The 288,358-nt window shown below is 37.9% G+C and overlaps 7 protein-coding genes and 2 long non-coding RNA genes across 19 annotated transcripts in view; 8 read left to right on the top strand and 1 right to left on the bottom strand.

Annotated features, from left to right (window-relative positions):
- btbd11a (BTB (POZ) domain containing 11a) overlaps window positions 1-105,690 on the top strand; it is a 123,816-nt gene extending 18,126 nt beyond the window's left edge. The window contains exons 2-17 of one of the 2 annotated variants that reach the window (XM_084406749.1): window positions 61,011-61,160; window positions 78,982-79,189; window positions 83,331-83,483; window positions 84,109-84,274; window positions 88,095-88,184; window positions 89,895-89,996; window positions 90,691-90,784; window positions 93,083-93,218; window positions 95,511-95,734; window positions 96,699-96,877; window positions 100,103-100,208; window positions 100,925-101,027; window positions 101,626-101,707; window positions 101,900-101,968; window positions 102,361-102,474; window positions 102,943-105,690. In XM_084406749.1, coding sequence (XP_084262875.1) covers window positions 61,011-61,160; window positions 78,982-79,189; window positions 83,331-83,483; window positions 84,109-84,274; window positions 88,095-88,184; window positions 89,895-89,996; window positions 90,691-90,784; window positions 93,083-93,218; window positions 95,511-95,734; window positions 96,699-96,877; window positions 100,103-100,208; window positions 100,925-101,027; window positions 101,626-101,707; window positions 101,900-101,968; window positions 102,361-102,474; window positions 102,943-103,164 — 2,198 coding nt within the window. In that variant the 3' untranslated portion in view covers window positions 103,165-105,690. The remainder of the gene's footprint in view (window positions 1-61,010; window positions 61,161-78,981; window positions 79,190-83,330; window positions 83,484-84,108; window positions 84,275-88,094; window positions 88,185-89,894; window positions 89,997-90,690; window positions 90,785-93,082; window positions 93,219-95,510; window positions 95,735-96,698; window positions 96,878-100,102; window positions 100,209-100,924; window positions 101,028-101,625; window positions 101,708-101,899; window positions 101,969-102,360; window positions 102,475-102,942) is intronic. The other variant, XM_084406750.1, reaches the window with a different exon arrangement.
- Window positions 105,691-106,601: 911 nt separating this feature from the next.
- cyb5r3 (cytochrome b5 reductase 3) lies at window positions 106,602-109,848 on the top strand. The gene is made up of 9 exons (XM_084407890.1): window positions 106,602-106,987; window positions 107,268-107,390; window positions 107,493-107,565; window positions 107,650-107,756; window positions 107,832-107,961; window positions 108,055-108,138; window positions 108,232-108,317; window positions 108,610-108,709; window positions 108,824-109,848. Exons 1-9 carry the CDS (start codon window positions 106,970-106,972, stop codon window positions 108,994-108,996), a joined length of 894 nt encoding a protein of 297 aa, XP_084264016.1. The 5' UTR covers window positions 106,602-106,969; the 3' UTR covers window positions 108,997-109,848.
- A 765-nt stretch (window positions 109,849-110,613) lies between these two features.
- On the top strand, window positions 110,614-112,969 carry LOC311289676. The gene is made up of 3 exons (XR_014627190.1): window positions 110,614-110,803; window positions 111,717-111,816; window positions 111,989-112,969. It is a non-coding gene; the product is annotated as an uncharacterized lncRNA (long non-coding RNA).
- Window positions 112,970-114,016: 1,047 nt separating this feature from the next.
- On the top strand, window positions 114,017-116,757 carry LOC311290106. The gene is made up of 3 exons (XR_014627318.1): window positions 114,017-114,194; window positions 115,499-115,598; window positions 115,770-116,757. It is a non-coding gene; the product is annotated as an uncharacterized lncRNA (long non-coding RNA).
- A 1,056-nt stretch (window positions 116,758-117,813) lies between these two features.
- LOC311290105 (uncharacterized protein) lies at window positions 117,814-131,267 on the top strand. 6 transcript variants are annotated; one of them, XR_014627314.1, is made up of 7 exons: window positions 117,815-117,983; window positions 119,522-119,619; window positions 121,211-121,274; window positions 121,835-121,912; window positions 123,475-123,552; window positions 125,320-125,417; window positions 129,114-130,890. XR_014627314.1 is itself a non-coding variant. In XM_084408407.1 (4 exons), the coding sequence occupies exons 1-4, from the start codon at window positions 124,322-124,324 to the stop codon at window positions 129,148-129,150; spliced, it is 309 nt and encodes a 102-aa protein (XP_084264533.1). In that variant the 5' UTR covers window positions 124,142-124,321; the 3' UTR covers window positions 129,151-130,890. The 6 variants fall into 6 exon arrangements, 1 of the variants encoding a protein (XP_084264533.1); XR_014627315.1 differs by lacking the exon at window positions 129,114-130,890 and adding an exon at window positions 126,679-126,927; XR_014627313.1 differs by lacking the exon at window positions 123,475-123,552 and having other exon boundaries at window positions 117,814-117,983; window positions 129,114-131,267.
- Window positions 131,268-135,847: 4,580 nt separating this feature from the next.
- podxl (podocalyxin-like) lies at window positions 135,848-148,755 on the top strand. 2 transcript variants are annotated; one of them, XM_084408406.1, is made up of 8 exons: window positions 135,848-136,886; window positions 143,078-143,806; window positions 146,019-146,140; window positions 146,243-146,275; window positions 146,534-146,654; window positions 146,798-146,841; window positions 146,920-147,054; window positions 147,234-148,755. In XM_084408406.1, the coding sequence occupies exons 1-8, from the start codon at window positions 136,856-136,858 to the stop codon at window positions 147,426-147,428; spliced, it is 1,410 nt and encodes a 469-aa protein (XP_084264532.1). In that variant the 5' UTR covers window positions 135,848-136,855; the 3' UTR covers window positions 147,429-148,755. The 2 variants fall into 2 exon arrangements, with proteins under 2 accessions (XP_084264532.1, XP_084264531.1); XM_084408405.1 differs by having other exon boundaries at window positions 146,016-146,140.
- Window positions 148,756-149,244: 489 nt separating this feature from the next.
- On the bottom strand, window positions 149,245-169,671 carry mkln1 (muskelin 1, intracellular mediator containing kelch motifs). Its single transcript, XM_084408404.1, has 18 exons — window positions 169,483-169,671; window positions 167,026-167,095; window positions 164,606-164,748; window positions 164,275-164,363; window positions 163,856-163,965; window positions 161,589-161,781; window positions 159,947-160,024; window positions 159,670-159,735; window positions 159,123-159,235; window positions 158,071-158,283; window positions 157,711-157,932; window positions 157,353-157,482; window positions 154,607-154,754; window positions 153,766-153,880; window positions 152,835-152,974; window positions 152,143-152,245; window positions 151,597-151,651; window positions 149,245-151,498 (listed from the first exon to the last, which is right to left on the bottom strand). The coding sequence occupies exons 1-18, from the start codon at window positions 169,599-169,601 to the stop codon at window positions 151,377-151,379; spliced, it is 2,229 nt and encodes a 742-aa protein (XP_084264530.1). The 5' UTR covers window positions 169,602-169,671; the 3' UTR covers window positions 149,245-151,376.
- Window positions 169,672-172,300: 2,629 nt separating this feature from the next.
- Window positions 172,301-218,861, top strand: LOC311290031 (uncharacterized protein). 3 transcript variants are annotated; one of them, XM_084408319.1, is made up of 5 exons: window positions 172,301-172,641; window positions 173,134-173,248; window positions 192,533-192,610; window positions 205,768-205,923; window positions 215,836-218,861. In XM_084408319.1, the coding sequence occupies exons 1-4, from the start codon at window positions 172,520-172,522 to the stop codon at window positions 205,828-205,830; spliced, it is 378 nt and encodes a 125-aa protein (XP_084264445.1). In that variant the 5' UTR covers window positions 172,301-172,519; the 3' UTR covers window positions 205,831-205,923; window positions 215,836-218,861. The 3 variants fall into 3 exon arrangements, 1 of the variants encoding a protein (XP_084264445.1); XR_014627289.1 differs by lacking the exon at window positions 173,134-173,248; XR_014627290.1 differs by lacking the exons at window positions 172,301-172,641; window positions 173,134-173,248; window positions 192,533-192,610 and adding exons at window positions 202,236-202,519; window positions 202,590-202,666.
- Window positions 218,862-221,125: 2,264 nt separating this feature from the next.
- On the top strand, window positions 221,126-255,641 carry net1 (neuroepithelial cell transforming 1). 2 transcript variants are annotated; one of them, XM_084407168.1, is made up of 11 exons: window positions 221,126-221,384; window positions 236,129-236,195; window positions 242,045-242,107; window positions 251,432-251,707; window positions 252,207-252,269; window positions 252,465-252,561; window positions 252,641-252,717; window positions 252,815-253,072; window positions 253,168-253,338; window positions 253,645-253,831; window positions 253,930-255,641. In XM_084407168.1, the coding sequence occupies exons 1-11, from the start codon at window positions 221,263-221,265 to the stop codon at window positions 254,367-254,369; spliced, it is 1,821 nt and encodes a 606-aa protein (XP_084263294.1). In that variant the 5' UTR covers window positions 221,126-221,262; the 3' UTR covers window positions 254,370-255,641. The 2 variants fall into 2 exon arrangements, with proteins under 2 accessions (XP_084263294.1, XP_084263295.1); XM_084407169.1 differs by lacking the exons at window positions 221,126-221,384; window positions 236,129-236,195; window positions 242,045-242,107 and adding an exon at window positions 248,376-248,677.
- The last annotated feature ends 32,717 nt before the right edge of the window (window positions 255,642-288,358 follow it).

Here is a 288,358-nt window from a genome sequence, read left to right as displayed (position 1 = left end):
TGTGGAAGTTGAAAACGAATTTTGGCTTCATATCACAAGCATTGCACTGAAATTAGTGTTTTCAGCTTCGTTTTAAAAACATAACTTTTTTTTATATTTATCTCTTGCCATAGAGATATTTAGTATGTCATCCCTCATATCAACAGTAGTTACACACACCTTGAGAAACATATTTGAATTGAATAAGAATCCCACTAAAAGCATTGCAGTGAGATTACAATTATGTGGGTAAAAGTATGTCACCTTATGGAGCATTTTTGATTTGAGCTTTATTAATATGGAATAGCAGTGGTAAGTGATTTAAAATCCTTGTCTGTCTTACCTGAGCATATAATAATCAGACAAAATGAAGAAAATACTTTCCCAAAGCAGTCACGCATCTACAAACAAGCAATGTCACAAAAAGTGTCACATTTTGGGCCCCTGTAGTTTACAGACCATGCAAAAGAGAGCAGATCGCACTGTTTCCAAAGCCCCACAGCTCTTTATTGCAGTACAAAGCACACAGACGCACACACACCTCATGAGAAGGAAGCCGGGGAGGCGGGGAGTGTTAGTGCCGCACCATGCTAATCAGAGCAGGGAAATGAGGCGAGTCCCACACAGGGCTCCCACACCTAGAGGCCCACTCACTTGACAGCTCTGATGGATGGAAGTGTCTTCTCATCTGAGAAAGAGAAAGATATTGGGAGGAAGTTGAGGAAGTGCACTGCAGGTATATGTCGCTGTTGGGTTCTAACCTGCTTGATTTAGGGTACTTAACAAAGAAAGATGGAGGTGGAGATTGAGGGGAAGGAGCGAAGGCATAATTAGTCTCAGCATCAGACGGCACACCCACACACCGTCTAACGTATTTTGAACAATAATGGCGAGACCTGGCTGAAATCATCAGTTCAAATCGAATTGGATGGCTATTACATAATATCCGGTAGGCATAGTGTGCACAGGTCTTTTTTTATTAGCCTGATGGGAAGCAAAGCAACAGTCTTCTACGATAAACTCTTCCGAGAAAGAACTAGACAGGGCATTTTGCAAGTTTGCATGTTGCATTGCATTGAATCTTAGGGTGTGTTCACACTTGGCAAGTTCGGTTCGATTAAAACGAACTCTGGTGCGATTCCTCTGTTAGTGCAGTTCATTTGAATAAGTGTGAACGCTGCCATCCGAACCCTGGTGTGCACCAAACAAGCGAATGGAGACCCCTGAAAGGTAGTTTTCGATCCTCTTCCAAATAAATATTGGGGCAATTCGACTGAAATATGAATGCAAAACAGACCAAAGACATCAAAACCCTACAAAAGACAGAATGGTCAAGCATACCTGTTTTTTCGTCAGGAGCTTTGTTGCCCCATTATAGTTTGATGCAGGCATCAGGACCGCCGTCTTCTTGCAGCAGATCTTCTTTTGTGTGTGACGAATAAGTGCTGTTTTGACTCCTTTACACATTTTATAAGCTCTTAGTTCTCAGCTGGTAAAAATACTTTCATATGTATGAGTGTTTAGCCCAACACAGCTTTTTTTTTGTAAGTTCCGTTGCAAAGTACGTGGCATAAAAGCTTTAAGTGTGAACAAGAGTTTCTGTTTTGTATAGCACATCTGGTTATTTAACTTTCTTAGTTTTGTCCGTTTGATAACAGGAACTTAGATGAGAAAAACTTTTACTTTTCTGGTTTATTGTTTTATTCAAACACCATTTATTACAACAAAACAGTTTTGAATGGCTATATATATAACTACATATTGTCATATAAACAACCGGTCATTAATTACACTGATTTAATTTGATAAGACTGTTAATCTTTTTGATTGGTTCATTGAAGAATTAGATAATAAGAGAAATTCAATTGTGAATCAGACTGCTGTTCCATGCAATGACATGCAATAGAAAGATTCCTTGTCTATTTATTTTCTTTGTATAGTGTGCAGTGCCCAGTCTTTTTCCCTCATTACATTACATTCCATTTTTCTATTAGAATACTAGTGCATTTGAAGACCAGGGCAAAGTAAGGCCACAAACGCTGATGTGGTTTGCCTGTGGTGTCTGAAATAGGCCTCAAGTATATGTCTAACTGCAAGTGACACTGCAATAAGCTCTGTGGGTATTGTAGCAGGCCAGACAGAAGCTAATTACACGTTTTACTTCCTCATTCAGTATCTATAGATGCAACACAGAATGAGGTAGATTTTAATAGAGCTACAAACTTTCCATGATTTTTATAGAAAAGAAACTGTGGCTCCAACAGTGCCAATTTATCATTAGCAGCATGGCTGGGGGAGATATGGAATGAAAATATTTAGTTAACTCTCATCGGGGTTTCTCCACCACCAAGTCACAACTCACTCACACTACTAGGCCAACTGCTATTCGTATGTCGCAGGTTGTCAGCCACACAGTGGGTCGTTGTGTTTGCGGATTGTTTGTGTGGCTGAGGAGCTTGTTATAACAGAGCAACATGGTTTGAAGCAATGGAGATCAACTAGTTTGTGAGGGACTTGGGAATTGAGCTGGTATCAAAGTCCAGTTTTACTTGAAAACTGCCTGAACTCTTTCATGAAATGTCATTTTATGAAGTAATATGAACTAATAAAAAATGTTGCAATGGCTGTGTAGGCATATTGCTAAAGCATTTTAGAAATTATTCATTGTTTTTGAGCCTAATTTTATTTTAGTCAAGGAATTTAAATTATACTTAAAATAAAAATAAACAACATTTTATATATACGTTTCACAACACACACACACACACACATATATATATATATATATATATATATATATATATATATATATATATATATATATATATATATATATATATATATATATATATATATATATAATGTATTGTTATTTATTGTAATGAATATTTTCTATACAAGACTCACAAAGGTCTGTAGTAACCTCAGTGAATCAGCATGTTTGTTAGAGAAGCGTACGCACAATTATGTGTGATTCTGGATAACTGGGTCAGAAAAATTTCCCAAAGGCATTTGGAAGATCTTAGAGAGAATGAGCTGTGATGGTTCAACCTTTGGTCATAGACATGGAAAATAAAAAATGTGTGTTATTTTGTGTGCAGACACACTTATCCATTTCTTTCATACTTGATTAGAATCTCGCCCTAGGGCGACTGTGTTTAATGATGGTATATTGAACCAGTGGCAGGTTCCCATAATAGGCAGAATAAAAGGGTTTAAGGTAAATGGATCCTTTAAATGGAGTAAATGGATCCAGGCTAAGATAGCGTCTAAGATGTTATCATTTGCGTTGTGTTTTTATTTATTTTTTCATTTACATTTAGATTTGATGTCGGCACAACAGGTGTCAGATTGAAAGATTTATATAAAAGACCCATGTGAGTTCAAAGGTGGATTTAACACTTTCTTCATGAAAAATCCTGTGCTGAACTGGTAAAAATATTTATTTTTTATTAAAACCTGTTTATTTGAACCTTATTGCTGTTTGTTTTTAGAGCACCTTATTGAGGTCATTTTTATTAGATTTTACAAATGCTATTTTACATCGCTGTTATATAAGGTATTCAAGATAATTGTTTCAAACCAAGTTGAAGGACAGAAGCAGAGAATTGTATGAATAACAATAGTCTGACATAACTTTCACTTTTTACTCCGAAAATAAATGAAATAATATTCTGCTGACTAGAAAAGATAATGTGATGTCTTATAATTGCCCAATCAATGCCCTTGGACATACACTAACGGATTTAATTGATACGTTTCATTGGTTTTGCTACATGGATGGAAATAAACGCTGAGTCTATCAGCTATCACCGGGAGGAAGTTTTAGATGATGAGAGAAAGAAATTGACAAGATGTTGGTTGTACACGCAAACTCTTTGTGACTTCTGTAATTGGTGTAAAATGTAGCTGGAAGGCTCAGATCTGCATATAACCCAGCTATTGCGTTCGGTCCCATTCACAGTTCATTAGGCTTTCCCTAGCGTTTATTTCAAATGGCGGGCGGACCGACAGCCAGGCCACACCGAACGAATCGGCTAGACTATGAGAGGTCATCTGGAGCATCTCAGTTTCATTTTACATCATGCTGCGTTGAATACAAGCTCACCCACATGTACAAAGACAATATCGTACATAGAGTAATGTAGATTGCCCTGTAAATTTAAAACACAATCTCAAATGGACCACAGGGATTGGTTTGCGCAGCTCCACTGGTGGAGAGATAGTCTCGTTTTTGGCTTGTGTCCGAGGGGAGTTTATTTGACAAGTGTTTTTTGAGAACAATGCACTGCAAAATGCAAACAAAAAGGTGTGTAATGTCGTTGAAATTGGATTTTATTACTTGTTCTAGTGGGATTGTGTTTTTGATGGTTTTCTTTATGCCTTTCATGATAATTCCAAGTTATCACATCATGTCATTTGAAGACTAGAATGGTTTGTCACTTTGCCCTTTGGTTCGTGTTCGATACTGCATTCATTTCTGCATTCAGGTGGCTTTTGTCTGATAAAACGAGACCATGGATCGCATGTTACAAATTCCTCCCTTGCCACATCCAACACAAAAGCAGCCTTTGACAGAAGCCCTCTCCATTTCCCTTAGCTATAGATAAGGCAGTCATCCTTGCATTCGGCTCCGAAGCTGGCTGACTTCTGCTGCACTGCTATTAGAAACTCTATCCTGAAGAACCAAAGCAGTTGTAGCCATCTGGACTGATAAGAACTTTCAAGAGACCTAAAAGAAAATCACTACCAGCCACGTCTTGACAGGTCACTGAATAGATAATCTCACTTCCTCGCAATTTCCCATCACTACAGGATTGTTTTGGAAGCGAGAGCATAATTGTCTCTTATCTTGTTGGACTGGTCACTAAATTTCTAACTACACAGAGGGCAAGTGAATTTGAGTGTTGCACACTCTCAACCTTTTTGTGCTAAGATGACGTTCCCCATTATCATAGTTAGTTTCTTTTTTAATCGTAAGCTACTGAAAGGCAGGTTCAAAATAAAAACAAGATTATGAAGATCAAAGGAAGAGAGAAAGCAGGCAAGAGCTGAAATAAAAGGTTGAGAAAGGAATAGTACTGAATGGACACAAAAGCCCTATAAAAGTTGTATAGTGACTTATTATAATAATGCATTTTATTTAGGCACCTACTACTATAGAATATGTGTAGAAGTGTAGATATGAAGTGTACCAGAAAGTGCAGCTGGTATCAGTGTATCGATACTGCTAAAAATTATTGTATTGAAAAATATTACAAATTTCAGTATCGATATGTACTGTAAACCACTATTATACACTCAAAGTATTTTTTAAACCAACTTAAACCAACATTTAAGTCTGTAATCAAAGTATTTATCTTCATTGGGCTGTTAACAACAACTGGATCACTGAATCTGTTCAGTCTGATTCATGAACAAAGTAATCAGTCAAGGTTACCAGTGAATAACGACTTCAGTTCAGTCTGTTTATCACAAAAAGATATTGTATGACCTCAGAAAACTTGGAATATAGTGAGTGAGTCATATGGACCACTTTTATGATGCTCGTTTTGGAGCTTGACCACTTTAGTCCTCATTCATACAATTTTTATTTAAAAAAGGGCTAAGTTCTACATAAGTAAGAAAGGGTATTGGAAAGAACACAAGGGTAAGTAAATATTCTAGGGTGATCTTTTTCTTTAAGAGCTGAAATAAAAGGCTGAGATGAGGGGGTATTTAACGGTAGAAAAGTCATTGGCTTTATTAAATCTTTTAGTAGCAGGGCAGGCATTTAAGGTAATGGGAATGAGTCTCGTACCCTCAAAGGCAGACAAAGAATGGCATTTCATTGTATATTACCAGCTGGTGTCCCATCATGCCATGTCTATTATGCATGTCTGTCATCATTAGCGCATCCGTATAAAAGGAGCTGTCTGCAGATATTACAGTGCCACCCACCTCAAATAGGGCTGACATGGTAGATTTAGACTATGAGGTTTGTGAAAAAAAGAAAACTCTATTATGCATGTCTAATATTAAAAAAACAGAGATAGTACAGTTGATAAAACATTTTCATCCAGAAAAGATTATGCTTTTCAAAAAATTGCTTTTAGTACAAAATGTCTGTATTATTGCAACACAGGCAATTTTGCGTTTAATTCCATGGCGCCACAGCATCTGTGTGTATTTCATTGATATTCGTTCATCATTATAAGCCCAGCGAAGGAGAGAGACAGACAGACGCTGAGAGGGTAAGGCCCCCACTGGAGCTCTCCCACGTTCCTCCTAAGCGATTGTGTCATAGCAAAACCATTTATCTTCTTAATGTCGCAATGATGGACAAAATGGAGATTCATATGCCCTGGTTCTTTATTAATTGAATTTTTATGTGTTTGTTACTTATCTTGTTTGACAGAGACCACAGCATAAAATATATTGGAAGCAAAGAGAAGTGGATAATAGTGCTTTATTTTTTTTTTGCTTTTATTTGATGGAGCAACATTGGACAAAATATAATTCGAAAAATACGAAACCACTACAGAGACATTTATTGTATTGTATTATGAGCACATATTGTTTTTTTGTTTTTTTTTAACCTCAAAACCACTTCTAAAGAATAGTGTATTTATATTAAACCCTGTCCACAGCATCTGAAACCTATTTTTGAAACAAAAAAGTGGGTTTGCCTCATAGACATCCATTGTAAGTGCTCAGAAATATTACCATACTTCTTTTATAATAATAATATTTATAATTATTATACATATTAACCCAGAATATTCTATTAAGTTTAAACTTTTTTTTAAAAAGTGTGACTGGCATGTGCATATTAATATTAATATTATAAGTATGGCATACTCATGGCATACTGGAAATTCCATCACATTAGTATTAAAGGTGTGTGCCACGTCACAGTCTTTTGTGTTTCTTGCCAGTGGTGAACAGGTACTTTAACCAAAATGATGTGTACAGAGGAGAAACCTGGCACAAATGTTGCTTCAGTGTCGTCCTTACCGATCTCTAGAGTAAATGTTCAGAAGTCATAGTGTTGCGATGGAGGTCTTGTGACCACTGGAAAAGTGAAGTCCATTCCCTTGAGAAAGTACCTCACTTTGTAAAGGGTTACAAATGCCTGGCCCTTCAGAAACATCTCTCCTGAGCAGTAGGGCGCGCAGACACCTGGCTCCATTTTGCCGCCGAGGTCTGATGATTTTTATCCTGGCTCTGTGAGCGACTCCATCCATCACGGCAAATTTTATCTCCTGTAACGATCCCTCGTTTCTCAGCCTGTCTGGGGTCTAATGGAGGAGAACGGAGATGGATTGGGAGGTGGGATGTCGACAACAGCTTTGGGGCATGGACCTTTGAGGACACCCCCTGCCATTGGTGGAAATTGTGTTTTGTAATTGCGTCTGGTTAATTATTATTGTGGTTTTGATTGCTTTCTTTATCATCTATTGGTGGATCGTAAGTCGGACAAAGCCCTTGATCTGGTTGGTTCTCCTGCGGTCAGACAGCAGGGTTTATGCGATGCAGTATGTTTCAGGGGTTAATGTGCGTATGATGCTCAATTATCTGTCCTCACTTGTTCTCGATCAAAGGGGCTGACGTCAGAGCATGCCATTAAATTAGATTGTTAATTCAATTTTAGGCTTGTTTTTGTTGTTTAAAGGCCAGTGAAGCATGTAATGCTACTTGATAAAATAAAGAGTTGGGCATACTGGACCGTTATCCTGAGATGCACTGTCTGCCTCTATCAGCTTGGCTTTAATTGACCACTTAAAGTATAGTAGAGCGAGTCTCAGTGGGTAATTGTGTTTTTTGCATGTCAATGTAAATTTTTTACATGACAGGTCAAATTAATTTTATGTTAAAGCAAATTTATTTAGGTCTAAAAATATGTTTCGAATGTTGATGAATTGTAAATGTATAAAACCAGGTCAATTATTTGGATATGAATCATGAAATTAAGCACCACCCCACAAATTGTAGCTATCTGGAAAAGTGTGTCAGTTGCTTCGGGGTAAGCTGCGCCAATGACAAACAATCACCATGAATGCAGGAATTTTTTTTTTGCTGTATAGAAAGGTTTCTACAAATTTCAGCATATAGCAGACGTCCTGAAATAAAATTCGGATTATTTTTATTTTATTTTTCTTTGTGGCAATTTCAGTCAAAAGTGGCACATCTTACCCCACTTTGGCCTACTAAAGCAAGTAAACATTTTCTTATGATATAATGCCATGCATTTGTTATTTAAAACACAAGGTCATCACCAACACAGAATAATGAAGAACACAAAAATGAATTATTTCTTCTTCAGCTAGATGTTTTCTGGTGGAAAGCATTGTTTAAAAAAAGAAAAAAAGAAAAGAATAATTATCTCTTATATGTGCCTCCCAGGGAATCATGAGTAAAACCTACAAGTGGTTGCTAGTAATGCTTTCTATTTTTACTATAGCCTCCATGATTCATAGTGCTATTTAGGGAGATTCACCCTTTGTATCACTGTACAAGCTGTTATTTTGCATTTCATTATGTCCTAACCTTAATTGTGGTGTTTTTAAAGCAATCAATAAACCCCTGCATTAGATCTGTCATCTGAAATACACCACTCAGCATCCGTTTTACCCTCAGGGGGTTTTCAGGCGGTTTTATGTTATCAGGATCATATGTGGTCAATATCACACTCAGCGTTGCGCCTTTTTGTTTTTGTTGGGAATCGTAGTGAATCGATTGACTGAAATGACGTTGTGATTGACAGGGGCTTATTGACTTATTGTGCACATGCTTTAAAGGGGTCCGGTACTATAGTCATCCCTCTATTTGCCATCTACACACGGATGGGAATCAATGGCAGCTGGGTCAGAAAACAACATGCCCTTCTAGTGCATTAATGGGTTGCTAATTAACCAATGCTTTTATCTGCCAAATCCATGAATCCTTTGAAGGGAAAGTGAAGTTAAATTCCCGTGAATGTGCATTTACTGCCTCCTTTGATTGAAAAGGTTGTATTGGCTGAGTAACCTTTTTCCAAGACACTTTGGCTAACCGCAATGCTTTCTGCTACTTCAGTAGTCTTTTTAAAACTTTTGTAGGCTGTGTTGAACTAGGTTTCATCAGTTAATGTGCTTTTCTGAGAATTTTGCCTCAGAGAAAAGCTGCTCTGTGGGAAGAGTTAGATGCAGTCTTTGTATTGCACTTTGCCTTGAAAATCACTCTCTCATCCTAAATGCAACTTGTAGATCTTAAAAAACAGTGCTACTGTAAACATCAGTTCATTTTTGAATTTGAAGTCAGGGGCGTAATTTGTGGGGGGGTTGTTATTTATACCATGATCACATGAAAAATATGCAGAACAATTTTTTTAAACTATATTAAACATTACAACCCCCCCAATGTTCAAACCAAATCTACGCCCTTGTTTGAAGTACATTCAATCTTAAAAGGTCTTTTGCAATCATTATAAAGAATCATATCAGTGACAATATTGCTCGCTCACTTTTATTTATCGCCACTGATCCACTTACTAACACCCATTTCAAGTGATTTAAGTGTATGAAGTGCAAAGAAGTGCTTGTCTCTCCACTCAATGCCTCGATTGGTTCAGCAAAGGCCACTATGAATATAAATGGTTAAAGTCTTGCAGGAATCATATTATTGGTTTAATGTGTAGTCCTGTGGACAATATATATTTTTTAATTATTATATATTTTTTTTTTTACAGTCATTAGAAGTATAATATATAAATGTAATTAAATTTTTGTTTTACTTATTATTATTATTATTATTATTATTAATATAATGTTATCAGTAACAATGATAAATAAAACTAAATACTATTAAAAAAATGAAATGTATTTAATATATATTTTTGTTTGACACATGCTCTGTGATTCATGAAGAAATTTTATTTTCATTTTACAATAAGACTCATAAATTAAAAATGAACAATAAACAATAGGATATTTATATTTAATAAATGCTATAAAAAAAATTGAGTTCAACAGCTAATTCTAAAAAATGTAAACTTATTGTAGCAGAATTTTTTTTTTTTTTTTTTTTTTTTGGCGGCATGATCTCACAGTATTGGTTTTCCATGCAAATTCAGCACAAAATGTCTCTAATATATTGCCCTTCATCACATACTAATTAAAATATTGGCCTGTTGCAATGGTTATGTAGCTGTGCCAGAGTAAAGGATTGCCGTCTGGTGTTGTGAGGAGGCCTGGGATCTAAATGACATGAGGTCTCTGGGCTCAGATGGCCGAGCAAAGGGTCAGTGCCACCACAAACACTCATTACCCAATGTCCTGTCTCCAGGAAAACCTCTTTTTGAGCTGTCTCATTTTCTCCTCTGCTAGAGAGAGACGAGAACTGCTCTGAAATAGAAACTAATGTGTAGATCGCTTTGACCATATTGTGTGTCAAGCTAGAAACTACTCATAATTTTATAGTTTTGCTATACACTCTTAAAAATAAAGGTTCCAAAAAGGGGGTTTCACAGTAATGCCTTATTAAATTAGCCATTTTGGTTCCCCAAAGAACCTTTCAGTGAATAGTTCCATTTTTTTCTTAGTGTAAAGAACTTTTTAAATAATCTAAAGAACCTTTTTTTCATTATAAAGAACATTCTGTGTAATGGAAAGGTTCCATTAAAGGTTCTTTATGGAACCATTGATGCCATGGAGTGTACACTTGACAAAAACTATATGGATACAATTCAACATTTGCATTGAATGATTTGAGGATCTCATTTGGGATGACAGAACTAAATGCCATTTGAACAGATCAATTTACATTTAGTTGCACTAATAATGCAATACCACTAATATTTATAGAGAGCCTCAAGATGCAGGCACAACTGATTTATTTTCACTGTTTATTTTGGCATTTATACAATCCACCATGTTATTCCTGTCCAGCCATTGCATCACACAAACCCACTTGAATTTAGTAACTACAAGTTATGTTCTTGTCCCATGCAGCATGTTCCCAGAATTCCTCTGCGGACTGGTCCTTTACTGATCAAGCTAGAAAACATTGAATTTATGAGCTCTGCATTACATAACAGATATGCAATCCAATGAATACAGATGGGCTGATAAATGTCTGTTTGCAACTAAGATGCAGATGACATTGATTGACTGCTTGTGATTTACATAATTACACTGCATTTCCAATAAGAAACACCGTTTGCAGGATGTTCTTGGTGTTTATTTAAAGAATCGCTGTGTCATGCAGTCTGGCTGGAAATGAACCGCTTTGAAAACTGTTGCTCAATTTTAAAACGTATGCATTGAGACAATTCATTTGTTAACTACTGCATTACAAATTACCTGGAGAGTTATACATTTAAAAAAGTCAGTTAATATGAAATTGATAGATGTGGATTCCCCCAATGGCCAGCTAGTGCCAAATAATTACTGTGCTCGTTTGCAAGAAATTATCATATTAAACACTAACATTTAGTGAATAAAATGTGACTACCTGCATTTAATTACCTTACTTGTGAACTTACAGTCAGAAATTAACATATTAAACACTATGGTTTTTAACATTTAGTGAAGAAAATGTCACTTTGCCCACATTTAAGTTGCAGTGTTTGCCAATGTGTTTGTATGTAGTTGCTAAGGTGTTTTAAGTGTTTGTAACCTGATTCTATGTGGTTTCTAGGTGGATATGGTTCTTTATTGACATTGAAGGTTCCATGAAAAACCTTTAACCTCCACAGAACCTTTACATTGCACAAAAGATTCCTGATAGCGGAAAAAGGTTCTTCAGATTATTAAAATGTTCATCACACTAAGAAAAGAGGTACTTTTTAAGAACTGTTCACTGCAAGGTTATTTAAGGAAACCAAAATGGTTCTTCTATGGCATCACTGTGAAAACCCCATTTTGGAACCTTTATTTTTAAGAATTTGCTCAATGGTTCAATTAAGTCAAACGATCCCAAGTCTTTGTTATATTCTGGAATCTTCAGTGCAAGTCTTTGGATTTTTGGTCTGAGTCAAGAAAAGTAACAGCACATAAGTTAACATTTATTTAAAAACTTATCAGTATAAATATTTTGCTGATTAGTTTCTAATCGCCATATAAATATTGGCAGACTTTGCAATTGGCACTTTCTTCTTTCACAAAAACTAGCAATTTTGGGCAAGGTCAAATGTAGAAGGAATGTTTCAGTAATTAATTATCTTCTTTTTTTTCCCCCTTCATCTATCCAAAGAGCTCATTTACATTTGGACATTTCGCAGATCTCTCTAATCACACTAAAATCACTCTAATAATTAATTTGCAGATGGCTCCTGGCTGAGACCAGATCCGTTTCTGTTCCTCTTGGTTACTTTCATTCCCATGAGCTTGCCTGCTTGCCTGCCTGTCCGCCTGTCCGTCATCAATGTCACATGAGTCTGATCATGTCCCATGTTCCCTCAGGGAGACCAGTCAGAATGGCACGTGTCACTAGTATTAGGGGGATTACCCCTCACAAACCCATGACATGTTGTCATGTGCATGCTAGATAAGCAGAGCCTGGCCCACTGTCATATTTACCACAGGCAATCTGATTTCAGGTCAGTGATCAATGGCCGTTTCGCTTACACAATGCTGTGAAAAGTGTTGTTTTGGCTAATCGCTCAAATGAGAGGCATTTGCAGATTATTTATTTCATAAGAGATGGTAATCAATAGACAAGTAGCGGGATCATTGATTTTTGTTTTGTTTTGTTGCTGTAACACAAATTGTGCGCATGAGATATCTGGAAATGGATGCGTTTCATTTGGAAGTGATTTCACTTCACGTTTGGCTGGATAAGCTGTAATTTGAATTGCAAATATTATTTAAATAACAGTTTGAACATAAATATTTGTATAAATACCTTACATGGTGAAGAATCTTAATTCTTTCTTCATTTTACTTTTATATATTTTTTGTTTCCAAATTATTATTTTTTAAACTTATTTTTATTGCTTTTTTAAAACCAAAGAAACTTTTTTTTTTTTTTTTTTTTTATTCTAACATGTATATATTCAGATTTAAATGGAATTTTAAATCCTCATTTTCAAAATGGTCTCAGACTTTGGGACTCCACTGTATTTTGTCAGGGACCTGAATAAATATTTCAAGTATGTTTTGTAAACACCGTGTAATATTTCAGTCCAGTTATATGAGTTGACTGTGCTAATGTGAATTTTTATTTCAAAAACATTGCAGTTTTGAGGTTGGTCCATGTGGGAGAAACTTTGAGGCCATTTAAGTTCATTTTCCAAGTCATATTCAATCTCTCATAAATCTCAGATGTATGATGTTGTAATGCACTTATGCTCTTTTTGTGGTTGAACATGCATTTGGCTCTTTCTGTACTTAGATTTAGTATGTGGTGTTGTTATACCACTGATCCTCCTTCGGGATTAAAAGAAGAGGATTTGAACTTTAAAACCTCTCATCATTGGGAAATTTGAAAAACAGAAGCAGACAGACTAAGACTCAAGCTCAGTAATAGCAGAGCAGTGTAATTACATCCTTTAGGTTTCAAGTTTCAATTTGTTATGCAACATTTTTTAAATGTTCAATCTATATGTTTTAGTTTTTTACATTTCAGCTTATGGTTTTTACCATCCATCCATCCATCCATCCATCCATCCATCCATCCATCCATCCATCCATCCATCCATCCATCCATCCATCCATCCATCCATCCATCCATCCATCCATCCATCCATCCATCCATCCATCCATCCATCCATCCATCCATCCATCCATCCATCCATCCATCCATCCATCCATCCATCCATCCATCCATCCATCCATCCATCCATCCATCCATCCATCCATCCATCCATCCATCCATCCATCCATCCATCCATCCATCCATCCATCCATCCATCCATCCATCCATCCATCCAATATGATTTCTGTGGTTAATTTGATTTCCAAACCCCAACATTACAAATCCTGTAAATATGTAAGAGATAATGTAGAGCGAGGCGGTTGTTATAGCGAGCACAACCCCGACAGGCTGATCAGCCTTGAATCAGCCTGAAGGGGTTGTATTCGCTATAACAACCGCCTCGCTCTGCATTATCCCACTTATTACATGGCTACCCACCAAATAAATCAATCATTTGACACAAAATATTGATTTAAAAAGGAGTTTATTGATTTAAAAACGATTGTATTGCTTCCGCTAAAGAAAAAAGTCCGTTCCGTCTCTACGGTTAGAATCCTGCGTCCATAGCAACGATTTGTTTTTCATGGCAACGGTGTGTTATACTTCGCAGCGGTCTGTTATCAAGAAATAACAGGCCGCATTCTACATTGGAATTCAACCAAGCCATGTAATAAAAACCAATAAAAACCTTTCTTTTCATAAAGGAATACAAGAACAACACACAACTCAAAACCAACTCAAGCCAAAGGCAGTTTTGTAACATTTTAATTCTTGCAGTCCTTCCTTGTGAGTTGTTTTGAAGACATCTTATTGAGCAATATTTCCCGGTATTCACATCACGTCTCACATCACGTCTCACATCACGTTGCTTGCCAAGGTCGTAACAGCCTTTATGAGCATAGTTAGCCACCGGCTTGTCAGTGCAAAATTTACAGGAAATCCAAACAATGTTTTAAAAAAATGCATATATTCAGAGGACATGCATAGCTCTGCAAATCACCTTACAAGGTTTTAGTCAATGCTGTCAACGAAGTCTGAGCCGCTGAGGACTGTTTAATACTGTTGCGTAAGTCTGACCCCCCGCCCAAGCATGTGATGGACATTTTTCAGTTCTTCACTCTGTGGTAGTGTGATAGACCAAGTCAAAAGTGATTGGATTCTTCATCCCGTTCTCTCACCTGTCTCATGGTTTTGCCCCCCATGTTTTCAAAGCTGACATCTTTTAGTCAATATGCCCTTAAAAACTTGATACGTTTTGCAAGCCAGTTCTTGATTCTCAAGGTCATCCCAGTCTGCGGCTCAAGGGATGGGACCGTCCTTTTGACAGTGACTGTCATAACCACGTGAAAGTGTCCTCCAACCTGTGTGTTACATAACATGCTATATGTCATCCGGACATCAATCGACCAGGCAGAATATGGCATTTCAACTTTAAAACAGGAAGAACAGTACTTGATAATAAAAGTGCCTTCATCAAAATCTTGGAAATGAGCAGTCTTTCATAACACCATCAGATGATTAAAAAGATGCAATTTATAACAATGTATTATGAAATTAGGATGCTGCACATAAAAATGAGTCCTAGAATATAAAATGTGCACACTTTGTATGTGCTGCATCTGCTGAATTGCTTCAAACACTGCCTTTTTTTCCACCAAATTAACTACGAATATTTCTGTTTTAATTCATAATTTAGTGTTTTTTTTAGTCTGTTTGTGCAGTCTTACTAAATTATTTCTTTCTTTCTTATTGTTTTTGCATAAAGCTAATTACAGTGTTGACTGTGAAACCTAATTTATTCTGATGGTTTATAAAAAAGCTGTTTATCTATCTACAATTTATATATATAGTATGCATATGCATATACACAAACACAAATGTTATTAATTTATTTATTTATAACCCAAACCCATCCAGATCTTCTGTGTCAATGTCCTTAACTGATGTGAAAGCATAATAATTATTCTAATCAATTTCTTTCTTTCTTTTGCATGATTCATGATGTCACCATCATCCTGTTGACAGGTAAGATTACAGTTCTTTTGCTTTTCCTAACCACAGAATGATGAAACGTTTCAAGTATCTAACTCCATTAAATATCAAACCATATCAGTTTATAACAAATGAAAATAAATGAGTGCCATTATGCAATTTCAGCTGACATTCATCACTGCACCTTCAAAATCCTTCCATGGGAATATCCTTTTAAATGTTGGCATATAAATCTTCCATATTCTCTCAATATGTTTTATGGCGACACATTTGTTAGATGTCTATCATTCGTCTCCCTTTTGGTCTGACCTCTTAACTTTAAAGCTTGGAGAATGTGATTGTGACCATAAAGTTCAATTGGTCTCTCTGAATTACCTTCACCGCCTGGTTTCCCTCCCACCGTTGGGGGTTGCGTAACCTGACTGTGATGCTCAGAGCTTATAAGAATAATGAGAATATAATGACATGTTAATGAGCACATTAGACTTTAACAAAGAAAAACGTGCCTGTTGGCCTCCGACTGCCCTCAAGGTGGGATGGCATGTTATTTGTTTCAGAGGGAAGTGTAATTGTGAATGGTGAGGTTACGGCTGACCTGAGACCTCCGTCTTGATTAATGGCTTTTGGACTGAAACACACACTGTCTTGCAGCTGTTCGTTTTGGTCTCATAAGTTCTCTTCCAGTTTCATCTGGTGATTTAGATCAAATAGTCGTCTGGTCGTGAAGGTAGTTCATGTGAAAGGCCCTATTGGGGAAGTGTCTCATCTGTTGTGAACAGTTTAGGTTGCGCTATAATTTTAGTCTGGACCATTTTGCCCTTCAAAATTTTAAATTAGTTCCAATATTAGCCAGGACATTATTAAGCTCATTTTTCTTCACATAAACTTTGCTGTCATGAATCAGCAACCTCTTATTGGCTTTCAAACAAAAGATTCATGTGGAAATCCCTTAAGGGATCCCTAACCTTTCTAAGTTTGCTCGCAATTGCAATTACATAGTTGCACTTTTAAATAACATTATAGTCTCTTTCCCAGGACAATTCTTCATGTTAAACAACCAAAACTTGTCCTTTTGCTACCCCATACACAACCTTGATTGCTATTTCCTTGAACCTTGAATTATATTTTTATAGTTATGCAATGAAAAACCAAAGAGCAAAAACACTGCAAGAAATGAAACTGTAAGACTGAACAGAGTCTCTCACAGAATTTGGGTTGTCGATTGCAGGGCTGAGAGGGCTGTAGCCTAATGCTTTTCAGTGTGAGCTGTAATTGTTTTAGGTCATTAATCCTGTGGCACCTGGTTTTGAGAATGATATGCTAACTTTAGTACAGTGATTACTGATGCCTGGGGATCTTTAAAACTGAGGTCTGGGTCATGTATTGAATGTCTGTAAACCAGTCCTCGAGACAAACTAGGCTCATATTAAATCAGTAAAAATGGGAAAGACATGATATTATATAGAATTTTAAACTTCATTTTGTATTGTAAATGTATTATATATATTCATATATTATTTATGTCATGAACTAGACAGTAGTCCAAAACTATATATAAAACTTTTAGTCTAAAAATATGTTTGTTTATTATATTACTTTGTTTTAAACAAGCATGTCCAATATATATTGAGTAGTATCTGTAGTGTTTGCTTTTGTGGATGCTTTTCTGAACACACAGTAAAAAACAAAAACAAGGACAGCTCCAGACAGGCACTAAAACATTGATGTCTGGTCTTGTCACCCTATAGTCCAATATAACACCCACTAGATGGGCCGTCAAGGGGCACATTGATGCAACTCCCCTTAATTTACCCTCCTTTTGGGTCAATAACTGAGACAACCTCCAGCAACAGTTGTGGAGTCAATACTGGTTAAGAGCAAGGCCAAAGAGTGTTAAAACAGGAGAATCATCACATAAGTGGTGATAATTAGCTTAGTTGGGAACAAGAGGTGTCCTATTGAAACAAAGGCCAGAGCACCAATGCAGCTTTGAACAATTATTATTAGACTGTTTGACAAAAGAGAAAAAGAGAAACTCAATAAGGGCATTACTGAACTAGACAGTAGTGCTTAACTAAGCTAAGAAAAGAAAAGCAAAGATAGCAGTTGGTCCTCTGGCGTTTATTGTCAGTGTTTTTGAGCGAATGTCTAGATGCATTTATTCAGCTTTCACCGAGGGTCACATATGTATGTGCATTAATTATGAAAAGAATTTGTCTTTTAATGGCCCAGAGATTGCTTGGCCTTGAAATGATCTCTCCTGGCGGAGGAAAGCCGCTCGCGTCATGTAAATGTCCCCATGTAAAACCCTTTATAATATCATGCTAATGTTTTATTCATATTCATGAGACCTTTTCTTAAAAAGGCTGATGAAATGATAATAATGTTTAATTGAGGGGGTGAGATTCAGGTCAGGTTGTATTAAAAATGGAGAAGTCAAAGATTTCATTGTGCATGGCCTTCGCTTGCCTGCATTTTTTTTTTTAGAGAAAGAAGTACTGAGTCAACTTTGGCGAAATGGACAAACTGAGGTGTGACAACCGGTGAATGAATCACAGAAGCGTTCTGATTAGATTTAGCAGGTTAAACCTGATTGCACTTGGTGTGCAGGTTGAAGTAGTACAAATCAGACGTTGAACGCCTATTACAGACTTGCAGGGATTGTGTTAATGTAGTGTACCGTTTCGGAAGCTTGTGGTGGGTGCACATTGATCATTAAATGTATTGAAAAGATACATGAGCTCCAGTTATGGAACATTTAGAAAACATGTGATTGTGGAGAGGACACAGAAAGATTGCTTTTCTTACATCTCACTATTATAGTCTTTTAGCAGATGCTTTTATCCAAAGTGACTTGCATAATGTGGAATGAACGTCCACCGTGAGCAGTCTGAGGTATACATTTGCATTTATGTATTTGGCAGACGCTTTTATCCGAAGGCGACATGCAGTGTATTCAAGCTGTGTATTTTATCAGTTCATGTGTTCTCTGGGAATTGAACATACGACCTTGGTGTTGCCTGCGTCATTCCCTACTGTGGGAGTGTATTGAGGGTTTGAGGGGGGTTTCAGGACCTAAAGTTGTTCCATAATTATTTGAATGTATCAATAAACCTTATAAAATGTATGACTTTTTATAATTGTTGTTCTGCCTGGTGTAGTTATGACTGATATCTCAGTCTAGTGCGCTTATCCTTCTCACTCTACATCTTCAATATTGCTGTTGTCATGACAATCAGTTTCTTATTTTTTCTGTTAGCTGTGCATGAGAATGAACTTTTGAGTGTGCTGGACATTAAAAAGTCATGTTATATGTGCCAACTTAGGGCCAGATTTACTAAACTACTGTCAGGATTTACTAAAGACATGCTGTGAAAAGTTTGCGGTGAAAAGGCGTGGACAGTTATTATTGCTTATGCATTTGTAGGAGTTTCCCTTTCTGATGCAAAATGTATGGGAGGAGAGTATGTAAATGAATCATGCAAGGTGATTTACTAAGGTTTGCGCTAGTCAATTTACTGGTATTTGCGCCATTATTTACCGCCCCCCAAAAAAGCATGTCTTTAACCAGATGCTAATTTGCACTTCCCTTGGGAGTTTGTCTTGGTCATTATGGAAATGATCCGGCTGCTTCTGTGTTCTTTAATTTGCGTGTTGTCAGTAGATCACGTGCAGAAGTTTCCACTCCCGTCGGCACTTTTGTGGATATGCGCTGTCACGCTAATTTAAATGTTAGTTTCTGCCTATTTGGGTTTAAATCATAAGAACAGTAGTTTGACCATTGCTGTTTTTTTGTGCAAGTGCAAGTGACTGAATTGAATCAAAGACGAATAAGTGCTATACTAAAGGGACTATTTAATAATCATTCAAGTGTTTGTGTGTCTCTTCCTCTGAACTTTCCTGACCTGAAACTTCAGTTTGTCTGCTTGTAAAGGGTTGAGGCTGGCGGTCTTTACTTCACATATTTTAACAGCATTCATTTTGGTGAAAAATTACTATTAGAAATCAAGAAGGTTTTTTCTCCTCTAGACCTGAATATGTAAATTCTATAATATATTACTTGCATTAAGCTACAGAAACATGTGAATACATGTTCCAAATTTGTCTTTCCAAATCTGCAAGACTTTCTATAGAACACAAAAGAATATATTTTGTAAAATAATTATTTTTCTTTCCTTTTTTGGCCAATACGGAAAAGGTACTGGTAATTTTCTTCCAGGACAAGTTAATTTTTTGGACATTTCCTGCAACCACAAAACATAACAAAATGCTATGTATAATTTAAAATATGGGATAAACACCTGAGCAGACCCCAGAAACCAGCTGACATGTTGGTCAGATGTCCTTGTAACAGCACCTGTCACCCTAAAGATTAGACTTTATACACTTAAAGTATTCTCTCAAATGTTCTGCATCAGTAATATAATATACAGTAGTCCCAGGAATCACATTGTAGGCATCCGAAAAGCTTTTGACATCTCACCATAACATACTTCATTCCACCAAAAGTAGCTCAACACCTTTACATTCCCAAGTAACAGAAACCAGAAACCCAGATAAATTATTCAGGATCCTCTACCTGCCCACTCCGTAGAACATGATCTTTTCTAAACGAATGAGGAAATGATTCTCTGTAAACACAGTTACACGACCCACGCTGTCCTCACTCCACCAGAGAAGATTCCCTCACTGTCCACATTTAATATTTCAGTGCAATCTCGCCAGTGCGAGTAATACACCTAATTTATATGGCTACTTTTCATGTTTTATGAATTTTCATAATCATTGTCCTGCCATGACAAGAATGATTTTGGGCCCTATCTTAAGCACGATGCAAGTGTTTTTTGCTAATTTCAGCCAGACGCAGTTATCATTTTCACGTCCTGTGCCACGTTGTTTAAATAGCAAATGCATTTGTGCGCCCATGGGCGTGCTGGTCTGAAAACGAGGTGTGTTCTGGCGCATTGTTGGCATGTTGCTATTTTGAGGCAACTGAAATAGACTGCGTCATTGACCAACTGAAACCTGGTCTAAAGTCAATGGCGCAATATTTTTTTTGGTTATTTAAAGAGCGCGTTAGTAATGTGCGCCTATAGGCGGGTCCACAACGCGTGTACATTCTGCTTATTACAGTTTTTGCCCATTGCTTGAACACATTTTGCAAAACTTCGCTCATTGTGCCAAAACTCTACACACAAGTAAACATGACACAACACTGGGAATACCATTCACATCTGTGTCAAATTGAAACTCTACTATCAAAACCTAAACTGTGCTATCAAAACCTAACATTCCTTTGTCAAAATGTAACTCTGATGACAAAATGACACATAGGCTACTTGCATCATATGCATACACTTTCAGATCAGGGGGAACACACTAGTCTACTTTATATAAAACACTGCAGTCTTTGATTTTCACTGTTTATTCAGAAGGCATATTTTCAGGAGGCACATTTTCAAACAACCAAAAAAACAAATAGGCCTACTCAATATTGTACATTGCAGTAACATGAATTCAGATAAAGCAAAAAAAAAAAAAAAAAAAAAAAAAAAATTAATAATAGAAAAAACACTATACTGTAAACACAGAAAATCATGGCAATTGCCGTCTGTTGGGGACTGGCCACAGGACCTCATCGACATCGCAAGCAATGTCTTCTCCCGCTAGGCACCGGGGAAAATATCCCCTTGCATGTCGAAACCATCCATGGATTGCTGTCACCTGAATGTCACCGCAGGCCTGTTCCATTGCCTGCAGAAGAGGCATGCGGGCATGTGGTTGGCGGTCATATACACGCCATCTCCAAGCCGAAAAGAATTCCTCTATAGGGTTTAAAAATGGTGAGTAAGGGGGCAAGTATACCACTTCAAATTGATTGTGGTTGGTGAACCAGGCCTGGACCAGAGCAGCCCGATGGAAACTGACAATTATCCCATACCACTACAAACCTGGGCTGATCTGGTCTGTTCTGTACAACTATATTATGGAGAGCATCTAGAAATGTGAGTATATGTTGGCTATTGTATGGACCTAGTTTTGCATGATGATGCAGAAGCCCTCGAAGGCTTATGGCGGCACACAATGTGATATTTCCCCCGCGCTGCCCCGGGACGTGCACGATTGCCCTTTGGCCAATTACATTACGACCCCGTCGTCTTGTTTTGCTCAGGTCGAATCCAGCTTCATCAATGAAAATGAATTCATGAGGCTGTGCAGCTCCATCCATGGCCAAGATTTTCTGTAACAAAAAAAACAAACATATTACTGTACTACAGTGCTACACATACAGAACCCTCACCCCATCCGAATGGATCCATGTGGTACTGATATGGTACATATTCAGCTGCTACTGGATTTCACCAATACTGTATTGTAAATGTAAAGGACAGTTACACTTACCCGTACATATTCAGCTTGAAGTCCTTTGACCCTGACACTGTTCCTCTCAAATGGGACCCTGTAGAGCTGCTTCATGGTGATGTTGTGTTTTCCCAAGATGCGTCTGATGGTGGTGATGCTCACATGGTTTATGTTGTTGAACACTTGCCTGTCTGCAAGTATTTTCTGTCGTAGCTGGTGGAGACGGATGGCATTGTCTGCCCTCACTAGGTCCACAACGGCAAGTTCCTGCTGTTGTGTGAACAGGCGTTGGCGTCCTCCCCCAGAAGGTCTTCTAGTCATTCTAGAAATACAACCACAAATTGTCATCGGTTTGCTTCTTTTTCTTACAGTACTTTACTGTATATACTGTATCATCCACTGTACTGAAACATCTCAATATACTGTAAGTAATCATGGCAGGGGCGTAGCACAAGATCCCGGGCCCTATGTATAGGCAGTCCTGATGGGCCCCCATGTTCCAAATAAAATAGATTCCAGACTTTTCAAGGGCCCTCTCTCCCCTTGGGGCCCTGTTAATCAGTACTGGTTTTACCACCAGTCCGACGCCCCTGAATCATGGTATGTTTCACAAAAACTACCACTTTGGCTGCAAAAGGAGCATTAGCACCCTGCAATACCCTGTACACGTGATGTGGTAATGTGATATACTGTAGTACAGTGCTGTAAATACCATCTAAGTAGAGTAGAAGGTAGAGAGGTGAAGACATACCTACATTTACATTTATTCATTTAGCTGACGCTTTTTATCCAAAGCGACTTACAATTGCTATATATGTCAGAGGTCGCACGCCTCTGGAGCAACTAGGGGTTAAGTGTCTTGCTCAGGAAAACATACCTGTTTTCTAGTCGGAATGTTCTTATTACAGATGCCACTGTGAAGCGGCTTAGATGCGGGTGGACTCTCTGCCCAGCTTCCCTCATAGTCAGGCCATGGTTGATGACATGGTCCACCAAAGTTGCTCTTATATCATCAGAAATAGGGTTCTGTGCATGGCCTCTTCGACTTTGACCTTGATGTTGGTCATCAATGATGTTTCATCCTTGATGAAAGATGTTGATCCAGGAACATTATGCGCTTGGTACCTAATAGGCATTTCATAGGTTATGATGGCATACATAGTAAAGGTCATGGCTGATAACCCAAAGGGCTGTTGTTCATAGGACAATCTGTGAACTGTGAGTATTTCTGAGTCGTGCCCTTGAGCAAGAGTCTTAGCATCATGTTATACCAGAGGAACTGCCCCTGTAGAAAGTCGCTTTGTATAAATTATGTCTGCTATGATGATTAAATGATGACATTTGTTAACATTAGTTAGCATGAACTAAGAATGAACAATAACTCTACAGCATTTATTAATCTTAGTTCATTTTAATCTCAAAATCTAGTTCTACATTTTTGAGATTTAAGTTATATCTGTTAACATCAGTTCATGCTTTGTGAACTATAACATAAACATTTTTATTAACTAACATTAACATTAATGTATTTACTAATGATGCCTTATTGTAAAGTGTTTCCAAGTATTTGATTGTAGATATATATATATATATATATATATATATATATATATATATATTTTATCTAAAGACACTCAAATTGGACACTAAAGACTCTAAATTTAGTCCCTATTTTGTTGTCATATTCGTTACATTTAGTCCATTTATTTGGACTGAAATGCTTAGAATTTTAGTCGACAATAACAACAATCGAATTTACTAATGTACAATAATGACTACATTTAACTGTAAACTATAAATAACTAATTTAATAATGTACAAATTGTGTGTTAAATTGAAACAGACCAAACTTGTATCATCATATAAAAGATTTATCCACAAATCAAATCAAATATTCCATGGTGTATTTATTTTATATTAAGGCTGAGCATGTATATGCAACTGTAAGGATTGTATTTATATGTAGGCTGTTCATATCACTGTCACTCAGGGCAAGGTCATGTGCTCTTTTTCTGCACACTGAGAGGCCTTATCTTAAATCATTCACAGATCAGCTCTATACACAGCTGAAACCTAGAGGGACAAACGTGGGGAAAAAGTTATTGGGTCCTTCATCATGATGAGTCAGATGCAAGGCTGCTCTTTAGCTTGAGGTATTGCAGTGATCTTACTGTGTTAGGAGCTAAATCAAGAGGTTTTCTCAAGAGGAACACATCAAAATCAGGGAAATCCTTTTCTGCAGTGATGCTGTCAACACTATTTTCAGTTTAGCTTCACGGACTCTTATTATGTTTCTATTTTGTTGCAGTCTGTCTATGTTCCTTTTTGCACGTCATTCATCAGTTGTCATGGTTATTCATTATGTTCCTAATTAGAGCACACCTGTTTGTAATTTGAGTTTATCACCTTGTGTATTTAAGTTCCTCTGTTTCTCACTGTCGTGGTCCGGTATTGTTTGTGCTCGCACCGTTGCACACTGTCTCATATCCTTGTGTATTTGCCTGACTTCACTTGGTTAAACATGCTTCCATTTGAATCTTCTTCATCATCATTGGACTAAAACATGACAGATGCCTATATATTGCTAGAAAAAAATATTGTCATTGCATGGAAACTTTGCCTCATTTCTTTGGCATTTTTAGTGGTCATTTTTTTTTACTGTACAGATAATTCTTCTTGTTTAAAGGGGTTTTCAAACTATTTGATGCCAAGGAACCCAAATATGGTACATTTAAAGGAAGCTATATATTTTCAAGACTCATGCTAGTAAGCATGGAATAATAAAGACAACATGTTTGCAAAATTAAATATGATTAATAATTAAATGAACTAAAATAAAAAATATAATAAATAGTAACATTTTAATAATAATTAAGTTGGCTTGAGAAAGCCAACTTACTGAAATGCTATTTCAGCATAGTTATTGTTATGTATGTAATATAGTTATTCTTCGTCTTCTGAGACTAACATTTTCAACTCTAACTCTATCTTTAACTCTGACCCAAACTCGGGTCAGACTATTGGTTAGTGTGCTAGTGTGCTAGTTTTCTAACTGATCCGACTTACGGTTTTCCTAAAAATTACGATTAAAACGTTTTAAAATCCGTTTTAAAAAAACGATTAAAATCCCATCGACTTAACATTGCGTCAAACTTTGACGGGTCATAGCTCCGAGCAAGGATTTCGTAGAAACATGGGGGTCTGTTCATCTGTTTTGAAGAATCTAGTTCCTTAGTCTGCTATATTTCTTAAATTTTAGTCTCCTATAGTCCTCTTAGATGAATGTTAGTACTGTAGAAGTCAATATCTGTTCTATATTCACCTGACAGCCTCCTCATCAGGGCTTTAAAATGCTGCCCCACTTGAATTGTTTTCTCTTAACACACTTTCCATCATCCTCTATTGTTGTGTCTTATCCTTTTACTCTCAGTCAAGTGACCAACTAGATAATTACAACCAGGCTCTATTGATTGATATCAAGGCATCAGTGCTCCTGGTCAGTTATGTGAATGGACCCATAGCTCAGTTATGACACACACTATAGCGCTGCTTTGTGTGTGTGTGTGTGTTTGTGTGTGTATGTGTATGTGCATGTGTATGTGTATGTGTTTGTGTTTGTGTGTGTGTGTGTGTGTGTGCTCTTTTGGAAATGAAATCTTCCTATTTGAAGACAAAATGGAAAAATTTGGCTCACAAACCTTGTTCTTTAAGGCTGTTTTCAGACTGTGATGTCTTTCCTGCTGCTTCATGCCTCTTTTCACATTGTCCTTGGGTTCGAACTGCAGTTCTTGTACAAACTCTAACTGACACAGATCGGGTCCAAATGCTTAGAAAAATAGAGCCTTAAAAATAAGCATGATTTATTGCCTTATTTCAGTGTGAAAATTTTGGCAGAAATGCAAATGGCCTCATTAACACCCGTATTGTACATGTGTTTATATTTAATGCATGCTGATTGGAAGAGTTCCCCTGCAGTCATGCCTGGAGTAATTTAACTTTAAGAGGCTGCTATTCATGTTCACGTTCATTAGCTTTGGTGTATTGTTGGTTTATTTAAATGAAGTAATTAAGAAGACTATATCCTATAAATGCTAGAAAAAGAAACATTCACGAAGAGTAGCTTACGCACTTGGCTGTACTGATGTTACATCAGATTTTAAAGTGATCTAATAATGTATTTGATGTTCATAGCTTTGAGCTGTCACTTCTTTTTGGATCTCACTCGGAAATGTGTCACCGTGCATCAGTGAGGGAGCTATACCATCATTATAGTGCCACCGGAGCGTTTGACTCATTGCTTCGTGCTGGGCTTGTGACTGTGCCTATGACGTAGAAGTGAGAGTGAGCATCTCTGTCGGAGAGCTGTGGGAATTCACTCGGATTGGCCTCAGAGCCTTTGGCGAAGGTGTTAATTATGCAGAGAACAGATAATCGATAAGGCAGCTAGAGACCAAATACAGTAGGCTGACTGAAAGCTGCGCTCAATCTTGTGCCTGCCAATGTGCTCAGTGGACTCCACGATGCAAATCAGATATCACCGTAGAGCCGTGTTGGCAACAGCTTTTGCTTTATTTTCAGGTGCTGTTGATGTGTCAATTATACTCAGGACCCATATTGGACATTGGACATCAACTCAACACAGTACAAAAATCCTTTACTGTACAAAAATGTGTTTTAAACAAAATATTAATGTCAAATACATAACAGGAATACTACTTAATATCAGCATTTATTTATTGATTTATTTATTATAATAATAGCAATAACAATACCTTGTGTTTTATTCGGTTATAAAAAATATTATATAATGATGATGGTGATGATGATTATATTATTATTATTATTATTATTATTATTATTGTTAGCAGTAGTAGTATTATACATATATTTGCCATGCCATTTCCATATTAATTAATTTGTTTGATTGTTTTAATAATAGCACATACAAAAATAAAACCTTGCATTTAATTCAATAATAATACGAATAATAATTAATATTATACATTTCCGTGTCATTTGTTTATTTTTTACATAGTAATAATAATATGATTGTTAAAATGTTAACAGGCAAATAGAAAAAAATTACTGTACACCTTATATTAATAGAAGCTAACATCATAGCCAGTGCAAATCAACATGACGCTTATGGATGTGGCTTCATTTTATTCAGTGAGCCAGGTTTATTATTTTTATATTACATATTTGATTTTATTATTTGCATTTTGTGGTCTTTTTTTGTCCCATAGACATGGGAACCACCCGGTCCTTCAGCTAAGGACATTTACATTAACACAAGTACAAACAGAAGGCCGTCACTGGATCAATGAGCTTGGATGGGTGCTAACTGAATGGTTTCTGCAAGAGCTCTTCTATTAAGTCCAGTCCAAGTTAAGATGGCTTTTTTCCCTGTCACAAAGGGAGTCTTTCACGGATGTGCACAGCAGCCCTGGCATTCTCAAGAGTGCCAAGAGCATTGTGGACTATCAAAGTGAATTACTGTTCAGTCTGGTGTCATCCCTCAGGCTGGTCAGTTACCACCCATGTTGGTCTCCTGCAGGTGGGCAAGAGAGTGAATCCAACTGCGCCTGATTGCTGAGATAGTCGACTGTGTCATGAGGTCAAAGTTATACTTTTTTTGGTGCAGAAATGGTTTTTGATACAGTTTATTGTGATCAACTGTAAATTCATCTCAAAAACTAAATCAGTCTCTTTTTGATTATCCATTAAAAAGCTTTAAATAAAATATACTGGGCAATTGAAACTAATTTGACAGATTCAATATAACTTCAACAGCATCCTTGGTGTGATATTGATTAGACGAAAATATTGGCTTGTCACTCAGTATGCAAAAACAAGCAAGGGTTGCTGTTTACAATAAAGCACTCATTGCACAGGGATAAATGTTAAAAATAAACTTTTGGAAAGTAAATCCACAAGACAAACATTATCCCCCCAATTTCACAAACAAAGCTTAAGCCTAGTCTCAGATTAAAATGCATGTTTGAGCTGTTTTAACTGAAAGCAACTTGCACTAACATATTTTTAGTGGCATTGTTTTGTCTATATGCACACCAATATTGTTTTTGTTTTTCTAAGGCACGATTATAAAAGCTATTTAAATGTCCTAATGGAACTAAGATATAATCCTGGCTTAATCTAAGGCCTGTCTGTGAAACCAGGCCTATATGTGTTAACATGAAACATAATAACATTGCTTGCTAGCCCACAGATTCATATGCCTTGAATAATAATAAAAGAACATATTTAGACATCTTTGTAGCTCAAATAACACAAAATGAAAAATGTAATTGTTTTATCAAAAGTATGAGCTGCCAATTACTTCATTTGAACCCTCTTGAATGCTATAAAACATTGTGTATTTTTTAACAAAATTATCTGGAGTGATTAACAGTATATGCCATCGATACATCACGTTTCTTTAGTTCTCTTATCTTTTCATGTCACATTTGCATTTGTTACTTTTTAGCATTTTCATTTCATTCTATTTAAGTGAACAGTATCTGTACTTGTATATCTACCTATAGTCTGTCGAAATCTGATGGATCAAAGCAGGTGTTGTAGGCCAGAGCTTTGGCGACCTGTCCTGCCTCTGGCGGATTAGCTTCTGAGATGTCCTTTAAAGGTGTAGACATAGTGACTCACGGCGCAGGTTTAATCTCAGCCTTTTATTGAAAACTGAGGTGGACAGTAGTGGGTCGAGAATTGAATTGTAGTAGATCCTCTGTCCCCTTTATCCTTGTATTTAAGGGCCTTACAGCATATATTGCATTTTCGATATGGTATCAAGTGTGTATTTGAAGGCCTCGGGCTGTTTAAAACACTTAAATTGCACAATTTTATCTTGCATATCTGGCATATTCTGACACATTTCAAGGATTACACTTTTCTGCATAATTATACAGACACTTGTGGAGTGTAAGCTCTCAATGTGACCCTGTCTTGTTGAAAATATTGGGGTTGCTTATTATACAATATGCAGAAAAAAGAACAATTACTTTATAAAGAGCACTGCAATATCCTGCAAGGGTGGGAGGCACAAATCAGCATCAAGAACCAGAGGAGGGGCAGATTATTCAACCATGTCCAATCTTAAGAAACACATCAAGGTCAAAAAGTCAATTGTTTCATGCAAAGGACGAATTTATCAAGTGATTTTGTATTAAAGGGAAGAGATGAGTTAATTACCTCTATTGTGACAAGCAGAACTCAGTGTGAAAAAATAATTTTGTTATTTTAATGTTTAAGACATGATACATTTTGTATCATCTAGTTTGGAGTGTAATTATTTTCTCAAGATGAAACATTTCTTTTTGAGGTTAAAAGCGGGAATATCTGTTGCCAGGAATTAAATTCATTTTCTCTCATTTGTTTTTGGTGCAAATGTATGAAAAATATGAAGATTTTAACAGAGTAGAAATCTGTACAGGGTCTGTTTAATCAAATGTGATTCATCCGGGTGCATGTTGCTGTATTATAGCCTGTAGTGAGATCTGGCTTTTGAGGTAGTGTTTTCTGCGACTGAAGGTCAAAACTCTTAATGCCATGCTGGAAATGTCAAAACAATTATGGCCACAATAATAGTCTGCATTTTAGAGGTGTGTGTGTGAGTGTGTGTGTTTACCCGCACATTAAAATTGTGATCAAGTATAAAATTGTAGTTACAACCGTTTTTTATCACAGACTGTGGCCTGCACGTTAATGATGTCGTGACAGGTTATTATCCTAGAAACCTGATTTATAATGCATCCATGTACGTCAGTTCCCCATTGTTGAGCTGGGAACAAAATGCTAGGAGGACTTTATATGTGAAGCCATTAAAGAATAGAGCGGAAAGGTGGTCTTGAATAGTCCCACCGGTCTACTGATTCTCCGTTGGTTGTGTTTTTTTACTTGATTCATTTCTTTTCATCAAGCATAGGCCTTCATTAACCTGGCAGCTTACTCAGTATTATGTAAGACTTCCCATTGTTTTTTAAGTAAGAGCCAAAGACAATGTGTTAAGGCTTGAGGGATCAATCTCTCTCTAGTAATGTGTGTGCGACACGTCAGGGAAAGCGTGAGTAAGGTGATGACGTGGTTAGAGTCAAAGAAAGAAAATTCACAGCTCATAGCTACTTAAATCAGTGTTTGAATTTGGCTAGTGCAATTCTTCTATTGTACATCTCCTCTCAGTCCCAAGATCACTCTTAAAAAAATAATTCATGGCATGTTAGGCTAAACACTTCCTGCATCCAAGAATGTTGTGATAGTCCGTGTAGGGAGTTTTGGCCTTATTCATAATTTTCCGTTATGATAATTTTTGTTATGTTTCTGTTTGAGCATGAAAAAGATCTGCAAAGTTACAAAACACAAAGTCCACTCCAAAGGGAGTTATTCTCTATATCAGCAAGCATTGTTTCTGAACTCCCTGTAACGCCTCGATTGTAGTCAGGCACGTACACATCACAGTATCTCTCATTTAAATAATTCCCAGCCAAGGCATATGCAAAACAAGGAGTTATGCCTGGTTGAGTTGTGTGACATTTCCGAAATGCGCTCGAAGCGGTTTACCAATCATAACACATTGATCCCACAGACCAATCAGAGCACATTGCGCTTTTCAGAAGAAGGGGCTTCATAGAGACTCTAACTAAACAGAGCGTTACTGACAGAATGGGAAGAGAGAGGTGCTGCAACAATGTAAAATAAAAAAGTGTAACCGGTCCTACTCGACCCGCTCCAAGTGGGACTTGAACCAGCATTAGGGAGGGACGAGGCGGACACGCTAACAAGGACGCTAAAGACCACGGCCACTAATGCGCTTCTTGAGGACAGAGGAGTGCGGTTTACACGCACAACTCTTACTGGCCTACATCTATTACACTCACCCCCTAAACCTATCTGGGTCACGGCACCAAATGTAGCTGGTCCTACTCGACCCGCTCCGAGCGGGACTCGAATCTGTGTCTCCGGCGTGGGTGGCGGGCGCTCTAACAAGGACGCTAAAGTCCGCAGCCGCTAGTGTCAGTCGCTAATGCGCCTCTTGAGGCCAGGGAAGTGAGGTTTACACACACAGCTCTTACTAGCCTACATCTGTTACACAACAGATTTTGACCCCAAAAAAAATAAGTAAAGACTTTGGATAATAGGTCATAATAGGGCCCCTTTAACACTTATTCTTCAGTACTGGGTCAAAACAGGCTACAAAATGGAGAAAATTGGTTCTCAAGTGTATTATTGACAAATCTAGGTGAACTTATTTAAATGCGTAAAAAATCTAATTGGCGTCTACCTTGACTAAGGTCTATTGCTTATGCTTTAGCTCAAGGACAATGCACATCTGTCTGTAAAGAGGGCGTACATGGGAATATCCCTCAACTCAAGGTTATGTAACTCCCTCATTATTCACACAGCATTCAGGGCCCTCATGGGTAAAAACACCTGTATTGTTTTGTTTGGTTTCGTTAAGAGGTGCAATATGTATGTAATGCTCTTCATTAACTGCTATCAAGCCTTTTGCACAGTGAACTTTGCAAAAATGCCTCCAAAAGCAACAATTAGCTGCAATGCATCAGAAAACTCATGAAGCATCATTAAATAGGTGTCTGGTTGTGATCAAACCAACATAAAATATTTGTGTACGTGTGCACAAGATGCACTGCACTTAGTGTAAACGGAAGTTAACAGAGGCATTCACCTTTACCTTGCCTTTGATGTATGATCTAATTTAGCAAAATGCAGGTTGTTTTTATGAGACGATTTAGTCTGACTCTGCTATGAACGGAGAGAAAGATGATGCCCTGATACCGCTGAACCACCAGCGTCAAGTGTCCCATCAGATAAAGACTTCTGAGGGTTTGATCCTGCAGAGTGAAAGCTGCAAAGCTTTCTGTGTTTGATGTTCACATAAGTAGGAACATTTGCTGATCATTTTTGGTTTGGCTTTAACACAGCATAACATTAAAGTTTTACTGAAGGCTGCTTGGGCTTAGACCATAGATAGTTTATCTAATTTCCTTTCCCAATTGTATACGTTTTTCCCCACTGATATCTCTCTGTTATTTAAATGTTTGCCAATTATAATAAATTGTTGCATTGCTAACATGCTGACATTTACTCGTATAAACCAAACAAATGGTAGAACTTAGCTTTCTCTGTCTAGTTCAAAACATTGTTGTTGACTTTTGCAATCTTTTAAGTTAAGTCCCTTTCTTTTTTGGGATTTGGAAATCTATCATTTTTGTTCAATAACAGTTCATAAACATATTCAAATCGCAAGTAAATTGAAATAACCACAATCTATTAGTCTGTTCCTTAGTCTTCAGAGTCTACAGCCGTGAACCCTGCATTTCAGGAATTATAAATCTAATAGTCAAACTCTGATTATTCCGCCACAGTGCTAAACCACCGTGCCATTGGTAATTGCTCTGGATATGTGCTTATCTGTTCATTACAAAGTATTTCCATTTCGAGACACACAATGGAGTCTCTTCATGGCAGACGCTCGGCCTAAATCGCTTACTTTTGCGAATCGTTCTTAAGGAGGATCCATTGCAGATTTACATCAGACCTTCATTCAATTAGTACTTCGACAATAGAGGGAAAGCTTTTAATAACGCAGATAAATCTGAAGCTCCCTGATTAGAATCCATCACCCAGAACTTTGGGTGTTGTGAATGTTGGGAAGTTCATGCACGTTACCAGACTTAATGGATGTGTGTATCCAGATCAGATAGCTCTGTCTTTGTAATCAGATCATTCTCCAATCGATTTGCTTCTGCTTGCAATTGCCTGTTTAATTAATGCTTCCCATTACTTCAATGTCTGTGGAAAATGAACATCTTAGAGCCCACCGTGGCTTTTGAATAGGCAGAGAGTGACAGTATGGTTATGGTCAATAGGCTTGAATCACCCACAGTGATGATGCGGTGTTGCCCTGATGGGTCTAATGGAAAACCCCAGGGGCTTGTCGACTCTGCTTGATGCAGTTAGGAAACAAGACCAGAACACTGACAAAGTGGATTAACACCACTGTCATGTTATTAATGCAGCACAGTTAGAACAAGTGTTTTGCAAGTCTGCCCAAACAGGACTGGTCCCCCCTCCAGCACTATAAAGGACCCATGGGGCCTTAGCTTAACTACTTAGTTGTATCCAGCATTCAACATTCTGTGATTTTTATGCCTAGATAAATATGTTTTAAAAGCTGAAATATTGAATAGTTTTGTTTGTAATAGATTTTGGTATGGGCTGTCAAATGTTTAAACATTTTAAATTAATTGAATGATAGGCAGAGCAATTCATAGCATATAATAATGTTTTAAATAATAACAAAGTATATATATATGCCTATATTCTGTATATAAAGTTGAAACTTGGGAATTTATTTTGGTCCCTCTGATATTTCTCATGACAGTTATATAAAACACTGGGTCTGTTCTAGACTGCGTAGGCCGGGCGCTTAAGGCCGTGGACTCAGACGAACTTGCTGGATCTGTTTAGAGATGCATGTGATCTTTCAGACAGTTTTGCTTTATTAGAGCTTCTCCTAGCAGTTTTTAGCTCTGTCGCTAAATTGCACCAAACTATTTTTTGTGGCATATTATTAATAAGAATGGGTCACTAATCAATAACCAACTAGTCATTTAGTAAAGTTTAGTATTAAAGGCTTATTTTATTTTATTTTATTTTATTTCTAGCAATTGCGCTTTAATTAACACGTGGACCACATACTGTGCTTTAGCTGTTTGGCAATTTGCACAGTTAAACTTCTTAAAATCTTACAATTAATTTCCTTTCAAACACCACTGCTATAACCATAATGAAAGGCATCCAATCTGGGTAGGGTGAACCTGAAATCAGTTTCTAATCCCTAATTAATGGACATTTTGAAACGCGTCTGGTAGCTTCAAAAGTGTTTTTACATAACCAATAATTTGTGTCCATTTTAATTATCTTTTCACACTCTGCATGTAGCGGAAAGCAGATGTTTTCAAGAGAGGACTTGCAAGAATTTGAACTCAGCAGTTTGAACATTTCAGCTCAACGATGTCTTCACTTCTCTTTCACTCTGCATCTTAACTTGGTTACAAAATTCCTCCAGTCCATATCCTGCGGTCCACGTCTCACCCACCCCCTCATTCTTTCACACAGTCTTTTCTTCAATCTCTCTTTCCCACTCCTCCACTCTTGCAATTGTCCTTTCACTGACTCCAAATCTTGTCATATCCATTGCTTCTCACTCTATTTCTATCTATTCACTCTTTACATCTCTAGTTTTCTCCTTTCATTAAACCTGCGGACTCTGAGCTTTTGAGAATGTGTCTCTGTGAGTTTGTGTGTGAGCACTTTTATGAACTCAAGTAGAAATGTTCTGTGTTGCCGTGCCCAGTAGGTCTTGCAGCACCAATGACTGAAGCGAACAGTAAGCTGCCAACTTCCCCGTATTCATTATTGCAACTGTGGCCACAGCCCTTAGGGCTCAGTGGTCACCGCTTTAATTGGGTTCAGCTACATCAGGACAAGTCATTCTTTTCAAGAAAATGCAGAATTCACTGTTAACTCAACTTTTGGGTTTATTAAATTTTTTTTTTTTTTTGTTATGTGTTTTGGAGTTATATGACATGTCAGTGACTGTTTACATGATCTGATTTTTATAAATTTGAATTAATTCAATCTAAATGCAAGCTAAAATAATATTACTACATATTTTTCTATATGTATAACTACATATTAACTTGCCTTCTATATGATTAGGGTCCAGACCAGTGGTATTCAAATGGTGGACCACGGGACATAATTGCGCCATTTTACCTTTTGATTAAAGTGAGCATCGCGTCAAAACAATGGAGCGGTTCACACCACAAGCGATCAGGGTAGTTTATGGTAATGATCTTTCGGCACTACATCCTCTAATATTTTTATCTAGAGACATGCGCGCTTCATTCAATAAATGGTCAATACTTTTCTTAAGAGGTAAACCCTGCACCCCCAGTGTTGTCTCAGTCCTAAGGTTTTCTATGTGCCATACACGTGGTTGTCTAAATGTAAAATAATAATAATAATAGCCTGACAAAACATCTGAAGTAATCTTTTTATATTCATATTCAGTATATCTAGGACAAATATTTACCTTTTTTTTTTTTTGGTAAATATTGTTAAAAAATCTTTTTTTCACTTTCCCTGGCTCTCGGGGCCCAAGATTCTCATCTTTGATGATTATTTTTAGTGTTTAGGATTTTTTTTTTTACAAAGTACTATGGCTGCCCCAATGGAAAAGTATAACTGTTCCAAAAAAGTATTGTCCGGACCTCCGCTGGGAAGGAAGTATAGAGGCCAAACCTCTTGGAACTTTAATTGAATACCTCTTAGGTGTTTTAGGCTGTTTACACACTCTATGCCATGTTTAGCGCAACAAAAAATAATGGAATTTAGAGGTCTCGACTTTTGGTAGATAACTATTAATAAAGCAATCTTAATTGGCATGCTATCTTCAAAACACAACTTTCATTGCACAAAATGATTCATTGTTTTTTAAATGCTCACTGCGATGTCGCATCAGGGCGAAAAAGAGATGCAATGTCGCAGTGAACATTTGAAAAGAATAATTAGTTAATAATAATTCATTAGTCTATTATGATAACTAGTCCAGATAACTCAACCATCCTGCACAGCGCTAACCTTAAACCCAATTGGACAAAATAACGCACAACATATTTAAAACAAAATATCAGTGCATGCAACAAGCAGCAATTTGCATCACAGTTACTATAGCAGCAAGAAACTGCCAGTGCTTTGTGTGTCACAAAAGCAATGTTTACATGTTCATTTTGATTGAGTTATCAATTGGACTAATCTCTGGTAAATCCGATTGGCTTTTGTGTTTGTGTCTCAAATGGTACAGGTCTAATACCTTTGGTAGAGATTTCCGCACAATGAGGGTTCAATATTTGGCCTGGCCGCATTTATTTCGGCCATTTAAAGTCTTAATGGTCCTGCAATAATAATCTTCACATTGACGCATCTTAGCAGGCAGCATAATGGTCCCATTGGGTTGTTGAAACTATGGCCCCGTATCTCAAATGTCCTTTTCTCTTTCAGTGTGTTAGAAATTGAATGTGTGATTTGCTAAAGTCTGTTACAGATAAATGTATCTCCAGTATAAAGTGCCTGAATGATATCAGCAAAGTTTTTCTGCTCTGAGCACGGCACGCTCTCCGGGGAGGTTTCATGATGATAAGTGCTGAGAGTTTGAGTCTGGCTGTGTGCATCCATGGATTTATTCCTGAATAAGTGCATATGAATGCAGTCTGACACTGCAGCAGTCCTGTGTGTTGAGGGAATCCTCTAGGGCTCGCATTACCTCTCATAATGAACGATTCAGCCAGAATGAACAGGCCAGCATCCAAATATCAAACCCATTGATTTTTTGTCAAAGTGTTTCTTTCTCCAGTTTTTCAATGAAAACTGAAAAGCATAAATAGAGATGGACACACTTGAGAAAACGCAGAACTGTGTTTCACAAGTAATAAAAAAGCCACCTGTGAATTAAGTGTTTTCATTCTGACTATATTTCAATGTTTCATCTGTATCTCTTAAGCTCCTGTTTTAGCACTGAAATATTTCTTTTTTGTGCCTCTTCATGGGGTTGAATATCAGAACCAATGGAATAAAGGTTTGATCTCTCCTTTTGAGCTTTGTAATGTTTGATTAAGGCTTCAATTAATCTCTTTCATTCTATACGAGCATTCAGTGTTGTAAAAGCAAGAATTCAAGGATAATATTGTCAAATCCATAATTGCAGTCAGCAATAAATCATAATTTAGCCTATTTATTTTCTTTATACATGTTCTTGGTCATATTGTGAGTAATTTATTAGTGCATGTTATTTAAAAAAAAAGTTTCTTCATCGTCTGCCATCAAAATGTAATAATTTTCTCCGCCTATGATTTCATTTAAATGACTTTGCTTTTCTCTGACATCATCTAGGCTTTGTGACAGTTAGACAATGTTAAGTCTCTCAAAAACCCTCTGCAAATCTGCAATGAAATCTGACAATGATTTAAATACATTCAGCTTCTTTAGCAAAATAGCCATTCCGGTGAGACCCAATTTTTATGATCCTACTCAAATTTGCCTAATAGCATGTTGTCTAAAAAAAATAGCATTGGTTAATTTGTTTATTTTGCTTTTAACATGTAAAAAAGTAATGACTGTTCTCTGTTTATGTTAATTTAATAGCATATTGTATATGTGCAACCCTTTATTTGTACTAAATGATCTGTACCAAATTAAATCTGTGTCTGTAGCCATTTAGCTACTGGGAGCCTGTGATTTTTGCATATTTCGGCTGAGTCATAAAGAAGCGTTTTCACTGCATGAGACCACAGAGCTGTCTGTCCACCGGTGAATTCGCATTCTGATGTTTTTGCAAATTAAAGTCAAAGCCGATGGCTAAAATTAGTGGAAAATGCTTTATTTTGTTCAGACACGTGAACCAGGGGTCTTGTGGATATTTCCAGCAGCCAGTGTGCCATTCCCAAGAGATGCTTCTGTTTTCAAGCTCTGACTCATTAGAAAGATAGCAGGGTAAAAACTGGTATTTTGAGAGCTCTTGTTGCGTTTATACGTTCATATGGGAAGTGTGTTAAAAGCCGCTTGGCGATTCTGAAGACAGCATGAAATGCCCACGATAGAATAATGCTGCAAGATATTTATCCATATCCACAAAGTGTCTGTAAAATGCAGCGGGTGACTCATTCTCCAATACTCTTTAATGTAATAAAAAGAAATTGCCATTTACATGGTCTGCATCTCACTCTATATCACATGTTTTTGTCATTTCCATATTAGCGGTCATCCCTGAAGTTTCTAAGATGTGTATATTTGTGTGTAGGCGCAAAGAAATCATTTTAGTCAGAATCCATCTGGTCAATTCAACCTCCCTCTCGCGTACCAAATCAATAACTAAGGGGTGTGAAAAAGTTTAAAGGAACACAAGGGAACTCAGCTAGCCTCCACAAATAGTGTCCTCAAAGCACAGTTTGTTTGTTTTTTTTCTTGGCTTGCCATAGATTACAATTCCCTCCTCCCAAAATAGCCGAGAGGAAGTTCCGCCACCTGCCTGGGAGAGGGGGTGAAATCCTCAGCGACCCAAACCCTTATTTCCTTCCACTATTCTCGCCCCCAACCAGAGTGGAAGCAGCAGTCAGACCCTCTGCGGCTCACATTGCAGCACTTATACAGCGCTCGGGTTACCAGGCAACAGCACTCGCTGCCGAAGTGCAAGGGAGTGAATGAGGACCTCCAAAATCCTTGTAGAAAAGGCCAAAGCTGGGAAAGTGCTAGAAGTGTGATTGCAAAACGCTGTTTTGTGTTTGTCATTCCCGGGTATTACTCGTAACTTCCTCTCATGTTTTGAGTAGCCGTGACCAACATCAGAGGCAGTGGCTCTTGCATACCTGAAGATTGGGATGCTTTTGTGACAAAGATTGTTCCGTTTTCAGCAGCAAGTTGTAATCTTCTAATGTCAGATACTGTATATTGCGCATCTGTCTGTCATGGGTGAGTCTGAAATTGAATCGCTCGTTATGCAAATAATGAATCATTTCAAGATTCTGTTTTTGAAATGAAAGTCAAATGCAGATATTTGAAATCATGAAGCATCATAGTCGACAAGAAGGCCTGTGGCAAATGTTATTAAGCGATTACAAATTTTGGTAACACTTTAGTTTAGGGTCCAATTCTCACTATTAACTATGGTGCTTTTCCACTGCATGGTACGGCTTGGTTTGGCTCGGTACGGTTCGACTCGGCGTGGAACGGTTTGGCTCACTTCGCTTTTCCACTGCGCGGTACGACTCGACTCGGTATGGCACGGTTCGGTTCGCTTTAGCTCGGTTGCTTTTCCACTGCAGTTAGTACCGCTTCAAAGTGGGTGGGACTGATCGTTATAGTTGCCGCCTCTACTCCGCTCCTCGGCAACCAACGAGAGGAATGTCTGCACCTCATCCACTGACCACAATTCAGCCATTTCTTTTTTCAAGCAAATACTTTTAAAACAGGTGCTACAGTGCTGGCTGTTGTCTACTGGCTATTTAAATCTAGCTGGTTTAGTGTCTCGTGTCGCAAATACAATGACCCTGGTAGTGACGATTCTGTCTGACCAATCAGTGATCTGCAGTGTTTTCACGTCACATTTTAGTATCGGTACGGTACGTTTGGAGCCTCAACAGAAGTGGTACCATTTAAAGCGAGCCCTTTAAATGGTGGTACCATTTTTTTTTTTGCAATACAATGGTGTTACCATGGCACTTTGAAATATGGTATGGTACTTCAGAGAATAGTATTAATGAAAGATGTTTTAAAAAGGTATGGTAAAACTGCTATTTTTTATTGTGCAGGGAGACCTGTTTTTTTGTTGTTGTACCTTTTAGCTATTTTACCAAGCAGCCCCTTTCACATGCTCACTATCTTTGCTCTTCGTATTCATGAGAAATAACACAAAAATGTGAAGGGAAAAAAAATGAAAGTGAATGCAGGCTACTGGTTTAAAGGACACCCACATTTACTTGGAATAATCTGCGGATTTTACTCCCCACTGAAACTGCTTGAAAGCGTGTTTACACTGACTCAGACAAAAACTGACATCAAGAGTCTATAATGTAAAGCCTCACAGTCTCACCTAAAAATGTGTTTTATTCATGACTTAATAGCACTCTAAGGTCATCATGAGAACATCAAATATGAACCCTTGCTGAAGTGTATTACCGTGTCTAGTTTTAGAGTGGACTGCAAGATTTATTTTATTACCAGATGTTCTATTCATATTCTAATTCCTCTGTCTGAAGCAGAGGCTCATGAATAGTTATCGTTCTTGTTTTTAAGTTGCTTGGGAAATGGTAGACAGAGCGAAGGGTTGAGGTAAGTGGCTTTTCTGTTACTCAGAGTGGTTGTGGGACAGCTGAGAGTGACATTGAGTGGCACGGTCTCTTGGCCTTTCAGTCTTATTCCAGCTGAATCATTGACCCAACTCGCTCTCCGACTGTCCTCTCTCCCCTCATGAGTCAGTGAGCCCTGTCCACTCAGCAGTCTGCCAATCAAATCACTTTATTTTTACCCACTTCTTAAGACTTTGTTAAAAGAGTTATATCATGAGGAATAACATTTTCCTTGTCTTATAAGTCATACTTTGAAAACATTGTTAAATCATCATGGTTTAACCTTAATAACTTACAAAAAGTTACATTTTCAATTTCACGAAAGAAAATGTATTTTATTTTATATTGGTGCAAAACACCTAAAAACAAAACAATATTTATTACATTATTAAGTATATTTAAAAATATATTGTATGATAAAGAAATTAACTAGATGTACCGCATCGCGGTACAAAATATGACCGCCGCTCAGGCCTGCACTGGCTTTCCACAAAAATAAATGACGTGGAGTAATTTGGCTGTATTGCGTGTTTATGTATATACCTAAAAAAAGTAATAGTATGTGCATGTCTGTCTGTGTGTGTGTGTGTGTGTGTGTGTGTGTGTGTGTGTGTGTGTGTGTATGTGTGTGTGTTGGCCCCCGGGGACCAAACGAAATTTTTCCGTAGAAGTGTAGTGGGGCTACATGCCCACCAAATTTCATGTTCCCCGGTGCTTCGGTGTCCCTGGTATCGTTGACGAAAAATTTACGGGGGCCCCAGCGCGGGGGGGGAAGTGGCCCCCGGGGACCAAACGAAATTTTTCCGTAAAAGTCTAGTAGACCAACATACCATAAAAATTTCTTCATCCTCGGTGCCACGGTTCAGGTAGTTATTTAGGAAAAACTGCATTTTTGGGGTTTTGGGGGGGCCCAGCGCGGGGGGGGGGAGTGGCCCCCGGGGACCAAACGAAATTTTTCTGTAGAAGTCTAGTGGGGCTACATGCCCACCAAATTTCATGTTCCCCGGTGCTTCGGTGTCCCTGGTATCGTTGACGAAAAATTTACGGGGGCCCCAGCGCGGGGGGGGGGGGGGGGGGGGGGGGGTTGGGGGGGGGGGGAGTGGCCCCCGGGGACCAAATGAAATTTTTCCGTAAAAGTCTAGTAGACGAACATACCATAAAAATTTCTTCATCCTCGGTGCCACGGTTCAGGTAGTTATTTAGGAAAAACTGCATTTTTTTGGGTTTGGGGGGGCCCAGCGCGGGGGGGGAGTGGCCCCCGGGGACCAAACGAAATTTTTCTGTAGAAGTCTAGTGGGGCTACATGCCCACCAAATTTCATGTTCCCCGGTGCTTCGGTGTCCCTGGTATCGTTGACGAAAAATTTACGGGGGCCCCAGCGCGGGGGGGGAAGTGGCCCCCGGGGACCAAACGAAATTTTTCCGTAAAAGTCTAGTAGACCAACATACCATAAAAATTTCTTCATCCTCGGTGCCACGGTTCAGGTAGTTATTTAGGAAAAACTGCATTTTTTTGGGGTTTGGGGGGGCCCAGCGCGGGGGGGGAGTGGCCCCCGGGGACCAAACAAAATTTTTCCTTAGAAGTCTAGTGGGGCTACATGCCCACCAAATTTCATGTTCCCCGGTGTTTCGGTGTCCCTGGTATGGTTGACGAAAAATTTACGGGGGCCCCAGCGCGGGGGGGGGAAGTGGCCCCCGGGGACCAAATGAAATTTTTCCGTAAAAGTCTAGTAGACCAACATACCACAAAAATTTCTTCATCCTCGGTGCCACGGTTCAGGTAGTTATTTAGGAAAAACTGAATTTTTTGGGGTTTGGGGGGGCCCAGCGCGGGGGGGGGTGGCCGGCCCCCGGGGACCAAACGAAATTTTTCCTTAGAAGTCTAGTGGGGCTACATGCCCACCAAATTTCATGTTCCCCGGTGTTTCGGTGTCCCTGGTATCGTTGACGAAAAATTTAAGGGGGCCCCAGCGCGGGGGGGGAAGTGGCCCCCGGGGACCAAACGAAATTTTTCCGTAAAAGTCTAGTAGACCAACATACCATAAAAATTTCTTCATCCTCGGTGCCACGGTTCAGGTAGTTATTTAGGAAAAACTGCATTTTTTGGGGTTTGGGGGGGCCCAGCGCGGGGGGGGGGGGGGGGGGGGGGGGGGGGGTGGCCGGCCCCCGGGGACCAAACGAAATTTTTCCTTAGAAGTCTAGTGGGGCTACATGCCCACCAAATTTCATGTTCCCCGGTGCTTCGGTGTCCCTGGTATCGTTGACGAAAAATTCAGTAAGGTGACGAAAAAAAAAAAAAAAAAAAACTTTGACAATCCCTATATGACCGCTTTCGCTAGCTACGCTAGCGGCGGTCATAATAATGCATACTGTGAATATAATGCATGCAAAATAATTTTAGTAATTTTATTTTTGGTGTAAAACACTTTAGAAACATTATAAAGTAGATTTAGATAGATAAAATAGTGTATGATAAGGAAATGAATAATAATATGATCGATTTATGGCTTAGTTTGTGTTTTTGGAAATACAAATAAGAGTGGCACAATGCAATGTTTACTATAGCACCTGTCAAAACTGAGAAAATGACACGTCTGGTGTCTTGTTTCCTAGCTCCTCTCAAGCTTCGGTGTAAATAAAAAAGATAATGTCTGCTCAAGTAATAAATACATGAAAAATGATTTCCCCCTTTATTCTGGTAACAATAAATTCTCATAGCAATAAATCAAAGTATTATGGGTATACCAGAATGAGACAACAGTTATTTATCTGAAGGGTTCCAGGGAAAGAGGTTTCGTATAGTTTATTTTGATCTATAATTTGTTGTTATATTATTATATAATAGGCTGCATTTTATGATACACGCATATACTGATCTTTTTTATAATACAATGTTAAGACATACAGCAAGTCATGCATGCCAAAGATAGCATCAGCTTTAACAAGCTGTGCTCTAAAGTTATTTGATATCATCAGATGCAATAGCTCTGTTGGAAAACATAGTGAGCTGCCTTGCTGTCTACTGTCTACAAAGAGAACTTCCTTCTAAGACAGCATCCCAACTGTCATAGAACCTCATAAGTGGCTGATTTAGAAAGCTCTAATATTAGGAAGTTCAAATGTTTTCAGCATTGACAATAATAAGAAATATTTCTTGAGCAGCAAATCAGCATATTAGATTGATTTCTGAAGGATCATGTGACACTGAAGACTGGAGTAATGATGCTGAAAATCACAGGAGTAAATGATATATTTAAATATATTAAAATAGAAAACGGTTATTTTAAATTGTAACATTTCACAATGTTACTGTATTTTTGAACAAAAGAAAAAAAAATGTTGAGCATGAGAGTCTTCTTTCAAAGACAGCCAAACTTTTGAACAACAGTGTGTATTTACTTTATATTTGCTATTTCCTTTTAATCCATCCAACATTAGGATTTTAATGAGCTCAGCAACATTCTGAATTCTGAATGTGTTCTCCAATATGGAGAATGATATGATGCCTTACATTTGGTCCATAAATGTATTAGATATAATTATTTACCAGAATAATGTCTGTAGATATAGCTCACTTGGTTTTGGAACAAATCTTGACTTAAATGTTTCTGAACCACATCCTTGCACTTCCATCCTCCTTAGACACAGAGCAATGAGCTTATGAACATGCATACTATATGTAAATGATTAAACCATCTTTGGGCAGTTAGTCTCTTTTCTGATTCGGATGAGTTTTCATGTGTACCCAAGTGGTAAAATCAACGGAATTTCTCCCAACATAATTAAAAAAAATAAAATTCATTTTGTTTGCGTATAAGAGAAATATTTCCCTATATACCCATAGACCCAATGCCTTAACTTCCATAATGAACTGCACATCCCAGTGGATCATATTTCCTCATATGTATTCTCCTCATTAGTTTTGGCAACGTCTTGATATTTCTAGGGCTCAACTGTAGCTCATTTCAGTGCCTCTGGCCTCCACAGTAACCCTCTATGGCTTGTGAGTGATAGACAGCTATTGTGTTTTCCTGTATTGCTCTGTCAGGCTATAGATGAGAATAGAGGTAGTGCAGGGACTCTGAGACTAGCTATAATGGAGGGTGACGAGGGTGGAAAATGAGCCAAAACATTAAGACAAGCTTGAGTTAAAGACTCCGGCTGTGAAGAAAACTACAATCATAAACTTTATCCATAATTTTAATAACCCACTGGTTTTACTGTGTTTACTGTTGGAACCTACTGAGTCAAAGTTCTTACCTTGTTAGTGTGGCAAGGCAATACAAAAACACTCAGACAAAATTTGATTAATTTATGCCACAGCAGTAAACAAGGTGCTTTTTTCTGCCAGATACATTTGCTTTTCTATAAGGATTTGGGAAGTAATTTAAAGCCTAAAAGTTTTAGAATTATGGAGTAAATTGCACCGGCTATGTTTACACAGTCAGTGTTTGGGGGTTGACAACCATATTTATAATGCACCAATATTACAATTCTGGCTGATAATTGATATTTTGACTGATAACCGATAAATCAGTGATAATAAAATTAAATTCTGTTTTGTCTAAATAAATTAGAAATAGAAAAAAAAGGTAGGCTATTAAAATTCTGGTTGATAGCAATAATCCGATTATGACTTATAACTGATAAATAGCTGAAAATTCTATACTGTTTTGTCTGAATGAATTAAAATAAAACACTAAAATTAGTTACTTTAAATTCTGCAAATGCATTTGGCATCACAACATTATAATGTACAGTATATGAAAAAAGGATATTCATTTTGCAGAAGATCACATTTAACAGCAGCATTTTAAAAGTTCCTAATTTTGCTTTGGAGGTTTCCTATAATAAGTTTACATGCATCAAAGGTAAAAAAAAGAAAAGAAAATGTTTTATTTTGCACTGTAAAACAGGACTGATAACTGTTACGGTGTGAATTTAGCCACCTTCACAAGCAGTGAGGGTCGCTTAGCAGGGTAGTCCTATCTTTTCCCCCATGGCCTGGACTTTTCCTAGTTCTTCTCGTGTTCTTGACCCAAATCAGTCATAGTGCATGGTAAACATTCCCGTCAGTGCTTTCCTGGCTCCCTGGGTTGTATCTGCAGGCTTAAAGCAGGAAAACTGCAGCTTGTTTTCTCACCGATATAATTACTGTCACCACAAAATAAGACCGCATATGCACCAGGCTGTTTACATCACTCAGGAGAACACAGGATGCAGGGTGCCGAGCCCAGAGGCTCTGGGTCACGGCCAGAATCCGATCGGGAAGGTTAAGAATTGATGAAGATCGGCAAACAGAACCGGAGGCTATAACAGCAGAGGAGCGTCTGTGTCTCTCCAGTGTGGTCTGCTGGGTTTGTTTTGTAATCAGTTTTAAAACTCTGCCTGGTGTCTCTGAATTGTCAGTCCTGGAGAAAGTGGGCCACCGTCTCCCACAGCCTCTGCTGGAGCTGTCACTGCTACAGCAGTGAGCATCAAACTATCAAAGCGCAGCGAGGCACTGAAATGTCCTCCAAAGTTGCAGAGTGACATTTGTGGACATTCGGATGATAGGTGATGCATTAATGTTCTACATTTAGGGATGTTTGATATGAAAGCTTTCTGGTTTTGACAACTAGTTAAAAAAAATGACAGATTTTATTTTATTCAACAAATTAAGCCCTGAGAAATATTTTGTGCATGCACTGTGAACTTGATGCACGTACATTGGTAATGGTAAATTGGAAAGGTTTTTGTGCACATAGAAATTTCTTGAAACAACTGAAAATTGTTTCCTCTTCATTTTCCTCCATCTCTGTATTTTATTTCGTTTTTTACCCCCTCCTTTTTCCTCTCTCACACTCACTTATTCATATCAAATGGAGTGGAGTAGGTCGACCTGTCAAACGAGCTCAACCCCCTGCAATAATTAAACCGAGTGTTGCTTGCCTGTGGCAGAACTTGCCAGAACCCGCTTGGATGGTGAAAAACCGAGAGGGAAATGAATGTGCAGTGGCACAGAGGAAATAGACTGAATGAGGGAGCATTTCAGATGGGGAAACACACTCGGCTCAGTTGAACTAACTGTACATTCAGCTCCCTCCAACTCTGAATGTTCCTCTGCTGTTAGAAGTGTCTGGATGTTGTGTATTCTATCGTCTTCCCTGTTTCCAAAGAAAGAAAGAAAATAATTCATGCAGAGGTCTGGGTTTCGGTTCTAATTTGGGTTTATAATGAAGATGTTTAACTATCAAGTCATTTCTTTTCATATTTGAATCTTAATTTAGCACTGCTTTCATCTCATAAGCAGCAGGGAGTAAAACAAACAAGGGAAGAAAATGCAATTTTCAAGTGAAGACTTTTAACCTGCCATTTGTATACTTTTTTTGGTCGTTTTTTGATTTTGTGTAAATGTGTCTAGGACCGTTCCACCCCAAAGGTGTTTCGGTTTGACTTTCTCTAAGCTGTCGACTAGGGCATGATGAAACCTGTGGCTATGACACCCTATCTAGAAGCCAGTGACTTCAAGGACATTTTTGCTGCCAGACAAATTGGAGTAAATGTCAGCTGAGAAACAGTAATAGCTGCCTAAAGGTTAGGCTAATTTCCACATGTTCCGGCATGTTTTATGGTATTTTCAGAGGCTTTTGGACCACACCTATGCGTTAATTCCAAGTCATATGTATGGGATTAAGGTAAAAGCCGTGTAGTGTCGTAAAGGTTCATCGTGTAATGTTATGGTTCATTTCCCTGTTGTAGAGCTGGAAATTGTAGAGCAGCAAGACCGTGAGAAAATCAACAAAGGAGCATTCCATTCCTGCATTACACCTCTCATCATAAGTCAGTAGGTGCGTTCGAAATGGCATACAGTCTGAGTTCATAATACTGTACATGTTACTATGGACAAGCTTCACAACCATTAAAAAGTATGTTCTATATACTCTAGTATTAATGTTTGTAGTATTAAATAAATTATCATGTGACTTGTGGCGTCAGTTGCGTCAGTCCTTTGCCATTTACAACTCCCCTCTCGTGGCCTCATGGGATAGTAAAATGACCAGGAGATGTACACTTCGGAATCTTTGAGGAAGTAGTAAGTCACCCCGGTATTTTTCACGTCGTTTTACGAGTACTGTGAATTCGGACATAATCGTTCCACACGCTGTTTTCCGCCAACTATATAGAATGGAAGTAGGCATATTGGGACGCAGGGAATGTGTTGTTTTAATATGCTACTTACCAGTGCTAACAGTTCCTCAGACACTTGACATATCTGTCTGTGTGTTTCTATTTAAGTCTGTAGGTGGAATGTAAATGTTTTCTTATTGACTGCATACATTAAGCCCTTAGTATGAGTGGATGACAATATGAGTATGTGTGTGTCTTAGCTTCATGCCGCCAGTTTGAAGACAAGTGGGCTCTAAATGTGAAAATAACCAAGTTTTTGGCCTCGCATTTGTAGAGCTGCTCTTCCGTGTTCTGCAGACATATGGCTACCATCTGCTTGGGCCTGGCCGCATCAAGGTACACATGCTGGGCCCCAAGCAGGGGCCTCTGGGTCATGTTAACCCCTAAGATGGACCATCTCCCCAGCAGAATGAACAGAATCTCAATTTGAGCACAGAATATCTTGTGTGGAAATACACCTCGGCTGGTTTGAGTATGCTACAGCCTTTTGATAGTCCTTGTTCTAGTTACTTTAATGTAGACAGCTTCAGTTTCACACAAAATATACATTTGAAGTTTGTTTTGGCCTGGTCAAGATTGAGAAATATTGAGAATTAAATCAAATACCCAGGAGGAGAGAGCAGACTAGCTTTTATGAAAGACATAAAAGCCTTTGTTTTATCATATTTCTCCCATGTATTTTTTGTCTCACGCAACTCTCTGTCACGTCTACCTTTTTTTTTTTAATACTACTCTTTCATTTCCCTGTCATCGTCTATCTCTGTTTTTCCTTCTCTCCCTGTAAAGCAGATAAGAAGAATGTGAAGACAGTTAGGGTTTTGAATAGGTCACTGAATCTGGCTTCGCCATTGGCTTCGAAATTTCTGCCTCCTCCCAACAGTGACTGACTGACGCTGAGGCCTGCGGGCCAAAGAGCATTTACGTCATCACCCCAAACCGACCACATTTTACATGCACTTTGCTGCTTGTTGCCCACACAGTGTTAATTAGCTGGACAATCTTACATCAGCACAAAACATCTGTTTATACAAGCTTCCTCAAACACATCATTTTACTTGTAATAGAAATAAAAATTACATAAATGTATATAATATTACATGTATGGCCAAATAATAATATGTATAATATACATATAAGCTTATAATATAAGCAAATGCTTAAGAGTCTATGAATCATTATTGCAGTAAGTATTGTGTTTCTAGCATGTTATATGTTTGGCAACAGTTCTTCTAACCCTAAATGATGGAGTGTGTAGCTTTTCGTTTCGTAAACAAGACACATCATGGCAATATTCCAGGATGACATGACTTGGCACCTCTGAGTCCACACCTTAAATGCATTGAAAGTCTTTGGGATTTGCTGGAGTAGACTTTACAGAGTGCTTGACTCTTGCATTGTCAATACAAGATCTTGACCTATATTGATGCACCTCTTGATGGAAATAAATGTTGTGATGTTATTTCCAATTCATGTGTGAAAATTATTCTTCATGCTCCCTCACAACCATTCTCTCACAATTTGTCTTCCTGCATGTTTTTTTAAGAAATGAAAAGCTACATATGCAACATATAACAATCTACAAACATGATAATCACTGCAATAATGATCCAATCATAGACTCTTAAGCATTTGCATTTAAATCCAAAATATATATTGTATAAATACATATAGACAATAGACATATAGACATTTCTATGATACATTTCAGAGTGTGAGGTGCTGTTATTTGGCATTTTAACCTACATTTAGAGAATACAAGTTGTTTAATTGGTTTCAACAAGTGGTTTGATCAATGTTGCCAAGTCTGTGGTTTTCCTGTGGAATTGGGCTACTTTTAAGTTGTTGCCATGGGTTGATTTTTTTTTTTTCCACGGGTTGATTCCCTCCAGGAAATACAAATTCAGCAGGGAATTCGCCACCCTACCGACCACATGCAGACCTGGAAAACCTGCTTTTGATGTGGTGGGTCACTGAGGACTAAACACCAGTCAGGTGTATATTGTACAAACGTAGTATGTTATAAGTCCTCAGATATTTCATATATTTATTGATTTGTTGTTTTTGGGTTCTGCCTGTTGTCCTCTGCCATGATGAGTCAGTCCAGGCTCAGGGAGCACAGATGGGGAGCAGGAGCGTGCTGCAAAGCAGCGTGGGACTTTCTTTTGATCCCATTATATGATGTGAACTGTGTTAATTATTTGGAGAGTGCAGGTATGTTGGGGTTATTTGTAACATTTGTGAAATAATCTTTGAAGACCTTTAGCTGTGATGTGAATTTTTTTTGTGTTTATGGACTGACTGCAGTGAAGTGTTGGGGAGCAAGTAACTAAAATCATGATGCTACCAAGTAGACTGTATTCTTTGCAAACAGTAACTTTTCCTGTAATTAGTTAATTAGTTGTGGTGTTGTGATAAAGAAATTTTTTTTGTGTGTCAAATTTACAACCAAATTCAAATTAACTTTCCTAGATTGTCCTTTCTCTTTCCCTTATATTGGGATGTGAGATTCATTTTTGTGAGCTTAATTTGTTCATTCGAACGTTTCAGTTAAATGAACCGGTGTTGTGCAAGATCCTTTCCCTCGCAGAATCCTGTCCCTCTTTTATGATTGATTGGAAAAAATAGTGCATTATTGTGATCTCTAATCAAAAGAGCTTTTCTTTAATAAGCTCTTAGCTTGCTGGTGGAAGGCCAAGTCTGAAAACGAAAGGAAGTTTGTTTTGACCATTTATATTTTCTGTAACATAACGGGATTTGTAATTTGAAAAGACATTAGAATATTTTCATGATTTTGACTAAATATGTGGTTTTCTGGCATTTCTAATCAGTCATAGAAGACCCATAAAAGGTTGAGGTGGTCCAAGTAGGGATAGTATGTTATACTATAGTATAATATAATATAGTAACACCATTTTTATTATTTAATAAATAAATGGCATGAATTAAATGTTCAAATTATGCTGATTATACCTGATAAGTACTACTCTGATCGTAAAATCATTCTTATCTTAATGGCTTCATTGTATTGTAGGTAACTGCTTTTTCAAATTAGTGACTGTAGAACTACTTTACATTACTTGTAGCTTGGGAAGCTACAGTTTCTAGGCAACACCACCGCACACATGCTTATTGTGGTGGCAAAGTGACGTTTCCTTGTGACTTCCATTGGCAGAGACAGAGACTAAGCACAAACCACTTTTTAGCTTGAGTAGCAAAAAGCTCTGTAACCTGGTAAAACATTTCTGCATGTGGGAAATGAACTCTGTCCTATGAAAACCTATGCCCACAAGTGAGCCATTAATGGGTTAATGTGGAAATGGAATTGAAACACTTCCCCAGCAGAATGAAATGTCATCCACTGATAGAACTCTTGGCCAGAATCTCTGCGGTTTGGAAATTCAGTGTCCTTTTCCTAAAAGTAATCTCACCTGTCAATCATCATTCACATAGAGGCTGTGTCCGGGTCAATGTCGCTCAATCTTCTTACAGTCCCAGCATGCTTTGCACACAATCTGAAGGCAAACAATCTTTTATGAACATTAATTTATCTATAAAAAATTATGAAAAGGGGATGATGTGGTTTGTAATAGTTTCTTCTCCATACAGCAATATACATTTTTTTTAAGATATTTTTAAATATATAGAAAAAATAACTTTCTTAAAGTAATTTGTGTAATATGACAATTTAAATGAAATATATAGGTCTGAAGGCCACACTTTGAAATATATTTGAAATATATTTTGGCCAGAAAAAAAGAAGCTAAAATCTCCCTTTGCTATTTCACTTTTTGCTTTAAGAAAATTTTAAGGGTTGATTGTTTATTAGTTAAAATTACATTGACCTTTAGATCTTCAGCACCAGATGTTTCAGTTTTGCATTAAAAATGTATATTAATTGAGCTCTGCTGAGACAGTACCAGTCAGTAGCATGGCCCTCATTAAAATCTTTCAATGTCCCTTGTTGATCATATTGCTTCAAGCTGATGTAAAATGTCAAAATGGGAAAATGTTTGCCGGTAACTGCCGCAGCTGTGAAGCAGTGTGTGTTATGACGAAGGGGGCATTCACCTCGGTTGTCATGGTGAAGGAGAATTCGGACCGCTTGTGGGGTGTTTTAATGATTTAGCACTCGAGGCATAACACTGCCTGTCTCCACATTTGAACTCTGATTGTACATAATGATATTTATTCAGCATTTTCGATGCCTAATGGACATTGAATTGAATTGCAGCAGCTGCCTTTATTATATGACACATATTGTTTTAACATATTTGTGTGTTCCTAAGTAAGATTAGAGGGTTTTCTTCTAATGTGAGATGAGCCACCCCAGTTGATACACAATATTAATGCAAGTCAAAAGAGACGCACCATATGACCCACTTTCTGCAAGAATTGACCAGAGACAGATGATGTGAAATGTTTAGTGGCTGGTGACCAAGTGTGTTTCCCTGGGAAGACTTTTTATCCTCCAAAAAATGCTACGGCATTTGATTCTGGTGTCTTTAAGAGGCTTTTAAAATTTTCATATCTACTTTTGTGCAGAGTTAATGTAACTATGAGCTACAGATGGCTTCAATAGTTCATAATTGTAACCTAGACGTATTTTAAAAAGCTAACATTCGACTTTATCATAGACCTAACTATTAATGAAAACTAAATAGATTGTAGAACTTTAGTAGAACTCTATCTACCACCATTTACAGTGAATTTGGCCTCAAACTTTGATACAAACTTTGTGTTGTCCTTTTTTTTGTTTACCCATCATGTTTTAAATGGTTTAACAAATGGAAATGATCAAATCCAGAGAATTGGAACGCCTGTTTCTCAGGCCGGTATGCATCAATCTCCCTCATCAGGGGTTAAGACAATTTTACTGGGGCACAGAAAAGTTTTACATGCATACGTTCGAAAACACCCACATTCGTATTGCCTACTGTAAGTTCTGTAACTTTTCAGATGTTTTTACATGCAGTAATGCATGACTCAGAAGGAAATATCAAGCTGTCATGTCGAATGGCAAAAATAGACACGCTCTGAATATTTTAAAACTCAGACATTAACTCAAGCGCTGTTGCAAACGAGATCCACTTATCTGCAGCTTTTTTCTAACACTACGGCAAACACACCCTCATTTTGGGAGGTACCCTCAAAATTTCATTTTTTTTGTCACTGCATATTCTGTATGCACTCACCTCCAAATCCAGCACATCCCCACCGCCCCTGTCTCTCTTTCCACCAATCACACGGCTGCTGGGCAGCTCTGCCCTGTTGCTATGGAGACTTGGCTGTTAATATTCTGTACGAGTCTCACTCTGATAAGAGACCAGCCGTGCACCGTAGAGAAATCGATGGGACTTTCCCCCAGCAAATGTACAGCGCTGCAGCAAGGGAGAAAAAAAGAGAAATTGAAAGCGAGCTAAAGAGTTTTTGTGTTTTTTGAGTCTTTTTTGTAACAGGACTGGTTCCCTTGCCGGGTCGCGATTGAAGCGTCCCCCCAGTAGGATACTTTAATTTAGTTAGTGGAACAAAGCTACTCAGAACCCCTTTGAATTTTAGAACAATCTTATTGTTCTGTCAGATTTCAGTTTTATATATTCTGCAAAGTTTGATTGTCTGTTGTGGAATTAATCTGTATTCCTGATATTCGGTGACTCCATTAACAAAGTTCCCTAATACCTTATCACTTCAACAGCTGCAGGAAATCAAAACAAAGTGTTCAAGTGTGCACTCAGGAGGAGTAGTGTGTTTCTGTCACAGGAAAAGAATGGGACATATTGATTGTAGATCTAATCATTCAGTGAAGAGCTGAAAGGGGATTTCAGGCAATCTTGAATATACCACATTTGCTCATTCCTGCCAGAACAGCCGGTTACAGGCAAGCCAAGAAAAGGGAACAATCTGTTGTTGTGCAAAAACTGTGGAAAAACTGAATTGGCTGGAGTGTGCATATGCAAATCTAACGTATACCCTCCACCCCGTTTGTAAAAGAAAAACACAGTGCGGTCCAAAAGTATGAGACTGCATTAAAAGTCTGGCATTCAGAATTTAATTTTAAACTGATAATATGAAGGTTTTCACCTAATTAAAATAAAGAAAAATGATGAGGTCAAATGAAAAAGAGATATTTCAGAGTTTGCACAAAAAGTAGATTTGTGACTTTGATCATGTGAACTTCTTTGTACAGATGGTCAGATGTTCTTCCACTGAAGCTCCAGATGCTCTTTGGATAATTTCAAATCATGCTGGAGAACAAGTTCATCCGATTGTACACAAACTTGTGGAGTTCATGCAGCTCAAGTGCTGCTGTCAGTAATGCTAAAGAGATGCACATCAAATACTAAGACATTCATAATAATGTTTACTCAATTTAAAAGAGAAGCATTTTCACAGTGGTCTCACAGACTGTTTATTGTTCTCAATGCTGTAACCAGGGTTTGCGAATTAGTGCGGTATAGGGTGGGATTTTAAGAATTGTGCTATAATAACACCTACGAATGCAACTCATTATATAAACTTTAAAAGAGACAGACATATAGATGTTTGTGAAAGATGTTTTATTTAAGATGATGTTTTACACTTTACAGACATGTGCACTCTCTCTGTTCTGTCTGTTTCGGGGATGGACATTGTTAAATTAGTCCCTTTTTTTTGCATCACAATTTGTTAATACTTTACTATAGGCTAGGTAAGTTTGTTTATTATTCATGCAACGATACTTATCACTGTAATAGCTTTCATTAATAAGCATTGCTATATGGATGATAAGTAAAATTCTTGCTCTTATTAATGTTTTTAGCATGACTTAGTGAAAGGTTAATTACTAAACTGAATTAAATAACATAGCCTTCTTCATGGCCAATGTTTGTATATTTGGCATATTGCATTCTATAATCTACTTGCTCTACAGATCAGGGGTCCGTTTCCCAAATCCAACTATGGTCAAAAGTTTCGTCGTTACTAATAGAGTTCAATGGCCAATCGTGATCATCCTTTGGGAAATACACCCCTGTGTAGTAGTGTTATTATGCTACTGTTTTTGATAGTGTTGATTCAGCTATCATGATGATCATTACTGATTGTGGTATCCTGTCAGCAATAACTTGCCCATGCTGTCTAAGGGCCTGAGGGGAACAGATTTCAGCATTAGACTGGCATTTCAGTGTTTCTAGATATTGTTACGAAAAACAACACACACACACACACACACACACACACACACACACACACACACACACACACACACACACACACACACACACACACACACACACACACACACACACACACACACACACACACACACACACACACACACCCTTAAAAAAACAACAACCGGAAATAAGTTGTGTTTTGGAAATAACATAAAGATTTTGCTAACCCTAACCCGCAACTTCCCACTTCATTAACTTCCTAAAGTGTCGCATTAAGTGAAAAAATAAAATAAAATCCAAAGACGCTTATAATAACTGGATCTGGAGACTGCACCCTCACTCGCAAGCCCCGTTCACTCCTCCAGTATTCTCGCAGCGACATATCGCTCTCCACCATTTCACACATTATTGTACATGCAGACATTCATAGGAGGAGTTTTAAATGGCTAGTTCGTTTTTCAGAGAACTTCAAATTTTATTTTTGAGTATGAACAATTTACAGAGGTCTGGACCGCAATCTGGACCTTTGTACTCAAAGACATGTGAATAGTACAGGCTGAATGTCTTATCTATTTTGAGTATTTTCAGTCTAATGCAGCTTGAAACCAGCATCAACATATGGATAATCTATTTGGCATTCAACTAATATCATTTACCTGCACTTATATTGTTCATGTTGCTTCCATCTGGCTAGCACATTGTGTTCCTCTCTATTTCCTTATATAGAAAATGAATTGGCGCTTTAAGAAGTGACAGATGTAGCGGCAGAGGGGGATGATGTGATAGTCTGTCGAAGTTCTGGGTTTACGACCAATGTTGAGGCATCCAAGTCATTTTTGGATTTCACTTAAATGCCACTAAAACCTGCAGAGAATTATGGGCCCATAATCATGGCAGTAATATTGCACATAATGACTGGTCCCCAAAGGCATACGTCTTACAGTCATTTAATGAGATTTTAATGTCCATTAAAAGTATTCGCTCATTTACTGATTGATGCTGTAGTTTTATCAGCCAATTGTAATTATTTCTTAATGCAGATGTGCCTGCACAATTCATTGTATTTTAATGAAAGATGTGTGTTGTAATCTGAGGTTGCACTTTATTTAGATGGTCCTCTTTAGACATTCCACTAGTAACTTTGTAACAACACGTCAGCTAACTCTCATTAGAGTATTAGTAGACTGTCTGCTTAATATCTGCTAACACTTTATTTTGATGCTCCCCCATCAGACACTCTACTGACTATAAGTATCTTTGCAACTACGTCAACTTCTTCTACTAACCCAAACCACACCTAACCCTAACCTAACAGACTTCTAACAGTCTACTAGTCTACTAAAACACTAATGAGAGTTAACTGACATGTAGTTGCAAAGTTACGTAGTTACTGTAGTAGAATATCTAAAGTGGACCATCTAAATCAAGTTTAACCTATTCAGATTATCTAAATAGCTGCTGATAAGGGAAATATTTCTAAAAAGCTGTTGAGCATGTCCACCATTGTTGCACAGGAAAAACAATATAGTTCATTAAACATGTTGCATTGTGTGATATAATAGCAAGGAATATTGTCACAATGAAACTATCTCTGAACTACGAGCAATGTGATATTCAGGTCAGTGAACAGCTTATAGTCAGAGAAGGTTCTTTGGAAAAACTGAAGATTTGTCGTGTGCTCATACCTCATACATATTCTTTGCAAGTGTTTGTTTAGCCGAAAGTTTAATAAAAAGGATATACTCTGTCTTGGCTAACCGAGCACCATGGTTACTAGGACTTGTGCTGTAAAAACAAGGACGTGGCGATTCAGTCTTCAAATTACACCCAAATATCCATCAGCATGTATTCTAAAGACATTTTTTACAGCTCAATCTCTTCAGGTTGAGTATCAGTTTATGATCAGGTCACAAAATGTGTCTGAAAACAAGCCTGGCCTCTGACCTTATGCAGAGAGGAAGTTTTCAAACTTTCAAACTCTCTGCGTTTCCTTCATTTCCTCAGCTATGACTGAAGTGTCTAGCAGCATTTGTACTGTTTTATTTATGCCAGTCTATCTAAAACAAAGTTATTGCAAACTGTTCTCAAGTAGATGGTGTTCTTATGACTCAATGTCGTTCCCCCCATCCCCCACTTCACTGTACAAGTATGGAGAAACTTTCCTAGTTGTTGAAGAATCAGGTTTTTATAAATATCGTGCTAAGGAACATTTAGAGTAAAGTGTTTTGCCATCAGTTGGTCAAGGTCACAATCTTCGAGGGACTGGGGTCTCATTTTTCTCTTCCCACCCCCTTACCCTTTTAAGTCACCATATGAAGCGAAGAAAAACACATTGCTGAAAATAAAAATAACCGTTGCTTCCCTCTCAGCAGGGAATACAAGTGCTGGAGAGAGATAATATGGTTGATCCATGGTGGGGCTGCAAAGTTGGACTGACTAGAATGTTCTAACACGCTTTTTCGTGATTTGATCTGATTGTATGAATATTGCAGGGGAATCTTTTAGCGTCTGTAAGGTCATTGAAATGTTGATGTGCTGAGATTATAGAGGAGGAGAGTGAAGAGTTTCAAGACAGGGAATGTTGATTGGGCGGAGAGGTCATAAAATATTGAGGCTTGTTTTTTTCCCACTGGAGTGCATATTTTTGGCTGAAGTGAAAGAGTCATGAGAAGATTTCTAGCGATCAAAAACCTGTCTGTTTCTCCTCCCATATCATTCTGGGAATTGTGATGACAGCTCACATGCACTGCATGTTTTTCGGACTGAGTGCATGTTTTTTTTGTGTGTGTTTGTGCCTGAGGAAAAAAAATATATTTAAATATACTTTGATTTCAACACTTAATTTTTTTTTTTTTTTTTTAACTGTTATTACAGTTAATGTATTTCTAATTCACCTTCCCATATAAGTTAAAACTTATATATATATATATATTATTTAAAAGTAACATTAATTTAAGTTTGGTAAGAGTAACATTTTTTAATGCCTTGTAATTTATGGGCTCAAATTACATAATTATCCATGTGAAGCATCAATAACAATAGTTTCAATATTATTAAAAAAGTTTTTTTTTTTATATATTATATTTTAGATGATATATTACATATATTTAGATAATGTATTTTTAAAATAGTATATAAAATATAATTGAAATATAGTAAATAAATGTTGACCTTTTTTTTTTTTTGGTATGAGCAAAAGTGATTTATAGGCCAGAAGGACAGTCCCAGAATTCCCTGTGTGAACTATCACAATTGTTTAGATTTTATTTAAAATGAGACATTTTTAGTCCTATATTTGTTTTCAGTTACATACATTGAATTGTTTTATTTAGCTTTTTTTTTTTTTTTTTTGTCAGTTGTACCACCTGCTTTATTATCAGAACATTTTACAGTAAAAACTGATTTTAAAAGCTCAGTTAGGTTGATTGAGGTTTCAAAAAGAGCACGTATCACATATGTATCACGTAAGGTATGTCCTATAACGTATCTAACATATGTGTATGTTAGCATATATAACCCAGCTGTCACAGCTGTAAGGTATTTTTTAGTCAAAACCAGGTCAAGCATTCCCCTGTAACTTTGTGCCGGATCCTGTTTATGGACTACATCATCCTCTCTCACCCTTCGCTCAACTGTACAAAAACCTGCAGCAAAATGCTGCAACTACTGTAACTGGCATCATCACGCTGCCTTCTGCGATGTCATGCGGCTTCATTAGGGACCGTACACATGCAAACATTTGCTCCTCACGCAGTATTTCGGCACTCAACTTCATCAGACGAGACAATCAACCAAAACAAAGTGTTCCCTCGCTTGAACTCCCTTCAAAATTCCTTAAAAGCATCATGTCACCCATGAACAACATTGTGTCTCTTGACAAAGCATTCAGCTTGTCTCCCATCTGGCGAATATTGCACATCCTCCATTATGCATAAACTCACTAACCACAAAGAGATTTGCAGCAGCCAGAACTCCCAGTGCCAGGTCATTTTAATCATGGTGTTATGAAAACTTCATGAGTTTTTGTGTTTCTTTCCCTGTGTTGTTTTGTGCTAACGGCTTCATTCAGTATACAACAGGATACAGGATATTTACCCACCTCTGGGAGACTGACAACACAAATCCCTTCAGATGAAAGTCAAAAGTATAACCTGCTTAAAATAGCTTCCTGGAAGGCTGTTGCGTGCTTGTGTGCAGTGTTGGAGAATGTTACTTTTAAAAGTACCATGTTGAAATATTGTGTTACTTATTATACAAGTAATGTTACAGTATGTTATATTATTAAGGTTTATTGACATCCACATTAAAATACTTTACTCATTTGAAATCTGATTAATAACTAATATGATGTATTATTTCCAAAACTGTTTTTGTGTTTGTGTATGTATCTATTCGTTCGAACAGTTCGTTCTGGTACTCTTATGAGTGAGTCATTGAATCATTCGTTCAGTTTTATCATTCAAAAACATTGAGTCCTTTAGGAATGAATCAGAGGACTATCTTGATGAGTGGGTCATTGAATAACTTACTCAACCAAATCATTTAACAACACTGTTTCATTTAGGAACGAAACAAGTTTCTGTCTTAATGAGTCTTAATTATTTACTTAATCAAATAATTCAAAAAACTTTGATTCATTGAGGAATCAGTGAGTCATTGAGCCATTTACTCCAAAGGAACAAAGCAAACAGCTTTCATTTATGAGTCATTGAAATATCCATTCAAGAACACCACTCCTGACGTGGTTCTGCTGTGGTGGAGCAAATGTAGACATCGTAACTGACAATACTGTGTTTGAAATGTATGTTACTCAATATTAACTTATTGTTTATTGATCTGTTGTATAAAAGCAACATCATGAAAACAATATAGCTTAAAGGTGCCTTATGTAAAAATAAATAAATTCATACTCCACATTCCATACCAGATGGGGGCAGTATACCTCCAGAAAGTGAGTTGGTCTACTCTAGAGTATGAATATCTTCAAGCTACTCCCCTTCACCTTTACCAGTGAATATGTTCATATTCGTTTTCTTCATATTACATTTTTATTGTTAGTTTGAATTACATTAATTTGACAGACAGCATTCGCTGATGTTGACCAAGCTAGCGCCAACGTAACCAGAGCTTCCAACTATCACGCATTAACCGTGAGACACGCAAACACTTTTCACACGCTCTCACCCCACACATCAATTTTCTCACGCACAGAAAAATCGCGAAGCAAAGAGGACACGGATACCGACAGACTAGACAGAGCAGGTTAGTTATGATATTAAAAAAATCTCAGCTCTCAGATTCTGTCAATTTTATCACGCAATTCAAACAATAAATACCGTTTTGGCGCTTGTAAATGTTACACGACAGATCCCTAGCGCACGTAAACCGAACATCTCTACTTGCTAATAATAGTAAAAAAAAACACGAACACTGAAAGATACAGTAACGTTAGGCTACAACTTACCAAAATGTATTCCTCATACATAATATCGACCAATCAGTGTTTTTTATCAGCGTGAAGAGGTCAATAACACAGCTGGAGAACAATTCTGTCAGATTTACCTCAGGAAAGCCATTTAATATAACTTACATAATATAGGTCACGTAGTTGGCAAGAAAAAAAGAGCAATAGAGATTGTGCTATGTGTACTATATTACAATACTGTATTTATGAACGTTATATACGTTTATCGAACAGCCTTCGATACATTTCTATGTTATAACTTCCCGAAAATCTACACAAACATATAAAACAAACTTCTAACGAAATACTAACAGCATCTTACTTACCAATCCAAAAGAAATGTTGCAAGTTCGGAGTCAAACCTCATTTTTTTCATGTCCATTAGTTGTCTCCAGCGATGGAAAGCAGTGCCAATGTTTACTCTGGTTCTGTTCCTTTTTTATCAGATTTTATTTGAATGTAGTAGTGGGGCTGTAGGCTACTTTCCACACGATTAACATCAGGTTCAAGTACACCCACAAGCCGTGCGAGTTATTCGTGTATTGCATGGCTGGTGGTTATGTTGCCCGCATACCGCCTCCCATGGCCGAAACTGGTATTACGACACCTGTCGGGCCGTGGCTAGTAATGCTAATGCTAATTTAGGTTGATATCTCTGCAGCACTATAACTTGACATTTTTTTAATGACATCATCGCCCTTATTTCTTCTCATTCTTTTGATGCGTGAAGCTCATTTTTTGGATATTTTTACCTCAATTTTTACATAGGGCACCTTTAAATATACTGACACACTACAAGGCAAATGGCTATAGGGATGTCTCAAAACCAAATAGTTACAGATATCAGACGTTAATTAAAACCAGTTCAGAAACACAATATACTGTAGCCCCAATGTGTGAAGCCTTTAACTCAGACAGATAGCTGCTTATCTGTCTTTATTCATCTGTGGCTGAGCTCAATATCCCATCTGTAGTTGCCTATTCTCCAGTTCAAACAAAAGCCTTGGCTGCGGTGCTGTGCAGTAATTTGATTATGGTTATTGAATGAACATTAGACTACCAGGGCTCCAGCCAATACACGCTGCTGAACTCACCTGTGGGCGCATGGTTTGTTGCGATTTGAAAATGATCCAACACAAAAACAGCGGTTTTAATTGCTTCAGGGGTTGTTTGATTTGCCTCTCAGACAATGATAATGTCATAACACTTAGCTTTCAAAGTCTCTTGGTCCCATTGCAGATGTTTTTGTCTGGTTTTGGCTCGTTCAAATGTTTATTTATTTTTAATTGTCCCACAGGTGTACTGAGCCTGCCGGACAGTCTGAACCTGCACCGTGACCAGCAGCGAGCAGGGAAAACCGGAGAGAGCCATGCCTACAGCCAGGCTGAACTCCGCACCATTGAACAGTCCCTCCTGGCGACCCGCGTGGGGAGCATTGCAGAGCTCAGTGAGTACTCATGCCTTAAAAATGTGTGTTGATGTATTTTTATTGAAACTGGAAGTTTGGCGTTGGGGTCCTTTATGTTCACAAAGGCTGCAATTATTTGATCAAAAATACAGTAAAAACATTGACCAAGAAATATTGGGAAATATTGTTACAGTTTAAAATCACCATCCAAAATCATGAATTTTTTTAAAGTTAGACATCAACTTTCTTAGTATTCCTCAATTTATTCATTATCAACAATATAACAAAAAAAATTACAAAATAATGCGTTTCCATTTTTTTTTTTTAAGTATATAGGGTCACTAGCGACCCGAGGCATGTAATAGTGTAATATTTTTTTTCTGCACTACAGTAATTGAACCTCTGACTTACACAGTCCCCTCTCTGTGCTGATCTTGTAGATCGGTTGTTAGAATTTAACTTTCAATAAAAATACTAAGTGGTGGAGGAGCTTTTCCATTTAGGATCTTATTAACATCAAACAGTCGTCAGTGTATTTTGTCAGATTTTTCCAGCTAAGGATATCATATTTTCCCAAATTTCCCACAGTGATGGTAAGTATTGGATTTTATGTCTAGCACTTTGTAGGCCTGCTTATACAAGGAGAGAATGGGCTTCAAAGTTGTACCTTTAGCTAGAGACCAACTTGTCATCCAGTATGTTAAATGAGGGATAATCATTGAATTTAAATATCATTTTTAATCAGCTAAAAGTGAGCATTGAGTCAATGTTTAAATCCAGTCCAAATTTTTGTCCCGCGCCATGTGGATTTTAGCAACGACCCTGGTCAGATGTCCATTCTGTGTCAGGTCCCTGAGCTATTTGACATCTGGATAATCCACTGAATTAGTTATTTTTAGTCACTTGTGTGGGAGTATGAGGCCAGTGGTCAGCAACTGGAAGGCCCTACCCTAACTGAGCCGGGGTGTGTCTCTCTAGTGTCCACCGGATGGTCGTCAGACTGAATAACAGCTCTTTGTATGTTTGTCTTGGTGATGGTGGTTAGCCTGTGTGACAGTGGATTTCAGAGCTTGTCCGTACAGCAGGACTGCACCCACGGTCATTTTTTAATCATAGCAAACACACACAACACCCAAAAAGTTAAGATGCAGAGCACACACTATCATCTACACTGATTATGTCTCCTAAAGTGTGCCTGCTAAATGAAAACGTGTGACCCCAATGAGGAGGGGAAATTCGATGTGTGCAGAGGGACTTGAGTAAATTACAGAGAGCCGGTGACCCTTCTGTCATTCTAATCAACATTGCATTCTGCTTGGAAACAGACACATCAGATTTAGCAATGTGAAACAATAGAGCTAATAGAGATTGCTTGTTTTGTTTTGTTTATTCAATTCCTTTTGTTTGGGTCAGGCTCACAAAATCTATCAACAACATTTCTGTCATATTTAAAATGCAACTAAAAAAAAGAAATAATTCTTAAGTAGAGTTAAGCACAATTGTCTCCCCCAAGCAATCAAGCAATCAATCAATAACATTTTGTATGAATTATGCATTATATTTAAATATATTATGTAAATGATTTTATATATAATTTAGTAGTATTTATTATCATATTTAAAACTAAATTAAAGTCCTTTGAAATTTCCTTCATAAAATTGTGTGTATTAATTATATTTTATTATATTTCAATATAATATACATTTCTATTTGTGTAACTGCATGCATATTCTGATTAGAATTCAAAATCAATTGTTCTGCAGTTTTTTTTTTGTTTTTTTTTGTGGTGGTGGTGGTGCTCAATAGTCATTATTATTGAATACTAAATAGACCAAGATAGGCAAAACAAATTAGGTGGGTTATTTAAGATGCTGCAGGGTATTTGTGTTATTGCATGTATACGAAATATTAGCACAGATGTGAAGTTGCTTTCATAATGCAGCATTTGTTATGTAACCATGCAGAACATTAGCTATTTCACCAACAGATGAGGCATAATAATCAGACATAATTGACTTTTTCCTCCTTTACAACTTGTATGCATGTAGCACTTGTTTGGATTATACAGTAATTAATTAGTAATTAAGTAGTTTTTCTGCTGCTTTATTATTATTATTATAATACAGATAATATTTGAATCCTATCAGAAGAACTAGGGATCGCTATGGAGACGGCGGGTTAGCATACGAAGTAACAGACAGACACAAGATTAATTTAGAAATATAATTGTTTAAATTTAATTTGGACGAAAAGTAGAAAGTCAATAAAATAAAATAAATGACAGAAACACAATAAACAATAAAACTGACTGCAAATTTCCACCTCGAGTGCACTCTTGTCGGTGTTTTCACATATGTACCCACATAGTCAGTGCAACATTCAGGAAAAAATAAAATAAATGAACCAGACAGAATCACAAGAGTATAATCTCTCTCTCAAAGGGATTTCAAGTGTCTCTCATGAAAAGTTAAATGTCTCTCAATTTTGGGTGATAGTTGACCATACACCCTCAAGAAGGAAAAGAAAAAAGAAACAGTTCTTTACATCGAGTTTGTCGTTCAATGCGGTTTTCAGTGGAAACTCAAGGAAAGGATATCGGGCCTCCTCTCCACCACGCAATGTCTTCTTTTCTACAACTGGGTTGGCTCGCCATCAAACTCGCAGTCTACAGGATGTTACAGGAGGTCGTGCAGATCTTCACGAATCAAGAAGGAAGAAAGAAAAGAAAAAAAGAAAAACACAGGAGAGAAAAAAAACCTGGCCTGATCACAGACCAGAACATTCATTAAGTACATTTCAAAATAAGTTCCACATCTAAGATCCAGAATAACATCTAATACACAATTAAAATTTCTTCACGAACTAATATAATCACATTCGTTTACCTCTAAATCACTAGTTCTCTTTCATACAGACACGTAGCCAACAATGGTGACGCTGAACTCTGAAATGAACAAATAATAACCATGCGGTTCACTATGACCGCTCAAACTTAAGTAATTACATACTAGTACATACAAATATCTTTTTCTTCACAGAACTGCTTAACTAAGTTACCTTTATGATCGATTTTTTTCTTTTGCTCTCACTCGGGCGCACCTCGTGCGTGATCGTTAAATGGCGTCAGTGAACTGCAATGTACAATGACCATGCGGTTCACTTTAGACATTTGTTACCACTCGGATCAAAATACAATTTTTAAAGAAAATAATCAGTCCACAGCAACTAATTTAATGTTTAGTAGCAGTAATTCTATCCTATTATGAAGGATTCGTCTTTTATTTTCATTAATTATGTGATACTGACTCACCAATAATGATTTATTCCTCTATTCAGTCGGCTTCTTGTTCAGAATGCATCAATTTAACTATATCTCAACTTCTCAATACTTTTTTTTCAAAGATTTTTAACCTCAGATACATAAAATGGATCGCAACGATGGGATTGCGTCTGCTCTTCTCAATCAAGCTCGTCTCTTCTGTCATCGCGCATGCTCGTCGACACTCATGACGTTAATGACAAGAGAGCTCTCATTGGTTGATCGCTGAGAATTTATTTTAGAATATATTCACATATTTTTCTTAATATTCTTAATCTTAATAATCTCTTATCGACTTTTATTAAGGGAAAATCACATAACTAAATTGTGTAAATTAAATATTAACTTTATTTAACCTGTGTTACATGCACAATGCACAATAAACATCCATATATTGATTGTAAACCCTTCAAAGGCCACCTAATTGACCATTTACTAATTATGACATGTTTTCACACTGTATAACAAAATATAAAAGTCTGGATTATGCAATTGCTTTTCTGTTGATGAAAAGTTCTCATGCATATTCATTTCCCTTTGAATCATCTCAGTTTTGGCTATGCGAAATATCGTTTGTGTCTACTCTAATTATCTCACAATGTCCTTATCACAGACCTATAACTATCAGTATGGTGTATTGCATAACAGTACTTGTTAGAATGTGTCCAGCATTTTTATGAGCATCCTGGCGTCTTTCAGTGTGAAACCATACGCCACTGTGGTTAAATTAATTAGGAAACATAATACATTGTGGGCAGTTTACAATGAGGCCCAACCATTACAGACGTCACTATCCTGAAGGCTAGTTATGTTATGGTACATATGTTGATAAAAAGTTTGAAAAAGAACACAAAAAATGTTATAGTGTGTGTGTGTGTGTGTGTGTGTGTGTGTGTGTGTGTGTGTGTGTGTGTGTGTGTGTGTGTGTGTGTGTGTGTGTGTGTGTGTGTGTGTGTGTGTGTGTACAAAGAGAGTGTGAGCGCTACAATATCAGTGACACTCTAAGTAAACAAGCAAATACTTTTTTATAGTCAATGTCTCTAGAGTTCACTTTCGCCTTCGAGGCCCCTGGCAAAAATCATCCATGGTGTTTTACCATATTTATTTCTCTCCAAAAATGTTCAGGATTCTTTTCTGTTTATATTCCAGTGCAGGGAAATTGTGAGAAGAAGCTCCGTTTACAATATGGCCTTAATTCAGACACCTGTCTCTCCACATGCTCCAAGAATCCCCTTAAGAGTTCAGCCTGCACTTGCTTTCTCATTGGTTAACTAAATTATTCCCATCTAAAGTTCATTGCTGAAATCTAAAAATAAATTCAAGGGGCAGATATATTCATCCATCTGTCTGTCTGTCTCTCTGTCCGTCAGTCAGTCTGTCCATCCGTTTGTTTTTTTGTTCATTCATTCATTCATTCATTCTTACTTTGCTTATCTTTGAAAAATCCCCAATACATGCTCTTCTGGAATTAGAAAATCCAGAATGAGCTGCTGCTTTCAATATTTGGGCTGAAATAAAATGAACTAATTTATTAGTTTCCTTTATCAGAGGCGTTTAGATTATACATGGAAAATTAGCAATTAAGGGATATTAATCAAACCACAATCTTGACAAGGCAAAGAGAAAACCCCTCACTGCTCTTGGTAGGATAACTTATAGCTTTAATAAGTCTAAATTGATATAGTAACACAAAGTAAAAAAGAAAAAAGAAACTAGATGGCTAATTTTAATTACAGACCTGCTGCTCAGTCCGACTATTGTGTCTAATAGTCATGCATTGGAGACTTTTTCAAACCTTTTTTACCCATAATATTTTTCCTTCTGTGTAATTAAAAGAAAGATTCCACTGTTTTAAGATGTGAGCTTAATATGCAACACAAATTAAAAGTGGGTTTTGACTGATTTATCATCATGGAAATGAAATTGCATGACAAGTTTGTAAGGTTTTTCATACATTTCTAAATTATAGCTGTTATATACATGAAAAGTTTCCTTTTTTTCTAACTAACACTTAAATGTCACCAGCAGTTCTGATGATAATGACGTCCAGTGTCAGCGAGAGGATTCAAATCAGCTCCATTTTAAATGAAGATGGTCCAATCAAAACCTTTTTCCTCCATCCTCTGTGATGTTTCCTGGTGGGTCTGAGCCATCCGGAAACACACCAAGTGCCACTTCAGCATCAGAGCAGCTGTAAAATGCTTAGCAAGTTTAGGTAATTCACACTACAGTACACCAAGACGGCGACCAGTGGCAACAGACACATTTGTTGGGTTTTGTCGGATTAGTGTGTTAGGTTGGTGTTGGTCGTGCTTGTTTTCAACGGTATTTATATATTGTGTTCAATCGGTATTTGTCGGGGCATGGAATGTCTGAGAAGTGACGTACTGTAATCTGGTGATTATCAACATTAGGTCGGTGTCTGTCAGTGCAGAGCAACATTAGAGTAATTTTAAGTCATTTGAAAGTGAAAAAGGAAATTGAAAGAAGAAAGACATAGCGTGATTATTCAATTATGGACACATTTGACTACTTGAAATCGAGTGGAACTTAAGTGGGAGTGGAGTCCAACTTAATGGATGTATGTTTCATCTGTTAAATGTTAAAACATTTCTCCTGAAATAAAGTTCTTATATTTATATTTATATTTATACTTAAAACTGAGCAAACATATTGATGACTCATGCTACACTACACACATTTTTGTACAATTAAATGCTCTCTAGGATGAAAATGCCCCTCCCCTGAATACCATCTGCACCCAACTAGCAAGAAATAAATAATAGTTCATGGTTATCTAACTAAAATATATTAACTGTTTAAAAAAAAAGAAAACTGGTAATAAAATTATAATATCTTGCATTTTCATTTTGATTCCATTGCCAGCTATAAAAAATATAAATAATGAAAGCCTTTTTGCTCTCAGTTATTTTAAGAGACTGTTTTATAGTAGGCTACATCTATGCCAATGGCAGTTTGAACTCTATCAAATGGCACATATCCGCCAAGAAATGTAAGGATCATTTTACAGCTGATTGGTAGAAGATTTATTATTGCATTACAAAACTGTACTAGTAAAACTTTATGTTCTAAGACAACCCTCTCTTTTCAACTCTGATGCTGACCAGGGGTGCGTTTCCCGTACAACGCCGTAACTCGCTGGTTCACTACCATAGTACGATGCATCGTTGAAGAAATCAACTAGCCAGTCACGACTGTTTCCCGGAACCGTATTGTCGCAAATTGGTTGTTCAACCATGTTGGTTAATGATCTTTCTTGAACTTTCTTTTAAGAATCTGTTTGAGATCGAATTAATGCTAGATGTTTTGCTCTAAATTACGAACATGGCATCTGAGGACTATTTCAATATTTTCTCGGTTATTTTGCTTTATTTCCAGATTCAATCATAGGCTCGTTCTTACATGGTAGAGCACGTTCGCACATGCGCACTCTTCAAAAACGGTGCTTTAAATCTCTTGACAAACTAAAAGACGTAAATGACATTTGTATGTATTCTAAATAAAAGATAGAGATTGTAATGAATTGCTTATGTTGTTTGCAAGTCCATATGTCATGCAAACAAGAAACTATGCTTCTAACCACAGGTCAAAAGCTGTCGTTCCAACCACACAAATTTGCGATGCTGTTTGTGAATGTTCGTTGGAACGATGGTTTCGGGAAACACCAACTCGTTAAACTATGCTGATAACGACGGAACTTGCGACCATAGTTGGCTAACGATGCTTTTGGGAAACGCACCCCAGACAGACAAGGGCAAGTGAGTCATTTTCATAATTTCATTTCAACTCCTGACCTGCCACTCTTTCTGCAGGTTGCCCACTGCAGACAGACAATGTGCAGCAATCACCTTTCAATAACCATAATTAAAAGGGCATTGTACTTTAACAATGGTTTGAATAATTTATTCTAATTAGTTCACCTTATTAGCCTGCACCTTATATAGAGCATTGCTTGTGATGACATGCAAATGATTCAAGTGCATAAATCCACCGAGCTAAATGTAAACCTCCTAATAGTTAAAGTTTGACAACCCTCATGTTGTACAAGATAACTCAAACTCCGCCAATATGGCACATAATTGTGTTTGATTGTAGCGTAATTAACTTCGCTTACATAAAACTGCTGCTAATTTAGAATAATTGCATGTAATAGTGAAATGAATAAGTGTTAGGTTACTTAACACTTTTGGAACACATACTACATATAAAATTCCAATGCTAACACTTGTCCTAACCAGGTGTGACTTGTTAAAGCGAGTTTCTATCCTAATCAGACATATTTTGTTGAGCATTTTTCTACACTGGTCCAAAAGCAGTCACAGCCAAGCAGAAGATATTTGAAAAGTTTCTTCGCACAGCAGTTTGGTGTTCAGTGTGGACAGGCAAGCTTGTCGCTGGATCAGCATGTGTCAGCAGGGAAATCACATGCTTGAGTTTTATGCATACATTTTGATGACAACACGCAGTACAGTATTAAATATGCATTTACCATATGTCTGAATATCGATATTATAAATGTGCACTTGAGCTGTGCTTCTTTCTAGAAAATGAGGTGAGCGCCTTCAAGATTTAATGGAGGCAAAAAGTCTTGTGCTGTCTCAATGGAAAAATATCCCATGAGCTGTGCAGCAGATTGCATAGCAAGGTGCCGTTATTTCACGGTCAAAGGAAAACCCGGTAATTATACTGAGAGGGAGTAATTATAAAGGCTCCAGCACTATTTCCTGCTGCTTTCACTTTGGTAGTTAATACTGAGACACCTCCATTTGTCACGTTCGTGGAGACAATCTTTTATGCAGAAATCCCAAACTTGCCTGAGATCTAAGGGGAAGTTGTTGTCAATACGATGGCAATAGTTTTCAATACAGCAATTACATTATGTGTGTGGTTTAACTTTTACTGTACTTAAAGGCACAATATGTAACTTTTTTGCTTTAAAAATAGCAAAAATCACTATATCTATGTTATATATATATATTTTTTTTGTGTGTACTTACATTATCCCGACTGTTTCCAACAACTTTCAAACCAGGAGAAATTTGTAATTTAATTCGAAGACACGTCACGTTTCTTTATTTCCGTTTTGTCGCCGTCAATGGCGTCATATCCGCGTTGTCCCTGGTTTCCGCTCGTACTGCCATAGCAACCAGAGCCCTCTGATAGTAACCAAGACGACAGACGTGGACAACTGTGTAGTTCGCAATGTCTATTTGCACGCTGTTGTTGTTTCGTTCAAACATTATGGACCATGGCAAGCAGACTTTGGATAAAAAAGGAGAACTAAAACGAGAATCAATATCAGCGCTGTGTTTTCGAGATGCCGAGAGCTCCCATAGACAGTATATAAACGAGAGCTCCACGTCCGAGACTTCGACCGCTCCTACATGTACTTTATTAAACAGGTGAGCACATTTACATAAAACTAATCAATGTTATATAGTTCAACAATGATAAAATGTTAGAATATGATCTGTATGTTATTCTAATGTTGATCTAGCTCAGTGGTTCTCAATTCCAGTCCTCGGGACCCGCTGCTCTGCACATTTTGTATGTCTCCCTTATTTAACACACCTGAACCAGATCATCAGCTCATTAGGAGAGACTCAATGAACTGAACTGAGTGTGTCAGATAAGAGAGACATACAAAATGTGCAGAGCAAGGGGTTCCGAGGACTGGAATTGAGAACCACTGATCTAGCTTACTGCTAGTCTCATACAGACAAACTAACACATACATTTCAACACATTCAAATGCAGTTTAGTGTGATAGTGTAATGTTAGACCAAGTGAAACAGCGCTGCGTTACCTCACAAGTTTAATTTGTCTAATAAACTGACCTGTGAGTTGTAATTCTGCAAATGTCCATATTCCTTTTATATCCGCGGGACTCGCGTCGCGTGTGGAGCTGATAGCTGTCTCTAAGCAATCCCGAACTGCTTCATATCACAGTCATGATAAAAACATCGATGTATTCACTCATCCAAAAACATTATTAGATCGGTCGGCTTGACATTGACGACAAGATCCATAATTCTTAGCAAATGTTGCGTCATCAAACTACGCCTTTGTTATTGTAAGAGGTTAGCGACCCCTAGCAGCGAAAAAGATTACATACTGTACGTTTAATATACTTAAAAGAATAGTTCACTCAAAAATAATTTACTCACCATCATATTTTTTTTGAACTCATATGACTTCATTTCTGCTGTGGAATACAAAAGAAGACATTTACATGTATTCATTTAGCAGACGCTTTTTAGCATTTAACAGCGTGTAAATGAAGAGCTCCTCTGAGCATCTCATGGAGGTTTGTTGTATAAACTTTGCTAATGAGCATCCTCTTCAGACCAGACATATTAATACTTTAGTCTTGTCTCTCAGCACACAGCAGTGTTGATGAATACACATCTTCCATTATACCCCCCCCCCCCCCCCTCCCCCCCTCAGATCAGTTCAGGTTTTATGAGATGAGTTGCTTTAATATCCAACATCTCTACACTTTTCATCATAAAATGTGATTTTGGGGTGTAAAGGTAAGCCAGGCTGCCACTCAGTAATCCTGCTCTGGCTTCTCTGAAACCACTGCAAAGGTTTCCCTGTGGGAAATGTACCATCATATCTGCATAAAACATGAGAACAGCTTAGAAAGCAACACCCCTGGCAGATGGAATCAGGGCTTAGGGTTGATTTGGGTTAAACAAAATGTTTTACTTGAGTCCATGTTACACTTTGTGGTTACTGTATTTTGCATGCCTGGGTTTATGTGATTTAATGTAAATGATTAAAGATTATACAACAGTTTGTTCCGATCCACAAATTTAATATACAGTCCAATTGCGCTGGGACTTTTTACTGTTTGTGTCACTCTGCTTTTCTGTATTTGTGCCTTCCAGGCAGATTGTCAGTATGTGCATCTGTGCAATAGTTTTCAGTGACTCTTTCTGCAAGTTACATCGATTTGCCAGTTGGTAGTAGATGACTGTCATTAGTGAGTCAATAATTTATTCATGCAACAAACTTTTGAAATGTGTTCATTCAATAACGAATAGAACAAGTGCCCATCTTTATGAATAAATAATGAATCGTACTTATCATATTTGTTAAAAATGCGAATTCATTGAGAAGCGTAATTGAATCATTCATTTAATAAGCCATTCAATCATTCACTTAATTTGTTCTTTCAGTAACGAAACAAGTGACGTCTTTATGAATGAGTCATTGAATCGTTCACCTAATCAATTTGTCCAAAAAACGCGGATTCATTAAGAAACTAACACGTGCTAATCTTTATGAATGAGTCATTGAGAAACAAGTGATGAATGAGTCATCAAATCTTTCACTTAATAAGCCAAGCAATCATTCACTTAATAAATTATTAAGTGAATGATTGCAGCGAGTCTGCGTTCAAATATGTAAGTTATGAACCCTGATTCATTCAGGAATGAAACAAGTGACTGTCTTCATGAAAAAGTCATTGAATCAATCACCTTCAACAACGCGCAACAGTTCTGTTGTGACTTTGTTCTGAAAACGTTTTGTTTGTGGAGCAAAACTACATAAAGTAATTAATATATTGATTCATTCAGGAACAGCATAAATGACCGAGTTATTGTCACTGAAACAATTAGTTAGAAAACTCTGATTCATTCAGGAATGAAACAAGTGACTGTCTTCATGAATAAGTCATTGAATCAATCACCTTCAACAACGCGCAACAGTTCTGTTGTGACTTTGTTCTGAAAACGTTTTGTTTGTGGAGCAAAACTACATAAAGTAATTAATATATTGATTCATTCAGGAACAGCATAAATGACCGAGTTATTGTCACTGAAACAATTAGTTAGAAAACTCTGATTCATTCAGGAATGAAACAAGTGACTGTCTTCAAGAATAAGTCATTGAATCAATCACCTAAACAATTCTTCAACAACGCGCAACAGTTCTGTTGTGACTTTGTACGGAACTTTTTTTTTTTTGGTGGAGCAAAACTACATAAAGTAACTAATATTATGTCTAAACTGTAAGTTACTCAATAGTAACTTCTTGTTTATTGAATTGTTGTATAAAAGCAAAACCACACTCCTGATTCTAGTGTAAATGTGCACAGACGGAATGACACAAACAATTTGTTAAATTCAATTAAATTACAAGACTAGAACTGATTTATAACTGTCATTAGTATACAGTAACTGCACTAAGAGTGTGTAGTTATGGCCTCCCAAGGGTGGTTATTTGTTATGGATGTCATGTTGTAAATGTACCCATAGATGAGACACTCTGTGCTTCTGGCCTCTGGGTGATGGATGTTGTGAGTCGCCTTTGTTAATGGCGACAAGTCCTCAGCTAGATGAATCATGGCCCGCAGTGATAGTTTGCTTTTATAATTCCGGTCCACACTGCCACATAAGGTGGATGAGGCAATCATCATTCTCTGGAGGATTCAGTATGGCAGTCTCCAGAAAGCATATGCATACATAAACACGCTGCATAATTTTGTTTGTGTGCGTGTGGCTTTTAAATGAAGGCACCTATTTCAGTGACACATTTGCTGACTAGTCAGGCATAACAGTGATTCACCGGCCTTGATCTCTTTCAGATTGCCTCACTGATGGATAGACCATTGTTTACTTTGACCTTGAAACAAAATCAGAATCACTGATGGTGAGAGACCAATTTTTACCAATAAACAAAAACAAAATAGACTGAAAAAAGTAGAGAAATTTGCATAAAAAAAAAATGTGTTGCTTCCCATATAATTGTTCCAGTTAAAGCTAGGCTAACTCAAAAATTAGCATTTCAAACCCGTATGACTTTCTTTATTCTGTGGATCAAAAAAACACACAGAACCTGATGACGCCATTAGTGAGACAACAACAAACCGAAACTCCGGACGAGTCTTCTTGCATGTGTCCGTTTTTTAACACGTTTTGGCTGCCGTACAGTAGAACATGAATGACAATTGAGATCCTACATTGTGACATGGCTGACAGCAGGGATCATGTTCGTACAGTCTGACAAGCAACAGTCGTAAAGGACTATTAGAAACCATACAGTGTGCAGCCAGCATAAGACATGAGCAATCAATAATCAGGGATTTATTTTAATTATTTAAACATAGGCTATGTTCCTGTATGTATTTGTCATAAGGCCCTGGCGAGTTGTCTGGAAGGTGTCTCAATAAGGCTGAGGAGATTGTTTGACTCTGTAAATGCCATCAGTGAACACTCATGAAATAAACTTCAAAGGGGCCGTGCTTCTTTGACACTGAAAGGGCAGGAAAGGAGAAGGGGACACACTCAGTCTTTCAGCTTTGGCTTTGTCCTTTGGCGTCTCTTTGAAGCTTCAGTTTGTGGTTCATCATTATTAGATTCCATCCTACTTGAGATTCAAATCATTGAAGGTCACTTTCACTGATGGTTTCCTGTTCATATTGAATGGTAATGTGTTTACTAAACCCACTTTACTTCCAAAATGTGACATATTTCAATATTAAAACAGGATGTTCAATAATATAAGCCGGGACTTATAAATCTGTCAGAAATTGATTGGATCTTTAAACATGGTAGTTGAAAGGTAAGAGGGCTGGTGAATTGTCTTCTCCCTTAAGTAATTTGCATTGGGGACTGAAGGTAGATCTTCAGTGTTCATTTTGCACTCGCTTACCTTCAAAGAATCCATTTTTCAATATTATGCAAAACTATACAGCAAGAAATACAAAAGTGGAGTATTATAGCTCAATATCGCACTTGGCTGAGTGGATGGGCTCGCAGGGCATCTCTGCGGCATCATATTTGACGGGGGCGTGATCCGTTCCTCATAATTACACCTCCTACTTCAGCATCTGCTGAAAGGAGAAGAGAGAGGGAGTTCCTCCGAGTCATTCTTCATGATTAATGCAGGTGTGCCTGAGAGGCCTTTTGCGAACGACCAGAGAATAATTACTGCAAAGTATAAAGACCAGAACATGCCTCCGCTCTCTCCCCTCTTTTAACACCCTCCAAGATACACCAGCCGCCAAAGAGCTATTCAACTAGAGAAGGCCATGTAGAGGATCTATCATCTGGGCTGCCTGTTTCTCTGTAGCAAGAGAAGGTGGAAGTAAAGGGGAATTTGTGGATCTATAATTGGAGCAATTTCAAAGCTGAATCACACCCAAAAGGCTTGGGTTGAAAAAACAGGAGCCTCTGTTGGATCCTGGTAAAGAGAATGTACCTCATTCTCCTGGAACTTGTCTGACTTGCCTGGATATGTGTGCCAACTATGCCATCTATCAGCATGTGTTTTGGAGCCCGCTGTGTGTCGATTATTATAGCGTAAAGTAGATTTTAACATTTTCTGAAGACATTAGCTGCACCCGAATTCAAAGGCTGCATCCTTCGAAGGCAGATTGTGTCACAGCAGCGCGACGAAGGCTGTCCCAATTCAAAGGAATTCGAATTCGCGGCCTAGCCTACCCCAGAATTCATTGCGCGCTGGAGACGACAGGATTTTATTTTTTTAGAGAGAGAAATTGCCGCATTACACTTTTACGTAAATGCAAGTGTTGGGTTTCAACTTAAATATCTATGATACAAATGAAAAAAAAAAAATATATATATATATATATAAAGTGGTTCAAATGATGACTTGTATCTTACTAAGATGCGATTTTATATAGATTATGTATAAATCTATATAAATCTCAGTAATGGACCACAGTGAACATATTTAGAAAGGTTGTGAACCCTGTTTTGCCGTTGCTTTTTCTTTTCTTTTTTCTTCTACTTCTTTTTCTGGTTTTAGCTGTAGTTTTACTTTCATTTTGTCATTTTCATTTAGTTTAGTATTAGTTTCTTATAGTTTCAGTTTTTATTTCAGTTTTAGTATTCTTGTGCTGCTGAAGTTAGTGCATTCAGTGATATCATTTAAATATTTTTATTGAATAACTAAAAAATTTTAAATGTATTCATTATTCGTTTTTAACTTTGCAAGAAGTTTTAACGTTAATCCATTAACTAACAATAAGAAATATATTTGTACAGCATTTTTTTACCTTTATTAATGTCATGTTAATAAAAATGTTCACGGCCATGTTAGTTCACAGTGCATTAACTGCATAATATTATTAATCAGAAGCTAAAATAAATGTTTACTTTATTTTAGATAGTTTTGTAGTCATTAAATGTATTTTAGTTTGTTTAAATATTTTCAAATGAATTCGTTTTTTTTATTTCAGATAACTAAAGTGTTTTTACTTAGATTCTAAATTATATAGACTCGATAGGTTTATTATATAAACCTTTTTCTAAAAATGTTCCTCTCCATTATGTTGAATATAGTGCAGCCTTGTTGATTAGATTTAATCATGTTGTAAGTCTCTCCATGTTCCAGAGCCATTGGCCAACTGTTTCTTAGTATTTTGACAGAACGGTCATATTTTGTGCTGACGCCATATGTTGTCTTCTGCAGAAAGGTCAGCGGCTGTAAAGCTCAGAAGCGGTGAGAATGCGTGGTATGCAGAGGTCCTTTACACTCCTCTGGTCCGAAGCTCCTCACACACTCATGAGCTCCAGAGGTGATTCACAGGTCACACTTTAGCTGAGCCAAACTCTCACTGAGAGCAAGGGGGAAAAAAGTCAACAAAAATTTGTTTGCATCAAACAAAAATCCGCAGACCCCCTGTTGAGCAGCGTGTTACTTGCTATTTTCCATGAAACGTAATGATACAACATAATTAGTTATTTTTTAAATAGGACAACACAATAATGCAGTATTTTTCTAGAGATATGGTGTGCTCTTTGAATTACAAAGATTTGAATTCTGCCCTGGCTGCTTTTCCGCTGATGTTTGAGCTTCTCGTCTTCCTTGTGCAGCTCCAAGTCAGTGATAGTTTACCTTAAAGCAGCAGAAGCCAAAATAGAATCTGGTTCAGGCAGAATGTACAATGTTAACACTAACTCCCAGGGTGTACAGTGGTCACACTGGAATCAAATCCTTTGTCATTCTTGCTGAGAGAGTTGCTCCCTTTTGCACGGATCGGTGCTGAATAACAACAGCGGCTCGGCTGCATACTAGCTGCCACTTCACTCCTGCCTCACACACACACACCGGTACAATCTAGTGAAGGCAAGCTTCAAGTGAATGGTCCTTGGCAGAACTTGAAAGACATGTTTCAGACCATCTGGACAGGTGATGAAATGTGTGCTTCTTTTCATGAGCAGTGGAACATGGCAGTCTTCTGATCATGGTTTTTAGCAGTTTTTCATACAAGGCTTGAGAGAGTGATTTTATATTCAGTCACATCTTACTCTCAAACTGTGTACTTTCTTTCTTTCTTTCTTTTTATTTCGAACAACAAAAAAAGATACAAATAAAATAAAATATAAAAATACAATAAGGATCTTGCAACATACCAAAAGAAAAAAAAATCTATAAAGTATTATAACAATAATTACAATATGTTTGAAAAGGAGTGGGATGAAGCAGAAGCTTATTAAGAGTACAATAAGTATAAAAATAATTATGTTCTATTGTTACTTTTTTATGGACAGTAATGTGTTAAAGTTCGCATGAAACAATTTGTGACAAGTTTCTTCCCTATTGCGACGTATATCCGAGTGGAACAGCTTCTCGACCAAGAAAAAATGTGGAACAGGACTTGAATTTGTCCATCGGAGAGGAGAGGATCGGAGAGGAGAGGAGAGGAGAGGAGAGGAGAGGAGAGGAGAGGAGAGGAGAGGAGAGGAGAGGAGAGGAGAGGAGAGGAGAGGAGAGAGGAGGAGAGGAGAGAGGAGGAGAGGAGAGAGGAGGAGAGGAGAAGAGAAGCCGCTGCAAGCAGGAGGGGAAGTTATTTTGATTAAAGATTACGAGGGCACATGAATTTTTAAAAGAATGTAATGATGCACATGGATAAATCATTTATAATAAATGCAATATTCCATAAAAAGATCATGGTGACTTTTGTGTTACTTTTTCTCACCATAGGGTGAAGTGTTTTGTGTGGCTATTTGTACATTGGAAGTATGAGATTTATTTATTTATTTTTGATGTAAATGAAAAATGACACTCATTTTATGTATTTATTTATTTATTTTGTGCAAAAATTTCATTACTTGTAAAGAAGTAATTGATTATATGAGGCCCAACTCTGCTCTCAAATATTCACTGTAACTTCCACACAAAAAAAGCTTTTAGGGACTATTAAAAATCTGTGCCTGATTGCCTTCTTTAAACCAGCTCTCCTCTATAAAATTTTAATGAGGGCTGTACTTGGAAAGAGTTGATTTGCCTTGGTAAGAAGGCTTTCCTTTTGATAATTCGCTAGGCCATTATAGAGTAGCACAGTCAGTGTAGCTGTGTGCAGGAGAGGTGTGTGTGTGTTTGTTTGAGAAAGAGAGAAAGAGAGAGAAATGGAATGTTTGTGTGATGGCGAGTGATTTTCACCAGCTGCTGCCATAGAGCTTCATCCAATAAAATTAAGAAAGCAGCACACACTCACATAGACATGTTAACAACTTAAGGTTTAAAACAGTATGCAGACTTCCTCTTGCTCGCTTTCTCGGTAATTGCGGTGTTTGTGTTTATGTATGTGAATGTGTGTAGATGTTGTTCTTAAAGAACCAATTAAATTTTCCTTGGTTTTGCCAAGAAGGCTCAGTGATTCATCCAAGATAATTTGATCAGTAAAGTTAATCATTTCTGTGTTTATGTGAATAAATAATAGGTCCCAATGACTAATAATTCTGTACAAGTGTTCTTATGTGGTCAAACATTTTTTTTTTTAAATAACAGGTGTTTTGTTTAAAATTTTTTATATTTTTTATGTTTTTTTGTATGTATATATGTGTATATGTGTTGTGTGTGTATGTATATTCAATTATTTAACTTATATTCAATTGTTTATATGTTATTTTTGTTTCTTATATTCAATATATATATATATATACACATATACTGTACATAAACATATTAGCTTAACACATTCCTTGTTTTTATGTCTACCAAGAGTATTGTTTTTGCTTCTAAATTTTAGTCTATTTTATAACTTATTGATGATTCATGACTTCTTTGTGAAAGCGTTTGCACACAGTTGCACACCTTTTCAGGCACTTCTGGTCACTTTAAAAGTGTCTGGAAGTGAGTTTAGATATCCAAGAACTATATTTTCTGGCTCTTCTTTTCTTGTTGGAATCCGTCTAAATTGTAGCTTTTGTCAGTTTAAGGTTTAATACAAATATTGTGAGATTTTGACAAGTTTCCTTACCATGAGATAAGTGATATCTCCTGTAACCCCTGCACCAGATTTGGGTGAGAAAGGGAAAAGGTTGTCATCCTGTAGCTGTCATTTCCTCCTTTAATGAACGTCTTCCTGTCAAATGTGCAACTGTCTGTCTTTTGTGCATGTGCTGATGTACGAGGCCTCTAGTTTTATGTCAAAAACAGTGTAAAAGCTTTATTTGATGCGCAGCCGCAATCTTAAGGAGGTCTTTGTAAAAGGACATTCCCATACACTCAACCGCATGTCTTTACCGCCCCCTGTAGGTGACCTGGTGTCTCGTGCCATGCATCAACTTCAGCCTCTGCACATCAAGAACCCCAGCAATGGAACGCCCGTACACGAGAACCGCACCGGCACCGTGCACTGGGAACCGGAAGCCCTCTACACGCTCTGCTACTTCATGCACTGTCCTCAGATGGAGTGGGAAAACCCTAATGTTGAACCCTCAAAGATTACCCTGCATACTGAGAGGTACAGAGTATGTTGTGCATTAGCACCATGTTTGTCACAATAATGGAGTTAATTAAGGCAGCACAGGATGTCATGTAGAGTTTATGTAGATACATAAATCCCAATCTAATATTTTATTTGTGGTGTTTGCTAATACAGGCATCACTGCTATAATTACTGGGTAATTATAATTATTATAAGAGTATCATATTGAAGCCACCCAAAACACCCAAGCAACCGCATAAAACACCTCTGCAGTGTTATACAGCATCGAGTGACTTGGTGCATGATGGTGGTACATGATTTTTTCCAGATGACTTTTAGGATTATTGACACAGTCGGGGTTCAGGGAAGGCAAGGAGAACGGAATTTACATTCATCTTGAATTTCCAGATGCAATGTTTTAGCACAATGAAGATACAGTAGAACGCTTGACTCCTGTTGGAGGAGAGCGTTAATGGATTGTTATGTTATAATGGATGAGTTACGTTCAGCATCCACTGCATCTTGATAAATCCACCAGGACTCCTCTTCCCAGGCCGCCCCACATCACTCAGATGTGATAAAAAGCCCCCTTCTAAGGACCCTGTGGGACGCATGCAATGCTCGACAGAATCAGAAAACTGTCTGCTTCCCCAGAGAGGGTCTGCTCTATTTTATTCATTTCTTTCTTGGCCTCTCACTGAAGAATGAGAGAGTGGAGGAAGAAAGAGAGAGTGAAAGATAAGAGAATGACAGAAAAAATAAAATAGATGGTAGGTGAGGACAGGAATAATGAATAGAGATGGAAAAAGAAAACAAGAGATCAGAGCGAAGGAGCGTCTGGAGGTGTTCAGGGCTCTGGCTTTAGATTGCAGGCTTCAGTCCTGTGGACTTTTGTTGATGTGCTCAGTGACATTTCATCAACCTTTCAACATTCCTACTGTAGAAGAATAATACACCAAGGGCACGAACACTCATATACACACTGTAATTATCACCCTGTTTTGTCCCACATACTGTACTGTATAATTCCCAAAATGAAATACACTGAAAGATCTGGGAAATATACTTGCTGGAAACGTCTATCCTAGATCTTGAAGACAGTTAATTGAAATTTTAAACAAGGAATCGTTCTCAGTTTGCCTAAAGCTATTGTGTAATTTGTACTGTAAAGTAAGTAAGGTTAAGATTAGGTGGTTATGTGGAGGTATTTTTATATTATTTTAGTTAATAGTAAATAATGTTTTGTTTATATATATAAATATGGTATTATAATAGCTTCTTGACAAAAAATATCTTATAACACCTTATATCTAACAATACATTTTATAAATTAAAAATGTAAATATATTTATAATAAGTTATAATTCTATTAGGCCGTGAAACAGATCGGTACCATTTTGAGGGATTAAACCGCATGGTGATTTTTGTGTAGGTATATGACCCTGTATTTGAAAAATGTGTGATAGCATTAGATTCAAGGTAGTTTTTGGTTACGGAGGACGTTTTCAAACATATGTCAAGAAGTCTGAGGACATACTAAATGAATATCAGAGCCTGAGGAAGCATGGTGTATACACTTGTTTTCTGGCATTCCCTTCTCCTTTTCCATGTTGAAGTGGATAGCACCACCACTAAGCCTGAAACAGCATAAAACATTTGATTATCACACCTCCAGAAAAGTACTTGCACAAAATTCTCAAGTAGAATTCCGTGAAAAAGTCCAAATCAGAAAAAGCATGGGATCCAAACACAAAACAAAACAGCCATATCACCATAAACTGTTGTTCAATAGAACGATTTTTTAAAAACGATTTTCAACTCAAAGTTTCTCAGCGCCCCAGAGGTCTAGAAAGGTGGTTGACACATCATTTTAAAGCCCCGACACAAGTCTCTATCACATCTGGAGCCAGAAAAATACAACCATTCACCTAATCGATCTGGTAGAGCTCTTTTTTTTAAAGAATACACAGCAAATTGTAATGATGGACAGGTGATTACCTACTCAATTTCTGAAAAGCCACTGAATTTTGGTTCTGTTATTGATGGTCTTCAAGATCCTACACTCTGCAAAAGAAGAGAACAACCGTTTGGATTATAGAAGCATTTTTCTTTCTTGTAGTCACTGAACACCTTACCTTGAGATAGGATGATATAAGTGTTGATTTCTCATGAAAGCTACCATGGATCGGATGCTATCACACATTTTCCAACACTAGAGATGTGTACCTTCATGAAAATCCAAAATAAATTTAATCCCTCAAAATGGTACCGGTAGCCCAAATTTGGGGTCCCGTCTCATGGCCTATATGTAATAATTATATTTATATTAAATATAATAAATGTAATATTGTAATATAATATTATATTCAGTAAATGTTGTTTTTGTGTGTGGATACAGTTGTAATCAAATTTATTCAACCCCCATTGCAAATCAGGTTTATATAAACTTTTTAGCTGTTTGCAATGAACAAATCAAATAAAAGTAATTGAAATAGCTCAACACAGCAAATGTTTCTGTTGGTTTCCCCAAATTCAACTGAAAATGGAACTTTTCTTCTCCAGTCTCAAAATAATAGTCTTAATAGCTTCTTGACAAAAAAAAAAATCTTATTTGAAACAGGAAGAATTTATAAATGTAAAATGTAAATATAATAAATGTGTATATATATATATTGCAACAATAACTAATATTGTATATTCATTCATGGAGTCTTTTTCATGAGGATTTTTCTTTAAAAAAATATTTATTTCAAAACAAAAAGTATGTGTTTTTTTCTTAAATGTTTGATGTGATCTTTTTATTGTACTACTCTTTAGATTAAAGTACCAAGCTTCCATAAATCAATGGAATATATCTCGGTAAAATATTTATGAAGACTTTTTTCAAGAGACACTGAAGTGATTTTGATAAGAAAACTCCCTTCCTCTGGTTAAAGTGCAAAAAAAGAAAAAAGTCTTATTTTCCATCTAGATGTGGCTTCACTTTTAAACTCCAGACTGGAATGAGAACCACGTCCTTTTCCTACAAACATTTCTTCAAAGGGAGGGGAGCGGAGAAGCACATTATTCAGGCAGAAGAGAAACAGAGAAGGGTTTGCGGTTTGTTTTGGCAAAACTCGGATTCCTGGCAGGCTTTCTTGCGGTGGGTAGGTGTCCGGGGAGGAAGAGTTAGGATTGTGCAAAGCTAGCTGTTAGATGCAGGTCACAAGAAGCACAATTATATGAAGATAGATGGTTCATGGTGAAGCTTGATGCTTTTGTTCTTAATATTTCTAGGGTCAAAATGCCTCCTTTTTATTTACGTCCAAGTGCTTGCAATAACAACTCGAAAATGTTTTCTCTAATTTGGAAACTATGATGACATGTTTTGTCCCACACATTGCATGCTTTTTAGCACAGAGGGGTGTGTGGAACAACTTTGACACAAAGACGAACAGATAATGTTGTGTGGGTGGACAAAAACGGTGAAGTCATTGTTTTTTCATACTTGAAAGATAAACTAAGCCCATTTCAACAAACTGTGTGCATTTCTCATATAGTCATGTTATATAGCTGTCGCCATTATTTAATGTTGATCCACAACAACCTGACAAGACTCTAAACTCAGTTAAACAGCAGTAAAATAATCTGAATATGCTCATCGGATTTTATGGTCATGATCATTATGACTCACTGCAGTTGAGTCAGCTTCCTCATGTTCCTCAAACTTTGCCCTGTAAAGAATAGTTTTGAATATGTAAAAGTGATGTTTGGCACATTGAGAAAGTGTAATGGAAGCACATTTGCAGCTTTTTAATTCTATTTTTTTAATTCAAATTCGTCTGTTGGAATTGAGAGTGTTTTTATGAGCAGCTTGAGTCTCAAATTATCTTTTTCTGACTGAAAACTTGTCAGTTTGGTAACAGGACTTTCATATTCCGCCACATTAATTAGATGAAGCTTAGTGCTGGTAATTAGTAGAAACTGTAATCCCACCAGAGAGTTTATGATTACTTCTTTAAAGGAAACAAACGTACGCTGACAGTCAAAGGTTTGGACGTACTGGACTGAATTTGTTTCTTATGATCTTAAATGTTTAATTCTTAAATACTAGGAATGAAGTTTGTTGACAAAATGAATTATGAAATCAGTAAACTGCTTTTCTTATATCAGACATATCTTTCTTCTGCCCCTGCAGGCCGTTCCTGGTCCTGCCTCCACTGATGGAATGGATCCGGGTGGCCGTGGCGCACACAGAACACCGCCGAAGCTTCTCTGTGGACAGTGATGATGTGCGTCAGGCAGCCCGACTGCTGTTACCCGGGGTGGACTGTGAGCCGCGGCAGCTGAAGTAGGTTTGGAAGGCAACGTCACTTGCATATATGCACAAACACATGGTCGGCATACACGCTATGCATGTAGAATGCCTTTATTAACAGTTAGTCAATCATAGAAGGACACACAAAACACATAGACGCGCACACACACACACACACACACACAATGTACTCATACTGCATCGTATGAATTGCACAGAGTATTGTTAAATTCTTGTGTGGATTTAGTGTCCTAGTGACAGGCTCTGAAGTGATATGTTTACATGGACGTAGTTATTTTGAGGAGCACCTTAACAGATGCCGGTTAACCTGGCAACAATCTTTTAAAGTGTGCGTGCATGCGGTATCAGAGATATATCAAAGATGTGCAATTTTATATATATATACATAATGTATATATATATATTATGTAATGTAATATATAAATTAAAACATATATAAATTACATACATTTTAAATAATAAATGAATTAAATATTATAAATGTATATAAAATAAATAAGAATTATGAAAGAATATATAATAAAAACATACCTAATTACAAGCTGCTAGGCTGAATCTAATTAGTGTGGCAGAATATGAAAGAACTGTTGTATGTGTATTAAAAAAAGTAAATAAACACTTACCTTTTATTCAACAGAGCAGATGACTGCTTCTGTACTACAAGGAAACTGGACGCTGCATCCACAGAAGCAAAATTCCTGCAGGACCTGGGCTTCCGGATGCTCAACTGTGGACGAACTGACCTGGTCAAGCAAGCAGTCAATCTGCTCGGACCAGATGGCATTAACAGTATGAGTGAACAGGTGGGCACTGATATATTCACACACACACCAGCCACACATTTTGTAGCATTCATGTACTATTCAGGCCTGAATATAGTATATATTAGATTATAGATTTGCACCTTTATATCTAATAATAATATAATTAACAGGAGATAATATGACCTTGAAAGGGCATTTGCAACCCATTTTACTTCAGTAATGTGACATACATTCTAAATGTCATTGCATTTGATACAGAAAAAATAAATGTGCATTTTTTTCTGAACTAACAATGAAAAGAGGCTTGGTGACACTAAAAAGAAAGTCTTTTTGAAAGTGGAGCAAGTTTAAAGGTGCATTGCGCAAGAGTCTGAGTTTTCGCAGAACTACGCCCCCTCTGGCGGCAAGCGAAACTGCAACCAGAGGTGTGCACGCTCACGGACCACACGCACACGCACGCTTGCACGAGCACGAGCTGGTCATAACCCAAGGAGCATCAGCCGCACAAATCTTTTGTTTACAATCATAATGTCTTCAGAGGTAATAAAGTTTTAAATCTGCAAGTAATTTAAAATATGTGAAAGGAAAGGCAATTGAGTAAATAACACACTTATGTGTGAGGGAAAAAATGGGGGTAACGTTAGTAGAAAACTTCGTTTTTTATTCCCATCTATCTCCATGTTGAACTGTGTTATGTGTTTACTGTATCCACTTATGACTATTATTGTGGAAACACGTTCATGAACAATATAAGTTATAACTTTGTAAAAGCTCAAAATTGTAATCATGATACCATACCATACACAGTCGGTCAACAAAGTACACCCAAATGTCTCAAGGTAATAAACAATCAAGTGGCACTATGACGTTACCATAAAAGCCAAACAGGCTAATCCGCCGAAGATTTGCGGGGGTTTAGCCTGTTTTATTGATCAGCTAAGTAGCATATTCCAATATCAATACATCGTAATTAAGCAGTAATTTGCTCAACATTTGTGTCTAAGTATCTAACTTATATATCAGCATTTTATATCACAATCATTCTGAACCTGATCACTGACAATGGTAAGTTAGTAAAACCTATTCCGATAGTACATTTATCTAGCTTACGCTAAAGCATTACACATTTTATGGATCGTCATTTATTGTCATTATTGGCCGTATCAGACATTAGAGAATGGGATATATCTTACCTTTTTATCAAGAAAAAAGCCAACTGAGGATCCCGTTTGAGCCCTAGAGCAGACCGGAGATCTCTCCATTTGTTGAAAGCCTTCCCTATGTTTACTCTCGTCTTACCCCGACGCCTGTCTGACTCCAATTTGTACCTTTTGGTTGCACTAGACAAAAGTTCTCTTTTTTTATCTTACGTGGAGTTTGCGTTGGTGTTTGAAATGAACTACAAGCCGGTCTCTTAGAATCCATTTTCTACGGAGAATGGCGGCGTCGGCGCATACACAAACCTGCCAGACATATGAGCGTGCCGTGAACGCGCATGACGTCACGCCCAGTCTCAGATTCCGACCCGAATCCCTCATATTTATTTTACTGTACAGGATTATAGAGGCAATCGCAGTGATCAGAGAAGGGCTCATTCAGCCCATCAGGCAATTGTTTAAGCATGTATGGGTTAGAAAACGGGTATTTTTAACATGAAAAGTTGTGCAATGCACCTTTAAAGGGTTCTTCACTGCTGGCAAAATGGGCTTTCAATAAAACTTTGCTGTCTAAAATTGGTGCTACCTGACTGGAGAAAAAAGGATGTTGTCTTCCCTTTTGCCAAATAGGTAGCCTATATAATGCTGGTCAATACCACCTTGCTTGAGTAGGAAATACTTCTTAGAAAACTTTTAGTCATAATGGTGTCGACAAAGCTGTCAAAAGTTCGTTGGATGACGCATTTTGCTGACAAATAATCATGAATTGAAATGATGTGCACTGTTGAATTGTGCAAACTAAGATAAAGAGCATGTATTTTGATTACAGGATTTGGCTCTCCTTATCCATCCTACAGTTTCTTTTAAATTCTGTTGGCACAGACCCTTTTGTTTATACTGTAACACATTTTACAGTGACTATGAATGCAATTAATTACAACACCAACAACATAATAACAGAGTGTATTTATGAGCAGCTCCACAAAATAATTACGTCATTAAATAATCACACATCCTTTAGTATTAATCAGAACTTGCACTGTAATTACTCCGTAATGTAAATGCTCATGTAAACTGTGACTTTCCCCACATCTGTATAGCATCTGCCTCATACCATTACATATTTGAGAATCAATGACATTTCTGCAGCATGTGTCATTGTAGATGAAAAATGGCCTAGTAGGTTTTTTATAATATTATGTGAAGAAAGATGACCCACATAGACATTTAGAGGCTAAGGAAATAAATAAGATGTTACATGACCTTTAAATAAAGAAAAACGCTTTTAATCCGACTGATCTGTGTAGGAAGGAAGCATCTATCGTGATAGTAGTCATGACACTCGGTATTATGAATCAAATAGTGTCATCCGTATATCTTATGATTGTGTGTTATTGTCACGGTCTGTCTTGAAAACAGCAGCCAGTTTATGCAAAGAATGACGGCGACATGCCGGTGCTGACACAGTGGATTAAACTAACATGTAAAATTGAAGCGACATGGAGGCAAAATGTGATGTGATGACAAAGAGAAATGTTGTCGAGTCCAGCTGGGAATCATTGAGAGTTGCTCCATCTTACTTTGGAAGAGTTGCTCCGAAATCACGCTGGCAAATATGGGACTCGTTATTTCAAGAAAAGCCTCGAGGGAAAATACGATTCAACTGACAAATGAATCTCCTTCTTCATGGTGAAAACTGTTTGTAGAACTGCACACTCTCGAGTTAGTAATGGAATAAAGTGTTTACAGTTAACATCAAGCAGAATGCCTAAAACCCCTTTACCCGTTTAAAGAGCAACATTTATTAGGAATAAATTAACTGAAATCACTGTGAAATTGAGTGCACTAAAAACTTGACCATATCTCTTTTTACAGAGACCCAGAAGAAATTTTTATAGATTTGTCACCATTATATAAGCGCATAGACAGTTTTCGGTAACACTTTACAATAAGGTTTCATTAGTTAAAATTAGTAACTGCATTAGTTAATGAAAAATTCCTTTAAAGGAATGTATTGATCTTTGTTTGTTCAATTCAACATTTACGAAAACATTATTAAAATCAAAAATCGTATCTTTAACATTAGTTAGTGGACCTGAGCTAACAATGAACAGTTGTATTGTTTTATTAACCTTAACAACTAATTACCTAACAAATGTATTAATTATATATACTGTATAGTTTATATAATATATTAAGAATAATTTCAGTAATGTATTAACTAACGCTATATATATGTATGTATATATATGTACATATACATATACATATATACATATACATAAATATACATATATATACATGTATATCAAAACATGACTTTGAAAGGTGAGAGGGTATTAATGGTGTATTTTCTTTCAAAGACTGTTTAAAAACATAGCTAATTATTTGGCTTTATGTGCCTTCATGCACTGATGCTTATATGTGCGTGTTTCCCTAAAGCAGTGCAAGATTTGATGGTGAGAATGAATTGTTTTCTGTTTAAAGTGCTTTAATTGAGCATCATCCATAAAGATTACTGTTCCACTCAGTTCATTTAAATGGACACGTTAAGCCCTTAAGACAATGTTATTTTCAGAGACTTTTTTGCTAAATAACCCTGAACTAGTGCCGCAGTAACTTGTGCTGTAGGCTGTACAGCGATGGGCTCGGACTATGGCATGTTTACTGCAGGTGTTCAGTGTTTTTTATGTGTTGCTCAGGGCATGACCCCTCTCATGTACGCGTGCGTCCGTGGGGACGAGGCCATGGTGCAAATGCTGCTGGACGCTGGGGCAGACATTAACAGTGAGGTCAGTATTTTTTGGTTGTACAATTATGAAGTGTCTTGTAGTGTTTTCCTCTGTCTCTATTAAACTAACTATCCTATCTCTATGAAATTAATCAACTATTCTCTCTGTCCTCTTCCCGATGTTGTTTGCATGTACTTAAAAAGTGGTCGTGTCTACTTAGGTTCTCATTGATCTCGTCGATATTTATTTAGATTAGAGGCAAATGAGATATGCTAATGATTTCCAGCAAAATGGACATATTTGTAAAATACATTTGACACAAATGTATTTTTAACACCATTACCTACATATATATTTTTAAATACAATGATTGCCTAAAGTAGATATACTGATTGTGAAGCATTCAGGTTAAAAACATGAAACATGATTATAAAAGTTGAATAAAACTGATTCAGTTGGCTAGCTTGCATAAAACAGCATTGACTCAATGTCATTCTAATATAAGGGTCATTAATTGATATTAAAAGGAACATGTTTCACGTATTTGCCTTTCATGTATTAGTCCTGAAACCGGTGAAGAACGGGTACAGGTCATATTTTACCACACAAAAATGTTTTTGTTTTTTTGCGTTGTGACGTTACTTTTATGACAGTTAAGCATGGTTTCTAATTAGCATAATATGTCTCGCTATTTTTGATGATTTGAATGATTGTAATTTAGTGATTTTCTTATAATAATAAAATCAGTATATATTAAACGCAGTATAACAAATAGTACCACAATGAATAAATACTTTGCTTCTTAAGTAGATTATTTCATAGTTGTATTTCACATACATGACATTTCAGATAAAATGTCAATTATTTTGGGCTGAAATTTGACCTTATGTTCTTGACCATTTTCATGAAAGTCAGTCCTGTGTACATGTATGTCATGATGTGATATTGTGCTCTTTTACCTCTTTTATGTCGTCTTCATTTGACCCTTAAAGGACATTTTTAAATGGAGTTGTTGACTTGGGCACAAAGCACCAAATGCATAAACAGTGATCTTAACTTGTTTTACAAATTGCTTCAAACTCAAGGAGAGTATTAGCAGGTGGGCAGATGTGCAGTTATTTGCCTACCTTATGTCCTAATGTTCCTAGGCGATTTTGCACAAACAATTGTTAACCTTAATCCCACCCGAACAATCAGTTCCAAAAGGTCATGTTTGCCTAGACGAGAACAGATGCCTGCATAATTTACCATTGACTACAGAGCTCAGTTCAGCGTGCAGTACAGCTGTAAGCATTAAAACCAGACAAGCCTTCTTTTTTGGTGCTTTGTACGTGAGTCACTGCTCACTTACACTTCTAGCGTTTGAACTCGCTGCCAATTATTCTCCCTCCAGTCTTTATGTTACCGCTATGAATACCGTGAACTAGATCCTAACCGTCTTCAAACCGTGGTCAGAATTTTGAGTAAAGCGAAGAGGGCGTATAGGGGTTGTCCAAAGGAAAGCAGACGCAAGTAAACTCTAGTTTGTGGGCTGGATGGAAGAAGGGGTTTGGAGAACAAAACAAGCACTTGCTCTTTCTTCCTCTATTCGCTTGAATTAACAAAACAGCCAGACGGCGGAAGAACTTTCCAACTTTCCGCTTACTCATTCACTCTTTCCTTCCCCTTTTTTCTTTCTCGTACTCCTGCAATTCCGCAATTGGAGCACAGTGTTCTGGTATATAATGGCTGAATTTTTCTCTCCCTGAACTTCACCTATATGATTCCCAGGTGCCCAGCTCACTACACAAGCACCCCTCAGTTTATCCTGACACCAGGCAGGGGACTCCACTCACATTCGCCGTGTTACACGGACACGTCCCTGTCGTGCAGGTAGTGGCGGTGTGAATGATTTGATGCCTTCCACCTTTGTACTTTCCTTATTTATTATTATGATGCCGCCATCATAATAATAATGGCACAAATAAAAAAATGTGATGTAGACTCTTGTGGGCTGGATGGTGCTGCCCCAGTTCAGAGGAGCTTGGATGAGGATGTCGATTGGTAGTAGGAATAGGCCATATGTGCCAAGGAAGAAAGAGGAATGCTTTGAAAATAGAGGCCAGTTTATTGACTGTGCACTCTACTTTTCCACCCAAAAGTGGAAAAAAGTCTTAGTTTCACTGTAAATACTCTATAATACTCCAAGACACTTATTTAGCTCTTCCAGGAAAATGGAAAGACAAAGGGGATATTTCCTGGGATATTTCTCAATCTCCCAGAAGCACACATCCACAGTAGGAGATATTATCAGTGAAATCCTTTTTATTTCATTCAGTATAAATATTTTCCCATTTTCTCTGACAAACAGACCAAAAATAGTCCACCCAAAGCATCAAGAGTGAAAGAAATTATGACCAAATTACCATAAAGATGTTTACTAGTTGGAGGTGGCCTATGTGATAAAAAGAGCAGGCTAATTTAATGCAATTACAGGATTTTTATTTACCGGTATCTTGGTGATATTAAAGTTAAATCCTCTAAAATCTGTTTTTATAATGATTGTTCTTCTCATCTTATTGAGCAGCTTCTACTGGATGCCAGAGCTAACGCGGAGGGAGCGGTTCAAGAAGGCACAGAGAATTACACTGAGACACCACTTCAATTGGCGTCTGCGGCAGGTACCACAAAATACTGAAGCCATACAAAAACTTTTACAGTATGAATTTATGTATGATTAAATTGCAAAATATAAAACCAAGTGGCATCTGCAAACATGAAGCAATTACTGGCCAAAGACAATTACTGATGTCAAGGTTATATTTATTGGATGTATGAAGTAGTTTCCCTCAAGGTCACACAGTCCAACAATATATCTGCTTTTTTATCCTTTACATTTAAAAAAATATATATTTCTATCATTAAAATCAGTGCCACTTGGTTTGATATTTATGGTTTGATATCTAATACAGTGACATTATGCTGTGGCTTAAGTGTCCAAATACTATTAGGGCCACAGTAAATTATCTTTATGACATGCATTGTCATAAATATATATATATTACCTTTAGCTGTTACAGTACTTTATACCTTATCTACCTCTAAAGGAAGAATATTAGTACCTTAAAGAGATAATTTACCCTCATTTTGTCATCATTTACTTACTCTTATGTCATTCCAAAGCTGTATGACTCACTTTCTTCTGTGACACAGGTAGATATTTTAAAGAATGTTTCAACTGTTTTTGTCTATACAATGAAAGTCAATTTAGCTGACTTTTATTGTATTGACAAAAAAAAAAAAAAAAACACTTTGACTTTTTATAGAATATCTTCCAAGTATTTAAGGTAGGAATATGCACAATTTAGGGGTAGATGAGGTATTGTGAGAGTGCTGCCTTAGTGGCATTTACATTATGGAGCCTCCATGTGAGTGAAATCTTTGACAGCATACAGAGTAAATACGTTTTAGATGATTTTTCACTCTACATCCAGGACCCATTTTTTAAATGGTCACATTCTGTTCCTTTTGTGCCTCTAATTTAAACCAAATGGTCTCTGCTGACTGTTATCTGACAAACTGAAGACATTATACTTTTGTGCCCCAGACTGGTTCCAGAACCATAATAGTATTATTCAGAGACTGATGGGGCTGCATCGCTCTCAGGAGCTCTTTGCAAACTTGCTAATGAGCCTTAGCAACAGCAGCTTTTTTTCCCTTTAACATCCACAGTGTGAATGTGACAAGTCCACATGGTGGAATGATGTATTGAAACCAGTGCCAAATGAGATTTCATAATCCCGGCTGTGGCAGTCCTATGAATATGAATTGACCTGAGTGATATTCATTTACATTTGCCAAGTGTTTTCCAGCATAATGCTGAAAATTACCTGTCTGCCCCACTTAGCGTACACACTCTTGAAGACTTGGGTAATTCAAGTTTGAGTCAGCTGGTAATGGGCACCTTCTCTGTGGGATAAAAAAAGGATGGGGGTTCACAAAAATTGTATCATCTCATGCAGAAGAGGGGAATGAAGGAACACAAGCCAAACCGACTGAGACGAAATGTCTAGAAACAGGTTTAACCGTATGCCTGTGTTCCCTTGTGACCCCCTCAGAAATGGCTGCGGATGGGATTGTTTGAGCCTCATCGGATCCAAAGCTCATCAGGCCTCACTGATTACGCCCCATTTGCTGTATGCTGGGTCAATTACCCCCAGTGTTAACATTCGGGTTTTCCTTCTAATTTAGAAAAGCTTTCTCCTCATTAGTCCATGTGGATGTGCACAGGACAGCCTGCTAATTTACATTAGTAAATCAATCTGGGGACGACCTGCTAGACAATCTGATTGATAAATACTTTTCCTGAAGCTCAACTGCTAGTAAAATGTGTACCTTTTTATGACCTGTTCAAGGTCAAACCATGACAGATAAGAGATAAAGGACTTTCTATTTTAAATTTATGCTGTAGCTTAATATGAATAAGGGAATTGTAGATGGAGGAGCCAATCAGGCCAAAATAAACAAAATCCGCGACTTAATCCATCCCCTTATTAAACTAAACAAAGAAAACAAATAACACAAAACTGGTCTAACTCAATGTCTTATGATAAAAGGAGGGGACTAAAATACAGTACTTGAGATTTTTTTTCACACTCACAATTTAATTCATTAATTCATTAATTATTGAAATGATTATGATTGACTAAAATAACTGAGATTTGTTCCACACTTTATTTATTTATTTAATATTTGTGCACTTTACCAACACATAGCATATTTGCATAGTGTTTTATGTATGTTGTCATAAGAAACCGTCCACCTTTTAATACGGTCACAAGAAACACATTTGAGAGATATGCTACTAGTTGTAAACAGCAATGTGCCTCTGCTGACCTCAATAGTAGGTGTCTAAATGCGTTGCTTTGGATAAAAGCATCAGCCAAGTTAATGTAATATAAATGGTCTTCTTTTAACAGGCAACTTTGAGCTGGTCAGTCTGCTTTTGGAAAGGGGAGCAGACCCTTTGATTGGCACCACTTACCGTAATGGCATTTCCTCTGGTCCGCTGGGTGAAATGAACTCATACAGCCTGGCAGCATCACATGGACACAGGTAAAGCAAACCCAATGACTCAACAGCAAATGAAGTGTATAAAGTGACAGCACATTCACCAGCAGCACAACGGGGAACTGAACTTTCATTAGTTCATTGACACATTTGTCACACATATCATTATTTCTGTGTCCTTATACATCATTCTGACTGCAGAAACTTAATCTATCAGAACTGAACCCCTGATGTGTTATTATTGGCACTTATAAAAGCTGAGCTGGTGTATTTGACTGCAAAATTGTGTGTAATTTACTACCATAACTCCCAACCCCATCATTGCTGGTGAACGGTATGGATGACTGCTTGCTCATTCATTCATTCAGTCTCACCTATGGCCAGCGCTGCATAATGGAACCTTATTGAAATTCATATTGCATACGTCTGAATGAGAATCCAGCATGTTCAACAGCCAACTCACCCACCTCTGCGGAATTAAGGCAATCCGTTATAAAGGGCTTCAGAACGGGACACATCTGTATCTGAGCCAGAACTGGATGTCTTTGGCTTCAAGTCCTAGGGATGTTTGCAGTTGTGCATGTCGCAGTGTTTGGTTGTTTATGCATATTAGATCAGTCGTAGAGCGTTGGTACTTTTATGAAAGTAAATGAGTTTACAAAGACAAGAAAATGCGGCAAAGCAGAGAAGAAAAACACATTGATAAATGGAAGTCATAAAGAAGCGCTCACAGTATTTTATAAATGTTCTTTTTTCAAACACTTTGTACTCATCAATCCTCTGATTGCACGCAAGTAATCCTCAATGGCTAATGGCTTTGTATATAACAGTCAGATTATGACAGTGTTTTTGTTTTTGAAACAGTCAATCTTTACTTCACACAAAAAGTATTCTGTTATTATTTACTCAAGTCATGACGTTCTGAACTTATACTAATGTACAAACGTTTGGGGTCAGTAAGACCTTTAATTGTTTTTGAAAATAATATCTTATGCTCACCAATGCTGCATTCATTTCATAAAAATACATTAAAACAGTAATATTGTAAAAAAAAATTATATTGTAATATATTTTAAAATGTAAGTTATTCCTATAATGGCAAAGCTGAATTTTCAGAATCCATACTCCAGTCTTCAGTTACATATTATCCTTTAGAAATTATTGATTTAATCAATGATTTGGTGCTGAACATTCTTATTATAAATGTTGAAAACACTTGTACTGCTTAATATTTTTGTGTAAACCATGATACATTTTTTTCAGGATTCTTTGATGAATGTAAATTCAAAATAACTGAATTAAAGTAAAACTTTTTAATGTTAGTGTATAAGCTGTGTGTGTGTGTGTGTGTGTAACAAAAAAGCATTTTAGGGATTCTTTATGCAGCTCTTTTTAATAATATTTTTTCTATTATAATAATTTTGTGTATAAATTTCAAGTTCATAATCACTAGCCGCGTTTCCATTACCCTTCAAATTGCGCAAATTGAAATTGTGCATTGAAAATACGGCCAATGAAAACACGTCAATTTCGACAAAACTCCCGTTTATCGCAAAAAAGTTCTTACGCTCGCATGAGGTGGTTTTTCAGGCAATTCGAAAAAGAAATATTTCGCAAAACTGCAATGGAAACAGTTTTTGCGCATTTACAGGTCACCTGACGTAGATGACGCGGTATGTTTGGACAGAATACGAGACAGTTCTTTATATATAATATATATCTATATATATAATGGAATAATGGACAATCAAGACCTCGAAGCAGATATGAGGGAGAAACACCCAGAAACACCTCATATGTGCTCACAGGTATAATAAGGGTCGTTCCTTACCATTAATGCTTGGAAAACACACATACATCTCCTTCGATTAATAATAATGGCTAGTACAGTGGCTGGGATATAGTACATAAACCTACCAACGTCCGTTGCCATGGTTTTTGGAATGATTTTACTTATCGCGAGAGGAAAAAATGAAGTTTTAGTCGCATAAGATCGGTCAATGGAAACGCTGTCATTTCGCAATAGTTTTTTGTCAACATTTTTAAAAAATCGCAAAAGTTTTGCGCAAATCTGTAATGGAAACGCGCCTACTGTCAAGCTCCAAAAAGACAAAGTAAAAAATGATTATAGCCTAAAAGTAGTCCAATTATTATAGTCTAAAAGTAGTCCATAGTCTTCTGAAATCACACAATAGCCTTTGTAAAAAAAAACTTTAAAAACTGTCAAAAAAGTAACAGCCGGTTTGAAAACAACATGAGGGTAATTGTTTTGTGAGTGAGCTATTCCTTTGAGTATACATACCTGAGCGAGTTTGTTACGTGCACTTGCTCCTGCAGGAACGTGTTCCGGAAGCTTCTGTCCCAGGTGGAAAAGGACAAGGGGGACGTGCTGTCTCTGGAGGAGATCCTAGCTGAGGGCTCAGAGGTCGTAGAGAGGAGAGCACCACAGAACGAAGGCACCCTCCGGACAGGCAAGGCCAAACTAAGAGCCCTCCGCGAGGCCATGTACCACAGTGCCGAGCACGGCCATGTGGACATTACCATAGACATCCGCAGCCTGGGTTAGTAAAAGCACTGCACGATTACCACAGACATCTACCGCCTGGCTCACTTCTGTCACGCAGCGATTAGTCTCAGCCTCAGATGGCATCTGATGCGCAGTGCACATAAAAACAGCCATTTCCAATCTTACTCGTGAAGGATAAAAAGTCCATTTTCTTTTTACCAATCCACTACTATAATGCTAATTTTGAGGCTGAACTAATCGCTTCTCAAAGTTTACCAGGTTAGTGGCATCAATGTTTTAGGCCCTTAGGTGCTAGTTAACTAGACACCCATGAATATCTTTTGTGTGTATTGTTTTCTGCCTGTCAGTATCACTATGCACCATTTTTATCCACTAAAAGACGATATTTACACTACCGTTCAAAAGTTTGGGGTCAGTAAGGTTTTTGTTATGAAAGAATTGTATAATTTTATTCAGCAAGGATGCATTAAATTGATTAAAAGTGACACTAAAGACATTTATAATGTTACAAAAGATTTCTATTTCAAATAAATGCAGATCTTTGAACTTTATATTCATCAAAGAATCTATAAAACATGTATGACAGTTTCCACAAAAATATTAGTCAGCACAGCTGTTTTCAGCATTGATAATAATAAGAAATATGTCTTTAGCACCAAATCAGCATATTAGATTGATTTCTGAAGGATCATGAAACACTGTAGAAAATTCAGCTTTGCCATCACAGGAATAAATTACATTTTAAAATAGAAAATTGCAATCCTTCAAGACTACTGTTTTATTTTTTTATTTTTTTACTGTGTATCCATTCCTTTTATACTGTGTTCTTTCAAAAACATGAAAAAGTCTTACCGACCCCCAATTTTTAGTGTAGTGTAATTGCAATATGCACTGCATTAGTTCTCCTTACAGGGGATTGACAGATCGATGGACGCGACAGATCGATTCTGAAGCGAATATAATTCTGAATATAATTGATATATGGATTCCATATGCAGGCGTGCCGTGGACCCTGCACACGTGGCTGGAGTCCCTGCGGACGTGTTTCGTGCAGCAGCGGCGGCCGCTGATCCAAGGCCTGCTGAAGGACTTCAGCTGCATTAAAGAAGACGAGTACACAGAGGAACTTATCACGCACGGACTGCCACTCATGTTCCAGATCCTTCGAGCCAGCAAGGTCTGTTCTCAATGCTTTATTACAGCCTGAGCCAGTATCAGTCCTTTATTTACCAGTACTTCTTGATCATATCAGGAGACATTCATAGTGCAGTAGAGTTTTAATCAAGCTGAAGTGTATCAATTCAGAGCCACTACACTCCTCCTGTCTGCCATCAGTGTTATTTTTATATTATTTATATAGTATTGTAGTATTTATTGATATTTTGAATTAGCTTTTAATTTAATATTTTCATTTTAGGCATTTTTTATGTGCTTTTGAAATTGTTATTAGTTTTTCTTTGAATATTTTATTTTTTTATTTCAACTTCATTTCAGTTAATTGTGAAGGCAACATTTCTAAATTTTGTTCAAGTTTTTCCATCTAATAGTATTTTATTTTATTTCGATTAAAGGGATAGTTGTTACGGAATGGCTGTGTCAATGAAGCACACAACGAAGGATGATTCCAGGAAATAGTCTTTTAATTAAAACCCACAAGGAACAGGAAGAGAAATTAAAAAACAACCATCCAACAAAGACGACAGACCACTAGACAGTACAAGACTAAAAGCGGGCATACACTGTGCGATTTTCGTCCGAGTTTGAGTCGAATTCTGACTCGTGCGACTCTTTTTCGGGTCGGGCCGATTTTCAGCTTTGTCGTGCGTTGTTTGTCGTGCAGTGTACACGGGGAAACGAGAGGCGATTAACCTCTCCCGACCGGCAATCGGATGGTCGGATGAATTTCTGGCATGTTATACAGTGCTATGCATAAGTTTAGACACCCATGCTAAAGTTGACTAAAAAGAGGAATAAAAAATCATCTTTTGGAAATTGAACTTAATGCCTTAATTAAAAAAAATTGGAAAAATCGAACCTTTAAGGACACCAATTTTCTTTGAGAATGAATAATGTATCGTAAATAAATAAATGTTCTTCCTTAAAATACAGGGTGCATAAGTTTGGACACCCCTATGTTAAATTCCCATAGAGGCAGGCAGATTTTTATTTTTAAGTATTTAAAAAAAATTTTTTTTTAGGATACTATGCATCCTGATAAAGTTCCCTTGGCCTTTGGAATTAAAATAGCCCCACATCATCACATAGCCTTCACCATACCTAGAGATTGGCATGGAGTACTTTCCATAAGATCATCTCTCAATGCAAATCAAATTAGCTATTAGGCTAACTGAAATAAAACCATGCCAATCTCTAGGTATGGTGAAGGCTATGTGATGATGTGGGGCTATTTTAATTCCAAAGGCCAAGGGAACTTTATCAGGATGCATAGTATCCTGGATCCATGAAGTAACTGGCCTTTAAAAATAAAAATCTGCCTGCCTCTATGGGAATTTAACATAGGGGTGTCCAAACTTATGCACCCTGTATTTTAAGGAAGAACATTTATTTATTTACGATACATTATTCATTCACAAAGAAAATTGGTGTCCTTAAAGGTTGGATTTTTCCTAATTTTTTAAATTAAGGCATTAAGTTCAGTTTCCAAAAGATGATTTTTTATTCCTCTTTTTAGTCAACTTTAGCATGGGTGTCTAAACTTATGCATAGCACTGTAAATTTTGGTCGCTCCTCGTGACTATATCGCGCAGTTGAAGCAGAGATACAAACCGATTGCCCTAAACTCAGTGTTTTTCCCTCACTGCGCCTGCGCGAAAACAGAAGTTTAACCATTTCATCTGCAGCAAAAAAAAAAAACTAAAAGTGGGAGATCTTTAAGTTCTGTAGTTCAAACTAGCTACAAATTATTGTTGCTTACCTCCAGTTCGTGCTGCAAAATGGATTAACCATTACCCACTTCTTCCAAGCCACCTGCGATGTACACTTTGCCTCTTTTATTAATTTGTTAAACAATGTTTTTGAAATAAAGCTGTTTTTAATTTTCATTGATGAATTTTTGCAGTGTTCGGACATATTATATACGGTTAATAATGAATTATATGCCTATAATTCATTGTAATCGACCTAAATGTTTTAGACAATTTTCAATGAGGAGGAGTAAGCTTCTGTGTGATATTTTATTATCCTCACAGCGCGTTGGTTTTGCGGTGATGCGCTATGAAATTATTGCGTGGCAATTTAACAGCCTATTTTAATAATAAAAGTAGCCTTCCCTAATAATAATAATAATATACAATAATAGCCTACTAATAATAATTTAATACATAAATTGGAAATGCTAAATCATCTTGATATTGATAGCTGATGCTTGTTTTGACAATATATCTGGATACATGATATCGTCTATAGGCGCAACCCGGCACAGGGGTTTATCGCGCTGATTCGTGCATATTTCACACGTATAGTGTGAGCAGTGAAGTCGCAGCTCAACGTGCGGACCGTATAGTGTGAGGACAGAAATCCTGAGCTTTGGCTTTACATCGCATACGATCTACTCGTTCAGTGTGAGTAGGTACCTTGCTGAAATCGCACAGACATCGCACAGTGCATGCCCGCCTTAAGACTTAAATACACAGGTGACAGGGAGGAACTGATTGACAAGATAATTGACACACAGCTGAACCAAAATAACTAATGAGGAGGATTACCATGGGAACAAATGAATGGCGGGAAACTGAACAATAGAAACGAAGAATAGAGTCCAAAAACAAACAGACATGTAACAATAGTTCACCCCAAAAAGAAAATTCTGCCATCATTACCCTTAAGTTTTTATAAACCTGTATGAGTTTTCTTTGTTCTGTTGAACAAAGCTAGAATGTCGGTAACCAAACTGTTTCTGGTCCCCATTGACTTCCATAGTAATTCTTTTTCATTTTATGAAAGTCAGTGGGGACCAGTTTGGTTAATCACATTCTTCAGAATATCTTTTGTGTTCAACAGAACTTTTTGGGGTGAACTATCCCTTTAACAAAAACTGTTTTAATAGTTTAGTAGCTTATGTTTTAGTCTCTATAATATTACAGCGCAGTTTTGTTGTTATTTTACACTTTAAATTATTTGCAACACTATTTAGAAATGAATGTCCCTCGTAAGTCTCTGCATTATTGTTATCACTGCGTGTCAGTCCCTGTCTCTGAGCAAACAGGCAATCAACGTCAGCCACACCAGTTTCAGCTTTCTCTGTAATTAACATGATAAATCCTCTCATTACAGAGCTCATCACAAGTGCCGTGTTGCTATTACCGTAGGCTTGGATGCGTTTTACTTTTAGAAAACAGAATTTAGGGTCTAACTACACCGTGTGTGTTTGTGTGATCTACAGAATGAGATGATCAGCCAGCAGCTGTCAGTAATCTTTACCCAATGCTACGGGCCTTTCCCAATCCCCAAACTCACAGAGATCAAAAAGAAGCAAACGTCACGTTTGGGTGAGTATGTCAGTGGCACCGTCTTGTTAAGTTCGCCTTTAAAAGGGACTCCATTTCTGCTCTGCCTCTACATTACTAACAATATCAATAATTTAACAGAATCAAACAAGCTAGAGTGTTTGGCCTGTGCTGCTATTCAGCACATCAGCAAAATTGCTGGGAAACAACAGTTCTATAAACAAGAAGATTAACTTACTTTTTAGGCACTATATGGGCAGTCATTTTGTCTGTTTTTGATCCGCTAATAAAAAATAATTAGACAACCAAAACTGTTGTGTTATGCATATTATGTGTCAATTCAGATCATTAGAAAATGCCAAATCAACTTGTGCTGCACAAGGATTCAAATTTATCTGGAGTTAATTGGTGAAGCTTGTTAAATCCATGCACTGAGCTGCATTAGTCAAACTACAGTGTCACAAGGACAGTTTCAGTCAGGGGACAAAAAATAATATAGAATTTTAGTTAAATTTCGTTTGACTCTCAAAGTTTTGGAGGAACACTAGTGCCATCTAGGCTTTGGTTAAGCTATTGCCAGGTATAGAATTATAAAACAGACATCTTTCATGCTCTTTCATTTAATGTGTTGATGACAGCCTGTCAAACACAAGACAAGCCACTACTGCTAAATAATGAAGAAGCTTGTGTAATCAGTGTTGTGTAATATTGCGTCTCCGACTTGGGGAATTCATCATTTGATTTGTTACATCCTACAGATCCACACTTTCTCAACAATAAAGAGATGTCTGATGTTACGTTTCTGGTGGAAGGAAAGCCCTTTTATGCCCATAAAGTGCTGCTCTTCACTGCCTCAGCAAGGTATGTCTTGATATTGTAGAATTTATTACACATGGCAGGAGTGGCAGAACTTGGGACGTCGGTTCTTTACTTTTAGCACACGTTCAAATTAGTTGGCTCACATTAAAAGCACTTTTCTAATATAGTCTATAATTCACTGTAGTTTTAGCACCTGACGTTATTTCAAACAGTGTCATTTTTGCTTATGAAAAGAATAAAAATTTCAGAAGAGTAAACTTAAAATGTATGTAGAAATAGCCCATTTTAAATTAACTATCTATCTATCTAATTGTTGACATTTCAATTTTGCCATCTTAGAAATTGGTACTATTTCATCTCAAGATAACATTTTAATAATAAAACCTTTCCAAATCTGCAAGGTTTGCAAGAATATTAATTCATGCAAAGTGACTGGATGGTCTAGGATTTAATGTCAGCATGAGCTAATTCATATTCATGAATTAATTTGCATGGACATGACATCATATCCTGCTTTGCAATTCAGAATATCTTACAGCCACACAATTTAAAATGTAAATGCTCTGTAAATAATTGATTTAGTAATAATACAGCACTTAAAGGAAGTTAATGTTTCTCTTTACCTCTTTCTGACATGCAGGTTTAAGTCTCTGCTCTCTAACAGACCAGCAGCTGAGAACACGTGCATCGAGATCAGTCATGTCAAGTACAACATTTTTCAGGTTGGAATCCTCTGATTCATAAATCCTACTCAAACTCATGTGGTATTACAGTCAAACTGCGCTACCCTAATTCCCTTCTCTGTCAACACAGTTCGGCTTAGTGACAAAATACGTCTGTACATTTGTGACTAGTGCTAAGCGTCTGTCTTAAAATGTTTCTTAGAAGTTTGAGAACATTTTTGTGTGTTTCAGCTGGTAATGCAGTACCTCTACTGTGGCGGAACTGAGTCACTGCACATCAGGAACACTGAAATTATGGAGGTATTAAATATTCTCCTCTCTTTCCTCCTTTATGTTCATAATTCCTGCGACCCTAAACCCTTTTTTCATCACCATGGCACCCACACACTAATGATGACTTAATGATTAATGACTTGAGATGATGCTGAATGTGATGAATGGATGAATTAAGGTCTGATGGCGTATGGGAGATTTCTCATGCCGTACTTATCGGAAAACACTTTGAGAAAAAAAAATCTATATGTAATCTCTCATTTATCTTTACCAGATGGAGGCTCTCTAGCACGTAGAACTGCAGCAGAACTTCTGATAAATGTTTATGTATTTTAAACTTAATTAAGCGATTGCTCTTGATCGTTATAAACCTGAAAGCTTGATGAGTTTGGCTCATTAACAGTCCCTCTGCTTCAAAGCTCCTGTCTTCAGCCAAATTCTTCCAACTTGAGGCTCTCCAAAGACACTGTGAAATCATCTGCTCCAAGAACATCACCACCGACACCTGCGTGGACATATACAAGCATGCCAAGGTACTCTGAAACATTCATTTACATGTCATTCTATTGCACTTTTTATTCATACATTTCCCTAGATTAGTTATTTAATGTGTTGTCAATGTTTGTAAAACCCTGGATTAACATTTTATTTGCATACTTATAAGGTTAATAACATTGATTAGACAAATACATCATGCCAAGGAGAATGCGACCTGTTCTAATAATTGCTTGTCTGTCTGTGTAAATGTCAGCAGCTTAATTTGCTCTGCTTGTTTTGAGTCTTTAGAAATATACAGATTAAGTATCTAGTGTGTGAATATTTAGGCAAGAATTGTGGTACATTATGTTATAGTACTGCATGGTTTTTACATTGTATACCTCTGGATACTGTATACCTTTAGCAGGGCTTTGTATACAACATTATTAAGGAAAGATTACAAGACATTAATTCAGAATTAAGAATAGTGTCTCACATTGTCATTACTTCCCACACATCCTCAGTTCCTGGGGGCCTTGGAGCTGGCAGCCTTCATCGAGGGCTACTTCCTGAAGAACATGGTGCTCCTGATCGAGCTGGAGAACTTTAAGCAGCTACTGTATGAGGTTCCTGCGGAGAGCCCCGGTCCAGGCCCGTCCTACGACGTCCTCCATGACCTCGAGAGAACCCTGGCCCTGCGCATCCGCTCCATCCATCTCTCAACCTCCAAGGGCTCCATCGTGTGACACGTTCTCCATACTCACGCCAACTGTTCCTTACAGCGGTTTCATCAAGAGCATTATTGTGTGCCAACCAGTTGGAGACATTTCAAACATCACCGCCGACATGACAAGCACCTGCCCGACGGGATGAACTGTAGGGAAGGCCAAGAGATGGGTTTTAGTCCACAGGCTAACATCTCCACAACGTTGCAGAAACGTCAGCCTGCTGAGCTCATACCATTCCAAGGGCTACGTTACGTTGTGGAAACATTCTAGCAACGTTGTGACAAGCTAATCACGCCCCAACCAGTGTTAGTGCCCAGGGAAACCAATGCTTCTGATGTCATCACTGCCTCGGCGATGCATGTGGATTGGGTCGGTTTCATTTTTAGGTGGAACTGTCACCATGCTACCCGCTGCGGACAGTTTTAGTAACACACACAGTTATATTACTCTTCAATTGATGTAATATTGTTAGCCTGCCTTCTGAACCCTGAATTTGTGTAACATTCTTTCCAAGCGACACTAAACGCTAAGCCAACAATGCATGTTAAGTTCGGTAGGTGATGCTGCCATCAAGTCCCTAAGCATTTGTTTTCAAGTTGGACAAAAACATCCACTAGGTGTAGAGTTTTAAAACGGAGGTGTTTTATATACTTAATAATACTCACATCCAACTACAACTTTTGGTATTTGTGTCACAGAACAATGATATGCCAGCTGTTTAAATCCTAGCACTTGTGTTTAAAGCTTTGCGGTTTTAAGGAATAGGGATTTGCTACCTTCAGTCTTTTGATCCAACATAAATTATCCAAGTAGACTAAACTCGTTTGAGTTGTTTCTTTTAGTTTATACTTCTCACCAAATGTTCATCACGTCCACCAGTGCGTCAGTTCTGAGCTATTCGTTTCAGCCCACACGTTTTAATGACCCTCCAATCTACCACTGTGCTTAGTACACTTAAAACTGAGCAGTTCATCTTTGCCTTGCGGTCGTGTAACCAACGATCTGTGTCGAATAATCTGCATGGGTCCTCCGCAGTCTGGAACTTTTGTAAAATACACAAAAAAACAGGAGCTCATTTTCCTTTAGTGGATGCAGAATTATTTACTAACGCCCATTTGTGCAGGCCTCTATGGTCCTTTGAGGTCTTCGTTGCTTGCGAGTCTGTCTAAACCGTGTTATGAAAGATGCCATTGCACTGGTTGCTACCTTTGTGGCCCAATGTACAAATCCCCAGTCCTCACCTGCTGCACTGCTTTTGTTCAATGTGAAAAATGTGAAGCCAGCTCAAAACAAGCTGTTTTTAGTGTGCATGTTCTGGTTTTACCTGTGTTTGTCTGTAACCCTTCAGGATGTTGGTAAGTTAGGAACTGCACTGGACGTATAGTGTTACCAGCAGAAGATTTTATTGACCAGGCTGAACCCAAAGTAACAGATTTATATTTTACGACATTTCATCCAAAGACTATCTGGAAATTACATCACCAAATACTCCATTTATCAGCACACATGAGAAGTGACTATATGATTAAGTACGCATGATGTGCTGGTAGTGCTATCCAAGAGTCCTGTTTTGTTGTATGATTTACATTTCATGTATGTAATGGAATAACTTGGTTATGAACATCCTCATGTAAATTGAAAGGTTGGATTATAACTAAATTTAAAATGAACAATTGAAATACATAGTTTACTGATATGTAGCTGACAATATCATGATGCAAATAATTTAAAACTGTGAAGATTTTATTTTAAAGAAACTTAGTATAGTTACTTTATTTTCTTACAAAGTACATTTATTGTGCAATCCCTGTCTGCTATTTTTGTGATAAGTCATAATGTAACTGTATCTACAGTATGTTCTTTGCAAAATGTCATTGCTTTGACAAAACACAAAAACAGACAAGGATAAATCATGTTCATGTCATTTTGAAGATCGGACCTGCTTAATGTCCTCAGCAAACCCCACCATTTGTGTTCACAGTTAAAAAAATAAATAAAAGGATTTGTAAAAGCAATACTTGACACAAATATGTCCATGCAAGGTCAGTGCTCTCCTACTACTTGTGCTTAGCATGGATGCTTCTCCATGTAGCCAAATGTAAAGCAGAGGCCAATGTCATGAAGTGTTCGTAAAAGCTGTAAACCTCCCCACATAAAAAGAGACTTGCTCTGTGTTTCTTGGCTTCAGCTTTTTTTCTGCTTCAAGGCTGTTAAACATGCTTTAACTCTTCGGTCTCCACTAAGGCACACTTTAGACAAAAACCTGCATGCTTTGGCTGGATCAGAGTCTAACAGAATTTGTTTGCTCTTATTATTTCACCTGATTGAAACATTGTACATTGTACAAAAGATATATAGAGAAATATCTATAGAACTTGGTGTAAATATAAGGGACGTGGTTGAGTTTAACAATCGAAAAAACAAGAATGTTACACTTGTGCTACAGTACAGTTGTTCAATGACATGCATTTGTGTACAGTCAATAGAAATGACCACGATTGACCACTGTGTTGGGTCGTCAATAAATTTCTGTGATAAACTGTCGAGTCTTGATTGATTGGCACCTTACATGTGTTCAACAGATCTTGTTTGTCACTTCAGTGAGAGTGTGGATGAAATTTTGCCCTCAACATGTAATGAGGTTGTATGGATGAAATTTTGCCCTCAACGTGTGAAGAGGTTTGGTCAGCTAGAGATCAAGTTGCCAAGCCCTTTTGGAAGACTAAACTGGTGAGTTTACCTGTCATATGCCCAAATTGAAACTTAGCAGAAAACATTAATGTTATTTGGAGTGTTTCCAGGATATTTTATAAACTACAATAGGGTTGCCTGGTCTGTGCAACAAAACTAGCCCAATGACAATATCCTAAATATCAAAACTTAAGCCATTCCCACACCTAAAATACATATTTTAATCAATGTCATATATGGGGGGAAATGTGCAATAACTTGAACTTTCTAAATGGCACCACGTCACCACCTATTTAAGAATTTAATACAAGTTTATTAGTGCTAACGATAATAACATTTCCGTGTTTCTTCGGGCTAAATTAGTCATTTTATTAAACAAATGTGTTATACATATAGTATATTATGTTATACTATATTACACAGTGTAGGCTACATTTTACATTCATTATATTTGCACTAAAATTACTTGTGAGCAAATGGGGGAATTAGTAACCATTTGGATTTTAACTGCAGAATCCAACCTCAAAATTGTATCGGAAGGCTGCAATAAGAAGTAAATTAAACAAGTTTAATCAAGCATTACGTTGACATGAGATTAAACTATTCAATACAACTTTCACCTTTCACCAATACCTGTAGCATATCTTTTATCGGGAACGATTTAGCCATTGCATTTATCACTTGACAAATTAACGAAATTCTTCTGCATACATTATAATAATTTCTTTATTTGGTTTAAGATCAAAGATTATTTGGACGTTGTCGCCGTCTGGTGGTCAAAGGATGAATAGCTCATACTTGCAACTGCGTGCGTTGACACCATAGTTCGTATATTCTCTATGATTAGACACAGGTTCATGTGTGAGCTGAAATATTGATATGTCAAAACGTTTTGATACAGTTATGGCGTAACGAAGCTTCGTTTACTGATGGTTCAAAACAAACGATTCGCAAAGGTTTCGGAGCTTAACGTAACGACGTCACTAGCAATTATCTCCTCCCATTCCAGGAAGAGATTGTCGTTTTGACAAGCAGGCGGCTAACTTTCTAGTAAAGTTATTCTTTTCCTGTAAGTGTTATAATTATAAGTCTTCGTTACTTGATAGAGTCTCTGTAAACACTGCAGGAGAAAATGTCCTTCATCATCAACGTGAGTATCTATATATGAAATAAATGCGTATGTATTTTTTTGCAGCACGCAACTGTACCTTGACACCTTAGCATACTGTTATCTCATTATTACAGATGTTTCAAGAATTAAACGAATGCTAATTTTATCCCGTTTGTTGACAGTCTCTGTGCAGCACACACACATCAGTTTATTTTTAGCCTTTGTGCAGGACACGCCCATTATAATTTTGTATTTGAACCTATTTGGTATAGGGTTGTTGCATGATTAGAAAATGCCGTTTTTATTTTCCTTTCTGTAGCTGATCTCTGGCAGCATCCAGTTCGTGTTTGATTTGCTCCGGAGGCTCTTTGGCAAGAGCAGACCTGCCATTACCCTTGAAGACCCCAATTTGAAGTATCCATTGCGCCTTGTGGACAAAGAAGTGAGACATTTTTTTTTTTAATTTGTGATGGTTTACCTTGTGCATAAATAAGTTTTTCTCTGCATCAGCTGCTTTAACTCCTTCTTTCTGTCTTTTGTTAAGATTATTAGCCATGACACAAGAAAATTTCGCTTTGGTTTAAAATCACCTGATCATGTTCTTGGACTTCCTATTGGTGAGTGCAGTAGATATGCTGTCATTTTGCATTTGACCATTGTTCATTGGCTAACTTTAATAGGCTGAATCATTGCATTTTTAGGGCAACACATCTACCTGTCTGCCAGGATTGATGGCAACATTGCGGTGAGGCCTTACACCCCGGTGTCTAGTGATGATGACAAGGGCTTCGTTGATCTGGTGGTGAAGGTATGCGTATAACAGTAACAAAAAGATGGATTTTTAAAGATTTTAAAAATGCTAAAAAAAAATATTTTATTTTAGATATACTACAAAAATGTCCATCCAAAATTCCCAGAGGGTGGGAAGATGTCCCAATATTTGGAGAGCCTTCGTATTGGTGACACAATTGATTTCAGAGGACCAAGTGGGCTGCTGGTTTACAAGGGCAAAGGTTTGTAGTCTTGAAATCCACTGTGAGACAAAGAAAAGCTATGAAAGCAACTGAAAATTTCATAATGAAGTTACACAATCAACATTTCTGCAGGATCATTTGCAATCAAGCCTGATAAGAAATCAGACCCTGTCGTGAAAACCGCAAAACATGTTGGCATGATCGCTGGTGGTACAGGTAATCACATCATCATGTATTTTATTATTATATCAGTTTTTGGAGCGCAATGAGACTTTTCCTGTTAGTACATCTTTGTTTTATTTTCTTTAGGCATTACACCTATGCTCCAGATAATCCAAGCAATCATGAAAGATCCAAAGGATGAGACTGTGTGCTATTTACTTTTTGCAAACCAGGTGAGCCAAGTTTTTTTTTCTTTTTTTTTCTGTCTGTCTGTCTGTCTGTCTATATATAGTTTTGCTTTATAATAAGTACATTTATATATGTCATTTGTATATATATATATATTATACATGATAAATAGATGTACTAATTATAAACCAAAACTATATTTATAAACCAAAACTATATTCATGTAAAAGGGAGTGTAATTCCTGTGGACAAAAAGACATCTCTTTGGTTCAATTTGTTTGTCTGGCAAGTATTTAAAACTAAGAATTATTCCCACTCACTACTTTCTTCAAACAGACAGAAAAAGACATTCTCCTACGCCCTGAGTTAGAAGAGGTCATGGCCAATCACCCGGAACGTTTCAAGCTGTGGTACACCGTCGACAGGGCACCAGACGGTAAGAACATCTTGTTTTTGCAGATGCTGTTTAGCCAAAGACTAATTTCAGTTTAGGTGACATTTAAATTTAACCAGATGGTGACGTGTTGAAATAATCAACTTCATGTGGTAGGTTGGGAATACAGCCAAGGCTTTATCAGTGAGGATATGGTGAAGAACCACCTTCCTCCACCCGGAGATGACACACTCATTCTCATGTGTGGACCTCCTCCCATGATTCAGTTCGCCTCCAACCCCAGCCTGGACAAGGTGGGCCATCTCGTTGACAGGCGCTTCACCTTCTAGAATGGTCTCACCCGTGACATCTGAAAGCAAGCGATTTTGCATTAAACAAGTGCAGCTTCAGTTAAAATGATAGCCATGCTTACACCTGCCAAATGCCTGTATGGCTTTTACACATTTTACCTGCACATTAACTGATCTGTATCTATAATGATGCAAAGAAAATGCCTGTACCTTTTGCATAAAGATGTATCTGCCATTAAGTAATGGAGAAGTTGTGTGTGTTTTATGCCTGGATTAAAGCAACCTTTTTTTTTTTTTTTGCATTATATTATCAGATGCAGGATGAAATTGGAATGGAATAATTTAATGTGACTTTACACTTTTAATCATCAACAAATATTGATGATGGCTAATAGTAAATAGTGTTGTACATTTTTACATTAGCAGCAACAACAAGCTGTTCATCAAAGTTCTCATTCATTAGTTTTATACTATTCATATTAATGCAATCACTCTGTAAGATGGATCACTCTGTAAGTGGGACCTGGTGTTGATCAATTTACACCGTTCATTTGTCTAGATCTGAGAAACTTGTTACAGCATTAGTCAAAACAAAACAAATTTAAGAACAAATCAAGAGGTTTGTCATTTATTAAGTGCCTTTCTGATAACATTGTTGTATTGCATAGATTTGATTCAGTTCTAAATGCATGATTCCATACAGTCCATGCTGAATTCAGTGATTAAAATTATATTAAAAAGATTAAAAAGTATAGATTTTTTTTTATTATTTCACCACAATTATACTTTTTGTATTTGACCTATGCTGTTTGCAGTTCACATCGCTTGTCTACATGACCGAAACATATTTCTGCAATAATTTTGCATTGACCAATAAAAGTATATTCTTTATTGTTTTTGTAGTTTGTTGTTAATATTTCAAGTTGTTTAATGTGTTAAAATGCTCTCTATAAGAATCTTATTTCTTTAAACTTGGCCTCCAAGTAAAACGTGCAATAAAAACTATATTTAATGTTTATTCATCAACAAATAGTCAAATGAAACCGTTCTGCTAATGTTTGTATTGGTCGATCTAAAATGCTCATATACTCGCTTGTTTTGTTGCTGAGTGAAGCAGGGATTTTAAACTATTCGACTCAACGAATTATTGGATGAGTGAGACAGTCATTTGTTGCGAAACATTTTACATTTGTGAAAATAATAAATGTATGTGCATTCTAACTCTTAGCTGAGGTTAATTCACTCATTGGGTTAATTTACAAGAACTGGTAGATCCATGTTGCTATGCTGTTGAGACCCTGACGAAATCAAATTTGTTGTAAAAAAAAAAGAAGCTTTTTTGCTGGTTTGTCGTTTTATTTATCAAATGTGCTGCTGATACACTTATTGACCACAAGAGGAAGCTGATGATCAACAGTTTAAAACTGTGGTTCAATATATATATATATATATATATATATATATATATATATATATATATATATAAATAGACTATGAAATGTAAAAGTGTGTGTGACCTTTTAGAATAGTAAATAGTCAATAACACAATCTGAAGCAACGCTGAGTCTGTTATAAAATATATTATAAAATAAACTTTTGCGGTTTTCATCCGCACCACTAGGCGGCGTAAGCGGCTTCACGTTCAGTCTGGCATTTGGATGCTTGACCGACAACATGACACTTGACAACAGCAACATGTGTAGACTTTTGTATAGTTTTAAGTTTAGATTCTGCAGATGACAGCTCAGTGACGGCATTATAATGTCACTAAACCACGCATATTGCAGCCCATAAACAAACAAAACTGATACACGCTGCGATGAATCGAGTGTCACTCGACTTATCTGTAAGTATCTATCGTTGTATAAAAGCCACATAACTTTAGTTCTGATGGGGTCTTTCACCTAAAGTGTTGTTGTTGTTGTTTGACAAGTAAGTATGTATGAAATTATAATGTTTGTCACATCTTCTACTGTTTATCACAGACTTTGTTTACAACCTACTCTCTTGCTGAACTCACTGTCAGACCTTTAGATAAACAAATGAATCGGTAGTTCTTGTGTTACATGATTAAGCTTTGGATGAACCGTCCTCTGATGTATGTGTAATGAAGTAGAATAATGGGGAATCCAGTTTGTTAATAGAAATAGTTGGTGTGTGTGTAGTGTATGTCTTCTGCTTCATGGTTTTGTAGAGCTGCAGTGCTTTTCTTCTCATGAAAACTGTCATATATACAGTCCAGAACCAGCCGCTAAAACCATTAAACCAGTCTTTTAGCATTACTCGTGTTTAAAGTCTCCTCTTAATTTTAATTGTATTAAAAGATTATTGTTGATACAGCATTACTGAAGAGGTATAGTATAATCAGTATATATATATTTTTTTTTTTACATTGTACAGCTTTAGGCTTTCAATTTATTCCATTTCCATCTATTAACTAGTCTTTAGACAAAAGCCCTAATCAGACGGTAACTGTTTCTCATGGGGTCGTGAGGTATTTTCAACATTTACAGGGGTTAGTCTGTGATTTTATTGCCGTCCGAATATCTAATGTCTGTGTTTTTCTCCCACCGCCCGTGTAAAAATCAGCTTCACTATCAATAAATAATTTTATTACTGAGGACCATACACTTTTTTTTTTTTTACAGACATCCACATGAGAAACAGTTACCATCCGATTATAGTTTTAACTTTCACACTCTCATTTGAGATGTAGAATATGGAGTAATGTCTTTTTTTATTTATGTCTTTCCTCACAGAAGGAATGAGTTTGGTCCATTACATCCAGTCATCAGAAGCAGAGCTCTGGGACGTGTGGACAGACATTGGCTGTAATGATGGACTTCTCCTGATGGACAGGTAATGTATATGTGTGTGTTACTGTGCTAAACATGTAGGTTCCCATCATTTTCTTTTTGAAGGGCTTCCCCCTTTGAAAAGCAAATGATGAGAACCTAAGTGGGTGGGGAAGGGACGAGGGGCTGAAATTTTTATATAAATATAATTTTTTTTTCTCGTCTGTCTAAAAAAGTATAACCCCTGCTGGTGACTGTGACGGAAGCTCCGGGGGGAGACCGCTCTGGTATCCCCCTCCTTTGGGCGCGCCACTCACACACACACCACATTCACTCATATCGCGGAGATCTGGCTGGGATCAAACCAGCAACCTCTGAAACCGTGAGGCAGCGCTCTTACCTGTGAGCCACAGATCTCTTGCTGAGACATGTGCTGGAACTTATATTTCACTTTTCACCTGAGAGTTTCCAATAAAGCAGTTAAAGTGAAATTTGAACCTGTGTCTTCATTACAGCCTTGCCCTCAGAGAGTGTGTGTTTATCCACTCACCCATCATGCGACAATGACTAACTTTTCAGGACACCTTGTCTGATGAGAACTATTGAAAGTCAGCAATAGTGGGATTTGAACTCAGGACGCTGTGACTGAAACACAACTCTTTATCTCCTGAGCCACTGAGACGGCTGAGATGGTGAGTGATTTGAACAGGTTTGATCCAGAGCTTTGTGTTAAATGATGAATAACTTTAACAAACGTGGGATTTGAACCAGGACTTTCTGGTTCGTAAGGGAGACAACTGTCCACTGAGCCACAGAGATTGTGAGGCAATGATGTTGTTTTAGATTTAAAGTTTATCTTAGCGTATGTTTAAGCTGGGTAAAAGATGATCATCATTGATTGATAATTCATTGACTACTCAGTCCAGAAATAAACACGCAATAAATCTTGTGAAGTATTTCTTTAGATTTATTATTCAGTTATGAGAAAACCAGATCTATTCTTATAGAAATGTTTTTTTATTTCTATAGGAGTCATGTGTGAATTACTATTTGACATTGAAATATGCAAACTGCTATATTCGCTAAATATACGCTGTAATAAATGTATTGTTATCATTTAAGTTATTCTTTGTATCAAATGTATCAGTATCTGTGTGTGAATTTAGTTGTGTCCTATTGTCTTTCTAAATAAATAAATATGCAAAAAAGTCAATCTCAAATTATTTTCGCCCTCCTGTGGTTATTTGTGTGAATTACACCGTTGCAAACCGAGTCTAATGAACTTAAAAGAGTTCGCCCTCCTGTGGTGATTTGTGTCAAGTACACTGCAGCAAATCGAGTCTCATAAAAATTAAATTGTTTCGCCCTCCTGTGGCGATTTGTGTGAATTACACCGCTGCAAATCTAGTCATAAAATTTAAATTGTTTCGCCCTCCTGTGGCGATTTGTGTGAATTACACCGCTGCAAATCTAGTCATAAAATTTAAATTGTTTCGCCCTCCTGTGGCGATTTGTGTGAATTACACCGCTGCAAATCTAGTCATAAAATTTAAATTGTTTCGCCCTCCTGTGGCGATTTGTGTGAATTACACCGCTGCAAATCTAGTCATAAAATTTAAATTGTTTTGCCCTCCAGTGGTGATTTGTGTAAACTACAGTGCTTCAGATCGAGTCTCATAAGATTAAAATAGTTTTGCCCTCCAGTGGTGATTTGTGTGAATTACACCGCTGCAGATATAGTCATAAAATTTTAATTGTTTCGCCCTCCTGTGGTGATTTGTGTAAACTACAGTGCTTCAGATCGAGTCTCATAAGATTAAAATAGTTTCGCCCTCCTGTGGCGATTTGTGTGAATTACACCGCTGCAAATCTAGTCTTATCAAATTAAAATAGTTTCGCCCTCCTGTGGTGATTTGTGTAAACTACACCTGCCCAAATCGAGTCTAATGAACTGGGATTTTTCTTCTGTCCTCTCTATTCTTCTATTAAAAAAAATAATAATATATATATATATATATATATATATATATATATATATATATATACACACACACACAAAAGACCAGGCTTTCTCATTCAAAGGCAAACCATTATTTTCTGCGCCACAGAGCTAGTCTAATGCATCTGTGGGATTTAAACATGTTCTGTTGCTGCTTCATGATTCAAAGTCTCAGATGTGATCTCGCCACTATAATCCGACAGTAAAGTAAAGTTCTTCATCCGCTCCACTAGGCGGCAGAAGCGGGGTTCTCCTTCAGTCTGACGCTTCTGCTGCTTGACAACATGACGCTGGATGACAATCACAACAACACGTGCAGATCCTGCAGATGAGATGACAGCTCTTAATGTTACTTTAACAGCACATATTCCAGCTCAACTGCAAATAAAACCGACACACAGACGGATAAAATGAGGGAACCGAGTATGTCACAAGACTCACCTGTAAGTAACTTTTAGCATCAAGTCAATTTCTCTTGTCAGTTGACTTGCACGCTCTATATTGCAAGTCAATCTCTAGTTGTAGCGTTACCTTTTTAATCTTTGAATGAATCGCCCTCTGATATTCACACTGTAAAGTGGAATAAGAAGGACTCGTTTCTGGATGTATGTTAGAGTCAGCAGGAGTTGTGTCTTGTGTGAAGCGCTGATGTTCTCCTGCTGCTGCTTCATGCTTTTCTTCTACTTCCTGTTATGACTGGTATAGGAGAGTAACACACTGCCTTTAAAATGGTATTTTAATTAAAATGTCATAATATTACTACAAGCATGAAACATTAAAGTAAAGAGCAGTGACTAGACACTTTGCAATTGGTTTTCTTTGCATAGCATTTCTAATATTGTTCTGATGTTTTGGAAGTCTGGCTTTCTTTGAATGGGGACTTAGTTTTTCGCTCTATGTGTTACAGTGTTTTCATTATTTTGTGGCCTGTAAGACAGTAATTGAAGCATCATGAGATGACACTGTTTACAACCTGCACTCTTGCTGAACTCACTATCAGACCTTTAGATAAACAAATGAATCGGTAGTTCTTGTGTTACATGTATGAAATAGAATATTAAGGAATCGTGGTTTTAGTCTCTGTTGTTGTTGTTAGTTGTCGTACTGGATAATAATAATCCAGTTTGTTAATAGAAATAGTTGGTGTGTGTGTAGTGTATGTCTTCTGCTTCATGGTTTTGTAGAGCTGCAGTGCTTTTCTTCTCATGAAAACTGTCATATATACAGTCCAGAACCAGCCGCTAAAACCATTAAACCAGTCTTTTAGCATTACTCGTGTTTAAAGTCTCCTCTTAATTTTAAATGTATTAAAAGATTATTGTTGATACAGCATTACTGAAGAGGTATAGTATAATCAGTATATATATATATTTTTTTTACATTGTAAAGCTTTAGGCTTTCAATTTATTCCATTTCCATCTATTAACTAGTCTTTAGACAAAAGCCCTAATCAGACGGTAACTGTTTCTCATGGGGTCGTGAGGTATTTTCAACATTTACAGGGGTTAGTCTGTGATTTTATTGCCGTCCGAATATCTAATGTCTGTGTTTTTCTCCCACCGCCCGTGTAAAAATCAGCTTCACTATCAATAAATAATTTTATTACTGAGGACCATACACTTTTTTTTTTTTACAGACATCCACATGAGAAACATTTACCGTCCGATTATAGTTTTAACTTTCACACTCTCATTTGAGATGTAGAATATGGAGTAAAGGCTTTTTTTATTTATGTCTTTCCTCACAGAAGGAATGAGATTGGTCCATTACATCCAGTCATCAGAAGCAGAGCTCTGGGACGTGTGGACAGACATTGGCTGTAATGATGGACTTCTGCTGATGGACAGGTAATGTATATGTGTGTGTTACTGTGCTAAACATGTAGGTTCCCATCATTTTCTTTTTGAAGGGCTTGCCCCTTTGAAAAGCAAATGATGAGAACCTAAGTGGGTGGGGAAGGGACGAGGGGCTGAAATTTTTATATAAATACTTTTTTTTTTTCTCGTCTGTCCAAAAAGTATAACCCCTGCTGGTGACTGTGACGGAAGCTCCGGGGGGAGACCGCTCTGGTATCCCCCTCCTTTGGGCGCGCCACTCACACACACACCACATTCACTCATATCGCGGAGATCTGGCTGGAATCAAACCAGCAACCTCTGAAACCGTGAGGCAGCGCTCTTACCTATGAGCCACAGATCTCTTGCTGAGACATGTGCTGGAACTTATATTTCACTTTTCACCTGAGAGTTTCCAATAAAGCAGTTAAAGTCAGATTTGAACCCGTGTCTTCATTACAGCATTGTCTTTAGAGAGTGTGTGTTTATCCACTCACCCATCATGCATTTTGTGACAATGACTGCTTTTCAGGACACCTTGTCTAATGAGAACTATTGAAAGTCAGCAATAGTGGGATTTGAACTCAGGATGCTGTGACTGAAACACAACTCTTTATCTCCTGAGCCACTGAGACGGCTGATATGGTGAGTGATTTGAACAGGTTTGATCCAGAGCTTTGTGTTAAATGATGAATAACTTTAACAAACGTGGGATTTGAACCAGAACTTTCTGGTTGCGCAGGGAGACAACTATCCGCTGAGCCACAGAGATTGTGAGGCAATGATGTTGTTTTAGATTTAAAGTTCATCTTAGCGTATGTTTAAGCTGGGTAAAAGATGATCATCATTGATTGATAATTCATTGACTACTCAGTCCAGAAATAAACACACAATAAATCTTGTGAAGTATTTCTTTAGATTTATTATTCAGTTATGAGAAAACCAGATCTATTCTTATAGAAATGTTTTTTTTATTTCTATAGGAGTCGTGTGTGAATTACTATTTGACACTGAAATATGCAAACTGATATATTCGCTAAATATACGCTGTAATAAATGTATTGTTATCATTTAAGTTATTCTTTGTATCAACTGTATCAGTATCTGTGTGTGAATTTTGTTGTGTCCTATTGTCTTTTTGAAATAAATAAATATGCAAAAAAGTAAATCTAAAAATATTTTCGCCCTCCTGTGGTTATTTGTGTGAATTACACCGCTGCAAACCGAGTCTAATGAACTTAAAAGAGTTTGCCCTCCTGTGGTGATTTGTGTGAAGTACACTGCAGCAAATCTAGTCATAAAATTTAAATTGTTTCGCCCTCCTGTGGCGATTTGTGTGAATTACACCGCTGCAAATCTAGTCATAAAATGTAAATTGTTTCGCCCTCCTGTGGTGATTTGTGTGAATTACACCGTTGCAAACCGAGTCTACTGAACTTAAAAGAGTTCGCCCTCCTGTGGCGATTTGTGTGAAATACACTGCTGCAAATCTAGTCATAAAATTTAAATTGTTTCGCCCTCCTGTGGCGATTTGTGTGAATTACACCGCTGCAAATCTAGTCATAAAATTTTAATTGTTTCGCCCTCCTGTGGCGATTTGTGTGAATTACACCGCTGCAAATCTAGTCATAAAATTTTAATTGTTTCGCCCTCCTGTGGTGATTTGTGTGAATTACACCGCTGCAAATCTAGTCATAAAATTTAAATTGTTTCGCCCTCCTGTGGTGATTTGTGTGAACTACAGTGCTTCAGATCGAGTCTCATAAGATTAAAATAGTTTCGCCCTCCTGTGGCGATTTGTGTGAATTACACCGCTGCAAATCTAGTCTTATCAAATTAAAATAGTTTCGCCCTCCTGTGGTGATTTGTGTAAACTACACCTGCCCAAATCGAGTCTAATGAACTGGGATTTTTCTTCTGTCCTCTCTATTCTTCTATTAAAAAAAATAATAATATATATATATATATATATATATATATATATATATATATATATACACACACACACACAAAAGACCAGGCTTTCTCATTCAAAGGCAAACCATTATTTTCTGCGCCACAGAGCTAGTCTAATGCATCTGTGGGATTTAAACATGTTTCTGTTGCTGCTTCATGATTCAAAGTCTCAGATGTGATCTCGCCACTATAATCCGACAGTAAAGTGCAGTTCTTCATCCGCTCCACTAGGCGGCAGAAGCGGGGTTCTCCTTCAGTCTGACGCTTCTGCTGCTTGACAACATGACGCTGGATGACAATCACAACAACACGTGCAGATCCTGCAGATGAGATGACAGCTCTTAATGTTACTTTAACAGCACATATTCCAGCTCAACTGCAAATAAAACCGACACACAGACGGATAAAATGAGGGAACCGAGTATGTCACAAGACTCACCTGTAAGTAACTTTTAGCATCAAGTCAATTTCTCTTGTCAGTTGACTTGCACGCTCTATATTGCAAGTCAATCTCTAGTTGTAGCGTTACCTTTTTAATCTTTGAATGAATCGCCCTCTGATATTCACACTGTAAAGTGGAATAAGAAGGACTCGTTTCTGGATGTATGTTAGAGTCAGCAGGAGTTGTGTCTTGTGTGAAGCGCTGATGTTCTCCTGCTGCTGCTTCGTGCTTTTCTTCTACTTCCTGTTATGACTGGTATAGGAGAGTAAAACACTGCCTTTAAAAATGGTATTTTAATTAAAATGTCATAATATTACTACAAGCATGAAACAATAAAGTAAAGAGCAGTGACTAGACACTTTGCAATTGGTTTTCTTTGCATAGCATTTCTAATATTGTTCTGATGTTTTGGAAGTCTGGCTTTCTTTGAATGGGGACTTAGTTTTTCGCTCTATGTGTAACGTTACAGTGTTTTCATTATTCTGTGGCCTGTAAGACAGTAATTGAAGCATCATGAGATGACACTGTTTACAACCTGTACTCTTGCTGAACTCACTATCAGACCTTTAGATAAACAAATGAATCGGTAGTTCTTGTGTTACATGATTAAGCTTTGAATGAATCGTCCTCTGATGTATGTGTAATGAAGTAGAATAATGGGGAATCGTGGGTTTTGTCTCTGTTGCTGATGTTAGTTGTCGTACTGGATAATAATAATCCAGTTTGTTAATAGAAATAGTTGGTGTGTGTGTGTAGTGTATGTCTTCTGCTTCATGGTTATGAAATAGAATATCAAGGAATCGTGGTTTTAGTCTCTGTTGTTGTCAGTTGTCTTACTGTATGTAATAATCTAGTGGATTGATGCTTGTTAATAGAATCAGTTGGTGTGTGTAGTGTATGCCAGGGATCAATCAATCCGCAGGGAACATGTCTCTTGTTGAACTCACTGTCAGACTTTTAGAATAACGAATGAATCAGTTGTTTTGCAATGCCTTTATAATCTTTGAATGAATCGCCCTCTGATATTCATATTATGAAGTAAGAATCATGTTTTTTTCTGTTGTTGCAGTCTTACCTTAGGTAAAAATCTATTACCTATAATCTATTAAATAACTACCTATGACCCGTTGACACTTAGATATGTGATCTTATGTTTCTTTATTAATTATTTATGGTGAATTAAACCTAATCATGACCTTAAAAGTTCCGAATAATGTAGAAATTGCATTAAACAAAAAAAACATTTTTGGTCAGCACTCACAACTGAAGGAGGGTGTTTGTTTCTATTTCTTATGTTCCTGTAATTCTGTGACCTGTAAGACAGCAGCTTAATTATAAGGACAGTAGATTGAACCAAAATATTATTATTGATTCAGCATTCATACTATGTATTATATATTTTACACTGTACAGCTTTAGGACTTCAATTTATGTAGTCAATTACATTTAGCCTAACTATTATATAGACTAACTTTTAGATTTTGATGTTTTAGTTATTCAGTATGTAGTAATGTTTGTGTGTATGTTTCCTCTACAGAATACAGGATGTGTTTGGAGCGTCCAGTCATCAGAAGCAGAGCTCTGGGACGTGTGGACAGACATTCACTGTAATGATGGACTTCTGCTGATGGACAGGTAAGACTTCTAACGTGTGAATGTTGTTGTTTGGCGCTAAACATGTAGGTTATCATCATTTTCTTTTTGGAGGGTCACCCCTTTACAAAGCAAATGATGGGAATCTAAATAGGTGGGGAAGGGACGGCGGGCCAAAATTTTTAGTCAGCTAAATTTTTTTCATTGTATAAAGAAGCATAACCGCTGCTGGACATTGTGACGGGGTTCGGGGGGGGACCCGAAACATCCCCGCCCCTTCACACATACACCATTCACTCGTATCGCGGAGATCTGGCTGGGATCAAACCAGCAACCTCTGAAACCATGAGGCAGCGCTCTTACCTGTGAGCCACAGATCTCTTACTGAGACATGTGCTGGAACTTATATTTCACTTTTCACCTGGATGAGGCCTGTGATTTTACAATAAATCATGCTGAGGTGGGGATTGAACTAACGCTGCCAGTGTAACCTATCAGCCGAGAACATGTGCTTAGCCACTTGCACCACTGTGGCTTTCACATGAAGAGTTGGTGTTTTGGCCATTTTGTTTGATATAATCACAACAATTTAACGCAAGCAAGAATGGGATTTGAACTCGGATCTTCTTGTTTAAAGCCCAACACTTTATCAACTGAACCACTGAGTCTGTTTAGTTAAAGGATGCTCTGGATGAATTTTTATTGAGAGTTTTATTTAATGGAAAATGCAGCAGTTGTGTGATTGGCTGTGTTTGAACCAGCAACCTCTGAAACTATGAGGCAGCGCTCTTACCTGTGAGCCACAGATCTCTTACTGAGACATGTGCTGGAACTTATATTTCACTTTTCACCTGGATGAGGCCTGTGATTTTACAATAAATCATGCTGAGGTGGGGATTGAACTCACACCTCCAGTGTAACCTATCAGCCGAGATCATGTGCTTAGCCACTTGCACCACTGTGGTTTTCACACTTATTAGTGATGTCTAGGGCCTTTTCTTTGATATAACTATCAATAACAATTTAATTTAAATTGTGAGAACCGCAAACTGAGGTGAGATTTGAACTTTAACTTTAGCGCACTCTTACCATCACAGAACGTGTGTTTAGCCACTTGCACCACTGTGGCTTTCACACTGAGAGTTGGTGTTTTGGCAACTTTGTTAGATATAATCACAACTATTTAACACAAGCAAGAATGGGTTTTGAACTCAGGTCTCCTTGATTAAAGCCCAACACTTTATCAAGTGAACCACTGAGTCTGTTGAGATGAAAGGTGTTATGGATGGATTTTTATTGACAGTTTTGTTTTATTTAATGGAAAAGTCAGCAGTTTGGGATTTGAACCCAGACTCTCATGTTTGAAGGCAATTGATTATCCTCTGCACCACAGAAGTTCTGATGGTTTGTTTTTGGGTCATGTGTGAATTTGTATTGTTAAGAAAGGTAAACAATTTTTGTCTAGACATTTCTTAGACGTTTAAATTTTATTGCATCTTTGTTTTCCAATTTTGGCAGATTTATAAATATGATTCACCTAATCTTTTCTAGCATTACATTGTGTTTATTTGTATGGAATAATTTCATTGTTTCGACTGTATTTGAGCAACTTTTTAATGTTTTTTATTTATAGGACAGCAGAGCAGAGATGGGAAAGTAAGGGAGTGTGATCAAGACATGTCGGGACTCTAACACTGGTGAGTCTACAGCTCTTATATGTAACACTGCTTCATGCAGCTTTGAAACTTTTACCAATCGTTTGTTTGAATCAGTGGTTCGGAGCACATGTCAAACTGGCATTTGATTGCTGCAAAACAATGCTTCGCCACTTCATACTGTTTAGAAACATTTGTTTCACCACTAGGTGGCGTTAACCTGGTAAACTCATGAACTACCAGCTAATATAGAGTTTAAACTGATCTCAGCTCACTTTTATAGTTTAGGTTCAGTTTTAGTGACAAACGTGTGTAGAAAAATGGAGAGTGAAAGTTAATTGTATTTTACTGGCCTGATTAGCCAAGCCCTCCTAAAAACACACAAAACAAGCCTTACAAATTAATACAACACTTCACATTTAATGGGATTTAATGATTTGTACATCTATTTAATAACAATGGAAACATCTGCAATCGGTTTGTAAAAGGTGTCAATACATGTTTGCATTGCATTCTTATTATATTTACCTGACCAGCAGGTGTCGTCAACTTAATTATTTACCCTCTTTCCCTCTCACTACCTTTTTTATGTTCTCGAACAGACAGAAAAAGACATTCTCCTACGCTCCGGGTTAGAAGAGGTCATGGACAATCACCCGACACAGTCTAAACTGTGAGCGGTAAGAACGTCTTGTTTTTCCACATGCTGTTTAGGCAAATAAACCTCAGTTTAGGTGACTTAAGTTCAAACAGACTTCATCAGAAGGTGACATAGGGCCTGTCCCAATACCAACACTTGAGTCTGATGTATTTCCTGTATTTAACCCAAGTGTTTGTGAAGATCGTGTGTGTGGAGTTTAGCACTTTTTAAAATAAACTTTTAAATGTCTGTTCTATGTAACAGACAACACATTTAGTAATTGTGATGCTTCTAGTATTAAAAAGCAGTTGCAGACGTTTAAAAAAACACCAACAAAATGTGCACTTTACCAAAGCAAATTTTATGTAACATCTAATTAAAGTTTTTCTCAACATCTTGAGATTTTGGCCTATTGAGTTCCATGATGAATGATGGGATACGCTTTAAATATCGCTCTAATGTGGCATTAGAGATAATGTGGATTTAGTGTCCATTAAGGGCAATGAGCTTTGGCATTTATTAGACCCAGGACAGTCTTGTACATTTAACTTCCTGTCAAGTGGCCAAGACTGCAAGTGTGGGTATTGGGACAGGCCAATAATCAACTTCATGAGGTAGGTTGTGAGTACAAGCAAGGCTTCATCAGTGAGGATATGGTGAAGAACCACCTCCCATGATTCAGTTCTCATGCAAACCTGTATTTCTTGATCCTGCTCCAGCACTGCACATTTTTGTCTCCCTTATTTAATACATCTGATCTGATTCAAATCATCAACACGTTTTCAGAGCTGCATGAACTAAAACTGCTATTAAATAAGAGAGACAAAAACAAAATGTGCAGCACTGTGGTTCCCAGGACTGGAGTTGAGCTCTACAAACAATCATCACTGTAGATCCATTCCAACAGAAGTCATCTAATAAGAAAACAAAAATCAAGAGGTTATTTACCAGATGTTGCATTGATTTGAAAGTGCATGATCCCATTAATGCTGTATTTAGTCAGTAAAACAAATTTTAGGACAAATAATTTATCATCCATGACCTGTTTGCATATTACTTGTCTCCATGGCCAAACATTTCTGCAATAATTTGCATTGACCGATATTATACTTCATAGAAATTCTAATTTCAGCTTGTTTAACTGTGTTTAAATGCTGTCTAAAATCATCTCTGGCTCATAGAGCCACATTCTCTGCCTGCAATGGCTAAATGAATCATGTTTTGAACAAATCAGTTGAATGAATGATTCTTGAGTCACTCACTTGTTTCGTTACTGAATGACTATCACTTTATCGCCAACTACTGGCGTCTCCATCAGTAAAATCTCCAGCAATAATCTGACAGTCTGTCTGGAACTCAGACACAAAAGTCCCAATGCTGTTGGACTGAATATCAACTTCTGAACTTACTGATGTATTACTACTGCTGTGTGTAATGTATATTATGTCCGTGGATTTCTACCCTAAGGGGGGCAATTTAGGTACATTCCCAATGAAATTCATTCTCTACTACACGACTTGAAAGCGACATAGAGCTTTTACCATGTGCAGGTGTTTAAAACCCATGTCCTCCTACATCTGCTGTTTTCATATATTATTGCAGACACTTATTGTCCACAAGGGGGAGCAGCTGACACACTATTCTGATCTGATCTCAGCCTGTGCCTGTTTAATCAGTAAGGTAAATAGCCACTATTAGACACAACATTTTAGTCGTAATATCAGCCATTGCATTGGTTTATAGATTCAGACAGTCATTTATAAAAAAAATAATAGAAATGATTTGTCTTGATCTGTCCTATGTTTCAAATACCCAATCAGGCTTTATTATAAAAACTGCTTAAAGCTAACTTACGTGAACTGACACAACAACACGAGGGCATTGTACTTTAACTGTGAACAAACATGATGCATATCATTATAAATAACTATAGACAGACAAACAGCTACTTTAAACATACAAAACAACTTACAAAAAGAAGAAAATCGAACCGTATTTTAACTTACACTTTCAACACATGTTTGAGTTCAACACATTTCATCTGTTTTACACCATCAGTTGAGAGCTGATCTGGTTCATTTTCTAAAACTGGTAGATCCATGTTCTTCTGCTGGTCGAGACCGTGACAAAATCATAGATTTTTCGGAAAATATATGAAATGGATATTTCAGCCTCACCTACAACTGGCCGCCACCTCGATCATGTCGTTTCAAACTGAAGTGCAGTTTTCCATCCGCTCCTCTAGGCGGCGTCAACGAGTTTCAGGTTCAGTCTGACAGCTTCTGATGCTTGACAACATGACGCTTGTTAACTGTGGCCACAACACGTGCACACCGTTTAAACTATATAAACTGCAGATGACAGTATTTTAATGACACTCAACGACACATATTTCAGCCCATAAACAAACAAATCCGACACACGCTGCGATAAAGTTCAGGAAGCAAAGATGTCACGCGAAAGACTCACCTGTCATGTAAGTAAACTCTACAGATAAAGTGCTTTTCTCTTGCATTATCTTATTAAGACTTTAAGTCATTATTCTGTGCTCTTAAGTCATTATTTACGTTTTTAAGTAGTTATGTGTTGTTGCTTTCTTCTGATATTTCATAGCAGGGCTCATGTCAGTTTATTGAGATTCATATTGTGATGATTGAATGTTGCATTTATTGTGACTATAAAATGAACGAACATGAACTAAAACGCACTAAACGTTCATTTTGTTGTGGTCTTTAACGTTAAGTCTTGTTATGTGACAGTTATAATGAAGGTCATCCTCTATGAAGGTTTATCACAGACTGTTTACATTCTGCTCTCTTGTTGAACTCACTGTCAGACTTTTAGAATAACGAATGAATCAGTGGTTTTGCAATGCCTTTATAATCTTTGAATGAATCGCCCTCTGATATTCATATTATGAAGTAAGAATCATGTTTTTTTCTGTTGTTGCAGTCTTACCTTAAGTAAAAATCTATTACCTATAATCTATTAAATAACTAGGCTACCTATGACCCGTTGACACTTAGATTTGTGATCTTATTTTTCTTTATTAATTGTTTATGGTGAATTAAACCTAATCATGACCTTAAAAGTTCCGAATAATGTAGAAATTGCATTAAACAAAAAAAATTCACAATCAGTGAGGATATGAGCAATCAGTGAGCACTCACAACTGAAGGAGGGTGTTTTGTTTCTATTTCTTATGTTCCTGTAATTCTGTGACCTGTAAGACAGCAGCTTAATTATAAGGACAGTAGATTGAACCAAAATATTATTACTGATTCAGCATTCATACTATGTATTATATATTTTACACTGTACAGCTTTAGGACTTCAATTTATGTAGTCAATTACATTTAGCCTAACTATTATATAGACTAACTTTTAGATTTTGATGTTTTAGTTATTCAGTATGTAGTAATGTTTGTGTGTATGTTTCCTCTACAGAATACAGGATGTGTTTGGAGCGTCCAGTCATCAGAAGCAGAGCTCTGGGACGTGTGGACAGACATTCACTGTAATGATGGACTTCTGCTGATGGACAGGTAAGACTTCTAACGTGTGAATGTTGTTGTTTGGCGCTAAACATGTAGGTTATCATCATTTTCTTTTTGGAGGGTCACCCCTTTACAAAGCAAATGATGGGAACCTAAATAGGTGGGGAAGGGACGGCGGGCCAAATTTTTTAGTCAGCTAAATTTTTTTCATTGTATCAAGAAGCATAACCGCTGCTGGACATTGTGACGGGGTTCGGGGGGGGACCCGAAACATCCCCGCCCCTTCACACATACACCATTCACTCGTATCGCGGAGATCTGGCTGGGATTGAACCAGCAACCTCTGAAACCGTGAGGCAGCGCTCTTACCTGTGAGCCACAGATCTCTTGCTGAGACCTGTGCTGGAACTTATATTTCACTTTTCACCTGGATGAGGCCTGTGATTTTACAATAAATCATGCTGAGGTGGGGTTTGAACTCACGCCTCCAGCGCAACCTATCAGCCGAGATCGTGTGCTTAGCCACTTGCACCACTGTGGCTTTCACACTTATTATTGATTTCTAGGGACTTTTTCTTTGATATAACAACTATCGATAACAATTTAACTTAAATTGTGGGAACTGAGGTGAGATTTGAACCTTAACTTCAGCACACCCTTACCATCACAGAACGTGTGTTTAGCCACTTGCACCACTGTGGCTTTCACGCTGAGAGTTGGATTTTTGGCAACTTTGTTTTTTATAATCACAACAATTTAATGTAAGCAAGAGTGAGATTTGAACTCAGGTCTTCTTGATTAAAGCCCAATGTTTTATCAACTGATCCACTGAGTCTGTTCTGAAGAATCAGCAGTGTGGAAGAGGATTATTTGAAAGCTTGTAAATAATGAAAAACATTCACAACTGTGGGAATTGAACCCAGTCTTTCATGTATGATAGGCAACCGATCATCCACTGAGCCACATACTTTGTGAAATTTAACATCACCAGTAATGAGATTTAAACTCATCTCCATGATTGAAAGTCAAAGTTATTTCCTATGCCACTGAGTCTGGGGCGTTAAAGTGTGTTGTTTGATGGGTTTTATTGAGCTTTGTTTTACATGGTAAAAATAGTGTGGGATTTGAACCAAGACAAAAGACAAGAGTTTATCTTCTGAGCCACAGACCAGCACATACTGCATTTTACTGTTTTGTAGGGCAGTATTTGTTCCCCACATTTTTACATCTAATTTCTATACATTTCTATAAAATGATCTGTGTTTGTTTGTTTAAAAGAACATCTGATGTATATTAATTTTATTTATAGATCACAGATGAGAAAGCAATGGTGGACAATCAAGACATGACTGGCCTCGATCCGATTGGTCTACATTCTTAAAAGCAATTTAGCCACTACCTTCTCTACTACAGAATTTGCTCTTTCTTGTCAGTATAAACACTGTTCTCTCATTGGAACTAAATATACTGATCTCTTTATGCAGATAAAAATAATACTAGCTTTTACTTCAAGCCAAAGGTGGACTTAAAACTTATGAATAAAAAAGACAAATCATCCAATTCGATTCATTCATTTATTATTAGTTTCTTTGTTTCAGAAAGTGCTGGTTATGACATCACAAATCAACATATGAACATTCATTAGGCACAGTATTATTTACATTTCCAAGATTAAACATATATGTGAACCGCTACTACAATTAGCAATGTCTACAAATCATTTGAATTAAAATTAAAGTCAATTAATTTTCATAAACAAATTGAGTGGAGTTTTTAACATAAAGGAGTTACACAGTTATTTGATTGAAAGGTAATTCTTGCTGACACATTCAACTGCTCATATGAAATTGTCACATTTAATTTGATAACTTACTATTAAATCTGCCACTGTCTGTCTCTGTAGATCAGTGGATAAATGTTTAGATCTGCAGCTTATTTCCAACTGTGGTCCAGGTGGCGCCACTTTCAGTTCAGAACAAGGGATTCATCCATCCATTCATTCCCTTTCACTTACATCTCCTGTTGTTTCATGGAGGAAGACGACGTACAGGTTTGGAATGACATGATGTAGAATTTTCATTTTGGGTGAACTATGTCTGCTCAGTTGTGTGCATGTCAGAGGGTTATACTGATGTAATTTAGAAATAAACAGTACCAGGATCAGGAATGTGAGAAAATAAAAGGATAAACGGAGAGGACGAGGCCCACACAGATAAATGAGGAGAGAATTCCACACATAGATCCCAAGGTCAGGGCGTGGTGGGAGAGAGACGTCTGTGGGGGATGTGCTGCCCTTTAAATAAAGATGCACAGAGCCAAAGGGTCCCCTAGATGAAAACAAAAACAAGGCATCTCAAAAGACTGGCATTCTATGCAGATTATAAGGATAACTAATCAGAGCATCCTGATACTCTGGGAGAGCGACTGACTGGGGAGAGATAGAGATTTTCCAGAGATGCAGAGATGGAATCTGTAAAACTTTCACACAGAGAGATAAAGGGAATGGAAGGGGGAAGTATTTCCATGGCAGGGTCTATGTGGCTTAAATCCAGAGCATAAAAGGTGCCAGCTGTGTGTGTGTGTGTGTGTGTGTGATCTGAAGGCCATTTCATAAAATGGAAATGAAATGGCTATGGAAAAGCTAATGGTACCATATAAATAGCTGCTTACCTCAATCACTCCAACAATTCCTCTGTCATCCCTCCATCGCCCTCCCTTCCTCTCCATAATTTCGTCCCAAGGGGAACCCGGAAGCCACACCTGTCTGCCTTTTCCATATTTCTGAAATACATTTTACAAATTATTCTGATACAAACAATTATTAATTCATTACCATTTATGGATGCATTTCACCAACAAAAACCCCCCCAAAAAATACTATTTCACAATATTCAATATTTGGTGCTCGAGAAACATTTATTCTTATTATCAATGTTGAAAACAGTTGTGCTGCTTAATATTTTTTTGTGGAAACTGGGATAATTTTCTTTAGGATTCTTTGATGTTCAAAAGAGTATCATTAATGTGAAATATAAATCTTTTGCATCATTATAAATGTTTTACTGTAACTTTTAATCAATTTAATGCATCCTTGCTGAATAAAAGTATTAAATGACAATTTAGACAACTTACCAGCTCAAAATAGATATTTTTCATAATGTAAGGACTTAATGTAAGGTCCTACTGCCATTGTGTGATGTTCGTTGACTTAAAATAATTTAAAAACAATTTTCTGTGGTGTCATCGATGTTGTGCCACAAATGATGCTGATTTGTATCGTACTAGGAACATTCTTTGACATCTGTGGAATGTGAATGATCGATCATTCTTCTTATGTCTTATGTGAGTTCCTCTTTGACTGTGTGCATTACCTCAAAGCAGCAGACTGGAAGTGGCCTCTAGCAGGCCCACGCCTACACTTCCCATTTCCTCCTATAGAAACGCAGGGATCGACCAACAACGGTTTCTGTGGAAGCTCCCATTTGGCAGCTTCCTGTGCCACTCCCAATCTGTGAATAAACAGAACGTTTCTGAGTCTGATTAATGGGCGTCTGAAGACCCCCAACCCTTCAAAAAAATCTTTTTCCGCTTCATCCTGCTCTTTCCTTCCTCCTTCCTCCTTCTTTAGATATTATGCACTTGAAGTCTCGAATGTATGCTAAACACTCCTTTTGGGTCACAATGATCTCTTAAAGTCAGGGACAGGCTAATAATAACACAGACCAACTGCATCCTTCTTTTCAGACATACCCAGACCAGGACAGGGACACATCAAAAGTGACCCAACCCAACGAGGGAGCCACATTGTCATGAAGAGGGCTGGTGTAAATCTCCTGTCCTGGCTCCATCACCTCAGCATGAGGCTCTACAGTAGCATTCTGAGATAATCTACAGGCTTTGGGGTATCAGTCCAGAGGCAGATAGATGATCCTCCTACAGGTCAAAGGTCATATCTGAACACCTACACACTGATTGTTTACTTGGAAAAGTTAAGAGTCCGTTCCACCACTGTTCTTGGTAAATGTCTTGAAATGCATCACAATAATGTCCCTTTCTGCCAACACCATTAGTGAAATGACAAAATCCCATCAATAATCTTTTGTTAGTCGCATAATACAAGATACATTTACATATGTACATTTACATTTAGTCCGCCATACAAAGGGCCTCATTCATAATCAGTGGTTCTTTCTAAGGAATGTATCATTAATATTGCTCATATTAAGGATTTCAACTAATCAAATTCTGATTTTAGCTGGGCAGATGATAAAGGTGAAAACCCCCTATAGACTTGCATTGAAGGAGGCATATCTATGGACTAGACTTGGATGTGGGCTCTTTTCAATTGGAAAACACCCAGCAACAACCTACAACACCCTAGCAGGAATTTTTCTTCAGAATATCTAAAAAATATAGTTTCACTAGGCAAGCTGTCTAATGCTCCTCTAAACTATGTATAACCAAGATATATTTTTTTTACGGTTCCACAATAATCAAAAGGTTACATGCTGTGCAGGATCTAGTAGACCTGTTGGACCTAAAAGACATTTCTTTACACACTATAAGACTTGCTCCTGCAGTAGAGACCACTGATCTGACTGCCTGTCTGTTTGAAACGAGGAGGTTTTAAACATGTCGAACAAAAACAAGTGCTTTGGAGTGGAAAAAGAGGTATAAATAAACAAAGGATTTGTGGAGAGTGTTACTGTCAGCAGGAGATGAGAAAAATAAACTAGATCATACCATCGGAGGAGTTACTCGTTCAAACACATTCTCAACACACACGCAAATGCTGCTTTTTTTTCTCCCGGGGATTGACTCCGGTTGGTACCAGGCTTCTGATAAGGAGGTGCAGAGTGTTCTGTGTCATGTCAACTCCTAAATCACACACTTTCAAGGGTATTCTCTCACACACACACATGCATTTATCTCACAGTAAAAGAGAGTTCAAGCAACACAGGCAAGATTATGCAAATATTATTTTGATCATTCAGAGACACCATGCAGAATGTCTTAGATCTCAACCCTGTTTTGAATCTACAACATTCTTGTGTCATGCTTCCTGTACTCCTCTAGCCTTTTAAACTTTGATTTTTAATGCACACACAGATACACGTTGACCACCTGTGCCTCTGCTCAGTCTGTCAATTTATCATTGTACCATAACTATCTATACTTACTGAAAAAACCACAAATCATCCCTCCAGGAAAACTCTGCTAAAGACTTTCCCAAGTGGGAGTATGACATTCTGTTTTCTTGTCTTGTAGATAAAAAAGTTAAATGTTTGGCGATTTAATGTAGTGAGCAATAAATAAATGAAATACTAATTTCTCCCTGCTCCATGGTTCACAAAGTTATTTAGCAGGCAGCTGTCCTGGGAGATTTTATTTTACCAAATTAAATAAATGGGTACTGCACCTGTTAAACTAAAAAACAACTCTTGTTTTGTTTTTTGTATTAATTGTCTCCATGATTTTCTGAGCCTAGATATGGCGGGGTCCCCAATGGCCTCTGTAAAGTAAAAAAAAAAAAAAAAAGCTCATGCAAAATAAAATACAATTAATTATTATTCAATAAAATAGCTCAGCCTCACGCTCTGATACCTGTGTTATTTTGCACATTTTATTTTAAAAAAGTCTTCATTTCAAGTGACAAGAGTTTACAGAATATTTATGAATAAAATGAATTGAACTATTCCTTTAAAAACAAAAATGTTACCAACTCAATGCCCCTCTGTGTCTTCTTTGCAGGGTGAATCGTTCAGAAAACATCTGAAGTCACAAAACATGTTATAGGCAATAATTTCAGAAAACTGGAACATGGAATGTGAACGCTAGACATCTACAGTGCACAGTACACACTTTCCACATATCTGAAGAACACATGCCATAAATCTCAAGATAAATTCAATAAAAAAAGCTTTAGAAATCGTATTCATCATGGGGGAGGCTTTCCCCTGCCTTGTCAGTGCTTGGCACGCAGTCTCAGCGCATCTAAAGAGGGAGAGTGAATGAGCGCCCGCATTCTTGGAATGCTCTTACCATTGTGGCTCTTTAATGAGGCAGGGTGAGCGCGCGCTCTCCCTGTGACAAACCGCTCGCTAACGATGGATGGGAGGCGTGAAGCCAGACGTGAGAGCACCAACCTCCAGCCTTGCGACCCCTGAGCTGTTTAGCATGCGCTCCGTCGCTCGCCGCTCTGAGAAGTGTGTCAGAAGGGCTCCCTTGAAAATCTAGCTCAACAAAGTTCTCTAGTTCTACAAATGCTTTACATTACAAGATGTGTGTGAGTGGAGTATTAATATTCTATTATCCTGTGAGGTTAACCTTTCCAACCCAAATTATCTGAAATTGAACTGAGCCATTAAAGGGGTGGTTGAGTAAGATTTCACTTTTCTAACTTTAGTTAGTGTGTAATGTTGCTGTTTGAGCATAAACAACGTCTGCAAAGTTACGACCCTCAAAGTTCAAAGCAAAGGGAGATATTTGCTTTTAAAGAAATTGCTTTTTAAGGACTACAACAAATGGCTGGTAGGGACTACACAACATTCCTCTGGAGTTAGTGACGTCACTAACCCTAAAATTTACATAAACGCCCCCTGAACACGATTTATAGATTATCGAGACAGAATATGCTAATCAATGACTAGGAGATAACTACACATAAGCTACATAAATTAATCAACTAACCATTCAGAAATGTTGTCTACATGTTGTCACTTCATCTTGAGTCTTTCCATCTTTCTGACTCTGGTTTGAACATAAAAGGCTAAAAGTTTTTGAAATTTCCAGTGCATGTCTGTGTGAGGTAATCAAAGCTTCTAACACACAAGCTGTTGACGCTCCGCCCTCTCTACTGGGAGCAGCAGCTCATTTGCATTTAAAGGGACAAACACAAAACGAGGCATTTTTGCTCACCCTCAAAAAGTGACAACTTTAACATGCTATATAAAAATATCTGGGGTGTTTTGAGCTAAAACTTCACATACACACTCTGGGGACATCAGAGATTTATTTTACATCTTAAATGTAAGGACATTATACCACCCCTTTAACACTGAATGGTAAAATCACTGGAAAACGAACTACTATAGTCGGAAAAACATGTACGCGTTTCAATGGCCGTCCCTTCACCATAGTATGTCCCCCCCTCGTAAATCCTCGCTCGGAGCAATGACCCATCAAAGTTCGTCGCAATGCAAAGTCTATGCAAATATAAAATTAAAAACGTCTGGACTTCTAGAGCAATACCAATATATTCACCTCATTCCTTTGCTCAGCTGCTTGCATTACGACACAATTGTGAGAATCATGGAGCATTTACACCTGATAACACACCCACGGCTCACATCTCAGCTAAACCGTAAGATAAAGAACAGAAGTGTCTTATCAATTTAAAACAATTTGCTTCTCCACATAACAATGGATTCAGTCTCCAAAAGCTTCGTGCTTAAAGTGTTAAGAGCAAACTGCCTATCTTGGCATCTATTTCAGGACAGAAAGAGACGCCCAGGAAGTATGACCAACACCCATATGTTTATCTCCCTTTGTACAGCACCCAAAACATTTCCTCTCTACCATTCATAACAATCACACATGGCATGACGGGAGCTTTGTCACCGCTCTGATCTAACGTTTCCTATTGACTGCTTGTAACAGAGGGGCTTCTCTGGGCCCACACTGAGTTAATGCTATATTTAATGGAGCATAAGTAGATGCCCATGAGTGGAGGTCACAAAAGGTCACAGTTCATGAAACTAAAATTGAATGGAGGTATTGTCTTTTATGGCACTTAAAAGTAAACATGAATTTCCCAGACTAAAACAGGAGCTTTTGAAGTCCGGTTGTCATGGTTTTTGGCTTGGTGACTGTGGTGTGTGCTGGCAGCGTCAGATCTGGTCACAGCAAACGCCACAGCAGCTGCGCTTACACATAGCTTTCTCAGACAAATTAACCCATTCGTTGACGGTGACGAACTTCACCAAATACTGCAAGGCAAATTCTCAAACTAATATCAAAAAAATACAAATTTCAAAGTCTGTAAGTGAAAAGCAACACATTAAAATATTGTGACTCCCATGGTTAAATGATTAAAATAAATTGAATTAAATAAAAATATTACATTAAAAACAAATTGAAACAACAAAAAATATTTTATATCAAATAATGTAATTAATGGTAATTATTAGACATGTTAGTAATAAATTAGCAATATATTAGTAATATAATATGCAATATACAATAGATTGAAATATATATTATTATATTTATAATTTTATAATCTATTTATTAATCTAATTATAATAATCTATTATTATTATTCTTGTGTCTAGCCCATGCACAAAATATTTAATTATATTATAATATAATAGCTGGGGCAGCTGGGCCCTCATTAAATTATGGAATAATTTTTTTTAACATTTAAAAATAGTCCTATTTGTGGAAAAAATATGTAATATTTGAGTTACATAAAAGCTTTTTATTTGTTTTCTTCCTAATTGTACGGAAGCCCTGAAACGCAACGTAAAAAAATAATAATAATTCTAGTTAAAAAAAAAAAACGTCAAAAAAATAAAAAAAAAGAATTCTAGTATTTCGAGATTAAAGTCGAAACGTTTCGAGAATAAAGTCGAAACGTTTAGAGAATACAGTCTTCTATAGAAGTTGCGTGTGTGTGCATTCATAACGGCGCGCGTCCACTGCGCATAGGGCTGTTTCCAATTCTGAATTTTGTGTGTGTGTGTCTGTGTAAATAAATGCACTTGTGAAGTCGAACTGCCTCGGACATGGATCCACACAAAATAGTAGCTTTTTACTTTTATCTGGGCTTTCAACAAAAAGAAAATTCGAGGTGCCAATCTACCAACATGCATTATCATGGCGTCGCCTATAGACGAGCACAGACTCCGCCGGAGTAGGTTCACAATCTGATCGCAACTTTATGTGGCAGTGTTTTTGACGTGTTTTCGTGCTCGTCTATAATAGGCAACACTATCTGGGTCGAGAACACTTAACAGTATCCGCGCTGATTACCTCTTCACCGTTCTGGATACATTTTAGGTGCATCATTCTGTATCCAATCATTTGGCCGGATCCCGTTATTTCCTCAGATATAAAGCTGGCTACCTCCATCCAGTCTGAAAAGTGTTTTCGCCTGTAAAGTCTATTCCGGCGGAGTATATTTTGTAACGTCCTAAAACAAATGGTAATGCCATGTTAGATTCGCACCTTTAAAAATATTACGACTTTAATCTCGAAATGATAGCATTTTTTTAACAGATTTTTTTTTTTTTTTTACGTTGCGGTTCGACTTTAATCTCGAAACGTTTCGACTTTAATCTCGAAATTATAGCTTTTTTTTTTTTTTTTTTTTGATTTTTTTTTTTTTTTTTTTTACATTGCGGTTCAGGGCTTCCGTATAATTGTCCTTGAAATAGTGGTAAAAAAAAAAAAAAACAAAAAAAACACCCCCAACACAAAAATGGTTTGGCCACTGATCAAAATTTGATGTCATTTGATTTGAAGTTCAGTACGCTCAAAATGTCCGGTGCTCAGAAAAGAGAATAAGAGAAAAGGAAAATTCTGGGAGATTTTCTAAACAAATATTTTTAAAAAGGTGGTGACGGCGAAGCTGGAATTAGTAAAGTCAACTTAGAGCAAGGTACAAAACAGCGCAGCCAATACAATGTTCCCGAGCCTTGTCAGCGGTTTTCCTGCATTGAAATTTTTTAGGTGGCCGCCAGAGCAAATTTTTGTCCCGTCAAAGCCTTATTTGATCGGCGAGTGATAGAATAGAATGAGTGCTGAATGCTGATCGCCTGACAGGGCGCATAACGAGCAGAGAGAGAGAGAGAGAGCCCCAGCCGCGCGCGCGCACTCACGTCTTCAAACAACACGTCGAACGCTGTCTTGCTCTCTCTCCCTCGCGCATATATTAATCAAAATCATTTTTGACACGATAGTAAAAGGTCGGAAGACCGCAGTTTCACGTGGAGCATTTGGAGATTTTTTCTCTTCAATTAACGCGGGCTGGGAATTGTGCGCATCTAAGATTATCTCGTCCCGGGCCCAGGCAAGACTGTCAGCTGGCCTGCACTTTTGCATTGGCAAATCATGACATTTGAAATTTCTACAGTGAAAAACTAAACTTGGAGATATTGCAGGTACAACAACAATTTATTGTTTGTTATTTATTATCAACATATTTAAACATATTTAAAGTCGTGCGTGCAAACGGAACTTCTCCAAGTCTGCAAGTCCAAAAATACAATTATGGTGAGATTACTACATTTTATTATATTAAATGCATTTATGGTGAAATTATTATATTTTCATGTCATTCTGTGTTAATTTTGACCACGAACCAAGTGCTGTCACTTTAATTCAGCGCGTGCAGCACAGCAGAAATAGATCTGTGCGGAAACGAACGCTGCACCTGGAACGGATCACCGGACCGGATCACCGGACCGCATCCGCATGCAGTGTGAAAGCTGCTAACATGGGTGCGGGAAAAAAATACGCACCCCATACGCACTGCAAACGGAGTATAGGCTATGTGAAACGGGCGTGACACTGACGCTTTTTCTGTCAGTGGTAGAGTACCGGCTACATGTAGGAGTAGCGGTAGGCTACGCAAGAAAAAGTGCAGGTACGCTTAAGAGTAAAATGTAGAAGTGCCGGTACTGCGTACCGGTGAGTACCGCCCCACTTCGAGCACTGGTTTAAATTAATACATCGTTAGCTAACTGCATGATTTGTATGTGTATTTCTGAAATACATAACTTGACAGTCACCTCTGATAACAGATCACTCTAAATTGTAATGTAGACATGCATTTTCTGTAAAGCTGCATGCTTTGAAACGATATGAATTGTGAAAAGCGCTATACAAAAGAATTTGAATTGAAGATAGATATACATTATTGTGCAACACCCTTAAATGTTTAAAAACAATATTTAAAAACGCAGGAAATAATTTAAGAAATGTAAAGATACATCAGCACTTAAAAGAGTGGCATGTTTGATCTCAGACATTCCTAGAGTGGACAGTGTTATTCATGGGCTAGTCTTGTGCCTGAGTCCAACCCAGCCCTCTCTATTGAGTCCCCCCGCATGAGCTGATACATCTCATACAGATCCTCTGTGCACGCGTGACAGCAGCAGCAGCAGCAGCGCGAGCACAGCACAGCACGTCACTCCAGACGACTTCAATACATCACAATCCGCGCAGCCAAGGAAACCCACCAAAACTTTACCCCCCAAATCCCCGGACCCTCAGGGTGGGGTAGAGCCGCAGAGAAGCAGCAGCGCAAACAAAAGCACTCCTCTTGGCTTTAAGATAGAAAAACTACCAGCTGCAAAAAAAAAAAGTTGAGATTCAAACTCAAGACGACAAGCGGAACCGATCGGGGTCTCCACATTTCCATGCAAAACTTTTTCTGAAGTCAGTGAACGCGGAGCGGCGAGCATCAAACTGACGGACTGAAAATGGCAATCACATGGACAATCATTGTTTTAGGTGAGTTTACGTTCATTAACGTTAAGGATGGTGTTTGAATATTAATTAACTTAAACATTAGGCATATAGGCTCATTAACGGTTGATTATTCAAACACCTCTTTTGAATATAAACTGTTCATTGTTTAGAACTTATTAATAAATGTTTTAAACTCATTCAATGTTCTAATTCCCAATAACGTCATATTGACTTAAACGTATTTAGTCAGTTTCCATTAGCGGCAATAGAGAGAAGACTTTGAGTCCGACTTTAACATTTAGTTCACACTAACTTTTATTAATGAGCCAAAAAGTGTTGTATTATGGGATAACAATTGTCCCTTTACTATTTTTAATTTCTTAACTGATTAGGCTACTGTTTTTCAAACCGTAAAAAAAAAAAAAAAATCAATTTATGGGACACTTTCTGACATACTCATCTAAATTAACAAACAAAAAAACTGTCGGAGTTCTCATAAATATTTATATTTGAATGTGCATAAGCTGCTAATCTGATAAGATGTACGTTTATGACTTAGAGATAATGATCAAAAAATAACATTTTGCTGCTAATCTAAAAGGACCTGACCACATGTGTGGGGGAGATTTGTTATAGTGGCAGAAAATTGTGCAAAGAGCTCTGGGAAGTGCAGCATCTGTGCCACTCAACATTTCTGTCAGCTGCTTTGCTGAAATGACAAACAGTGACACAATTACAGATGAAGTGCGTCTCAGACTCAAGAGGGATGTAAAGGGAGGAGACTGTTATTCTTTAATTATCAGTGTGGTGCACCTGCCCGTCCACATCAGGCTGACAGCCTATAAAAGAAGGTCATGTTTTGTTTAGCTGACCTAAAAGCATCATAAGCATTTCTGACTATACTCTGTCTCGGTCAGCCTTTTCTGAGAGGTCTAATTAATTGTTTGAAATTGCATTCTTGCGAGGCTTGGAGTAGTGCAAGAAGTGAGGATGTTCTAATCTCCAAAAGGTTAAGCCTTTAGGCTATCGATGTTTTTTTTTTTCCATGCCGCCCCAATATTTATAAAAGGTTCCCTATGATTAACCGGAGTTCTGAGGGCTTCCTTGTGTTCCTTCAACATTTACATCAGCCAAACTAAACCGATTGCCTCAAAGTATCTTTTGGCAATGGTGTGGATGGGTACTGACCGGACATCTCACACAAGGCTTGGGAAAGTGCAGAACAATGGTTAGGAAAGTGTTCTGTCGACATACCCGTTCCCAGGGAAGGTGTGGCGTTTATTTCCTCTCTCCTCTGTTCACTTCTTTCATAATCTCTCTCTCTCTCTTACTGCATCTCTAAGCCGATCCAACTTTTTATTCGATTATTGAGATTATTCAAAGAATGAAAGACTGATTTCTATGAAGCATGAGTAGATGAGGGTGGATTTTTAGAATGCTTTTTAAAGACCCCATGAAAAGCCTTATTATGCGTGGTTTGGGTGGGGCATAGTGAAGGGCGTGTCCCTTTTTAAATAGCCAATAACCATTCGTTTGCATTACAACCATGAACTAAAAAAAAAACACAGTTGAATAAAACAGAAATAGAATTTTTTTATTAATATAATACACTTTCGTTCAAAGGTTTGGGGTCAGTAAGATTTCTTTATCTTTTTGTCTCTTACGCTAACTGTGTTACAAATATTCATATTGTCACAGAAGTACTGGAATAAAAGTTTATAGTCCAGATATAAACAACTACAGTAGCAATCAAATTACGACTGTATCGATTACATCATTACACCAGTAGGTGGCAACAAGTGACTGTTAAAAAAATGATGTCATTGAATCATTCATTCAAGAGATTCTTTTTAATAATTCAATAGAAAATTTTACATTGTTCAAATACATTGTTTAGCTAACTGATTCTGTATATGTACATTTCTGAAATACATAACTTAGACAGTTACCTCTGATAACAGATCACTCTAAATTGTAATGTGGACTCATGCATTTTCTCTAAAGCTGCTTTGGGATGACGTGTATTGTGAAAAGCGCTATACAAATAAATATGAATTGAATTGAATTGAAAAGAGATTAGGTCAAAAAACGAAGTCCGTATGAGTGAATCATTCATTCAAACGGATTTTTTTGTTTATTTAAATTCATTCAGATTATTTAAAAATTTTAAATAGACTGCAGCAATTAACATTTTGTCAGAACCTCGAGTAAACATGTTACGTTATTTTGTTTTGTTGTCTGTTCAGAATCGTGGGGAATCATGATCTCTGTTAAAAAAAAAAAAAAAAGTGATTCTTAATTTATCCAGAATCATGCAGCTCTACCATAAGTGCAAGATGAGTCACAAGTTTACCCAAAATAGATAGTATAGTGTATATTTATCAGCTAAATATTTATTTTGACATACTAGCATAAATGGCCTCGAACTATTAGTAACTATTCATTGACTAAAAGCCACAGAACTCCATTTTGATTTCATGGGTTCTTAGTATGGCACCAAGAAGAAGTGTAATTCCCTGCTTAACGTGGGAGTGTCGGAATGCTTTATAAGGGAACTGTGTAAGGTAAAGAGAGAGTGAGAGATACGCTTGTGTATCTTGAGATTGCAAAGATGGCCCCCCTCTGTCAGTCTCTCCCTCCTCTTCTGATCTCCTTATTATGTATAACGTCTGCAACTGGCACCGCCACGGTCTTCAACTCCCTTCTCTAATCCAACCTCTAACCCGGCCTCCCCTCTCCACCCACAAATCCTTCATTTCATCACACGGATACTTTGCGCCTTAAAGCAGCTAGTATTTCTTAGCAAAAAAAAAAAAAAAGACACTCTCCAACAGATGAGCTCATATTTCACCTCATCATTATTGAGTGTTTGCAATTATTCAAAATCCCTTTATCCTTAAATGTGTATGTGTGGGGGGGGTGGCACTTCAGCTTTGATACCTCACACTTTGAGTATGCAGTCCTCAAAAAGCTTGATACACTTCTATTAGTACGCCATAATGACGTCTGATAGTGTGTGTCATGAGGAATGCGTTTGAGTCAGGCACACAAATGTCCGCTGACCTTGTTCGGCCTCTGTCCAGCCCTCTCAGACTCCTTCTCTTTTTCTTCTGTCTGTCTTTCATTCATTGTGCGCATTTTTATATTCACAGTCCCTCTCCTCATCTCAATAGAGGGGGTTAGATGCCCACCAACTCCATCTTACCCCTCCCCCTCCTACTGGGCCTGTTCAATTACCCCTGAATAGGACACTATCATGGGGAGAGGGGGCTTGGGGCCCAAGAAGGTCTTTTTTTTTCTTGTGTGTGTGGGGGGGGGTCCTAGTATTCAGATCAATTAGTACAATACAATATAATACAACTGTATTAATCCCCAAGAGGCAATTTAGGAACAGTTTACAACTTGATTAATCCCCTTAAAATATAACTTGGTCCTTCAAATGAAAGATTTTGATAATATTTTTACTTTCAGACAAAGAAATCTGAATAAACTCGGTCTTTACAAACTTATTTTGATTTTCAATAAACTTTTTTTTTTATGTTTGTGAACAGGTTTTCACAAACTTTTATCTAAGAAGCTGACTGTTAAACTAGTTACACTAGCGGTCAGAAGAATATTAAAAATTGTATGTTTTTGAAAGACATCCAGGCTGCATTTATTTGATCAAAAATACAGCAAAAGTTGTATTATTGTGAAATATTATTACAATTTAACATATCTGTCTATATAATGTTCCGTTTATTTTTTTCCTGTGATGGCAAAGTTGAATTTTCAACAGTCACATGATCCTTCAGAAATCATTCTAATTTTCTGATCAACGTTGAAACAGTTTTGATACATTACCATTTAAAAGTTTGAGGTAAGTATGTTTTTTTTTTTTAAAGAAAATAAATGTATACTTTTGTTCAGCAAGTATGCTTTAAAATGCTGTTCTTTTGAACTTTCTATTCAAAATATTAATAGCAAAAATATTAAGCAGAAGAAACATTTTCAATATTGATAATAATAATTGAGCACTAATAATAATTCGTAATAAATAAGCACCAAATGAGCAAATTAGAATGGATTTCAGAAGGATCATGTGACACTAAAGACTGGAATAATGATGCTGAAAATTCAGCTTTATCATCACAGGAATAAATTAAAATATATTAAAACAGAAAACAGTTATTTGAAATTGTAATAATATTTCACAATATTAATGTTTTTACTGTATTTTTGATCAAATCAATTTGATCAGCCATGATAAGCAAGAGATCCCAGTCTTTAAGATGAGTGTGTTGAGCTCCTGTTATCTGGTACCTCCAGAATCCCAGTGAGAGTGTGGGAGTCTGTAGGACAGATATGCCTCTGTGAGGTGAGGGGTCAGGCATGAAATGTCTGCATCTTGTCTAAACAGTCTCTACGTTGATAGTGTTAGGACCGTCACCGGCAGCCCTGTCAGTGGGTAATATACAGACCGCAACTGACAGCAGGGTCAACGAGGGTCAATCCTAACGATGGAACTATTGGAAACCTCGGGGTGATGAAGGATAAGAGTAAAAACACCAACCTCAGACTTTCCATTACTCAAATGAATGCATTCAAAGAGTTTCATGGTAATTAATTGGGTACTTAAAAACAAGAACCAATGGCGTGCAGAGAAAGGGCTTAGTTCAACAGTAAGGTCTGGAGCTGTGATATGCTGATTAGCAGTGGCCGTATTTTTGGATACGCAAGGCTGCGTGATAAGATGGTGATTAGACAGAGGGCTAAACGAAAGACAACACTGGTTCACCAACCAAAATAAACAGCCTCTCATCACTACCCCCCATCCCGACAGCAACCCCGTTTCTACAACAACCACTACTGATTGTCCTAACATCCCATTAGGTCAAGATTTACAAGATCTTCATCCTGGGTGGCCAATGAACAGTTCTGGTAAAAAGCATTAGGAACTACACCAACACTGGAAATTAATAGTGTTAAATGTAGGAGTTTAAGTCACTTATTACATAAAGTCTTGGACTGATTGATATAAATAGTCGCCATGGTGTTTGGAATCAGCCAATGATGTTTTGACAGAGATATCTGCTTACTGTCATGAATGATGACTCAAATTGTTTTAAGTTACATAACACATTATTTATATATATATATATATATATATATATATATATATATATATATATATATATATATATATATATATATATATATATATATATATATTTAAGACAGCTGTAGCTTAAATAATAAGTTTAAGTACTATGTGTGTGTGTGTGGTGGGGGGGTAATAAACACTGGATCAAATAAGGTAGAAGTCTGTTGAATAGCAAATATGAACTTGAGAGCTGCAGGTTAAGGAAAAACTATTGTACTGAGTCTCAAGAGACTATGAAACAAATTTGGACACCATTGTTTTGGCATCTGTGGTTCCGCCCATAAGAGTAGGTGTGTTACTTCCTAAGTTATTGTATGGAGTGTCCTGTCAAGCTCACTACAACAGAGATAAAGTCCCATAACAATGTGACATCAAGACACAATATTAACAATATGAGGTGCTTAAATAAAAACAAGAAAACTTAAAATCACAGCTTGACAGAATTCATTCAAACTTAGTAATGAAAATGTACTGTTTTTCGATGGCCGTCTGATACCTAAAGAAGAAAGGAAATTGTATGAAATCAAAATAGAAGATGGTCTGTTTAAATTATATATATATATATATATATATATTATTTAATATACCCAATGCCATTTTAAGCATACAATTAAATCACTGCCAATAAAATTTCATTGATGATGATGATGTGATAATATAGGAATTAGGACATTTCACTTTGAAGAACAAAATTTTAAAGGCAACACTACATCCACATAAGAAAAGAATCCAGATAGGGGCTGACTGTTTAAATAACTAATCTCAGCTCTTGATTCCTGGTTTAGAGTGTTTATTTACAAACAGCGAAAATACTCAATAAAAAGTAACAAAATTCAGTTGTTACTTTTGTCAATTGATAGAACACTAATAGTTCTGTTTAAATCATAGTTCCAGTGTGCATTTACTCATCAGCAATGACTTTCACTCTTTTCAACATGCAAAAACAGAGTTTACAGCACTGCTGCTGTGTACCTACTGTATAATTCCCCATAGCGATCGCACAGAACCAATAAGAAATGCAGAGTTTGCAGAGCAGCATATTCCTACACTTCTAATATGTTTTTGTTTTTTTGTTGTTTTTTTCTCATAGGTGCCCTCCTGCATAACATGCAATGCGCCTCATCGGATTCCACTGTGACCACCTCACAGGGCACCACTAATCCGATTTCATCCACCACTTCAAAACCCAGTTCAAACACCTCACCGAATCCTCCTTCAACCACCTCATCAAACCCCACTACAACCAACTCCATTACAGTCGCCACATTGGGCTCTACTACAACCAACTCCATTACACGCGCCACATTGAGCCCTACTACAACCGACTCCACTACACTCACCACATTGGGCTCTACTACACCCAACTCTGCACTCACCACATCGGACCCTGCAAAGTCCAACCCCACTACAGTCACCTCATCAACCCCTACTACAATCATCTCATTGACCACCTCACTGAACCCCACTAACCCCACCTCACTGAAGCCTAGTGCAACCATTTCACTGGATTCCACCCCAGCCACTACAATAGGTCACACTGACACATCTTTAACATCTATTACTAAAGAGACTACTAAAGAGCCGACCCAGCAACCAAGAATGTCTGATTCACCCCAACAAGTCACAACCCAAATCACAAAAATTCAACCCACCACAACCAACACAAAAGCTACTCCTACAGAATCCAACCCCAGTTCTCAAAACACACCATCACTCAGCCAAGAGACCACCAGCTCAAATAAACCTGCAACCACTACCCATAAAGAAAGTGGAACAACCCCTGTCAACCAGGAAGACCCATCAACTGTCTCCACAAATCGTGAGTCACATTAATCACAATAGTACAGCCTTTATGACTGCACAACTTGAACAGCGCTTAAATATTTATATGTGGTAATTCTGTGATTTACTTACCCTCTTGTCCTTCATACTCGTATGGCTTTTTTTCTTCCATGGAACACAAAAGCATCACTTTTGAAGAATGTTCATGCTGTTCTTTTTGCTCTTGGTCTCTTTATGCTCCTATTGTATTGGAAAGAGCATTTAGTCATCTGTAATTAAGTACTTAAATGTCAAATATGTGCTAGAAATAGCGGAAAAGCATAAAGATTTGTGCTTCACAGTCTATGGGAATGGGAAAATTCTGAGTTCTATACAGGGAATGTCAATGCACAATCTATGGCCTCTCTAACTTTTCTTCATCACACTTAGATAATCTGTTTCAAAACCAATAGTTTGATGTTATCATGCTGCTTGGTTAATAATCTGATAAGCATAAAAACACAACACAGCAATGTTAGGTAAAATAGGCCACTTCAAATATAAACAGATTTGGTTTTAATTATTTACAGTTGTAATCGAAATTATTATACACCGCACCCATTGCAAATCAGTTTTATAGGCAAAATTTACAGACTTTCAGCTGTTTGCAATGAACAAATCAAAGAAACGTAATTGAAATAGCTCAACACAACAAATGTTTCAAGTGGTTTCCCCAAATTCAACTGAAAATGCAACTTTTAATGACTTCTGCAGTCTCAAAATTATTCAACCCCTTCATGGCAAGCTTTTTTTGTACTTAGTAGAAAACCCTTTTGCTATCGTGACCTGCTGCAAAGGAGATGTATAACCAGACAGCTGCTTCTGGCAGCGTTTCTGAGGAATCTTAGCCCATTCCTAATGAGAAATGGCCTCCAGTTCAGTAATATTATTGGGTTTGCGTGCTGCAACTGCTTTCTTCAAATCCCACCAGAGATTTTCTATGTGGTTCAAGTCAGGTGACTGTGATGGCCACTGTAGGATCTTCCAGGACTTCTTCTGCAACCAAGCCTTGGTGGAATGTGAGGTATGCTTGGGATCATTGTCCTGTTTGGAAGGTCCAATGACACCCAAGCTTCAGCTCCCTCGCTGATGTCATGACGTTTTCTCCAAGGATTTCTTGATATTGCAATGAATCCATCTCGCCTTCCACACACTGCAGGTTTCCAGTGCCAGAGGATGCAAAGCAGCCCCAGAGCATCACCAAACCTCCACCATGCTTAACTGCAGACAGAGTGTTCTTTTCTGCATATGCTTCATTCTTCTTCCTCCAGACATCCCGCTGATCCAAAGGGCCAAAAAAGTTCCAGTTTTGTTTCATCGCTCCACAGAACAGAATCCCAAAACTTCTGTGGCTTATTTATATGATTTTGACCACTTTTCTTGTACTTTTGGGTCAGTAGTGATTTACGTTTTGGAATTCTGGCATGGCACTATGCTTCCAAAGTTCTGTTGGAACATTTAGTGTCTTCGCTATCTTTTTGTATCCTGTTCCTTGTTTGTGAAGGGCGATGATATCTTCTCTTAACTTTTTGGACCATTCTTTTGACTTAGCCATATTTCTAACATGCAGTCAAACGTGACACTCAAAACAAACCTAGCCAGTTCAGATATTTCATGTGTTCTAGCTTAAGTACACCTGATGCAACTAATGAAGCCCTTGATTAGTTGCATCAGGTGTGCTTGAGACAACGCCTGTTTTGCAGATTTGTGCTGTTGTCAGGGATTCTATTAAGAGGGTTGAATAATTTTGAGACTGCAGAAGTCATTAAAAGTTGCAAACCACTTGAAACTGTTGTGTTGAGATATTTCAATTACTTTTGTTTGATCTGTTCATTGCAAACAGTTGAAAGTCTGTAAATTTTGCCAATAGAACTGATTTGCAATGGGGGCTGAATAATTTCGATTACAACTGTAGTTATTCTGAATAATTTTCAGAAGCAGTGTGTTACAAAGTTACAAAACGTAGAAAAAGATTTTCAATTGTGATGTGAGCACTATTCTTTTATGGTAATTTATGGCACTTTTTTTAGCTTGACAGTTCTTGGTCACCATATGCTTCTGTTGTATGGGAAAGAGCACTGAATCTTCAAAATATATTCTGCTGTGTTCCACAAAAACAAGTTGACATGAGGGCAAGTAAATGATGACAGAATGTAGTTTTACTTTGGACTAATAAAAATCATTTACTTTTCATGTCCACACAACAGCAGCACCAGACTCTACATCGGCTGTTTCTCAAAGTATTCAGACGACGAAACCACAAGCAACTTCTGCTCCGATCGCATCAGCTGATCATGCGACTAGCACCTCAACTCCCGGAAATATCACTTATGTAAAATACTAACATTTATGGTTTTGGTTTCTTGTATATTGTTTACATTCTTGACCCTGATATTGCACATGATGATCATGTTTTTTATTTTCTCTTCTGCAGCCTGTCTATGATCTGAGCAACAGCAGCATTGAGGTGAGAGCACATTTCCATACTAAAATTCACTAACAAGACCCTCTATGGAAAAATACCACAAGGGAGCTGTTTGACCTGTAAACTCTGAATGTTTTAAGACATTGTTGAATAATGGTAAAATCGATTACAGAACAATATATGAAATGGAGCCAGAGAACATTTTCTTGGTCAAGAGCAGTATGCAAATTGACTGACTACTTTTCAAAAAATCAACCTAGATTCTCCTTAAAAATGATCAAATCATGCATATTTGTTTAGTTTCCACAGCGGGACATCATTCTTGAAACCTGTAAGACGTTGGGTCAGAAGATGAAAGGAAATTGCTCGGTCACCTTGGAAATTCAAGACAAACAATTAACTGTAACAATAAAAATAAACGGTGAGGGAAATGTTACAGTTTCCAAACATATTAGAGCCTCATCTGAAGGAATCACTGGATTTAAGATTTAAAGATCAGTTATCTTTAATAACATAAGTACAGACAATTTAATTATAGTAATTCCCTTCTTTTTCTATTTACAGCCGACCAAAAGATACAGATGGAAACCTCCAGACCTCCAGAACAGGTCAGGCGATAAACAGACAACAATACTGTGACTCTCTCAGGAAGTTTGTTTATTCTCAAACACACCTTTTCTTTGCAGAAAGAAGACGTTAGCAAGGAGACGATACCAGACACGTTGATTGCCATCTTGGCTTCGAGTGGCGCTTTGGTGCTCATTTTGTGCTGCTTTGCTGCGTACTGCACTTATCATCGCAGATCCTACAGGAAGAACCAGGTAATACTCAATTCCAAACACAAAAATGAGTCAGACGTACTTGCATTGATTGGGTCGGCCTCTAGTTTCATTTTGAAACAATGTTCTAAATGATTCGAGTCCTTTAAATGTCAAAGTTTATCCCAAATCCCAAAGTGTTACACTGTTTAACATCCCAAAATATACTTTTACCTGGATAGCAACACCTGACAGAAGAGATGCAAACAGTGGAGAACGGTTATCATGATAATCCAACACTGGATGTGATGGAGGTACAGCCGGAGATGCAAGAGAAGAAACTGGCATTGAACGGGGAGTTCAACGACAGCTGGATCGTCCCCATAGACAACCTGCTGAAAGAGGACATACCTGATGAAGAAGACACACACTTGTAATGGCACCAGACGAAACATGGTGCTCTCATTATGGTAGATTGCGACCAGACAGAATGTAGGAAGAGCAGAGATTGATGTAAAGACTATCAAACAACAAGGGTTTCGTTTGTTTCCCAGATGTACATGCTGTTATGAAGTAGTTAGATGTCAAGTACGTGCTAGAAATAGCAGAAAACCTTTTGTGTGTCACTGAGTATGGGAAAAGGAAATGTCTGAGTTGTGTACATGGACTGTCAATGTGCCTTAACTTTTCCTTGTCACTCTTATTTTAATGTTGCTTGTTGCTTAGCTAACTATCTAGCCCGTTTCAATTAATTAAATTAAAAACTGAATTTAGAATTTATATTTTATGTGATTAAGCTCGCCATCTTTTCCACTGCAGTGCATTCTGGGACTGCCTTAGAATTTGTTCAAAATGTGGCAATTTCATTGCCTTCGCATCGGAGGCGTGCCTCATGATGCCTTAAAATGCCACCAAGCACTGTCTAGTTTAAGTTTCATGTGCAAATTGCTCTAAAGTGATATATTCAAGATTCACAGCATTTCTGATCAGTGGATGTCCATGATTTTTCCATGAATTTTCCCATAATGTGATTTTAAAAATCAGCAACTCAAAATCATTACTTTTATAATTCAGTACTGTGGAAACCCTGTATTAATTCTTGAGAGGAATGTAATTGTTACGCTTGTATATAATTCTTTTTTTTTTTTTATGCTTCTTCCTTAATTTGTTTGTTTTCTGTTTAGGGAAGATTAACACTCATAGGCACCAAATTACACTGTGACCAATGGATAATTCATCCTGGTAAATTAGACTATGGTTCAAGATAACTTTTGCATTATCTTCCTTCTGTTCTACCTGTGTCTCTGTGTTGGTAACTGAGCTAGAATGAAGGTTTACGGTCTTGTTAACCTAAAACGTTTGACACTAAATCCAACACAACTCACTCAAATGTATTTACAACTATTTAAATATTCATATGCCACTGTCTTTAATTAGAATTGTCAGTTTAGTACATTGATCGCCTTTTTGTTTGGGGATGTTTTATTTAATTGTTTTGATGTTGATTTCACCAAAACATTATTTTTATTGTATTTGCATGCACTACTACACCAATTTTAATTATAAAGGATTCACGGCTGCCTCGGTTTAGCTGATCTACTTCCACCAAAGTATTAAGTTTGAATTTATAGCTGTATTCTGTATTTGAAAGTCAGTTTGCTACTGTGTGCAAACGACAGGGGTCTGATACACTGGAAGCCGCATCTCTGTCAGATCGGACAGGGACGGCCATGATTTTTAATAAATGAAAACATTTTGAATTTTTTTTTTTAAAGAAAGTGTTTTCTTGTTAAAAGCAATAGGACAGATGATACGACATGTTGATGCACTTCATCTTGAACAATTAAAAAAATGATATACACTACTGTTCAAAAGTTTTTGAAAGAAGTCTCTTATGTTCACCAAAGGTTAATTTCATTTATTTGAACAAAACTACAGTAAAAACAGAAATACTGTGAAATATTATTACAATTCAAAATAACTTACCTATGCGTTTTTCAGGATTCTTTGATGAACAGAACATTTATTTGAGATAGACTGTTTTTACTGTCGCTCTTGTTCAGTTTAATGCATACTTGCTGAATTTTTTTAAATACCTTACTGAACCCAAACTTTTGAACAGTATTGTAAATATACATTTAAAAATTAAAACATATTTAAAAGCTTTACAAAATAAAAAATAAAATAAAACCTCAAGTCACGAGCCAACGCTTTAAGCTTTTATAGGTCTATGTTAAAGGAAGACCAAGACGATTTTTAGGAAAAATTGAACAAAATACAATCTTTATTCTTTATGTACATTACATACAATGCAGTTCTTTAATATGTTCTACACATTCATGAGAGCCACAGTGTAGTGCTGACATCTCAATGCGCCCTAGCTCAAGAGCAGAGGGAGGCTCGCCGAGATGATGGTTTCCAGGAGAGAGGAAAAGAAGAGTCATTTCATCTCTGACACTGCAGAAATGTACACCAAAAAGCAAGAAAATGTATTTGGCATTGAGTGCAACAAAAAAGTCTCCGGTTGTAAGTGTCGATCCTCTCGTGTATCCATGATTTCATTTTTTCCCCCTCATTTTAAGAAAAAAAAAAAAAACTTCCTGGCACAAAGACAATGCTAGCTACGGAAGGCAAAGAAAGCCCTGGATTACAAGTCATAAATCATAAACCAAATTGCTTTCACACCAGAAAAGAAACCAAGAGTGCAGAAAAAAACAAATTCACAAATGGGCCAATCACAGAGAAGTCAAACTTCCACACTCTGGTGCGCCGTAAGTGCATCATCACAGACGTACGCCTCACAAGGGCCAAACTACAGCTAACACTGAGTTCAGGGAATTGAGATATCCCACTTTGGAGGGCACAATCAGCAGGGTGAAACAATGTTCTGTCCCATGGTTCTTTGAGCCTTTGGTTTCTGCGTGGGTGAAGCCAAAAGTACAGCAAATTTAAGAGCGATCCAATTACAGGATTTTTTTTTTTTTTTTTTTTTGCAGGGCAAACACTTCCTACTCGTGCACGGGGACACAAGCAATTCTAAAACAACTGCTGTTAAACTAACACTAACACTGCACAAATGGAGACCAAGTTATCCAGACGCACAGATGGAGACACTCACGTGGAACTATATGGAAGACTATCGTCCAACATACTTTAATCTGTCCAAGGTTTCAAACAATCCGGAAGCTCGTACGGAATGAAGGGCACATACAAACATCTCTATGACATCATAGAGAAAGAAGGAACATAAGACATGACATTAAGGGCTCGGGTTCACCGAGAAATAATAATAATAATATTAATAATAAATAGTGAGGGGTCTCTTCTGTCTTCGGTGGTCCCGATAAGGCTCCTTTGTGTTGGTACCAGTCCGCTGAACAGTCTATGTAACACAGCAGTGGGAACTGGACTACATTGAGTTTGGACAAAAGCAGCCAAAACCATAAGTAAACAGCAATCTACACTTCAAAAATTCAATTCATCCATGTCTTCGGTTTGTCTAATTGCAGCAGTGTTTCGCAAATCCATTTGCTAACGGATATGAGTGAAATAACCTGTTATAAAGTACAAAGTGTTGCCATACATGAATGTGCTACTAATATTTGCGTTCCTACACACATACAGAATGAAAAACACTTCTTGTGTACGTTACATCTCGAACATATCACTATATTCCTTGTAAGAATTGTGGATGACAATTTTTAGTTATGGAATCTATTAAAGAGTCAAAGAAAGCACTAATGTCATGGCAGCATCCAATAGCAGCAGCAGGTTTAGATGGAAGCCAGTATTCAAATCCAGTACTGAGTGGACAACTCCTCCAAAATTCATCTAAATGCGTAATCAAATCAGAACTGACACTAGAAGGCGCTCGGATATTTGCCTCAGCCCTCCACTGGCTCAGCACACGTTTGTCCATTAAAATGTGATTTAAAATAGCAAGGCAGAAAGGAACCCATGATGATCACACAGTTCATAAACTTCACCTCTTTATGATGTAAACTGCTTGGATGTATAACTCACCTATTTTGCAAACTGTATGAGATATTTAAAAGATAAAACTGAAATAGACTGAGCAGAAAAAAATTGTTTAAAAAAAAATCAAATCAGTTCACAATTTGGCAGATATGCAAATTTAAACCTAATTCTGACACCTTTTTTTTTTTTTAAACAAAAAAACAACCCTGCCACTCCAGAGTAGAAAATTATATTTCTGCATATTAAATAAGTCTCAGTGACGTTTAAGTGGTATTACATCTGTAAGAGAAAACACAGTAGGTGGGCATGGCACACCTCGGGTGGAAAATGTAGAAAAATAACTTCTGTTTTTGGTGGGAGGAGTCTGAGAGGTCTATCGAGGGTGTGGCCTAATGTGTGGGGCGTGGCTACAGGGTGATGAGGTCAACAAGGTTACCCTTGGGTGGGGTCATATTGTCAGGGAAGAAATTGACCAGTGTGTCGAACAGCTGAGTGCGCTGGGCGTACGTCTGATCCACATCTGAAAAGCCTGTGATGAAGACAAGAAAAAAAGATCAATATTAAATATTTGAGCGACTGACTGGGGGACAATCATGTTCATGAAATTAATCTGAACAAAGCGCTCACCTAGAGGAATGAAGTCTGAGCTGGATTTGAACAGAGCAGAGGGCAAGAGCTGGAACTACAGGAAACAAACACACAAAAAGCACATTTATTTATGAAACACGCTCATCGTGACCGGTGCAATTTTAGGCTGACTAAAGCACTTACACGGCTTTATTTCAACTGAAATCAACTTTTTGTAAATGCACATCCTGACTCAATCAATAGCAGAAGTTTATTGTTTGTTAATAACACACAAAGGACGATAACTATAACGATAAAGGTATAATTCGATACATTTTCTAAAAAGAATAGCAGAGTTCACACCACAACTATAACAGAACAGAGAAATGATCACTTTCAGAAAAGCAATGTTTCAGCTGATGAGCGATAAAACATTGATCGGAATTCATCTTGCTTCCAGAGCTTGAGCATTTAAAGTGGCAGACGACAAAACAGCAGAACAATAAACAGAACGATATCTTCCACTGGTGTGGGCGCCAATATAGTTATCGGTGTGAACTGCCGTTTAAGCATTAAAATGTAATCATTTTTTACAGAGGTCCTAACCTCTTTTGTCTCATCGGGGTCAGTGTGGTCCACGGTAAGAGACAAATCATTCTGTAGATATTTAAGTGCATTCAGGGGCTCGGTCTGAGCCTTCTCCTCAAACCTGCAAAAACACAAAAGGCACAAGCCTATGTAAACATGACAACATGTTTAAAAATGCCTTAGGAATTATGAAACCTCAAACATGAAAAATGAGTAGAAAATTTCCCCAAGTACATTATTATTCCATTAACTAATACAATATGGCCACAAGAGGGCAGTAAGAGAGCAGAAATCACATGCACCGGTGGAAAAATACCACTGTAACTTAATCACTAACTGCAGTGCTGCATGACACTGCAATTACATAACAATACAGCTTGGTCCTAATGGTTTACATTCAGATCACACAGATCGGAGCAGGATCAGAGCGAGTGCATGAACTGCGTATTAACAATCAACACAAACTGTTTAACATGGAACAGATATCTAAACACTTTCCTAGTGCCATTTGGAAACTTAGCGTATCTGATAGTTTTCCTTGGCTTTAAACAGAGAGAGAAACTAGAGACCAGACTATCTAATTCAGTAAATATTATTCTTAAGCACAATTTCTAATCAAGAACTGTGAGGTCGGAATAATGAATATCTCTTAAGAGCCAGGGTGAAGCATTTTGAAACACTCTTGAACTCGGATAAAAGCATATTTGTACCTGTATTTGCGAATGAGGTATTTGCAGTGTCGAAGCAGATATTCTTTGGAAGGGCGGCACAGCTTTAAGGACCAGAAATCATCCAATCGCATTTTAGGAGAGCTGGACTTCCCCGGGTTTCCACCGAAAAGATAATGCACCTGTGTACCATATCATCGTATCAAACCACTGCTCACTGCTTTGATAAATTAGTACAGCAATTAAAGATATTAGTTTTTATCAGCAGTAGTAAATAGTATACATGTATACATGTTTGGTTTATAGTATATATTATATAGTTTACAACCTAATAATTTGAAAGCTGCTGTTAATTTACAATCAGGCAGTGATACAGAATCGTTGAGTCTCTTTTGAAAAGTAAGGATACACAATAGATACCTTTGAATTATTAATTATCAGTTAAAAACAGTTTGTTGTTAACAGTCTAAATTAAAGAGTTAGATATAAATTATTTTTATTATTACATTTATAGAATGCTAAAGTACTGTTGTAATATTCATATCATTTTTATTTTATTTTTATTGTTAGATTATATTACAAAAATAATATAATTAATATAATATAATACAATATAATATAATAGAGAAAAAAAATTACTGCAGAAACCTTTGAAAGAACATAAAACAGTGCTTGCGATTCATTTTACTTATGTAATATGCAAGTGTTTGAGTAAAACAAAATTCAACAAAAAATCTAAAAATGATAGAACAATAAGACAAGGAACATTATTATTATTATTATTATCATTAAGTATTAAGAAAGTAAATAGGGTTATGTTGACTTCCTCCAGGCTAGCTGGGGTTGAAACCTACAAACTTTGGGTTATCAGGTCAGGTGTTTAACCAGCGAATCCTAAACCACACCACCACAGTAATCATAAATGTAGATTATTTGGCTTCCACACCCATGGTAAATATGAAATGAACACTACCTTGTGCAACTCGTCATAGACTAGCTGATGAGCAAAACGAGGACAAGGTTCTTCTTCCTGTAGGGCCTTAGTGGGGTTTTCTTTCACCGCCTGGTCATTCTTATAAACACAGGACCTGCACACAAACACACAGATAGTCTTTCATACTAAACTGCATACTGTCCTAGCAAAGTGTACACAATTGCACCCACCCAAATCAAGTCAAATAAACAAAATGACAGAAACCAGCACACTGCATCCAAAGGAAACACTGACGGACCAATTTTTCAGACGCCGTAAGGCAACTTTTTTTTCCAATTATTGTACAGAACAAAGGTTTTTTCTTCCCCGTTTAAGTGCAAAGTACATTTAATAAACACACACACACACACACACACAGAAGCGTCCAGCCCCACACGCAAGCAGAGAACATTCTGTTCCTGTTTGGTCACCAACTCCCTTTCTGAAGGTCAGTCGGGCCTTTGAAATTATACTTTCACTCTGGCTTTATTCAATATATGCGAGTGTGCATTCAAGCTGAGAACAATTTATATAAGGGGTATTTGTATGATACTTTTACGGGCATCATACGCTCAACATTCAGTGTTGCAGTTTTAATGCACTGCAAAGAGAAAATACAGTTCAAGTAAGGAGAGAACACGTTCTCTCATTATAACTGAAGATTTTCTTCCTTTGCGGCAGTGTATGGCAATCTAAAACCTCAGGAATGAAGCGCCTGAAGGCACATTGTGGATAACCAACGCAGGCAGTCCTCAGGGCCACAGTGTACAAGCACAGGTCTAGTGTACTCATTAGCATGCAGTGTTGCACAGATGAAGAGCGTGTCCGAGAAGTCACGCACCAGTTGTTGCGTGCAATGTCGTAGATCCAGAAAGAGTTGCGCACATTCTCCTCGCGTTTGTCTTTGTCTTTGCTGAGTCCTGATAGAACGTGGATCTCATTGAGCTCCGGGTCGATGGTGGCACGCTGAGTGAATCCGGTCATTGGTACTGCAACACAAACACAGACGGACTTAAACTTAAATACTTAAGAGATGGTATAAAGTGGCTGAAGTGTCATGATGACATAGCAGCTTGGTGTAGTTGTTTGTAAACAGCCTTGCAATGTGAGCAAATTAAAATAATTTTACATTTCTATCAATATATTATTAATGAAATATTTAAGTATTAATGTTTATTATATCAATATTAAAGTATTAAGGAAAATATAATAATTTATCATTTTATACTTTTTTTTATACTTATATAAACACAGCATTTGCGTTTTGCGAGTGAATGTACCTTTTTTAAATATATTTTAATATTTATTATTATATATTTTAATATTATTATTTTAATAAATTTTATAATATTATATTATATTTATGAAATATTTTTAAGCATTCATATTTATTAAGGATTAAAAATGCAATATTATATTAATTTAAAACTAAGGAAATAACACATTTATAATGTTAACAAATAATATTAAATTAGAATATTACACAGCTCTCTATAATACTTAATTCTGATTGGCCAATCATCCCATTCAGTCAAATATTTCTGTTTAATGTTTGCTAAACTGTACTGTACTGTAACTGGTTTCACATCTCTTGTATCCATATGGCCTCTATTCTCTTACATTTTTCTTACGTTTCAAAACAAATCAATGTCATGCCCATTATTTATTTACTTATTTATTCACGAGTAATGATAATGTCACAACAGAACTTTAGACCATTTTAATCTATGAATTGTCCTGCAATTCTTATTTATTCGCCATTTTTTATATACCCAAAAGAAAACAATCACCCCTATTTGGAACTACATGATAAATGTTTTTTTTTTGGGGGGGTGAACTACTCCTTTAAGGTGTGGTTGTGAGCATTCTGGTCGGGCTCACTGTTTCCTTCCTGGTAAATTGTATTCTGTTCAGTCTTATTTTTGTCCCTCTCTGCAGCCTTCTATTTCGTTCTCTTTCTGTCACCCCCTGTCCTCGTCGCACACACATCTCCCTCTAACACGATAACAGAGAGAACACAGAGGTCTTTTTATACTCTCTCACTGCGTCAAGTCGCCCATTGAGATTTTACACAATCTGTTTATGGGAACAGGAAGTGTGTCACAGGCCTGTGTCTGCACAATCTCTCTCAGGCTTCACAAAGCTCTCACACTCATCCACCTTCGGAGTCTCTCTTCTCTGTGAACTGGCTGTTCGGTTTGGTATTTCCCTCTGAGCTTGATACAATATCATGCAATAATTACTGATTATAGAGAAAGTGAAGAAATTTGAGGGACATTACGTGGGTGTGCAGACTTTATGACCTGTCGACTCATCGAATTCTTCTCTGTGATGATCAGAGACGTTTTACAATGTCTGCTTTGTTAGAAGACTTGATTGTGTGTGCAAGTGTGTAGCTGATGTCAGTGTGTGTTAGGTAAGTTAATCACGTTAATCAAGTGCGTGGGCGTGAAAGTATTTTCTAAGAACTCACTCAGTTCTCCAGAAGTCAAAGTTCTGAGAACTTAAATCGGTATTGTTAAATGTTGATTTGTGCCGACAGAGGGCGGACAGTGAGAAGAAATGCTTTCACATATGTTTATTTATATATGAGTTTTCATAGTATTATTTATATACTATTATAGTATTTAATATTTTTTAAATAGCTTTTAAGTTTATATTTTCGGTTAACATTTATCAGTTTTTCATATAATATTCATTTTATTTTAATCACAATTTTTTTTTTTATATAGTTTTAGTTTCAACAATAACAACACTGCTGTGTTTCTGCAAAAAAAGCCGTAAGCTACCTCAAATTCACCTTGAAGAGAGGGGTGCTGTTATATTGAGCCATTACATAAAACATGCAGAAAAGCCCTTATATTCAAGAAGGGAGCGATCTGTGCCCTTATGCAGGCACCAGCATATCATGAAGACTTGGGTCAGTAAGTAACCACCTAACAACTACCCAAATTACTGTAATAACCATCTAGAAACCCTTGGATTGTGCCTGCAACCACTGATATTTTCTCTAGAATTAGCCTATTTTGTTTTTATGTAACTTAAGTAGTCATCTACGGCTGCAAATATCTGGTCTACTAGAGAAGGCTTTAAATATTAAAATATTTTACGCAGTCTTCAGAGGCGAAAATCATGATGAGCGGCAGAACGTGTGTTCTTTGTAGAGCAGCATGTTCTCCCTGCTCAGAAATTTGCTGGAATATTCACCAATCATCATGACAGTCCTCACAAGAAACTTTCAGCACCATCATCCAGACCAGAAGATCTGTGTCTATCAGTATCATGAAGACAGATGATGTCAAGATGACTTAGCTGTTGAAGAGTAGGGCTGCAATAGATCACATGTTCGCTTCCAATGCGTGTAGCATGCTGCCGCAGTGACATAATCCCCACCTGATTCAACTCTATTTCTGAACATGATGTCACCTTCATGCTCAAGATTCCGATACTCTCCTTATAAGGAGTTTCTTTACAGGGCACAGCTTTGTATGAGTCTGCTCGTTTACAGTACGATCAATAAAAAGTGTATTAAAAAATCACAGCCGGTATTTTTTTTACAAATTTACAGTTTGCTAATGACATCATACCCATGCCTGAGTCCTTCTTGGTGCCATCTGAGATGATCTCCACATGATCACCATCAACATCGTAGCTGAAGAAATCATTCAAGTATGTTTTGGACCTCTGACCTCCAAAAACGTACAAGCAGCGATTTCTCTGTGGGACGGAGAAACAAAACTGTCACATCAGAATTTTTGTCAAAACAACCCATAAACCCATAAATTATATATATATTAAAGTAATATATTATTATCAAGATTTTGGTCATATTGCCCACCCCATATTGCCCAATCCACAAATGCATCAATCAAAACATTAGAGGTCAACATGCAAAATATCTTTTTTGAAGCTCAGACTTTATGGGTCGTTACTAAGGAGACGAACCGTGTGGAAAAGCATGCAGTGTCCAATGCGGGACTGGATGTCCTCTGGCCCTGCGTTACATGAGTCTTCTCTGAGCAGACTCCAGCTAGCAGCTTGACAGTGAAACGCGTAAAGCCCGCTGAACTGAGGTTCTGACGTCCTGCCGTCATCCACGCTGCCGTTACACGTCAGAATCCGACCACCAAAAGTGTAGATCATGTGCTTCTCAGAGTCCATGCACATCTGAGAGAGGGAAAGACAGAAGCTTTGTTCAACTTTCTGAGAGATACTGAACTATTCATCATAAATCTGTAAAGGGGAGACTCCTAGTGGTATGCGGGCATAAATCCTGAATAATTTTGTGTAATTTAAAATGTGTACCTGGTGGTCAAACACAAGTTTAGGTCCTCCATCAGCGGACGTGTCCTCGCTCAGGAGGGTCCACGTGTTGGCATCAATGTCATAGCAGTAGAAGTCACTTTTCAGGGACTTGCTGTTTCTGACAGAGGAGTCCAAATAACGGCCTAGAGTATAGATCTGCCTCCGCTGAGAGTCGATGCACATCTTGTGGCATGAGCGCGCACTGGGGCCGTTCTAAAAGAAATACATCACAACTTTATAGTTTTCACCTCTTACACCACACACTCAGACAACCTATAGACCATGATGCATATTGGACACAAAAATGGAAACGTTCTTTCAAAATCGTACAATTGAATCTGCTTGTCATTACACTATTTGAAGTTTTTAAATCAGTCCATAGGGGCTTTTGCACCAGAGGAACCTTTTCATAGTTCCTATTAACAATGGTGGAAGAACCTGCTTTTTGGCATGTACGCACTACATGAACTGGGAAAGATTTTAGTTCTAGGTTCCAACTGGCGGTGTGAATGCAACCAGGAAAATGGTCCTAGGGAAACATTTAGTTCTCGGGGGACTGCCCTGATGGCTAGTTCCTATAACTTAGTTCCTATAACCACCTGGTGCGAAAGCCGCTTATCAGAGAATAAAGTTGTTTTTACAAGGTACCAGGATACGATTATGGGCATTTCTGAGAAAGAACTAGTCACTGGATTTATTGTGATTATTATCCAAAATTAGTGAGGTCCATGTTATCAAATCTTTGGGTCCTTGGCGGTTCTTGGTCACATAAGCCTCCATCAGCATTGAGGCCATCAATCTACTGTACAAATTTTTCATTACAATCAATTAATTCTCTTGTTCACCCACAAACTATTCCAACTATGAGTAAAGAATACCCATCTAAGTAACCTACAGATGAAAGAGTATGCATCCATCAACACACTTTGCACAGAAAACAAAGTATGTGAAACTTAATGACATGACTGAAAAGTCTAGGGTACTTTTGTGCCATTCAGCAACTGAGTCATAATTGAAGAAAAAAAAAAATCCTCTTTCACTTTCTCTCTTACCTCTTTCTCCGTATCCCTGGATATGCAGGCCCATTGATTCTCCTTTACACTGTATGCCCAGAAATCAGCCAAGTCCTGCGTTCCATCCCAGCCACCAAACAGATACACCGTTTCTGTCGGACAAAGAGGCGAAGACAAATTAAAAACAAAAACAAAGCGTCGGTGAGTGAGAGGCGTGAGTTAAGCTGCTATAAATCATAATATTCTTGAGAAGCAGCTGTGAGCTGAGGTTGAAAGGCTGATGTCGCCATGGTGATAAGCAGAGACAGTTGTTTGAGCTATTGAGCATCAGCTGAGCGGTAGAGTGGGTTACTCGAGGTCAGTCTGAACGTACAGGGCCATATGAGGGCTGTGGGATCGATTGTTCCTCTAACAACAAGCTCACAGATTCACACGCACATTTAAAACAGCTCTTAACTCGTAACTATGGGGCGAAATGCAGTCTTAACAGGCATTCCATTACAAGCAAGACAGGACAAGCTAAATAGCACTGCAATAACCAGCCAATCAGAAACTTTGCAAATAAACCACCTGACGTAAGATGTACCTGTCTGAACATCAATGACCATCTGATGACCTCCTCTCATGCCTGGCCTGTTATCATCACCATCACCTAATCAGAGAAAACGAGAAAGAATGAATGTAAATGAAGAGGTGTGTGTCAGGAACAAGACACAGGAAAAGAGCAAGAACATGGAAGATATATTGAATATCAGTACACCCCTTAAGTAATTTAATACAGCACACATGGATTCCCTGGAGTCCAGCGTTCAGATTCAGAGCAAGAGGCCGTCACTTGTGTGTTCAGTAGCCTGCTGTCATACCTTTGTTACATTTGGGGATGATCTGACTCCAGCGGGGCTTATAATCCTGCTGGCTGATGTACTGATTAAACAAACCATCTGGAAGAGAACAAATAAAAAGCACTTTAATTTGCTAATGTATGCTCCCTGAGAGGGAAACAAGTGTACATTAGGTTCTAATTACCGTAATTTAGACTTTGACCACAAAAAAAAAAAGTGTAATATGCAAAACGCTTTTGTGAACAACTTTAAAGTTGAAGTGTGTCAAATATTTTCTTCTATCCCATCCTCCCAAAAATCTGTAAACACGGTTTGTTCGTTCTTGACCAGCCTGACAACAGCAACATTGGATCAACCAATGACTCGAACTTGAGGAGAGACTATTTGTTTTGTCTGTAGAGTGAATTTAATTTCAATCATTTTCAGCAAAGCGACTTGAAGCTTACTCAGCGTCCATTTTTGCTACACCGCTGGACAGCGATTTCAGCCATACAAGAATTGTTTAGACCAACAATTAAACCTGACATAAACTGTCTCATGAATATAGGAATAAAAGATAATTGATCTGATAATTGGCCTTTTTGGAAGTCAGAACTTCCTTTGCTAGAGTGGCCATATTGCGTGTTGCACTTTCTCCCATTCAATGTAAAACCTGTGAACTGTTTGTGTGTAATATAATCTCTGCTTCAAGTCATTTACTGTCAATGAAAGTTGGCTATTTCTATTGAAATGAGTGACAGAGAGACTACAAAAGCAAGAGCACAAGAGATTCACAACCTCCAGTTAATTTAGATCATTGTCAACGAGTACCAGACTTTCTTATTGTAGCACAAACCATTTTAAAATCAAAATATTCAAATGTTACCTTAAATTTAAACATTTATTCAGTTACTTGAAAGGTGCTCTGCGGACACACGTTCTTCAAATCGAATCATAGCCAGGTAAACTTTTATGTTGCACATTACTGACATATGACCACCACTGTTATGGAAACTTAAGTTCTCAACTGTGCTTGTGTGACACCACCCACAGGTTTCTGAAAAAAGCTGCAAGTTGGTCATTATGACTCATTGTGTTAATTACATTTACATGTGTGCATTTGGCAGACACTTTTATCCAAAGAGACGTGCACTGCATTCAAGTTATATATTTGATGAGTTCGTACATTTCCTGGAAATCGAAACCCATCGAGTGCCATGATGCTCTACTGTTTGAGCTAAAGAAATGTCATTTAAATTGTATCAAATATCTTGGTAATTTCTGCACCCTTCAGTCAATACAAAAGGCAAATATTAGTTAAGGTGGGAGTATGTGAAAAACAATACGTTTTGCAAAGCAGAAAATAATCACTTTTCAAATAGTGAGAGTACGAGGAACTAACTCTTTGGGATAGGTAAATTGAATTTCTTAAATTGAAAGTCCCATTTCTTCGACATCAGAACTTCTCTAACAGTGAGAGCATGGCATATTAGAAATATAACTTAAAACCCTTATAACAGAATCTTTGAGTGTAGATCATCTTTTTTTGACAAAACATTTGGCTGGTCACATAACACGATTATAATCCAGAACAATTCTGTTCCCTACAGTGAACCAACATGCCCACATTCCCTACTTAATGAATGTGGCACGTATCCATATGATGAAACACTGGGTGGGGTACCTCTCACGGCTTTGTCTATGAGCTCCTCGCAGGCGTCAAAGTCTCCTCTGAGGACCAGCCGCTCGTGAAGGTGCGTGAGCATGGGGTGCTCCAGAGCGATCCGTGTTTTCTTCTGCAGAGACTCGAAGGCTTCTGTGTAATTGTGTTGCCGGAAGTGTTTCAGGCACAGGCGGATGGCCTCCTGTTCACGGTACTGTCCAGAAAAAAGAAAAAAAAACACTGTAACATGCCTTCAGTCCATGTTTAATATTGTGTAAAACTTCCTGTGCAAATGGTGTGCAAGTGTTATATAAACATGAATGTATCCCCTACCGGAACAGCTTGGCAATTTAAAACCTGTTAATGATTAGCCTATGGCATAAAAAGACAATTACGCTGATTACTGAAATAAAGCTTACAAAGGAATCAATTAATACTTCAGTTTACATGCTGAGTGACATTCAGGAGATTATCTTTAAAGGTACAACATGTAACTGTTGGCGGTTAAACCTCACAAAACTGCATGCATTTTGTTGAAAAACATTTTCCGCTCTGCGTGACAGTGCGGATGAATCTGGTTATCCTACTGCTCATAAAACATACACTACTACGCTTATGAGATATAACCAGTTTAGATGGAAAGGATCTCAAGATGACTAGTTGAAGACATTACTGTAGCTACACCCATTAACAGACATGGTACTTCTTTGAAAATAAATTCCAGCACAGCGCAACAACAACCATAAATACAACGAGAAATGACCCTTCACAACAGATAATGCTTTACAATGAACTCTGTTAGAGAGCTAAAAGACAATTTATCTGTTCAATAAAATACCTTACATATCTGTGGAGTAATAAAAACACCATCTCCGCATCACTTTTACAACATTTCAAATTCCTGAGTTCTCGCCATCTCCGGAAAAGCCAAGCCGATGTTGATTCTCATTTTATTACAAGCTCTGTCGTGTTTCTTTTTGCCAGAAGACTGTCCTCTATAGGGTTGGGAACCGAAAATCGGTTCTGTGTTTGTTTGTTTTTTTAAAATACCGGTTATTTTTTTAAAATACCAAAAACGGTTCTGGTGCGATGTGTGGGCGAAGTGCTGGGAGCTTATCCTTTAATTTGCACCATTAATCTTTAAACGATCTCGATTCAAACACCCACGCGCTCTTATTCCTAAATGACAAAAACTTCACACCGGAACATTCAAATCTGTTTGTGCTGTCGCTGACCCAGAGAGAGCAGTTACATATGAAACAGCTTTACTTTCAGTCTTTTCAACAACACAGAATTTATATCTCTGTTACAAATATTCAAATGATCACAGAATTACTGAGATAAAAGTTTATGGTTCTAGAATAAACACTGATGTCTACGGTAGCAACCAAAACAAGAGTAAATCACCTTTTGCAAGTCGCTTCAAATATGTATATAATGAGCGAGTACATCATGAATGCCTTTTTTCAAACCGTGTTTTTGTCTTATCCTGAATCACTACGGTAAGCCTGTAATAAGCGTTTAGACTCGGACTGAATGCAGAAATGTTTACTTTCCTTCAGAAAAAGTTATTATTTTTGCAAAAATTGCTCAATAATATGTTGAATTTGTTGACATTACCAGTCTGTTAAACTCATTTGACAAGTATCAGAAATAAACACAAAAAGGATTGTGTTATTTTCCCCTAACTACTATTTTTTATTAGTTGTTTTAATCATTTTTATTGAATGGGAACCGGAACCGAAAACGGATTTGTTTAGCGGAACCGGAAAATTTCTTACGATTCCCAACCCTAGTCCTCTATTCTGAGTTTTTTTTAAACGGGCGATTCCCCGGAGGTTCGAGATTTAGCTGCTCCATGTCAACCTTTCTCGCCCGTTGTTACAAATAACCTCTGCCACTCACCCACAAACGTCAAAGTAGGCGGAGCAACTTCTCTCTATTTACGGACATGACGAGACATACGGGTAGGTGACATATGTACGCAATTCCCCGCGAAAACCATCCTGCTCGGTTTAAAAAATAAACAGCCTACCATAATGAATCAGGGTAAGACAAAAACACATTTTGGAAGAAGGATTGATGATGTATTGACTATTCAGATTTTGTTCATTTTGATTAATGTTTTTTTTTTTTACATAGAGTACCTTTTGGGTTAATAACGGATATTATTATCTCGGTCCTAAAATATTTAGATTTTCTTGGTGAAATATGACCCTAACATTTCTTTGTGAGACTCACCCTGAAAGAGCAGTTTTGGTGCAGGTGGATGTTTGTACACAACTCACCTTACTGTACCAGTTAAGGCAGGGCTGGACAACGTCTGGATCTTCAATGCCGTGTAACTCAATATACCAAATGCTGAAGTTAAAACTGGGCCCCCATGACATCAGAGGCACTGTACACAACCAAACACATACAGACAGCATCAAGAGAGGACATTCAGACATATGACGACAAACATTTTGATTTCAAATTTCCTACCCACATTTTTTTTTTTGTCCGTTTCAGACATTAAAATCTTTGTCAAAAGAGTTCAACCATCACACAAGCACTTGTTTGTTCCATCTAAGATTTGCAGAGTCATTCAATCACTCATTCAACTCATTGCCTTCCTCTAAAATAGTGCAATGACTAATCTTTCCCCTAAATGTGTCAGCACACGAGTTCACCAGGACTTAAGCTTGCTTTTGTGGTAAACACTCACCTATTTTAATGAACCTGCAGGGAAACATCTGCTCATCGATCTTGTGCTTTAGCGTGAATGTCTCCTTGTTGAAGTCATTCTTAAGGCCACTAGGATTAGATGAGAATGACAGTGAATGATCACATCACATCACATCACAAGAAGCCATTTCCCCAAACATTACTCACGTCTCAAGAGACACTATAGGCCATTTTATAAAATGTAATGGTGCCCCATTACTAAGTGAAGTATATCTGGTCACCCACTCTAAATATGGTCGAAAAGCTACGAGTCTGTAAAGCTTATCTGACATAAAGATTAGCCTGTAAGAAAAATTTCCATCCGGACTCACCTAGACAAGAGTTCTGTCATGTTTTCTTCACTCATGCCTCCAAACACCTTGAATTTCTTCAGGTTGCACACGTGAGTTTTCTCATATTTGCCATAGGTGATGTTAAGAACGATAGCTGGTCTCTCCAGTTTTAAGATCAAGTACTGAGTAGCAGAAAAATAAATTGTTACATCAAAAGCAATTCCAAACCAAAATGTTCTAGCTTTGACACCGCAGAAACAGTCATTTGTAACATCAATAATAACTGTACACATAATAATTAAAAAATGTTACCTTTAACACAACAGCAAATCTAGACCTATTTCTAGTATCAAACACACTTCCGTGTTCTAATAGTTGCTCCAGATTCGACATCAAGGATGTTTTGTAATGAAAGACAAACACAAATGAGATTTGAAAGCCATCTCGGGGTGAAGATTTTCAGTGAATGATAACTCCAATGTTAGTCAGCTGCTCCTCAAAACTATCATACATAACCGTTTAAATGTATGGGGTCAGTAAGATTTTTTTAAAGCAATTAAAACTTTTTAATTCAGCGAAGACACATTAGTGAGAGTATAAAGACATTTCTATTTCAAATAAACGCTGTTCTTTTGAACTTTCTATTCAATTAAAATTGTATCACATTTTTCATAATAATTATGCAGCACAACTGTTTTTAACATAGATAATAATAATAAACGTTTCTTGAACAGCAAATCAGCATATAAGAATGATTTCTGAAGGATCATGTGACACTGAATACTGGAGTAATGGCTGATGAAAATTCAGCCTTGCCACCACAGGAATAAATTACATTCTAAAATATTAAAATAGAATTTGAGTTTGACATATACAGTACCCATCACTTTCCATTTAGGGTGGAAAATTCTAGAAACAAATTGTTACACAGAAGAAATAACTGACTAACTACTAATACATTGCAGATGCTTACCTAATTTTCTTATAAATGTCGACATGACATGTCAACAATTCTTGTTTTTTTAAATGGAATATTACAGTACTTATTATAAATTATTTGTGAACTTAATTCATATCATAATCTTTTAATCAAAATATCATCCTCTCCCTGTTGCAGTGTCTTATTTCTCAGGCCGAGGGTGGGACAACCTGTCGCTCACATGAGATCACAGCAATAGTGAACCAATCCAACCATCTAATCAACTCTCAATGGACAAAATCAAGTCCCACCATACATTTTGTTCCTGTCTGAGAAGCCGTTTGGCTCAGATATATACATCACACTAGGGAAAAAAAGATTAATCGCAACTTCCGTTTTATGCCGACTTTGATGCATTATGGTATCTGCGCTTCTGTTGAAATTACAGAACACAAGGAAGTTCTGTTCTTGTGTTTTTGTTTCTTATACGAAAACACTTGATGGCTAGGGACCGTGAGTGCCAACACCCTCTTCAGATGCAGGTGAACAGGAGGGGCTCTATTACTTATGTTGCCCTCATGAAAACAATTCAATCAACTGTAGACAATAGACATACATGACAGAAAAGCCCACAATCACTGCTTGTAAAGTATTGCTCAGAACAAACAGACCTTGCATAGACCCTAAAAATGAATGGGCTACTGTCATTGTAGATGGGAATAATATTTCACACAGATTGACTGAGATATTCTATCCACCAACACTGATGGCCGACTGCACTAAGAGCTCAGTAAAAAAAAACGTTTTTTACAACATTCAGACCATTCAAACCACAGATGAAACATTGATTGAATTTTCTGCAATGATTTACAACATGTAGAGTGGTCAAATACAGCAGTATTTCAAAAAAAAAAAAAGGATAATGACAGGAACTGTGATTTCAAAGTTCTGAACTCTGTGAAGGATGACTGCACTTTTTAAGTGAAAGGACGAAAGTGGAAGGACACAAAGAAAACACAAGCCTTTGCGGTTAAAAGTTGAGGGCACGTGCTACTGTACCGCCAACATGCACTTTCAATTTCCTTATTGCTCAACCACAAGTCTGTCTGCACTGCATGGTCTGTACAAGGCCAGCAAAGACAATGAAAGATGAATGCATGGCACAATGTCAATGAATGAAAATGTCAACATAACCAGGCATAAGATAATGAACAACTTTGAACACATTGAGTAACACATGTCTCTGAAGCCAAATACCAATACTCATTAAGGCAGAGACCTTTTGAAAATATATTTTTTATTATTATTACTATTAATATTATTATTATTATATATATATATATTTTTTTTTCTACTTTTGAAATGTAAAATTACTTTTAACTGTAGCGCTTTGAGTGTGGGAATGTCACTTTATAAATAAACGTATTATTATTATTATTAAGAATTTCAATCATGTAATTGGGGATGTCTGCAGAGCATTCGCAAAACCTGAACTATTATCCAGCTCAGGTTAACACTGAAAAAGAGGAGCAGAATTTACCTGTGGAGGGTAGTTGCTCTCAGATGACCACCTGGAAGACTGATCGTTAGGTTTATCCACTAATATATTTCTGCAAGCAAACATTCGAAAGCTGATGAGTTAAACACCACATTAAGTCTTGGAGTATAAATGCAAAATAATAGACCTGCCACTTTTTCCATGTAATGTGTTACTTTGTTGTTCACTTTTCAAATCAGTCACTCAGTGGGTCTCATTCACTAATAATTGCGTGGATTATTTCGTATTTGTATGCATAGGAGAACTTCTCACAAAAAAAAATCACTGACCAATTCAGAACACGTTGGTACGCACATGAATTTGTTCTTAAAATTGTTCTGTTAGTGAATTTGGATAATTCTAAATGAGCGGCCATGTGCACGAGGTTGCACATTTGCATAAAACACGCCCAAACAATCTTCATATAAGGGCTTTCCATACAGCCTTTATTAAAATTATTAAATTCCTCGTCAAACTTGCAGCTGTTTGCAGACGCGCTCTCGCCCGATCCTCGAGTGATGTGCCATTCTCACAATAAACATCTTTTACACAGACCCAGATTACAGATTACAGGCCTATCTCATTGGCCAGCTGTATATGCGCATTATTCAGAGAAACCTCACAGCTGAAGCTATAAGGCAGCTTTTCTTACTCTAACTGTAGTGGCCTACATGATGGAATGCATTTAAGATTAAATTAAATTGTATTTAATAATTTTATATAATATGGATTATATAGTACAATAAATGCAACATTCTACAATAGCCTATAATTATAGTCATGTTGGGATGAAATATAACTTCTTAACATGATTACAAGGCCGTACAGACACGATTATATTTTTGCGTACGTGTGGTTTCAGTTGTTCCTATGTTTTTTCGTAAATTTCGAATAAATTTTATTAAGAAATTTTGGGTGAATTGTGATTTGTTCTTAAAATCTTTCGTACGCGTACATTTCACGCACAAATTTGTGCGTACGCAATGGCATGCTTTAGTGAATGAGACTCTTGTTACTTGTCTTGTGACTTTTACATTACAGATTTTTAAATATGAAACAGTTCAAAGCACATTTGTTTTATGATCTGTCCTGATTCTTTTTTATTTCACGAACAAACAAGATGAGTTAATATTAGAAATGGTTTCTTTGCATGTATTTGGGATATATTGCCAGTACTGGGCTTGCAGTTCACATGGGTAGGGTACTTTGTACTGTGTGTGTGGATGACCGTGTTCGTCCGCCACCACTGAAGACCCTTTTTGACCCAGGAAAAACACTGCAAGTCCAACACAGTTCTGCTTGCTGGATAAAGTTCATAAAGCATACAAGCTTGAGATGAGCAAAAACAAAATTGGTAAGGGTACACAGGTGTCACAACAAGATATGCTTCACCACTGACTAAAGCAATGAACGCATGTTTATGTCAGTCTACAGCACATTTGCCTCTAGCTGTCACATCTAACACAAAGATTATATAGAAGTGATGTAAATGAGTAATATATTAGTAATAATATATGTAAATATAACATTTTCCAATACACAAATTGCATGCACGCATATTGCATGCACGCAAAAACCACAAAACTCATTGGCTGTTTCAAAACCGCGATTCATAAAGTCTACATAAGGCTGCTCGAAACTCTGCCACTTGATAGAAAGCAAGAAATAACAGCATATTCCGTAGAAATACAGTTTGCCATAAAAGTTGTTACATAATATGTAGATTAACAGTAACAGAAGAAGATTAAAAGAGGGGATAAAAATAGTCTGTGACTATCAGTGTCATATTCCCACAATTTAGCATTAGCCACCAAATACATTTATGCAGTCTAACGTTAATTAAGAAAATTAAGATTTCGACCTGATATTTTTAAGTAAAGAAAAATAAAACATTTAAAACTGCTTCCAGCGATTTGCAGTTTGTTTACTTCTGAAAAACAGTTCACTAGTAAACTAGCCATGTAACGTTAGCTAACCAGCTACATCATACTGCAGGTCTGATTAATATTTTAAGGCTAAATAACAAATACTACGCAGTAAGACATCTGCCAGGTTCTTAAAAGAGCATCACAATCTGTATAAAGACATGTACAATAAAACACATTAGGTGTCTTGAAGGCGTGTTTTTGCATCATATGAGCTGCTTCATACTAGCCCAGCCTAGCCTAGCATGCTAACATGACTGTCACATCTATACATTTACATACATTTAGAGCCGTTTCTGAGCTTTTGCGCATCTAAATGCAAATTATTGTGTACGTTTAGAGAATTCGTTTGCTGTGTTGTTTGCAGTTTATACATTTGCGGCTGTTTTTATGTATATGTGCCCGTCTGCTGTAGCCCGGCCCGTTTGTTAGATTTAGCAATGGATTTGATTACAATTACAGAGTTATGAACTGTGTTTGTATATTTAAGAGCATAATAGAGTCTCAACAGGAGTATTTAATTTGCGTTACTCACTCGGGTAAATATGTAGAGGAGTACGAGCTCCATTTATAAACACTGTAGGAGAGCACTCTGCTGTCAGGAGCCACCGCCATCTTGATGCACGACCGATTCACACACACACACACACACATATAGATAGCTACCCATTCACACTAACAAACACACACAGAGAGGAGGCTCAGTAGTAAAACAGTATGTGGTCCTAGGAAAGATGGTAAAGGAATTTATTCATTTTAATCTGATAACATGGATAGTCTAATGATTTATTATTTTTTTACAAGCAATTTATTTGGTAATGTTGTGCAATATAATGTCAAATAATATCTCTGGCAACTCACCTGATGTGAAATTGTGCAATGCCAAATTTAATGAGGGCCACAGTCACACAATAGAGTAGCTAATGAATAAAATAAAATAAAATAACATAAATAAAATGTCTCTTTTGTTTGTAAATAAGAATAAGGCCTATTTTATGGTTGTAAAACGTTGAAGGAATCCCAACGGGCTTAAAGTCTGCATGAAACAGAAGTTGCGACAGTAATTTCTTCCCTATTGTGATGTATATCAGAGTGAAATGGCTTCTCAACAAGAATAAATGTATAGGGTGGGACTTGGGCTGCGTCCAAAATCGCATACTCTCTTGACGACCGCTAAAAAAGTATGTTATAGTATGAATGTGTGTAGTATGAATGTAATCTGGACATACTATATTGACCATGTTGTCATTATCACGTGACCAGTGTCAGTTGTGTTGCTTCACTCACATATCCTCTCCCGTGGCCTCATGGGATAGTAAAGTGTTCATCATATGCAAACTTCAGATTCTCGCCAGAAGAATAGGTCATCCGGGTACTTTTTGCCTACTCTTTTATGAGTAGGCTACTGTGAATTCGGACATAGTTCTTTTGTCACATAGGCCTACTGTTTTTCGCCTACTATAGTAAGGAAATATGCGATTTCGGATTCAGCCTTGATTTTGTCCATCTGGAATTTACTGGATGGTTGGATCAATTTGTCGTTCGCTACATTGATTGATTGATTGATTGATCTTTATTATTCCCAAAGGAAATTCAAGGCATCCAGTAGCTATACACAAGACAACACAACACACACTTAACTATAGCAAATATAAAACTTAACAATAATAATAACAGTCCTATATAACATTCAGAAATACCAGAAAAAAATGTGCAATATAAATATACACTGAAGGGTAATAAAAATTGATAGCTCAAAAATAGAAGAATATATAACCATGTACGTAACTCTCGTCGTTGAAAAAGCTGAGGGGAAGTAACTTATAATCATTATAAGGGCACATGAAATTTATTTAAAAACTAATGATTTGCACATAAATTATTTATGAAATATTCCAAAAATAAATGAATTGTCAATTTTGAATTTGATGGTGATTTTAAAAAAACATAATGCTCATTTCAGACTGTTAGCTAAAGGAAAACTTTTCCCTCTCCTCCTTCACCTAAATATTTTCATAGGACCTAGATTACACTAATACTTTAAATGAATCATCCAGCAATGGCTGAACTATTATTAATCATTACAACAAGGCTCAGAGCAAATTTTCTGCAGCTAAGCCTGAAAAGTAGGCTATTCTTGACACAAGTAAATGAACCAGAGGCTACTCTCCAAGAGAACAGGCTAGCCTAACTGCCCAAGGGGCGATCCCATCCTCACATAGCCAAGCGAGGGATGAGGAGGCATAGGCACTCTTTTGTTTGAGTGATCCTTTCTAATTCCATGCATAAAAAAAAACTACAAATATGATTGTATCACTGTGGACGTGCCTGTCTTATCACTGAGGCTAATTATTCGAGACTACTGAAGAACACAGCGACCTTCAAGATAAATGCATTCTGCCTTTAGTTTATCATGGCACGCTGATGATGTCCTTTACCGGAAAAAAAGCTGATGTAAGGAATGAGAGATAATGTCATTTCAGCTAAGTGCACGGCCAGAACTTGGCAAGAGCTCTTTTAATTTACCACAAATGGATGGCGACTGTTTGTGTGTTGCAATTTGTTTTATATACCTATGTGCAATTAGGTTAAATAAAACACCAACAAAAAACATAGTAGTTGCCAATATCAGTAAAAATCTGCACAAAAAAATAAGGTAAATAAGGTAAGGTGTCCCATATCCTGTTATACCCATAAAGGCACACTTTTTGCAAAAAAAAAAAAAAAAAAAAAGGATGATGGGGAGGGAAACAGCTATTTTACATCTTCTAAAACATACTCCAGTCTATAAGGAGCACACTTTTAGCTTTTATAATTCATTAAAAGTATTAATATTACTTTTATTTTATTTTATTTATGTCATGGGACAACAAACCTCTTCACCATGAGTAAAATCCTTACAGATTAAAATAATGAAAAATACCATGACATTTGTAAAATAAAATAACTATAATAGGCCTATTGTTAGCCTATTTCATATAATTTCTTACAGAAAATGTAGCCTACAATAAATATTATATAGATACATTTCCTATATGATTTTATTAAATTCATATTTAATAAATAAATAAAAATTATAAGTAGAATTTTCATACAATTATGACTTCGTGGTGGAAGCTGTTATATGGCCTATACTTGATAAATATTTAAAACACTTGTCACCCAGTCAACAAACATTTACAAACAGCTTGCCCCAAACAAACTGAGTTAAATTACTAAGAGAGGGTGTCCCAGTCGGGACGGGCTGCTGCGAATACGATCCAGCATCAGTTCGGTAGGAGGTCCCTTTAAGTTTCCATTGAAGGAGGCAGCACTGTGTCACATGATGGACATGATATAATGAAACGACGAACAGAAAAGGCAAGTGAGTGAGTGTGTGTGTGTGTGTGTGTGTGTCCATGGCTACAAAATAAGAATGTAATGAAACGCAGTCGTCCAGTAAACGCCCCGTTTCTAGAGTTGGAGCTCCTGGAGCTGCAGTATTTCAAACATCACCAGTGATGGTTTCGTAGTGGGGACCGGACTGCACCTGCTGCCACGCATATTATAGCCTAGGCTACGCACTTTTATAGATGCAAGAAGACGCACGAGAGAATTTGCGTTCACGTGAACTTCTTCATATGATGAATGGCACATTTGCCGCAAACTCCTGGCAGCTGAAATGTGTGGATTGTTATGAAGAACAGCTCATAAAGTAAGTGTGTACATTAATTCCTTAGGCTAATAGAAACGTATAGCCTATGCATGCTCAGGAAAAAGCAACGGGTCTCCCGTTGCTAAGAGGAGGTATTCTGTTGATGTGCCACATTTAATGCTCTTAAACTCTACCATCCCTTGCCAACGTCCGCATTCCGGTCTCTGTTGCGCAGATTGAAATCCAAAGTTGTGGGCGAACTATTTTTTTTTTTTATCCGAGATTTAATGCTGTAATAGGGATGGCGTCTTGTTTAAAACCTCTAGCCTGAGCACTTCTGTTAAAGAACAACATCGCGCTAGTGCGCAGTTGACGTATGTCAGCAACCGAATTTAACCTAGCAATATCTGCGTACATACAGCCGACTTCAGCCTTTAATTTGGACAATTCATTGAATATATTGAGGTGTAAAGCTTCCAGAAACGCTAGAGGGATCATTAGAGATCTATAGCAGAGCCTCGTGCACTTTCAGAAGTTGCGCTGTTATTTCAGGACCATCGTCATCATCATCATTAGGCTACACAAGATAAAGCGGAACAGGCGCTTCGGCGATATGAAGCAAAACTTCGCAGAAAAGAGGAGCCGACTCGAAGCCTCTCATGAACACGTAAGACTTTGGGGATTTTTAATTAATTTGAATGTTATTTCATATGTTTACGTATGTATTTGTTTATATAGCTATATAGGAGCCTATCGGAATTTACAGGTAATATATTGTTTTGGCAATAACATGGGTTTGCTGCGTCACTATAAAGGAATAAATACACATTACGTTGTGTTGTGCTTCTCACATATAGCGTTAAAATAAGTATAAAACTAATTTATTTGATGTTTAAAAACTATAAGTGAGCGAGGTGATGAACCTATTTCAGAGTATTCGGTCAGTGCGCAGGTCCAAAACCTCGCGCTTATTTTCTGGATACGAGAGCGAATGTTAACCATGACGCGCGATATATCCTCTATAAACGAATGACTGCTGTGTGGATCAATATTTGAAACAAATTAGACCTCAGATATCCGACGGAGTATGTTAAGCTATTCATCCGCGATAACGTGCGACGCCACTACCTTGTTGTCGTATTGGAAGGAAAAACAACCCGAGCACTTGACAACAATCTGAGCGTGCGCGCTCACTGCCAAGTCGAGAACGCGCAACATGTAGGTTGAGCCAGAGCCATATATCTCTATATGCAGCCCGTGGGGTGCGTCGAACAGAGAAGCGCTGCTCAAACGTGCGTGAAATATGTGCTGAATTCGGAATCGCTTACTAGAATAGCCTAACTGTGAATACTCGTACTACCTTAGTATGCTAGTAACGTTATGTGGTTCCGAACTCAGCAATGGTTTTGATTTATTGTTAGTGACGTAAACGGTTTGTCACAAAGTAGGTCGCTAAGCAACCACGGCACGCAGGTAAAGGGCGAGGAGGATTGACGTTGACAAGTGACGGTTCCGCAAATTATGATCACTCATTTCAAATTCGCTAATGTACCATAAATAATGGGCCATTTTTTTAAATATCATATGTGGGCATAGCTTGCCTGGATTATGTAGCCTGAGGCTTATTACTTAATGAACTTTGGCGATTTATTAAGGATAACTAAAAATAATTTTGCTGCCTTAAATTATTTTAAGTAACGTTACAGTCAAATTGGGTGTTGAATTCATTTGAACTTAAATTACATTAAACTGACTTTATAATACCTCTAGAACGGTTTATCTCAATGTCACATAGTCAGTTGGCACAGTATACATTTTGAAATCTACCAACTTTGGTTATGGACACTCATTCAGCTGCCAATCACCTGAGCTGAAAAAGCCATGTGACTAATGACTCTTGAGGAAAATCATGTAATAACAAAGCTGATTGGCTGGTGACAGCACAATACACATGCATAGTCCCAAGCCTTTAATAGTGAGCTGTGACCATCCAAAGGGACCCCCAAAAAAGGAATCGGTCACGGTTAAACATCTACTGCATTTAAATGAAATATTTGCTATTTAAATATGCAAAAGCTCCCCTGACATGTGACATATTTACCTCTGCAAGATTTACCTCTGTGGCTAGCATACAATGAACATATACAGTGATGGCAAAACACCTTAGTTGCATTACCTGTTGTGTGAACTACTGTACAGGCTTCTTTCAGCTGCTTGTTGAAAATGCATATTTGTTTGACCATTTTCTAACTTGAGAAGGTACTTGTACTGACAGGATGGTGATCAGTAGCAGGTGTGAGGAGATATTGTTATGGCAACCATGCATTTCAAACTGATTCGCTGAAAGCATGCATGAAAGCATTGGCATATCATCTTGCATTGGCAATGAAACTGTTTTCCTTTTCTGCAGTGTCATCCAGTTGGGGATACTTAAAGGGTTAGGCTAGTTCACCCAAAAATGAAAATTACATCATTATTTACTCACCCCCATGTAGTTCCAAACCTGTAAGACTTTTGTCTTTTGGAACACAAATGAAGATATTTTTTATGAAATCTGAGAGATGTCTGTCCCTCCATAGGGTCCCTCCCCTTCCGGTTGACCACCATGGGACCTTATTTCGGAAAAAAATTGTATGGTAGTCAATGGCGAGAGACAACAAATATTTTGATCTCGTTTGAATTGTGCCCTGAATTACACATATGATGTTTGTCAATTTAAAAGATACATTTTAAAGTCAAGAAAGTCGCAGTTTGATGTAAAACTGTTGAGGTATAAGACTGTGAAAATACATAATTACAAAGACTACAAACTCAAAAGGCGCACATGTGACGTCATACCTTTTCTCTCAATAAATGAAGCTAACTTTACTGAAGCTAACGTCTGTCATTTTTTCTATTGTCTTACGTTATAATCGTAACGTTACGCCGTCATGCCTGAGTGTTTTGTACCAGACTGCACACATACGAGCAACGGTGACATACATAGTGCGAGACGAGAGATGTAGTTCATTGAGCGATTTTCACATAAAACTAAATGTTACTCTTCTGTTTTATGACAAACTGCGACTTTCTTGACTTTCATAATTATCTTTTAAATTGACAAACATCATATGTGTAATTCAGGGCACAGTTCAGATGGAATAAAAAGATAAGTTGTCTCTCGCCATTGACTACCATACATATTTTTTCCGAAATAAGGTCCCATGAGCCGGAAGCAGAGGGGAGGGACTTAGGCTCTCTATTGGCAGCTATGCAACTACCAAATTTGACATTTCGAAAAGTTCATAAAGAGATTGTAAAACAAATCCATATGAATCGGGCAGTTTAGTTCAAATTTTCTGAAGATGCTCAATCACTTTATATGATGAACAGATTTGTTTGCTTTTATTCACATAAACATTCATCAGCGGCCATAAACAGAAGCTCAACCGTACTTGCTTTGAAGCACGAGAACAAACCTCATTGGTTATTGCTGAAGCTCAAACGTGCTGCGTTACACGATAATGAACCTCACTGGTTCTTGCGGAAGCTCAAACGTGCTGCGTTACACGATAATGAACCTTATAAAGTGATGAAAACATATATAGTGACTTCCATTCCGAAGATTAACGAAAGTCTGAGGGTGAGTAATTAATGACAAAATTAGCATTTTTGGGTGAACTTACCCTTCAAGTCAATGAGGGTAACAGCTGAAACGAGAACATGTTTACTTTTTTTTTTTTTTACCAGGTCATAGCCTGGTCACCTTAGATTTAAGTGATCTCAAACAACACAAATGTTTGTTAATGTTGTAAAGATGAGGGGACAAGTTCACAATGTACTTATAAAAAAGATCACAACTTCCACCGAAACTCCATCTGTGCTTTGCATGTCCCTTAAGTAGCAGAGTAAGCCAAACGACTGGCTCCGTTCCAACTTATGTTGGCTTGGAAACTTGTTGGCTGTGTGTCAAGTCACTTGACTTGACGTCCCTTGAATTACAAGTCACTTGAGTGATAAGTGACAGAATTTTTAGGGTTTCCTGATTGTTTTGTACTTTGTAAACATTCCCCGAAAAGGATGGTATTTATGAGACTGGCTTGTCTTTGTGAATGGGAAAAACCGACTCGAGGTCATGTTGTTCTGGGGAGAGTTAAGTGGATCAGTGTGCTGTAAGGAGTTATTTCCACTCTGGGATGAATTAACAAGGCACATTTACTCACCACTGCATGGAGGAAAACAATAAGATTAACATTGCAGTGAAATTGAACCAGGAGCTGCTGACGCATGGGTGAGGTTTGGTGTGGATGTTTGTGTATGCACATTAATGTGTGTTCCCGCTCAGCGAAAACAAACAGACATCATGAAGTGCGTCATCAGCTATGATGTACCAGGCTTATTGATAGCAATGCAGATCACAAGAGCTCCAGAACCTTCTCTAGAAGTTAAATTTGGTCTAATTTGGTCTATTACCTTACATACCTCATCCAAACATGTTGGCGAAACTTCCAAGCAAAATCTTCATGCAGTTTCAGCTCAGATAAAATCATTTTTAAGCCCAGACAGCCTGACGTTCAACAGCTTCCTCTTTTGATGAGTCAACTATGGCACGCCAGCAAATGCAAACATTTTACTGGAAACCCGAGATTAAATGTACGCTTCTAGAGAACAGCTCAGAAACAACAGCATGTGTGTTTCATTTCCTGATGAAAATGGCACGATTTAAATGCACGCTCGCGGTGTGTTTGTCCAGGTGTTAATGTGTGTTTTATTTGAGGCATCTGCGTATGTCAGGTTGTTACAGTTTAAATTAGCATGTAGTGATGATGTTAAAAGGTGTTCAAGTGCGTGATTAGGGCTTTGTTTTGGTGCATATGAGTGTGTGTGATTCATGCTCAGCTGTGAAACCTGCGTTTCCGCTGTGGGGTGTGTGTGGTCATGATGTACTGCTCCCATGTGACTGCGTGTGTTTACATCCGACGGTGGACGGGAGGGGAAGTGAGCGATGACGCAGGAGCAGCAGTACAGAAGCAGAGACTGCCGCCATTACCCTGAGCAAAAAAACGGACAGAATGAGTGAAGAAAAGGAGACTAACAAGACTTCAGAGAGGATATATGGTAGTAGAGTTGTAGAGGAAGCAAGAGAGTTGAAAAATATGGGACAACAGAGAACCGTAGCTGCGTTCTGATTGAGAGCCCCACTGCTCCCTATTCCCTGAGCATAGGATGTCTGTTAAAGTGCACTTTACTTGACAAAATGCTTTAATTCAGAATACTCTGCAGTGTCATCGTTCCATACCAAAAGTAAGACGTTCTTTCATCTTCGACACACAAATGAAGATATTTGAATGAAATCTGAGAGATTTCTGTCCCACAACTACTGCTTTGTTGCTTCAAAAAGTTCATAAAGAGATTGTTAAAAAATTCTGAAGTGACACCATCACTTTATATGATGAACGGATTTAATTTAGGCTTTTATTCACATATAAACATTCATCAACGCATATGGTATACGTAAGCTCAAGCATGTTTGACGTGCGTGAACCAATGAGGTTCATTCTCGTGTGTTACGCAGACATTTGAGCTTCCGCAAGAATCAATGAGGTTTGGTGCTTGACGCGCAAAGTGGTAGTTGTGTGGACTGTAAATATAGGGACGGAAATCTGATCATTCCCTTCAGATTGGAATCTTACTTAAGATGGCAGAATACCCTATCCAGTCCACTTTGCAGGGCACTTTTAGTCAAGTGGAAAGCACCTCTTTATTAGCTGGGTCAGGTATTTTTAATAGTCGAATAGTGGCCCTCAAAAAGTAGTATTGTAAAAGTAGGACCCCTGACATTAGGATACACTGAGAACTTGATCTTCAGCCTCCTTGAAAGTGGGTGCTGGAGGTGCGTCAGGAGAAGGGTAGTCTTTCAGAATCCACTTTTCACGATCAAATAATTTCCAATGAATAACAAAAAAAAAGAAAAAAAGAAATTAGGCTGTTTTACTTGGAAAATACGTTACACGTCACAGGCCGTTTCATTTTGACTTTGAAGTTCATCTCTAGCTTGTAGCTCTCAAAATTGATCACCCAGTAGCCAACAAATCATTCTCTTTCATCATTCCTTGCTGGTTTCAAGCATGTTAAGCCGTTCTTGTAACCCACAGCCATTTATGAAATTCAAAGCACTAAATACCCCTTTGTGTTCAAGAAAAACTCTGGTACTTATGGTTTAAAAGCCTTTATTCAAACCTTGGCTTTGTGAGAGATCCTTCCTCTCTTCCCAGGGCTTCTCAGGTTGGCAGGGAGAGTGCGGCGATGGCCGATATTTGTGTCCCGAGTTCCCGGTTCCCAAAGTGTTGAATGGGAGAGGAATGCGCCCGGGCAAGCAAAGCTGGCACGACCCCTGCCCGAGCCCTCCGCTGCCTAATGTGAACTCATATCTCACTCGGGATGCCATTGACAAAGAGCAACTCTCCACGGGCACTGTGTTCCACCCTACTCTAAACCTCATCTATCAAGAGTGAGGTCTGAGTGTGTTTGTGTGTGAGAGAGTTGGATAGTTACTGTGGCTTGGCTTTCAAAGTGACCAGCATAAAGAGGATACATTTTCACAGAGTAATGACACAAGCTCGACTTGGCAGCGGTCGGCAAAAACGCTTTGATTCCACCGCACCGGAGAGCACAACGCGTTCCTTATGCAGATCCCTTAGCAGAGGAAGCGGTTCGGTCAACGTAACGCAGTAAACTTTCACAGGAAATGTAAAACGCTACAGGCAAGAAGGCCAAACTAGCATATTTGCATCACAGTCCACCAAGGACAGCTTCTTTTCTTAATTTAGCCATTTTGTCAATGAAAGAAACAATGTGAGCAAGTGATTCCAAGTCAAATGACTTCCTTTAACCATTTAGCCAACATTTTTATTGAGTATTGTAATGCATAATAATGAGTAATTTTCGCTGGACTGTTTATTTTGGACAGAACCGAAATGATTCCGGTAAATTCTGAAAATAATTGTTCAGTTACAGACAGTCCCTTTACAGACTTTCCTTTTTTTCTGGTGGTGAGTGGAGATTATTGTTGTAGAAACTTCCTTGGCGGTACAGTATCGACTTGTTTTCCAACTAATAAAAGGACTCGGGCAGGGTGTTTGTCTAGTTGGAACCAAGGCCTTTTGGGGCCTTTAGTGAAAATCAGGTCAATTCCACTGGGTCATTCCAGCCAGAGGAAAACTACCCTCATTCCATATTTAAAAACCATCCCTTCTCTTTTTCTTCCTCCTCTTTTTGTCATGTGCATGCCCGATGCAAAGTAAACAAGCCAAAGGAGTGAAACCATACAAATAATTCCAATGAAGTCTAATAAATTTCCATAGCTAGTATTTTTTCCCCTCTAGAAGAGCCTCGTTTTTAAAAAGCTAGAGTGTTTTCTTCTCATTGCCTTTAGCACTTGCATTTCTACCTATATCATTGGGACTTCTTTCCATAACCAGTAAAAATGCTTTCAGTCAGGATAAATAGCATAAACTGCTGACTCATGCCATAAGCTAACAACAGAAGATGTAGATAGTTGCATTTCTGAGCAGGTTTGCTGAAATCTGCTTGACCCTGTTGGGAAAGGAAATGTACAAATGAGCAGCTCAGCTAGTTTTTTATTTATTTATTTTATCACTCAATGTATTTAGTGGTTGTGAGAGTTTATATTAATATGTAGCAAATGTGATTGGACAGAGTCATTTTTGTAGGACTACAATAGGCTTGTGTATTCAGTCTAATTTCTGTACATGATTTTTCATTTACAGGGCTAATTGTTTGATACATCGAGTAAATTAAATGTATGTGCGTATACAATATCCCATTATGTTGTTTGCATATATTATGTGTCTTTGATTCCAAATCTGGATATCTAAAACAAATGAAAACAACTCCACTTTGTCTGTACATCTGTTGGTGAATGCTTATGCAACATTTGGTCAAGTGTGATTTTTTTTATGATGTGTTAAGTGCTTGCAAAAATTACACATGAGGATGATGGAATTATTACCCTAAAGGCAGTTCTGTTGAAGGCTGTTGAGTGGTTGAAAGGAAGAGGTAGAGTGCTAAAAGTTTTATGTTTCAGGTCACATTTCACCCCAAAATCAATGCAAAAAAGTATTTAAAGTTAAAAAAGTTAAATTATATTTTGCATTATGAATAATATTTTTGTGTTGTGTGACATTGTGCTCATGATAATTAAGCTCATTTTGCTCCCACATTCCTGTGTACAGAGGTGTACTACTTTTGCGTTTGTTTATTATTTCTCAATGGAGATTCTTATTATCGTAAAAAATTATTTATAAAGACTGTACAATATAACTTCTTAATGTTTCATGAGATTCACCTTTATGCACAATCATCCAATCCATCTAAATGCTGACATCTGGGTCCTTGTTTTCAATTCTGTTCCTCTATCTTTCTTCTTTTGTGCACTTGAATGGCGTATAAAATGGGATATAATATTAAGCGATAAAAGTGGACTTAGCATGACTGCCATATTTAGCCAGATTACTGATTTCCCCTTATGAATTGCTGAAGAAAAACAGAAAGGAGAACTGAGGTCAGCCAAATGCAGCTCTCCTTTGCCAATAGCCAGAAGCTTTGATAGTCTGAGCTAATCTTACAGGAAAATGACAGATTGTAATCTTGTGAGGTCAATAAAGTATAGTACACTATAAACAGTTTACTCAGCTCTCAAAGAGATATCTCAATATACATTTATTTCCCTTTTTCCATTAGCATTGATTTGGCTAGCTTTTGTCAAACAAACCTAATGCTGCATCTCTGATTGTTATCTGCTGTGCAAGGGCTTGAATTCTCTTTTTTTTTTTACCATGTCAGCCTGAAATTGTAACCACAGTCCAGATCTAGATCACAGTCTAATATCCACCATAAGGTGGTGAAACATCAGCTAAAAGAAAGAAATCTCAGGGCACAATCGGCCAAAGGGTTGTTCATCATGACCAAGCAGTATCAGAACAGATTCTATTACTCCATTACAGCTGCCTCCACCTAGTGGCTACTTTTCCATGCATTCTAAAACACATAATTGTGACCACTGACCCTAGATCAGGCTTTACATGCTCAGATAAGGATAAGCAGAAACAATTCTAGTCAGGGATCAGTTCTCACCAGCATAAAGGAAGTTGAATCAGGGCCAACGAAGAGGCCGTAGCCTCTCGTCAAGCTGCAAGGCTTCCAGATCTTTCTTTAGTGTGGGTAGAAGGCCTTTGACACCTCACCAGACACGTAGGCAGATGCTTGGCACACATGCCAGGAAGTGCTCACTATGCCAGTGCCACGTCACTGTACATACACATACATGCGCTTGCATATGCAAATACATACATGCACAGTGTGTCAAACATACTCCCACGCGAACACATAACAAATGCAAACATTTCTCTCCACAAACAGTGAGAGCGTACACACAAGCACCCACGCGCCAACCAAGCAAAGAGGACAGATGCCCACATGCAGACGCTCACAAATATGTCTACACAGAGAAGCCACTATAATGTGGTCTAACTTTTCCTGATAACGGTATCTATTTCTCTTTTGCATCTTTTTTCTATTTAATTATTAGCAGTGCTTGGCAAACATCACTATTACTATTGCTTCGATATATTACTATATAGTGTAACTGTAATATTAAGTATATTAACCTCCACATCAACAGACAATAGCATTCTGTTTATTATAATGGCGCGCTGCAGTATCGTCTGCCACTTTAAATGCTCAAGCTCTTTAAAGTCGGGTTGATTCTGATTGGCTGTCAATGTTTTTATTATTCATCAGCTGGAAAAAGAAAACGATCTGAAAGTGATTCCAATGATATTGCCCCTCTGTTTCGTCATTGTTATAGCTGTGCTGTGGACTTACCTATTCTCATTGAATTATTGTTATAGTGTGCTACAATTTTTGTGAAATAATTTGACTATTGTGTGTAGTGGATGATAAAATAGGTGAAAATAAGTTGCACCAGAGCAATATATCTATGGTCCAACAGAAATATCATATAGCTCTTTTGACTTGTACCAATAATCAACACCATAGCAACCACCCATAACACCCTAGCAGTGACATAGCAACTTGCTAACAAGTAACAACCAATCAGGGGTATGTTTCCAAAAAGCATGGTAAACCTAGGTCATAGAAACCATTGGCACTAATTGTCATTATGATCTACTAAATATGCTTTTGGGAAGCTCAGCCCATAGATATATACATAGATGCCTCATTAGCAGATGTTTCTATGGGCCGCTTTACAGACCAATTCTATACCAACAATCCATAACACCTTGGCAATGGCATCGCAATTTGCAAACAATCAATCAGAATGCATTAGCAACACTTTAGCAACCACCCACAACACCTTAACATAAATGGTAAACAACCAATCAGCGCTGTTTCTGAAAAGGCACAAATGGTCTTTACAATCTATAGGCCAACTATGCTTTTGGGAATTGCAGCCCAGAACATATTAGCAACAACATAACATTTGATCAAACAATCAGAATATATTAGCAACACAATGGTAACCGCCCAAAACACCCAAGCAACGACATCACTTGCTAAGAAGATAAGAACATGTTAGCAGCTGCATAGCAACTCCTTGTTGCAATGTGTTTCTGTTATTCTGCTCTTCTCATCTATTATAGTTAATACTATGTTGTGGTTTATGTGCATGTGTTCACTGTTTAAATGCAGGAAGTTATTTTTAAGTGAGTTCTGGTGTTGACACGGTCCGGTGGCTCTTTCGCTCTCTTTGCACCTGCCGCCTCAGGCAAACACACCAAGGAAGTGATGGATAAAGAAACAGTTGAACTGGGATAGCTTGGTTTTGATAACATGTACGGATTGGTTAGTAGAGAGATCATGTGACAGTTTCCAGCAGATGAGCAAACGTCTCAGCCTATAGGCTTTTCTGTCTCTGTTCTGCTGGACATGCGGGTGTATATGTACGTTATGTAACCTTCTGTCTCATAGCTTTAGCATCACACACTATGGAGGTTGTTTTTCTGAAGGCAGTGCAGTTCAAGGACTCCAGTCACTCCAGATAAAGTGAGTTTTCAGAATAAAAATGTAAATCAGATTGTACTGGAATGCTCCTGAAATGTGTGCGTAATATCATCTCAACGTTTGGTTTTACTATGCAGTGTTTTTTGTTTCCACTAGAGGGTCTTAGTGCACTGATGCATGATATAGCAATGGCTGTTAAAGGGGAGGTGGTAGAATGTTGTTTATCTCTGTCAGCTGTTTATTGGCTGCCGGGATTGTGGTCTGACCATGTGACCTCACATTGTTATATCATTTACTAAAATTAGCTCTTGACAAACACACACACCACTTTTAAATCCATTCGTACTCACTAACGAACACAAACAAGCCTTGTTCAAGATACAATAATTTTTTTGAGATGCGCTTGAGCCAAACCCACAGCCTTCATTATGCTTTTATTGGTGTATTCATAGATTTATGCAAATTAATACACACATACACATTGTCGTCGCGTGAATTTCATGCTCACCAACACAACACTCACTATAAACACTCACAATCACTCATTCGCTGAAAAGATGACAATTTGTGCAGACGCTGTAATATACAAGGCAGTCACGCTCGCAAGTACACGGACACCTTGGCACACAGCACACAAATCTGGCACATTGCATACAGCACAACACAACACATGAATTTGTGCCCTGTTTCTCAGGCCCACTCCCCCCTCCCATGCTCCAATGACCATTGGCAACCTCACACTGAATGGCCTATTAGTCATTTTCATTGCATGTAGTCCCACTACACACTCTCCCACATGCGTGGAAGACCGTATATGCTCTCTTCGATGAAGTGTAAGTGTGTGCACATGTACTCTATCAATGTCTCCAACAGTTTAGGGTCTTTTAGAATGTCAATATATGTGTGTGCACGCAATTTATTTGATTAATAAATTGTTAAGTATTTTTTTTTAAATGTGTGCCATTATATTAGTGCTCTGTCAAATGTAATAAAAAAAAACTATATATAAAAAAACGTATTAGTTTTATTAATCATTAATATTAAATTAATTAAATTGACAATCCTTGCTTAAATGTATTCTTTATATTTTATTTTAGAACAGTTAATGATTGGAGAAGTCAGATTTAAACTTATCACCCACTCAAGTGCCATAGCTCAACATGTCACAACATGTACACTGCACTGCATAAGCACCACTAGCTATATTTCCAACCACTTATTTTTATGCACATTTTGGGATATCGCATAAAAAAAAAAAAACGCTGGACGGAAATGCCAAAATGTGCATAAATTCTAAAATTGCTCACAAAAAACGTATGCGCTCAACTGAGTTTGAAAATTATCCCGTAAGAAAACATGCACATAAACTACGATGGAAACACATTTACTGAATAGATTCCACGATGTGCATCAAAAAAGACACGTGACTTTGCGATGGGACTGGACAGCATAATTGGACCAACCAACGAGCGGACCGATCTCGTAGCACAGCATCTGAAATATATAATAATATTATACGAACATAGCTAGTGGCTTCCCCTACTGCAGAAACTACCATTTTTCTTAGTGATATTTATCGGCAGTTTATCAGGAAGGACTGGATGAAAACGGTACCTTATTCGCAAATGTTTTATGCGATATTCCAGTTTTGTGCAGAAGTTAAATTCGCAACTTTGGATGGAAACAGCTACTGACTCCGACTTAATTTATTTTGAACCAAATGTATGTACAATTATGCATTCATGAGTCAGTTTTACCCAAAAAGATTCAGAGAGCATTCAAGCTACAATATTTTATTAGCATGTATTTTCTCTGCAAATTGAACTGATGACCAATCTGTACAATTTTCATTCAAGAAAGTGTATGTAATTTTGTTCATTATCAATAGACAACCATGTGGGTGAACTAAATATTGTTTCATGTGGTTGCAATAATTCATTCCCAACCTCTCTGCCCTGGCACTGTTCTGGTTTATACAATTCTTTCCTTATCGCAATGACTCGCTTGAATTCTCTGCCAATAAAATGCTCGCGCATATACACGCTCTCGCTCTGATAATCATTCTGATACCATTGCTGTCAGATTCACTCACACATTTCCTACTTCCTTGAAAAGACTCGTCCATTCCTCTAGGTCACTTTGAACACTGAGGTTTAAAAAAAAAAGTCATTATGAAAGTCCTTAGTCATGCTGACTACAAGTTGCTCAGCCCTGTTCTATATTTCATCAACCTGACAGTGTATCTTCAGGCAAGCTTTAAATCGAATTTGAATGCTGTTTTGTGATTTGCCAAACTTGATGTCATTTTGACATGATTTGCTAAAAGGATTGTATTTGTGTGGCTGCACTTTAATGAGATGAGTCAGTGAATGCTTTCTTTGCCTCAAGAACTGGAGTTCTTTGTGGTTGGCTGAAATTGAGTGATGTAGCAAGTCACCTCTGATTGGCTGATCAGGAGTGCTGGGGGGGTCATTTGAGTTAGTCTGAACGAGGCCATCTCCACAGTGTAGCATCTCCATAGCAACCCCATAGCAACCCCATGGAGGTCAGTGTCTGGGAAGGCATGCATGAGTCATTTTTAATAAAACATCCTTTATTGTGTATTCTTGTAACCACTAAGCAATTGTAAATATGGTTAGTAATGGAAAGGGAGAGTGGAATAAAAAAAAGAAGTGGAGGACAAGGACTGATCTAAAAGTACAAAACACAAAAGCATGACCAAGCATTTAACATGTTGTTACATAGAGTTAATTCTGAATTCTTGACCTTTGGCTGGACAGCTTCTTTTTTTTTTTTTTTGATCTGGAGGAAACACAAATGATAAAGATACAAAGCTGTCATAAGACTAAAGAAGACTACTGCGTTAGAAAAGCTACTCTGAAACCTTTGGTGTATTATGTCTGAATGAATCATTGTTATGTGTTAGGAACAAATTAATTTCTGAATCCAAGGACCTGAACAGATTTGAGTCCTACACTCTTAGTAGAACAAAGGGTTCCGTCAGGTGCTTTATTAGAAACTTTTAGGGGTTCTCTCATGGGATCATTTAATGAATTTAGTTTTAACTCATTTTGTTTTAATTCACTTTTAATTTGATTAATTTTATTTATTGAGCAGCTTGTAAACATACTTTATCCCTAGAAAAAAATTAAATAAACATGAAAGTATTATGTGATGATTTAAGACATTTCTCCATTTGTAGAACTAAAATTGAGTCAAGAACCCTTCTATATAGAACTCCATTGAACTTTTTTTCTAAGAGTGCAAACTATGAAGATTTCTTTGTGATAGACTAATCAAGTAGTTAAGTACAGTTAAGTACAGTTCATGTTACTAACAAAAAGTAGCTTACGACATTGAAACTACTTAAGGAGGCACTTTTTTCGGGTAAAAACCAATGAGGATCTCAGTTAAATGACATGCAAATAACACAATTACTGAAAAAAAAGATAAAAAAAAAAAGAAATATTAATAAAAACTGTAATAGTATGTACATGATTCTTAAATAACAGCACTAAATACAACAAGTACCTTTAGAAAAACCTTTACAAATCTAATCTAAATATTTATTTTGCTACAAATGATGCGCAGGGGATTTTGTAAACATTACTTTATTCATATGAATCAGCAAATCTGCTTTTTGAAATATACTGTCAGACCAAATTGATTTGCTAAAACAAACCTTCTAAACTAATCGAACCACCGAAATGGCTTCTCAACACTTCGAGAGAGAGAGAGAGAGAGAGAGAGAGAGAGAGAGAGAGAGAGAGAGAGAGAGAGAGAGAGAGAGAGAGAGAGAGAGAGAGAGAGGGGAACATTTCAGAAGAGTGTTTGATCACTTGCTCTGCTTGTAAATTTTTTTACAATATGTACCTGGTTATTATGTGATCTAAAAACTTTGCTCGTTTTTGGAAAAGCTGCACAATAATGAAACAGCTTCACACTACCGAAAAACATCCATGGCTTCTTTTAGAAATGCTATGCTAGACCACAGATGAGCACTTCTGACTTTCCCACAGAGATCAGAACGTGTCTCGTTTCACGTATAATGCGCAAATATCAGCAATGGCACGTCTGTTAGCTGGTTTCGCAATGGATAACATAATTTGCTCAGCTGTTTTTCATCACAATGGCCTCTGGCTTCTGAAGATGCAGCGATGCGTCTCTGTTTCTCTACAATCCTCCATACGCTGCTGTACATTAGCTGCGTATGAAAATGAGTCGTGACAGCGGATGAGGGAAGTGACCGTGTAATGTGACTCACAGCCGGTCAACACTCATTTCCCATATACAGTACAGTTATTCTCTAACCTTCTGTTACTTTCTCTCATTCTCTCCTTATCTTTATGTTATTCTATTGAGCCACTGTCCTTCTTGGAATAAAAACGGCTTGATGGTTTAATTAACTGGCTGGGGGATTTCCTAAAGCTAGATTCGATTATAAATCATTAACTCAGCCTCTAAACACTGTACAGCAGAGCTCATTAATTTTTTTTGTCGTGGATGATAGCAGACACACTTCTGGACCGTACTACGTTTCTATTTTAGAAGCTGTAACCGTTCTATTTTAGAAGCTGTAACCGTTTCCGGAGTTTGATCAGGTCTGTTTGCATGATCAAAATAGGCACTGCTTTTTGTTCGTCCTCAATTTTTCTGTTTTTTTTCTCCATAATATATCTCTGATAAACACTGAGGGAATGGGTCGTCATGGAGATGAAGTGAACAAGTAAAGATCCAATGATCAGCATTGGTGTGTGTGTATATATGTGTGTGTGTGTTGCCAAAGTCAGAAATAATGCACCATAAAAGGTAAAGTGCAGATGATTTTAGAGACAAACCCTGCTCTCATTCCAAGTGAGCTGACAGTATTCAATAAATGCATTCTGCCGTTAACTGCTTTGTGGAGAGACTCAATCAGAAACTGGTCCAGTCATCAAATTCAAACCAAGACATCAACTGTCGCATCGTGGCTTTATGTGACGTTTTTCTGGTTACATAAAAAAAAAAAAAAAAAAACGCTTGTCCTTTACTTCTCGGTATGTGACTGCTGACCAGTTTTTGCCATTTGAAAGAGTTTAACAAGATGTATTAACGCTTACTAAGGTTCATACTTATGGTTTAGAATAAATCCTACAGTCATGAATGATACCTCAAATCATGTGGTTTTTTGAGGAAATGTTTGCTATTACATTTAAAAGCAATCAGATCTGTTTATTGCCTGGCGAAATATGGTGAAAAAAATCCCATAGACTTACTTTGAAAGAGGGACACAAGTCATATCTTGAGACAACAATATCTTGTGGGTGGGATTTTTTAGTTCGAGGACATACCCAACCACCCTAAAGACACGGTTATCTTGCTATGTCCTAGCAACCGCTAAGCAATGCCACAAAAACACATTAGTAACACCACATAGCAACACCCTAGAAACCACCCACAGCACACTAACCCTAGGTGTTTTTTTTTTTTATAGGCTCACATATTTTTCAGAAAATATTTTGGATTGAGAAGAGTAGAAGTTAGGAAGAACGAATAAGTTGACACACACATAGACAAAAACAGACCTTGATTAACAGAGTATGACTGTGAATAGAAATGTCCCCCTTATTCATATAGAACCCAGTTTAGCTTGTTTAGGGTTAATTATTGTGTGTGAAATTTGTAGTGTGGGCTGTGAGAGTTGAGTGTTCAGGGTTTTTACAAACCCAGTCATATCTCAAATGTACTGAAATGTGAAAAGTGGTCGCTCATGTTTGGAAGTGTGTTGCTGATAAAGTTGTGGGTGTAGTTTTTGTAAATGGTCTGTTTACTTATGCCCAGTGGGGTGTACAAAATCTGTGTTTATTTGAACATTAGAGTAGTGTTGCACAGAGATAAAGAGATAAAGTTTCTAGAGAGAGAGATATGAAGAGATGAAGATAAGAAAAAGTAATATGAACAACATCATATATTTGTCTTATAATACTGTATGGCAATATTTTTTTAGAAAGAAATTAGTATCCGTTAAATAGATCAAAAGTGGTAAATGATGATGACAAATATACAAATATAAATTGATGAAAAGTATCAAATAAATTGTTCTTCTGAATTTTCTGTGTGATGCTGTCAGTAGAGCTTAACATATTAAACCCGGTTTATTACTTTAACACTTTGAAGAAAAGTAAATTGTTATTCTAACCGGAAAACAGTTGTGTTGTCAAGATAATAATGCTGAATCTGGGCATCAAAACTTCCTAAAACCTTTCAGAGCACAATTCAGTGTCCTACCCAGTGCTCGAATTGAATCAAGTCTTATGGGGGGGTCCCCACCACAAAAGAAATTTCCCCATAAAAAATGCATTTGGGCGGGGGGTTGTTTAGTTCGTTAGTCTCGTAATATACAATTTATACTAAATATACAATATATTTGATCATAATATGCATAAATATATACTATTTATTAAAAACTGTTGATAAATAATAATAAATATTCTGAATTTTCAGCATCATTACTCCAGTACTGTCACATGATCCTTCAGAAATCATTCTAATATGATGATTTGATGATCAACAAACATTTATGATTATTATCAATGTTGGAAACAGTTCATATTTGTGTGTAAACCGTCATACATTTTATTTTTCAGGATTCTTTGATAAATAGAAAGTTCAAAAGAACAGCATTTATTTGAAATAGAATCTTTTGTAACATTATAAATGTCTTTACTGTCATTTTTGATCAATTTAATGCAACCTTACTGAAAAAAAAGTAGTAATTTCCCAACATTTTGTTTTATAAATTCTTACTAACCACAAGCTTTTGAATGGTAGTGTATAATGCTGCAAAAGTTTCTATTTCAGATAAATTTAGTTTAGTCAAAGTCAAAGTCAAAAAATCATAAATGTTTGTTGAGCATCAAATCATCATATTAGAATGATTTCTGAAGGATCATGTGAAGACTGGAGTAACGATGGTGAAAATTCAGCTTTAATCAAAGAAATAAATTATATTTTATTGTATTATTATTTTAAATTGTAATAATAATTCATAATATTACTGTTTTTACTGTATTTTGGATCAAATCAATGCAGGCTTGGCTTGGCGAGCAGAAGATACTTTTGAACTTTTGAACAGTAGTGTACATCCAACAGAATGATTCTAGCTTTATTTACCAATGTAGTATTTACCCTAAAAACAACTGGATGATTCATGTGACAGTGTGATAATAATGTTTGTTCCAAAAGACTTGATTAAATGCATGAAACTAGTTTATTAGATATTAAACATATCAATTGTGACAAAACAGGCTGTCCGTCTGTGTGTTGGTGGGGATTTTTCAACGATTTCAGTACATACGATCTTTACATAGTTACATCCAGTAGGTGGCAGCAAAGGACTGTTATGAGTGAGTAAGTCAGTCAGCAGACTATTCAACCATTTCAGTGAAAAAGGCTGCTTTATTCAGGAACAAACAATGCTATGGCTATCAATATCAATCATTGCTATTTCAAGAATGAATCCCGCATAAATGCAGATGTAATTCCAAAAACTTTGCAGCGTGTACGTGGCCATTGGTCCTAGCAGCATGAAAAACAAGTTTTAGGCTATACAAATTCTGAATGGACATTAAAAAGCGTAGAAAGCGCACAACGAGCGCTCCCTTTAAAATTACTAAAAAGCTGTTACTCATCTTCATCGAGATTTCTAGCACTCCCGTAGAACCAGTACTATTAATAATGAAAAATTTGTAACTTAAGCCTAAATGTTTCCAATTTATGCAAGGAATACAAAAGCCCCGACATGGAGTGGATATAGATATAGTAGAAAGATATATATAGAGAGAAAATTACCCCTCAAAAAAGTCAGAAAGAAGCTTTCTCTTCCCGACTGTGTGATGTGAGGTTTATTATTCTCCATTTTTTTAAAGCTAAAATTATCTTCACCGGAGCGGTGCCAATCAAGCAGTCCTGTCTATGATGTCATGCGCACAGAGCTCTTTAGGTGTGGGGCAGGGCATTTACATTTTAAAGAGACATGGCAACTAGCCAATAAACAAACTTAATATAAATTATTGTAAATAATTAATTCACGAAATGTACCGTATCCATTGCATGCATTTAATCAGATTTGTCATTACTTTTTAGGACCCCCCTAAGTCTATTTTTTACTTCTTTTGGGGGGTCCCTAATACCTTATTTGGGGGGGGTCACGATCCCCCCTCAATTCGAACACTGGTCCTACCCTTCTCAAAACTTGTTTTCTCTCTGCGATTGTGGTTGTTGTTGTTGTTGTTGTGTTTAAACATGACATTGAATTGCATCAGCCCTACTCAAATTGGCCAATATGAATGAGAATCAAATTACTCCCTAAACTCTCATGCATCACATCCGATTCTCTCACGGGCACGCACACATACAAGTCTCAACATACAGACTAGATCAAGTCGATTGCTCCTGCTGTAAGTTCGGCAGGTAAACTTTAGCCTGGGCTGTTTACTACCGGCTCCATCTCTACTTTTCTCAGTGTTGGAGTCACTATCAGGCTCACCGTTGTGTGTGTGTATGCGTGTATCCAGATGTGTACTGCTGTGCGCTTTGCCTGGTTGTGCAACCAACATGAATCATTGGGCAACATGGTCATAAAAATAGTTATTCAAAGAAGCACTACACAAGACACTGAACTTTGGAGACCACATGAGAGGTTGCACAGCTGTACCTGTGAGTGTGTATGTGTGTGTGTGTGTGTGTGTGTGTGTGTGTGTGTGTGTGTGTGTGTGTGTGTGTGTGTGTCAGTGTGTGTGTCAGTTTCATTATTGGGAGGAATAGATGTCGTGCAACTGAAACAGAGAATGAAAAGACGAGAGAGAGTGATGTGAGAGCTCATTTGAAGAAGGGAAATGGCAGTGAACACTTGTCTGTTCTGTTTTTTTTCTCTCTCTCTTTCTAGCACCTGATCGTCAACGTGGCTGGATGGATAGAGGGAGAAAGAAAGAGACAGGCAGACAGAGAGGAGAGAGAGCCGGAGGTGAGTACACATCGTCCTCACACATTGTTTTGGTCTGTTTCCCCCCACTTTTGGCTTGCACTGGAGTGTTTATATTTCTGGAACATTCGCACTCACATGGGCTGACGCTCCTGACTTCCTTTAGGGAATTTATCCTTTGACATAACTGAATTGTGGTACTTAAAATAGATTGATTGTAGTGATTTTGTTAAAAAAAAATAAATAAAAAAAAAACTCTGAGGCTTGTGACAGATGTTTAGTTTTGCTAATATTTTCGTATTATGTAAAATGGGATTTAACTGTTCTCTGACAAAATGTCCCTTGACTTCTGAGTTTGTGAAAGACAACATGGCCTTTGCATTCCTAGTTATGTCATATGTCAAAGTTGTCATGTTAACATTTTTCTACAAAATGACAACTTCAACAGCTTGGATGTAATATTTCATATTTATGAGAGCTCTTTAATATCTCAGTAGTTTCTCCTGCAATCTTAAAAATAAAGGTTTTAAAAGGGGGGTTTTCGCAGCCGTGTCATAGAAGAACCTTTTTGGTTTCCCTAAAGAACTTTCAGTGAACATTTTTTAAAAGATTTTTTTTTTTTTTCTTAGTGTGAAGAACATTTTATAAACTATAAAGAACCTTTTGTAGCATAATTTAATAGTCTTTCAAACTATGAAAGAGCACTACAAAAGTTTGTAGTGGAGTCAATAAGTTCACCACAACGTGTGTGTGTGGTTAGGATAACACGCAGTCAGAACTGCAAAGGAAGGGCTGTGACAATACTACTGAAATGAATCTGTCAGTATGTCGGCTCGAGTATGACTGAGCGACGTGATTGGCTGAATGACGTGTCCATCAAACATGTTTTGCGTGTTGGTTGGATGGTGCGTCCCTGGCCAAATGCCAGACCTCCTGTGGGGATTTTGCCGCTTTCTTAGGAAAGCAATGTGCTGTCTGGGGTTTCCGGGGGACCGAGGCCTCACTACAGTTGTGTGAAAGAAACATTTTTGAATCTCTACCTCGCTGCACTCATGACATCTGAAAGTGTCCCGTGCTCAAAGCCAGATCAAAGTTTGTGACACATTTAGTCAGAGAGTGATGTTTTTAACACTCGACTGAAGGTTTTGAATTGAGTTTTGAAAGTTAAATGAACACTTTGAACCTCTTTGAGTTGCAAAGAGGAGGTGCACAGAAATGGATTATGTCTGCAAACAAGGTGAAGACAAACTTAAGTGGAGAGTGAATATGGCTTGTGAATATGGATATAAAGATTGCGCACATAAGTTGTGTTACAGACATGAGTGATACCACAAGTCATACATCATACAGTACGCAGAGTTTGTTATGTGCAGTTACTTTTCGAAGTAACTGTATATATATATATATTTTTTTTTATATATATTTTTTATATATATATATATATATATATATTATAGAGGGGATGGCCTTTTGCCTAGGCAGTTGCCCTAGCAACCACTCATAACACCCTAGCAACACATTAGAAATCACCTAGAACAACTTTACACATAACAGAACGTTTGACAAACTACAGCACTTTTCTTAAAGGGACAGTTCACCAAAAAGATTAAAACTCTGTCATTATTTATGACGTGACTTTACCTCATGTCATTTTAAACCTCAGAATTTTCAACGTTTTGGGTGAACTGTCCCTGTAAGAACATGTAAAAACCTAGTTTTGATGTGTTTATAAGGGAAAGAAGCAGAAAATAATAGAAATAGGGAAAGCCACAAGGATAAAAGACAAGAAAGTGAGGAGCAGCAGAGAAACCTGGAGTCCTATTGAGGCAGGGGCGAAGGTGACGCCAAAAAAGAACATTCTTTGGCCGGCTGATGGTTGTTGTAAAAAGACACTCAAGAACACAATGTTCAGCTCTCTGTTTGCCAAGAGGCACCGCAATGATAAACAAGAATCACGTGTGTCCAGAAAATTTCACAGTGATCCCCTGAAAAAAGTGAACAAAACTATTTCTCTGTTTAAATAAAAGCTGAATCAATTTCCTGTTTCACCCTATTATTTTGTGACTGATTCATTCTGTTTTTGCTTTATGACAGCAATTACCAGGCCGTGGACTGTCATGCAGTATAAGCCTGTACTGTTTCCTAGGCTGACCAGCACAATTTTTCCTTAATCTACAGTGTCAATCATCATGGTCAGTTAAACCTAGTATGGTCTCAGTCCCAGACTAAAATGCATGTTTGAGCTGTCGTAACTGAAAGCAACTTGCACTGATATATCTTTAAATATGTCAGTGCCATTGTTTTGTCTCAAGGTGCACATCACCAGTAATGTTTTTTTTCTAAGGCACATTTATAAAAGCTAATTAAATGTCCTAATTTAACTTAGGCCTGATCCGGGCTTAATCCAAGCACCGTCTGTGAAACCAAGCCCTAATTTTTTTTTATCTGTCAGGCAGTTTTTTTACTGACCACAAGATGGTAGTGTGAACACTCAGTCAACCTCATTTCCTAAAAAGAGTCACTTAACCCTGTGCAGTTATGAGTTACTATCATTGATTCAGGAGCCACGGGCCGCTCTAAACCCGACATCTTAATTCTGTTAGCGTTTGCAATGTCCAGAACTGAAAGTTCAGACACTTTCTGAGCCTAAAAGACAACGAGAATGAGAATGCACTCTATTATGATGAAAACATGAAGGTGTGCATGTGTGAGATCCACTGCTGCAGTGTCATTAGTTAGAGCTGGGGGACTGCTCAGCAGTGGCAGGCCTTTTAATGAGCCTATTAAGAGAACAGCAAAGACCAGGCGTCATTAGTGGCACAGCGGACACAGCACACCCTGGGGAGAGGCTACTTTTGGCAGACACACTAGGCTGGCGAGAATAGGTTGGTTTGGTGCTAACTGGCATCTTGTCAGCATACGTGCACACACACAGAAACAGGATGGGCGTTCTCGCGTGGCTGGTGTGGTTATTGCTCGGTACGCCAAAAATGTTGTTTTGCGATCATTGGGCCTGGGCTGGACTGTTCAGTTAACTGCTCTTGGGCTGTCCGTCAGCAAAATCAAAGTGCATATCTTTTTCGCTTAATGTGGGTTTGGCCTTGCTGGCTTTTATTGGCTTATCAGGAATATAAGCTCTTCAGAATTTATGTTGCATGGTGCTTCTCTTGAATTCCTCTGAGCTTTCAGAGCTTCCACAGTCCAAGAGAACGTTCTGTGTTCAACTCACTGAATAGGTTTGAAAAGTATCAGTCCTTTCAAGAAACCAATCATTCTGTGAAAGTCATCTACCGCCTACAGTGGCTTGTAGGAACATAGGCTTCAGCTGTATTAACAGCTTTCAAACTAGTGCTATTTTATATAGAGTGTTTGAGGTAAACTTTTAAAATAAGATTTCGTTTGTTAACTTGAGCATGAACAATTGTTCTACAACATTTATAAGTCTTAGTTCATCATTTATTAGTCTTAGTTTCATCAATAATACATTTATTCATATAATAATAAAACGGTTTATTTTTTATTATAAAAAATAAAAATGTTAATTAATGCACTGTGAACTAACATAAACAATTGCATCTCTATTAACAAACATTCAGAAAGATTATTACATTTTGAAAAAAAAAAAACGTTTCTGACTGTTAGTTAATACTTTAATGTTAACTAATAGACCTGTTTTATGGTGCATATTTAAACACCTTTACCTTATTTTTTAGGTAAGTGTCACGTTACGGGTAGGACAAAGCTCATGGAGACGAGGAATACGTAGAGATAACATTTAATAACCAAACTCTCAGGGGAAACACCAAACACTTACGCTTACATTGACGAGACCGGACAAAGACTGAAGGAGAACACAGGTATAAATACACAGGTATGAATACACAGGGACTAACAAGATAACTAATGAGGTGATTGATAATGCACAGGTGATATACATGACTAATTAGAACAAGCATGGAACACTAGGTCACAGGACTGAACCAAAAACCCAATGAAGGGGGGAAACACAGATCATCTAAAAAAGGCACGTCCTCGCGCCGTACATAGTCAACAAAAAACTAAAAGTCCATGGAGGAGTGGATGGTGGGAGAAGCCAGTGGGGAGCAAGGAGCAGGAGGAGCTAGATGACATGCCAGAGACCAGCCAGGACGAGGCCCCAGGGTGGAGTCGAAGGTGGGAGGAGCCATGGTGTAGATGACTTGCTGTAAGGCGACACCCTGGGGACGACCGACGGAGATGATGCCACAGATGGAGACCCTGGTGAAGCTGAATAGCCGATGAGCCCATGCAAAACCACTGGTCCTGGAGACTGAGGTGTAGCTGTGGCGACAAGCGTTTGAGGTGAAGCTGGAATACCAGAGGACAGAGGCTGAGCCGATGGGACAGAGGAGAAAGGCGGAGCTGGGGGAAAGGCAGAGTCAGACTGAGCCGAAGGTGCAGACAGGTCGATGGCTGACCAAGGCGGAGTCGGAGGGACGAGGGAGCCTGGAGAACCCGTATGGCTGATGGTTTATAGTGGAGCCGAGGTAGGGAGGAGCCAAGGCGGAGCCAAAGTGTTGACAGGCCGAGGTGGAGCGATGGGCCCAGAGGCTGGAAGTGGAGACAGCGGATCCACCAGGCTAGGTGGAGCTGGTGGCCTGAAGACACTGGGCAGGTCTTTAACACATGGGAGCTGCAGAGGGTTAAAGGATAGCAGCGGAGGCAGGGCTGAGGAACTGGCTGATTGAGGAGGTGGGAGAGGGAGGCTGGGCGGGCATTCAGGTAATACAAGGGACACTGGAGATACAGGGTGTGCTGGAAATACTGGGAACTCTGGAGATACAGGGGAAATAGGAATTACCTTGCTAAACCAGTCTATGAGGCTTTCCTCATAAATGTCCTTCAATTCCTCATAATATATGCCAGAGGCCACTGACATCTCATCCACAGCAGTAGTGGTATGGACGGGGCTCTCCTCCCAGCCCTTTAGCTCCACAAGCACTCCCTCTGCGACGCACGAAGTTGCCGGCTCACGCACCTGGTCAGACTCAGTTTGTGGTCCGGGCTCTGTGGCGATGACACTCTCCGTCCTTATCCTCGGTACAGGCTCATCTATTGCGGCAGGCTGGTCTCCACGGCCTGCGGTGGGCACGTGCAACTTCTCCGTCGCGTCACTCGCTGGTGGTGGATGGCTGGTCTCTGACGGTAATGGAGTGGGTCTAGTGGTGATGTCATCCTCAGCAAGGCCGATGGTGAATGGTGAATTGTTGTTCACCAGCACCCACTCCACGATTGCGGCGAAATCCTCCTTCGTACCGCCCGCTGGAATGCGTGCCTTGGAGCACTCGCGCAGGCTGGTGTGATAAAATACACAGAGCGAGCGGTCTGGGTAGTATGTCTGGCACGCAAGCTGGATAAAGTCACAAGTGTGTTCTTCCAGCAGGCGGTCTCCCTGCTCCAGGCAGAGAAGCTGGACGGCAGGTAGAGCCTGCCACAGGGACTAACAAGATAACTAATGAGGTGATTGACAATGCACAGGTGATAGACATGACTAATTAGAACAATCATGGAACACTAGGTCACAGGAATGAACCAAAAACACAATGAAGGGGGGAAACAGAGATCATACATGTAACAGTAAGTAAGTCGAATCTGATTATCTAAATTATAAGCACTTTAAAATACTTACAATCTGATAGAAGACTTCTTCGCAGGCTGTTCTGGCTCAACGACTTAAAGTCAATTTATTTATTACAATAAGTATCTCTAGTAGTACAAGTATTCTACAAATACTCTACACAAGTATTAAGTAAAGTACAAATATCGAAAAGTTTCTCAATCAAGGCAATATCAGCGATGGTTCTGGTGCCGGAGAAGCTCTTCAGGTGGTCACGAATCTGATGTCACTGTTGTCGTCACAGGTATTCAAAGATAAATTAGTGACCTCCCCAAATGAGGTCATCAAGACCTTATTTTTTCTCCTTCTCATTTGGAGATCTCCTCTCCTCTTGTCGGCATCACTTTTCATCCACAGCAACATGCTTCCTGCATACTACTTATAAAGGTGCTCTAATACATAAACTAAATAATGCATTAGACATAATATATTAGCTAAATACTTCAAACAATGTAGTAGGGTAATTGTATTCTTATGCATATTACACAACAGACCTTATTGTAAAGTGTTACCATGTTAGAAAATGGATCGATCCGGTCTTGAGAGCTGATTGGTCAAATCTCATACATTTCACTCAATATTGTGCCGTTATTATAGGAGTCTCACATTTACACAAATGAATACTTTTCACTTCAGTCGATCCATATTTAGTTATATCCTCTAGTCTAGTACTGAGCATCCTCACAAAGCAATGTCTTGACTGAGCGGCCCAGTGGTGACTTCCGAGCAAGCAATACTGAAAGATGATGATGTGGAGGGAGAGCTGTGAGCTGTGGGATGGCCATTAAGTTAACGCTTTTAAATGGTGACAGATCACCGTGGTGATGGGAGACTGACTCATCACTTTTATGGGGCTTGTTATGGAAAGACTTGATCTCATAGGAGGACAGCACTTCAGATTATGTCAAGTGCACAAATATGTCTGTTTTTCATTTCACTTGTATTGATGGTAGAGGAACTGTGAGGTGTTCTGTTTGCAATGAAAGTGTGACTGACATTTTAATATTCTCTCTGATTATACAGCATGGACGCTTATAAACGTCAGTGGAGGGTTAAAATTACACACCTTAGACAGTGACGGCTTTCTTGTAACCCTGAAATAGGGGGCTATATTTATGTGTTTGTATGTTCTTTCACAAAACCTAATTGCAGTGGTACTTGCTAAGACAAGCATAGCTATTGCTATTTTTCTCACTTAGGCTTAAAGGTTTGAAAACCCCAAATATTAAACTGTGTGTGCTACAGATGTGAACAGTAACTAACAATTTCAGCATAACATAAAATTAAAACAAGCAAAAAAAATCCCATAGATTTATCTTTGAGGATGGACCAGAATATTATAGGACACTTTAGACTTGGGCAAGTAATCAATCTCCTAGCAACCACTCAGAACACCCTAGCAACCACCTTCTACACTTCATGGCGGCAAGTTTTCCATAAGGACATTCTATTTAAAAATGCGAATATCAGAAAGGACAGGTGTTTGACTGCTCCATTGTAAATTTTTTTTTTTTTTTTTTTTTGCTCGTCTATGCTGCTGATGCCTAAATATTAGGAATTATGACTCAGAAATGTATCTCATACTTGTGTCATTTTAAATTATGTATAATTGAATGTCTTTATCTCTATGGTTACAGAGATGATTAAACATCTCGGGGCCTCAATTATTCAACAAATGAAGAGCTAGAAGGTCTGTTATCTGACAAAGTTATATAATGTGCTAGATAATAGATGTTCTTGATCTTTCACACAGGAAAATATATAATTATTGACTTTTGAAAAGAGAGAGTTCTTTCACTGTGAAGAAGGAATTTGTGGAGATTCATGTGTGTGTGTATAAAAATTGTATATGTCTGGTCAAGGTTAGTTAGATAAGGAAAGCATGTTTGGCCAGTTTCAAGGACACTGCAGTGTAGTGATACTAGTCTTACAGTAAACTTGAGCGATGTGTCATGTGTAATTAGGGGTCACTATGTAGTTTGCCTGCATTGGTGATCCGAACAGTTCCTCTGCCAACAGGGATGATAAATGCCACCTATTACATGTGTGTGTGTAATGGCTCCTTTGTTTACCTGGCCTGGGGAACGTCAGGAATGTGTGTGTTTGTGGATGTGTAGGCGAGTGTGTGCGTGATGGTACACGTTGTGAAACGTGGTCATAATGGCATTCTGGCCCTATCCCATACCACACCTTTACTTTTGATAAGCAGCAGTTGATGGTTGAAGTGTGTAAAAAGGAGAGCTGCACTGATCTCAGAACTTCTTGTGTGCTTGTGGTTGCTGATACCAAGATAAGTATTCAAACTATAACACATTAACCTCTCCACCAATCACAACTGATTTCAGGGGAACGGAACTCTGATGAGGTGTTCACTCCGATAGCCATCTGTCATGGCAAAGACACCCGGAATAATTGGATTCCAATGAGATTTGGTGAAATTTTGGCAATGCAATTTAAATACAAACACTTTCCCTTGCATTGCATTACTTAGTAGCAGCAACTGATTCCTTGTGGAAATAAAATGACATTTTTTAAATGCAAAATAACCTAATTTGTAATCATATTTTCAAGAGCTATTTTCAGTGTAAACAGGGCATATGGATGAAATGTCCTTTTATGTCCAGATAGGATTGATAATTACAGTAAACCGATGGTGTATTTCTGTGGGAGGTCTTGTTGTGATGTTGGAGGGTCTGGGATAACAGAGTGTCAAAGGATGAGGGTTTGCTAAGCAGCAGGAGGACAAGGTGGAAGTGGCCAATTTTAGCAGATTCCTACAGAGAGTTGCTAGAGGGTTGTGGGTAGAGATTGACAAATTAGGGTGAGTGAAAGTGAAGGATCAAGTGACTCACTCATTTGTGAAGGAGGATATGATGCAGGACTGGATGAAGGGTCAGAGAGGCAAGAGTAGAGGAGTGGACATCACTCGCATTCCTGTGAGTTGAGGGAAATGACCATAGCATGAGTCGAGTGACCAAGCCTGTGATCTCGTCGCAGTGCGGCGCCACTGTTGACTCCGTCTGCTCTTGTGTGAGGTCTGCCACCGGATTCCTATGCCCTGAGTGGAAGCGGCACCTGCAACAGTGACCGCTCTCCTGTTACTGGATCCGTTCTGTGGTGGCGATGAGCAAGTGCACTTGTGGAATTCCCCCTGAGTAACAAAAGAGTCAGAGAGAAAGAGAGCAGCATTGACTCCCTGCCCTTTACAGTTATTAAACTTTCATTTTCACTCTTAGGGGACATTTGTGTTTGATTATCTGACTTTCATTTTTAGTTAACCAATTAAAAATATTTTAAGTTGCGTTTTTGCAGTTCCTCTGCATTCTTGTGGTCTGAATCAATGTTACAAACGGGTTACGCAACAAAACTATACGCAAATGCAAGAAGCAACAAGCAACAGGATGATCATTTGGGTTGTAATTATGAAGCCCCACCCACTGTAAAATGTCATTGGTCCAAAATTAGTGTATATCAATCAAACAATGTTCTGATCGGCTGTGATCGTGCAGTGTCATGTGATTTTCACTTTCAGTGTGGACAAATGATCTAGGTCAGGTTGCGTGGTTGTGCAGTTGTGCTTCATTTGTAAGTGAATTGTGTACGCAATTGATAACTATTTGTGTGGTACCGTCTGAACTCTAGCTCATTCGGTTTTACTGAAGCAGTAGTGTTTATTCTACAACTAGTTTGGGCAAAATATTCCCTCAAGCTTTCCAGATGATTACAAGCTGCAAACGTTGTGAAAGGGATATATTTTTCTTCAAAACATCTGTTGTGGTAACAAGTTGTTTTTGATTGTGCTCATCCATTTCCATCAGCCCTCCTTTTTCTCTCAGCAACCTCAAAGTGACGTGTCCTCAACCTCAAAACAACGTTCCTGCGTAACCACCGCACTAGAGCCAACTTGCTCTCGAAGGAACCTAATGAAACAGCACACCTCAGTGGCCACAGTAGTATTGCAGCTACGAATGAATTAGTGCCTGATAGATGACACATGAAGCATTTACTGAAAGAGAGGCTGAGAGGGAAAAGGGGAGGGAGGAGGAAGAGAGAGAAAGTGAGATTGGTTTGCCTGCGGACTCACTTGGCAGCAATCGCTTGACTGGATGTGTTGTATATGACTGTGCAAAACACGCACACACACACAGACGCAGTGAGTGAAACTAACAGGAGAGGCTGCTTGAGATCACTCTGTCGTGGAAAGTAGAGCAGCAAGGTTCCTTCACAGGAACTTATTGGATTCTCTCTCAGGAGTTGTGGGATGGTGAACGCAGTCAGGAGATGTCTGCGTGACAGTGAGTGTTACTTTCAAAATCTGTAAATCATTAATCTGTGATGTTAAAGCTTTTACTGAGATATGTTTAGTGTGCTTGTGTCTCCCTGGCTGGTGTCAGCCCAGTGTGCTTCTTGGACCAGAAGGCTACAGGTGTACTGGCATTCGAGTTAGTAGCTTGCTGGCGTTTAACTACTAGATAAACAGAACATTTTTAACCAGTTTCATTTGGCAGATGCTATTATACAAAGTGACTAACAGAGGTTTATGTTTATCAGTATGAGAATTCCCTGTGAATCATGGTTTTAGCACTGCTTTCATCAGTCGCGCTACAGGAACAGAAACTGAAACACAAGAATGTAGAGATTCATCTTCAGAATGTGAACTTACTAAACATTTTCAATTTTAAATGTTATTTTATTCTGTGGGGAATTCAGCTAATTTTGAACCTCAAACAGAGTCTATTTTAAGAAATGTGAAGGTGCATTCTCATAGTACAGTTTAAAACAATGTACGGTATTTAAATATGGAATGATTTCACTAAGACTTCTGAATCACTATCAGGTTTTTGTCGATTTACTTTTCTCTATTTTGTCATGGACATAAATGCCTTTTATTCATTGTGTTGGTTCATCTTGTGGCATCCGTCCATGCTTCGGCTGGTGGAATGGCTGTTAGTGAATGCAGCTGTAGGTGTGGCCAGGACGCACCTTGACCTATTACGTCCACCTGCTCACCTGAAAATCTTTATCAGCTTTATTACAATCTTTATCACCACCCACATAGACACTACCAGTCACTAGTTTGAACACACCTGCTCATTCTTTCGTGGTACTATTTTTCACATCCTCAAAACTAAAGTGGAATTATGTAGTGACCAAAAATGTTAGCCAAATCAAAACCATCTTATATTCAACTACTTTAAACTTCCAGGACACCGGGGTTACACCCCGACTCTTTATGAGATGGGATTTATTTTTAATGAGACCACAGAGAGTCAGGACCTCAGTTTAACGTCTCATCCATAGGATGGTGGTTGTTACAATATAGTGTCCCCATCACTATACTGGGGCGTTAGGACCCACACAGACCACAGGGTGAGCGCCCCCTGCTGGCCTCACTAACACTTCTTCCAGAAGCAACCTAGTTTTACCAGGAGGTCTCCCATCCAGGTGCTAACCAGGCTCAACCCTGCTTAGCTTCAGTGGGCAACCAGTCTTGGGCTACAGGGTGATAGCTGGTGTTTTAAAGTGATAATTATCCCAAAATGTTATATTGTGTCATCATTTACTCAACCTCATGTCGTTCTAACAGTGCATGACTCTTTCTTCTGTGGAACACAAAAGAAGATATTTTGAAGAATGTCCATACAGTGGAAGTCTATAGTGTCCAAAGACTTTTTTCAGAATTTGTTTCACACTAGAAAAGAAAAAGTCCTACAGTGGGTAAATGACAGAACTTTCATTTTTGAGTGAACTGTCCCTTTAAGATTATGAGAAGGAAATTCAGTCAGAGGTGTTTAAACTTTTGACTGGTCGGGTTTTTTATGTCTGTGTACAGACTAGGTTGCTCCACAACTAAACAGACGTCACAGTACAATGCTGTTCATTTGCAGTGTATATATTGAGTGTTTGCATATTTTCATACTGAAGCTTTGTCTGCGTTTGCATTCTTTAAGGCCTTATTCTGTCCGCTGTGCTGATTCATGATAGGAGTATTTGAAGGAATTCACACTAATTAGCACCACGTTAACTCATATTTCAGCGCTACTAGGCGCCTTAATCACAGCAGGCTCTAATGAGACTTGTGCTGACGCAGACAGGTGATGTCACAGCCCCTGAAATATTCTAGGTCAGGCCCGAGTTTAATCAATTGCAAGATCAGGACAAAAAAACTTTGCGGGTCAGTGGTTTTTCCATTTTACGAAATGTATGAGTGTTTAAAATGAGTTAGAAATGGACGGATGTGTCGTGCGCAGTTGAAACAAAAAGGGTTGCAAAGGTTTCAGGAGTGAAGCAGACTCCCTCTCCTCCCCAGTCTCCACGGTAACAGGCTTGGGTGCCACTATTACAGTTACTCAGTGTTTGAGTGTCAGTGGAGTGTGTGACCGGGTCGACATTTAAACTCTGCCATGTTTCTTAGAATTCAAAGCTGAATGAGAATGAGTAAAGGGGCGGATATATTTGAAATATTTGTGAATGCATGTTTCTGTGTGTGTGTGTGTGTGTGTTACATGAATCCAACGAACAATCTGATCGTTCAGAGATTGCTCTTTTATAGCTCAGGAGACTTAAGTTTGTTTTGTTTAAAGTTGTTTTACTCCATAAATTACTTAGAAAAAAAAAAAATAGACGCAAATGAACAAATTGTTGCCACACATTACAATTATAATGCTATAAAATTAATGTGGATAGAATAGCTCAGATAATTTAGACTTTAGAATGTTCTGATTTAAAGGGATAGTTTATCCAAAAATAAGATGATAAATGTCAAAAAAACGTCGCTAATTTGCACTGGTCTTGGTAGATTGCGTTGGTCATTATGGAACTGATCTGGCTGCATCTGTGTTTATTTGTGCGTAGTCAGTAGATTACACACAGAACTTTACACTCCCAACGCCGCTTTTTTGGAATTGCGCTCTCACGCTAATTTTCCCTGTTTAGTAAATCTGGCCCTAAGTCTCCATTTACTCTATATCTATTTTCATTGCTGTCTAGGAGACACAAGAGAGTCAAGAGATTTTTCTTCTAAAATGACGAGTAAAGGATGGAGGGACACATCTTGTGACTTCATGTCCCATTTTTGGTTCGTTTACATTTGTTTGTTTGGAAGTAGACCAAGACCCATCATTTCAACAGTCTTGGTTCGCTTGTTTGGTGCGCACCAGGGTTCGGAAGGCAGTGTTCACACTTATTCAAATGAACAGAGCAGTCGCACCAGGGTTCGTTTTAATCGAATCAAACATGCCAAGTGTGAACACATCCTTAGCTGCATGTCTCATAGTAATGTTGACATTGTGAACTCTTGGATTTTCCATGGGGGTTTCTGTTCTGAAGAAACCACCACCGGTGCCAGCAAGAGGACGAGAGCTTGAGTTTCTCTACCTTTATAGGCTCCGGGTTTCAGATTCTCTTTCTCAGGGGTGTGTGCTTCCTTTTTCATTTGTGTTTGTGTGTGTGTGCATCTGTGTTTGATTGGGTGGGCTTACAGGGACACACCCTCTGTTTTAGAGGCTGATCTTCATGTGATTTCTCTTTCCCTCTTGAACAGTGCAACTGTATTGGTGGTCCCGGGGCAGGTGCCTTATGGATCAAGGGGCGGTCAGAGCTTTGAAAGGATGCCTATATGTCGTTAAATGCAGAAAGACCAGTGAAAGAGGCCACCGGTGTGAATGAGTGCTGCCTAGGACATATCATCCAAGTTAAGGTAAGATGTAATCCTAAAATGACAGGTACAGTATCACTGTTAGAAACCATGACGTCTATTTGTGGATGTAGCAACATTGGTGTTTGTGTGAGTGTGGGAGAAATGTCAAGAGCTCTGTCCCAAAACATTGCGAGCTGCTTACGCAGACGAGCATTCTAATTGAATGAAAACCTTATAAATGGCTTATTTGAAATGATGTAAATGGGTATCAACTCAATTTGCTACCCAAAATAGCACTCTTCATGTGAAGCACGAAAGGTGCACTTCCAATAGAGTTTGACGTTAACATGTTGCTAAGCTAACGACATAAAACAAAAACAGTTTTCCTGTATTTTTATAAGTTAGGTTGAACTGTTATTAAATGAATATTAAATGAAGCGTATTTTACTTATCCCGCCATCTTGGATTTTTTTGGGATGGAATGCAGAATTGCATTCTGGGATTGCCTTATTCTCAAAGGATACTTGTGACGCTGCCTTTAATTTTCTGCAAGTTGGGTTGTGAACAACTGTGATGCCCTATAAATCTGTTTTACTAGGCAGCTCAGTAGGTTCTGGAACTATTGTGTGTTGGACATAAACACAAAATGTGTGTATGCATGTGAGAGAGAAACACACGGACAGAAACTGAGAGCTGAAAGTACGTCAAAAGGAAGGTAACTCAATCTGGGCAGCTGTGAGCCATTCCGCTGCAGTGCCACGTCTTCAGTGGATTGACGTAGAGAGAATACCTGCTCTGGCTGTACGCTATTGTGTGTGTGACAGCAGAAACAGTGGAAGTTCAACAACAAGCCAGATCTAACATGAAGGTGATTAAAACTGAAAAATAGGGAGGAAAAAAAGAAGTGTGTCAATGAAAAAGATGAAGCGGTATCTCTGATGTACTTACCATTGTGTCATGCCTTCTCTTCCATGTGCTCCTGGGCAGACAAATCATGTCCCCACGGATGATTTGAGAAAACATGTTTTGCGATGTGGAGTTGAGTAACTTTGAAGGAACTTAATTGACCTCTCCTACTTGAGCTGTGAGAAAGTGACAAGACATGATTACATCACTGCTTTAGTGGCCAATGGCGGGGCTGAACTGAGCAAACACATGAGAGTGTGCGTGTGGTTTTATGAAGCGTTTCTGGTATGGTATGCCTCAAGGCTTTGGCTTTGTATGCCAGACAATCCTCCTGAAAAAGCTGTATTAGGAACAGTGTGTCTACAATGCATCTGTACTTTCCTGTTTGTTTGTTTGTTTGTATGAGAGAATGTCTTGGTGGAATTGATTTTACACATGATCTAATTTAATACATTTTTTACGTATTATATTAATTTTTATTTATTGTTATTTATTTATTGTCCACAACTGAAGTGAAAATACTGTCCAATGCAAAACGTTCACAGCAATGTTAAATTTGATGTTTAATACATAGTTGTGTGGAGAAATATTTTGGACCAATAAGATTTCAATATGGGTGGGGCTACTGAGTGCAATGCCACAAAACTAAATCACTTTGGTTTTGACCATTTGTTTGGGTTGTTGTGCCTGGTTACAGCACACTTCTAGTGTGGTGTTTATTGTGGAGGTCAAACTGTTTTGTTAATGGCCATATCAAACCATGATATCATCTCAGACTCTTTCTAGAACTAGGAATAGAATCGCTACTGAATCTTGGAGACAGCCAAAGCAGTTTTATTTTTATTTTGTGTGTAACAAAATTCAGTCCGTAAATAATACCAAATTTTGCCGGTGTTTGTTATGGTTTTATTCATATTTCATGTCTCATTGGATAAGGTCCACAATAAAGGACTTTGGCCTCTCTTAACATTAAGGAAACGTTGATTTAGCATGCGTATTACGTGCCAGTGGACAATGAATTATACTGCAGTCTGTGGCTGGCGTGATGCCCGGACTTTCTTATGAAAGCTAGATTAATGTTTCCTCCTTGATATACAGATATGTACTCTCTCACTTTTTCTAGCCTCAGACTGTCAGGATCGTATTGAATGAATGAAATGTTTTTTTTTTTCATTGTATAACTAGAGCACAACCAATCAGTACCATGTATTCAGACACATACTGTTCACAATCATTAAACAACCACTTATTATTCATTAATCACTGGGAGAGATTGAAAAACTGACTGTTTTGTGGTGTTATTGATGGATTGATTGATGTCAGATCTGTGAAGTCATTGAAGTAAGACGTCATTGTGGGACTTGGAACTGAAAGATATCACTTAGACCGGAGAATGAAGGGGAGGACTGTTTGAAAATGCAGAGGAGTCATCAATCTAATCGTTAAAAGACAGGTTACAATTATCCAGAGGGAAATAACAGTGTAGGCGGTCGTTCTGATTTATATTGCATGTCTCTGATAGAGTTTATCCTTGGCTGATTTAGTTTCATCCTTGCATGGGATGTTATCATGCGGTTGTAATGTAACATGAGGTAGGTGGTAACCTAATTGGCAAAAATACCCAGCAGCATAATCCCGTCGGAGCTGTTTTAGGGTTTTAAGCACTCAGCAATGAGTTAACAACTGAAAAGGTGTATTATGGGGATTCAGTTCTCAGTATTAATTGGCCACACTCATAGGAATTTGATTTGAAACTTGAATTTACTAAATTGCGATTTAAATTAATTTAACAGGAAATGAATTCTGGGAAAGGACATGTCCCTCTCTGCTGGTTCACAAAAGTTAATTTCTTACGAATGTAGATATATATATATAATTTAATACAAGTTTCTATGAGTGGGATTTTAAACATAGATTGTCTGTCTGTCTGTCTATTTAGTATCCATTTATCTATCCATCTGTCTGTCTGTATATCCGTCTGTCTGTATATCCATCTGTCTGTCCATCTATGTACAGTTTCCATTTATTATCTATCCATCTACAGTATCCATTTATCTATCCATCTGTCTCTGTTTACGCTTACCATTTATCTATCTATCTGTCCATCTATCCGTTTATCCATCTACAGTATCCATGTATCTATCCATCTGCCCACAGTATCCATTTATCTATCTGTCCATCCATCTATAGTATTCATTTATCTATCCATCCGTCCATCCATCCATCCATCCATCCATCATGAGGTCTTTTACATTTATTCCAAATCTTTCAAACAAGGCTTTCTCAAGCCATCATTATATGTTTGTTTGGACAAACTTTACTTTTCAAGTTAAAAATTACTTGTAAAAATTAAGTCGGTTCTCCTGTTTGTTACTATTGAAATTCAGGAATAATAAAATGGACCACAATGGGACCTGACCCCCAAGGCCAGTGTGAATGCAAAGAAAAATGGATTCTTCACTCGATTCACTTTTGGTCCACAGATTTTTTTTTTTTTTTTTTTTTAAAGGGGGGTTCAAGAGTGAAAACTTGAATTATTAGCCATTAAATGCAAAAGCAGACACTGATTTGTTTGGGTACTTACACAATAATTAGCTTGATTGAGTTTATCACATTTCACACAATGCTATTTCCAGTGGGCCGTTTCTTTTGTGTGTGCTGGACTGGAACGTCACACGGGCCCCACACCAGGTTTCTGGGAACAAGAGTCACGTTTACTGTAAAGTGTTTTTTTTTTTCCTCAAGCACATCAGTTTTGGGAAGCAGCCTTGGCCTCGGGCCCTCTGTTAAGAGATCTCTGCTTTATGACTCGCTCCTGTGGTTTGCTGGAAGGCTGACCCCGTGCCGCTGACAAGTCATCAAAGCAAAGACTGTGTGAATAACATGCAGGCAACTGCGGCGGAGTTATTTTTTTCCCTTGCTGTTAATCGCCGCTGAGATGGACCCTCTGACAGATGATCTGATTTAAGGCCTGTTTGTGGCGTGAGTCAGAGGAAGTGCGCTTCAGCGCAAGTGCAGTGAAATGAAGAACAAATGTGCACTATACACTCAGGGAGGGGGGTAAGAAATCCCTATGGATTGCTGGGGGAGTTGGGAGTGGTGAGATACGTGATCCGTAGCCGACGGCTAGACGTGAGTCAGTTAAGACTCATGATATTTATTCAATTATGCATACAGTACAGTTATATTAGGGCCTATGAGACTTCCAAGAAGCTATTCCCTCACAGACAGGAATGTGTCATTTCTCAGAAATCGTTGTTAGTTTAAATATAAACGTGATGATCATTAAACTCTGTCAATTGTTGTGAAAGTTATGCTAGCAAAGGCAAAAGCACTGAAATATATTTGCACATTTTTCCTAAGAAAATTTTAATTTGCTTGCAAAAGTTTTGCCAGCAAAGTTGTATGGGGGACAAAACTTTTGCGAGAAATGCAAAAGGATTGGAATAAATTTTATAAATCTTGAATTTTTCCATCATTATGTCCCTTTAGGGGCTCCGTATACCATGAAAATCTTCCCCTGCCGTAGCTCTCAAGACTCATTAGCATTTACCACTATATGTTCCATTCCTTGTGAAGCCAGCTTCCACAATGCAGCTTGTCATTGATTTTAAACATCAGATTTACTGGGCAAATGTGTTAATTTATTTGGTTAATGTAAACTGTTAAATGCATTTACAATTAATACAGCACCCTTTTTCACTTAAAGAGGCTATGCTAGTGTTTTCCCCCCATTTTTTGTGAGTTGGGTTCTATTCTCGCACTGATTACGTTCAGGCAAAGTGTTAATTTACACGTTTACAAGATACAAGATCATAATTCATCACACCTAACATGATAAATCCATCACCAAAAACGTTGTGATTATGTGTACGGAAGTAGTGTGAAAGAGCAGTGCAAACATTGTTCTTAAGATCTCCTGTTGAAGAAAGACAGTCTTACAGGTTTGAAACAACATGGGGTTTTGTAAATAATTTTCATTTTTGTGTCGGCTAGTCCTTTAATCCCAGGTTTATTCGCAGAGAAATCGCTTTGGATAAAAGTGTCTGGTAAGCGACTGCTGACTTGCTAGTCAAGCTCTGCATCAGAGTCTGTGTGCTTTATGCGACTGCAGGTAATGACGGTTTAGAGGTTATCAGAGAGCAGACATGCGTAATAAGCTGCACACTGCGGTGAGGAAATGTAAAATTACTGATTTGCGCAGTGGTGTTTCTGTTGGCAAGGCCATTCCAGATGAGCGCAGGCCGGGTTTCCCAGGAGAGCTTCTCAGAACAGCTCATTTAGTTCAAGACATTCTGGGAATTTGTAGTTGCGGGTCACTGTAATTTTCTTCCTCCTTTGTCAAAAGCCACTTGGTAAAATCACTTATTTGTCAGGTGTTATTATACATAGGCTCAAATGAAGTTGTATACCAAAATAAACTAGCAAAGTATTGCGAGCTATAAGAAAAAGGCTCCTTGTGTTTAGCATGACTCAGGTTAGCATCACTTCCTCTCACGTCATTCCGCACATTGCAAGCATTTAGATCTAGTCTACATGTGAGTGCCAAAAAGGAACATAGATGGTTAGAGCGGATAGTCCTCCTTGTCTTTTCTAGTATGGTTTCTGGAAACTCTTGCTTATCCTCATTCTCCCCATTTTTCTATCTTTCCACTATTTTTTCACTGTGTATTTACTCAGGCTCTAAATTTGGCCCACTCTTCTGATAGGGTTAAGGTTGTTTATCTGTTTTTACCCAGAAAGGAACATTCTCCTGTGGCTGTGTCACACTGCGCGTGTACAAGTGGGCCAAAGTTCAGTCTCTTCCTGTAAATAGATCAAAAGGAACAGCCAGATGTCTGAAATTCCCCACGAAATGTCCAAGAATTCCAGAGAACTCGCGCACCAAGAGCATGCTTTGGGACGGTACACTGCCAAAATGGCTGTGGATAATGCCAGGAGATGAAGAGGGAAAAATATGTTTTGGTTATTCTGAAAGAAATGTGTCGTGTTGTGTATAGCTGTGTGTGGGTGCCTGTTTGCTTGCGTATTTATGTACAAATACTGCATCTATAAAAATATATACAGGAGGCATCCAAAAGTTGGAAAGCACACTGAAAATCTGCCATTAAAAGCTAATTAAACATAGAAATAAATCAAATTTTAGGATTTGGAAAATGTGTGAAAAAAAGAAGAAAAAAAAGAAAGAAGAAATAAAAAATTTCAAACAACTTTAATTCTGCACTATTTATAGGTCACTACACAAAAAAAAGTAAATTTGTGATATTAAAATCAAAATTGTTCTTGCTTACATTGAAGCACAAGATCTAACTAATCTAAGAGTTATAATAGATAGACAATATAAATGTAGCATTTTTTTGTGTGCTGCAGCGGTTGCTGCATTGTGTGGATTTAATAAAACTCACACAGAAGCACCACTTTTCAGCCTTGATTTATAAATAGGTGACAGTCTCCTTCAGAGTGCCTTCTAATTAAAGAAAGGAAGAAAGAGAGAATGAGTGTGCGACCTGCTGCCATTATAGCCATCACTCTCCATGCCCTATGCATGAACTCAAGAGAGCATGCTAAGCCATATTAACACCATGCTGAACTCTATTGACTGATCTGCATTAACTTTGGGATCTTTCTCGCTCTTAGACACACAGCGGTGTTAAAACCATCTACTGTATCCTCACAGCACTGTATCATGTCGTTCGTTTCATCTCAGAGTCTTTACAGAGTGAATCCTGCTGCACTCATGTGTCTCTCTCTGCAGGGCTTCAGACGGTCAACTGCGCTGTGCAGTCAGGCCACGCAGAGTTTAAAGTGCCCCTGTTATGATATTTTAAACATTCCTAATTTTGTTTTGGAGGTCTCCTTCAATAAGTTTACAGGTCCATGGTTAAAAAAACAACAACTCATTTTATCATAATACATTGCACATTACCTCTTTTCTCATTGTCTGAAACGGCTCAATAAAGGATTCACTCATTGTAAATTCTTTCTGAGAGCCAACTCTACTCTGATTCATTAGATGGCCGAAACTGTTGTGATTTCGGAACCCAAACAGCCATTACCATATCCGAAGGCTCCCTCAAAACTTGCATACACTGAGTCCTCATCCTTTTGAAGTGCATGTAAAGTGGATTCTGGGAGCTGAAAACTGCATCTTCTCGATATGTCAACAACACAAATCTAATTCCAGGCCTCGTCTACAATAGTTTAAGGGGGGGTCAAAGTACTTAGTGGGCAGCCAATGAAGACCAATGTTATGGAAGTGAGACTGGAATTGCTGACGACTAGTTTCAGTCTTTCTTTTAAGAGACAAAAACTTTATTTGTCGTGCTCCCTTGATCTTTAAAACTTTGCAGACCTTTTACATTTCATTGAAGACTCAAAAATGCAAAAAATGTGTGCACATCCCTCGTAATTGGGCTCAGGTGCAGGACAACAAAAATAACAATAATGGAAAAAACAGAAGTGTGATGTCTGCACAATGAATTCACAGTTTCAAACAACTTTATTGAGAGCGCTACGTTTCAACAGTCAGGTCTTCATTAGGCACATTTTTTCCACATGGGTATTGTGCCTGATGAAGACCTGACCGTCGAAACGTTGCGCTTTCACTAAAGTTGTTTGGAGCTATGAATTTAGTGTGCGGATATCACACTTTAATTACTGACCCTTGAGGATCCATTTACAGGAATTTGTTACTGCTCTGGGATCAGTTAAGGGTTGTGCACTTTTGGGAATGCGAGTCATAACTGTGCTTGCGTACGCGTCATAGTTTGCCACTGACAGGATTAAAATAAAACACACCTGCCTCCTATGATTCACGTCTGACTCATCGGGCAAAACATCCGTACATCCCTGCATCTTCTTTTTCACTCATAAGCCCACATCAGGACCAGCACAGATTATTTTTAAACGGGGCAAACTGCTTGTCCCTTGAATGAACGGACTGGGAAATGGGGGAGGACTAGAGTATCGACTGGTGTCGCAGCAGCAGAGTGTTTGCTGAAGCACTTGTTTATGCTGGGGGAAAGTATAGGGGGACTAATCGAGGTGATGAACGATTTTCTATGAGCTGTAAATGTGATGAGTCACTAGCCCGTAGGGCAGCGTACCGTACACTGTTGGGTTTTTAAACATTTGATGGAGAAATAACTACACTGCTGTATGTATGCGCATATGCTGTATACGTTTAGTGATGAAAAATGGGTCCTGTACAGTGGTGGGCAGATTCTTGTGATGCTCTACAACCTGCTTTGACTCACATTCCGACTGTTTTCCTCCATCAGCCTTTAGTTCTCAAACCACAGTCTCTTAATATATAGTACACTGTTAAAAATGTCAGATCAAGTTTAAGATCAACTGGTTTTCTCCAAGTCATTATGTAGCCTGTTAGTTTGGAGCAACAAAAGTAATTTCAACTACCCATTTTCTGATGTATTTGTCTGATGTCAGTGAAATGGGATGTACAACAAGAAAAAACGAATGTAGGGCAAGACTTGTTTTTATGCATCAGGAATGTAAGAGTGGTAGAGATTCAAGGATTGAGTTGAGTTGAGTTTTACCGTTTTCGAATCCCTTCAGCCGAGTTTCTGATATTCAGAAGAATATCAGTAACCAGACAGTTTCTGGTCTCATTGACTTCCATAGTATATATTTTTTCCTACTATGGAAGTCAATGAGACCAGAAACTGTCTGGTTACTGATATTCTTCTGAATATCAGAAACTCGGCTGAAGAGATTCGAAAACGGTAAAACTCAACTGTTTAACTCTGGGGGAGTTGTAAAATGAGCCTATTTCCAAAAAAAGTGGAGTATCCCTTTAAGACGGATCGGTGCTGGTGCTGACAGTTTTAAAGGAGGACCTATTATGCCCTTTTTCAAAGTCTTGATTTTGTAACATTTGATTCATGAATTTCTAAGGCCTCAACATGATTAAAAACTTGAAAAACCTGTTGCACACAATCAAATGCATGCCTTCTGCCCTCTGACTGATTTTTTTACTACGTAAAATTCCTTAGTATAATTGTGAAAAAGTCAACCTTCAGGTTGTGATACGTGTGTTTATTGCAGCGAAACCTTTAATAAATGAAATGTAAACTTGATTTATTTTGTTAGAAATATCTCTAGATGAACATTTGCATTTGCCCCCCCACAATTAAAAATACAGAGATTTGATCATAAAAATAATTGATCTAAAATAATTGGTCTTTTTTGGTCAGTTTTTTCCTTGAGCATGAGCTCCATATTTTTATTATATCATACCATATGGGCATTAAAAGCCTGATGTAATCTGATACATAAAACATACTTTTATTTTGTATTATTTTGAAGCAGTTCCATTCAAGAAATTTAGAATGTCAGGCTTTAAGGGTCAGATCAGATCAAAAGTGGTTTGAGCACCACTCCGCCTCTCTAACAGATCCAGCAGTGAGAAACACTCACGTGGCTGGACAGACTAATCACTTCTGGGCCACGTCATACAGAGCTCACTCGAGCCAAGCCACCAAAGAGGAGAGGTGTTTCTGTTCACCCACATGTATTCACAGAGACTAAAACATTTAGCTGTCCTTTTTAGCGGCAAGGCTGGGTCAGTACAAAATAAATTGACAACAGAGAGAGACATGTTAAGCGAACAACCGAGACTGAAAGAGTGCTCAAAGTAGGTTGTTACATAAAATAGGAAATCTTGTCATTCTCTTTTTAAAGAATTAGGCCAAGGAGGCAACGGGTGGGAGGGGGTGATGTCATCACTGGAAGAGACGGGCAATCATGCAGTCCATTCATTTCTGTTAGTTTGTGTGTATATGTGTGTGTGCGCACATGAGTGAGTTTCTGTCTTCTGCGTGTCACTTCCTGGGATTGAATAGAGCAGGAAGTGGAGTGACAGGGCGCAAAGAACAACACCTCCATGGTGGGCTTTTCACACACACACCAGAGAGCAGGACTCACATGTGTGTTTGTGTATTCACTGAATTGGCAGGAATCCCTTCAGCTCTGCTGCCCTGCTTTTGCTGGTTATTTGTGTCTTAAATGAGATTTACTGAAACACTGCCCTCTTCTGTTTGCTTTCAGAACTGCAGAAAGAAAATGTTCAACACCTGCTGTTCTAAATGGATCCGGTAAGTTGCACTATCAGTGATTACAAATCAACATAACTAAAAGGACAAGTGTTTTAGGGATGGGTTTATGACCAGGCTTACATGAAATCTCTGCACACAGAACCTGATTTCCATAGAATTGGGACGTCTTGTATAGACCAGAAATATTTAAACATTATGACCCCCAAATAAGGAAGGATTTTAAAATGACTCATTTAAAAATGACTTATTGGTCGAGTCAACCACATTTTACCATGTACCAAATCCATTCCCTAGAATTCGCCAGGTTTTCCCTCAAAATCAGCACAGAAAATGTGGAAAGTCAAATGATTTCATCCGGGCTTACATATGACTAATAATTTTTGTTCAGAAAAATCACTTTAAAAGCTGTGTAAGCATTTCCTGCACTTCTAGTGGCCCTACATGGAATTGCAGAGATCATCATTATTTTCAAACAAGCTTCCGAAATGTAGTCCTGTTTCAAACTCATGCCACTAGTTGTGGTTTACAGAGAGCCATCTCAGTGGACCACAGTCACATTTTTATTTGCCATTTACAGAGCTTAGAGCTGCTATAGAGATGGGTGTGATTTCTCAGGAGAGACATTTCAGGAATATATAGCTGCAAAAAAATAAATAAAAATGTTGTGCTATTTTGAATAGTGTATGTTATACAAGATGATATTTTCTGTCCAATTAAACTGACAAAACTGAACACCAAAGCTAGCGCCGGTTAACAGAAGACGGTTAACTGTCACTTCTTGTGAAAATCAAGGCTGCATTTGTCTCCTCTTATACAAGAGCCAGTGCCGGGTGAGGCTATTAAATCAGGCACCTCCTGTGGGTTCCAGTGTGCGAGGAACAGATAATAAGGTGTGTAATAATACACGGTAAGCCGAATGTGTGGGCTTCTTATGCAAGGAGACTTAATGCAAGCCGGTAAAAGAAAGTACGAATGACAGTAGTGTAGTGACAGTAGTGATTATTCTTGGTGAGAACGTGTTTTCTGTGTTTGATCAGGGTTGGAGCTGAACTTTGCAGGAAGGTAGATCTAGCTAGGAACCGGATTGAGCACACCTGATTAAAACTATTAAAAATAGTTTTTGTTAATTGAAATACATTTTAAATCAAATAGATTTATATGATAGATATATAAAATATTAGATGATGAACTTAAATGGAAATTAGAAAACTAAGTAAAGAGAGTAACTGAAGTAACAGAAATAAAGTTGAAGTATAATAGAAATGGAAAGCGAAATAGAAATAAAAAACCTAAAATCGACAAAAGCACATCAAATTAGCCTACTAAAACAAATAAAAATGGATCCTGAAAATATAAAAAAGTAAAACCGGTAAAGTTAATTCAAAATATTCCTGTTAATAAATACTATAATAGTTTATAAATAACACTTCCTCGTAGAGATAGGACAATGATTTAAGTGGTAGAATGACTAGCAATGACATCACCATGATCAGCCATAGGCTGATGTAAAAAATGAGGAGGAGCCATGAAGAGGTGTGTTGCATTCAACACGTTTCAAAGCAATTAAGACAGCGTGCCACGTCTAAACGCGCTCATTTGCGAGTGGGCCTGAGACTACGTCAGTGTTGTGTTGGTGGTAGGTACGCAGTTTAACTTCAAAGACCTTCAGTGGCCCGGCCGCAGGTGAGCGACCAATCCTGTTCGTCTTTGACGTCTACTTTGAATGATGACATTGTTTAGAGATCTTTCAGTGACTCATATTTTCCATCTCCCACAGTTCTCCTTTGAAAAAGGGCTGACGTCATCCTCCCACGGACAAAACCTATGCAGGGATTCTTTCTGGGCAATCAAGGGTCTATTTATACACAAACGCTCCATACATCAAAGCACATTGTGTGTTATGTAATAAGATGCTGTCACCTCACCAACTTTACCCAACTGATCAACAACCAGAGGTTCACAAAGTCTGGTATCGATGGAGGAAATCGGACATCACTATTCAAAACCGCGACGCCATGGTGACCATGACCGTGACATTTGTTTTGACAGAGTCACTTCCTGTTAAAGCATGCCCACTGCTGTTTCAACCTTTTGCCTTTCCTGTTATGTTAATCATCAGCTCAGCCAATGACACAGGGATTTCTGATGGGATCGTTTGCACTCCTGGACGCTTCCTCCGGATGCTGGTTTCACATGGTGGTTTAGATGTGTTCTACCAGTGTCTAGCACCATTTGAAATCAGTGTTCTTGGGGAGGGAATTGCCGCTGGATCACATTTTGCAGTGATGGCCAAGAGAAGTCAAAGAATAGCAAAAAAAGGACAAGGAAACTTTAGTGGGTGGAGTGGCTTTTCGAGAGAAGCGAAGGAAGTGCATCTATTGAATCACAGGAGAACCAGATAGCGCTCATTACTTGCCCCAAGCGCTTGATGAACTCACTCATATACTGGAAGTCAAATGATGTGGTGTAAACAAGCCAGCCCAAGTCCCAAAAGGGAAATACTACTGTAAAATAAAATGTATCATGACATCATGGTTTTCAATTACGTTTTTATACGAGATTCAACTCTATTTAAGTCAGCTTAATATAACTGAAAATAAAAATGAGTTGAAATGACTTGTTCAGGCAATTTGATTATACTTAAGACAGCAACTGAACTTTTTTTAAAGTTGAAGTAGGTGGAATTTACATTTTTATCGACTATACCATTTTTGAACCTTGTTTTGGAGGTTTCTGCAAGGCGCTGTTTTGGATGACGCTATGTCTGTGACTGGTGCAGAATATTGAACAAAAAGGCTATGCATATTTTTGCATTAAAACAGTGTATGAATTACATATATGTGCGATACAGCATGATGCAGTGTTATTTTAGCATTATTTATGTACTGTTAATATCTTGGGTTACATTTTATTTTTATATTTTCACTTTTAGTTTAAGTTTTAGTAATTCAATTGAGTAAAAGCACTTTTTTTTGTCTCAACTCAATGTTTATGTATATAGCACTTTTTAAAAAACTATTTTTTACAGCTAAATACTGTCTATTTATTTCAGTAATTTTAGTAATTAATGATAACTTATTTTATTCTAAGTTTAATTTATTATTAATACTTATTATTAAAATATATAAATATTAAAAATAAATTAATATTTCATATTTAAATTATTGAAAGGTTTTTTAAACATGGCATGATGAAATGTCACAGGACTTCATTTAATTTTGAGTTTCTCATTAAAAATACAATCAAATCACTTAAAGTAACCGAATTCTCCAAATCAAGGTTCAAGGATAACCAGGGGTTTTATGGCGCATGGATAAATGTCAGTAGAATAGCGTTTCATTGTGTTACTTCACTTGTGTTACTGTGAGCAGCCTTAATCAATCACTGACTGTATTTACTGTATGAATACATCATGAAAGTTTGTGTGGTTGAGTCTTCTCGTCCATCTTACTTTCTTAATAGGAGTTTTTGAGTGTATTTGTTTTTCCTGCCCTCATTTGAACTGTTAACATTGCCAGTAAAGAGAGACTGTGTTATCTAAAGCTCTTTCTCCCTCTCTGGCTGTTCCTGCCCCCATCTCTCCCCACCAAAGGATGACTGATTTCCTCTGGTGCTGAGAGTCCCTTCTATCATCTAGCACCATTTGAAATCGGTTATAATGACTGGGGATCAATTCTTCGTCTTCCCATTGCGCTCAGAGCGATCAGTGCCCTTTTTCTACTGCATGTGTGTGCTCAAGCCTTTGAAGAGGTTACTGCAAATAAAATAGGAATGAAAAAAATGTTTTCCTTTCAGCTGAAAATGTGTGGAATTTCAATTAGCTTGGTTGTTATTTTGAGGCACCTTATGTATCAGCAAATAAATCAACACTCCAAGGCAATACCTCCTCCAAAACTGACTTAATCTGCAGTTAAATTCTGCCCTCTGTTGGTTTGAAGGCACTTCAAGCTAAAGTTTCAGACTGTAGGCGTTATATGTGCTTGTTTATGTAATAGTTGGAAGTCAAATCAAGTCAATTGTATTTGTATAACACTTCACAATAAAAAAAGTAACTTTACAGAAAACCATAATTTATAGTTCACATGGTTAAAAGATCAAAGCAACTACGTAATTTAATCCAAAAGCTATTTTGCCTCTATTTATATTTTCCTATATTGACTGATGTCGATTGAAACATCAATTTGACAATTTTTTTATTTTATTTTAACAATTTATACTTATAAATGAAAGACTGCAAACCTAATAACCTGCATAAGCTACTGTGACTGAAACATGAATCCCTCCATAATAAAGATGTTTACACTTAGGGAATTATAAACAACTGTTTCATTATCAAAAGTGCATGCGTTTTAATCATGAAGTATCCTTCCTGATATTTTGTGCATATATACAGGTCCTGATAGTTGGTTCACCAACATAGAACATGTGGGCATTGAAATACTAATACAATTATTAAACAGTTATAATAATAATAAATGTGTAACTACAACAACCTTCAGTGTGTTTATTGTGCAGGCATTTTTACCAAAAAAAAAAAAAAAAGAAAAGAAAGAAAAAACTGAGTTTACTGGTTTACTGACTCATAGTTACAAAAGGTTTATTCATTGGGAACTGTCAAGCTTTTCTTTGTGCATCTACAATGCTTGAACTGTTTTTGTTTTTTAATTACTCTCACGAATAGGCATCATTAGTTTGAAATAAACAAGCTTAACGTTTTCAGCTCTAATGAGGTCTGGATATTGTGAGGGGTAAAACTGGAAAGACTGGCCCTCAACACTTAAGAAACAACTTACAAACTGACGTCCTTTACACCTGATCTGTCTCCAAACTCAGTTAGGACAGCTCATGTTGCCATTTTTATTCAGATTTCTTGAAATATTCTATAGAAATAAGGGTTTGTTGTGTTGAGTAATAACGGCTTTAGTGCATGAACAGCGGTGTTCCCTGTTTCTGTTACAATATTGTACGTTTATCTTTATTAGGAATATTGAATAGACATGATTACAATAATATAAAATCATCCAATAACTTAACATTTTACACCGTTTTGCTTTAATATGCAAATATCGTTTTTAGGTACTGATTAGTTTCATTAAAATGCACGAAATTGTGGTTTGTTATTGGTAAATATAGATGGAACTTAAGAAATAGTAGAATAAAAAAATTATAAACTAATAAAAATAAGAACACGAGACAGCAGGCGCGCAAATGTTACGTCACTAGTCGCCTTAAATCCCTCCCCTATGCTCACTTGTGATTGGCCGCGATTCCAGATTTCCGCCATATTCAAAATCCGTCCTATCCGTTGATCATCTTTTCCTTCCCCCTCTCTTTTCACCCCTCGACTTAACTAATTTTGATTGTATTACGTTTTGTATATACAATTTACAGTAGCGTATTCCAGGTCAACTTATTTCAAATGGAGGAAACCGACGGATCTCCAGTGGCGATGACAGAGCCGGTGAACGAAAGACCGAAGAGGAACAAGAGAAAGTCGTCGATGGTGGATATGGACGCGTCCCCAGAGCGCAATTTCAAACGGTCAGGATCATAATACACACTTTGTTGTTCTTGTTATTCATTATTACTTTATAGTTCGCACTATTGTGTTCTGCGTATTCCTTTGCAGATTATCCCACTGTGCAATTGTGCGAACTGTAATGAATGTGGTTATAGAGAACTGTAACTTAGCTGATTGTAATACATTTAAACTGTTTTATCTATGCATTATAAACAATATCTAAGGAGTTATCCTTTAATATACGACTGAACGGGTGAATATAGATCAAGGAGTTTGTTGTGTTTTCAAAGTGAGAAAAACTTCCGCAATATGTCGACACACAAAAACAAAGCATGACAGCAGGAGAGCTAGATTACTGCAATGTTTTATCCTAACACACGGTGGCGCTCATGTCGCACAAAATAAGAGCGGTGTTCAACCTGTCTATGTGTTCAACCCTCCTAATAGATTTTTTTTAAAAGCGCACTCTATTTTAAGCTTTACTAGATAAAGAAAGCGGCAGTATTTCCAGTCCTCCTCACGGGCGCGGTCAATTGACATCACTTGATCAGCTGTGTAATGCAATTGACTAACTTAACTTAGCCCATCTACAATTTTACTTTGTTTACAATGTTTACAAAGCATACAAGTAGATCCAAGCAAACCCAACAATAAAATAATTTGATAACACAATAGGCCTATAAAGTAAATAAAAAAAATACTCTATAATTTTTTTCAAAAGCTAGCCTATATTTGATTAAAAGGTTCAAATGAATGAATGACTGTCAAATCCTGGTGCATGGCAATTTTACCGACATTATATTGAGGACAACTGATAATGTGTCCAAGGTTCTCTGTATAAATAGGTCATGCCAAATATATACAATATATTTCACAAATCCTGAGAAAGCAGACGGGGATGGAAAGCATCAAAATGTGCTTTTATCACAGACTAAAATAACAACAGTTTATTTTGGCAGAGAGTCCGATTTCTTTCTCTCATGCCTGATTGGAACAAGTCTTTGTGGCCCAAATTGCCTCCTACAATACAAAAAAACAACCTAAATGGCATGGAAATTATCATTTAAATTTTTTTGGAAAATGTGAGCACTACTTGCCACGATGATGTAAAGGCATTAGTATTCGGAGGATATGATGTTCTAAATGGTTTTTAGAATGTTGCTATGTAGTTGCCAGGGTGGTTATGAAACATGATAATCAAGATAAAATTATTATTGTCGCATTATCAATCCAGCATACCCCTTTTTTTGTTCATATTAAAATGTCTTTAACATGAAATATGAGCCTGTTGTGAAGTATTATTTTTCATATTTTTTGCCAAAATAAGGTGGTGTGAGCATTACTGAAGGGCACCCTCGCGCAGAAAGTCCAAATATGCCTTACAGATGCAGATTACATGACGTGCAGCCTTGAAATACCTTTGCAGCGATATTCTGTTAACAAACATCCAGGCGCTGCTGAGAGCGATGTTAAAGGGATACTCCACTTTTTTTGGAAATAGGCTCATTTTACAACTCCCCCAGAGTTAAACAGTTGAGTTTTACCTTTTTCAAATCCATTCAGCCGAACTCCGGGTCTGGCGGTACCACTTTTAGCATAGCTTAGCATAGATCATTGAATCGGACAAGACCATTAGCATCTCTCTCAAAAAAATGACCAAAGAGTTTCGATATTTTTCCTATTTAAAACTTGACTCTTCTGTAGTTACATCATGTACTAAGACCGACGGAAAATGAAAAGTTGCGATTTTCTAGGCTGATATGGCTAGGAACTATACTCTCATTCCTGCGTAATAATCAAGAAACTTTGCTGCCGTACCATGAGTGCAGCAGGCGTAATGATATGACGCAGCACCTGAAAATAGTCCCCAGCTCGGTAACTTCCAACGTGACCGGGACTAAGTTTGTCCAACCTATTAGGCCTAGACCTATTTTCAGGCGCTGCGTCATATCATTACGCCTGCTGCACTCATGGTACGGCAGCAAAGTTTCTTGATTATAACGCATAACTCTGGGGGAGTTGTAAAATGAGCCTATTTCCAAAAAAAGTGGAGTATCCCTTTAAGATGAGTAAATACTTTCCTCAAAAATAAAATAAAAATGACAGCGGTAATATAATATAAAATATAAATATAAAACAGCAGTAAAGAAAGCATCTGATCATAACGGTGTGGATTAGTTTGAATATAAAGAATGCTTGAGATTATAGACTATATCGATCTGGCTATGAGTTTGAATTAATCTCTTTTCTTTGCATGACACATTGACATTAACTCTTTCAGCATCATCCTAAATAGCTCTTTCGGCATTATCCTAAAACATTGTATAGCCTAAGCATTAATTTCATGTGTTATTGAACGGTAGAGAGGCTCTCGGGAACGCGTGTAAACATCACATTACAAACATCACACCTAGCAACTTAGGAAGTCAGGGAAGGTCTCGTTTTTTTAAGCTGGTTACACGTTGGCAATACAAAAAGCGGTTAATGCATGATAATTATTACATACATATAGCCCCTGCTTTACAGTGAAACGTTGATACAGTGAAAATTATTCAATGATGCAAACAGTTCATTTCGGCTGTACAGCTCTAAAAGAAAATATTGTCATTGTTCAGCTGAAGTCTATTCAATGTTGAGTCAGTTCCGTTGTAAAGACCATCAATTATAAATGAGTTCATTTAATCTGTAAAGCAGTTCTGCAGAAAACAGTAATGTCACTGTCCAGCTCAGTTCAGTTCTCATTCAATAGTGTCAGTGCAATCAAATAAACAATATTGTTGAATTAAGTGTTACACTGTTAAAAGTTGTGATCTTAATTTTTATCAAAATAACTGATTATGATTTTTGCCATAATTAATTGATTTAGTAATACTTGCCTTATTATATATGAATTATGAGCAAAAAAAAAAGAAAAAGCTCATGACCTGAAAAGCCCACCATAGGTTTTGATGTGTTGTTGAAAAGTGGAACAGACCTTTATTAAAGGGATACTCCACTTTTTTTGGAAATAGGCTAATTTTACAACTCCCCCAGAGTTAAACAGTTGAGTTTTACCGTTTTTGAATCCATTCAGCCGAACTCCGGGTCTGGCTGTACCACTTTTAGCATAGATCATTGAATCAAACAAGACCATTAGCATCTCTCTCAAAAAAATGACCAAAGAGTTTCGATATTTTTCCTATTTAAAACTTGACTCTTCTTGTAGTTACATCGTGTACGCAGGAATGAGAGTATAGTTCCTAGCCATATCAGCCTAGAAAATCACAATTTTACATTTTCCGTGGGTCTTCGTACACGATGTAACTACAGAAGAGTCAAGTTTTAAATAGGAAAAATATCGAAACTCTTTGGTCATTTTTTTGAGAGAGATGCTAATGGTCTTGTCCGATTCAATGATCTATGCTAAGCTATGCTAAAAGTGGTACAGCCAGACCCGGAGTTCGGCTGAATGGATTCAAAAACGGTAAAACTCAACTGTTTAACTCTGGGGGAGTTGTAAAATTAGCCTATTTCCAAAAAAAGTGGAGTATCCCTTTAAATGTCTTGTTTTTGGCCTTGTTTTTTCTCTCTCTCCCAGTAATCCCCAAGGAATTAGTCAACCATATCTTGCTTCAATTCATACGCACTGAAAAAAAACGATATAGCTGAGATAAGAGCACGACGTCACTGTTTCACACATAGTGGGATGTCGTAGGTGTTTAAGGCAACCGTTATCCAATTTCAGATTATCTTTTCTCCGAGCCGTTTTGACACTCAAGCCCTTTGCGTGGCCTTTTACAGGTTTGTTATATATGATGTCTCATATTTGACAGTGAAAACCACAACAAAGAGAGCTTTTGAAGCCGTATTAGAATGATCTCGATGAGTAAGTGACGTATCATTCCTCCAAGGCCTCTCCTTTGTTTGCTACGTAAAGCATGGTGAAACCAAACCTACTTATCTTAACCGGAGTCCTTTCAAGTGTTTTCCCACCTTAACGTCTGTGGGATTTCTTTCTCACTGACAGAAGGGGAAAAAACACCTGAAACCAATGTTGGCCATTCCTTTAAAACTAATTGGATTGTATAGTACACTGTGACTACTTAGGACCGCCAAAATTCAGGAATAAAAGCATGCAGGAAGTGTAGTTAGTTTACGTTTATAGAAATTCCTACTTGCATCAAATAATTGAAATTGCCAGCGTATCAATGACGTCACCTTGTGAATAGACCAAGTTCCATCTTACATGTTCCCACACTCGTGTCGGATCAGCTGACACTCGAAAGCGGTAATAGTGATGTAATGTTCTTTCGAAGTTCTTAAAACAGGGCAAGCCTCATTTTTGGTGTATTTGTGATTCTGTTACATTGCCTATGTGTGTTAGAGTGATGTGTGTGTTGCTGTAACCATGGGGTGTGTGCACTATTTGTTCCGTGTTTGTCATGCCAATGTCCAGCGTTTCACACAACACCTCGGCATTCCAGACATGTTTTAGAAGCAATGCGCACTCACAGGATCCCTACTCAGTTCCTGAAGCTCCCAAACAACACAGATTTTTTGGATGTCTCCCTTATCAGATACACCTGTTTCAGGCCTTGGAGTCTCTGCTATTGAGCTGAAGAGTTGAATAGAATAAGGTATTTGATTAAGGGATGTGCACGAATATTCGAATTTTCGATGTGTAATTATTATTCGAAAAATAAAATACTATTCGAATTTTACTACGTTGCTTTGCTGGCCGTTAATGCAGTGAATACATGATAAATCCCAATCACTAACTCGCAGTTATAATTAAATGCACTGGGTGGCGCTGTGGAGCGTGTTTAACAGGATGGTATTTGATCACATAAACGTCGTCGTCTGCCTCGCGAAGTTTGGAATTACTTCGATGAAAATTATATTACAAAATGGAAGTACTTTTAAATCAAATTAATTAATGAAACTGAGTTATCATATTATCATAATATCACCTCCACAATGAGAAATCACATGAAATCCAAACAGCAGTCGACTGAGGAAAGACAGCTGTCCATCACTGCATTAACGACTGCAGGTAAACTCGGCTGTATGCGCTAGTGATCAGATATGATATCTTCTGATAGCAAAATGATTTTGAGACATATACTTTCTTTAAGTTTCGTTAACGGAGACCGGTTAAGAAAAACCAAAAACCCAAAGTGCTTTTAGAAACTTCGCTTAGCAAACCGTTATCTTTGGGTCTCTGCAACGTCTGTCAGCGCAGCACGTTCCCTTATCGAGTCGGTCTCTCGACATTACGTATGGGGAAATCCATTTTCCTCGAATTATGAAGTCTGATTTGAATAACTCTTTTGCTTGCAAATAGCCAATGGCGACCCCGCCCTCACCTGATTGGCTGACAGCTCCCAATATAGGTGACGGTGGGCGCCAAAACCCTCAGAATCTTTTTTCTTCACTCGAGTCTGGTTTCACCGTTGATGTACGCATTAGAGCGGAATATAGTAAGGAGTTATCCCCTCTCGCGTTCCGGTGGATTATATCATCATGTCTCTTTGCCGCATGTGTGGTGGACCCATCGAATTCCCAGACGCACACGAGGAGTGTGTGCAGTGCCTGGGTCGGGCCCACGCAGAGGCGGCATTTGGAGGATCGGGATGTCCTGCCTGTGAGGAGTTTCCCATTAAGATCCTTCGTGCAAGGCTGGCCGTTACACGTAACGACGGTCTTGCATCTCCTGCCTCTCCCCAGTCTGCCGCCCTCGAGCCGCGGACCGGGAGACGGCAGAGAACTCCACCTGTGGATTCTGTCGAGGCGCTGGCGTCGGCCCAACACCCACGCCATCCTCACGTGGCAGAGCCCTTGACTTACTCTGAGGCCAGTTACCGCCCTCCTGAAGAAGCGCGGGAAATGATCTCGTTTGGATACGACAGTGACGACGCCATGTCTACCAGTGCCTCCGACCCGGGAGCGTGGTCCGAGTCCCCGTCTGAAGGCGCCCCCGCCTCCTTGGATGCAGAGCTTATGGCCATTCTCACGGAGGCTGTGGCGGATATGGAGCTGGAGTGGACAGCTCCCAAGGAGCTACCGTCTAAGAGATGGATGGACGGTTCCTTCCTCGGCGCGGGCCGTCAGGCTGAAAGCCCGCGGAGACCTGCGCCCTTTTTCGCGGAGGTCCACGAGGAGCTCACCAGGTCATGGCGCTCCCCTTTCTCAGCCCGAGCCCATGCACAAGGTACCCAGCTGCTCACGACAGTAGAAGGGGCGGAGAAATTGGGGTACGCGCGATTGCCTCCTGTCGAGGATGCCATCGCGGCCCATCTGGCGTCTTCTCCCGGCTGGAAGACCGCCCAATTGCCTTCTAGGCCATGTCGAGCTACTGCACACATCGCCGAGAAAGCATACACTTCAGCTGGACATGCAGCATCTGCCCTCCACACGATGGCAATCCTACAGGTTTACCAAACAAGACTCCTAGGGTCCCTGGATGAGGGAAGCCCGGACCCGGAGTTGCTCAGGAAACTGCGCACGGCGGCGGATCTCGCTCTGGCGGCGTCTAAAAAGATCGCCCAGGGAATCGGCCGCAATATGGGCAGTCTTGTGGCCCTGCATCGCCATCTGTGGCTGACGCTGTCAGGGATGCGCGATGCTGATAAAAGGCAGTTCCTGGACGCGCCGGTGAGCCCTACGGGTCTTTTCGGTGTTGCGGTGGAGTCACTATCTGACAAGTACGCCGAGACCGTCAAACAATCTAAGATGATGCCTCATCTCCTGCCGAAACGGTCTCAAGCCCCCCCCCCCGCAGCGAGGTCCAGGTCTTCATCAGCGCAGCGCTCGGCGGGACACACCAGGCGCGCGTCCCCGAGTGCGGCAGAGCGTCGCGAGCCGGAGCCTCCCTTCCGCCAGAGGCAGTTCAGGAAGCCCCGCTTTGGTGCGAAGCCGGCCTCTAGCAGCCAAGGGCGCCCGGCGGGCAAGAAAGAGCAGCGTTCCTGATGTGCGTGTCGGGGGGAAGAGAGCGCGGGACGTGTTCGTCGGACCCGCTGCAAAGAGGGCGTGTTCCCGCCCAGAGTTCGGCGTGAATGTTTTGATTTTGAAACCGCTGTGTTCTGTTTCAATAAACAAAGTGCATTACATGTCTCAGCAAAAGAGCTTTCTTCCTCCCTACACTATTACCCGCGTCATAAGCGAAACCTCTCCCCCGGGGGACGTTTCGCAGAGCGGAAGCTCGGGGAAACCCGAGGAGGTGGCTATTTATGTCCCCGTGCGAAACGCCGCGGACGAGTCACCTGTCATTCATGTAGCGGTCAATGCTTCCCCGGTGGCTGGCGCTCAGCCCCCGCCGCAGCATGCGTTAAAGCCCCCCTTATCGAGCCACCTGAGCGCGTGGTCGACGCTCCCGACGGCATCAGATTGGGTGTTAAACACAATAAAACGCGGCTATATACTCCAATTCGCTCGCAGACCACCCCGCTTCGGCGGTGTGATTATGACAGAGGTGTCAGAACAGAGCGCCCCGCTACTTCGGGCAGAAATCTCTTCTCTCTTGGCCAAACAAGCAGTAGAGATAGTACCCGAAGAGCAGAGAAATTCCGGTTTCTACAGCCGTTATTTTCTAGTGCCGAAGAAGGACGGAGGGATGCGCCCCATCTTAGATCTGAGATTACTGAACAAAGCGCTCGCGAAACGCGCGTTCAAAATGATAACTGTGAAGCAGATCCTCGCGCACATTCAGCCCGACGATTACTTCATTGCAGTGGATCTGAAGGACGCATACTTCCACATTCAGATAGCCCCGCATCACAGGCGCTTCCTCCGTTTTGCATTCGAAGGTGTGGCATACCAGTTCAAAGTGTTGCCGTTCGGGCTGGCGCTCGCCCCCCGTGTATTTACAATGTGCATGAATACAGCGCTTGCTCCCCTGAAGCTCAGTGGAATGCGCATTCTGAACTATCTCGACGACTGGTTAGTCATCGCGCGGTCGGAGTGTGTTCTCGAGGAACACAAACACAGACTCCTCGCCCACCTGGCAGGTTTGGGACTGTCTGTGAACATGCAGAAGAGCGCGCTTCAACCGTGCCAGTCTATCACATTCCTCGGTATGGTGCTGGACTCGCGCGCTATGATCGCGAAGCTGTCAGAGTCGAGGGTCCAGTCGATTCACAATACATTAGCCCTATTCGTTCAAGGCAGAGCCATCCCCTTAAAAACGTTTCAGAGGCTACTCGGTCTGATGGCAGCTGCAGCCTCCGTTTGCAGACTGGGCTTGTTGCACATGAGACCGCTTCAACACTGGTTACAGAACCGAGTGCAGCCGCGGGCGTGGAGAGCGGGAACGGAACGCCTTATTATAACGCGTTCATGTCTGGAGACTCTAGCGCCTTGGTTCGATTCGACCATGTTCGAGCAGGGTGCTGCTTTGGGCAGAGTGGTCAGACGCGTAGTGGTCACTACGGATGCGTCACTGTCAGGCTGGGGAGCCCTCTGCGATGGCAGACCGGCATTCGGTACGTGGACAGGGGACCAGACGCGCTGGCATATAAACTGCTTGGAGATGGAAGCGGTTCATCTAGCGCTGCGGGGTTTCCTCCCGTTTGTGAAAGACCGTCATGTTCTTATCAGAACGGACAGCACGGCGGTGGTGGCGTACATCAATCGCCAGGGAGGTTTACGTTCGCGATCCCTGCAGGGGCTAGCGAGACGGCTGCTATTATGGACGGACAGAGTACTCCTGTCGATTCGAGCAGTGCACGTGCCGGGCAGTTTGAATTGCGGCGCGGACATGCTGTCCAGGAATGGCATTGTGCACGGGGAGTGGAGGCTTCACCCGCAGACGATAAACATGATCTGGAATCTGTTTGGCAAAGCGGAGATCGACCTCTTTGCATCGCAGGAGAATGCTCACTGCCCGTTGTACTTTGCATTGGCAACAGCCCCTCTAGAGGGAGACGCACTGTCGAGCCACTGGCCGAAGGGACGGAAGTATGCTTTCCCTCCGATCAAGTTAATGCCGCTGGTGCTGCAAAAGATCAGAGAGGAGAGATGCACGTTGATTTTGGTGGCGCCCAAATGGCCCAACCAGCCGTGGTTCCCGGAGTTGGTGAACATGTCGCGGTTTCCCCCGTGGCGGATACCACCGAGAAGGGACCTCCTATCTCAGGCGAAGGGCACCATATGGCACCCCAACCCGGAGCTATGGGACCTGCATGTGTGGCAGGTCAGCGCGGAGTATCACAGCGAGTGCTGCAGACAATAGCAGAGGCTAGAGCCCCCTCAACGAGGCGCTTATACGCCCTGAAGTGGAAAGTGTTTGCTAACTGGTGTGTTGACAAGAAGGAGGACCCCAGGAATTGCGACATTCCCGTTATTCTGTCCTTCCTACAGGAACGTCTGGATGTTGGTAGCGCGCCATCTACACTGAAAGTCTACGTGGCCGCTATTGCCGTTTTCCGTGATGTGCTGGATGGCCATTCAGTGGGGAAACACCCTTTGATAACAAGTTTTCTCCGGGGAGCTAGGCGGCTTAATCCCCCCCGCCTGCGTCAGATGCCGGTCTGGGACCTGTCGTTAGTACTTAGTGCACTGTCCGACCCACCTTTTGAACCTGCTGAGTCTAGCGACATTAAAGTGCTCTCATTCAAGACGGCGCTACTGCTCGCGCTAGCTTGCGGGAAACGGGTGGGGGACTTGCATGCCCTGTCAGTAAACAGCGCGTGTATGCAGTTTGGACCGGACGATTGCATGGTCAGACTTTTACCCAAGCGCGGCTATTCGCCTAAGGTGCTCTCAACGCCGTTCAGAGCGCAGGTGGTTACAATTCGAGCTTTTTGCCCCGATGAGGACAGTGATTCAGTGTCTCAGAAGTGCGCCTTGTGCCCCGTGCGTGCCCTGCGTGCTTATGTGAACAGAACTAGCCATTTTCGAACTTCAGAGCAGCTCTTCGTCTGCTACGCGGGTGCCAAGAAAGGCGGCGCGCTGTCGAAACAGAGGCTAGCACACTGGATAGTGGAGGCTGTGCGACTGGCTTATGCTTCCCGGGGAACCGCTTGCCCTATAGGGGTGCACGCCCACTCCACGAGGAGTTTGGCGTCATCGTGGGCATGGGCGAAGGGTATGTCTATTCAGGACATTTGTTTCGCAGCAGGCTGGTCCTCTCGCAACACGTTTGCGAGATTTTATAACTTGGATATTCCTTCGTTCGCACCACATGTACTGTCAGTGCAGGGAGAGGGAGCTGAGTTGTCATTGGACTAGACTACAGACACGCCCCGTCTGGCGCGCGCTCTAGTCATGGTTTCGACCAGGTCGTGTAGGCAGTGCGAGTCATTAGCAATAGCTGCATTATGTTCACTATATCTATGTGTCCCCTTATAATGCCCGCATTCATAAGCCGGCAGTGTATTCCTAAGCACCAATCATATTGCTGCAATCCCCCATTCACTTCAGTTCAGCGTTGCTTAATTAGGTGAACGGGGCTACGTTGGTGCGGGCGCCGACTTGGCTCTGTGCCAATAGGTGTTCAACCAGGTCCGGTGCCTGAACCTGAGCTGTGGTGAGGTAGGGATTAGTGCTTGTGCCCTACATGAGCTCGTTGCGAGCTGGGCCGGGTTTTTCCCACACGGCGGGGGTTTTATTGCTCCCCATACGTAATGTCGAGAGACCGACTCGATAAGGGAACGTCTCTGGTTACTCACGTAACCTTAGTTCCCTGAGAGGAGGGAACGAGACATTACGTAACCTGCCGTGTGGAAAAGACTTCAGTCTCCTTACTCTCGTTCAGCTAAGATTCTGAGGGTTTTGGCGCCCACCGTCACCTATATTGGGAGCTGTCAGCCAATCAGGTGAGGGCGGGGTCGCCATTGGCTATTTGCAAGCAAAAGAGTTATTCAAATCAGACTTCATAATTCGAGGAAAATGGATTTCCCCATACGTAATGTCTCGTTCCCTCCTCTCAGGGAACTAAGGTTACGTGAGTAACCAGAGACGTTTTCTCACTCGAGCAAGTGGATATTATTTTTTTTTCTCAACATGAACGTGAAACAATATAAACACGATAACCATATGCTGACTCGAGTGCATACGTTCTGTATGATAACTGCGCAGTCTGCTTTATTGGCGTTTTTTCTTTTTCGTTCGCGCTGCTTGAGCTCATGCTTTTGTTCTTTATATTTTTTGTTTACACATTGTTTAATGTTTTCACCTTAAAGAAAACCTTAATATATATATATAGTAAGCTTGATGTAATTGTAAAAAAATAAATAAAAAAATATCACGGCTCTCTCGTTAAACGTAATTTAAATAAACGAATATTCGAATATTAGATTTTTATGAGCCCAAATATTCGAATAGAATATTTTTGAAAAATGCCCATCCCTAATTTGATTATTGAGAGTGTGTGTTGAGGGCTTCCAGGAATAGGCTTGGGAACCACTGCCTTAGGCATTTTACACAATATACAGGTCATGGGTGTGTTTTGTTCTGGCTTACAGCCATTACCACAACTATTCAGATCACATTTTTTCTTGTAAAAGACGATTTGTTCATTTGAAGAATTCAGTCTTCTCAGCATTTGTATGTAAACCAAATACTGTGATCAATCAATATTTAGGACAATAATATAAAAGCACTGGCCCGGGCCGGCGTAAGAAGTGCTCAGGACAGTTGACTGAACTGTCACTTGCCCGATCAGGCTAGTGCTGCATCTTCACAAAAGTTTATCATTTGCACGTGTTTTTAAGCCTTGCCAATATAAATATTCAAGTGCAAGAAGGCACAGAAGAGAACTCAATTCGGTACTCTCTGTGTGAGAAGTTCTGTGCGCGCAACACACATCCAGAAAGCCGCCTCTCAGACAGCGTGCACATATTAAATTGAGTTCTCTTTCACGTCGTCTTGCACTTGAACGGACAGTCACACAATTATGTCAAAATATCTGTATTGACGAGTATCCTCATAATCAGTCTGTTATAAGACATAGTGAAGGAACAGCTGAGAAATAAAACGCACGTCTAACAGTAAATATGGAATCCGTTGAGGTCTTAAAGTAATAAACCTGCTGCTATCAGTGTTTTTAATTTTAACACTGCTCTTGACTGAATAACTTTTGTAACTTTAATATGGATTAATCTGTATTTAATTTTTACAATGAAGACTATGCAGTGTTATTTTACATTTGATTATTCACTTTCTGTACCTGAAAATCTGAAAAGTACTGTTTATCTACTGACCAGTAGAAAAAATTCTTAGCATTGAGCCCTGTAATACTATTTTTAAATATATGGATCTGGAAATTGTGAATTTTAAGGTAATGACTTTAACTGTTTTACATGCAAGCACAAACAGTGTGTGACAAGAGGTTGTGTGTTATGAATTTTATGACTTCACACACAGCATGTCCCAATATTGGCACGTTACTTTACCGCACACCCAAGTATGTACTTTCCTATAAGTACAGTGTGTTTTTTTTTTTTTTATCCGTTTAACTTATATGCCGTCTCTACTCGTTATGGTCTATTCCTCATCAGGTCTGTGTGGAATGGAGGACACTCCATCATGGGATTGGCAGCGTCATTTGACCTACAGATTTAGGCTCCTGTTGTCTTTAGAAGCCAAGACCACCCACAGTAGAGTCTTTTTCTAGTGGACACTGATATAGATTCTGTACTCTGTTAACAATCATTGCACTCTGACTGGTCAGATAATCTCACACCGAGGATCGCCCAGCTTCTTAATATTCTGCTCACTGCTTTTCTTACATTGCACGGTTGTTTTGAAACATCCTCCTGTACAATACACCATCACACAATATTCAATTAAGTTAAATAAGTCACATTTAATAATAATAATAATAAAAATAATTTTTATTTTGACGACTTTCCAGTACCCAATGTCGCTTTACAAAGGAACAGAACCAAAACTATTTGAACGAGTATTTCCGTGAGAACCAGCTTCTCTCACTTCACACTTGCATTCTTTTAGATTTATTTTACTCTAATTACCTTTGCTCTCATATGCCACCTGCACTCATTCCCAAGTGAAGGAAATATTAGACGACTGACGTAGTAGTATAGAAAGATGGGGGGTGCCTGAAGAACATCAGACCGAATAAGAGGAATTTGCTGAAACACATACACATGCCTACACCTCTACCAGGATCGCAACCAGATAACCGTGGTCTTCATATCACAATGAATCATCACTAAAAACAGTGGGGAACAAAATGAAGTTTGCCCACACTTAATAAACACTTTAATATAATACACCCCCATATCTGTTATCTAAAAATTAATGCATGAGGATGAGTTACGGTCTGTCAGCCTCCAAGGCAACTTCACTGCACATTAACTTAAATATTAACTTTTTTTTATTTATATATTATTAAATCTTAGATCAAAACAAAATGTATTGAGTTTAATGCAATTCTGATTGGTCAATTGCAATGCTCTGATGACAGTTAAAGTGCATAATTGACAGTTGTCCTAGAGAACCGATTTCCTATGTAGTTGTGCTTGTTTTGTATATCACTCTGGTCTAGCTCTTCTTACATATTTAAGATAAAAATTGCAATATTTCGATGCATTTACTTGCACTACTGTACCGTTCAAAAGGTCAGTACATTTTTATTTTAATAATTTTACTCAAGGACACATTAAATTGATCAAAAGTGAGAGTAAAGATGTAATATATCAGTTTTCACACAAAAAAAGCAGCACAGCTGTTTTCCATATTGGTAATATAAGAAATGTTTCTTGAGCACCAAATCCACATATTAGAATGATTTCTGAATGATCGTGACACTGAAGTCTGGAGTAATGATTTATTGTAATGATTCTATTTTAAATTGAAATAATATTACTGTTTTACTGTATTTTTGATCAAATAAATGAAACCTTGGTGAGCATAAGAATGTTCAAAAACATTTACAAAAACTCTCTTTGAACAGTAGTATATTTATTTGGCAAGTAGCCATTTGAGAGACAAGAAGTTACTACATTTTGAATCTTTGAATTATGAAAGATCTTTTCTTTAGAATAACATACTGACACATGATTCAGGATAATTCCTTAGTCTGTTTCAACGTTGCTAAAATTAACAACCCAATGGTAATACCACATTTGCCTTAATTTCTGAGGGCCTAAATTGATTTAATCATAACCCTGTAGATTAGCTGATGATAAATGTGAGAATTTATCACAGGCTTTTTAGAAAAGATTCGGCGGGGCTGTCCCATTATCATAGCTGACAAAAGCAACAGCTCTTCTGAAAAAGGAACCCTGGGTATCTTTGCAAACATGACCTCGCTGAGACAGTTGTTACCAATCCCCAAATAAGGGCCCAGTTAACAATGAGGGGCAGTGCATTTGTGAGTAAAAGAGGACATGAAGGATAGAGACTGAAGGAGAGGGCACGTGGGTGAAAGACAACAGAAACTGAGTGTTTTAGTGTGAGTTCGAGAGATCGGGGCTTAGTGACGCTCTCTCTCTATATCAGTTCTGCAGACGATGATGCAGTGTCACGGGAGACAGAGCTACACCAGGCTTGGTGTGTGGTACGTACAGGATGTGTCTTTACATTTATGGGCTTTTCTTATGGGCACACTGTTGGGTTACAGGCATACTAATAGATCTACAAGGTTTGGCTGCACGTTCTATGTCATTACTGCACAACCAGAGGTCTGGGTCTGGTTGGATGCTTTGTATTTGTCTGGTTTTCTATATGAAGAGGGGATTACTTTTTTTTTTTTTTTTCAAATGGCTTTTGAAGTGTAATTGTTTTGAGAATCTTATTTTTCTTTTCTTTTTTCTTGCTGTAGGCCATCTTTGAGACGAGGAAGTTCTTTCACCTTCCTGACACCTGGACCCCAGTGGGACTTCACCCTGGTGAGTAGTTTATGACATCCATATTTGTGAATTTAACTGAATGAGTGATTTAAAACTGCCTCTCCCACGAATCACAAGACAGACTTGACTCTAAGTTGATTCCAATAAAGTTTGACATTAACATGTTAGTGTTATAACACTAATTCTTATACAACATTGGGTAGGATGTAATGATTAAAAAAAAAAAAAGGTGAAAAAAATCTGCTTTTATCTGATTAATCAAGTAGTTAAAACTGTAGATTAATTGATTATCAAAAGAATCATTAGTTGCAACCTATTTAGCTGAAATAGTCATTTTTTTAATTAAATACCATTACCAATGCTTTATTGATACTTTCCAATATTGAATGAATTCCTAACTAGCATTTCTCTTGATTCGTCCACCATCTTTGGATGAATTGTTTCACTATTCGGCTCATTGTAGTGCTTTATTGGATTGCCCTCTCCACAAAGAATAGAATAGAATAGAATCTTCTTGGCTGGTTGTTTTTAACAGTGTTATACTTTTAATAGCACAAGCAAATTAGACATGACAGGATTGTTCTGGTAAATTCACATTACCAATCCATGTCAGTACATGCTCCATTTTTGTCTTGTTTACAGTATTTCCCAAGTAGCAAAGGTGGTATATTAAATTAAACAATTTTGGCTTTTTCTAGTTTTGTAAAAAGTTTGGACTCGCTTTATATTAAGAATGTAACTACTTTGTATTAGTAGTTCCTAAACCCAACCATAAACCTAACTATACCACAAAATCTGTATTTTACCCATATCACTCTTTAAGCAGCAAAAGTGTTTTGCAATAAAGCACTACACTGTACCTAACAATTGATGCAAATACATAAGTTAAAAGACACCCAAATAAAACTTTGTTTTGTATATTGTATCACTCTGGTCTTGGTCTTCTCACATATTTGAGATGAAAATGTCAATATTCCAATGTGTATACTTGAAATATGCACAACAGATGACTTTTGTATTTTAAGTGACGTGAATGCTGTAGCCCCATTAATGGTGCTTTGCTACGGTTCATCAGTTTTCATGCCTCAGAAACTTTTGTAAAACTGCACCCAAAAGGTCATTTTTGTTCAACTTTCCATCCTTTTCTTTGGCGCAAGTGTATTTTCCCCTTGCCCTTTATGAAAATTTTGGCAGATGTTGTTTTCCACTCAACCATCACCTTGTCGCCAACTGATGACATCTTAATCCTGACATCTAAATTCCCAAGCGTCCCAAATTTCCATCAAACTGAACCCAACATAGCCCTCTTTCCCACTGAATCAGTTAAGCAGTAAATACAAAGTAGTTTGTGATTGAACACAGAGTAGAGCCCATTTAGAGCATTCCAAAGTTTATGAAGGCCAAGCGATATGCAATCCATCTCTCATCTGTAGGAAAATGCTTTATCACATGCCAAAACGTTCCTTTGATATGTATTTTTTTTTATGAATACACACACACACATTAGCTCATCTAGGGGGCACATGGGCCTCATTAGGCTTCCAGCTCAAGCACCATTATCTCACCTTCAAAACCCTGCAGAGGTAAAAGTATTCCTCCCTCCTTTTATTCCTGCTCAAACCCCTGGAACATGAAAGCAGAGAGTCTTTGTCATTAATGTGGAAGTAATTCTTCTAGTTCAGGCCATCTACATGGCCGCAGGGTGTCCGTGATGGTACAACAACAGATGGATTATGCGGGAAGCGGCCTGCAGAGCTGTGATACTGCCGGGTTTCATTTTGACAGCACGTTGTGCCAACATGTGCTGATGACTTCAAGAAATCCATCTCAGACATTGCAATTTTTTTGTTACACAATTTTTCATGAAGTCTATTGTGTCATTAAGTTATTCCGATATTAAGTATTACGACATATCGTATTTACTCATAAGGAATACAAGGCTGTTCCTTGGAAAATTGTTTGTTGGTTTGGTGTTTTTCTTATGTAGTGTCTGAATTCGCGTTACAATGCGAGTCACACACTGATTATTAAAAGACACAGGAAGCAGATTGTGAAAGCTGGACTACATATAGAAAAAGAAAGTAGTTTGATCTTTTATTCTTTCTGAAGGTGACATGCTTAATGGGGTTGCAGTGTTTGCTCAATTGATTGCGCAAGTTTATTACAAAAATTCCTTGACTTACACATACCTAGCAGCATGTGTGCACGAAATTACCTCACAAAACTGATTTCGGACAGACTTCTGAGGCAGCATAATAAAGGATTAATGATCTACAACTAAATAGAAAGAGCTTTGTTGATAACTTAGCGGATAATTAATTACTACAATACTAATGTCTCGCTAGAAATGACATCATAAGTGGAAAACTTTGGTCAAAAATGTACACACAAACTGACCACCAACCGCAACTTTCAGATGTAATCTTTATTTTTTTTTTAGCTTAACTGTCACAGACTAAATGCACAGGATTGTGGGATATCAAAGGCAGCAAACGATATGTCTATGCTGCCTTTAAAAATCCATCAGATGAAGGTATCTCAGGAGACAGGAAGTGAAGCTAACATGGGATTTCAGATGCGCCTTAGCGCCTTCCGACTGTGGAATGCATCATCCAAAAGGCATCATTTTTAGCTTTCAGACGCAGCGGCATTTTCACTAAGCCATCTTATTTTTAAACTTCTTTCGACCAACCACTACAAGTCCACTGTTCACATCCAGTCAGCCGCATTACCATCTTACTTTTTTCCCTAATTGAATATCTAGTTTTACTTAGAAAATATCACATTACAGAAGTTAAATGGTTTGTGAATACAGTTTCATGTTGACTATTTCATTCTTTGATTAAGACTTTTGTCCAGATCTGTCAAATCACAATATGCAATCAAATGTCCTCTTCATCCCAGATGCCTCTTCATCCCAGATCTTACTGACCCCTGCAATATGCAGTGTCCCTAAAACGTGACTTTGATTGAGCTTGTTTGTAATAATCAAAAAAAAAAAATCTGTGCCAGCAGCTGTTTGCTCTCATAAATTCTTTGCTGTAATATCCATTTATGGTTTGTCCACCAAGAACAGGCAGTTTGGAGCCAAAACATACACAGCCTGTCTATCACGTTGAACTTTTCTTCTTGTTGCTCTCAAGTTTTATTTCTTCTTGTAAAGCTTTAGTGTTATTCTTTTGAGTAATTTGACTTTCCAGTGTTGACCAAATTATAAAATTTTACGTGCATTTTTATCCGAAAGCACTAGCAATATCGGTGCTACTTTTAAACTAGGGGTGTGTGATATAGATCGTCTACAGTAATATCATAATTGTTGTTTTAACTGTGCGAACTGACATTATCGGGTATGTTCCTCACTTTGCAAAAACCAAACAAAAACATACCTAGAAAGTCCATGCATGCACTGCGCCATGATGTAGCCTTTTAGGTTTAGGTTAGACTACTGTGTGTGTACATTTAGAGTGCACGCTTTCACTCTGTGTGTTACTTGATCAAAACGCAGTTAAAATGCCCCTGTATGAGTGTATTTTAGGCTAAATTTTATCCCATATAGTTAGGCAATCACACAAAGAGTGTTATTTTCTTTTCCCAAATACATGCATGATTGCAAATGTGATATTAATTTTAATAAACTCTTTCCCTACCATTGATGGTAATTTCCGGCTTTTCACTCTTATACAGTAGGGGGGCGCTATTACGCAACTTCTAAAAGAGTACTGAATCTCCTGATTAAAACAGATGACAAAGAAAAAGAAAAAAAGACGATATCATATGTAAAATAACTATTATCAATATTAAACAGCATATAAATAAAAAAAATGCCTAATGTTACAGAATCAAATGTTGACCAAGGACGAGGTATAGGACTGTGCAAGCTTTAGGGGTGTTGATGGACTATCTACTCCTTCGATGTTTTGATCATCGTTCTGAATCTGATCCAGATGTAGTCTTTGACAAAAAGATATTTTTGCCCAAAATGTTGCTTTTTAAAAAACAACTTTTTTGTTTGTTTAAAAGCAGAGGGTCTGTTCTTCCTTTTGACAAAATACATGTTCAGATATTCAAACTATTAGATATTCTAGGGGCCAAGAAACTTTTGTGAAAATAATCAAAAATGCTGCTGGTGGGTGGCAACTTTTTTCAAAAACGCTGGTGGGGAAAGAGTTAATATCAAGTGACTTACATTTTAGACACAGTATTGACTGTTTTTGCTCTATTTCGCCAACGAAAATTGTTCCTAACAAAGTCACAGCAGAATAAAGGTAAAAATCTATTTCTGTCAAAATTAATTTCTTTCTCTGCTGCAAACTAACCACTGCACAGAATATGAAGAATATCAAAAACTTTAGGAGTCCGCTCCTAAACCTGCACTGCAGTGCTAAACCTGCCATGGTACCTGCACAATAACATAACTCAGCAAAGTATCGTCTAATTATTGTTAGACAAAATCCCAGAAAATATCACAAATATCATACATCAATATCACACACCCCTATCGTAAACTTACAGACCATTAGCTTTTCTCCACTCTCAGATAACACAAAAGTAGCCGCTTATCCGTGTTATCCATTAAAACGTACAAAACCAAACACCTGTGATTCACTCAGAAGCTCAGCATCTGATTGGCCAGCAATCATTACTGAATTCTAAAACCCTCCAATCAGGGTCTTGATTAACTATCCCCTATCGTCTATGAATGGGGATTTGCTAAATGATAGCTTGTCATTTATTGTTTGTGTGTTTGCCAACTTGTTTGCTGTAAATGGGCCTGATGTTAAATTAGCCTAATCTACTCATTGCTTCAGTGAAACTCGAGGTGAGCTGGCTGCAGTGTTTGGTTTTGATCACGCGACTTTAAATATGCTTTCACCCTATAAGAAAACAATAGGCTCATCAAGACATTACTTCTGTTAGTGTCAGCGACATCAAGAATAGTGGCTTTTCAACTGATACTGGTCTCAAACAAAACCCTAATTGACTTACAAACTGGCCCTGTTTGTGAAATGTTGCTTATAATGGTATAAAGCAGATTATGGGCACATTTGAGTTAAAACTACCACCCGGTTTTAAATGCGTAGCATACTTGTGATGGATTCAGAACTCACTCTCAATGGGTTGATCAGTCAAGATTTACATGCATTCAAATTCAATCTCCCGCCCTCAACTTGTGAGTTTAATATTAATATATTTGCCTATTACATAAATAATGATGATAAAGTATTATGATAAAAAGAAATGAACTATTATTATTATAAATTGAATCATTATTATTATTTGATAAAACAACAATGTTGTGTCGCTATGACAGAAAATAAAATTTTGCATATTCCATGTGAGCCTAGTTAAATGGAAGGACCGATGTCTTCATGGGAGGTTCATTATGCTATAATTCAGCCACTTAAACGGCCTGCCTTGAACGGTTTCGTGAAGTGGTTTCTTTTGGGAAAAGTCCAGTAAAGAGAACACAGGCCAATAACAGAGACCCTGAGGGCTCTCGGTGGCCATTGCAGTGCTGCAGAAATGTTTACAACCCCTTCACACCCTGCACACACACACACTCCACAGGTAGAATTTTCACTAGCCAGATGCCCCACCAGCCCCCGACTCCCACACACAGGTGCTAAAAGGCCTTAGGGATAATGATGTCCTTCCTGAATCTGACTGGACCTCCTTAGGAGCCATTGTAACCTATAATAATACCAACTTTCAGGGCAGCACTTTGCATACTCTCAAGGAAACCAAAAGAAAAGTTTGGAAAAGTTGACAAAAGAATGTCTTCCTTGGTTCCTCTCCCAAAGCCAGAAAGTTTACATTTTTGTAAGTGTCCCTTTTAGTTTAGATGTGTATTGTGCTACAGATTCTTATAGACTGTTTTCTTTTTGCAGAAACGAAAGCGCAGAGAGAAGGACGATGCGGACGCAGTCAGTCTCTGCAGCTTTGACTTCAAGGTAAGAAAACTAGCAAATCAAAATTGGTTCTGCAAGGCCAGATATAGCACAACAGATTTATCATAATACACAAATCAAGAGGTCTCACTTTTTAAATCATTTCCTGAAGTCAGTCTGCATGACTCGAAACAACATTAAAGTCTCATAACAACATCAAGAAAGAAATAAAAAACTGCCCCCTTCTGTTGTACTTGTCAGCAAAATCAAAGCCATTTTACACAAGAATCCTAGATTAAATCATTTGTTGTGGCAGTATTCAAAGCCTTTAAACCTTAAACTTGTGGAATTTAATCTTAGAAAATCTTTCCTCTGATAATCCAAAAGGTCATTCCTCCATAACCGTAAACTTTCCATGATTGCTGTCAGTAATTATCCTCATTTCAGCAAGGGCTTAATTGAGACGCGCTGCTGTATAAACAGATCTTGACTCCTCTCTGGTTTATTTGCATAGTTTTTTTTCCATCTGAAATGGAAGTTGACTTAATATGTATCCATAGCAACTGAAAATGTTTTTTACAGTTTAGTAAAAGGTCTTACTGAGCACACCCAAATCCTCTGTTTTTGACAGACAGGCGAACAATATAACTGAAATGACTTATCAGTCTTGCACCAACAAGATAAGAGAGCTCTGATTCATTGCCTTGAGCAATGGAAAAAAAGACTGGGCAAGGTTATTACGCAAAAACAAAATGTATCATCGTATTGTTTTGAATAGTTTTTAAATGATGGATATATATAGACAAAAGGAACACAAGACAACATTGATGAAATTTATCAGTACATCAGTGTATCGGTGTACAATAGCATTATTTTGGACTTTGTAACTTTCATTGTATGAACAAAAAGTTCATCAAAATATCTTCTTATGCGTTTCACTATCGAAAACGTGGTAACATTAGTTTAGGGACCAATTCTCACTATTAACCTGCTATTAGCTCACTATTACTCTGCATGACCTTATTCTACAGCCCTTAATCCTACCAATGTCTAAACTATACCTTTCTAACTATTAATAAGCAGTAATTAGGCAAAATCATAGTTAGTTAATAGTGAGAATTGGACCCTAAAGTGTGACCGAAAACATTGAGGAATTAAGCCTCAATTTCTTCAGTTCACATTTTTTAAATGTTTCAGTCACTTGACCATTCTGCCCCAAACTGTTTTATTGAGTGAAACTTGCTTCGCTAGACAGTGCAGTAAACAAAAGTTCCCAACTCCCTTCCCCACAGCACATCTTTGAGAATGCATATTGGGGGAGGTGTGGGCTTTGTACCTGTCCTAATGATGGTACCCCTTTTATTGCCCCATGCTTTCCCTTTAGGGCCTTGTTCTGATCAAATTACATTGTCATCCTGAGACTGTCAAATTGAGATTTGCCTTACTTTTCATATTCTGCAAAACGTAACTACAGAATTTGCACAGTTAAGCTGAGAAGTGTCATAATGTTGCCTTTACATGGTTACAGTTCTTTCTCTGTATGGATTGACTAATTTAGCTTAGAAGAATGACCAAACGCTTTAGACCGTAGATTGTAGATTGCGATATATTGTTCAAGTCTGTGAGAAAGGCTGTACGCGTGTGTGGTATGCGTCCTGACTGTGTTGTGTGTCTGGTCAGAGGGGTGTGTTATTAGTTACCTGCTCTGTTTGGTGGCAACCATCTTTGTTGAGGGTGCATTGACTCAATCAGAGTTAAATATATTTGAGAAACATCAGGATGTTTGTGCTTTTTATCTGTTTTTCTGCAGATGGAGTTTTGGTGGCACGCCAAAAAAAAAAAAAAAAAAAAAAAAGTAGTTGTATGCAAATTATGGTTCCACACATTTAGTGAAACCACTATAGTGGTCAAAATGTTGACATTGGTTATTGTGCAAAATATGTTTTTCTGCAAGTCACATTATAACTTAAGTTTAGATAGTTAACTTAATTTATCTGTCTGTTGGTCTCATCACTTTTCCTTTCAGTTTCTTCATTAAGAGGATGTTGCCAACTGACTGTTCTCAGGAACATGGGTTGGGTGATATGACCGAAATCTCATATCACTATACTAGTAATTTTATTTCACCATAATGATATACTTCACAACATAGTTATTTTTGCTTTAAATAAGGTTATGATGATAATCACACTGAAGACAAGTAAATAGTCAGTAATAAAAAAAAGAACAAATAAACTAATTACAAAAAATAGGACAATACTAAAATGGAACAAAGACACACATGAAATGGGCCTGCCTGAAAAATTCAAGCACAAAATAAGAAATACTAGGCTACATAAATTGTGTATATATATATATATAAAAAAAAAAAAAAAAAACTGCATAGTCTTCACTGTGTAAATTATAATTTTTTTCTTATTAAAGTTACAAAAGTGATTCAGTCAAGAGCAGTTTCTCTTTGTCTTTTGTTGTTTGATTAACTTTAAAAACACTTTGCTGTCACTGCTTTCACGTTAAGAACGTATGCACTGATCTAATATACTGATACACATGTGCTTTTTCTCGACCGTTTACGTTCACTTAAGACAAATTACTGTTTACGAGGATACTCGCTAAGATAAGCATTAAGACACATTTGATCATTCAAGAAGAACTCGGTCAAAAGACAGCGTTCAGAAATAATCTGACATTCTGCGCATATACAGAAATGAGCTCTTTTGCTGTTAATGCTAATTGCGCAAAAAAAAAAGGTTTAAAAATGCATGCAAACGGGAAGCTTTCGTGACGGCACAGCACTGCAACATCATTTGAATTTGTAACCGTGATAGAGACGATAGTCCAAAATCTCTACCAGTTGACAAATTTCTACCGGTTAATCATGTCTACTGGTATATCACCCATGCATAGTTCCAAACGGAGCACAAAAAGATGTTTTGATCAATGTAGTTGGTTGCTTCTATGCAATTACAAAGGAGAGTGGTACTCTCTTGCTTCAGAAAGGATGCAATCATCATCATCAAACTGACTTTAGTTTTGCATATACTGTGTTTTAGAGCAGCTCAGTTCTCAGTGAATGCAGCTACCTCCATCTCGGCATGTGCTGTGAGTTTAATATTAGAGGTCGACCGATAGTGGATTATAACGATAACTAGGTTGGCCCTCGATGGCCGATAACAGATTAAATCAACCCATAGTATTTTAAATGGATACTGAATAAAAACAAACATAACACATAAAATAGTGCTTAACTTTATTACAAAAATTGAAAAACAGTACTGAACCATGAAAATGTACTGTACTTTTTAAATATAAAAAAAGAATTATACCTTGATCACTCATGTTAGTGAATGAGTATTAGCTAATGTTAAGTGAAACAACTTTAAAATGCAAAAATGTATTAGTAAATGATACAATGAACAATACTTTGATTAACCTAAGTTAATGTTAGAAATGGACTCCTATTGTAAAGTGCTTCTATTTTAGAACACTTTATTATCTAATCAAAATAAAATATGTATTACAGTGAAAAAAAACACGGAAATCGGATGCATTTCTGATTTATGTTTCTGTCAGCTGCATGACAATATAGTTTGCTTTTTCACATCACTAGCTTTTAACTTGACTGCATAACAAATGCATAAAAGTGACCAGTTGGATATAAAAGTAATGAAAATAGACGGTAATCGTGACATTAAACATTTGGTTCTGGTTTGCGTGCATTTTTGTCACATTGTTTTAACCACTTGAGGTACTAATGTTAGCATCCTCTCAGCCTCAGTGGCAAACACACTGCTGTTCTCCACTAATGCAACAGTCAACAAAATGTATTACTTTATAATATGAAAACATTTACGGTAGCGTACTGTATAAGATACCGTTTTCCTCCAAAATAAAAGCTCAAGGGTTTATCTCTTTCAATTGAATAAATTAGGACAAAAGTATTGTAATTTCCCTACTGTAAAGTAAAATAATATAATATACTTCTCATTTTATTCCATTTCTATGCATTTGTTTTAAATAAAAGACTACTTTATTACTTTATTAATATTCTTTAATACTTCTATTATTATAATATTCTTATTGTTTGGCTTCATAAAACACCAACTATAGATTTAAACTACATCACAACAACAAAAAAAAAAAAAGAGGTTTGACAAGAGAGTCGACAAAGTCCGGGTACAAGTCAAAGATTTTATACTCTGTTCACTTTGGTTTGAGGCTCTTAATTTTGAACTCTCAAATTGCACCAGATGCATTTAACTTAATGTACAAAAACTTCTTTCCGGAAGGGATGGGGCATGACCAAGTCTCACAGAATCCTGTAGGAAACACTGCATATATACATAAATTTTGTAACCATCATGGATGAAAGATAAATAAGAACACAGTATGAATGAAGAAGGGGGCATGAAGTGATCGCAGTAAATGATAGTGATTCCAGCGTAAAACAGCTGGTGTTCATGTGTATACACCTACACACTCAGACGTCACAGGCATCTACAGGCTTGTCTTGTAACCACACCATTGTTATAGTGGATGAATTCTGATACCTTTACAGATACAATTTCCTGCTCCACTGATGTGAAATTGGAAGCTTTCAGTCACCTAGGCTGCAGTGCCATCGAATTATCCACCAGGGGGCAGCACTATGATCCACTGCACACCTTTCCGCTTGCTGCCTATTCATCTGAGGTTTATCAGATTTCACCGTCAGGCAAGCTCACACACGGCCCACATAAAATGAGTCACTCTTGTGTGATGGTGTTTAGCACTAAAGTAGGAGTGCTGTGTTTGTGCTTCACACCCAGATGTCGAGGTGTTAGCCCGCAGGGGATGCAGGCCGAGCCGCGCTTTCATGCAATATGGCTGCCACACCTCTCATCAAAACACACTGAGAACAGTATGAAAGTGTCTCCCCATGGGATGAGTAACGAAGGAACCCTGTTATTGACTTCATTCATACTGATATTCAACTTTCAACTATACATATGTTCTTTTTTTTTTTTTTGCACAACTGTTATGGTGCAGTACTGATTAGTCATGATTAAACAATTAATTTAATTAATTTATTAAATATTACATTGTTAAAATCATATCTTTGTTTAATCTCTTCACTTTTTGGAGATACACACAGATTTGTTAAGAACATAGTTAGAGTAATGTTTTGAAAATTACAATAAAGTGTTAACTAAATGTAAGCCTCATTAGCAAATAACTGCTTCCGTTTGACTCGTCCACTGAGTGGAAAGTGTCCCGATCCAAACACACTAATGCATGTCCTGTTTCACACTCTTGTATTGACACAGGAGGGTAAGCTTAGTGTCTGCACATCGTTCATCTCCATTTGCTTAACACGCGCACCCCAATGCTTTCACACATTTTAACACCAATCTCTATTAAAACCCACTGACACATCATGCTAGTCCATTTGCGTAGCTAAAGTTATTACCACTGCTGACCGTGTGGGAAGGTAGCAGTAAAAGTTTTGGGTCTGTAGTGAACCATATTCCTTGGTCACACAAATGTGGAGATCAGCGGGTGTGCGGTTTTGCATACGCTGAGAAAAATAGACTGAGAAACGCAGCTTTTGTTAAGCAGGATGGGTTTACGGCGTGGTCTGGGCCGGTTTCTGGTTCGGACCGCTGAAACTTTTTGAGACTCATCAGACCTTCCCACACACCTCCAATACACAGACAGCCACCAGTGTGACCCCCTCAGCCCTGATTGATATTGTAATTGATCATCCCCCCTCCCCTGCTGATGAGTGGGTGATAACGACCCAGGTCTTCATTAGGCAGATCTCAAAGCAAATATGCCTGTACTTTACACCCTTCATGCAACTCAAAGACATACATAAACCAATCCACATTGCATAGTGAAAGCAAGTCTGTTTCTATTAGCAAAAAAAAAAAAAAAAACTTATTTCCATTTCATCTTGAAACTTGTATTGCAAATTGGGGAATCTGTGAGGTTTCAGTTGGTTTATTTGTTTGTTTTGAGGTCCAAAATTACTTTAATACTTAAAAATTTTTACAGTTTAAGTCATAATATTTTAAAGGCAGAATTTTTATTTTTATTTTACAAAAGGTTTTGTAAGCTTTCTTGCTTTATGGACAGTAACATTGACACTACTGAAATGTAGAAACATAGTATCTAGAAGGCAAATTTTAGCTTTGTTGATGTGAGGTAGCAGAGAGTCAGGTTTCTCAGACTTTGTCTGTTCAGAGTCATTTACATATCCCCAACTCCTTCCTCTTGCCATTGGTGAGTTTACAGTGACTCCGCCCTTTTAAAACTCCGTATATAAGCACTCCCTACCTCTCACATCCCTAGAACAAAGTTAGAGATTGTTAGAGCACACACACCAAGAGTGTGTTTAGAAGTTAGAAAGCTCCGCTTAGGCGGACAGTCACGAGTTGGGGGGGGGACGTTGAGGTTTTTAGACCTCTTATGTTACATCACGTTTTTATTTAAGAATCACTTGTGGATTATTGCCCACCCTTGGAAATAACAGAAACCAACCAGTGGATTTTATTGAAAGAAATGGTGGCTTACGATGAACCTTGTGTGGTACCTATCAAACGGACTTTACAGAAGATAGACTATCAGAACCAGATTTACAAAGAACTAGAGGTGAGACCCAAAGACGATTAATCACAAATGCTGTCCTGTTGTTTCTTTTGCTCTTTGTTTTGCTTGATAAAAGCATGTTTGAGTTTCTACACTTTTTTTTATCAGCCAAGTCAGAACCTTGCCCTGTTGTTATCTTGTATGCACACTGGCCTTTAAAGGAGTAAAAACCACAGGTGTGTTTCTCAAGAGTGTGTGTTTGGTGGGGCAGGAGCTGAGTGACTGAGTGCTCTGCAAATCAACGAGGCTAAAGGTCAACTTAAGTAGTCATTGAATTACTGGATTACATTTGAACAGTTGTCATTGTGGTGGCTAAATATGCATATACACTAAGTTTAAAGCCTGTGTGTTTGGTCGTACATCTGAGCAGAAGTTTCACATATTTACTAATGGTTTGAAGGACCCTTCAGGGCTTTTTTTTTTTTTAAAAGGTGTAAGCATGCAAAGATTTAAGAGCATTCTAGATGTCTGAAAGCAGTCACATCCTGTAGCCCAGGTATGCTTGAGCCATGCTCTGAGCATTTAGAAATGTATTCAAGACCCAGAAAGAGGCTTTAAATCTTACTTCTCTTCAGCAGGCTGCTATTCCTATTTGCGGTTTCAACTCTGATTCGGAAGTGGCCACAGAAAGGGTTGAGTTGTCGGGAAGGCTAAAGCAGAAGTAGCAAATTATGAATGAATCAGGAGATTTTTAGGAAGTTGTGGCTCAAAGCTGAGGGACTTTAGTCACAACAATAGTTTATTTGGTTCCCTCCAATAAGTCACATTCATTACCTATGCCAGGTAATCAAACAATACATTTTATTTGTATGGCTTGCCAGTAAGGATTTAAATAATCTAATCCGTCCATCAGAGGGATTTTGAAGAAAGAACAGAAACAATACCATAGACTTCCATTGTTTTTATGTACAGCTAATTATAATGATTTAAGACTCCTTAAAACCATACTCTTAAAAAGGAAACCTTGAATTGTTTTATTTAATTTTTTTTACCTTTGAGGTAAATCATCCCCAAAGGGAGATTTGATCACATTTAGCTTCTAGTGACAATTATGTCTCCAAAGTTTAGCTACGCAAACAAAATGTTACACAGCAGTGGTCTAAACTTTAGTTCCTGTGGGGGAGGCTTCCTCCTGCTATGTTCTCCCATTCCAACTCTCCAGGGGGGTCCCTAAAAAGTCAACACAACCTGAAATAGCCACACTATCAGTCTATCTGTCTGTCTACATGTTGCTCTTTCCACACGATGATGTATAATTTCAAGAAAATAGAGAACAAAAGTGTTTGTTATTGCAGGGATTCCCTAAACAGCAGGAAGAGCACAATGGGCAGCAGCAACGCTCTGATTATTTGCGTAGAGCCACTAATCGCTCACACAGGTACTGCTGTGGTCTTTTGAATTAAGTGTTTAGTTAGAACGCAGAGGAAACAGTCTGTCTCCCCAACATCTTGTGTTTTTGGCCACCGTTGGAGAAGGTTCAGATGTGGTCTTCATGTTTATTTGCATGATATGTTACAGCGGAAGAAGGACAGGCGGGCAGAACTGTGCGGCCAAGTTCAGTTGGGCTTGGGCCACAGTTGCAGTTCCCACTAAAGTGAAGTTGTAGATCTGCTCGGCAGCTGTCTCCGCCGTTCAGCGGAATGGTGTGGTTTCACTTTGCCAAGATGAGAACAACACATCCCTTTTAATATACTTTCAGCAGCTGGAAAACCATCCAGCACTGGAAAATCTATTGAAATGTGCATTTTAAAAAGTGCCAAGCACATAGTGCTTTTTGTCCCTGCCGCTGGAAAGACACAAACACTTTTTGACGACAAAGCTCACATTGTTCCAGGAACGGTAGAAGTTTTTTTCAGTCAGATCTCTCGAGTGAGTGTAGGATCAACGTCTCAGATCTGTTTTGCTTTGATCCCCCCTCCTCTCAGGTCTGTTGAGGTTGGCTGGAGGCCCAGTCATTATGGATGTAGGGTTTGAGAGTGCTCACCTCCCCCTCATCCAGGGGGTTCAGGTGCGCCTGTATCTCTCACGCGAGGGCTACAGAGCCTGCCTCAACACGAAACCATAAACAGCTCTTAATGGAAGAAAGGAAAGAGAAGAGGGGGTAGAGTGCTGCCTGTTTACAAGGCCTGGGTCAAATCTGTAACTTACCATGGTGGTCCCTCTGACCCAAATAAATACACAACCAATGTTGTCAAACTCCCCCTTGAAAGAGCAAATGTATCTATTAAGTGCTCTGATTTGGAGACCTGTTTGCTATAGTTAGGCCATGATGTCGAATATGTGTGTGGGTCATCAGCGTGGGACAGCTGACTGGAGTCTCCTACATTCCAGTCATGCCTCTTGAACCCTGGGTGTCCAGGGCTGCAGTCAGAGAGGGTTTTGTTCGTGTTTGTATGCGTGTATATATTGAGAGAGAGAGAGAGAGAGAGAGAGAATTTTTTTTGCTGAGAGGGTTAATCTCACTTGATGGGCATAACAGCTGCTAACTCAAGAGGTTGGAGCTTCCGCCTAGCTGTCTGTCGCCCAGGAAACACCAATCAACCTGACCTGCAGATGACCCCTTCATAACCGCACCAGTGAGGAGTTTATCCTGTGAATTATACGATAGCCTCTATTTAAGTGAGGCGGCAACTTGTGGTCTCAACTTTAGCCTTCTTGTATTGGCAGTTGTGCATTTAATGAAGCAGTTAGGAATCTGTTGTGGTCCGTAGGGGGTGATTAAGTTTTAACGTTTATTTTCATCCATGTGTCTCATAGGAACCCTGTACCAAGCGTGTGAGGCCTCTTGGCCGAGTGACCTCGCTGGCGAACCTCATCTCTCCCGCGAAGAATGGGGCCGTCCGACGCTTCGGCCAGACCCTCCAGGCCTCGTTCCGGGGTGATGGGCGGTCTCCGGGCGTGCCCCAGCAGAAGCCTTGCAGCAAAGCCGCAGCTCCCACACCACCCAAACGCCGCAACAGCACGCTCTGGTCCGAGACTCTGGACGTCCACCAGAAAGGAACCTTTTCCACCAAAGAGATTAAGAGACAAGAGGTGAGTACAGACGGAACTACGGAATCCAGACAGCACTGTAAAACCTAGACTATTAAATCCACTCTTAGTCTCCCTGCCAGACGCTACTGAATCAGGCCAGTGAGACTTATGAAACCCAAAGGGCCTGGGGCTTGGAAAGTGCCCTGTTCCTTTTCTCCCTCTGTTTTTATTCTCCATCGCTCTACCACTCTCATTCTGGCTGTGTTTTTTTTGGCGTGTGTTCTTAACACGCAATGGAATGGAGCGGAGAGAGTCTGGCTGTATTCTGCAGTCTCAGAGTCAGACGTACAGTGCTAACATAGACTGGCTGGTCTGACGCACAAAGCCTCCAACTCTCATTCACAACTAGACTTAGTAATCAGACATTACAGCAAACTGTGAGCCCCTCAAATATTTCCCACCAAAGAGAGAATCTGATTGATGTGTAGGGGCTTGACTAAAAATACCTGAACTATCTTCTTAGTTTTGAATGTGACCATTTTGTTTACTCTCTCTCCAGGCAATTTTTGAGCTGTCTCGGGGAGAACAGGACCTGATTGAAGACCTGAAGTTAGCCCGAAAGGTTTGTACATTTCAATTTTTGGTTGGAACATTTAAAGCAAATAGACCAAATAAGTTCTTGGCTGTGCTTTCAGAGTTAGACATATTGGCTGGCTTCCTTCCTCCATTTATAGCCAAAAATGTCTCTCTTTTTAAAATTAGAGGCTGTAGCTATTATTTACTCTTTTGTTTTGTTTTTTTCATTTTGTGTGTCCAGGCGTACCATGATCCCATGCTGAAACTTTCTATCATGTCTGAGGAGGAGCTGACAGCCATCTTTGGAGACTTGGATGCTTATATTCCTCTTCATGAAGGTAGATATCTTACCCGGACATCTTATTTTACCATAAATGATAGCGACAAGTAGTGCTAACTTATTCTTTACCCAATCAGATCTTCTCGCTCAGTTGGCGAAGGCTACAGGCCGAGATGGCACAGTGGGACAGATCGGCAAGATTGTTGTGAACTGGGTAAGTATCTTTTTGCTGTCTTTATATTACTATGAAATGCACATGAATTGTTGAGCATTGTAAGAGTGTTAAGACTAACTCTCGCTTTCCTCCACAGCTGCCCAGGTTAAATGCGTACAGGGATTATTGCAGTCACCAGTTAGCCGCAAAAGCCTTGCTTGACCAGAAGAAACAAGACCCAAGAGTTCAGGACTTCTTACAGCGCTGCCTTGAGTCACCTTTCAGCAGGAAACTAGACTTGTGGAGCTTCTTGGACATCCCTCGTTCACGATTGGTCAAATACCCCCTTCTTCTGAAAGAGATTTTAAGACACACACCACCAGATCATCCAGACACAGCAAGCCTTGAGCAGGCGGTAAGTACAAACACACATCTAGCAACTGTAGGCTTTCAAATTGAGTCGTTTAAGTGACATTTGGTGTTAATGCTGTCTTTGTTTCTCTTTTCCAGATAAGCATTATTCAGGCTGTGTTGGCTGACATCAACATGAAGAAAGGAGAGTCAGAATGTCAATACTATATCGATAAGCTGGAATATTTGGATGACAGACAGAAAGACCCACTCATAGAGCAGTGCAAAAGCCTGCTTTGCCATGGTGAACTTCGCAACAAAAGTGGCACGGTGAGTTTGTCTTCCACACAAACACACCCATAACAGCCTGAACCACGGGGGGGCAAATCATTTCTGTCTTTCATTTTCTGGAAATATAAACACCAAAGACACCATATTCCAAATAAGGCCATCATAGGGAAGGAATTGGCTCCCTTTATCTCTCAAACACATGACACAATGACAGGGGAATCTTTGAGAGTGCCAGGGGAGAAAACTGTTAATACTTGCAAATCAGTCCAACGTTCAAACAACATGTCAATAACCAGACCTCTCTTTTTCCTTTGCCTTCTTTTTTTCCTCCATTCTTCTCCTTAGAAGTTGCACGTTTTTCTGTTCACGGAGGTTCTGGTCTTGACCCGGCCTGTGACACGGAATGACCGGCATTGTTTCCAAGTGTACCGCCAGCCAATCCCGGTGCAGGATCTCGTATTGGAAGACCTGCAGGACGGAGACGTTCGCATGGGCGGCTCATTCCGAGGGGCCTTTAGTAATGCAGATAAAGGTAAGGTTAATGCCTCTCAGTGTCAGGCTGATCACATCATTTCCTTTATTATTCCATTACTTTTGCTTATTTGAGTCTTTTCTCCCCCGCCCCCGTAGCCAAGAACATCTTCCGGGTGCGCTTCCAGGACTCATCTCAGGGTCAGTCCCACACACTGCAGGTCAATGACATCTTCCACAAGCAACAGTGGCTCAACTGCCTCCGCAGTGCCATGTCAACCCAGAAAGATTCACCGCTCCCTGAGAATGAATCCATGTCCACCCCAGCCAGTACCGACATTTGTGCCAAACGGCGCTCGTCTACAGTCTCCGCCATCACCCATATGGAAGAGATGGATGAGAACTGTCCGCAGGCCGCAGTTTCCGCCCCTTCCTCCCCCAGCTCCGAGGAGCCCCCCAGCCCCACTCCCTCTGCAACCTCCACCCTCTCCTCGTCCTCTTCATCATCTTCGATTTCCGGCCCCTTCCTGCCTCGCAAATCTAAAAAGGACAAGCGTTCACTCTGCTCGCTGGGAAAGAGGAAGGAGACCATGGTGTAAAGACTTAGATGGAGTGGCACCATGCGGAGGACTTGTATTTATGTGTGTGTGTAAAGACTGTTTCTACAGCAGTGTTTTTGTGTTACTGTCCACAATGGCAGCTATTATTACCAAATCCCTCCCCCAAAAACCCTCCTAGGTCCACGTGGGCCACACCAGTACCAGAAAGACAGTATTTGTGAGGTGATTGTGTGAATCTCAAGGGATTGAAGATTGAAGACATCCCTCACACTTTAAATAACCATGTTGATTTGTGTGAAAGCGCAAGATCACGCATCTAGTCTTGTTTACTGTTAGTGTGGTCATTTTTTGTTGTTTATTTTATTAATATTGATTTTTTTTTTTTTGTAATTAAAGTTATACTTTTTTAAACTTCAATAAGATATTTACTGTAGCTCTTTTTTGTTTTTATTAAAAGCACTGTGTTTAGCTTTTAGAAGGGAAGAATACCCACTGAGAAAAGAGATGAAAGTAATGAATACTTTGTAAAAGTCTGATTCATAGCTCTACTGGAAGGCAAGTCTTACAAGTACATTCCCATTAAACGGACATTTTATCAGTTCCATTTTATATTTAAATCAGATGATATAATTTATCAAGAAAAAATTGCTATGCTCGCTATCAATATGATTTTAGTTTCCAATTGGAAAATTTGATATTTTGTAAATGCAAAAATCAAACCTGAGCCATATTTTTATCCACCCCCCAAAATGATGGATGAATATTACAATGTAGCATCTTGCATGGAGCTTTACTTGTTGAGTCCTGCCTGTATTATCATGAGGGCCCAGTGCATGTACATGCTTGTCAAAGCAGAAAGTTGACGTAGAACTGAGTCGCGTAGAATAGAACTTGAATGTTGAATGAGGGCTTGAGAAATGTTGATATGATATTTAGAAGGAAACTTTGGAATAGAGTTGGATACGACTAGATGGACTTGATGATTGGCGCTACTCTATATTAGCAACCATCCATGGACCATGGGTTTGCTGTCATTTTTATTTTGTAGTGTCTTCATGAAGTAGACGGTTTAATACACTGGTAAAAAACCAAGATGTTGTTTTGAGAAGGAAAGATGAAAAGTATGTTTAAGAGAATGAACTGTTAAAGAAGGTTAAAGAATGTTATGAAAATGTAAATGTCTATAAAAGTTTGTAACCGAGAAGAACGGATGTACAGTATTGAGAGGGACTGTGGTGGCCTGTATGTACAGTATGTGGTGTAAAAATCAACTTTTAAGAACAATAAAGGTCTGTGTAAGATTTGCAACTGACAAGAGTTTCTTCTCTTCCTTCTGATGCGAACTGTTCTACACTGGAAAACTTTGATGGATTTATGCTTTGTAAAGGCATTTCGGCAACACATGCCGATGTGATTATAAATAAATAGCCTAAATAATATAAGATAGATATCATGAAATTGTTTCCATGAATTCCAGGTTGACAGGCACTCAATAAGCATAGACTCAAATTCACCCACACGCAGGTTAATTAGTTGAACAACTACTGTGTTTTTCTCCGTTGATAATGAATCACTCAAAAGGATTTTAAACAAACCCCCCCAATGTGGGCGACATGCCTAAATCATCTTCCATTTTTAGCGTTTGGATGATTTTCATACACTGAATCTGTCTCTTATCCAGCTCCACTGCTCTAAACCCCCTCTCCATTTCATTTAGAACTTGGCAGCTGTATAAAGTAAGTCTGTATTAAACAAATACCTTAATTTATCTCCGCAAACCCCCTTCACTGATGGTATTTGCCTCTGATAATCTCTTTAGTGGGAGGCCCAAAACAAATGGGCTGTCAGGAGTCACTTAGCACGTCCGTTTTGTAGTCTGAATTCGAAATAACACGATCGCTTTGTTTGTCTGACGGTCAGTCAGAGAGCTTGTGTGTGAACACTGACGATGGGTCCCAAGAATGCGATAGGTTGTTTAAAGCTAATCTCAGCCAATGAGTTCACAGCATGGATTGATTTTACCTGCATTAAGTCATTTGGCTCTTAGATGCTCAAAATGGCCTTGTGCTTGGCAAGGCCACTTTTAAGAGGTTCAGGTTTTATGGAGAAATTGCCTCATGTCTGCCTTTTAGGGATAACGGAATTCTCTTAAATGTTCGGTTGTTTTGCCCGGGGAGGCTGCCTGCTGTTGCGGATTTACTTTAATAAACGCTAATAATGTAGACACACAACCTTTCCGGGGTCAGCGAATGGTCGCACGCATTTACGAGCAGTTTGGGTTATCATAAAGTGGGTTTGTATTGTGAAGCAACACTCCCGTACATTGTTCCTCACTGTACGAGAGGAAACAGCATTTATTGAGTCTACTGGGAGGAACTCGAACAAACAGATGATGATGGTTAGTTTACAACTGCGAACAGATGCATTCACAGGGGGTTTGGGAGACCTTTGGGAATGACCTTTTCATAAAACCATCCCCGATTTAACAACATTTCGATCTAATTTTGTGAAAACAGCCCAACATTATGGAAACGAAGGTCTTGAAACACACTGTCAAAACAGCCACTTAAACAGTTGCTGAATAAGCACCTACCCGTGTCTAAACAAGTATGAGGAGACTCTTGAGTAAATCATAATGGTTACATAAGCGAATGTGTCTTCACTGTGTCTCAGATGATTGGGGTTATGTAACGTTTGACAAAGATTAACGGAGACCAAATCTTGCAATAAGAAGCTAATAGGTCAACACCCTCATGTTATATGATGGAGCGGCACAAACCTTGGCCGTAATAGATCTTAAGTTTGGATTATGTCTTCATGCATTCAAGAAATCAGATATTGGTTGTGATATCATGGAGGTGACTGATATTTGATCATGAGTTAGTATATACAGAGTATCACTATTTTTAACCTAAAGGCACAGCAGAACAAAAAAAGCTGATGAATCCATTAAAGCTCAGATGTGGTCTTTTTTGTTGTCTTCCATACATAGTTTTTGTCTGAAAAAGGCATCAAGTCTTCCAAATTCAATGTTTGCATCATATTGTGCCAAATAAGATGCCTTCTAGTCAGTTTCTAAACAACCACCAACTTATGCACTGGATTGTTGGATTCAAAAGGAATAAAATGGTGTCTGGAATTAATAATAAAATAATAAAGGAATTAATTTCTAAAAAATCCAAAGTATTATTCAATTTCTATCAAAAATAATCTGTGTAGATATTAAATATTTGCTTTGTTGCATCTAAAGCTCACCTGAAATTGTTCTAGATCAGTAGCTACTATGTTATGGTGATTTGGAAGCCTGTCTAAACCAGTTTCTTCTGGCGGTACGGTCATAAACAAACACTGCATATTAGATCATTGACTGACTAGCCAGCTGCCTTCAGTTTCAGACACAAGCATAAACAAAAAGGTCCCAATATGTAGGACAAGCAGCACAACAGTGTTTTTTTATTGCTAGTAAGACAAGAGAGCCAAAGACTGACAGACATAAGCTAGCGTGTACGCACTTAGCACTCAGATACCCACTCTGGGACACTTAATTTAAACAGAACATGAGTTCATTCACCCAGAGGTACTACAGAAAAGAATAGCATGATATGCTTAACCGTAACTTCCGAGCTAAAGGGGAACTGGTGTCAAATTCATATTAATGCTATGAATCACTCAGTTCTAGTCAAAGATTGACATCCTATTTATCCCTCCTGTTTCTTTTACATTATATTGTTCACACGCTAGCTCACATTCGGGGACACAACCCTAAACGCAACCAACAAAACATTGAGCAATGGCCCAATGTGAATAGTGCACAGAATTAGCTACACATGTTGGAGCTGTGGTGTTCATGGAGGTGACTCAAGTAATTTAATTTCAATATGGTATCAATCATAAAAATGTTAAAATTTTTAGTTCTGTCATGACAATTGAGCGTTTGGCATGGTAATGGATATGACAATGTGGATATATTTGGTCTTGGTGGAATAGATCTGCTATGCTGCTGCTGCAGAGCAAGTACAAGACTTGCTGCTGACGATACCTACACAACACAACACGCTGCTGCGAGCAAGTAAGTACATTAGCATACATGAATTACCCGTAGCAGATCTATACAGGTGGAGCTGGGGAAGGTGAGGCTTTCTGAAAGTGCGCTGTACTGCTAAGACAAATGCTACCAAGTATTTGAAGGTTGAGCAGCGAGCTCATTGGCTACTGATACAGCAGGAACCAATCAGCTGTGCCCTATAGAGAATCATGTCATTGCAAGAAGCTTGAGCTATAGACCTATTAGCCTGCACCAGAGTTTCATGACAGAAGTTTGTATTTTGTATGTGGACCCTTCAAATAATGTCCCTTTAAGGCAAGTCTCTTGCCAGCCATCTTGGCAAAACCTCTGTGTACAAGACAAGTATACAAGCACAGCCAACTTGAATAAGGAAAAACCAAAAATAGATTTAAATAAAATTATTACATGTTAAATTGTATAATTACACTGTATATATTTATAATATAATTTATGGTTTATATACAAGTTAATGTTAAATAAATGTTATGTTAAATATATATATATATATATAGTAATGTTGTAGATAAATAATGTTGGTTGTAAGATTGACAATCATACAACCCAAGACTGAGAGATTGGTCAAAAGGTTTGATTGCTGAACAGAACAAAATTTCTACCATTTGATTTATGGTTTCCCCAATTTCACTTATTGCATAAATTGTGATTTGTTTACAGGCCATGGTGCCATAAAAAGTTATACAGTTTGTGAAATTTTCAGCTTATGCAAGAGGATCTATTCCTGACAGGAGTTACGGCCAACTATGAGTCAGTTCTGTCAGTGAGGTGGAATCCCCCATTTTTCATTTTTCTCTCTTCATGAGTGATTGCAACATATGCTATCAGGATATATTGGTTTCCTTTCTGTGCTAAAGCTTTGTATAAAATTACATTTAGCAGACAGTTTATACAGTTTTATACTTTTATATACACACACAAGATATATTTATTATATTTATCTTTAACTTCTCTTCCCAAATTTCAGTTTAACTCTTAGCATTCCTCTATTTTGCTCTTGTGTTGTAGAAACTACATTTCAATAGCTGCAATTGCCACTGCTTACTGTTTTGTTGTAAGTTGTCATAAAATCTCAGGACCACACCTACTCTCAACTTGAGACAATTACATAACAATGAACAGCATAGTTCAGAGTTACAGTAAATGTGCGCATATTTTACCAATACACCAACTTAGCATAATGACTGAAGCAGTCGAAGAAAAATGTAAAAATGTATGAAGTACATTTTGAAGTGATATTTTGAAACCATTTTGTTAAATTTAAAAACATAATATTTGCCATTTAAAGTTTAATTGACATCATAATTTGCATATTAGTTTGCATATTCTGTCATTTTTCTCATTTATTTACATACTGAATGATGAGTACATTCTTTCTTGAAGAATTACACTGGAAAGATGACAACGGCAAAGTTTAGGCAAAGCCTAAAAAAAAACTTCTGCTGCTTTTCAAGTGGAAACGCAATCTAGTTTCATTAGAGGACTGCTTGCCCAGTTGAAGCCCACTGACAGATATGGAAACGAGAATTTTAAAATGGAAAGGTTAATATTATTATAATGATTGGCTTTCTAGAGTACTAGAAGAAAAAAGCTTGAGGTTTCATAGAGATTATGCTGCCTCCCTACTTTTAACCACTCTTTCAGGATCATTGACACTCACAACATAAGACTCAATGACCATTAGAGGATCACTTAAAGCCAGTATTATCTATTATTCTCTCTGCTCAAATACATGCCGTGTTAGATAACACTAATTGAAACATGTAACAATTTTAGCCTTTTGTTTTCCTTTATAGGTAAAATCAGCAAAAATTTGTGTGTAAATTTAGTAGCATGACATCATATGTAGCTACATTATGAGGAAGGATTTTGATTTTGTAATAGATCTTTCCTCACACCATTTTGCACAAAACACAATGTTCTGTGGCTTCAGTCAAGTTGAATTATGTTTTTATTAAAAAAGCAACCAGAGTCTGCAGTACTTTAATTTCCTTCCTGAATACCTGATGGCTTAGAAAATGTTAAAGATGCAGCTTTAGTTTTAGGCTATAAACCTTTGGCCTACGTTGTGTTTTCATCCATCAGTTATACAGTCACGAGAATAAGTCCTTCTATGTCCGTACACAAACATTCAGCGTTCCATCTGGAATAACAAAACATGCACGTAGCCCACGTCTTACACACCATCTCCCCCTGAATGTTACCTTTGCCTTATGAAACACAATGTATGGATTTTGACTGCATCTTCTTGCGAATCCTTGTGTAGAGCCTTATCTTTTGACAAGCTTGCGTAGAATAACAAACACAAACACACTTATTGGACCGATTGGTCTTCACCACTACCTGTTCCCCAGAGACTTGTGGGTATAGGTTAACATTAAGTTTTGCAATTCTCCACAACTTTAAATTCAATGGACCTCAAATGAATTCTTGATTCTAGAGAGAACAATGCTTTAAGCTTCTTGTCATCGGATTGAATCATGATTCACTCACTCAATGAATTGGTCTGTGATCTGAACTACAAGTCATTACTTTCAATCATGTTCAAGTCAAAATGAACCAAGATCTTTGTATTACAGACTAAAATAGTTCTCGTTTCATGTGACGACAACCTTCAGAAAATCTTGTTTTCAAATATTGTTACATGTATACATCTCAAATAATACAAAATCACATTACATGCATATCATTTTGAATATTTTAAAGACTTGTTTGTATTTATAATTCAAAACATGAAATGCTGCATAAACAATAATATGTTTTGAACCTTTTCAAAATATTTCAGATATATTTTTGCACAAATATGTTCATTTTAAATCACACCATTTCATGATGCATTAATTTCATCGTATGATGAAATGTGTCTTGGAGTGTACAAAAATCCATGCCTTTTTCCTTTCATATTTCAGTTCATTTTATATAAATAGTCTTATGATTCAATTACTGTAATTCTACGTTATATTCCCAGATACACAAAAAAGGGGGGTTGGACAACAGAAAACCTTCTCATATGTGAATATTTTTTATCTTGTGTAGAAAGAGTTTGATGTGAATAGTTTGTGTCAGTTTCACGATTGTGTAAGTGCACAGACAGGGCTGACAGCATCACCTCATAAACAACAGACGATCTGCTCCTCTTAAATGCTCTTCTGGCACACAACATCCACCACAAAACAGACCAAAGCTTTTAGGCAGCAAAATTCTACTGAAACTATGATCATTGCCAGACCACCCATCCTACGACCATAGTATCCCTCAACCACTATAATCTAAAAAATACAGTCATTAATTATGCAATTTCTTAAGAAGAAAGAAAATAAGAGCCAAATTTAGAGACGAGATGTTGCGATTGAGGTTGTAATTGTGTGTGGAGAGGAGGGGTGGAGTCGGACAGTGAGATGTCTGTTGATTGAACCAGATCCAAATCAAACACACAGCACTGGGGGGTCTGTTTCCCCTGTAAGAGAATCATTCTCTCTTCCTGTTGAAACAGATTTAGAGCTTTAGACAGCGATGAAGACCTTGCACTATTGTTCTCCTGTGACCTCAGCATCCATGACTCCAATCTGTCTGTTCTGAGGGCCCCCGAGGGCCTTTAAAATACAGGAAAATTAAGAGAATCTAGCAGTTTTACAGTCCTGTCCTTTTCCAACGTGGACCGACAGCAACCTCAAAAGGAATCTCTCTCTCTCCCTCTCATGGTTCTCAAGGATCTGAAGGTGTGTTACACAAGTGGTCCTAAGCTTCTTCCAGGCCAACACGCTCAATCTGTCTAATGGAAAACATCAAAGGAGGAAGAAGCAGTCCAGAAGCTCAAATTATGTGTTCCTGACGTGACTGTAATACAAACACAGACAAGACTGAACAGATCTCAGCCATGTCAACAGGTACTCAATCTCTCTCTGAATCGGTTTGGCTTTAGTGGCTGTATATTAGCATCTATACAGCATCTTCCCATTCCGAAACAATCTCTATAGTCTTTCACCTGATATTAAACATATCATATTTATTTAAATCCTAAACCAAACACCCAACCAACTCGACAGAGCAGCTCTCAACCAATAGCGGGAGTTTAGGTTGGTGGGACTATCTGTTTGTCTCACCAATGGGAGTGAAATCAGTTTATTTTGTTATACTTTTGTTCACTTTAAGTGAAAATCTAAGAGAAAAATCTCTTCTTGGAAAGTTTCTGGAAACATAAATCATATACATATATACGCAACAGCAGACCTAAAGCTAAACACATTCTCAAAATTAATCCAGGATGGTAATCCTTTCTTTTATTTTGATGAAAGCAGGGCCGTAAAGCAGGGATCTCAAACTCCTGGAGGCCACTAAAGCCAAGTGGTGTCTTCATCAGGGGTCAGTTGACCAGTCACAACAAACACAACTGTTTTTACAACCACAATTTTTAACAGAGATTCACACAAGTTATATTTATTCATACATGATCGGACCTTTTCCCAATTTTCAGCCTCGTCTTTTCATTCCTCATTCCTTGCAAGCTGCTCTGCATTAAGTGAATTAATGACACTGTGTTCCTTGAGAACGCTAATTTACTCCTTGTGGAACAATAAATACAAAGCTGTTTCACAAAACCGGTCCTTGTTCCCTATATAATTCACTATGTAGCATCCATTCACTGTAGGGAGTAATCATTCGTGCAGTTTTACTGCCAGTTATATTATTTCCAAGAATTAAGGTCTAATGTGTGATAAGATTATGCCAACTGAATTGTTATCAGGGACTGTCCAGAGTATTGTGAATCCAGCATACTTCCTTTGAGAGCAAGAGGTTATGCTGAGCTGTCACTGTGGTGTGGACTCTCTCTTTGCTTGTGTTTGTGTGAAAGTGAGTGTTGTCTCTGTGAGGCTGCGGTCAGTGAGCTGAACTGCAGTCATCTGCTAGGCTCTGAAATGTTGTTTCGGCCTACAGCAGTGATTCCCAGAAAACCTCCCATCATGCATTGCTGGGAAGGCAGATAAGACTCATAGTTCTCCTGTCCATGAATTAGTGACATTAGCAGAACTGCAAGACCGATCAAAGAACAAAAGGCGCTCAAAGCAAACCAATCGAGACAAAACAAGAGTTATCAAGCAGGACAAACATTGGAGGTCTGAGAGGGGCAAAAAGAGGACAAATCATTCAATTAAACAGTCGATAAAAATAAATAAATATATTGACGAAGAAAGAGGTGAGCTCAAAAGACCCGTCAAGAAGCCTAGGTCATAATTCACAACAAAATAAAAATAGATACATTTTGCATCCCAATTAAATGCAATAATTTTTTGTAGTAGCCTATTTCTACTTATTAAAAACATTTCAGTGAAAAATGCAATATTCCATTTAAATACTTACACATCACGGTAGTATTTACTGTACTGCATTTAATTTATAATTACATATATTAAAAACATTACAGATTTTAGTTATATTTTAAATACAAGATGACAATAGAAAAAACAACAAAATGCAAAAATGGTTATAAGAATGACTTTGACAATAGGCCTATAGTAATTTTGAGTGAAATTGAGTGTCATGAAAATGTATTCATTTATTACCAACCAACTACACTGATTGTCTGTCTAAATCTTTTTTATTTTGGGATATAATGACTGACAAGTTTTTTATATTCACCTTAATATTAAAAGATCAGTCATGTACAGTATGTATAAAGATGTTGACTTCCCATAACTGAATTGATGGTCTAAAATAAGCAGTATGAGGCATGCGATCAGTGAGTGTGGCGTGCATGACACCGTTTTGCACACTAGTGCTGAAATGCAGGGTTTGCGTGTGAAAGGTTCCCCTCACTGGAGCACTGCCATGGCTCGGAGCACAATTCAGCCTTACTCACCTGTTGAGTCAGCCAGTCACACACAATCTCCAATTTCACCTCACACAGACACCAGACAAAAAGACAAACAAAGAAAGTTAAACAGAAAAAGACAAAGAGAGAGTGTGCGAATGACAGCTGAGAGCTCAGAGGAAAAAGTGACAAGACCGAGAGGACCAAAATATGGATATAGTTAGCGGATTAAAATCACAGCAGAACCCCTCAACGTGGTTGTGTAACACCTTCAGCGGTTCTCCAGCCCCTACATGTGCCCGGACGCGCAAACAGTTTGCTTAAACACTTCAGCATCTGTCTGCACAGTAGCACATTGCAAAGCGTAAACTACAACTGTTATCTGACTGCTCCTCAGAGCTCCTACAAAAACAATGTCCTCGCAGTTCTCCAGCTTTACAATAACACGACAGAGACCTTCTCAACAGCCTTCAGATGTAAACGCAGCAGCCAAAACAGTCTGCAAGGCCACCATGTTGTTCCATCTGTACCGTTCTGGAGGAAAAACATGTTTGTGGAGACCTTTACCATGTCAATGTTTTTCAGGCTTTTGAAATGTCACCTGAAGATAATTTTATGTTCATTTTAAGCCATATTCTTAAGGGATAGTTCACCACAGAAGGACACCCTCACTAATTTAAGGTGAACTGTCTCTTTAACTGAAAATGGAGTGCAAGTCTGTATATAACAATGACTTAAGAGGAATGTCCATTTCTATTTTGGGCCAAGCGATAAAATTAAAGATTTTGTTTTTAGTTACACTGAAATATAGCCATTACATTTGATTACACTATAACAGTCACATATTTGCTCCTGGTTTCCCTCCAACAGGGTAAACACACACAGCTTTGACAACTTATGCAAGTTAGAAACAGCTACTGCCTGTTAACTGCTATTCTGTTTCTAGTATAGTTATCTAGTACACTGTAAAATGCGATAAGTTGACTTAACTTAAAAGTGAGGAAACCCGTTGTAATTTCACTGCGTAATTGAAAAAATTAAGTTATGTGAACTTAATTCCACATAACTTTTTTTTCAATTAAGCATCAAGTTTATTTACTTTATAAAAAGTGATAGGTGATAAAATTATAGTGTATATAACTGAGGTGGTCTCCATCCATTTTATGACCAATAACCACATGCAAGACACAAACGGTTATCGTTAAATGTGTAAAATATCCAGATATGCAGCAGGCGACAAAGCGGTTCTGTCACAACCTTAATTTGCATGGAAGGCTTACTCGCCAAATATTCCCTTTTGGAAGGTTTCAGTTTATGAGTTAAAAAGGTTGTTGGGTTAACATTACTTGAAGAGTCTGTTAAAAGGCTGTGATAAAAAAAAAAAAGCAAGTTGTTGAGATGCTATGTTAGGGTTACAATGGTTGACTGATTCGTCAAGCAAATTCGTCTAACTGATTCGTCAGATTTTCTCTTTTATAAGCATATCATGCAGTTTCATAATTCATGTTTAGATATTTGTGTTGTGAAAAGTTGACAAAACCAAAGATTCTTTGTTTCACTTCAAATTGAATAATTGAATCAAATTTTACATTCCATCATAAGACTCCTCCAGGAAAAGACATGCAGTCAAACTCTCAATATAACAGTGCATCCTATGAGAAATATTCCCACCTGTAAGGTTAGCCAGGTGTAATTTCATCTGAAGGGACTTTTGGCCTGCGTGCAAAGAGGGCTTTGCTCCCCATCGCAGAGAATAGACCCGGGATGCTGTGACCTGATTTCTCTGCTCTCAATTTCAAGTGTGATTGCTCAATTTCTGGTCTGTTTGTGCACCAAAGTGACCTCGGTGTCTTCACAATGCAATGTCTGCAAGATCTCACAAATGCCTCGTAAACAACCTTATTCCGTCAACAAGCCTCCGTGGGGATCTGATAATTTAACTCAAATTCAGATGAAAGAATCCCGCATCTGAAGTCAAAAGACGTTTTCTGAGAAATATACCATGAGACCATGAAGTCAAAATACATAGTAAAGCGTGGGCTACAAAGTTGTTGTTTAAAAAAAAAAAGATTATCTCCTCTTGTCGAACAAATATACAACTATAATAGACCCAACAAAGTTCCAACGAAATTAAACATTCCACTTTTAGTGCAAAACAAATCCAAAATAGAATTGTTGCCTTTACTGTACCGATTACATCTGAACAGATTTACTCTTTTCCTGTGTGTCCAAAGCAATGTTTAGAATATAGCCAGATGAGCAGATGTACTTTACTCTCCTAAAATTAGACGAAAACAGAAAAACGGCAGGAGGCAGGGGAGATCATTTAGTCTATGAAAACAAATTAGTTTATAAAAAGAATTTATGCCGTAAAGGTGGGCAATGACCCAAAAGGGGACTCTATGGTATGAAAGGTTGCAGGTTCAATCCTTATCCTTGATTTCTGTGGCTGAATGTGTTGTGCATGGCGCTAGCAATACCAAAGTCATGGGTTTGATTCGGGATCACATGCACACTTGATAAAATGTGCACATTGAATGCATGCATGTCTGCTAAAAGCATAAATGTAGGTGACCCAAAAACTGTAAAGATGAACTGGAGCCTTGCGCAAGGCTCTTAACCACATTTTGAGTTGGAGAACTAGTTGTAAACAGCATACGGAAGATCACTTTTTGATGAAAAGCGTCTGTTAAATTGCAAATAACTTAAGATAAACCAACAAGGTCCACTTCAGATAACACTCTTCCGCTCTCTTGCTGTTGCTTTTCCTCTCACACATAAGTAAACAAAGAACAATGCATTAGTCTTTGTGCATTCTGACTTATCAGAGTTTCAGTATCTCAAGCTTAAACAGACACACATACAATGAGCCTCCCACTATCCTTGATGGGTGCAACACTTTGCCCGGCACTGGTAAAACAATAACAGTGTCGCCATGGACACCAAACCAACAATACTGTCCTTCATGACTCACTCGAATTTTTTAAAAATCTCCCAACAAGACTTTCCTGCAGGTACTGATAAGATGACTCATCCCTTTATACCAGAATTATGTTTTCTAGTTCAATAGATTAAGTTGAGGTCTGTAAAACAATGATTTTTTATAATCATAATGGCACAATTTCTATTAGAGTCCTATTCAAAAGTGAATTGGGCCTTTTTAAAATTCACACCACCATTGGCCTTAATTTGATTTCAGACTCCAGTCTATGTTAGGTTACACTTTATTTTAAGGAATCCATTTTACAGTGTAATTATACATTTCAGTAAGTAATATTAACTACATGTACTTATTATAGGGTTAGGGTTATTGTTTAGTTTAGGGTTGGTTGGTTGTATGTTTATCCACAATTTAAATTTTTTACTACAGTAACGTGTAACAAGGACACTGTAAAATAAAATGTTGCTCCATATTATCATTTGAACATTGTAATATGAATTCACATTCTTATTCATTATACTAAAAGATCAGTGTTATGGTTAACTAAAACAAACTATTTTTTTCAGCCTTTTCAATTAATAATACTTTACAATAACGTTTCATTTGTTAACATTAATGTAATAACTAACATGAGCATTACATTTTTTACAGTATTTATTAATCTTTGTTAATGTTTGTTAATAGAAACACTGCTGTTTATTGTTTGTTCATGTTAGTTCACAGTGCATTATCTAATGTTAAACACAACCTTTGATTTTAATAACGTATTAGTAAATGTTGAAATGAATATTAACTAAGATTATTAAATGCTGGAGAAGTATTGATCATTATTAGTTCATGTTAACTAATGAACCTTATTGTAAAGCGTTACCGGTATATTATTATACAACACTTTAACATGTATTGCAATGCAGACCAGCTTCAAGTTAAAATACACTAATCATAGCCTATACTCAAACTGCTTTAAAATACACTAATTGATATACTCAAACTGCTTTAAGGGGGTTTTAGTTATTTTTAATGTTCACTTATGAGTCATAATTCTTGAAGGATAGTGAACATTTTTGTTAGTCATTTAACAGACACTTAACTTTACCCAGTGAACCTGATTTTAAAACTGCATTAGTGTCTCATTCATTAGCATTAAAGTCAAAGAATATGTAAAAGGAAACTTTGCCACTTTCTGTTTAACTTCCTAAAAACTGGTTCAGCAAGATAACAGTTTCTCTGCAAGCATCCTGGGTGTGTAAGAACACAAAACCTTGACAAAACAAACCATTTTTCATCTTTTATCTTACAAGCATGCAATCTACTCTATATCTTTAGCTACAAACAACAAGACCGCAAGGCTTAGCTAACACAAACAATCAGGCAGTCAGCTACAGATAATTATCATCATTACTACAGCAGAAGGCGGAATAAATGTAGTTTTAAAGATCAGTCTCAACAATCAGGCAGTCAGGTGCAGATCACTATCATCACAATTACAATGGAATGAGTAATCTAGTTTTTAAGACCGAGGTGATAGAGAGCACTGTATGCTCCCTCTAGCAGTGGAGTTTTAACAGCTCAAGTCATTCACACACACTCACACATGTCTGGTTCCAGCTGTTTCAGTAACAGCTGGCGAGTGCATTACTGCCATCACAGACACAACAAGATCGAAGAGTAGCACAGGAAGCCCTCGATTAAAGCACTTCCTGTCTCGCTGCCCGGAGCATTGCGGTATTTGCGGTGTCGTTTTTCTTCGAGTGTGAGAGCATATCGTCAGATTAACTTCCTGATGTAGTTTATTAGAGTAATATGAAACCAGTTCTTCTTAGACCACGTAGAAGCAATGGTGTAGAAACACTGCAAATATCAGCTCTTTAATCCCAGTGCACAGACCAAGGGTTATTGCTGTATATGAAAACTATTGTTTGGCATCACATATGAGTGTGTAGGCATAACGACTCCATACCTTTTCTGAAAATTAAACTGCTATTGTGTATTCAAAAGTTCTGACTGTGATGCAGCATGAATAATATATCATTTTAAGTTAGTTTATACTTCTACAAGCAGAAGATAAATCGACTTGATACGTTGTTTTCTTTGCATTTATCAAAATCAGTCATGGCTTCTTATTTTGGATTATATTTGGTTCCTCAAATTATATGTGACCCTGGACCACAAAACCAGTCACATGTCGTACGGGTATATTTGTGGCAATAGCCAACAATACATTGTATGGGTTAAAATTATCGATTTTTCTTTTATGCCAAAAATCATTAGGATTTAAGTAAAAATCATGTTCCATGAAGATATTTTGAACATTTCCTACCGTGAGTAAATAAAACATTTATTTTTGTGAGTGAATGCAGCACAATCGCGAACATAAATGGACAACTTTAAAGGAGATTTTCTCAATGTTTTGATTTTTAAATATTAAAAAATATATTTTTTTATTGTATATTCAGCATCCTAACAAATATTGTCCCATCCTAACAAAGCATATATCAATGGGAAGCTATTCAGCTTTCAGATGATTTATAAATCTCAATTTCAAAATTGTGACCCATGTGACTGGTTTTGTGGTCCAGGGTCACATTATGAATTGCTACAACTAAAGTGTTTCTTTATAAAGTAACATCGCCAACTACTGGCCATGAATAATACAGCGTTTTTATTCGTTTTTCGCAGATCCGAGTAAACAGGGACCGTTTTGACAATGTTGTCGTTTGTACGCGAAACTTTTCAAAAATGCAAATTAATTTTTGTTTTGTTTTTAGTGCATCATTGTTGTGTAAACACCCTAATACTTAAACTAAAATTATAAAATTGTTTAAAAAAAAAGTCAATCATTCAAATCAATCATTTAATAAACCACTGCATCACAAAACCTACTGAAGTAAAACATTTAAACATTAAAATAAAGCATTAAAATAAAAGCAAATAAAAAAATGCTAACCTTACTGCAAACTGAAAGTGTTTTTAAAGATAAATGATTCAATCGAAATGTCTGTGGAAAGAGCGGTGTCAGTTTAAAAAGGGGGATACAGTCAATTGAATTCAACTGCAACCTGAAAGGCGCCTGAAACCATATAAATGTCACGTCATAATGTGGTGTTCTAGGTGTTGAACTGCAGCCAACATCGTCTTTGTCTTGACTGTACGAGGAGCAGAACGTCTGGGGAGTCTCGGTCTACTTTATAGTGGTGTCTGTTTTACATTTTGAGTCATTGTCAGATCGGCAACAGATGTTATCGCAGTAGTGACTCAAAATCTATATCATAATGTCTGCCAGGCAGGAAACCTCTGTCTCTGGTTTTACACAGAGGAATCGCTGGTGTGATCAACTAAATGACTCTTCCCTGTCACTCTCTTTTTTCCTTTCACAGCCACACAACATTGTCTTACTCAATCCCACTCTGTAGATAACCTCATAATTAGTCGAGCTTCTTGCAGTAAGATAAACAATATTAACATATCTGAGCTTTTCACTCTTAAGATTAACAATCCTGTTATCTTGTCAGCGTTTTATATACTTCAACCCAGATTTGCAGTCTGACTTCTTTAATCCCGACTACCTAAGGTAATATTAGACAAACATAGGTAACTTTGCAAGTACATGTCATCTACCAGCCATTAGAGTATTAGTAGTAACACTTCATTTTGATGCTCCCCAACAGACACTCTACTGACTAAGAAGGTTTGCAAGTAGGCCGACATGTCAGCTTATTCTACTAACCCAAACCTAACAGCCTATTGATACTCTAATGAGAGTTAGTCGACATGTAGTTGCAAAGATACTTATAGTTAGTAAAATGTCTAAAGTGGACTCAATGTGTTACCCAAACTGCTTGTTCATGTGAAAATGTCTCCACAAAAAGTTTACTCTGGTTGTATTAAGTCTACTGAAATGCGCAAAAACAAAACAACTTGTCTCAGACACTGAAATCAAGTTGCATGTAGAAGGTTCTGTGGCTGTACAAATCTCTAATGAGTATTTAATGAGCTAAATGCTGATGCAGTTTCTGATTGGTTGTCTAACCTCCTTTCAAAGTCTGCAGTTTTAAAAGACCCAAGGTTGACCGTAGTGAGAACCTTGTAGGGACAAAGCCTGTTGATTCACTACAAGGCTCAGTATTGACAATACTGGGTAATGTTTATTTTATTTGAGGGAAAGCTGAAGCCTTGCATTTTATAACCAGACTGCTCTGTTGTCGCATATTATTACTTACCAGAGCTTTCTAGGACTCAAACACTGTTAAATAACAGATCTAACCCTGCCAAAAAAAAAAAAAAAAAAAAAACACACAGCAAACTCTACCCGCTGTCAATACATCACAGCAACAGAGAATGAGACAAAGATATTGATGTATTGAAATTGCCTCATTTGGATATGAGGTCACATTGGTTTATTTAGACATGCATTACATGATCATGTCTGGGTCTGTGCTAGGTTGCAGTGCCATAGGCCTAATTCTAGCCAGCCACTACAGCTGTTCCAGTCCAAGTCATCTTAGGTGAATCAGAAATATACCAATTCCAGCTCCCCATGAACCACCTTTGGCACACATATCTGAGCAGAAAGTAAAAAAAAAAAGAAAAAATCCCCCCTCCCCCCGCGATTGGATCTTTGTTTAGATTAATTCTCTCCGTAACAAGCAGCCGACAGAGATGTGCGCTTTATCTGTTTTGACAGTTTCACCGTCATGACATCATACTTTGTTCTCGGCCGGTTTGGTCACCCGACAGGATGCGCCAATGGGTTTTCCTTCCAACTTTGTACGCCTTTCTCTCTGTTTACTATCACTTAATCTTTCTGCTGTCTGGCACACAACAATGAGCAGTTTTTTTGTCTGTATTTTAGCACATACCACTGGGGCCGGTGGACCTGCGGACCGCTTTGTTCCAGGTTTAGCCCTCATCACTGAATGTTCAAAAAGATACAGCAAACAATAGGGCTAGTGAGAAAAGACTGTTAAAGTTGTGTCAGTTCTGATCTAACAGACAAAACGCTTGTTAGCCAATTTGTTATTTGAACATGATAGTCAGATACGACACATATATATATATATATATACAAAGGTTTACTGTTTGCTAACCTGCTTCTCCTGTTTGGAGTACAAACAAGATTTACAAGACTGAAGAAGCTAGCATTAAAAACCATCAAAACACATCAAAGTTTAGGTTTGCCTTTGCCTTTTCTTTTGTTTCATACCTAGCAGGAACACAGGCTCATTGGAAAAACGTGCCTCTACCTATATTTACCCATAACTCCAAAAACACACCTAGACACAATTCACTGCAGATTCCAGCCATCCATAAACTCCACAGTTAGGTAGAAAAACAACTGTAGAGAGGAGTATTTTGATAAATATATGAACTATTATATTCTTCAATATTTAATGTATATTTGAATAATGAATTTTTATAACTAAGTAACTTTGTCAACTAACTCTGATGTAGTAGGTTAGGGAAGTACTTTCAAACCTATTTATGGTCATTAAAATTGTTTAAAAGTTCTCTCTCACACACACAAATTTGTTAATACCCAGCATTATCAATTGATAATAAATACTTATTTTTGCAGAGTTCTTTGCAAAATATATATGTGACCTAAAAACACATTTCTAAACTAATACATTTTGACATTTGTCAAGTAATGTCTTTGCTGTTAAATTATGAGGATGTCGTCTTAGTCCCATCTCTACCTGTCAGGCACTTTCATTTAAACTAATGCGGCAAGATCCAACAACTTCATTGAACTTCTTTCTGCCTCTATACCTGCATGTGACATCCAGTCTGCATGAAGCAATCGTAAACATTACCAGTATGTAAGAACAAACAAAAACACAAAGCGAAATTGAATTTGTGCATTTGTTTTCATACAATACAGTACAGCATGCAACTGTAAAAAAAATAAAAAAAAATAATAATAATAATTTGTATAGACCAATAAGAGATTCAGCCTCGTTTACACAGCATCTGACAGACATGAACATGACAATGTAGAACCATTTAATTGCTATATGTTGTTAGCTCAGGTGACAGAAAGTGGACAAATAGACAATGACAAAGCAAACAGATGGTCTGATCTTTCTTCCACATTTCATGTTGAACTTCACGATTATGGAGTGGTGATTAGATATAAAGAACATGAAGGAAAAGGACAGTTGTCCAACAGTTTGTTACACCCTGTTCATCGCCGCATGACAGATGCGATAAGATCAGTGCTGGGAAGTAACCAGCTACAATTACTGAAGATAACTACATTTTATACAGATTGTCCAGTCTAAAAAGAAACGATTTGTGGAAAAATATGTTTTGACGAATTTAAGGAATCTTATTATCTTTGGAAATCTAATTGGAATCATAAATGTGTAAATGTACTTTTACTTAATTATAAAATTTAACAGTTTTAAAAATATATTGATTTAAATCGTTTCAAAGAAGTAAGCTACACTGTATTAGTAGGAGCTGAAAGTATAGCTCGGCAAACTGAAGTAACTTCCCCCACTGAACTGTGGTTTACAGTAAATGCAGACTTCATGCACATTTGTCTACTTTTTTGTGCACACACACAATCACACTAAAACTCCTCCAGTTCCCAGGCAAGGTCTTGGGAAACAAATGCACGTACACACACAAAAGCAGTAATTTACATTTATCGAAATCTCCCATGCAAACTGATGGTATTTGTGGCAGGACTTCCCTAACAGTGCTTATATCACACGTGTCTTTGTCACACGTGTACCCCGCTCAGACACACTACAGTTACATGGATCAAGGCTTATGTTTGGCCCGGTCACCTCTGTCATCAGTAACCCAACACTGCTGCTGGTCTGCAAATGGAAAACACACATGCCAGTCTTCTGAATGTTTGCCTTTCATCTTTTGTGTGTGTGTGTGTGTTTGACGGGATGTTGTTCGATCCGTCTTTGTTTCATATTTGACTTATAGTTTGAATGAAGGGTATGCTTTCAATAATATGAAATGTGTATGTATGTTTAGAGTCTCATGTCAACTTCACAAGGTACTGAAAGTCCCACTTGAGCATTATTTGTGAAAATGAATCAGCAAAATCTGGTGAAAGGTGTATTATCACAGAAGAAAAACTAATACCCATTGAGGTACGGCTTCAGAGCATTGGGTCACATTCATGCACTCACACCAAAAGATGTATTCCTGATTCGCTGCAGTCACAGTCACACTCACAAGAGTGATGTCATTCACGTGTGGTGTGTGTGTTTGCTTGAACAAAGACACTTTTGTGCTGCTTCCGAACATTCGCTTACACAGCTCACGTGCCAAACAACCTGAATAAAGACGTTTTCAAATCAGAATTGGATTTATGATTGTATAAAGAGCTACTTTTGTTTAGCTAAAAAAATTTTTTTTTTTATTTTGTATTTTTTATGAATTGAACAAATCCCTAGGATTGTATGTTTTCATGATTTCCTCCAAAGCCTTTTCATGACTGGATCCCTGATACCTTTTCTGTTATGCTACAATATGGTTTCCTTTAAGCCAATTAAAAGATATAATAAAAACAAATAATAATACTGATGACAACGCTAATATTTACTATTATTAACATGCTAATCATAAGCTGTAATGAAACACATATGTAATGAAACATACACATATTTCCTTGTTAGCTGCTGTCCTGAAAACTCACGTTCTCAAACAGTAAGTGAGACCTTTGAACCAGTTACTCAGCCAATGTGATATGGTTTAGTGTTATCACCATATCACAGCATAACACTTAATTATTATGGTGTCCTCAGCGCTACGTGCCATCAAGCACAGACAAAACCTCGATGTGTCCTTGTATTTATGTTAACATTGATGCATTACACGTTATGTTTGGTTCTGCAAGTCACTTCAGATAAGTGCAGACAGAACATTGCGGAGCAGCCAGTCAATGCACATTTATCAGGGGCCGGTTTCACAAAGCTATTTTAGACCGGTCTGTAGTGTTAGACAAGTCTAAAATTTGCACATAGACTAGTCTAATGCAAGTTAGACTGTTTCACAAAAATAAAGACTGACTTAATTTAGACCAAAACAATTTGACACCTTACCCCCCAGGCTAACTTAGGTCTAAGACTCTGTTACCTTGGCAACCAGCAGTAACAATCAGTTACATTACAAACAGCCAAAAGAAAAGGGAAAATGGCTCATAATTTGTGGTTTGCTGACGACGTTATGGAGAGAGCTATGAGAAGGGAATATTTCCTCTTAAATATTTCTTTTTTGGCATCTTGTACCATGTTTTTGTATCTTTTCTGTACGTCTTTAACGCTCAACGGTCGGATTAACGCTGTTAACTGTCGTAGAAATCTTTTTCCAAATTAAACATTTCTTCTTGTTACTACAATCTCCGCTAATTTTCCCTGTAACTGTCAACAAACACATATTTTCGGCTGGGGGTAAACTGCACTGAGCGGTTGAATGCGCTTACTCGATCCGCCATGTTTTTTGTTTTGAAAAGTGTCTTATTTTACCCAGAATGCATTGCAGTGTAGTCCTACTTAAGATAGTCAGAATCTTAAGTGCTTTGTGCAACGGTCTGATTTAGATGTCTATCTGAAGTCTGACTATCTACTATATCTAAGCCATAGTCAAAGTTTATCTTTGTGAAACCGGCCCAAGGACCCTCGTACACAAACCCTGAAAGACAAAGACCCGACAGACGCCTGCGAGCGACTCTTGATGATTACTAGAGGCTGATTCAATAATGATCGAAGACTCGTGAGAAACTTAATTTAATAGTATTTCACGCTTTAGTAAACAGATGAGGGCATGAGGTTGGACTCCAAGAGATATTCTGCATTACCTTGTGAGGCCCATGCAAGGAATAAGTCATAGTTGTTGTGGCCTCGGCAGGCCAAGACAGATGTGGCGTCACTGTTTGAGAATGTCTGTATGTCTGTATGTGTGTGTGTGTGTGTGTGTGTGTGTGTGTGTGTGTATGCGTGTCAAAGTGTGCAAATGAAGAAGAGATTATACAGGCTCCATTACATGCTAATTTAACTTAACCTGCAGCTCAGGAGATAGACGTATGCAACAAAGAGAAAGCAGTCTGGGTGTCAATAGAGTTTGGCAGATGCCCAATAAAAAAAGAATAAAGATGTTTTACATTACACCTCTTTTCAACTGTCAAAAGTGTTCAAAATGATAAATGATGCATTAAATTAATGCAATGTATAGTTATTCGGTTAGAAAACGACTGCCCTTAAAGGCCATGTTGCAGGTTAACCACCACTGTTGATCAATGGGTACATTAATCACTCAAGATATGTATACCATTTTTAAAATGTCTCAAAAATGGTCTTAAAGACCAGTTTTTTATGTTTTTTGGTATGAACGTTTTTTTTTACGCAATTCGGTGATGACGTCACGTTGGGGAGAAGCGGAGGAAAGGTAGCCTCAGCCAATACAGTTTGTATTAGAACTATGGCGACTGACTGGGAAAAATGAGTGAAAAATCAACGTTTTCTTTATATCTAGTGGCAGTGATCATGACATTAGTTCAGATAAGTACCGGTAAACTTTGTCTTCATCTAGAAATAGAAGGCATCATGCTAGCTATGGGCTAATTTGCCAGTCCCACCTGTTATCCACCCCATCCAGATAATCCCTAATTAAGTCTTTCCCCCAACGTTGTAAACACATTAATGATTAGTTATCCCACGTTTTGATGGTAGCCTACTAGCTCCAGTAACAGCATCATTGCCAAGTGTTTCTAAGCGTTTACCTCTTCCTCCGGTGAAAATGTTGCAAACACAGCCGCCGCGTGTCTGTCGCTGTTTGGCAGGTGCTTGTGTGGGCGCCGGCGGTGCCGTCCCATGGAAACTGCGTTGGAAAGCTTGTTGTCGGTACACGATCCGTTCCACCTGCACGATCCGTTTCACGCATGCGCGTAATTACGTACGTTAAATAACAAACGGGTTCTTATGGACGTATTTTGTTATTCTGTGCCGTGATGAAGACAGAAATATTATGTCGGTGCCTGTAACAGTTATACACTGCTGTCACGTTATTTGAGCTGTTTCTGGATGAAGGCAGACTGACAGTGAGTTGTGTTGACAGAGTTCAGGGAAAACTTCCTAATGTCAAGTTTAAAATGAATACGCGCTTAAGGTGCGTTACAAAAACACACGCGCACTTCAGTTAGTGCGATTCAAGTGTTTACATGGTTAAAAACGGCGTACGCCACCTGTTTTAATACGACTATAGTTATGAATCTAACTTATATCTTATCTAGAACATCTATCTTATAGTTACTTATGAACCAGCTTAAACAGTTATAGGTGACTAGAGATGTGTTGTATAATCTGCGCTATCTGAATACTCTCGTCTACTCGTCTCTCTAGTCACTCTCAACGCTCTCAAGGCGGGCTTTGGAATATTCTCTCCCCAACGTGACGTAATGGAATGCATTGTGGCGGAAAGGAGAATCGTTGCAAACCGCTGTAAGATAGCCTACTTTTTCGTATTATATTGCGTTTTGTGATACCCAACAACATAAAATACAATGGATAACAGTTTAAATGTTTATTATCAACAAGTAAACTGCACAAATTCGATGAAAAAAAAAACCTGCAACATGGCCTTTAAGAGAGTCTCAAAAATAAGTTGAGTAAATAAAGCATATAAAACCGTTAAACTTAATTTCATGTTTTTTTTTTGTTTATAGTTTAAAACAAGTGCGATTGACACCTTATTTGAGAGATTGCTTGCTTGTTGGTGACTGAATTAGTCAACCTGAATTTCTCTTCAAACAATGTGTTTGAAAAGACTTTTTGTAGTTATAGGCTAACATTCAATATGGAGAAGGCGAAATAAAATGTGAAGGATTTGATGTCACAATGTAAGATAAAAAAAAATGGCAAGTTCAAACAGCATCATCTTAGAAAGAAAAGGAACAACTGACGTCACTTGTCCTCATTGGGCCAAAGTACAAAATAATATCCTTACAATAGTTTCCTTACAAGGTGTCATCATTGCAGTTCCCAAACTACCTCAAGCATTTTGCACTGAGATCATATTTGTTTATTGACTGATTGTTCATTAACTCAAGAAACTCAAAGCATTCATACCTTCATACTCACAGCCACAAGACTTCTACTGATCCTTAACCACACAGATCGAGGAACCTAAAATCATAAATGGCATGCACTCTCATATTATGACCGGTGTGTCAATAACACTTTTCACAAGTGTGTCAAGTGTTTGCAAATAAAAGATTTTTATATTTATGTTTGTTTAAAAAGATTAAGTATTTTGTAGCTTTGGGTTGAGCACCTGAGGCTCATAAAGTTCACATCATGCCTGTACCTGTGTCTGTGACAGGGTTGGAAGTTCATTGTTCTGAAAGGGAAATGCTTAAAGGGGTCATGAACTGGCTTTTTAAAAAAATATATAATGTTGTCTGAGGTCAACTTATGACGTTTTACATTCAAAAACATCAAAATGAATAAGTAATAGGCTATTTTCTACCCTGGTTTTGAGCCTAGCTCCTGAAACGTTCGGTTTTTATGGGCGTGCCGCATTGAAGACTTGGAAGTAAACGGCCACTGCTATGATTGGATAACAGTTTTGCATATTATAATGAGTTTCTTGTAAAGCGTGAATTGGTGGGCGGGGCTTAACAGGCAGTGTTGAAGTAGGCGTTGATCTTCTTCTGCGGAGGCGGTGTTTGATACCCTTTGACGTCATAGATCCCCACTTTGAAAAACCTGTTGTTCGCTGTGCCTGTTGTCAATAAAAGCTTTTATTGGACTAACAAGGAAGTTTTTAGTTCTGAAACTTACAGGATATTCTTATGATGACCTCTTATATGTCAAAAGCTCAAGGAAAATTTGATTTCTTAGTTCATCACCCCTTTAATTTCATAAGTCATGGCTAATATGCAGCCAAATCATTTAAGAAAAGAAAATTCGTAAACATAGTATATATTTTTACATAAATAACATTATAAATAAATAAAAACTTAAAAGTAATAAAAAACAAAGCGTAAAAAATAAAGACAAGCATTAAAAAGCATAAATTATAAATAAAAGCATAAAGGATTAAATAAGCATAAATGCATAATTAAGAAGCATAAGTAAATAAGTGCATAAATAAACAAATAAAAGCATAAAAGCATAAATAAAAACAAATAAAAGCATAAAAAAAACAGGAATAAAAGTATAAAAGCATAAAAGCGTAAATACCATAAATACGAGCATAAATAAACAAATAAATAAATAAATAAATAAATAATTGGACTGAGTTTGCTAGATTAATGCCGACACAGGTTACCCACAAAGCGCCATTCTGAAGTGTTGGTCTGAGCTCTCTGTATTTTCAGCATGAGCTTTTGTCATGTGATTGGAAAAGATAGAGCGATCTGCCGTTTTTGTTATGTGATAGTAATAGCACTGTACAGCCAACTGTGAGAGTCTAAATGCAGTAGTCACAGTGCTAATGCCACATGACGGCGGGCTGTTTGTTTCTGGCCTAATAAAGCTGCACTGTTAGCTAAACATGGACAAGTCCTGCGGCATCTCAGAGGACAGTGGTTTGGCTTGAGGGTGAGAACAGTTACTTAATACCACACTAATCTAGAACCCACTACGCCAAACACAGGATGACAAGAACAAATGGGTGACTGAACAAATTTATCGCCACATGCAGCAGGGAATTATGGGAGATGCTAAATACACGATCTGTGCATGTGATAGACTTTGCATGCTTATTAAAGTGTGGTATCGTGTTGCAGTCACTTGCCCTTTTAGGGGTCCCTGCTGCTCTCCATAAGCCCACTCATTGTCATGTCCAGTCATGTCAACCCAAAAGGAACACCTTCCCTCCTTCAAGTGTCTAGAGTTTAAACAGGGATGATAAAAGTAGGTAGAGAGAGGAGTAGAGAGAGAGAGAGGAGTAGAGAGAGAGATTATTTCTGATGTTGAACTCATGAAATCCAAGCTCCCCTGAGGACCAAACTCATGAGCCGCTGGCCTGAACTTAACCGGTCGCTCCGACTGACTTTAAACACAGCCAGAGTGAGAGTTTGCAGCCCTCATAAAGAACAAAGCCACTCATGAAGGATGGTTTGTTTTCATGGTGCTTTTAAACATGGGCAATAGAAGTTGTTTTTTTTACCCTCTCCTGGTCACGAAACAGAGACCAGACACTGTCATGACAAGGGTTTCCCTCTTTCTCCAACTCTGTCTCAAAAGCACCAGACAATTCACCACCCAAAATGAATTTTACAGTCGCAGATATGGACAGATTAGTATTTGCATAAATTGTATAAAATAAAATAATAATAATAATAATAATAATAATAATAAAAATAAAATTAACAAATATTGTAACTATTCAATTTGTATTCATAAATAACATTCTATTATGAAAATATACAATTAATAAACGTGTACTTATAAAATAATAAATAATGAAATGTACTAATTAAATTGCTTAATAGGTGAATTTGCCTATTTTATTAGAAATAAAAATAGTATAATGTTCTACACTAAAATTATGATAAAATCATAAAAAGTGGCAAAGAAATAGTGCATTTACTAATCAAATGGTATAATAAGTGAATTTGTATTTATAAAAATTGTATAGTAATGCTATACTATAAAACCATAAATGGCAAAGAAATAAAATTTGCATTTACAAATTAAATTGTATAATAAGTGACTTTGTATTTATAAATAATATTTGTATAATAAAAGTATAAATTATAATAAAACCATAAAAAGTGGCAACAAAATAAAATGTGTATTTACAAGTTAAATTGTATAATAAGTGAATTTGCATTTAAAAAATACAATTTGTATAACAATGTTATATTTACATTTGTAAAAAAAATTATATCATCTTTAAATAAATGTATAGATACAATTCTAAATTATAATAAAATCTTTAAAAAAAAAAAAGTATATAGTAAGCCACCTGCAAAGGGTCAGATGTCCCGAGTCCAGTGGTACCAAAGAGGCAAATTTTCATTTTCTATTTCTGTAAAAACATGACTGATCAAAAATCCTGCTACACATAAACATATATTAAATATCAGATATGTTCTGATTGGCTTTGAAGCGTCACATTGCTGTAAATTTCACGCATTGCATCTGGTATAGGACACAGTTTAAGTTGTTTTCTAGGGATGCACCAATATGAAAATTTTGGCCTGATACCGATAACCGATAATTCTTTATATCTGAAAGCCGATAACCGATATATTGGCCGATAAATCTAAATCCAAATTTTACGTAATTTTTGAGAGCCTTATTACAAAAACAAAAGTTTCATCATCATAATCCATGTCCAAAACACACAATTATAAACAATTTTATGTAGCCGATATGACAGACTTGTGCTGCACGTTGCACTTAACTGTATTTAAAAAAAAAATAAAAAATTGTTTAAGTGACTCCAATCATATTTCAAGCAATTCAAAACAATCATGTTGAACAGTGCACATCTGAAGTGTCTCAGCTGAAAGAAATAATACATTATTTATCAGCTTTAATATATCGGACACATTTTCTTATCAGGCCGATAACGACAACATTAAAAATGAACATATATCGGCCGATACCGATATATCGCACATCCCTATTGTTTTCTTATTACTGAAGCACACAACACCATATTTATTAACTGATCTGGGTAAGATAGGAAAAAATAAATAAAAAATGATTCTGTACTTTCTGTACAGAGGAAAATATAAACTTGCTGAATCCAAAAGAGGGGAAAACTCAACCTCAGCAGTCTTTCTCCTGTTCTCACACTCGTCTGTAACAGGGAGTCACCTCATACGTTTGTAGAGTAACCTGTGGGCTGTGATCGCTCACCACAAGGTTCATTTGTGCTCGAGGCTGAAAGTGTGAGCTGAACAAGTCTTTGATGGGAGTTCATGAGGAAAGGCTGGTCCCTCTGCAACCCATCTGTCATGGCCACTATTAACACTTCATCTCTGTCCATCATTTTTTCACTCCCTCGTTCGATCTTTTCCCTCAACTAAGCCGTTTCCTCAGGAAAGGAGGGGTGAGGAGGGTTTTCCCCCCTGTTTTTTTTCCTGGCACGTTAATGAGGCTATATGAGGCCCAGGACTGTTCTTAGATTACACCGTTCCAGACAGAACCAATACTGGCTAGACCAGTCTCTTAAAACGCTAGAGACTGAGAAACACTTCTAAAAAGACTAATATCCATTTCACGCTCATTCTTCCACAATTAAACAACAACGACGGCATTAAAAATATACTGTAAGCTACACTATCACTCAAAATTATGGAATCAATTAAAAAAACTGATACTTTTATTCAGTAAGGATGCATAAATTTGATCAAATATGACAGTAAAGTCATGGATAACAATTACCAAAGGTTTCGATTCAAAGAATTCTGGAAAAAACTATGCATCACTGTTTCCACAAAAATATTAAGCTGCACAACTGTTTACAATACTGATAATAATAAGAAGAAATGTTTCTTGAGCAGCAAATCAGCATATTTGAATGATTTCTGAAGGATCATGTGACACTGAGCAATGGAGTAATGATGCTGAAAATTCAGCTTTGACCTCACAGGAATAAATTACATTTTAAAATATATTAAAATAGAAAACAACCGTTTAAAACTGAAATATTATTACATATTATATATTTAAATAAATGTTGCATTGGTGAACATGAGACTTCCAAAAACATTAAATAAATCTTATTAAAAACTTTTGAATGGCAGTGTATATCTAAAACATTGTGTGTAAAAGTTCTTTAGTTAACGTTTAACATTTTGCACTTCACATTACACGCACGCACACACACAAAACATTTAAACCGATTGCCATACATCAATCCTGTCTGCAATTGGCTAAACAAACAGATAGTCCCCGCCCCAAAAATCACACCATTGGTTGACCCAGTGTTGCAATGTTGTTCCTTTGACTGACTAAAACAATTTTATGCTCTTCTCAAGGTTGTGAACTTGTGTAGAGTTTTTTTTTTCTTCTTCTGATTTATCCCCATTTAACGCTCATATTACTTTGAATGGTGTCAATCACATAACCTATAAGAACAAGGTTCCTCAGGCATAACAGGGCCTACCAGACCTGTAAAACGGGAACCACGTCTGATCATAACGTCATTCTCTGCTCTGCTAGGCTTAAGTGTAATTACCTGTCATCAAATGCCAAGCTCAGCTCAGTCTCACTTAATCTCCCTCTAATACTCATAAACGCTGCTCTAGTTTTTGATGGAAAGGCTGAAATTATGCGTTGTGATTTTTTTTGGGGGGGGTTAGGAAACAGTTTGTAGCTTAAAAAGTTTGTATGCATGTGCCAATGCAGTGCTTGCAAAATGGAGTTACAACATGAGGCTGCAAGTGTCTATCACTCCACTTTTATCAGATCAATATGTGCTACATTACACCCTGCTTGCATCATAACTATCAGCTTATCTCTTGCTTATTACAAGTCTATCTTAGCATTTAGTTGTCAAACTTGGCTGTGTTTCATTTGACTTTTAGGTTAACTCTGTGCAAGTACAAATCATGCGTCAATCCCACTAATGAGAAAGACTTTGTGCCTAGGGACAAAAAGTGTCATCGTAGGGTCACCGTAGGACAGATAGCAAAGCTATCATTTCTATGATATTTCTAAGCAGCAAAGTGGTAACATAGATAGCCTAATTTTTAAATCAAGCTTTTCAGCAGTGAAGCTATTTTATAAAGAGAGCGTTGATAGTGTTACACTGTCCCTGAGAAAATTTCAGAAATTAAGTTATTTCAATTATTATATTAGAATATCATATATGATATTGATATTATGAATCCTGTATTTTTAGAACTATCATGCCTGATTCACAAATGAATCACTGAGCAAAAACAATGGTTCACTATTCAGAATCATTCAGACAACTACACTGAATCATTTGGATTTCTTACCAAATAAAATATGAATTTTAATGTAATATGAAGTAATATATAGCAGCTGAAATTGTCATAGGCCTATCAGAGAGATGACAGGTAAATAATACTGTAGCAGCGCCTAACCCTGGTTGTAAGCCAAAACTTGACAAACTGTAAACTTGTCCCTCAATTCTGATTGGTTGATTGGAATGTTGTTCCATGATCAACGAAGTTGTTGATCCAGGAACATGTTGCACTTGGTTAAAGCACATTCATCACTTTCCAAGCAGTCTGCTTCTTCAGGATATGCAAAACTTCTCCAGGTTTTTCCTTTTGCAACTCTCTCCATCAATTTTGCTTTAACATTTCTTCATTCTGTGTTTTCAGACACCAGTTAAAAAAAAGAAAAGAAAAAAAGTACACTCAACTACCGTTGGCCTGATTCCTGCCCCCCTGCAGTAAAGCGAGTACAGCTCATGGAAGAAACAACAACTGGCGCCCATCAATCCCGCTAGTTAGCTGGACGTGATGCTAACAGTATAGGTGAAATGTGTCTAAGCGCTCCCAGCCGACTACTGTTTACTATGCAGGAAATGGGAGATATGGGGTGAAAAGAATGGAGAAATGGTCCAGCGGCCTCCTGCTGACATGGCCAATGCTAGTGGGCATTATGATCACGCCGGTGTGGAATTCACACTCTGGGCTTTATTGCGCTTGGACTTGGACAACAACAGTTTAACACCCCGACAGAAAGTAAAAGAAAGAGCCGATCAACTCTCATTTTTGTTTTAAATCATTACGAACTCAACATAACGTGCGCACTCACACGTGCACACTATAGTTCATGCACACTGTTAAGGTCAGTTCTGTGGGTACGGGCTGCTTTGGTTGGATTGGCGGTTTGCCTGAGCGCTGGTCCCTGTTTGCTGCTGATGGCTGCAGTTTTCCTTGCGCTCTTTGTTTTCTTTAGCACCGTGTCACTCGCTGTACAAACAACACTAAAACGGCCCACTTTAATTACTCTTCATTTCCTCTGCTGCACCCACAAAACAGATGATTATCCCAATTTATGAGCACTCGCACTGAAACTTGTACACGTGAGGACCTCCAATAGGCTTTCCATAGGAAAGAAAAATCACAAAGGAGATTCTAAATGGTTTCTCCTAGACTGCAATGCGACTAAATAGAGATCAAATTGAGACTTTTTGCACCTCAGCTTTTTTTCCCCGTCAAATGTCAGCTTTTCTCATCAAATAGTTCCAAAACAAAATGACTTGGACCATCTACTTTTATCATGAGTCTTTTATTTCTCCTGAGGAATTTTAAGACGAAGACAAAGATGATCTATAACTACTTTGGCTCCTGAGCTTTTGAGAAACAAATTGCTCCATTCGGTTTGGTTTCATCTTAACAACACCAGCACCACCCAAACAATAAATCAGAGGTAATTAACAAACCGAGGTCTAGATCTAGGCCCAAGATAAGTTTCACCGGGACCACAAATCATTCCTTGTAAATTAATGTAATTATAGATTGCAGTTGAATGTCTGTGTGGAGAAAAATGCTAAGGCAACACAAAAGCTGAATCAATATATAAAGATAACTTTTTTTTGTAGTAAAGTATTATACATGAATCACACCTTATCTTTCTTACACCCCTAAAAATCTATATTATTATTATTATTAATAATAATGTTGAAAATAACTTTAATAGTAATAATATTAAAGATTATTGTAATAATTTCAATTAATTATTAATATCAATTTATTGTAATCATTCAATTAACCGTAACATTAGTTTTGGTATTTATAATTGTATTATTCATTTTGATAATCATCATAATAATAATCATAATCATAGATTGTAATCATTTAAATTAATTATTATTATTATTATTATTATTATCATTATTATTATCATCATTATTATTATTATTATTATTATTATTATATTTTTAATATTATTGTTATTTTATTTTTTTATTATTTTATTATTATTATTATTATTATTATTATTATTGTTATTATTATTAATGTTCAATTAATTACAATTAATTTAAATTATTACAATCTATTATTATTATAATAATAGTAATCATTTAAATTTATTATTATTATAATTATTATTATAATTATTATTATTATAATTATAATAATAATAATTATTATTATTATTATTATTATTAGTAGTAGTAGTAGTAGTATTAGTATTAGTAGTAGTAGTAGTAGTAGTAGTAGTAGTAGTTCAATGAATTACAATAATATTAATTACAATTAATTTAAATTATTACAATCTATTATTATTATTATTATTATTATTATTATTATTCTTCATGTTCAATTACAATAATATTAATTACAATTAATTTAAATTATGATCTATTATTATAATTATTATAATTATTAATGTTCAATGAATAATAATAATAATAATAAAAATCATAATTTACAATAATAATAAATTACAATAATAATAATAATAATAAATAACAACAACAACAACAATAACAATAATAATAATAATAATAATAATAATAATAATAATAAGCATCATTTAACATTAAAATTGACACCTAATATTAAACAATACAATTAAATTCTGAACCAACTAAATTCAGACGTAGATTTAACACACGTGTATATCTGGCCACTGAACGAGTAAGTCCACACTGAATGTGATGGTGGCAGCACTGGGTGAATTTAGCTGAAATGCTTCTAACAGATGTTTTTAAATTGTCAGCGAGGCCAGCCGCAGATGGTTTGGGCTTACGGGCAGACATTAAAAAGAGCAATTTTTTTTCCTAGGGAATGCTCAGTTTTCCGTCTGTTGGCTCGCTGCTTCGGTACAGGCACAGACGTGTAATGGGTCTCTGTGCGCTGGCACATCAAGCATGCTGATCAGCTCACTCATAGCAGTGGCCCTCACGCTCTCTTGCCTTCAGTTTTTTCCGAGAAGCGGTTAACCCCAATCACTTGGCCCTGAAGTCTCTCTTCCTTGGAGCAGCTTGGATGTAGACCCTCGAGGCCTCATGTGCACTTTTCTGTGCTCGGCTAGTTAACAAAAGTGCTTTATTGCTCTAACATTTCTAAAACCTCCATGTTATTTTGCTAATGCAAATGCTCCACTCTCCATGTTCTAAAGAGCAGCATTTTGTCACAATCGTGGTTGTTTTATAGAGAAGCAAAAATACACTGCAACAAATTAGATTGTAAAATGGATTGTAGGCCAGCGATAGGTTAAAATTCAATGATATGAAAATCAAATAAACAATATCGCACTTAAAAGTACCTATTTTGTCCTTCTCAACAGAACTAAATCGTATCTGTACTAGTATTTAACCACTGGATTTATTTGCATTTACCAGTTTGCTTTCTAAGGTTTTTCCTCACAATCAAAACTCTTCCCATTTACACAGAATAGCTGAAGAACAAAGTCAAACTTTATGGTAGGCTATGCTGATTTTTGTTATGGGACCAAAGACCGTCTGGCAGTCCAAATTGAAAACTGATGTCACAGTGAAAGGCTTCTTTGTCTGAAAGTTGCCGACGTAGGAGCCCGGACACGGAGTTTGGTCTGAGAGCATTTGTGTGACGCAACAGCTGAAATTGAATGTCTAGCCACAGCAGATGTCAGGAGTAAAACGAAGGCAGGCCAGCTATAAATCCAACAAATTACAGTCTACTAGTATATTACAGCAAGTCAGCGGTACTGCCTCGGCCTCCACACCAGCAGCAATACAGATTTTTTAAATTGGTCTCTTAACCCATTTAGCCTTTAATGAATGGACAAAAAGTACAACTATACATGTTATAATGCCAACTAGCTCATGTACACATAAGTATTGGTTCTGTGCCAGAAATATTATGTAATACAACTGAATATAAACATCCAGAGAAATCTGAACACATACTAGGTTAATCAAGCTCAGTATGATCATGTCTAGATTTGGTTGGAGTAACAAGCTGTGACCTTTTACTGCCTTTTCAAGTTAGAAATCTTATGGCTATACTGAATGTGTATCATTAGTCATATGATTAGGTCCCTCCCTCATCATGTGTCTTTTAAAAGACATGAAAAGATCAATTTGCAGATCTTCTGGTATTGCAAAAACACAAGTATCATTAAGTGCAGGCCAATGCATGCTGGTAACAGACAACTGCAAATGAATCAAAGGGACTGATGGGAGAGAGAAGAGAGTCAAGGGTTCTTGGAGTACCCTCAAACATATCGAAATGTTCAGCCTTAATGAGAAGAACATGATGTGCGAAGAACATGGTGGCTTACTGTAATTAATCAATTATA

This window comes from Rutilus rutilus, assembly GCF_951802725.1.
Source record: "Rutilus rutilus genome assembly, chromosome: 4".
NCBI classification, from domain to species: Eukaryota; Metazoa; Chordata; class Actinopteri; order Cypriniformes; family Leuciscidae; genus Rutilus; species Rutilus rutilus.
This window is presented reverse-complemented; position numbering and strand designations above follow the sequence as displayed.

Bases quoted from the DNA above. Each gene is read 5' to 3' on its own strand.
- net1 (XM_084407168.1), top strand. From the start codon at position 221,263: ATGGAGGAAACCGACGGATCTCCAGTGGCGATGACAGAGCCGGTGAAC. The intron at 252,270-252,464 runs GTTTGTACATTT...TTGTGTGTCCAG, and splicing joins ACCTGAAGTTAGCCCGAAAG to GCGTACCATGATCCCATGCT. The intron at 253,339-253,644 runs GTGAGTTTGTCT...TCTTCTCCTTAG, and splicing joins TTCGCAACAAAAGTGGCACG to AAGTTGCACGTTTTTCTGTT.
- mkln1 (XM_084408404.1), bottom strand. From the start codon at position 169,601: ATGTGTGTGTGTGTGTGTGTGAATCGGTCGTGCATCAAGATGGCGGTG. The intron at 163,966-164,274 runs GTGAGTGTTTAC...GGTTGTGTACAG, and splicing joins CTGCAGGTTCATTAAAATAG to TGCCTCTGATGTCATGGGGG. The intron at 151,652-152,142 runs GTTAGGACCTCT...TGTTTCCTGTAG, and splicing joins ACCCCGATGAGACAAAAGAG to TTCCAGCTCTTGCCCTCTGC.
- cyb5r3 (XM_084407890.1), top strand. The intron at 107,566-107,649 runs GTGAGTGCAGTA...TTGCATTTTTAG, and splicing joins TGTTCTTGGACTTCCTATTG to GGCAACACATCTACCTGTCT. The intron at 107,962-108,054 runs GTTTGTAGTCTT...ACATTTCTGCAG, and splicing joins GCTGGTTTACAAGGGCAAAG to GATCATTTGCAATCAAGCCT.
- LOC311290031 (XM_084408319.1), top strand. From the start codon at position 172,520: ATGCAAGAAGACGCACGAGAGAATTTGCGTTCACGTGAACTTCTTCAT. The intron at 173,249-192,532 runs GTAAGACTTTGG...CTCTCTTTCTAG, and splicing joins TCGAAGCCTCTCATGAACAC to CACCTGATCGTCAACGTGGC. The intron at 192,611-205,767 runs GTGAGTACACAT...CCTCTTGAACAG, and splicing joins GAGAGGAGAGAGAGCCGGAG to TGCAACTGTATTGGTGGTCC.
- LOC311290105 (XM_084408407.1), top strand. From the start codon at position 124,322: ATGTCACGCGAAAGACTCACCTGTCAT. The intron at 124,349-125,319 runs GTAAGTAAACTC...TTTCCTCTACAG, and splicing joins GCGAAAGACTCACCTGTCAT to AATACAGGATGTGTTTGGAG. The intron at 127,420-129,113 runs GTTTGGAATGAC...CCTTCTTTTCAG, and splicing joins TGGAGGAAGACGACGTACAG to ACATACCCAGACCAGGACAG.
- podxl (XM_084408405.1), top strand. From the start codon at position 136,856: ATGGCAATCACATGGACAATCATTGTTTTAG. The intron at 143,807-146,015 runs GTGAGTCACATT...TCCACACAACAG, and splicing joins ATCAACTGTCTCCACAAATC to CAGCACCAGACTCTACATCG. The intron at 146,276-146,533 runs GTGAGAGCACAT...ATATTTGTTTAG, and splicing joins TGAGCAACAGCAGCATTGAG to TTTCCACAGCGGGACATCAT.